The sequence below is a fragment of the Lissotriton vulgaris genome, chromosome 5, assembly GCF_964263255.1.
Source record: "Lissotriton vulgaris chromosome 5, aLisVul1.2, whole genome shotgun sequence".
NCBI lineage: Eukaryota > Metazoa > Chordata > Amphibia > Caudata > Salamandridae > Lissotriton > Lissotriton vulgaris.
The window spans coordinates 1,283,645,628-1,283,933,985 of record NC_141693.1 but is presented as its reverse complement, the minus strand read 5'-3'; the positions used below and the strand labels follow the sequence as shown (position 1 = coordinate 1,283,933,985).

Sequence of the window (288,358 nt, the reverse complement as noted above, 5' to 3'; positions counted from 1 at the left end):
AACTCTCCTTCAATTTCTTAAATGCTTCAATGTGTTCATCATGAAATGGTACCAACTTGAACATCACTACATGTCAAACTTACTGAAGGAAAAATTTGTAATGCATGGATGACTGTACCCAGCAATTTTAAGGAACATCCATACCTCTCTCTGGATGTTTGGCTGACTCAATTTCAAAACTGCAGAAATACGTTCTTTAGAGACTTTTTTACACCCTTCTCAAAATGGTGTCTGAGATAGTGTTAGCAGCACTGAATTTTATTTGGGGAGAATGTACGCCAATTTTCAGCAAGATGATTCAATTATGCATTTGCATCCAAGCTTATAGTTTTCTTTTGTCTTAGATGTGACTGGTAGAAAACCAATATACTGCACTAAGACTGAAATGCATGGCAATTTTAAACTCTCTAGACCTTGCTTTAGTATTGGCTAGAAAAGTGAGGAATTTCAGTAAGTGGATCCTAAACCAGACAAGAACCTTATAAAATAATGTAATGCAAACAGAAATTGAGATTCTTCATGAAGATGTATTAAAAAAGTTGCTTGGCATAAACCACAGGACTTAAAGCACATAATATTAATGGATGTTTATTCTCCGTCTGACCAATTTTAACTGAAACCTGTGCTGTAACTTGATTAACTATTAGTTTAATACTGAACCCTACAACTTGTACTTCTCTTACCAAAACGTGTAAGCTTGGAACTTCCACAGAACGAATGGTAGAACAGGTGGCACTATGTCAATCACAAATTAAATGGGATAAACATTGACTTCTCCATCAATGGATGGGCCACTTTAGTATACCTCTAGGACTGCTCCAAGCATGCAATCTTCCTTCCCTCTTGGGCGCTGCCATTTTGAACTACGCCCTGCCATCTCATCATTGTATTATGTTGATGGCCTGCACTTTAAGGGATCTTATTTCTCCATTTCTGCTCAATTACTGGAGCTGTTGGCATAGGCACTTGAAATTATTCATGATTTTCAATATTATGTTCTGTATTATACATGTTTGTCATCATACCATTTCACTGAATCTGGGAATTTTATTCTGCATTCATTTGAATTCTATTAGGATTCTGTCTACTCTCCATTTTCCAATGCCCAATCTTCCAACAAAGGTAACACGCTGTATTGTTCTTCAACATCTCAACATTCATATTATCCGTTCACCTCTATTACCATTCATTAGTTCATTCATTCCATTCACTCCACGTTGTGCACAATTCATATTTAAACCGATTTTGATACCGGGACCCTTTATCAAATTGTCTCATTTGCAAAATGATCAGCTTTTCTTTAGGCTTCTTCTGCTTTGCCTAAAAGTAGCCACTACTATTTACACCAGCATTAAGATCTCATCCATGCCCTTTGTCTGTCATCAGAACTCACTTTGCTAAATATGATTACTAATTTCACTCCAAAACTGAACTAGTTCCCACTTTACCATCACTTCATACATCCATGCTTTTTCCTCAATCCCTTTTATCCTCTTTTTATTTACTGTCCCTTTCTTCTATCTTTCTAGATATTTCTTCAAATCAATCCCATCTTGTGCTTTTTCAATTAAATGTTTAATATGGGCTCTCACATTATTAAGAACCATCTCGTTAATTTTGACATATGTCAGAACCATTTTATAATTTCGCTTCACATTTTTCATTTTACTGATGTGAACCTCCCATTTAAGCTAATTCTTCATTTTGGCATATGCTTCATTTGCACACCTAGCTGTTTCTTATATTAGATGTTTCATTTCATCAGCATTGTAAGTGGCAGGAACCTATTTGAATCCACATTACCTTTCAGTATTTCACCAAATTCGATTTTCAAAATTCCTAAACTAATTTCTTTAGGTGGCTGCTTGGCTATCACTTCCCTCATCGGCACAATCTGTGGCTGATCCTCTGGCAACACATATCTACTTACACTAGGTACTGCTACTATCATCATTACCACTGTAGGGGCGATTGGTACTACTCTAGAACAAAGTCAGCACTGTCACGTTGTCTCCTCCAGCGTCAATCCCTGTAGTAACAAGAGTTTGTCTGCTGACCTGTCCGTATATGGAGGAAGACTAGAATTCAAAAGCTCATTTATAAAAAAAATCGTTATCATCTGTCTCTTCAGCTTGCCTATCTTTTTTTTGTTTTATCAGTATATTGCTCTCCCTTTTCTGTAACTACGGCAGGATATATTATCACACCCTCAATCATATCCACCCTCCAGCTCTTCCCCTAATGGTTTAATTTACTCTACAGCCAATGTCCAATCAAAATCTTTATCTCATGTAAGGGTTTCTTCCTCTTTTTTCCAGTTGCCATGCAATCCCACTTGTTGAGTGCATCAAACCGTGTAGGTCTCGGCATGGGTTTCATGCCACAAACAGTTTGTCTCATAAACCTACCTTCCTAATGTTAAAAGTACATTTCGATGAAAACTGTAAGGCTTCATGTGCTGTATATTTGTTCAATTCTAAAACCCAGGTACATGTATAGCACCCAATTTCTTTCAACATTTCACAGTCTGGTGTTTCCTCTGCTGAATTTTCTTTCCCTGTCTGGGCATCCCAGTAACTTTAGGCTTCACTATAAACATTCCCATTGTTTATTCTCAAAACAAGCACAAAATAAACTCAAAGCCACTTAAAAATCTCCTCTTAAAAAGCAAATATCTATATAAACTCTTGTCTGTTTACCCTAGACAGGACGGAAAAGTCAAGTACATCAAGTAAAATATTTAAATAAACAAACTGAAAATGAGAAGTAGTAACCATATTTAAACAAAGCCACTATTCATCCAAGTAATTTCTGTCCAGCCGTAATCCACCCTGGAAAGTGTGCTTGCCCACGTGTACTCAGGACCAGAGCACATCAACCAAATTAGGCACACAATCTAGAAAAAATAATTGATCGTTCAGAATCCCTATCAATGTATTAGCGCGCTTTGATCTACAGACGACAGCGACAGACATATAATCGATATATCTCGAGAGCTTGGAATGACGATGATCAGATAACCAACCCAATTCTATTCAATAGAACATTAAACTTAAATATTTTTACAAGTTTGATTGATACATCAACATAACAGTATCAATCCACCAATTGAAACCACAGTCTTCATTGCATTCCCAATCACTTCAACACAAAAGGAAAAATCCATCATACTCTCAAACCTTCAACACACATTCCCAAAATAAATGTCTCCAGAATCTTACTTATTCTCCCAAATTGCTCAGGAACGTTCAGCCAATACAGCTAGTCACACCTCCGGAAGATCCAGCATTTGAAGATTTGGCAAAGTTCCAAAAGCTACTTCCTGCCTTGAACAGGCCTTTTAACTAAAAAATCACAAAAAACAGTTAGAGGTGTCTATTGAAGAGGCAGTGCTCTTATGCAAACCATCCTCGTCTACCAAATTTAGGGGAGCTGTACCCCAGTAATCAACTGGCCCACAATAATTCAAGTACCACAAAATTTACCTCTGACAATCTGACTCCTGGTTTCCTGTTGATCTAGCAGCAAGAAACACCAACCTCTGTGAAATCGACCCCTTTCAATTAACAGAGTAACCCAAATAGTAACTGGAAACACTAATATATAGAGTTCTGAAGCAATAATAGTTTTAAGATTTATTAGTGTTTTTAATAAATAAATAATACAGAAATTTGCATTACAGAATCAGAATACAAAATATTATTAACCCCTATTTAGGCAGTTACATCTCCAAGTTTCAGAATCAGAATTCAGAATGTTAATAAGCCCTATCCAAGCAGTTAAATATCCAAGTTTCTAAGTGTCAAACTCATGTGGCGTACTAACAACACCCTAAAGAGAAGAGAGAAAAGTAAATCTAACAGAGTCTCAGGAGGAAAATGACAAGTCACTCCCAAACCACTAAAATCAGGTGTTTTCATACACATTTTATGCATGATAATTAATAAAACTGCAAATTCATCATGACATGATTATGGTTAACACTAGCCCATTTCCGAAGGTAAAAAATTGTTCCATTCGCATCCTCAGCAACTACAGTGCTAAGATTTAAAATTCAATATAGAACATTCTCAAACAAAGGCTCATACATCATATTCTTCACCAAGCCTACATCTGAATTTCTAACAGAACTCCTTCAAAATGATAAATAAGACAACCAAAAGAACCAATACCACAATATAGTAGGAAATAAATATCTTAGATTGTTATGTTTTGTTATGCTACTGATTATTTCTAAAGCGCAGATTCACCGGGAGGTCTCTTAGCGCTACCAATTCCTACCAATTTTGAGAAAAAAGGTCACATTTAATATTAAAAAGAAAGCAAAAATAAAGCTACCCCGAGACATTCTAGGGATAAATAATCTTTACCCATAACCTACCGGAAGTGGGTTATGTTAACATCCAGAGTGGTCAAACGCCATATAAGAATTCCCTATCACTTTACTTAGACACAGAAGGGACTGGATGTAAACATCAAATTCAAGCAGAACAACCAGGATTGGGCAGCAAAGCACTGAGAAATTTCCCTACAAACGTCCTGAACAAAATTATGCATAGAGGCTTCCAGCATTGGGTGAAGTCAGGCACCTTTATGAATGCTGTTACTCTGGTGTTATTTGATGGGCATTCCAAGTTGTTTCTCGCAGGGACATTCAAGGTACGCCACTGTGACCATAGTTCTCTGAAATTAAGTCATTGACTGAGGTGTGGGCTCAAAGTCAGCAAACCAATTCACTCGGAAATCTGCCCCTTGGCCAAATGCAGCTGATGTTTTAAGGTCTTCCCCAAACTCTGCATTCCAGGCCTCTGGAAAGCAAAGTTTGGAAAGCTGGACCCAGCATTCCACAAGAGACCAGCTATCTCCACACAATTGATTCCAGTCCACTCAAGAATGCAACAATTCCAAATAACCATGAATCCACCTTATTCTATGAGCCCCTTTGCAGGAGTTTGTTTTATGAGTAAAATAGCTTCTAGAAGTAGTTTCTTCACCAGCTTCGGCAATTTTCACACACAGCATTCTGAGCTTTGGCTCACCCTGGGACTATAGATCAGGAAACTATATATCTTTGGGGGCATAAATATAAACTAGTGCTCGGAACAATCCTTCCAATCTGTACAGCCACAAGCACTAACATCTTACATTTTGGTCCAGATGTTAGTCTTGATCTATGGAAATGTGGCTGAGCAGGAATACCTAGGTAACAATAATAGCATGGCACTGGTAGGGAAATTCCAGCCTATCACAAACTAGTTTATTCATCCAAAACTCCCCTTTTCCTTATAACTGTAGTCCTAATATTTCAATTCAGGCCAGGCACATAATAGAAAAGACATTTAGTAAAAACAGAAATTGTGGGGGCACTCTTTATGGAAAAGAACTAACTCCCAAGCATCAATCGTTCCTGTTCTCCTCTCACCGAAACCAAACAAGATTTCCTGAAACATGAGGGATGAGAAAGCATTTCCAGTGAAAGGTCTAGTCAAAGGCTCCTAACTGATGGGGGAGTAGCTAGCACCCAAAGAACATGGCCGCTGGTCCCTGACTCTCCCAGGACTGCGGCGGGAGCGGTGGTCCTGATGCGGCAACCAGCACACACACGGACGCCAGAAAGGAGGTCTGAGCATCGGAAACTGAAAGGCATTAAATGAGGCGTTCCATCTGTTCTGCGGTGACTCGTAAGCAGAACTTTTCTTTTCCCGAGCTACAGAGTGGCTTTGTTTGTTGAACGGACGCTATTTTGTTTTCATCCTAAGGAGAATTTCATGCGCACCGACTTCGGAGACGCGCATTTCTCAGCTTTACTTCACCTAAGGCTGAATTGTATGCTGACACCTAATTCATGAACATATTTTTCCTTCCATAGGAAATATCTTTAATGATGCCTTCAAAATGGAATTGGCTTGTGGTCATTTTGAATCCTAAGAGGGATAAATCAATGCTCATGCCATATTTTGACTTGCTTTCTTCTACATGATAGCTTGTCTGTCACAGCTTCAACCAGCCTTCCTCACAGGCCTGCACAAAGTCTGTTATCCTGTGCTCTGCTTCCCTATCATTTTGTGATGTTTTATTGAGAAATGTAAGAGATTACACCAATAAGAGATTGCCTGTCATGGTGTGAAATATTTTTCAGCCTCACTCGATACATCTGAAGTGATATAACTATCTTTTCAAATATATACTTCTTTTCAAAGTATTGAGGGACTATTTTTGGTATTGGAGAACAGTACGTCATATATAGAATTTTACATTTGCTGGTGTTGCTAGACTCGTAGATATATCACTGCTCAGGTGTATGGGCAAACTAACCATTGTGTTTTCTCAATCAATGCCAATGGCACGCAAGCTCTCAACTCGCTCCAACTTTTGTTTTAATTGCTTTTCTATGGAAGTCTCAACAAATGTTTCACCTAAGGGCGCCTCAACACATGTCATCAATATATATCTTCTGGTCTTAACAAGGCGCTGAGCAAACGTTTGAAGAAAGACCCTCCTTCTCCCCCTAAACAACCTTGTTCAGTCTCGATGGACTTATTACTAGAAGAGATCAGGGCTCTGCGCCCATTTGTTGAAGAAACTAATTCTAAGCTACAACTCCTAACTTATAGATGGTCAAGCTTGGAAGATAGAGTCACCACAATGGAACAAAATATTGAATCTCTGAACTCATGTACTACTAAAATTGAATCTCTACACTCTCAAGTGTTGACGTTACAAAAGCAGGTTGAAAATTTGGGAAATAGGAACAGAAGAAACAATCTTCGCATATATGGATTATCCGAAGGCTTGGAAGGCACAGATCCAATTACTTTCTTTAAATCCTTTATTCCAAAAGTTCTTAAATTACCAGAAGATACTCCTCTTAATATTCAAAGGGCTCATTGGCTCGGTCTGGCATCTTCAGCATCTTCTTTCACAGTGAGGAAACCGAGAGGAGTGATCCTATATTTTTTGGAAAACACTGACTCGATCAAAGATTCTCTCAGCTGCCAGAGCAATCAATCGCATTACATGGTCAGGTAATTCCTTATTCTTCTCTCAAGATTACTCAAAACCCACTGCGAATAGCCCCAAAGAGTTCCTAGCAATGAGACCACAGCTTCGATTGATAGGTGCATGGTACGGACTCTTTGACCCTTGCCTGTTTAAGGTGACCAACAATAAGACTACCACGTATGAAGATCCTGTGAAACTGAAAAGCTTCCTTAATTCTTATCATGCAGACTTTATGGACACGTCCTCATTGTGTGGAAGATAGATGCCTCAGGGTTTGATGTGTCTTCATTTTTGTTACATGCTTTAAAACGTTAATAACTTTCTACGTTTGTAATTAACTGACAACATTGTTTGTTTTTCCCAATATTTTTGATTCTAAAATTAACCTCCCTTTTTCTCCCCTACAGGTTATGTTTCCGTGTTATACCTCCCTTGTGTTTCAATACTCGTCGGTTCTGCCCTCCTTCCCGCCCTCCGCGTGGAGTCTGGACACATCATTGTTCCATATGGCCTCACCACCCCCCACCTTTCATATATCTTGGACTACTGGTAAGTCTCTAGGTATGTCTCTTTTTCTGTACTTTAGCAGTTTTCTTATTTTCTTTTCTCTATTTTCTTTTCTTACATCTTTCTGTTACTCTTTTCTCATTCAGATGCTCATTCTTCTTATTTGTTGTTTTTTTGTATCTCAAATGTTGCTTGTACACTTGGATCTTTATTTTTCTCTCCTTTCTCTCCCAGTTTGCTTGTTTCCATTTACATATAGTCGGTTTGTTCTTTGGTACGCTCTGTTTTGTCCAATGATTTGCTTTTATTGGTGTCCATTACTTATCTCCATTTTCGGCCTATGTCCTTAAAACTTGTCTCCTGGAATTTCAGGGGTTTACACTCGGCTATTAAAAGGCAGAGATTTCTGACACATTTAGCTAAATTGGGGGCAGATGTAGCTTGTCATCTCATTTGATGGCTGAGGAATCAAAAAAATTAAAGAAGGGTTGGGTGGGGGAGGTCTTTTTTTTCTCCAGATGATGTCAAACATAATGGAGTTCTCACTCTCTGCCGTAAATCGCTTCCTATTAAATTGCTATCCCAATGTGCTGATAAGGATGGTAGATGGTTGTTTGTTAAACTGATGATGGGGAATGCTCCGATCTGTTTACTTAATATTTACGCGCCCACCGATGGGAACTCCTCTTTTTGAACATCTTTGGCTCAACAAATTAAACAATGTGTTGATGATAACTTTATCCTTAAGGTAATTATAGTCAAGTCTTCGATCCTTTTTTAGATCGTAACTCAGCAATATCCTTTGTCCCTCACAAAACTCATACATTTTTTACATAAACTATTAACCAACACAAGCTTATAGATGCTTGGAGACTCTGTAATCCCACATTAAGGGAATATACTTATTACACTCCGGCACATCATACCCAGTCACGACAAGATTATTTTTTTATATCACAAAGCATATCTCAGTCATTGATGGCAGCAGACATTGGATCTATTCTAATATACGATCATGCTTCTACTACCATTTAACTGGACATTTTACAGAAACCTAATTCATCTTGGAAATGGCGTTTTAATAATGCTCTGCTTTTAGATTCAACATTTACATCCTCCTTTATTTAGTTTCTCAATTAATATTTTCTACTGGCTCTATCTGATACTTTACCCTTTCATGTGGTTTGGGATGCTTTCAAAGCAACAGCTAGAGATTCCATAATTGGATAAGTATGTAAAAAAAATCCAAAAAAAAATCACAGGAGCTCACTAGAACCCTCCTGGCCAAGATAAAGAGATTGGAGCATTCTTATTACTCTTCCAAGTCGAAAGCTTGTTTGTCTATACTTATAGATGCTACATTTCAATTTAATAAGCAAACGACTAACAATGCTTCTACGTATTTATTCAAATCTAGCACAAAGTTTAATGGAAGCCAGACTAAAGCTGGGAAAGTACTATCTAATTACTTTAAGGTTAAGCCTAACAACCTCTATATAGAGCCTATTATGGAATCCCTTTATTTAACAACAAGGGGTGGTGATGGACAGAGTCTCTGAATTAAGCAGAATACTCTCACCCAGTCAAGAGATCAGGGCTAGGTCCAACACCATTTTTTAGCTCACTGCACCATCACAGCTCAGAACCTGGCTATATGCAAATTAGTCTGTTCCTGTCCCAGTGCATGATGGGAACAGGGCAAACCAAACTACCAAGCCAATTCTTACACTGGGAAGGAAACAAGTTTCCGGGGACCGGTTTCTGGCATTTCAGCCGTCGTCGGCCCGGCTTGCTTGAATCCTGATGGTGCAATGAGCAAGGGACTCACATCTGAGTATACCCTTCCACGCTTAGGGTGGACAAAATATTTAACAACAAGTGGTGGTGATGGACAGAGTCTCTGAATTAAGCAGAATACTCTCACCCAGTCAAGAGATCAGGGCTAGGTCCAACGCCGTTTTTTAGCTCACTGCACCATCCCAGCTCAGAACCTGGCTATATGCAAATTAGTCTGTTCCTGTCCCAGTGCATGATGGGAACAGGGAAAACCAAACTACCAAGCCAATTCTTACACTGGGAAGGAAACAAGCTTCCGGGGACCGGTTTCTGGCATTTCAGCCGTCGTCGGCCCGGCTTGCTTGAATCCTGATGGTGCAATGAGCAAGGGACTCACATCTGAGTATACCCTTCCACGCTTAGGGTGGACAAAATATTTAACAACAAGGGGTGGTGATGGACAGAGTCTCTGAATTAAGCAGAATACTCTCACCCAGTCAAGAGATCAGGGCTAGGTCCAACACCATTTTGTAGCTCACTGCACCATCCCAGCTCAGAACCTGGCTATATGCAAATTAGTCTGTTCCTGTCCCAGTGCATGATGGGAACAGGGCAAACCAAACTACCAAGCCAATTCTTACACTGGGAAGGAAACAAGCTTCCGGGGACCGGTTTCTGGCATTTCAGCCGTCGTCGGCCCGGCTTGCTTGAATCCTGATGGTGCAATGAGCAAGGGACTCACATCTGAGTATACCCTTCCACGCTTAGGGTGGACAAAATATTTAACAACAAGGGGTGGTGATGGACAGAGTCTCTGAATTAAGCAGAATACTCTCACCCAGTCAAGAGATCAGGGCTAGGTCCAACACCGTTTTTTAGCTCACTGCACCATCCCAGCTCAGAACCTGGTTATATGCAAATTAGTCTGTTCCTGTCCCAGTGCATGATGGGAACAGGGCAAACCAAACTACCAAGCCAATTCTTACACTGGGAAGGAAACAAGCTTCCGGGGACCGGTTTCTGGCATTTCAGCCGTCGTCGGCCCGGCTTGCTTGAATCCTGATGGTGCAATGAGCAAGGGACTCACATCTGAGTATACCCTTCAAAAATCAAAAAAAATCACAGGAGCTCACTAGAACCCTCCTGGCCAAGATAAAGAGATTGGAGCATTCTTATTACGCTTCCAAGTCGAAAGCTTGTTTGTCTATACTTGTAGATGCTACATTTCAATTTAATAAGCAAACGACTAACAATGCTTCTACGTATTTATTCAAATCTAGCACAAAGTTTAATGGAAGCCAGACTAAAGTTGGGAAAATACTATCTAATTACTTGAAGGTTAAGCCTAACAACCTCTATATAGAGCCTAATATGGAATCCCATCATACATTGAAATTTAAAGACAATGATATTTTAAATGAATTTCTACAATTCTCAGTTTCTATCCAAAATTCAATAACCTCCTGATACACAACTGGACCTTACACTCCTAGAATCTGATTTATCACAACAGGAGCTCCTTACTGCTTTACAAACACTCAAGAAGGATAAAGCTCCAGGTCCAGACAGTTTTACTGTTGAGTTTTTTTACCCCCTTTGCACACTTGCTACTTCCAAAACTGCATAATCTCTTAAATACTTTTTTGCAATCAGATGAATCTTTTGGCTCCTTTTCCGATACCCTAGTTTGTCGTATTTCTAAAGACGGTAAAGATCTAGGATGATGAAAAAACTATCGACCCTTTTCACTAGTTAATATTGACTACAACATTTTTTCAAAAGCCATGGCCTTGTGTATGGAATCCCATTTGCCTGAATTATTAGGAAAGGAACCATCTGGATTTATCAAAGGTCGCCTCATCACACATGATACTCATTTATTTTTTGATATCCTGTCAAAATCCTCCCACGTCTCACATTCATTGGCAGCAATAGCCTTATTTGCTGAAAAAACATTTGAAATAGTGGAATGGCCCTACCATTTTCACACACTGAAGTGGTTTGGCTTTGTACCAAAAATGATTTCTTTAATATCTATTTTGTATTCTAACCCACGAGCTGCAGTGTGTGCAAATGGTGGTACATCTTTGTATTTCAATTTAGGTAGGGGTGTCTAACAAGGTTGCCCACTATCTCCGTTTCTATTCAACTTAGCCTGAGCCTTTTTGTTACGGATTCGTCAAAATGAGGACATCCATGGTATTGATTTTAAAGATACACAAATCAAATTGGCAGCCTATGTAGATGATGGTTTATTATTTCTCTCACAACCTGAATCCTCCCGCCCGCCTTCCTGCAAGAGGGGGATTCATTTGCAGCTATCTCTGGATATAAATTGAATAAAGACAAATGTGAAATTTTACCTTTAACAAAATATACTTTCGAAGCTGACTTTTTTATCTTAGGTTTCGCATGGAGCCCCAAACATATTAAGTATTTAGGCCTACAGTGTACTCTATCTTTTCCAGGCACAATTTCACGCTGTATGGAAAACTGTATACATGGATTGTACTCTCTAACCACGAAATGGCACCCTTTATACCTATCTTGGTGGGGTCGCTTGGACACCATAAAGATGATGTTATCCCCTATAATTCTCTATAGATTCTCCAATATTCCAGTTTCCATTCCCTTAAAAATGTTTAGGAAATGTAACTCTATCTTATCCTCTTTTTTTATGGAGTAATAAAAAAATCACGTATGTTCCTATCAAAACTGATCCGTCCAAAATCAGAAGGTGGTGTTACTTTCCCTGATTTACCTACATACCACAAGTCTTTTTTTAATTCGTCAAGCATCAAAATGGCTCTCCGAGTCTCTTGTGGACTGCCCTCTTTGGGCTAGACTTGAACAGTCTTTCATCTTCCCTTTCTCATTCCAAGAATCCCTATCTTTTTCTCACAAGCCACAATCTCTATCCAGTCCCATAATTAAATATACTTCCAAAATCATACCACCTATTTCAGCACCGGATTGAGGTGCCGGGTTTTTAGGAACCCGGTGGTGCCAGGGGATAACACCCGAAGACCTCTGAGTTCTCCCTGTTCCGGACCACAGAAACACAGAGTCTTCTAGGTGAAGTCAGAGATCGAGTTTTATTGGCTGCAACCAAGTAACAAGTGTCCTAGAAGTACAACAGCACGGGATGTAGATTCTCAGGAGACTGTTCGTTTTTACAGAACTAGCCTTCTCCTTTTATACAAAATATTACACTTCAGGCCAGAATTCTTTGTTTTATGATGCAACCATATACATATTTGTACAACAAAGACTAAGCAAAGTCATGACGGCCAGCCTACAATTTTGTGTGTCCAGTTCGTGATAGATTACCCAGCTCGACCCAGAACTACCATCAGATATCGATGAAACCCCAATAAAATCGGGCACCTCCTCATCGTAAAACCGGCCATAAACAAGAAACATGGACAGGTGTATGTGTGTGGATAACATGGTTTGTATGTAGTGAATGGTTTATGGCATGTTGTGCCTTGATGCTATCTTACTCGGCCACTGGCCGAGGGACTGCCCGAACAGGTTTGGCTGGAGGCAGTGGAGGAAGCTCGGCCAGGTCATGGGGAAGTCAGCTAAGGTGGACGTGTCCTTTCAGATCAAACTCGGCCTTAATCAATTGACTATATGAGGGCAAGCCACAAGATGGATGCCGTTCACAAAATGGAGTCCGAGGGTTCGGGACGGAAACCATGATTTAAGGGTGATAGCATCACTCAATCACAACGCAAATGCATAGGGATAATGTCCTAATCATTACCGGTCTGTAGACACCAAATTCATCATAGTACAATGATATTTTGTGACACGAGTGTTAGGCCTCGGTACCATATTATAGCAGGGTCCAGAATTTCAGAACCACAGACCCTCCTTTTGCCCTAATATTAGGCAATAACTCATGCTAATCTGAGTCCAAATCTGTATTCATGAAGTCATGGAGATGCTGCTGTAGCATCATCCTGTTGCTCAATTCGTCCCTTGACACAGGCTTCCTTACACATGATGTAGCACAGAGGCCACATATTGCAGGAGCGCACTGCACAAACAGGCAGAACAGGAACAGAATGGCTAAGATCATCCCAATGAATATCAGTGTTTTCCATCCCCAGGCAGATATCAGTTTCCAGAACCACCCTAGCAAGGACCAGTCTCCTTTATCCACGTGAATGGAATCAGAGATCTGGTGTAGTTTGGAGATGGCCTGGTACACTGTCGGAACATTATCAGGGATGAAAATGCAGCAACTGGATTGGATCACTCTACATACCCCTCCACGGTCTGCAAGTATGACATCTAGGGCAACCCTATTTTGAAGAGTCATAAGTCGGTCCGACTGGAGCTCAGCAGTCAAGTTACTAAGGGCACCGGGTGTTTCGGTCACGGCGGATTCAACTACCCTCGTCAATTGGCGAATGTTCCTGCTGTTCACCATAGGCCCCCAAAACGGCAGAAAACCCTTTGCGAAGTCTCCAAACTCTTGACCCGCAGTGTCGTCTTGACTCACGACACCCCTAACTGTCCTTGTTCGATGGTAATCTGCCTCGACCGTGTAGGTGGGTGGCAGCAGGAACGAGATAAAACATGTGCCCGAGAAGTCAGGGGGCAACCATGTATACGCTCTATCGTGGCAGACGAAGTAGGTACCCTTAGCTGCTAGGAATGAAGGGGAGGTCTGAGATGAGAAAACGTAAGTCTCAGTACAGACACTCTTCCGGAACTGGGCTCTAGGGTTGTTGCCATTTCCCTGCAGGCATAGGTGACCTTGGTGGGGTACTATCCAGACTGGGGAGGATTTCTTTGCTTTCTGATTCTCAGCCAAGGAAATTCCATATTGTGTTATATTCCATCTGCTGTAAGGAGTCAATTTGATATTTGATATTTATGGGTATTTATAAAGCGCGGACGTTCGCTCCCAAGGGAGCATCTTGGCGCTAAGCTTGCGTGCAGTAAATAAATAAAAGATGGAATATGGTGAAAAACTGGAACTAGATGGCTGCCAGTACGGAGGTGTCTGGTTGTTGGTACACCCATGTCTTAAGGAGTTTTCTGAAAAGGCTCTCCTTTTTAATTAATCTAAGGTTAGCTGGTAGGTTGTTCCATGCCCTGGCTGCCAGGACAGTAAAGGTTTTCCCACCCTTAGTTTTGTATTTGAATCTGGGAATCGTGATGAGATTTGTCCCAGAGGATCTCAGACAACGCGAGGGATTGTAACGCGTAAAGCGATTTGCGAGGTAATGGGGCCCTGTGTTTTGCATGGATTTGAAAACAGTGAGAAGCAATTTAAAAAGGATTCTTTTATGCAATGGTAACCAGTGCAGAGATTTTAGTGCTGCTGAAGGTGATGACCTTCTGGGGAGTTTTAAGACCAGTCTAGCAGCTGCATGTTGTATACTCTGCAGTTTTCTAAGGGTGGACTTTTTCACTCCAGCCATTAATCCATTGCAGTAATCAAGTCGGGAGAGTATTAAGGCTACCGCGACTGATTTTCTAGCTGCAATGGGGAGGAAATAAAAAAAAAAATTCTGAGATTTAATAAGTCCAAAACAGAGTCCGGCAGTGATCCTGACGTGGTCATCGAAGGAGAGGGATGAATCGAATTGCACGCCTAGGTTCCGTGCTGATGGTACTGCACTGGGGGGGGCCTCAGATCCCATGGGCCACCAATCTTTCAGACAGAAAGATAGATCTTTACCCAGTGGTATGATTTCTGTCTTGGCACTATTGCATCTTAAATGGTTTTTATTTAACCAATGGAATACATCAGAGAGGCAGTTTTGAAAACGTAAGTCTGCATCCGTCCACTTTTTGTCGATAGTGACGACAAGTTGTGTGTCGTCGGCATATGATGTGACGAGGATCCCATGTGATTCTATCACAGCGAGGAGGGGCGCCATGTAGATGTTATAAAAGAGAGGACTTAAAATGGACCCCTGAGGCACTCCTGATGTGATGGATTTTTCGCTGGATAGATAGGGACCCAGGGACACAGTCTGGGACCTATTAGATAGGAAAGATGTAACCCATGCCAAGGCTGTGTCTGTCACGCCGATCTCTCGCATTCTGTTAATCAGGATGACATGCGAGATAATGTCGAACGCTGCTGTTAGATCAAGCAGGATGAGGACAATTCATCTCTGGGAATCGTTTTGTAAGTTTCGACATCTCTACTCATATTTCTAATTCCCGCCACTAGTGCCTTGTTGTTTGAGTTTTTCCCTGGGACATATGGTTCGAGGGCGAACAGGAACATTGCTCTAAATGCCCACAGAGAACCATGGTAGCCAAATGGCAGGACAAAATACGGAATACCTTTATCTGTTGTGTGTGGCATAAGTCCACATACCCAACAGTTTGTGGTGTTCACTACAGATTGGTGCTGGTGTAGGAGTTGAACGAATGAGTTATTCACAAATTCTAATCTTCTGGCAGACTCGTGTTCCGGCAGAGGGTGAAAAGAATGCGGGGAGACAGTAGGAGGAGGTGTGGGCTGAGTGTTATGTACAAATGGAACTCGAAAGATGAACAGAGCATAGCCAATTAAAAACATTATTATGCTACACAACATTAAAATGCATATTACTAAAAATCGTTTTCTTGCCATTACAGCGCATACTCTCTTTTCAAAGTTCGTAGATCTAACAGGTCTCTCTACCCTTGGGAACTCCATCCTCTAGTTGCTGCCCGCGGTGGGAGATTGATTCTGCTCAGGGGTGCTTCTGTTCAGTCCAGGGTAATTCCCTTAGACCAACCAGAACCGTTGACCTAAACGTCTCCAGCTGCACGTCCCAAGACTGTCAACCGCGACCCTAGCAGCAGAACCGGATGGCGGTTCGAAAATCAAAAATGAGCAAGTTCCCTGGGCGAGAGAGCTGTACAATCAAAAATAGTTCTTGGGGGAAAGGAAAATCTCATTAGTTTACTTTTATTAGTTCATTTTTATTGGCCTCAGATTATACCGTTGTTTCCCAGGTATGGTGTGGTCTTCAAACAATGTTTCAGGTTCTGTAGTGTCCAACTGCATTGACGGTGGCACAAATCCTTGCAGAACTCGGTTGCTCTCCTTTTCTGTACCAGTTCCTTTTAAACATGCATCACTGAAGAGCACGAAGCGTGGCACAGACTCAGTCTCCGAGTCGGCAACGCCGTCCTGGACCCACCGGTCATAGGGAAGGGGCAGTGGGACCCGTTTGCAGTGGGCACCGTGCACCCAATTCTTCTTGCCGTGGACACGTACTGCAGAGCGGGTAGTCAGTAGGACTTGAAAGGGTCCGGTCCAACGAGGCTCCTCATTCTTAGTCCGCTGGAAGTTCCGCACCAGTACCCAGGAGCCAGGTTCAATGGCGTGGCCTGGGTCATCAGACGCTGGCGGAGAGGAGCTGTGGACCTGTTGGTGTAAAACACGCAATTTAGTTGTCAATTCGTGCAAATAGTCAAGCAGTACAGGGTGCTCTATCTCACTTAGTTTCTTGGGCCTTGGCACGCTCCAGATGTTGGCTGGGCGGCCAAACACAATCTCTTGAGGGCTAAGTCCTAATCTAGAATGGACAGTCATTCTGGTAGACAGGAGTGCTAAAGGCAGGGCGTCAGGCCATTTAAGACCTGTGCTGGCTTGGATCTTGGCTAGTTTCAGCTTTAACGTGCCATTGTAGCATTCTACTAATCCAGCTGATTGGGGGTGATTTGCAGCGTGGAACTTCTGGTGTATGCCTAGACATTCACACACTTTCTTCATCACTCGTCCCACAAATTCACTTCCATTATCACTCCAGACCATTCTAGGCATACCGAATCTAGGGAAGAATTCCTTGACAAGGGCTTTGGCTGTGGACAGGGCAGTATTGTCCTTAAGGGGATACGCTTCCACCCACCTGGAGAAGGCGCAAACGACGACAAGCACGTATTTCAGATTGTTGCACCTTTCCATGTGGATGAAATCGAGCTGCAAAACCTCGAACGGATACGTTGGAGGCGCAAAATGACCAGCTGGAGTTGGAGTTCCCCTACCGGGATTGTACTTCAAACACACCATACAGTTCTTGACCAAGTTCTCTGCACATTTTGGGATGCCACTATTCTGCCATACTGGGGCCAAAAACTTACAGATTCCTTTCGCACTGATATGAGCCATCCCATGAGCCATTGTCACCACTGGAAGTACATATGCGTCGGGTAACAGCCATCTTTGATGCTCTGACAATTCGACCCAACAACCATTCGCATCCAATCTACCCTTGCTTTCTCTCCATTCATTCACCTCTTTCTCAGTGGCCTCGGACTGTATAGATTTCACACTTTCAATAGTGTCCTCACACATACCCACATCAGCAATCCATCTCGCAGGACCCACAACATACATTCGACTCATTGTGTTCCTTGCAGTCTCTTTCGCAACTTCATCCGCAAATGCATTCCCACGACCAACATCATCTTGAATCTTTCTATGTGCACTGCATTTCACAATCACAACTTGTAGTGGCAAGGTCAGTGACTCGAGTAGCTCGTTAACTAGCTGACCATGTTGTATCTTTGCACCATGCGACGTCAGGAACCCACGTTCACGCCACAATCGTCCAAAACTATGAGCCACGCCAAAGGCCTTATTGGCTATCAGTATACATATTCACTCGTTTTCCTTTTGCCAACACACACGCTCTTGTAAATGCAATTAACTCTGCTGCTTGCGCAGAATGGTGTGGTATACGTGCAGTTTCTACAATCGTGTGCAATGTTGTCACAGCATATGCTGCAGTCGTATCACCATTTGGCAACTTGAAGCATGAACCATCAACCCATAAAGCATCATTGCATTCAGGAAGGGGAGTGTCCAATAAGTCTACTCTCCCTTTTGTCTCTTCTTCTGTCCTAAAACAGCAATCATGCATTTCGACCTCATCTGTCTCTGTTGGAATGGGCAATAACGTGGCTGGGTTGAGTGTATCGCACCTCTTTATGTGAATGTGACTCGCTAACAGTGTCAGCTCATAGCTTGACAGTCGAGCACTAGTTAAGTGCTGTGTCTTCGTTCTGTTTAGAAAATGTCTACTGCATGTGGGACCCTAACGATCAGTGTATTATTCATTACTGACCCAGCAGACTGTCGAATACAGACAGCTGCTGCAGTAGTGGCCCTCAAGCAACTTGGTAATGGCTTAGCTACCGGATCTAGAGTCGCTGAGAAATACGCGCATGGACGCTGTTTGTCCCCAAAGGATTGTGTCAGGACTGATAATGCGCAACCTTCCTTCTCATGGACGTATAATGTGAAAGGTTTACTGTAGTCGGGGTTACCCAACACAGGAGCCGAACACAACGCATCACGCAACTCGTGAAAACTCTTCTGACAATCTTCAGACCAGGGCATAGGATTGGGTGTATCTTTACAGATTAGTGCCAGCAAAGGTTTAGCCAACAATGAGAAGTTTGGTATCCATTGTCTGCAATATGATGTAATGCCCAAGAAAGCACGCACTTCTCTCTGTGTCCTTGGGACACTCAATCTTGCAATTGCCTATATTCTCTCTGGGGTCAGTCTCCTTCCCTCCTTTGATAAGATGTGACCTAAGTAGGTCACTTCTTGTCGACAAAATTGCAGTTTCGAAAGAGAGACTTTGTGCTTCATGTCACATAAATGACGCAGCAATGACAATGTGGCTTCCTTGCAAATCTCTTCAGTATCTGCAGCGACTAGCAAATCGTCTACATACTGAATAAGAGTCGCACCATCAGGTAGAACAATCGTGTCAAGTTGTGATTTCAAAGCCTGACTGAATATAGATGGACTTTCACAGTAGCCCTGAGGAGCGCGTTTGAAGCGGAAGCTTCGTCCTCCTAAATTGAAGCCAAAAATATCTCTGCTCTCCTCAGCAATTGGGATGCTGAAGAAAGCGTTCTTCAAATCAATCACCAAAAACCAAGTGGCTGAAGCTGGAACCATAGTCAATAGGGCAGTAATATCGGGCACAACTGGAAATTGTGGCACAACAATCTTATTCACTTCTCTAAGATCAATCACAAATCTGTACACAGGTGGCTGAGACGGATCAGTGCGCTTTAAAACTGGCAAAATAGGACTGTTACAAATGTTACCTGTTGTCTCTTCAATGACATCTTTCTCAATCAGATCGTAAACGATCGCTAACAAAGCCTTTTCACATTCGCTAGAGATCTTGTATTGGGGAATACGTGGCACCCTAACATTAGCTCTCAAGGTTATGACATATGGCGCTATCTCCAAAAGACCCACATCGTTAGAACCAGTCGCCCAAAGTATGTCCGGAAGTGATGACAATTCAGTTGGAATATTCTCCTTTGACAAATACATTGGGGAAATCACTTTCTTACCTAGGGTAAGTTGTACTCCCGAAGGAGAACAGTGCAAAGTTGCATATAATCTATTTAACAGATCCAAACCCAACACATTTTCACCACAACCTGTTGTAAGAATGAGGGGTGCTTCTAATTCATATGGGCCAACAGAAAGGGGCATAGGACTAGAAATCGGGTTTCTAACCGGGGCGCCAGAAAAACCTACTAAAACATTCGTTTCGCCAGACAAAGGTGCGCCAGGAAGTTTTGAGTGCATGATTGAACTTTTTGTAGCACCAGTATCCAGCAGAAAAGGTTCTGACACTCCTGATGTAATCACCTCAACATAAGGTCCATTCTGATCTACTGGAACTGAAACAACTCCCTCTCTTTGTCCATGGCTGTCCTAGCAATTATTACCCTCATTCTCGTTTCCTGCATAGTAATCATCAGCATAGTACTGAGCTGACCTGGAAGACGCATTATTCTGTTGATCAAAGCTGTTCATGGAATTCTGAGGCGGAAAAGAAGTAGTATTCTGGGGGTAATTTCCACGGCCCCTACCCCTAGGAGCCTGTTGAACACCTCTACCTCTTGCACCAGAAAAACCATTTAAACGTCGCGATAAAGCTGGACAGCTATTCTTGAAATTACCCTCTTCCTTGCAATACGCACACTGATTCGGACCATACGGTAAACACTGTTGAGAAAACTCATTTCTTTGTGAGTTTCTCGAATACTGCTGAGGTTGCTGATAATCGGGCTGACTAGTAGTGCGAGGCGGATAGGCTTGCTGGAGAAGGACTTTAGTTTTCAAATCTTTAGTCTTTTTGTCTGCCTTATCTAGCTCGTCTTTGCGCCTATTTTCGTAGTACTGGGCTGTGGCTAAAATCTGCGCTGACGTGGAAACAGCCCAAGCACTCTCTGAATCTTTCAATTTATTACACAGTTCGGGAAGCAGATTATGCACAAATTTGTCTACAAACAATCTTTGGCCACCCTCGGTAGCCATATCCTGACCACTATGATCGACGAAAGTCTCTTCAAATCTCGTGAAAAAGTCAGACACATTCTCATCTTTCTTCTGCTTGCACGCAGATAACTTGTCCCAATTTACACGCAATTCAGGCATTAAAGTTTTCATATATGCAATAATCCTACCAGGAAGTTCAGCTACTAAAGGCTCGGGTTTAGAACCACCAACTTGTCTAGCATCAGCAACAGTAATATTAGCCCATGTGTCACCTAGTTCTTGATCATGATCTGTATGACGAATCTTACTCCATAAAGGATGTGGAACAACATTCCCAAGCAACATGTCTACATCTGCTAAATTCATTATACATGAGCTGGCAGTCTGTGATAACTCCTTATAATACCCTGCAGGATTTTTACGAGGATCAGGCAATGTCTGCTTGAGCGCTAAGACTTCAGATCTTTTCCAGGGGACATGTACCCATACACGCTGGAAATGCGGCAGAATTACTGGATTCGCATTTGCGTCACCTTCCCTCCAAACTGGAGGAACCTCTCTCATGGGGTATTGTCGCGGCTTTTTCCTACCTGACATGTCGTCCTCATACAGTGATCTACAGACATTTCCCTTACTCCTATAAGATAACAATAAATCTATTGCTCGTTCAACATCGGCACCTACAATCATGCCTTCATAGAACTTGAATCACATACGGAATAATTCCTGCATTTTGCGTTTTGGATCATTGTCTTGCAAATCTTCGCAGAGGTATACACACATCTCTTCGAATACATATCTCTGAGTGGGCGCATCCCACTGACGGAAGACTTCCATAACAGACTGAACATCATACTTTACAGTATCAGTAACCCATTTACGTGCAAACTCATTCAGCACTACTCTTTCCTCATAAACGGGCAGTTGACTACGCAACTGTCTACGTCCTGTTTTAGGGGTCGTCTTAGGCGACCCAAAGAAAGGTGAGAACAGACCAGTGACAGTACTTGCCACTCTCTGTCGAACAGAAGGAGAAGCTTGCGTAGAGGCAGATGCGCCAGAAAACACAGGCTGATGTAAAGAGGAAGTCGAGGCAATTGCAGAGGAAGTCGAGGCAGTGGCAGAAGTAGCATCATGATAAACAGTTGGAGCAGTAGGCAAAGTCGCAGAAACAGTAGATGGAGTATGTAGAAAAGGCGGCGGCCCTTGAGAGGGCTGCGCCGGAGAAGTAGGAACCAGCTGAAGAGGAGCTGGTGCTTGTGCGAGAACTGGAGTTCGTGCGCCGGGGCGCGGTATAACAAAGCGCTTCGGGGGTGCAGTAGCATCTAGTGCATATGGAGGTGGTGAACTCAGTAAATGGGACATTAATGGATCCTTCTCTGATGTCTCTTTTGAACCTTGTCCTTCATGGGGCAACATTGGGTAGCATTTATTTACTGCTAACTTCTTGCTTCTGAGCATTTGTTCACTCTCTTGCTCGTCCTCATTAGCCCTGTATGCAACGGCGGCTTGCACCATTGACATACCTCTTTTATTTTTCTTAGCTAATTTCATTTCTTTCTGTTTGGCTTCTTTGCGCCATAAGCGAAAAGAGTCAAACATTGCCGGCCGGGCTTTCTTTTTAAACAGTTTGACCTCGAGATTATCTAAAATTTCTGCGTCAAAGCTACCATATTGGGGCCATTTTAAAACACCATCTTTCATGGTGTACTTTATCCATACTTCATTATATGTGATAGGACCTACTCCATGCTTTATATAGAGCTCATATGTTGGAGTTCCAATCGGAGGAACCGGACACAAACCCTCTAATCGGGAGTCCTTACTACAACCAAGACAAAACAAGTTTCCAAGTCTGCTAAGACCAGGTATCTTCGCTCACTAGTCTAGCTTCAAACTTCAAAGGATTATCGAATACGATATGTTCGTGAATACACGAATCCCTTGGTTTTGGCGCTTGCAAGTTCCAAACAAGGTGTATCTCAAGGATACCAAAACTAAGAACAAACTAAGGACTGGGAGACGCTCCACCTATACTTAACTGAAGTATTGAAGATCGATGACGTCACTAGAAGACTCGTCTATCGTTTCGCTCTACCAAGGATCACTGGGTCCAAAACAGGGCGATAGTCAGGGCAGCAGTCCTTCGTAGCCGTGGGGACGCGGGGAACCTCGCAGCAAAGACCTTCGGAACCACGTCGACATACAGGGGTCGCTGAAGTTTCTGGCCGTCCTCTGGAATTTTCACACAAAGCTCCTCACGAACATCTGGCTTGGACCGTCACCGCTTGATACCGCCCTGAGTTGAGCGCCAACTGAGGTGCCGGGTTTTTAGGAACCCGGTGGTGCCAGGGGATAACACCCGAAGACCTCTGAGTTCTCCCTGTTCCGGACCACAGAAACACAGAGTCTTCTAGGTGAAGTCAGAGATCGAGTTTTATTGGCTGCAACCAAGTAACAAGTGTCCTAGAAGTACAACAGCACAGGATGTAGATTCTCAGAAGACTGTTCGTTTTTACAGAACTAGCCTTCTCCTTTTATACAAAATATTACACTTCAGGCAAGAATTCTTTGTTTTATGATGCAACCATATACATATTTGTACAACAAAGAGTAAGCAAAGTCATGACGGCCAGCCTACAATTTCGTGTGTCCAGTTCGTGATAGATTACCCAGCTCGACCCAGAACTACCATCAGATATCGATGAAACCCCAATAAAATCGGGCACCTCCTCATCGTAAAACCGGCCATAAACAAGAAACATGGACAGGTGTATGTGTATGGATAACATGGTTTGTATGTAGTGAATGGTTTATGGCATGTTGTGCCTTGATGCTATCTTACTCGGCCACTGGGCGAGGGACTGCCCGAACAGGTTTGGCTGGAGGCAGTGGAGTCAGCTCGGCCAGGTCATGGGGAAGTCAGCTAAGGTAGACGTGTCCTTTCAGATCAAACTCGGCCTTAATCAATTGACTATATGAGGGCAAGCCACAAGATGGATGCCGTTCAGAAAATGGAGTCCGAGGGTTCGGGACGGAAACCATGATTTAAGGGTGATAGCATCACTCAATCACGACGCAAATGCAGAGGGATAATGTCCTAATCATTACTGGTCTGTAGACACCAAATTCGTCATGGTACGATGATATTTTGTGACACGAGTGTTGGGCCTCGGTACCATATTATAGCAGGGTCCAGAATTTCAGAACCACAGGATCCTACTGATTGGAGTTCTTTTTTCAACTCCATCGTATGGCACAACATTAGGATACTGATATGGGACAAACCTTTAAATTGGAAATCCAGGAGGCGACGAGGTTTAATTTGGATACATCAATTATATGTACTGGATGGGATTATGTCTTTCTCACAAGCTAGTAGTCTTTTTGACCTGCCTACATCTTTCCAGTCTAAATATAGCCTTTTGATATGAGCCATTCATTATTCTCGTACCCATTACATGCTGCCACACCCTCCTACTGACCCTGTGGTTTCTCCTGTTAACAAATTACATGCTCTTCTGAGTAATAATTAGAGGGCCTCTGTCATATATAACTATTTACATAGTTCATCCATTTCAAGAGAAAAGACTAAAGTAGAGCTCTCTTTGGAAAAAGACTTAGATGTTTGTTGGTCCACAGAGTTATGGAATAAGATATGGATTAAAATCAAGAAATCCTCTAGAGCAGCGAACACCACACAGGCACTATTTTTTATATACAATAGACTCCTGCTATCCCCGATTGCTCTAAATGCAAAATATACTGAGCTCTCAGACGCTTGCTGGACATGCTGCTCGCCGCATGCAGATCTACATCACTTTCTTTTTACATGTGCACCTGTTCATAACTTGTGGAAAAATGTATGGTCTCAAATTAACTCAATTTTTGATTCCAGCTGCCCTCTTTCTGCTTCTCATGTCTCTTTAGGAAGCTTATCCCCTGTTTGGGTAAACTGTGACTCTAACATAAAGATAATCGACTTGTCGTTAGCAGTTGCCTTTCAACAGATAACCAATAATTGGAAAGACTGTACCAAACTGTCTTATCAAGCAAGGTTGTATGCTGTTTGTTATAACCATAGGTTGGATCCAACATTTGTATACCCTATTCATATGGCAACAAAACGTTAAAATGTATGGTTACCTTCTACGTTATTTATTGATGCTAGTGCTAGACACTCCCTGACTTTGAATCCCACGCAGCAAGAAGTGTCTAAGCCTCCATGACTTTCCTCATGTTAATATTATACTATTTGGTCATATTCCATTCTGTATTATGATTTCGATATAAAATGTAATTCCCCTTTATTCACCAACAGCTGTTTAAATATGATTCCCTCTCACATTTTTCCTCAGTATCTGCATAGTAGTCAGTGACAAACAAAAGCAAATGTTGCCTTCTCTGCTTCGTTAGTCTTTCAACAGCCCGCTTGATGTCAGCGACCAAAAGTCACCAGCTGTGTGTATTTCTTTATTGGCTTCTTACACTTTATTAAACTGCCTGGCTAGCTCAAAACCGTGCAAGAAGAGGGACTTGTCAGCAGCAGATGCCTAATGGTGTAACTAGAGTGGCTTAATAGTTAGTGAGAAACCTGAAGCATTAGCCAGAGCTGAGCGGAGCGGAGTGGAGAGCTGGATACAAGTGACATATGCAGAACGAGGCGGCCGCTATAGACCTGCGCAAACTGCCACAGACCAATACAAACAGCAGCAAAAGCTAGCAGACGGGGAGAGGTGGGGCTAGTAGAGCTATACCAATACAGGCACGCTTCAAGGCCCTATGAGGGAGCATTCCCTTACCTGTGGGTCAAACAAAATTCAAATTAACCAACTATTCAGCCTACAAAAGGAGCTTCCACCCCGCTAGATGGCAGCCCAGCAATACGCCGGGAATCTCTACCTCTCACCTCTGCCCAGTGCTGCAGGGTACCACCATTTTCTTGGGTTGGGGGATGACTCATGGTGGAGTGGCCGACATGGAGGTTACTCACTGATTTCTTGTAGCTGGGAGGTGATAACAGGCTGCTATAGGAGGGTTGAGACTGGAGTCCGAGATGACCCACCAGGCAATTACTGAAGACAGTGCTGAGGCCCGCAGAGTCATGCTGTGGCGGAGGAGAACTCGTGCGACTTCACTTGCTGGATAGGGGGTGGGCTGAGATGCTGTTGAGTAATGTCAGCACGGTAAAAGACGGCTGGGAAACAAGTCACATATTACAGTGCACAAAGACAGAGAAGGACAGAGTCTCTCCAGCATGGCAACCACGTCTGAGTGGATAACACTCTTCCTCTTTTCCACGGGTCATCATGTGCATGAAAGATGATGTAGTAGACACAGGTAAGAAAGATGATGTAGTAGACACAGGTAAACTCGGCTCGGTGGCAGTTAGCAGAGTTTTTGCCAAACTCCGTGCTCCAAGCAGAGTTTGGAGTGGGAAAACTCTGCGAAGTCTGTCGGCGTAGTGGAGTTTACCACCCACCCCTACTAAAGACACTATTTCAAATTTGTCTTTGATTTGTGTGTTCCAGAAAAGCTAGCTGATCTCATTAATCACCACTACGTATATACAAGGCTATTAGTGTCATTTGACATTTGTGATAGGAATCATTTAGGAACTCTAAGGCACAAGTAAAGAAAAGTACTGAGGCCTAATGATGTGTTATCCTTATTAGGGCACAAACAAGTTTGGAATAATGTGCAACTTGTTGCCTCACAGTAAGCACAAACTAAGATCTAAGAATGAATCCAATGAAACACCCAACTAGCCATAGCAGATCCCTCTGCCAAAGAAAGAACTGGTGCAAGCTGTTACTGTAAATTGTTGGGATCCAAATTTCTTCTTGTAAAGACTAGACCTACTAATGTTTCATAAAAACCTGCAAATGCTAGCACGACTCATAACAGTACACATACAATACTCTCTTACAGCCCGGGCATCTTTAATTTTGCTTATCCTGCTTTTTACATTCCAGGGCAATTCTTACATGCCTAAAGCTCAGGTTCTAGATCAGCTTTTTCAGAGGTCCCAATTCTGTCCTGCTAAATCAGGCCGCAACCTATAGACAAGAAGAACACCCCTTTCAAAGAGGACTGCTGGCCTCACTGCCCCCTCCTGCCCACAATGCCTACGCCCAGGGGTGGAATCGTACAGTTTCCTAATCCATTCAAAGAACCATCCGTAAAAGTAAATTCTTCCAGGGTTCTACGCATGTGCAAAATATATGGATACATTTTTTATTTAAATTTTTTGCATGGGAAAAATAACTTCAAGTGTAAGGAGCATATTTGGAACCTTGCAACTCTCGTAGAGTTCAATGTACAACCCAGCAACACCTTTGTGATTAGGGCCTATGTGCCTGATGTATACACCAGGGTCATATTTACAAGCCCCTATCGCCACAGAAACATCACCTTTAGTGACGTTCTTTTAGATATGTGCTTTGCCTTATTTACAATGCAGTAATAAGCCACTTAACGTGGCTTAAAGCTGCCTTTTGAATAAGGCGCCCTTTCACGCTGTACTCAAAGTGAAAGGGGAGAGCAATGGGTGTTGTGGTGGGCGTTCCACCGCAACACCCATTGATTTTGACGCTGCCCCCTATTTACAAGAGCAGCGTAAAAAGGAGGCAAAGCCAAAACGAAGACCAGGGAAACCTGGTCTTAAATAGGCGAAACAAGGAGAAATGCTTAATTTCTCCTCGTTTTTGCTTTTTCCATGTGTGCTACATTGTGCAGCATACATAGAAACAGCAAGAGGCCTTTAAACAATCTTTAAAAAAGACATTTTGACACTTTGTGACGGGGAGGCGGGTCAGGATGATGACAGTAACGTTGTAACCGCAGACGGATGGTCTGCTCTACCGTTGACCCCCCTTTCTGTCACCCTCATACAGACTGATGCCACCGCTACGGGACCTGAGGATTGGTGGTCGGCTGTCCCGCGGACCCCTCCTGCCATGCCTGCGCTGTCTGAAGAAGCCGGTCTGCAGGATTGGGGCACGAAGGAGACCGATAATGTATGGCACTATGCTCCGATAGAAGAACACGGTCCCTTTAACTGTGGACTGCGAGCCGGCGTAACCACGCCCCCTGCAAGCATCGAGGAGTCAAATGCCGGAAGGGAGAAGGAGACGACGGACGGCGTTTCCCTGGAGGCGACAGGAGTGTTGGAGTGGAGACGGAGAGAAGCGGAGTCGAGTTGCGAAGGCGGAGGAAGAGAGCGAGGACGGAGCCCAGCTGAGAGCGACAAGCCAGGAGGCCACCGATTCGGCGCTTCGCCCTGCCACGGTCCCACGGGAGGAACGTGGCTGGACAAGGTACGGGGTTCTGTGGCTGGCTGGGTGGGGAGGAGCGACCCGAGCAAGCTGAGAGACCCGGTGTAAATAGTGTACAGCCTATAGATTCCCTCCCCCCCTCACGAGCACTATTGAACGGCTTTAGTTAAATGAGCACTGGTTTCCCTCACTCCCCGGGCCCTGGCAAATCGTGTACGGACGTACCAGTGATTGTGCCTTTCTTCTCTTTATTTTCTGGGGCACCTCCGGACGAGTCCACGTTACCTTGAAGACTCCACCTGCCTTCTGAACCAACGCGAGGGTCGAGTTAAAGGACTGCATTCTGGAGTATTCCGGATTCACGAGAGGTGTCAGGACGGAGACCTCGGACTTTGCCAAATTACGTGTGACTGCTAAGAGGCGTAAAGCTTATCTAAAAATAAAACCATCTTTAAGAGCACTTTTCCCTGACTCCGCCTCGTTAGACCATACTTCCCTGAGTCCTGACCCCTCTTCCTCGGGGTTGCACGTACCTGACCCTTTACACACTTCTATGTGTACTGCATTAAGCAGCACACATAGAAGTGACAAGTAATTTAAAGATTGTTTATGTGCAGGAAGAGAGAACTTCTTGTACATAAACAATCTCAATGCAGACACCCTCGCACTTTGGTGCAAGCGTGCCTGCGTTGGCACTAGGCTGCTAAATATAGCACCAGCACAGGGAGAAACACAGGTCTGCACCATATTGTTGTAAATATGGAGCAGCCCTGCGTTTTAGAAGTAATGGAGAGTGGCATTAAGCCAAGGAGGCTCATGCTAATGATCCGTCACTTGTTTTAAATATGCCCCCAGGACTCTTGTTGTTTATGCTTGCCATAATTTTGTACACACTATTTCATAAAATCGCTCCTGGAGATCCACTGCCGCAATGTAGACCCCCCTCCCTCTAATCTCAGTCGGGCAATTTTATACATGTTGGTTTGTCTCTGTTCTAGGCCTGAAGAGCCTGAGATCAATTGAATGGAAATTGTCATCACAGCCGAGGCAAGGGTGGTTCCTCTACGAGGCAGCTGGGGTTAGCTTTGCCAGGAGACCAGGCCCTTAGATCTAAAAGTGTGTTGCGTTGCTTCCAATATTTCCTACAAAGCCACATTGATTACCTCCACTCCCTTGGAGTGCCTAGTAGTCAGTTTCCTCGTGAATTATGGACTGCTCTGTAACATCCTCCTCTCTAACAAAGCACGATGCAACCATGTCCCAAAGAACAGCCAACTAATAATGTGACTGGCAGGCTGAACTCACCAAGGGCTCCCACAGGCAATGAAACTGACAGTGGAAGGCCTGCATTCATGGCAGGTCACCAACAGGCTTTCTGCAAAGTGTATGGTAATTGGCAAATCTGATATCTAGTGACCTCCACTATCATCTTGTCTCAACTGTTGAAATGTAGCGGACTGTCCTAGCTTCTCCTTGGCATTTCTGTTCTTTGCTGGGTAGTCTTGGTCAGTGGGCCTCCACTCCAGTGACTGAGATTATTTAGAAGTTTTCTATTACGCTAACAGGACCCGAAGGTAGCAGAGCGCTTTACAATAGAGGGAATGAAAAGAGAACAACATGACACAAATCCAATAAAGCGATCAGCGAGCGACAATTTGGAATGCGGAAAAGTTCGGACAGCAGGACTTCTTGGTAGCAGGATTCAATGTTACTGCATGGGTTATGGGGACGCTTGCTGAACCAGGTTACCCGCAACCAAAGGAACGGATCAGGCACAAGGATTTGAGTTGGCTCTTGAATTCTGAATAGGACGGTATAGTTCTGATGTGCGGGGGGATGGCGTTCCATATTTTGGGAGCATTTCCTGAGAACGAGCAGTCCGCAGTTCTCTTCTTTCTGGTTTTTGGTAGGATGAGCAGCAGGGAGTTGGAGCTTCTCAAGCTTCTGGCTTGGCCTGCTTTTTTGAGCTTGTTTGCCAAGTATTCCGGTTTGCCGGTGTGGAGGGCCTTGTGGGTGAGGCAGGCCGTTCTGAAGGTGCTCCGCATTTCCGCAGGGAGCCATTCGAGTTCTTTGAGTGCCGGGGAGGTGTGGTCAGGTTTTTTGCAGCCTGTGATCATTCTCGCTGCCGCATGAAGTGTTGTTTTTAGAGGGGCCAGGTGCGATTTGGGGATGCCTGTTAGGATTGAGTTCCCATAGTCCAGTCTTGATAGAACTAGAGATTGCGTGGCTAGTTTGAGGTCCTTGTTGGGAATGTAAGGTTTGATTTTGTTCAGAAGTCTGAGGTTGAGAAATGCGCTTTTTGCCGAGTTCTTAATGTGGTTTGTCAGGGTTAGTTTGGGGTCTAGGGTGAAGCCCAGGGATTTGACGGAGTCGGCTAGCGTGAGGTTACCTTTGAGAGCATCGATCGATTTTAGCCACTCGGTGATTTGAGGGTTGTCTTCTTTGTTTGAGATGAGGAGTGTTTCTGTCTTGTCGGGGTTGAGTTTCAGGTGATTCTTTGTCAGCCAGTCTTGAACTTCATTTAGGACATCGTTAAGTCTGTGGATGTCTTTAAGAGAAGAGGTTTCCAGGTAAATCTGCGTGTCATCCGCATAAAGGTGGAAGTGGATGTTGGCGTTCCTGAGTAACTTGGCGAGCGGTTCCATGTAGATGTTAAAGAGCTGAGGAGAGAGCACTGATCCTTGCGGGACACCCTTGTTGACCTGCTGGGTTTCGGAGGTGAAGTTCTTCATTTTTATTATTTGCGTACGGTTATGTAGGAAGGAGGAGAACCACTTGAGAACTACATCGCCGAGGCCGGCTCTTTCTTGCAGGGTCATGATGAGGAGCTTGTGGTCCACCGTGTCGAACGCTGCGGAGAGATCAAGGAGTATGAGGAGGCAGCACTTGTCAGCGTCAAGAGAACCATGAATGTCGTCTATGATGTTCAGCATCGCGGTTTCTGTGCTGCGGCCTTGTCTAAAGCCGGATTGGAGGGGGTCCAGGAGGTTGATGTGGTCCAGATGATGCGTCAGTTGCAGGAGTACGCAGCGTTCAAGTGTTTTTGAAAGCAAAGGGAGGTTGGATATCGGTCTAAAATTGTTCAAGTCACTTGAGTCAAGACCGGGTTTTTTCAGGAGAGGAGTGACTTGCCCCATTTTTAGACAATCGGGGACCACTCCGCTTTGTAAGGAGCTGTTTATGATTCTTCCCCAGATGGGCGCTAAGGTAAGCTTCATTTTTTTGATTAAAGAGGGGGGAAAAGGGTCTGAGACGTGTGCTGATGGTTTGGAGGTCGAGATCAGCGAGATTATCTCAGTTTCTTGGACGGGGCTAAAGCTTAGCCAGGGGGAAGGAAAGGAGTTGGTTGGGATTGCCAGTGGGAAGGCCGGGTTACTCTTCTGGAGGTGCGGGTTGTTGATGTCTAGAGACAGTTCGATTTTTAAGACCTTGTCGTTGAAGAAGTTGGCGAAGTTATCACAGAGTTCTTTGGATGCCTGCAGGGATGAGGGCCGGGGTTTGGATGTTTGTTGTCTGATTATGTTGTAGAGCTCTTTGGGTCTGTTTTTGGATTTGACCAGTGCCTCACGGAAGAAGCTGGATTTTTTGTTTTTGATATGGTTGTTGTACTTCCTGCGGGCAGATTTTAGTTGGAGGCGGAGAATGGCGGTAGGGTTGTTTCTCCACTTTCTTTCTTTGGCTCTCAAGTTTCTTCTTTCTGCGTTGATGTCCGCAGTGAACCAGGTTCTAGATGGAGTGGCTCGGCTTCTTTTGAGCTTTAGAGGAGCTAGATTGTCGAGTATGGAGACTAACCCCGCGTTGTAGTGGTCGACGAGATCCTTGGTCGAGAGGTGCAGTGTGTTATTTGGAAGAAGTGAACTTAGCTGACCTTCCAGGATATCTTGGGGTATTTGGGAGAGGTTTCTTGACCATTTGGGGGGGTCTTGCGGAGGTTTAAGCGAGATGATGGGGTGATTGATATGAAATAGGATCATGTGGTGATCTGACCAGTCAACGGGTAGTATGTGGTTGACCGTGATAGAATTCTTTTGGGCAATGATGGCATCCAGTGTGGCTCCTTTGTAATGAGTCTCCTCGGTACAGTGTAGGGTGAGGTTGTTATCATCAAGGAGGCTAGATAGCGATCTGATTAGAGGGTTATGGGTCTCATTCCATCGGAGGTTCAGATCACCAAGAATTAGGATTTTGGAATCGCCAAGTGCGTCTTGAGCAATCAGGTTTGATAGTTGTTCTCCAAACTCATTATTTCTGCCCGGGGGGTGATAGAGTAGGTGGCACAGTAGAGACTCGTTGTCTTTTGTCTTGATGACGGTGGATAGACATTCAAACGAGTTGTACTCGAAGGAGGAGGTTTCTGTGATGCTCCAGCTATCCTTGTGGATGATAGCGACCCCACCTCCTCGTTGTTGTTTGATCCTGTCTTTGGAGATGAGGGAGAAACCGGGTGGAACCAGCATATCTAGGCAGGGGGGGGGGATGTCTTATTAAGCCAGGTCTCCGTGAGGAACGCAACATCAATGTCATGAGTGAGGATGGCTTCAGCTAAGTCTGTTGCATGAAGTGAGGCCGATCTGCAATTGATTAGGAGGCAGTTGGTGAATTTCTCCTGATTGCTGGTGGTTCTATCTTTAGTCTCTCTGGGTATAGCGGTGAGGACTGGTAATCTCTGTGGTTTGACGATGGGTAGAACTTTCCGGTGACCTGTGATAACTTGGATTTTGGATTTAGGTGAATCAGCAGTGGGGGAGTCATAGGTGGCAGCTAGTAAGGCTGCTTCTCTGTCTGACATGGGAGCTTCTGATCTAAGCGGCCTGGAGGTTAGGTGTTTTGAGCCCGCTGAAGTGGGAGAAGAAATGGAGAACACGGGTCTGGTGCAGGGGGCTCTTGTTGTTTCGAGTTTTTTTGAATCGGAACCCTGGACCTTGGGGAGGGGATCGAGAGGCTGGGCACTGAGGGCTTTTAAGGGCCCTTGGGAGATGATGGTATTGGCGTGCAGGGGGGTCTGGGGAGAGTGTTTATGGGGGTTACAGGCTATACCGAGGTTAGAGAGGATTTCTGATAAACCTAGGGTGATAGTGTCGACCTGATTTTCCAGGGCTGCGAGCCGTTTTGTTATGGACTCAAGGGAGGGGATGTGGGCAACCAGGGTGGGGCCAAGTGTGGTAGGGTTCGCGAGGGAGGGTTGGGCGATAGGGGTCAGGGAGAAGGACGAAGGGGGGTTCGGGGGGGGGCGGGAAGATGTTTAGACAAAGGGGAGGCAGGGAGGAGGACAGGAGGAGGTTTGGGCATGGATGAATTGAGGATTGTAGGGAGATTCGCAGGGATGAGGCTCGTTGGCTGAAGGCCAACTGTTGGCGTGGGGGTGATTGTCGTAGGAGGCTGTCGGAGACTGAGGCTGGGGGAGGTGAGGTATTTGGAGGAAGGGATAGCGGGAGGGGATTGAGTGTCCTGCTGATGTTGGGTGGCTGTGTGTGGGGGGTGAGGTATGGCTGGGTGGGGGGGGGGGCCTGTCGGGCTGAATAAGGATCGCGGAAGGGCATATCAAGGTCTTCTCTGTTAGTTGTGGTCGTGGTCAGAGGCGGCGTTGGGGCGAGGTTAGAGGGGGTTGGGAGGGCTGACCTAAGTGCGGGAAATATGGAGTCGAAAGCTTCCAGGTTCTCGTTATTGGCTTGGATGAGGACCGTGCCATTGGTGAAGATGGTCACGGTTATGAAGCCTCTACCAGCTGATCTGAATGGGAGAATCGCGGTTAGTATGCAGCTGTGGAGAGTGGAGGTTGTTTTGGCGATAGGCATCCGCGATCTAATCGTGGAGACCCAGTATTCCGTTCTTTCAGTGTGGAATATTAGGTCCATCTTCGTTGGTCCATTGGAGGCCGAGTGGTAGATGTCAGTGATTAGGGTTTCTTTATGATTGCGAATGAGTTTCTGCTTGAAAGTGCGTCGCAGCTTAGTAGAGAGGAGTGGGGGGAAAATGATGGTGAAGGAGTTCCGGCTGTGAGGTTTAAGGTGGGCAAGTGGAACTGGAGGAGGGGGTGGGGGCTGGTCCCGGGCCATCGTGGGTGAGGTGGAGGGGGGAGCCTGATTAGGTAGCTGTGTGGCGCTAGGAGCTAGGTTGGCCCGGAGGGCAAGCGACCGGCCGAAGGGGCGGCTCAGTAGGACACGTGATTTGGAATCATGTGGGGAATTGTAGGTCCTCCTAGTCCGCTATTCTGAGCAACGGCGTGCGGGAGGTGGTCGGGGCAGGGCAGATAGACCAGGTGCCTCTGCCTAGGTGGAGGAGGGAGGGGGGGATCTCATTTCCCAATGATAAGCTTCCCCGTGGCAGCCAGTAGTGTAGGGGGGGGGAAGGCTGAGCTAGTTATCAGCTATTATGGGTAAACACTTTATTAATATGTAAGATGTAGGTTGTAGAAATGACAATTTATTTATTTTCTTAATGCAACATTTGCTATCCAGTGTTAGTGAGAGTTGTCATTCTGCGCCTTTCCCATTATTCAATTCCCCCTCTTCTTTCCCTTCCTTTCCTACTCTCTTCTTTCCCTTCCTTTCCTACTCTCTTCCTTCTCTTTATTTTTTTTTTTTTTTTTTTTTTTGGAGTCCTACTTCTATTTTTTTTTTTTTTTTTTCTGAAGTGTCCCGGTTGTAAGATCTCAGGATTTGGACACACTGGCGATGGGGTACGGGCCCCTGTAACTCCTTGTGCGCCCCGTATCTTCCAGTACCTCTCGGGGTGGAAAGAGGTGATTCCGGTGGAGGCTCTAGTCAGGCGATGTCCTCTTTGGCCGCCATTTTAAAGTCAGGCACGGGGCTGGCGGAGGCAGGAGTCAATGGGCTCTAATGAGGAGGCTGGTTACTGGAGTAGTCGGGGCAGAAGCTTGGTGGTGCCCAAAATAAGAGTCAGTAACTCACGGGGTCGAAGAAGAGCAGCTGTGTAGTGGGCTCCGGTCAGGCGACGTCCTCTTTGGTCGCCATTTTAAGCCAGGCGCAGGTTCGACATCTTTGGGATTCTTGGAACTCCGGCGGGAGAGTTTATTGACTTCCAGTGATGATCGGGGTTGTTGCTTGGCGCCCTCATCCCTTTTTTGAACTTTTGGAACCTCGACGGGTGGAAGCCGAGGCTCAGGGTGAGGCTCTGGTCAGGCGATGTCCTCTAGTGCCGCCATTTTGGGGACAGGCGCGGAGGGCAGCGTCGGCGGAGAGTCCCTGGGTTCCAGAGCAGGAACTTGGATCTTCCAGGCTGGTCAGGACTCTACAGTTCAGGATTCTTTATGCTGGTGTTGCTGCAGGGTCCGGAAGCGGTCGGCTGCAATTGCGGGTGAGTGTCCTGGGGTCGCAAGGAGGGCAGTGGGCGCCGATCACCATTGAGCGTGATCAGGCGGCAGGTCTCTGCTCTCCTGTAGCGGGACAGGCTGCACTTTTCCGCCACGGATTCCGGTCGCGTTCCTGGTGCTGGGTAGCGCTGAGGGGGCGCTGGGGGGCTCTGTTTAGGTGTTTTTCAAGTGAGCCAGGAGCTCAGTTTCGGAGCTCACTAGCCCTGCGGCCATCTTGCATCCAGCATAGTGTGCATATGGCCAAGTAACAAGTCCTAAATCACAACACATGGTAGGTTGCCTCCAGCGTTCTACATGCTAAACTCATGACAGGAATTGTAGTCCTCTATCAGTGAAATGACGGCATGCTTGATGTGCCGCTCCTGGTCACAGAACATATTTATGACCACACTTGTGTCAAAAGACAGACCTAGGCCTTTATGCACACACTAGATTAGTATGAGGCTGGAGCTGAAATTAACAGCCAGGACACCAAATTCTCATTGTCTGGAAGTTGGGCAAGTGCACAGCAAACACAAGGAGATGATGGATGGAGCGCTGAAACTTTTCAGACACTCACCCCAGTCACAGATCTGGGTTGAATCCATCATCGTTCTTTAGCTCTCTTCACCACCCCAGTTCAGACATGGCCATATGCCAATCAGTCTTGACTCTGTGCCTCATGGGAACAGTCCAGCCCGAACTGCCAAGCAATGTCTTCCCTGGACCGGAAACAAGCATCCTGGGACTGGTTTCTGGGTAACACCCTTTATCAGCGATGCTAGCTTGAATCCAAGTGGCAAAGTGAGCAAGGGACCCAAGTCTGAGCACAACTGTACAAACATGCAGGGGACATTTCCTTCCCAAAAGTGATCGCCATGTATATTCCTTTTGTCTGATGTTTTCTGCAGGTAAACAAACTCTCTGGAAGCTCTAGACCATCACGAAATGCGGAAAATCTACTGCTTGAACCTCCCACTTTCAAGAAGGAAAGATCGATGGCCCAATCCTTTTCAGGCAAAGCAGTGAGAATCTAGAACTCCCTTTCGCCTCAGCTCCAGACCACCACCTCCTCCCAGGCCTTCAAAACGGACCTCAAAGTTCTCCTCCTCCAAAGACACCTCCAAAAGTAATTTCACGCCCTCTCTATTATCTGAAGGAAGACCTCCCATTATTGAAAATTCTATTCTCCATGACTATGGAAGTGCCTTCCAGGTGTGTTCTTGTGGTTGGAGTGTTTGCCATTTATTGCAGTATTATCCTTGTACCTGTGTTTGGTACTCTTTTGTAACATGCACACGCCACTTTTCTCTTGTAACACACTGTTTGCTACCTCTTACATTTTGTTGGCTTTTGACACTTGCACAAGTGCCAACCTTGCCTACATAACGTTTGCTCTTGTGCCTGAGTGTCTAGCATATATTGCAGTATTATACCTCTAATTGTACTTTGTTTTCTTTTGTAACCTGCACACTTGTCACTTTTTCCTCCTGTAATGCATTGTTTGCTACCTCATGTATTTTGTTTGCTCACAATTGTCACTTTTACCTCATGTAACTTAACGTCTGCATCTCCAGCACCCCCAAAAAAGTGTTGCTCTCTACTGAAGAAGGACAATTATCCTGAAACACGTGTCTAGAGATACACAGCACTGGCTGCACCAACAAGGGTGAAAAACGAAATCCTGACACCGAAGTAAGTGTTATCATGCACTGCATTTATTATGATGCATCAGGGCAAACTGAGTGCTGGAGTGTGATGCAGTGTGCGCCCACCCCCCTCCTGCTTTTGTAATTTGTTCACTTGTAATTTTCTCCTCATGTATCATTACTGTTCCTATTGTGAAGTGCTCTGACGCCTTTGGACAAGTTCGCGCTATATAAAAACGCATAAATAAAAAAATGTCGTGTCCCATTGGCCTAAGGGGTAACTAACTTTTATGGTCTGTTCTGGATATATAAGAACCCGGTGTGCGGTGGCCCCTCCCTCTTAGCAGCAAGTGTTTTTCTGTTTCTCTTTTCCTCTCTGCTCATCCTGATATGAATAAAGAGCCAGCAGATGGCGCAAGAATACCGTATACACAATATTATCGTATTTCCTTAGCACATGTTCGAATCACATTCATCACAGAGACAGGCTTATATCATTATTATTACAGAGTTTTGTGCAGCACGGTCTTTGCCAATAGGCCCTTCAGGGCGCACAAAACATATGTTATAGAAAAAGAACAGTTACAGTGAATTAGAATTCAGTCGGAATGATCCACAATGTGTCATTTCTTTGCTCCCCGTGAGTCTTGCATTCCGTGAGAACTTAATGTGAACAACGCAGAGTCCAAGTCTTCTGAAACAACGGTAGCAGGGTTCACCATGGGCGTTTATGATTGTTCCGGAGTCCTGGTCTCGAACCCTCAATATTTCTTAAAGGCTCGTTTGTGGATCGAGGAGATCCATTCTGTGGAGAAGAGACGTTTCATTGGCTCCTAATAGTGACGCAGAAGCCAAGCCCTTTCCCCCGATGTGTCACTGAAAACGCAGATATGTGGTTTTAAAAGCAACAGGCGCCTCCTTTGGTAAACAGCGGAGAGATTTCACGGCTGTTTTCTCGTTATGTATTGAAATGTATTAACTTAAACAAATTGTAAATGATGACCTTAACCACAGTAGACTAGGATACCCAGTCAGATACACAGACATTCTTACGGAGAAACACAAAATAATACGATGTCAAGATTGAAATGTGAATTTACATATAACATGGTTAAATGTATTTCTAATAAGAATCTGTAATGTGTGGCGTCTGAGGGTAGAGGGTGGATGGCAAACAGAAGCCACCTGAAAGCTTGGCTCGTTTTGGGCTCAAGGCTCCATCCAAGAGGACCTAGAGCTGAGCAAGAGCAGTGACTCGCCCACCTCCATGCTGCTTCAGCTTTTGCTGATGATCTGGCTGGGAGAGACAAGGATGGGAGGAGAGTTGCAGGACACAAGGAGGCGACTAGCTCTACTACTGTCCTACCAGGTATGACTTGGGAGGGAGGTGCAAGGCACAGAGATGTTTGGCATGAGCCCACTGCCTTCCAAGACATGCTGCAGTGCGGTGGTGAGATGCTAAGCTGGTGATGGTCGAACTTTAACACCCATCAGGAAGAAAAATGCAGGAGAGAAGAAAATGGCCATGCTGAGCCTACATCCTACCAAGCTTCATTTGGAAAGCAGATTGTACAACTGGGGACGGCCAGACATTTTAAACATCCCATTAGAGCCTCTCAGCACTTTCTAATCTTCTCCCTGTGAGAAGAGAAACAGAGAACCCACAAACAGAAAAGACGCCAAGAAGTTCTTGGACCAGTTCCTACTCCAGAGTAACTTGGCAGTGACACTGCCCATGAAGAATGAGGAGATGCAGCCAGAACACTGCTGGATTTTGCCTTTTTTCCAGGTAAGGATGCTGGCTTAATAAACCTTATTTTTATTTTGAACACCAGTCTCCCTGGGGTTTTCGAGCACTGTAACAGACCTCTAACTGCCTGTAGCAGTCTCTGATTCGTCAATGGCATATCATATCGCAGCATAATAACATAACACGACAAAAAAAACATAACAACATAACACATAGAAAATGTTGGCACTCCATAGTATAGAATGTCCATTGGCGGCAGGCATGGATTGGGGTGGCGGGGAGGTGGGGGGGATGGGGTAAATAAAAAATGTAATTAAACGTACCTCCTCGCCGCGTCCTCTTTGCAGCGTCCTCTTCATCGTGTCTCTCCAATCATTCCCTCCGGCCGCAACAGGAAGCACCCAGGCTCCCCTGAGCCAATCACAATGCTGCAATGCAGCGTTGTGATAGGTCTGAGCACCCTGGTTCAGCGCTCAGATGGGGAATGGGAACCTGGGCATCTTTCCCATCCAGGATGTAATGCAGCCTGGGTGGAGAAAATGCAAAGTGCGCATGAATGTTTGGCCTGCCCGAGACTGCTGGCATACCATTCATGCGCACTTAGGGAGTGAAAACCACTTAGCGGAGTAGCCGCCACTGAGAAGAGCATAACATAGCATGCAAGTCCATTATACCATAACACAACATACATGATATGCAGCCCTTAGAGAGTGGTCTGATTCGTATAAGATGTTCAGAGTCTTAAAATGTTGCTCTCATAGTTTATGTTTAATATAACTTTTTATTTAAAACAGCAGGCTCTCGGATGATTAAAGTTTTCGAGGATCTCTTTATAGTCACACTTTTGCCAAAAATTGTACTATAAGCTGTCTTGTGTGAATAAACAACAATGGTGCAAATTCAAAACAGGGTGGTTCAGGGACGATTGTTCAGTTCATCTTACTGATCTGCTTCTTTCTATTTTGACCACAATATCAATATATTTTGCAGCCACTATAAAATTTTGGCATATGCGTGCGCACCCACGCTACCTGGCACAGGAATGGGCTACAAAGGTACTGTGGTGTCAAGAACGCACATACGCTGGACAAAGTATTTCTCTTTTTTTTCTTCTTTGTACTAAGACAAACACAAGCTTCAGATACAAGCAAACCGCCATATATAAGTGCAAGGCATATAAAAGACATGGCAAATGCTAGGCATTGTAGAACGCTGTGTACAGTTACATTGTAAGCACGACAAAGTATCTCTTAAACATTACAACTGAGATGGTTGCTCACGTATTTTAACTGACATATGATTTTCTTTGTTGGTAGCAAGTCACTGCATCCTTAGTCAGCTGAGCTCGCCATAGTTACTTTTTTATCCTTTGCACCTTTACAGGGACCAATTCAAGAATACATTATGATGGAAAGGCAGACGCTGCGTTGTACAAAACAAGCAGGTCCAAGGGTCTCCAAGATAGGTCCAGGAGGCCAGACCTGTGCTAAATATTTGGGATATCCAAATGGAAGACGTCTACATGAGATGAATACACTGGATTTCAGAGGATGTACACAAAGAAAAAAGCAGCAGCAGATGTTTGGTTTTTCAAGGTGCTGCTGAATTTTAAAAACTGTTTTTTTTAGCAGATAGTTGGAAAAATGCCTCGGTCAAAGTGATAAATGCCCCCCTTTGGACAGGACACGCAGACAACCCAGACTGGAAGCAAGATGCAAGTATATGTATACCAGCCTGCAGGAGAGAGAGGGCCTAGCCGATAAACGCCACATCCACTAATCCCAACCCCAACTTGGCAAAAGATCACAGGTCTCATAAACAACTGGTTAATGTTTTAGTCTCAATCTGGTACTTACATTACAGAGTAGTCTGAAGATGGCTACTAGCAAGTACTAGTCAGACCATTGGACCCATTTTAAAAATGAGATACTCAGATTTCTGTGTGTGGCACTTCAAGTGAAACAGAGATTGCACTGTAACTATCATCCTGAGGCTTCCCGAGATGAATGGCACAATAAAATCTCGATTTGCCAAAGTCTATTCATCTACTTCTCTGAAATGGCCAAATGCTTTACCAATGGTGTTGATGCGTCTTTGAAGCACTCAATCAATTAATCAATCAGGGTATTTTAAAGTGCGCTACTCACCGGTTAGGGTCTCAAGGAGCTGCGGGGAGCAGCTCCGGTCAGACAAAGACAGCACAGCAAAGTGAGTCCCTTGCTCACTTTGCCACTGGATTCAAGCAAGCCGGGCTGAAGACGGCTGGAATGCCAGAAACAGGTCCTCGGAAGCTTGTTTGCGGTCCAGGGAAGACATGGCTTGGCAGTTCGGGCTGGACTGTTCCCATGAGGCACAGGGTCAGACTGATTTGCATATAGCCATGTCTGAACTGGGGTGACAGAGTGGGCTAAAGAACGGTGATGGATTAAACCCAGATCTTTTGACTGGGTGTGAGTGTTTGATTGATTCAGATGCTCCGTCCATCACCACCCCCTTTTGTACCGGTTAGACAAAGAGCCAGGTCTTGAGGGCCTTTCTGAATATGTGCAGCATGGGGGCACATCTGATGCAGATCAGGAGCTCGCGCCAAGTCCTGGAAGCGATGTAGGATAAGGTTCTTCCACACCTTCTAGCTCTGCCGATGTGCGGGGGTACGTCGAGGTCGACGGATCTGATGTTTCTCTTGGGTATGTGGAAGGAGATTCTGTCATTGAGATATTGGGGTCCGGTGTTGTGGAGGCATTTGTAGGCGTGGGTGAAAATCTTGAAATTTACTCTTTTCTCGATGGGGAGCCAATGGAGTTTTTGCAGGTGTCGGGTGATGTGCTTATGTCAAGCGATTCCGAGGACGAGTCTGGCTGGGGTGTTCTGTATGGTCTGGAGTTTGTGGAGCAGAGACTCGTTAATCCCTGCATAGAGGGTGTTTCCATAGTTCAGTCTGCTGGTTATGAGTGCATGGGTGACGTTATTCCTTGATTCGGGGCGGATCCATTTGAAGGTGTTCCGAAGGATGCGGATGGTGTTGAAGCAGGTGAAGGTGACGGCGTTGACTTGCCGGGTCATCGAGAGGGAGGAGTTGAGTACAATGCAGAGGTTCCGGACGTGGTCCCTGTGGATGGAGGGCTGCCGAGAGCAGTGAGCCACCAGGTGTTGTCCCATGCAGTGTGGGAAGGTCCAAGTACGAGGACCTCTGTTTTCTCCAAGTTGAGCTTCAAGATGCTGCTGTTCATCCAGGATGCAACATCCTTCATTCCTTCCTGGAAGTTGAGTCTGGTGGCGATAGGGTTCTTGGTGAGGGAGAGGATGAGCTGTGTGTCGTCGGCGTAGGATACTATCACTGCCTGCAGTGCCTGAAAAAGCGCTTGTAAACATCACAGATGACATGATACTTGATATGTGCAATAGATTAGCTGATGTAGTGCATTCTGTTTCACACCAGGTTGGAGCAGTGCCACCATCTTTACCCTGGTGACTCGGTTCTGATCAAACAGCACTTGTGAAAATTTTGGCTGGAGCCAAGATAGAACGGTCCCTACCAAGTAATGTTTCTCACACCCAGTAAGTGAGGTATCCATATAAAGAAGTAGTGTTCTTTGAGCCAAGTCTGGGAGCTTCTGTGTCCATACGTCCTCAAGGACCAGAGGGAGGTGATGTACAGAAAACTCTCTCACCCATACAAGTTCCTGAAATCTCACAAAGGGGTATGGAAACACCCACTGAAAATGAAGAATTGAGAGTTGAAATTAAAGGAACTGCTGAAGCATCATGAGAACAACTAAATCATCCAGATGAAGGGACAAGTGTGAGAAGAGAAAGACCCCCATGAAGATCGGAATGGCCAAATGGTAGGAGGCAATTGCGATCTAGTGTGCCAGTTGAATGCATACCACAAACCATCATCAAGGAAACAGAATCTAGTGGTAGAAGCGAGACTGAAGAAGATCAACAGATGCCAAGGACATCCAGGACAGCCAGAGTACATATTGTAGATATTCTGCACCTGAGTCCCCATGCCTAATGCATTAGATCAAGAGCCTAATGAACTGAGATCAGACACATTTGAACCTCTATGATATGCCACACTAAAACAGGATTCATTTAAGTAAGATTTCTGAAACAACATTACCACTAAGAATTTGACAAGCACTATTTAGTGAATTCAAACCTGAAAGAACTGATGTTAAAATTGATGACCTGTTTCTGAAGCAAAATGATAAGAACCTATGATAAATGATTATGACAAATATTCTCTAAGAAAGACAATCATAAAAAGAATTTCCTAGGGCCAAGGCTGCAGTAGATGAGTAGGGATAACCTTTCTAGAAGAAGACAGAGTAGTGGTAGGGACGTTAATCATCAAAGGTTTTACTCATTTGCACAAGTAAAATTCAACGCAGAATATGGAACCTGACTGCTGCTATATTCTACTAAAGGACTGACTGCTGACATGCATGTGTCCTTACCAAGGCTAAGTGTAGGATAATCACCTTAATCGTTGTTGTGCTAACATTTATAGATCTTTTAATATGAATATGTTTTACCCCGGAGATAGAAAAACTTAGATTAACACCTGCGCCTACATCACTTGCACACACATTAGATGAAGAAGAAATTAAAATCTTCATTTACAGATGTCTCAATAGGAGATATATCAATAAATCTTAATTCTACATTACTTCAGAAATACACTCAAACTTTAGATACTAAGGATTGTTATGTCTGTGCACACTTACCTTTGTCAGCTTCAGAAGGTCTGACATATCACCACATCCTACTTTCACATGTAATAAAATGTAATATTTAATATAGTTTATTTTATAGACAGGAACATTTTGAATATCATTTTCCCCTGCAGAAAAGATTGAATCCTCATCCACAAGCAAAAGAAATGAAAATAATTGCAATCTTCAGGTCTGCTATAGTTATAGACACCTTCATGGCATATGAAAAGAACTTATCTTGTTTATTGAGAACCTTAGAAAAGAAGTTTATTTTAACACTAGAGGAAAGAAGAGCTCACATATTACAAACACTGAGGATGGTATTTTAATGAATGCTTGGAAAAACGGATGAGGATAAATATAAGAAGAAAGTTATATGTCCTAGCTTAGAATTAGAAAGACGACAAAAAGGACATTATGTGTTTACAAAAAGAGAAACCTGTTTAGAGAGACACATTGGGATTCATAGATGTGAATGTACATTTGAAGTTTTGAAAGGGCTGGTACAAATTTTGCCTGTGAAAGAAGCAATTGTTTCCAGATTTTGTGTTTGTTTGTGGACAGAATGCCTATTTCAAGTCACCTGCCAATTGGGTGGACGTTTTCTATTTACCTTTATTATTTCCTAAAATCTATCATGTAAATAGCATAGATATTTTAACAATGACACCACCCCATAGATATGCCTATAGTATTAGTGAAGTGACTCAATTAGTGGGAGACATATTTGGGGAAATCATTCCACCAGTAGGAGTAGTTCTAAACAATGAGAACATTAGAAAGTTATCTACTGTAGTGGACAAACTGGCTACTACTACATCTGGTGCTTTGTAGTTAAGCAAGAATTAGAGGCTATTAAATCAATGGTTTTGCTAGATCAATTAGCTGTAGATATATATTATAGATAAAGATGCGGTGTCTGTAAAATGTTGAAGTCTCAACATTGCTTCTCATACATACCCGACGAGAGTAGAAAGATAGAAGAATTTGCAAAGAACATTTCTGACCTGAAGCAGGAACTTGAACCTTTAGAAATCGCTAGCGTATTGGGGACTCTAGGCAATGGAGTTTTGGTTATTGACAATTGGTTTTCAATGGTAAGAGGAGGACATTTTATAGTCATATTAAAATATGTATTAATCATTGTCATTTGTTTAATATACTTATGTGCTCTGTGTAAAGGATTTAGATGCTATTTAACAAGGAAGAAGAATAAAGACGGCGAAAGGCAAGTCAGAGAAGAATTTGAAATAAAAGAGAGACCCAGAGGTGTTTTGAGGCATGGGCAAAGTGGGTTCTGGACCAGGGCCCAAGCCTTTCAGGGGCCCCCTGATTAAGCCAGCTCTGTTCTGCAGATAGTCTTGCCCTGGTGACATAGAATAAATCTTAAACAGATTGTTTTAAATACTGTTTTCCTTTAATTTATTATAATGTAGGTTGCATATGAGAGTCTATTACAGACATTTTGTAGAGAAATGCTGTGTTTATGTTTCACGCAAAGTCCATAAAAAGTTTCTTTTAGATCAAAACAGGACCTCACATTTGAGAAATGAGAAGGTGTCACCAAGATCATTTGCAGTAATATTAGTGAGCTGCTGCTGTGTTACAATATTGAAAACACACATCAATATCCTAAATATTAGATGTAAACACTTTTAGAATTTGGACAAGTGAACTTGTGCTTTGTGAGTGACCTGTCCCAAGAGGGCATTAAAGAGCTGAAATTGGATCGAAATTCAAAGTTGTTCCAAGCAGGGACCCCAAAAATGCTTTTGGGCCAGGGCCCCAAAACCCTAAAGATGTCCCTGAGCATAGAGAATATAAGAAATTGAAAGAAGCTGAAACATTGAGTAATGTAAACTCAGCAAAGGGAGAGAGCACACTCTATTCATTTGCGAAGAAGAAATTATTTGCAAACAAATAACGCTTTTTATTAAAAGTGTGTAGAACTCTATGTTTAAATAGCATATATACTAGATGCAAATTTAAATCAGCATGAGTGCAGATTTAACTTAGATTAACTTCTGATGCCATATTAATGGAGGTTTCACTTTAACATTGAAAGGCCTGTTTTCTACATTGAGTTGTTGTTTTGCACACAATGTTTTTTTTTTTACTTTGCTGCAGATGTTATAATTGCTCAGAAGCCTTTTGTTAGTTAGTAAATAGGCATTTGCTTTGTATGGGACAACTGATAGTGAGGTTCTCACCAGGAGAAGAGGAGGAAGCAGGAAGGGTGACTCATGAAAAGAACTGACTGGACCGTTAATTGTGGACCATGTATCTTTTGAAGGATTAACGTCTCTAGACCATTGTGCAGAATTGGGATGATGGGGAGATTACCTATTCACAGGAGCTTACAGAAATCCTATTGTCTCCCCGGCCTACAGCCTACCGAGGAGTAAATGGCTTAAACCTATTTGCCTTATCCTTGGCACAAGGGTTGCCATTGAAGCCTTGAGGATTTTACAGACAAGTCCTCAGTATGCCACTGTTATTGCCACCGCCAAATTCCTAGGGTGGGCGTGGAGGATTCGGGCTAATAAACTCAGGGTTCACTGATCTGGTCTGTCTAAAGTGACTTTAGCCGTGGGGTAGCATGAATTGTCTACACCGTCTTCCATCTGTATAAAGTGTTAGATGCTGTGTGTCTTTCCATTTTCAATTTTAATTATCTACCACGCAATAATAATTGTTTTATTTAAGAGTCTTGGATTGTGGTTTAATACTTATTTAAAGAAATCTCTGTGTATGTTTTAATTATTCATACCAATGTATTTTTTATGATCTCACTTTCTATTGTTTGTAAATGTCTTTTATGGTTTTGCAATCGAAATAAAGACTCTGTGATGATGATGATGATGAGAAATCCTATTGGATGATGCGAAAGATGAAAGAAAACATGTTGCCACCTAGAATATTGTGTGTTCATATTAGAGTGTGTTCCTAGAGCAGAGTGGGGCTTCTCTCACTCGCATTTGCTGGAGACTCATCTTGAGTTTCTTGAGACTATACATCTCTACATGGGAGGCCGCTTAGCCTAATTTCTGATGTCTGCTGAGTTATAGCTTACAACACTTTCCAGCTTAATATGTAAAGTCTTTCTGCTTATGATTCGATTTCCTCATCTGTACTCTTTATTGGGTATCTGTACTGACACCTTATTCTATTTTATTCCAATTTGATTTAGATTAGGGAACACAATTACTGTATTATTAGCACATTGACTGTAAATGTAACAAATATTGTATTCTTTCTTATATTGAAATATAGATTAGTGGATTATATTAACTTTCGATGCTGATACTTAAAAGATTAATAATCTTTGAAAAAATAATGAAAAGCTAATAAAATTGAAACTAAAACACTTCAACTCATAAAAAGTAATCTCTTTATTGACTGTACTAAAAGTCTTTACTTCTCCTTGTCCAGGAACAAAGGTTTATACGACAAGTGGCAGGGGTTATTTAATGATGAGCTATAGAAAACATTGCTACATCACAAGCTCACCACCTCTGGCAGTTCTCAGCACACTTGCAGCCAAGATACCATTACGATGCACACTAAGAAATGCAAAAAAAAAAAAAAAGGGAGGAGACCTTTTTCATCTATTCACCCAGGAGCTGGAACAAAATCCCTGTTTCCATTAGGACTGCCCCAATGCTCCTCCAATTTAGGAAAGAGCTGATGACTTACTTTGCAAAGGAAAACTCCATCACAAAAGAGTAACCATCCACAAATGCACTGTATATCCTATCATTTGTTAACTGTGCGCTTTTCTTTTATCATGTACATTGATCTGCTACCTTTTTGGTAAGTTTGTGCTATAGAAATACCACAAACTTACCAATGATGATATGTCCGGCTGGACATATCATTCTAAAAATATAGATTTGATTTCGTCTATATTTATTGAGTGTGAATTGAAAATTGCATGGGACCACTGTTGTTTTAGAAAATAGAAATGCCAAAAACATATATACAATCATATGATAGTAGGTTCTATATATAGGAATAATCTACCTATGTTTGCATACAGCATTTGTCATGCAACTCACAACATAGACACTATAGGAAAGATTTGCTATCAGGGTGAATCCAAGGATTCCAGAATGAAGGGTGCTGAATAAGGGCGTGTGAAATTCATTTAATTTCATTTTGAGTAATTTTGGAAAAAATTAAATTGCATCAACTGCTGATCTGACATTTTGTGCTGTTTTCTAGTGTGAAATGCATACTCACTTCAATTTTAGACCAGAGGTGCAGACTTCACACTGAAAGGAGTACTGACAACAAGAGCCTCTTAGATTCTCTCCATTTGTTTTGTTCCAGTGCTCCCATGAGAGCAATTTTACCTGCATGACTCCCAATTATGCTAAGTCGCATAATAGCATAAATTCACGAACTGTTATGTAAAAAGCATAACGTGAAAGGCCCAAAAAGTACACCAGTGAAATCGAAATTCCACCTTGGTCTAGGACTGTGTGGGGGGAAAGTGAGGGGTAAGTATAAACAGCAAAAAAATGCTTGCCTCGGAAGAACTACCTGCAGTAACAAGAGAAAACAAAGGTGCACTGGAGGGGAAGTGAGTGTGAAAAAGAACATGGTGTCCGACAACGTGCTTAGTTGCCAGGCAAAGTCCATATGTAAGTGCAGCCTTTGCATACTACTCTGTCAACCATGAACGGAAAGAGGAATCGAGTCGCCATCTTAGTTATAACCATCAATTCCCTTCACGGTGAACCTCCGCCATCTTGGAGAGGTTAAAACACTGATACTTGCATGCATGCTTCTCCGAGCTCTATCTTCAAGGCAGCCACAGAAGCCATGTTACCTTCTTTTTTAGGTCTTGCGCCTAGCGTTGCACTGGGCAGCAGTGCTCAAGCAGCCCAAGACATTTAGTGGGTGAAAAATGGGGATGTGAGGCTGCCCTAGGAATGACACACTCTCTAGCCTGTGCCTTTCCTTCTGTGGCACGTTATTGGCTTTTGCGTGGTTTTTTGAAAGCCAGCACGCAATAGGCCAAAGGCGGGCGCGTTGCTCCACCCAGGGCCTATTGGTGTCTATTTCGTGCACCAAGCGCGCAATAGACACCAATAGGCCATGGCTCGCAGTGGCACGCGTGCGCGCACCACTCACGGGCGTGTTAGCTTGCACTCAGAACAATAAGAGTGTACCAATAGCTAAAAATTATGCAGTATGGTACATTTAGCAGTTTCTGTCTATTGGGGGTGACATCACTCAAATCATTATGCCCATGACATGGCATGCTTATAGCTCTAGCAACCCGTCCTCCTATATGTCTGCCAATAAAAGAGCACCAACAGTGACAAATTGTGTGGTAAGTTGTTCTATTTCTGTCCATTGGGGTGGACATTATTTCAATCATTATGCTTATGCCATGAAATGTATATACAAAATATTATTATTTAAAAATTCTTACACTGTAACAAGCAAAAGAGCACCCTTTCCAACCACTCTATTGAGGTGGGTAAAGTGACGATACGTGGGACTCCAACTCCCATGACCCTCTTGTGTCACGTGATCATGCGCTCTCGCTTCAAGCCAATTTCGTGAAACAACGGATCATTTCCATTCCATTCACTCTACTGAGGAGGACGAAGCAATGACAAGTGGAACTCCAACTCCCATGAGTGTCGTTTGTCACGTGATCGAGCATGCCTGTGTCACGTTAATCACATAATCAGGTGCACACCAGCGTGTTCCCTATCGTTCTGTCCTCTATACCGAAGTCTCCTGAGGTCCTGCATCATCAGGAGGCGACTGATGACCAAGTAGGTGCAAAAGCAGCATGTAACTTTTGATGACGTGAGTAAACATCAAACTCTCTTCACCATGGGCACTTCCACCAATCTTTTTGTCAACATGTTAATTCTTAGCTCTTTCTCTTCCCTATTGCAGTGTGTCACTACAAGGCCACCATCATCGTACTCCTCCATGAGGTGATCCCTAGTTTAGCTAAGGGTACGTGAATGGATTTTGTATGATAAAGCCACGCATGTTTAGGTGTGATCACTGTCAACATGTTTTGCACACTGTTGTGCAGTGATTCATGGAATGTTCCCCTAAACTGTTCCACATAAATGATTTCAACTAATCATAGTAGAATACAAACCAGCCGATTCGTGCATGCAGCATGAATTTTCTCATCTGATTGAACATCTCCCTATTTCCTGAGACATTGTCCCCCAGGATTTTATTTTGTGTTAATTTCTGTTTGTCATTTGATTTATTATTTTTTTAAATGTATATGTTGCTACAGCACCTCCAATAAGAAATGCTGAAGAAGTGCTTCTACATATATACAGAACATGCAAACAATTACCATTGAGTATTTGATGCATTGTACATGTGTGTATAAAGTATCAGAAAGAGATTAGGGATCCTCGGTCCTGAAGAAAGCTGCAGACCCTGGACGGGGCATTGGCTGTGTCGACCCACAGATGTAGGAGTAATCATTACTCCTAGACATCACCTTTTCTTTTCATCATATTGTCACATCCTAAGTAGGTACTTCCTGTTTGGGGGTGCCCAAGATGTGTTTCCTCATTTGTCTTTGGATCCTAAGCACTCATCCATTTGGGCTCCCTGGAAACTAGCGGGTGATACAGCAGGCGCTAGAATTCTTTCTGGCGAGCACGGCTGGACAATGATAAAGCCTGACACCAGCAGTGTGTGAGCCCATACCTTTCAATATATGAATTGACTCACAGAGTAATTAGATTATTGACAGTCCAGGATCCTTTAGTGATTAACAGAAACTAACAAAAAACCTAAGGTTTTCTGTAAATAGACAAATAGTACACACTTTGGCCTGACCTCATCGCATTCGTCTTGCTGTGTTATGTAGTGAAGAGGAAAGATACACATGTAGACTGCCCAATTTTATCCTCTCGCTCCCCCCGACCCCTACATTTGTGTGGTGTCATATTTTTAGCATAATCAGATTTAATCTGTTCAAATGGTTTGAGCCTCTAATGGTCATAGTATTCACCTGTTCTCTTCCTAATTGCCATCTATGGTATGATACAGCAGTTAGTACTGAAGTGAAAGGCCAAGATTGTTAATGAATGGAGTAATAAGGGAGAAATCGTCATCAGCCCCCTCTTGCTGCCACTTTATACCAAGTCTCCAAAAAAGTTCTGGGAACTGGCATGGGTACAGATCCCATGTTCTGTGTTTCATAGGCAGCCAGTGGATCTTCCAGATGTGACAGCCAACCAATAAAAAACCAATATTCCTCACACTATTCTATTCTATGAAGTATCTGTTATGGGCTGCTTTGTAATCGTCAGATTCAGGTCTTCATCCTCCAACTTCTGGTTGTCTACAGGTAATGAACCTGCCACTCTTAGCTTTTTTTGCTGCCGTGAAGAAGGTCTCAATCATTTTCTGTAATTTGGAGAGTGTCCCCTGCATTAAGAATAGGATTATAGGAAGTGTAGAGATTTTTTAGTGCTGCCAGTCTGCATGTCAATGACAGGCCACTCGACTGCAAGCATTGTGTGCCTCTTTGGACCCTCCAAATGCAGTTTCTACAACTCATTTGTAATCTTTTGTCATGGCAGGCTGCAATTTTGATGCCCAGGAATTAGACATCATGTGTTGCCTATTGGAGAGGGAAACAATTCCAAATCTCCTTGTTGTGCTGAGAAGGGATATTGGTATTCAGGATTTGAGTTTTCTTAATATTTATTTTAAAGCCTGAAATGCTTCAAAACAGGTCCACTTCGCAAAGCACCATCAGGAATGAGTGGGTCTGGTTGGGTACTCCCAGGAGAACGTCATCCATGTAAAGGCAGATCTTATTTATATCCTGCCCTATTTTAACATCTCCTCTGTCAGGATTCGCCCTCACCCTTTGAGCCATGGGTTCCATGTACAGCTGGAAGGTTTCCGCCTCTCCCTCCTGCTTAGGCCCAAGCTTTGTCACAATACAGCCCAGTGCCTCCCTCCACTACTGATCAATGGTTGGATAGATGGATGACAGAACCATGCATGCTAATATGTATGTATATGGGGTTTTTTCACTGAAAAAAAGAAAGGATACAGGAATGTTATAGTTAAATCGGTGAAATTCAGCAATTATAGTCACCCGAGTTAACTATAACTTACGCCCTGCAATGCACTGCTTATGACCTCACATTTTACATGACTTGGTCAGTGACATCACTGATGACATCTCAAATTACATCACTGGTTACATCATCCAGTGATTGTGAGTTTTTTCTGAATGTTAATGGGTGCTAAACATATATACGAAGTTAGTATAATGAGTGATACAATTTCTACCATATATTGCGTGAATGGATGTTTGACTGAATCTGAGTTACATTATGGGTGTAAGAGTGTGTCTGTGAATGCCTAAATGGGTGAATAAGTGTGTGTATGAGTAGCTTTATAGCTGAATAAGTGGGTGAGTTAGTAGCTGTATGGGTGAGGGAGTGGCTGTGTGACTGTCTGTATAGCTGAGTGAGTGGGTGATTGAGTTTGGAGATGGGGTGAGTAGCTATATGGGAGGCTTTGTGAGTGGCTCTATGGAATAGTGATTGGGTAAGTAAGTGGCTGTATGGGTGAGTGAGTGGTTGTTTCAGAAGGTGTTTGGTTAAGTGAGTTAAGGCGGTGAGTAAGCAGGTGTGTGAGTGCTTGTATCAATGTGTGAATGGCTCTGAGTAGTTGTGTGGGTGCGTGAATGGTTGTATGGGTGAGTGAGTGGCTGTGTCAGTGACTGCATGGGTGAGTAAGGGACTGTGTGAGTAGGTTTATGGTTAATGAGTAGTTGTGTGAGTGGGTGTGTGAGGAGCTCTATGGATGAGTGAGTGGGTGTGTGAGTGAGTGTATGAGTGGCTATTTGGGTATGTGAGTGGACCTGTGGGTTATTCTGTCAATGTCATCAGTCATGTCATTTGAGATGTCTTCAGTAATGTCACCAGTAATGTCACTGGTCATGTCATGAGTGATATACTATGTGAGGTCATAATCAGTGCATTGTGGGGGCGTAAGTTATGGTTAGCTCGGTAACTATAACTGCTGAATTTCTCTGGTTTTGTACGAGTGGAATCTGAGCCTAACTATAATGTCCTTGTAACCTTTGTTTTTTTAAATTAATTTCTATATTTTTTTCACAATTCTATTTCCTAACTATAATTTCACTGTAACCTTTGTTTTTGTGAGTGAATTTCTATGTATTTTACAGGTATTTTCCAAATTATGATGTCCCTGCAACTTTTGTTTTTTAAGTGACTTTACAAGGTATTTTAAAATGTATTTCCTAACTGTAACCTGTAACCTTTGCGAGTGGGTGTGTGAGCGGCTTTATAGGTCGGTAATTGGGTGTGTGAGTGGCTGTATGTGTGCATGAGTGGTATTGTGGTGTGTGGTTGTGGTTGTATGGTCTCTGAGTGGGTGTTTGAGTTGCTGTATGGGTCTGGTACTAGGTGCATGAGTGGATGTATTGGTCTGTGAGTAGGTGTGTGAGTGTCTGTAGGGGTGTATGAGTGGGTGTGTGAGCATCTGTAGTGGTGTGTGGGAGGCTGTATGGGTGTGTGAGTGGCTGTATGGATGTGTGAGTGGCTGTATGGGCCATTGAGTGGGTGTGTGATTGTCTGTATGTGGAATGAGTGGGTGTAAGTAGTTTTGAGGGTGTGTGAGTGGATTTGTGATTGGGTGTGTGAGTAGCTATCTGGGTGTGTGAGTGGGCGTCCTAGTTTCTGTGTGGGTGTGTCAGCAACTGTGTGAGTAACTGGGCCAGATAGAAACCTCACCTGCCACTTTATCCAACAAGAGTCCACTGTTTTGTAGAAAATAGCTACCCAACTGGAGTGCTTTCTATTGATTAATGAGTAAGTGCTAACTTGTTGTGTAAATGTCTAGTGCATGTTCTACACTACATCTGCATAATGGACCATGAGGAAATATATCCAGTGACCTTGTGTGTGTTTCAGTAATGTGACTTAAAGCAGGCTGATGCTTTGGTCTGTTGTGACATTTAAAGCTGGGCTAAGGCACTGTTCCATGTAAGTAGCAATTGTTATATGAAGATGGAGTAGTCATTTGGAGCATGTGCATAATTATTTACCCCATCTTCAGTCATTGGGATAGAATTAAACCTTTCTCAGCTGCATCTCTCCATGTGCCGATGTCAGTAAGCCTAAGCAAATTGATAATAATGGTAACTTACAAAGATTCAATGCGCACTGTTGAAAGTACAAAATTACCTATAGTTCATGAATCAGTTCCGGGGCGAGGAATCTATCACTTCTGGCACAGGGTCAGGAATAGCAGAGCTCATGGGTATGTAGAGCCAGCCCTCCAGTAGGATCGTAACTTGGTCTCGCAATCACTTTAACTAGCTGTATAACACCTTAGCTGCTTTGGAACGTCCAGCTCCAGTGCTGAACGTTCCATTGCGCAGGTGCAGCTGGAACGTCCAACGGCCGACGGCAGCACTCCCGAGGTAGTGGTGCCGTCGGCCGCTGGTATAGGCGCAGCACTTAAGAGGTTAATAGCTGTGTCAGTGCTTGCACTTTAGAAGTCCTTTAGAGCGAAAACGAAGGCAGCTATAATCTGGTTTTATAAATGCACCGTTGACAGGTGGAAGGTAAGCACTGTGCACGAGGACATCTCCCACCTCATTGGGGAGAGTTGAAGTGTTTGTGCAGATGGAAATTGATAACAGCAATAGAACAAGCATTTGCAATGCAATAGGTCTCTCATTTGCAAGAGTTTGAGCTATTGGCATTGTAAATGACAATGCCTTTTATTTATGTGTTTTGAAAACCTGCAAGCATTAGGTAAACACGCACTTTGTACTTGTAATCATTGCTTACGAGAAGCAAGTTTGAAGTGTCTGCACCTCTTTTACTGCCAGCCTTGCTTCTCATAAGCAATGACAACAAGTGCCAATAGCTCAAACTCTCACAAATGTGAGACCTATTGCATTGCAAATGCTTGTTTCATTTTGTACACTGATTTGCCTGTGACCATGCAAGCTTGTGTAGTCCTTTGAAGCTTATTCTTGGGTGAGTCCTAAGAAAACCACAGGCTGTGTTCCACACATGGAAGGGCGGATAGACTTCCCTGAACAATATACAAACTTCGACTGACTGTTTAAGAAACACTGCGTCAACACATCTGCATGCATCAGGCAGGAAATTAATACTTTTGTAAAACACATGACAGTATTCCCCAGCAAAATCTCCTTTGACAGACCTCATTACTTCTGCTCTCTTTTTTCAGCTTTAATCATCTTTATGGAGTACATTCTTTCTAGTCTACAAGAATTTAGGCAGTCATTATTTTTTTCTTCTCTCAAAGCATCTGACATAGGGTTAACCGTGCCTCCTACTGAGAACCCTAAATTTTAAATAAATGAAATATCAAATCATATGAAATGCTATACTGACTATAATCAGTTCATTTCTTCTAACTGTTTCCTCCTGTTTGGTTGGAGAATAACGAGCTGCGGCCTATGGTTGCTCAAAGCTACTACTGCATCTGCTCTGTCAATGCTGTTTTATTTCATTTTCTGCATGTCAATCCTTTATTACTTTCAAGCATCTTCCTATGTTGCTTTGCTAGGGTTAAATGTTTTGTTTCTGCCTGGAAGACAAATCTGTATTTGTAAGACTTTCCAGGCCAACAGTGGTGTATTAGGTTACACTCATACAACAGGAATGACATAGAGAACAGTGCAACAAGTCCAGTAACCCAATACAGCTTTCCAGTTAACAGCCACACCACCACTGACATCCCAACCAGCATCCGAGAACCTGCAGACAGTTCTCCAGCTCACTTGGCCACCACACCTGAACACCACAGAGAAACCATCCATGGGCTCAATACACTGGTTAGCCAGATTAGAAACACGTCCTACAGAAGCACTTCAAACATCGCCAGCAGACCAATGACCTTGAGATTGTCCACAGTAATTCTCTTGTGATGATTACCACTTATGAATAAATATTCCTCAGTTGTAGAACTCACAACATGGTGTTGATAATCAGTAACTAATTAACAACAGTGGATAAAATAATTCACACGTCTGCCAATAATATATTCTGGGGCATATTCTCAAGAATGTGTGATAAACATCGCAAAAGTTACTTAACACAACTTCCAACATCGCAGTCTGTCATGGGAAAATTACGCTGTGTTAACCAAGCATTCTCAATATGGTGGTGCGCATCAACTGTTCGCATTAAAATCAACGCCACGCGGCAAAAATGCGAATGCAAAAAAAGCTGCGATGAGGCCAATTGCGATACTAAAATCAGCAAAAACCAGCAACTGACCTGCAATCCACACGCGTCAGGTCAAAGAATCACCATAAAAGTATAAAAAGGCTGACTAACAAATGACAAACAACAGCAAAGCACAATGGATGTTGCCAGAGCAGGTATGGCGGAGAATCATAACCCCACAAACCCCCCGGAGGACCTGCCTGGGACCTCGGGGTCAGGGAAGGCCAAGGAGAAGAAGAGTAGGAAGAAGCGCTTCAGTCTTCAGGAAAAAAGGATCCTGCTAACGGACGTTGTCGAACACCATCAACAACTGTTTGTTACCTCCACTGTGTCATTGCCAACCAAAAATGGACTATGGCAGTCCATCGTGAACAAGGTGAATGCAGTGGGAGTGCTGAACTGAAGAGGAAAATAGAAGATGTCAAGAGGCGCTGGAATGACTTCAAGCACAAAACCAAGCTGAAACTCACCAACAACAGGAAGGCAGCAATGCAGATTGGAGGTGGGAGTCCTGCGCCACAGGAGGAGCTGGACGACATGGAGGAAATGGTGTCCACAGTCAAACAGTGGGGAGATTGTGACTTGAGTCGGGGGACCTGACACTGCTCAACATGACCAGACACAACAGCAACAGGGTGAGTAACGATCAGGGAGTGGGGGGACAGGAGGAGATGGGCACAATGGCACACATGCACAACTGAGCTGAGCACATCTGCGGACAAACCATGCCCCAGGCTCCAACTCCCACCAAGAGACCAATGTACACAAGTATGAGCATTGTATAAGCACAGAAGTCAAAGACACATCGCAGAAAAGTGATAAGGGGCAGCAAAATAGAGCAGCAGCGGCCACACCCCTGAAATGTAGCACACACACACATAACAGGCAGAGCACAGCCACACTGACAACAATGTGGCACAAAACCGCAACACGTAGACACTGGCCAATCACAAGTGGCATTGTAGGGAAATGTGAGATGACTATGTACAAGTGCAAACACACACACGTCTGTTGTTGAAATGTCCACTGTCCCCTATCAAATAGGCAGCTCCTCACAAACAGCCATGATGTACACAGTCATGCAGTCTGTATGTAAACATGTACAATGCCACAACACACATGTGAACACGTTGTTAAACTGCATCTCCCCTTCACATTTCAGAGGGACAATCAACACCTCCTGCAGAGCAGCCCAAACCTCTCTTCTCTGATGATGAAGAGGACCACCACAGCTTCGACTCCCTCTAAGAGGTCATTGACAGCCTCAGAAGTCCACCTCAAGGAGCAGGGCAGCCCAGCAGCAACGAGGAGACAACACCCCCTGCACAGACCACACAGCAGGCAGCACCCACCACCACGGCTGCCTCCCAGGACCCCCACGAAGACCACATGGCCTTCCAAAGCTGTATGTTGGGAAGCCAGGAGCAGCTGTCTGAACAGGTGTGGTGGGCTTCGACTGCATGGCAGACAAACTAGATGCCATACGTGGGGGTCTAAGTCCCATCGGGGCCACTCATAGTCCCTAACGGACACCCACAGTCCACTCCATGATCTCCAATGAACCATGGCTGACATTTTCAGAGACAAGAATGACTGACTAGTCAGAGTGGCTCTATCGAGCTCGCCTGGGAGGTAGGAAACATGCGGAGGCTCATGGAGACCATGGAGCGGCCCAATGCGGCAAGAGCGGCTGCATCGCTGCACACCAGTGTAGCTGGGCTCCTCAATGACCTCAAAACCATCCTCATGGCATTACTGCCACAAGGCCTGGTGCTGATGCATGCTGCTGCTACCACCACATACACATCTCTGCCCCCTGAAGTGTCAGTGCCACACCGTGCAGCAGATATTCCACCTCTGGCCCCTGAGGTGTCACTGCTACACAGTGCTAGATAAAGGCCAGCACCACCCACACATGAGGCACAAGGAACAACAGAGGACAAAGAGGCGCATGAAAGCGCCATTGTGGTAAGGAGACAGTAGCATTCACCTCCACCATATGCCGGTTTCAGCTCGGTTCTGCCCTCCACATTATCAACTTCCACTGTCCCCCGATATACTCTGTGACACCCACAATGGCTGGTATACACCCACACCACACTCATCCAGCATACACGTCACAGCACATGTGACCCTGCCAATAAAAAGAGCCAGGCGCACATGCACAACGCCATTTCCACCCTCTCACGCGGTTTATCCGTGTGGTGTACATATAGGCATGGGGGCCCAGGGGCCTGAGACATTTCATTCCGCAGGCCCGGAGGTGACATGATGGCGTCTGCACCACAGTACTCAATCATAGAGGGTCCATGACTAGCGGGGCACAGACTTGGTGGCACCAGATGCACTGTAGCCGGCACAGGCACACCACTGCTGGACGGTGACTTTCGGTGCACTGAGGTAGGGGCACCTTAAGGGCTGAGCGGTGTGCAGCCTGCGATGATGTCCCGTCCCGGTGGTCCGGATGGCTCAGGTTTTGTGTGCTCTGCTGGACCGCAGTGTAGGCCTGAACCAGCGGGCAGAACGGGCCTACCACCACGTGGCATCACCTCCAGGATCACAGAGTTAGTGGCACCCATGAGGCTGAGCAAGTGTGCAGCCTGCGATGATGCCGGTTCCACCAGTAAGTCCTCTCCAATGGAGAAATCAAGACCTAGCACCAAATGTGAGACCTGGTAGGTTGCGGCGGGACTGCATGATGTGGGGGGTGCCATGTCCACCGGCCCCGGGCTAGTGGCTTGCAGTGACACGTGGTGGGCCCTCTTTTCTACACGTCGGTGGCGGAAGGTGAGCAGTGAGACCTGGGTGCACAGGTGCAGGCATGCACTGCTGTGCGGATGGCGGGACTGGGGTGCAGCTGCCTAGGTGCGCAGGGGTGGGCAGGCACCGCTGGGCGGCATGAGGGTCTGGGGTGCAGCTGCATGGGTGCGCTGGGGCAGACAGGCGATGATGTTGTGTGCAATTGTATTTACTTTGCCATTCATGTATCTGGACTCTGTTTCAGATGATGGATCTGTTTCAGATTTGGGACCTGGTGAACTGCACTACATACCGGAACGTGGTGGGAGACACACCAGTGACAGCAGGTTATCACTGTGGCCTGGGTGTGCAGTGTCAGCACTCTATCTCCCTGTCCCTCTCTAATTTTCTCTGTGTTTCTCTCCCCCTCTCTGTCGGCTATCTCGCTCGCCCCCTCTCTGCCCGCCTATCTCTCTCTCCCCCTCTCTGTCTACCTAGCTCTCTCCTCCCCTCTCTGTCCGTCTATCTCTCTTGCCCCCTCTCTGTATGTCTATCTCTCCCTCTCTCTCTCTCTTTCTCTCTACTTCGCTCTCTCTCTGTCCCATGATGTGTGCAGGGCACACCTTCTCATCATGATTGTTGTCTTGCAGGCTGTGACTGGCGGAGTGTCCCGAGGGATGACGCCATGTATCTTAATTTCTGTTCTGTGTTTGTGTTATTACATTTTCATTTGTTGCTTCGAAGGTGAATATGTGAAGCTCATTTTTGTGTCGACACATGCATATAACCAGATGTGATTGTGCGACATCAGGCAGAATATTTGGTACATGATCCTGTGTAGTTGATGTGGCATGTCTTTGTCTGGGTGGGGGAGGGGCACGAGGAGGGGGGGTCCGGGGGGTGGAGGCGGTGGGTGTTGTGGCCCTCTTGCATGTCTGGGCTGCATGATCAGTGACTCCATGGCATCTGTTGTTCTTCAGATGTGGCTCTGACCTTGGCTCCGGTTTGTGGTGCAGGCTGTGGTCCGACTTTGCACCAGGTCAGAGCAGGTGTTAGTTTCTTGCTGCTTACACGCCATATTGCGTGTTTTGTGGTCTTATCACTGATCTGTCTGGTCTTTGAGAATGTTGGGGAGTGGTGGTGCTGCAGCTTTTTGCTCGGGAAAGCCTACTCTGCATCTTATTAGAGATAGTTGTGGGGGTCATCTGGGGCGATGTTTTTTGCAGCTGCTTTTGCAGGTAAACTGGTGATATGGGCTGTTAACACCAGCTTATGAATGGGGCGGTACATTTATTGCGACTTTGGCTGCGATAAAGTGCCGATAACTCCTTGAGAATATGCCCCTCTTTGTATTTTGATGGTCATTTCCTTTCCTGCAGTTTGAGTAAGAGCTGATGACTTATATGGAACAGTGCCATGACACACAGATTTGCATCAATGAACACCACTCATTTTTTCTGGAAGAAGGTTCAATCCCAAATCACTCCCCACATTGTCGACCTTCACAACCCTTTCATAATTCCACCAAAGTCCATGTGACAACTTCACAACACTCGCGTTTTTGCTCACCTTCTCTACTTTATTGGCATGGCCATAGTTCAAAAAGCCTTTCTTAACCCATGTCTCTGGTGACTTCTCCATACAAAATCATGTTTTAACATTATGTGTCCTGGTCCTCTTGATGGAATCAAATCTAGCGATACACTTTCTTTGTCACTGTGCAATTTTCTCTCTTATCAAGTTGATCATATTGACATTCAAAACAATTCCCATCTTAATAGTAACTGCATTTCTCAATCTGTCCAACCAAGCTAGAAACAATAAATCCTGCAAGTTATGGATCCGCTGATATAATCTGCTTGACAACCATTCTACCACCCCCAACCCCCCCCCCATCCCCCCCCCCCTGCTATGTCTGGGGCTGTGAGGGTCTCTGGTGGTGCTGTGGCAGATGGCATGAATGAGCACAGAGTAATGCCTCAGACTTCTACTCTTAGGCCACAACGGCTGCGGCAGAGCGAGGGCCGAGGTCGTGGCTGGTCTCAAGTGCTCCGTTATGGTGAGGCGCAGTGTCCAGGTGCTGCGGCTGGACACAGCCAGGAGTCCTAAATGGGGATCCCAATGTCCTGGACAGAGGAGGTGGGTATCAACAGGGCCGAGCTGGGACTGTGGCAAGGCACCGTGGAGATGGAGGGGCGGCAGGCCACTGGAGGCCCTGAGGATGCAGAGGCCCTGAGGATGAGGTGTGGGTGTGAGGCTGCTCCCTTGCCGGTGAGAGCTCGGATTGGCAACTTGGGCCCATGCCTAGCCCTGTTCCTGATTAACCCAGGAGTGCAGCTGATAAGACGCTCGGGCTGTGGGACCCCTTCTTTATAATATGATATTCATATTTCGCCAGCTGCTGATGGCTTGACCTATGGTAACACCCCTCATCAGCCAGGACTTCCCTGGACCGGAAACACACATCCTGGGGCCAGTTTTGGAGTACACCCCTCATCAGCCAGGCTAGCTTGAATCCACTGGCAAAGTAAGCAAGGGAGCCACGTCTGGGCATACCATGCCAACTTAGGGTGAACAAAGCAAACGATGGACAGAGTGCTGAAACTTTTCAGTAAGACCTGGCTTGGCAGTTTGTGCTGGACTGTAATCATGAGGAACAGTGTCAAGACTGATTTGCATATGGCTGAGTCTGAACTGGGGTGGCGAAGTGACCTAAATATAGATGATGATTTCAACCCAGATCTGTGGCTGGGGGTGAGTGTCTGAAAAGCTTCAGCGCTCCGTCCATCATCTCCTTGTGCTTGCTTTAAGCATGAAATCATCTATAACACATTTGTAGGTATTAAAAACTCTAAACTACTCCTTCCTGGACATTGTCTATTCAAATATTTTTTCCCTTCTAAATTTGCTGGAAATACTGTGGGGCTGGTATGATGTTATATTATGAAATGTCTATAACATCTTCAAAGGTTTTGATATTAGATTGGTATTCCTTCCACTGAGGAAATAGACAGAAATACTGTGCAGTTTTGTAAGATGCAATATCTGCAAGTTTTATCAGTTTTGATTGCTTTCACTCAATAATACTGTAACTCACACAGCCAACGTGCGTAATATATGTGGTTGGCAAAAGAAACCAGCATTAACACCTTGGCTGCTAGGCGTTTTCCCGCTGTGTGCTGGAAAATGCTTTATTACTTTATTCATGACGAGCTCAGCTCGTCATCAGCACAGCTCAACTGTGCATCATGACGAGCTGAGCTCGTCATAAGCATCGAAAGGGTTAAAGATGGCTGCTCAGTCAGAAGAGTCTGATGATGGTTGCCTTGGAGCATCACTACATCAGAGTTCTAGAACGTGGCCTGCTTATGCTCTCACCAACTGCCACACCAGCCACATAGCTATGCAATATTGAAGCGCCAAAACAGCTGCCCTTTAGTTTCATAGGTTAGTGCAGACACTTATCAACCACTGTCACTCCTGCAAAGTACCTTGTCTTCTCTGACTCCGTACAGGTAATTCAAAACCCCTCTCTGGCATTTGTTGCATGTTCTTCTATTCTAATCATCACTCACGGCCAATGATGAATTGATGAAGTGAAAGAATTCCCCTAAACCATAGCATTAGCAGGTACTATTTTATTTGCACATCATTAAATAAAAAGGCTACTGAGAGAGAGATACCACTGACACCAACTGTGCTCTCCACCAAAGCTCCTTCTCTGGCCACATAGTCAGAGCAGATAGTAGAAAATTAACACACAACAGCTGCAGGAAAGGCAGAAGCACAACATAACATGCACTCACACCACACTCAGCTATATTCCACACCTCTATACAAGAAGTATTGGAAATCAAGCAGAATTCCTTGTTGTACTCCAACAAGGCATATATTTTGAATTTCTGAAGCCTACAGCAGTAGATTTCTAGCTCCAATAACTATGATCCGTCATCTTTTTTGCTAGAAGGTCATCCTTGTGATAGTCCAGCTCACAGCTTTTTTGAGGTAATTTATATTTTATTTGTAGAGGTGTGCGATAAACTCCGCTCCACTGACGGAGTTCGCAGACTTTTGGCCACTCCACGCTATGCTCGTAACACGGTGCTCCAGCCAAACTCTGCCAACTGCCTACAATGGTAAGTTGGTGAGTGCAAGTGAGAATTGGCATCCTTTAGTGTCATTTTCGGGCGCTAGGAGGGAGATTTTCTCAATAGGGGCAGTCGCAATTGTTCATGGTGCGAAAGCTGCCGCTCGAGTAGAAAATTCACTCGAGTGTCATCAAAGAAACAGCACCCACTGGCGCACGGATGGTGCTGTTTCCGTTGATTTTGCAGCATGTAACAAGCTCCCAGCGCTGAAAATCGGCATGAGCAGTGTGGCATGTCGGTTTTCGCCCATTCACTGAACTCTGTGTAATCTTGCAGAGTTTTCATGTAACTCTGCGGAATTCCGTGGAGTGAAACTCTGTGAGTTCCGCTCACCCCTTTTTATTTGTTAAGAAATCTCCACAATCTGGGGGACAGTGATTGAGGGTTGTAAAAATTCTCCACAAAATTATTGTATTTTCCCAGACGTTGTGACACTATGATAAGGTGAGCAGAATCAGGTGTAATGGATGATTACCTAGGTCTGGGAGTATGTTAAAGCTTACTTAATTTAAATTTTTTGCTGGTGGTGTGAGGGCCATATCAGCAGATCACTTGTAGGTTAGGCAGAATGTGGCTAAGGATCTGTTCAGGAAACAATGTATTTTCTGCGAGCAGGGAAGTATCAGGTCATTTCAATTAGACCCATGATGGGGGACAGCCTTTTGATGTCTATTAGTTGATTGCTGAGAAGACATGCAAAGAATGCGCAAGCCTAGATAAGCCTGGCATTGACAAAGATGTTGGCTATGGATGTTCTGAGCTAAGGGGCTCTGTAACAGAGGCCTTCCCTTAGTTGGTGGAATTGGTAGCATGCCACATTTGTGACAAAGTGGATGTGAGCAGATTTCCGTGTTCATATTGAAATTATTGGAAGGTTAAAATGCCAATGATTTTGACGTTAAGGAAGTGTAGGAAGCAGGAGAAATGAAGTAGACGTGGAAACAATGTTTAGGGAGAATTGCATGTGTAAGTAGTTCTGGAAAGTTGGCTCATTTTCAGTCCATATTTGAGTGTGTTGTGATTGCAAATGTCCCCTGCATGGATCAGGAGTATATGTAACCCTACCTCGTGTTTCCCATTGCAAGCCTGTGTTGGTTTGTGTATTTGTGTCCTCAGCAGATACCACAATCGCGTTTGCACTGGGGAACTCCTTTAAAATGGAATGAGACCAAGAGCAGGCCTCTGTGGCCCTTAGGTGCTCACCATGCATACCCTCTTTTACTGAGTGTGATTACTACAAGCTCACGTAGCTATAGAAAATGGGCAATGCTGACAGCAACAGATTACATAGCAGGGCAGACCTTTTTGTCTATCACCTGCCAGCAAGAGTTGTCCATCGGCCTCTCACATGTTTTTGTAATTGATCTGCTAGTTCCTTACAACAGAATACTGCAATCCACACATACCTAAATGAAAACCTCTTATATGGGTTACTTGCCTCCAAACATTGATTCCTGCCCCCCCCCCCTCACTTCTTCTCTGTGAAACTCCTACCTCAACTACCTCTGGATTTTAACTCCAACTGTCTCTCTTTTCTTCTCAACAACTCCAACAGTCTAATGATGATACCGCGGGCTCTTCAGCTCTGTCTGGCAATAGTATATTTAGCACAACAGTAAACACACACGCACAGACATTTATAAACAACAAAGTCATAAGACCATGAGATATGCAATCCCTGGCCGGCAGTATGTCAGAATATTGATAACAAAATGATCGACTGACAAAGATTTTGTGGCCTAAATAACATTTCCAAAAATATTGCTCAATTGCATGCAGATTTTCTAATATTATCTTCAATAGAGCAATATTGTAGCAAGCAAATGAAACCAAGCCACAAGTTTCTGCTGCCCTAATATTAGGAAACAGTGTGACTGAAACAGTACCTTTCCTAATATTTATAACAGAAATATGCTTCTATAACAGCTCAAACTATTACATCAAAACATTGATGAGTTCTTTGAGTACGACTTGAGAAAGGGGCCCATTCCACTCTGGTTGCAAAGCAGCTTCAACAGGAAATGACCTGTAGGAGGAAGTATTCAAACCCGGGGCCCACAGCTATTAAGGACTATGAATGCTTGAGTCCAGCCTTCAGGAATGAACCAAGTCTGGCAGCGGTCACAGGAAACCTGACAGAGAGGCTTTTGTCACATAACGTAATGTTCCCACGAGACCCTGCTTCCCAAACAAGGCCTGGACCACATCAAGGTGTGTAAAGATGTCTCCTTAACTTTCCAGGTAAGACTGAAGTGAAAGTGCCTTCCACTGATGACCGGCTGGTATTTACAGATTGATGGAAGATTTCAAAACGTCCATGTCTTCAAACTGCCAGTCAGTGCTGCAAAGTGCCTATCATGTGACACGACAGTGCTCGTTTTCCATAACAATGAATTATTTCATCAATACATTAATATACCTTTGATTGCAATATTTCCTATCCCTAATAGTGCGTAGGTGAGAGGTGCAGATATCTTCCTTATAGCTCTGTGGCTTAAACTATCATGTATTGAGCCTTGAAATCAATATTAATATTCAATTAATATTATTGCATTAATATTAATACAACATTAATATCAATCAAGATTAATCTCTTGGGTAATATTCACAGTAATTGTCACATTTGGAGTTCTTTCTAATACCTCCGAATAAGCTGGTTCCTGCATTCTACAGGATAATCAAATTCGCCTTAAAACCTGTTTTGTTTTCTAGTCCTCTTTCTATCGCCATGCAACACTGTCCCACGCTACCGCGCATGCCGCATATGTAGAGACGGCCGCGGCCGCCGGTTACCAGAGTGTAGACACAGACGGCTGAATTCCTTAAAGTTATTAAGGTGAGCGATAAGGTCTATCTGCCCCGGGCCACTTATCTACCCGAGGGTGCAAATGTTGTGTGCACATTAGGCTACTTACATTAAATTTTTGTAATCTTTGCCGTGTTCGTTTGCAGTAATACGCGCATGCAGATAAACTCTGCGACATTGCTAGAAGCGTGTAAAAGCAAAGGAACGCCTTAGAAGACGAAGGGACATCTCGGGTGCCTTGTCCCCTAAAGGTGTCGAACATGGACTAATGTCCACAAGGGCGGCAGCAGGCTGCGGGTAAGTAGCAGCACACTTTTACACCCCTCTAGTTAATGGGGGCACTCCGCTCGGTTGTACTCTGTAAGCCATTTATTATACATAATTGATCCGTTTCTGGTTTTTTAGATGTTCCATCGACCCGTAAAGGATTTTATCCTTGGCCATAGATTCTGATGATTCAGCTGTATTTATACGGATGATAAATGTAAGTGCGTTACATCCTGCATTCCTTCCCCTTTAATGGCATGAGACCTGTGTCTTTCATGTTCTAGTTCTCAGAACTTTCCTGGTGATGTATTCTGCATCTTTGAGTCAGTTGCATCTGGACTCTGAAGCTCTATGTATGATGCTGTGCTGCTGAATAAAGCTTCTTAATTTTTAATCTGTTTCCTGCATTCCTACAAAATTTGGCGATGAGGACTCCAGCCATCTACAGCACAGGAGCGTAGTGAACCCAATTTTTATTCATTTGGGACTTATTTGGACATTTTATGGAAATTCTGCCTTTATTTTTTTGGAGAAAATATTTTTGTTCGAGCTGTGGCTTCCTGGATTTATTTCCCTGTTTCTCTCACTGCTTGAGAGAATTAGCGGCTTATATTTGTTTAATCTACATGAGATTTCTATTTGTGCATTTTTCAATCTTCGTGTACCAGCGCTCGTGTACCTGTTGCCAGTGATCCTACCGAGGATTCCAATCTGCTGCCTGGTTACTGAAAGAGGTATTCGACTCGTTGCAATCTGCTGCCTGGTTACCGAAAGAGGTGTTCGACTCAGCGTGACAAACATCGAACATTTAGACGTCAAGACTTCCTGTCTACGTCATCGCTGCTGGTCACCCAGCAACTGATGTCAAGCGTCTCAATGCGTCCTCACCTCATTGCTTTCCTGCTGGTGTAACACGCAGCGTTTTGGTGACATCATGCGTACTGACGCTGCGTGCAACGTGCCGCCATTTTGTTTCTACAGGCATTCTGTTACCTAGCAACGATCTCTTTTACCACGGAGATACCGCTTTACTTATTTCTTGAACAACTCATTCTTCACTCATTTTAAATTATCAGCGTTTTCATTTTTCTCCGTTTTATGACATTTGGGGCTAATCAAATCTACGAAGGTACTTTATTCTTTTGCAGCCACACGGAGGAACTTCCTTTTTCACGATTGTTATTTTTTTTCAATGATTTACTATAATACTCTACATTCCAATATTTTCATATATTATTTCTGCTTATAGCTTGTGTATATTTTACAGTGCTTTTTAGGAAATTTTGTTTATATTAATTGTATATTTATACTGTTCCTTTACTTGTGCTTTTAAAATGCAATTTGATCCTCCTGCAAAATTTTTACAAATCAAAGGCGACCCTCCTTTACCTTGGGCAAGATGGAAGGAGGAATTCTTCAATTATATGAGGGCCATAGATGGAGAACAAATGGGTGCAGAGAGGAAAAAGAGTATATTGTTGCATTCCTTAGGCTCAGAAGGGCAAGACATTTTTAGAACTTTGCCTCAGGTTACTGCTCCTTCTGGAAGTGGTGATAACCTTAATGTTTATTCTGAGGCTTTTGCTAGACTGGAAAAAAGGTTTAAACCTACTGCCAATATTGCCCTTAATCGTTTTAAATTTTACACCAGGGCGCAGAAACAGGATGAATCATTCGATGATGTCCTCACTTCTTTAAGAGCATTAACTTTACATTGTAACTTTGGTACAATGGCTGATGAAATGATACGTGACCAAATCATTGTTCACGTTAAGAATAAGAAGGTCCAAGATAAGTTGTGGTGCTTAGGTGATCCTAGTTTAGAGGAAAGTATTTCTATTGCTAAGTCCACAGAGATGTCTGAAAAGTGGATGAATATTGTAGAGAAACAGAGTACCAATAGCAATAAAACTAATGTTGAGGAAGAAGTATGCCTAGTTAAGCCCAAAAATGAAGAATTTTTTTTTACTACTACACATTTGGGTACGATAAATGTGTCAAGTGGTAATTACAGGAAACCTGATTTTAACAGCAATTCTGTGTCTTGTTTTAGGTGTGGCAACAAGTCGCACATCGCCTCTTTCCAAGGTTGTCCTGCCCTGAATAGAGCTTGTAATGTATGTGGTAGAATGGGACATTTTGGCAATGTCTGCAGAGAAAAACGTTTTAATACACAAGGGCGAGCAGGACAATCACGTTCTATTTCTAATTACCCTACTCCTGCTAAAGTTTCTTCTGTTAATAATTCTGAAACCACATCACAGGAAGTTACTAGAGGCTATGTTGTTTCCATCATTCAAAGTGGTACTGTTGTTTTAACTAGTAGGAAATCACCTAAGTGCATGTTTGACATTTTTGGGATTGATGTTGAATTGATGGTAGATTCTGGGTCCCCATGGACCATGATTACAAAGCAATACTTCGATGAGAAGTTACAGGATGTATGTGATCTTTCTAAGTTACAACCATCTGACATTTTAGCTGAGAGTTTTATTGGGAGCAATATTTCTATTGAAGGATTTTTGAATGTTCCTTTAACTTTCAGAGGTAGACTGGCTCACATCAAATTATATATTGCTATCAAGGGTGTAAATGTTCTGGGATGGCAAGATCAATGGGAACTTGGTATCAAATTGAATCCACGAGCTAAGGATCCCATTGAGCTTTGTAGTGACCAGGAGATGGTTAATACCATTAGTGATGGGGGAGAGGATGTTACCTCATTGTGGAGTAAAAAAATTGACAAAGTCTTTTGTGATCAGCTGGGAAAATTGAAAGGGTTTGCACACAAAATAGTGTTAAAAGATGGGGCTATTCCTGTTAAGCAAAAATTAAGAGGTGTACCCCTGAATGTCAGGTCTGAATTAAAAGATATGCTGGATGACCTATTGAAGGATGATATCATCGAACCCATAGAGTCATCTGAATGGGTTTCACCCATAGTTCTCGTTCGAAAACCTGACCAAAAGTTGAGAGTCTGTATTGATTTGATAGCTCTTAATTCAAATATTGTTATAGATTGTCATCCACTCGCCAATATCAATGAGATGGTTTCTCTGTTTGATGGTGCGCAGATCTTCTCTACCTTAGATCTTAGGTCAGCGTACCATCAAATAGAGCTAACGGAGGAATCTAAAAAATTCACTGCCTTTATTACACCCATGGGTCTCTTCCAGTACAGAAGAATGCCGTTTGGGTTGGCTTCTGCCGCTTCTGTTTTCCAGCGTGTAATGCTTCAGATTTTTAGAGATCTTGATTCTTTTGTTAAGTGCTTTCAGGATGACATTCTGATTTTTTCTAAAAATGATGTAGATCATTCTGCCCACCTTGATGAAGTATGTTCTAGATTGCAAAACTATGGTCTCACTCTTAAAGCACATAAATGCAATTTGTTTAGGAAATCAGTGGAGTATTTGGGGCATACCATTTCAGGGGAAGGTTTGGTTCCAAAGAAATCTAATATTGAAGCCATTCTTAATGCCCCAGCTCCTAGTACTAAGGAACAGCTTCTGTCCTTTTCGGGCATGTGCGAGTATTACAGCAAATTTGTTGCTAATTTTGCTACTAAAATGGAACCCTTGAGGAAACTTTTGAGGCAAAAGAATGAGTTTGTTTGGGACACAGAGCAAGAAAAGGCATTCATTGAGATCAAAAAGGACATTGTCAATTCACCAACTTTAAGACCCTTTAGGATGGGCAAAAAGTGTATCATTACTACGGATGAAAGTTTATACGGATTGGGGTGTGTGCTGTCTCAAACAGATGGTGTGTCAGAGTGGAATGTTGCTTTTTCCTCCAGGACGCTGAGTGAGACAGAGCGCAGATATGCAGTTATTGAGCGACAGCTACTGTCATGTGTGTGGGCCATTGAGCATTATAGGATCTACATTTGGGCGAGTAAGTTCATTTTGAGAACTGATAACAAGCCCCTTGTCCATATTCTATCAGTGGGAGGAGGTTGGAATTCTACAGCGAGGATTGCACGTTTGACATCAAAACTGCAGGAATATAGCTTTACGGTGGAATATATACCTGGTAAGAAAAATGTTACAGCTGATTGTCTATCACGCCTTCCTTGTCTTAGTTTGGTTGACAGCGTTAGTGGGTTTAAAGATGTTGATTTTGTTTCTAGTTTGCAGGATTTTGTTCATACTCAATATCAAGATATTACCGAACAATTTTGGATCAAGAGCCAGGAAGAGGATGATAAGTTAATTACTTTAAGGAAATACCTGTTGGAAGGTTGGCCCAGCAAAACAAATATCAGAGAGGATATTGTGCCGTTTTTTAATGTTGCTGATGAATTGTTCTGTGAAGGTAATTTAGTCTTTAAAGGTGACAAGTGTGTTCCACCGGTTGGAGTTCAGGATTTAATACTCAAGTTGGCGCATAAAACCCATCCTGGAATTTCTGCCATGAAGCGTCTTATTAGGTTGAACTTTTGGTGGCCAGGTTTGGACAGGTTTGTATATCGTGTGGTTAGAGAATGCAGTGAGTGTTGTGATAAAGACAAGATGTTGAAGGTTTTTGTGGCCTGAAATTCCTTGGAAAAAAATTGCCTTTGACATTTCTGGTCCGTTTCATATTTTACCTGAGTCTTCTCGTTTTGCTCTTGTAATTATCGATTACCATTCAAAATGGCCAGAAGTAAAATTTGTGTCCAAAGTCACTTCTGAGGTCATTATTTTGTTCTTTGAGGAAGTATTCTCTAGAGAAGGTTGCCCTTCTGTTTTGGTGTCAGACAACGGAGTTCAATTGGTCTCGTCAGAGATGCAGTCATTTTTACAATCTTGTAATATCAAACATGTTAGAACTTCTCTCTACGAACCACATGAAAACGGTCAGGTTGAGCGTTTCAACTGTGTGTTAAAGAACTTTGTTGTTGATGCCATTAAAGAAAAGGGTAATTGGTTGAATGTACTCAGAAAGAAACTTTGGAATTACCGCATAACTCCTCACACTACTACACAAGTTAGTCCATTCAAACTGCTTAAGGGAAGAGATCCAGCTTCTGTTATTTGTCCTTAGTGGTTCAAGGAGAAGTGTAAGGGTTTTTGGGAGGATGTTGTGGATGTTAAGGTTATTGCGGACAGGGTTTCTTGTAAACAGAATAAATCTGCTGTGTGGTATAACAAGAGGTGGAAGGCAAGAGAGCATGGTTTGGCTGTGGGAGATTGCGTTAAGATTCTGAAACCTTCTTTTGTTAGCAAGGGCATGAGCAAGTATGGTAGACCCATTCAGGTTAAGAATGTTTTTAACAACTCTGTTATCACGCAAGATGGAAAGGTCTGGAATGTAAGCAAGGTTGCGAAGTGTCCTATCCAGCATGGTGTCAATACTTATTCTCATTCTCAGAGTGGTTCCAATTCTGTACCAGATCAGTTTTCCGGGTCTTCTCCTGATACAATTGCTTCTAGAATCAAGGAAGATTTCCGAGTTCGGAGAAGACCAATGTCTTTACGGGACTATGTATAATATGTTGCCTTTTGTTTCTTACGGATCTATGTATTTTATTTTTCCTTTTGTTTTTCCATTTTGTGGGGGAGATGTGTTACATCCTGCATTGTATTTCTTCCCCTTCATTCCTTCCCCTTTAATGGCATGAGACCTGTGTCTTTCATGTTCTAGTTCTCAGAACTTTCCTGGTGATGCATTCTGCATCTTTGAGTCAGTTGCATCTGGACTCTGAAGCTCTATGTATGATGCTGTGCTGCTGAATAAAGCTTCTTAATTTTTAATCTGTTTCCTGCATTCCTACAAAGTGGTGACCTGTGATGCTCCCAGCATGGTTGAGATGGTAGCTACCTGTGTGGACACATGTTAGTTTCACCAGACCTCCCTCGTCTACCTAGGCATATCACTGTAGGGCTTTGTTCTCTTTGGTTTTACTTGGTGCACATTAGTGTGTGGCAATTTTGAAGTTTTCATCTAACACTGTGCACACCCCGGGGTTAATGGTGAGCCTTGTTGTTTAGCCAGCCTACTTGATATATTGGGTATGTTGTAAGTAATGTTTTGGTTTACGTTATGTTTCATACAGTTATGTTTTAACCCTGTCCTGAGGAGGCCTAAGAAGATGATAGGCTGAAACTTGGTCACGTCGACAACACTGTTAAGGAGGAGTCAATGGAGATATAGTATACTTCTAAATCATAGAGTGTCACACTCTAAAGAAATAGAAGTAGTGGCTTGACTTAGTAGTGTGCATTTACGTACCTCCGAGTGGTCTGTCCTGATGTGTTTGGAAGCCACTATCAAAATTGTTTTATTCGTTAGGTTGTCTTTTTTTGTAGAGTTCATGTCTTTGTACAGAATGTGATTATATGTCAATTTTTGTATTTTATTGATTAAGTGTTATTGGCTAGGAGGAGACAATTCTGTATGATATATTCATTGTGAACTAGTAAACACAGGGAAGGTAAATTAAAAGTACCTTCACCGAAATGTGTGCAGTATTTATTCCTTCATACCGCTTTTTGTTTTTTCCTTCTATATCTGTTACCCAGGTTTAGAAGGGTTATTTGGGTATACCCCTGTTGCTTTTGAGCTCATATTCAAAACATTTTCAATGCAGCTCCAGGATTGGATGGATTGGTGTTCCACTGGGCAGGAAAGAAGTCCTTCCATTCCTGCTCTTGAATACCTGAGAAGAAGTGCCGCACCTGGGGAGCCGCATATATGGCGATTTTGGCAACATCGCACCCCACAAAACTTTAATATCACAAGCCGTCACTGCCCTCAACCACATTTATCCTCTTCTGCATCATACTGGTAAAGGCATGAAACACAGCAATTAAATGCTTGGTAAAACCACTTTTTTCCTAAAGCAGAAAGTACCTTACTTACGACATTGTTGACTGAATATTACTGGGGAAGAGGGACCCATTGAAAAGGTGCCTCCTGTCTCTTATATGGAGCAAACACTGTACTTCCTCTGTGTTGATAAAGGTCACCCACGTTTTACTGGGAAACAGTTTGCCAAATAAACAAAGCATATTGTACACACGTACAGGACACATGCTGCTTGGCCAAGGAGTCTGGGCTGGAGAGGGCCGTTCACTACTGGCTAGAGCCTGACACAGGAACTGAGCATGCGCCCCCTCTGTTGTGACGGTGGTGTCCAATACCCATCTGCAAGCAAGTGCATTTTGTGCCATTAGCAGAATTAAGTTCACTTTTCTCCTCTGCATTCCTCACTTGCATAGGCCTATACAGGGACTCTGACCGGATGACTGGAGGGAGCAAATGAAACCAAAGGCCTACATGTAGGACCTCCCAGAGACATCTTGGAAGTAGGTGTGCTGCAGCACCCCCATAACTCAATTGTCAGGGTAGGTCTTCTGACAAATCACTGCTTATTTTTTAACATGTAGATGGTTGTATACTTTTCTTTCTCTTGCTGTACAGTTACACAATTTTGTAAAGTAAGCTATCCGACAATTAAGCATGGGCTGAAAATTCGTTCTGCTTGCGGAATTTGCAAAGTTTTGGCAATTTTGCGGTCCGCGAATCGCACGAAATTGCCCAAAAAAACACAATTTGCTAGTTGGTGAATATGTTTTGCTTGGTTGCGCTTCAAAAATACAATCCCGCTAGCCCGGCGTTGACTTACCATGATTCTGAGTTTGGCGAGTTGTTTTCCTTTTGGTTTGCGTGCGCTGCGCCATTTTGGATCTGGCTGCGTGATCGCACAAGACTTTTCGACCGCGGGTACGTCATGGAGTTCCGCCATCTTGCACTGCGAGACTTTGAGAATGCGAATAAGTCATAAGGGCCCCCGATCACGCATCGCGAGAGTAAACAATTGCGACTACGTAAATGCGACACGCAGCTGACATCCGGCGGGAGATTTGAACAGCTCGCTTTCCTGAAGTCGCAAAAATTGCAATTCTGCACAAGAAATCTAACGCTGGCAGCATAAACCTTCTGAAAATGAAGATTTGGATCAGAATGACTCCTCAGATTGACATTTGGCATCACTTTTTTGAGAAAGGAGTCCATTTTTGGGGGGGTGGGAGGAAGGAAGTGCCCCATAGTCTCCATCTTCCTGTTCCTGTCCAGCAGGCTCCTCCCAGTGCTTTGTCCATGTCCTGGTCACTTTTCATTTGTATCTGGAGCTAAAAGGATTCTGTGGGGTCGCTTGAATTTAAACATTCTTTAGGGCATGGATGGCATTGGATTGGGGTGTTTTTTTGTGTGTATTTCGATTTTTTGGGTGTTGTTAGGGCCTGGCCATGTGGATGGAGGGGTGGGGGTCATTTTGAGGCCAGGCAGTTTTTGCCATATGCCGGCAAGCTTGCGGTTGCTGGCCAGTAGGCATAGGGTTATGATGAATGGGTGCATGAAGCAACTCTCTCTGTGTGTTCTCTCTTCTATTAATTTAAACATCCATTTTTGATTAGAATTGCAATTTTTATTTTCGGTTTTTCCGTTTTTGGGTGTGTTGTGTTAATAATAATAAATGCCTAGTTGCAATAGTGGTAATTGAAGCACGACATATGCAACATTAATTTAACTGATGTTCCTCTGGCTTCTTTGCTTTTAGGTGCACAAAGACTGAGAACCAGGAATCATCCTCATCATCATCACTTGTTGTAGTGCCAGGAAGAAGTCCTGCTGCGGTGTGTGTACAACGTCACGTGACGTCACGTGTGGCCTCAGACAACTCTGCAACTCGTGCAACTGCGTCCTGCTGTTCTGACATCTGAAGAAGATGGGCCCAAAGAAAGTTGGTCGTAGCTCCTCTACCAAGAAAGTTGCCAGTGCCACTGCCAGTAAGAAGGAGCAGAAGAAGCAAGTGGCGCCACTTACCAAGGAGACTGGTGTGCCGACCAACACTTTTTTGGGGAAAAAAAATCTACGCCGGCAGCAGCGGTGTCTGCCCGGGACCAAGCTGGGAGCAGCACCTCCGCTTCATTGGCCTCAGTGTCACCACGCCAAGTTAGGCTCAAGCCCATGAGTGCCGCAGAGGCAGCCACTTTAATTGCTCTTTCACCATCGACCAGGGATGTTGGCTTTGACTCATCGCAAAGTATTATCCAATCAACGCAGGGTGTAACTCATCTGACGAGTGTTCAACCACAGCCGCAATGACAACCACAGGAGCAACAAGGAGAGGTGCAACGAGAGGCACAAGTAGAGGCGCAAGTAGAGGCGCAAGGAGAGGCGCAAGGAAAGCCACAAGGTGAGGCGCAAGGAGAAGCACAAGGAGAGGCACAACTGCCCACAATGCTTGTTCCTCCAGAAGTAGCGGCACATGAGGAAATCGAGATTCATGCAGAGGTATCAGCCGAGATAAGCCACTCCTGATGATCCATTGTCTTTCAGATCCCCAGCAAGGAAAAGGAGGGCTACTAGTACAACTTCTTCTTCAAGCCCCCTTCCTTCTAATGATCCAAATCTTGATTGGCACCCACCAATTCAGTCTGAGAGGGAGGCACGCCATGGGCCGACAAATCAAGGTAAAAGGAAGGTTCCTGCAAGGCTTTCAGTTATGGGTGATGACGAAGAAGTAGAAGTGGTGTATTCTGCTGCTGATGAAGAGTCTGATGATGACGACCCAGTCATCACAGTCGTCACTCCAGCCCCAGCGGGCATGCAGCAGACAGACATTTTTAAACACAGGTAACTACTACACCAACATGACCTACAGCTTCCATATTTTCTCTCCATCCAACTCGACCTCCATTACCTCAAGTAGTGGTGCTGTAAGTCCACAACAGAGACAAATTCTGCCACGCCCATCCTCCACTTCATCTGGCATTGAAAGTGGCACCACCACCACCACCACCAGAAATCTCAACTCCCCAGTTGGGGACTTCTTTAGTATTAGCAAAAAGGCGGAAAAACACGTTATTTGTTCTATTTGTAAACAAGTAGTTAGTCGGGGTAAGCTTGGTACCAACTATGGTACCGGAGGCCAGAGAGGTCCTCTCCAAAAACACCAGAGCATCCAGTGGGAGGCACACATAAGTAACATCAGGAAAGCCAAAAGTACAAAACCAAATGTAGCCATTGATATTGCATCTGGTGATGATGAGGAATTGATCATGCAGGGGGAGGTGAAGAAGCAAGAGACATTTTTTCTGGTACACAAAGTACCCCTGGCAGCAGCACTGCAGTGGTAGCGCCCACACCCTCTACCCCAGCAACATTTAGGAGGCACAGAAAGAGTCTGGTAGAGACACCAATGTGAAAAAGTACATCAATGAGCCTAACTGGGTTGAAGAAGTCTGGATCATCATCACATATGAAAACCGTCCAGACCACCATTAAAAGCATGTTTTGGTCGGAGGCGCCATTTGAACGCAGCCATCCAACGGCACGTCTGTATAATGCAATGCTGGCTAAAATGTTAGCGCTGGACCTTCTCCCTTTTTCTTTCGTGGAAGGGGTGGGTTTTCTAGAATTTGTGGCAACAGTCTGCCCTAAATGGAAGGTTCCTAGCCGGTCCTATTTTGCCAGAGTTGCAGTTCCAGCACTACATGAAGATGTGCTGGACGTGATTGGGGCAGCTTTGCAGAAGAGTGCTGTTCACACTATCCACCTGACAACAGACATGTGGATCAGTTGTTAAGCCATTGATTACATGTGCAGCACTGCACACTGGGTCTCTTTTGCGGGGGTTAGAGAGAAGATAGCTACAGGGGTTGTCAGTGTCACCATTTTTCAAGCTACTCGGAAACATGCAACAGTAGTCATGTTTGCCATGGAGAAATCTCATACTGCAGTAAACATTTTGGAGGAGTTTAACAGTAAGGTCTTTGAATGGCTGCATCCAAGAAAGCGCATGATTGGTTATGTTTCCACGGATAATGGCAGTAATATAGTTAAGGCCATGGCTGATGGTGGCTATTGCAGAGTGCCGTGTTTGGCGCACAGCATTAACATTATTGTTCAATATTTCTGGAAAAAAGAAAACACAGTCAGCAAGTTACTGACCACTTGCCGAAAAATCTGGACACATTTCAGCCATTCTTTTAAGGCCCGGAAGCAGCTGAGGATCATTCAACGTGACCGTAGAGTGCCAGTCAGAGGACTCATCCAGGAGGTGGCAACATGTTGGAACTCAACCTTCTACATGCTTGAGCATCTGTTTGAGCAGTACTTGGTAATTAATGAGCATGTCTTTCACGCACGGGCTGCTTCTATGAAAGACATGAGGCTAGAGGTGGAGGAATGGGACCTAGTTAAAAGCCTTCCAGACATGCTTCGTCCTTTTGAGGTCTTCACCCGCGAAGTCAACAGGGAGGACTGTGCTTTGGGCAAAGTTGCGCATGCTAGAGCACCAACTGAAAGCGGTGTCTTCAACGTTCCCAGTTGATGCTGAAATCGGTTAGCGGAGAGCTTATTAAGCCGCCTAGTTGGGAATGCAAAGCTTAAAGCAATACATTCAGAACAACATTACATTTGTGCCACTATTCTGGATCCACGGTACAAAAAGACATTCATACATTCATTACTTTTTCTGAAGCAGATGTTTCCAAGTGCAAACATTGGCTAGCTCTGTCAGCCACTCGTTTCGAAAAAGAGCAGCAGGAAATTGAAGGAACCACCAAAAGTACTACTAAAGCAGCAGGCCATCCGGCGTCAAGGTCCACTTCTGTGGCCGAAGGCAGTCACTTTCCCTAAGAGCCATCAAAGACACCAGCAACCGTATCATCACCTGCACCAGGCCCAGGCATAATATTGTCGGAAGTGGATTGGATAACTCATCAAGATTTTGCTCGTTCCAGTGTTGATGCAAAGGCAACAGATGGTTCGTAAAGTGGAGCACCCCTGGAGGGCCTTGAGTGGATGGTGCAGGCCTATCTGGATGGCCCAACAGAGAACTTCTTTGATCAGAACCCATTGGTGTATTGGTATGGAAAAGGCCTCAATGGCCACTGATCACCAAGCTGGCTATAAATTATTTGTCTTGCCCACTCACAAGCGTGTCTTCTGAATGTGTTTTCAGTGCTGCTTGTGCCATTGTAACTTCAAAAGCGACCCGCCTCTCACCCAAAAATGTGGAGAGGTTAACAATGATCAAGATGAATCATCACTTCATACCACCAGATTACAAAATACGTGAATCCACGCAGGAAGAAGAGGACACCGACTTAGGTGACTGAAGTTCTATTCTGTTAGCTGACCTACTCCCATTTCAATTCACAGAGTTTGAGGACGAGCTCTACTTCCCTGACACCTAGGCTTGAAATACTTACTTTTTTTTCCCCTCCTTATTCACTTTTATTTCTGTGTGTCTTTCTTTGTTTTGCAACTTTTACCACAACAAAACTCTAATCACAAAAAATCCATCAGCAGCACTGTCTTCGTCTTATTTCCATATTGAAGGTGCCGCTGTCCGCATTCCTAAAGTTCACAAGTTCACAACTCAGTCATGCTCCTCTATCCTCCTCCTCCAGACTTCCCCTATCCATTTCCCTCAAGGCAGATGGCCGGATTACGCAGAATCAAGAAACTGTTGCTTCGTAGACGAGTCCCTTCAAAAGAAGTGGGACTGGAATGACTGACTATGCTGACTGTTACTTCTGAAATTGACACGAGAGGCTGCCTTGTGGCCCTTCACTTAAGAATAAGATGCTGACAAAAAGTGGAACAGGTAATGAATGATGAGATGGCATGCAGTGGACAACACTGGCTGTCTGGCTCTGATGAAAGCAATTGCTGTTTGTTTGTTGTGCATGAAATGAATCCTATGTGTTGTGTTATTATTTAATCTTTTACACACTAAATGAAACTTTAAGTCTACTCTGTTTACCTTGTTTAATACAAATTGTACTTCTACTGCCGGGACCACTACGTTGCATTTTTCAATATGGAAAATGTCCTTGGACTCACTGTGTGTAGACTGTGCCTGCATGAACAACATTGGGTTTGCCAACACCATGATGATGATGATGAGTCATGATAACCAAAGTTACATAATATCTTTACCATCACTCACTGGGATGGATGGATCATCATCGTCGATTTACGGAAGAACTATGGCCATTTCATAAGTGGCAAACAGGTAAACAAGTCAACAACAACCTCAGCAGAACTACATGTCTGTCTACTCGTGGTATGGAGTGGTCGAGCCAGTATAGTGTTATGCCAGAGTCCAGACAGCAGTTCATTTAAAATTGGGGCTATGTGGCTTGCTGTATAAAATTAGATCTGCTTTGTCTGTCTGTGTCAAAGTGGTATGCTACATGGAGGTTGGTTCACTCAGTGTTGCCTGCCTTGACCGTCTTCATGGCCCTGGCCTGCTGTGTGCTAATTATTACCCTGGAAACAGAGACTCAGAGTAGGCACTTTAGAAATGATGCATGTATGTAATACTGTCGCCTCTGAAAGTGAAAGTGTTATTTTTGCACTACACACCATACTTTATATTTTTCCCCCGGGGTGTTTTAATATCCCTTTCTGTTTTTCCATCGACAATTACAGGCCGGCACTTACCCTGTGCGATGGGAAAAACATTAACTCAGGCTTACCATAGCAATCCACAATTCCACATCCGCCAGGCAGGCAGTGGACAGTGTGGTTACCAAGATTGATCGACGGAGCGCCCGATGGAATGTAGGAGTACCGTGAATAAGAGGACTACCTGGATGCATGCACCTTACTAATTTGACCAGGACAACTACAACATACAGTTACAGTATCCACTTAACTTGTCCTTATCTTTTAAATAATGTTATTGTTGTGAACTTCTATGAGTGTGACTCTGTGCGTTTCTTTGCTATTTTTAAAACTAATGTAATGTACCAAGTGTTTATTCTCTCTGAGGACAGATAGGGAAGTTAAATTGCGTAATTATTGCAGCCCTGTACTGTCTAATTGTTTAGTACTAGTTAGTTAGTTGGAGTATAAGTACTATTTTTCAGTAACCCAACCATCCATTTAGCAAACAACTTCATGCATGCACTTCCTTTATGTCCCTTAAAAGATTTATGGATATGGTTGTATCCAAAGATTTGTTTTTCTTCATTTGTTGTTCATACATCCTGTGGTTTTTTTTCTCTCCAAAAAACTTTCCCAAAAACCCCCATTTTCATCCATTTTTTCAAACCCTAAACCTCTTCGCCTGGGATGTGTGGTTTTCATTGAGGTGTGAGTAAATGACACCAAGAATTCCATACGCTTGCTGGGGAGGATAAGGTCAAAAGCAACAGAAAATCAATTTCAAGGCAGGTCACGCAATCCCAGGATATATTTCTATTCTGCTTGACACACACCCATGAGTATTTGCAAATCAATTCAGAATTTCATGTTCGCCATCGAGTGGATTCATCAACAACTACATCCTCCTACACGTGACAAAAGCTTACGCTGCTGTGTCCTTCAGTACGAGTTCTTGTACTAGCCATAATCCACGCACCTAGTAGTTAACTTTTTATTGAATACTTTAGCATTGCTTAGGCTACAATTTATGGCACTGTTCTTGTGTACTATCCTACTGTTCTAATGCTCCTCTCAGGCCACTCAATGTCTCATTTCCTTTTTTTTTATATGCTGCTACTGCCAATGTGTACCACTACTACTACAACCACAACAATGCCATTTAATCCATCCAGGATTCCATAGCCAACCTTATTCGCCATTTGCCATGCAGCCAGCCCTGTGCCTAGCCCTATTCTCAAACACGAATCACAGGTAAGATAAGAATTTTGGGGGAGGAAGAATAATGGAGTAGGAGGAGAGGAGAGACTGACGGTAGTACTAGTAAAGTAGTAGGACAATTGAATTCACTAATTCTGTCAGTGGCACTTTTGTACAAATTTGGGCGATTACTTATACAATTTGAATCAACCAGCCAGTTAAGTTTCAGGAAAACAAACGCACAGTAGTTAACACCACCTCCCCCTGCCTCCCCCACAAAACAGTAAAAACGCGTATGCTATGTTTAAGTGTAAAATAAATAATTATTTCGAGCCTACCAAAAATAAACTATCTGACAAGACCCGAACCACCCCCCTCCCTAACTCCAACCAATGTCCATGAAATGTCCCCAAAAGTTCAAAAACCCCAATGTCCAATTCCCACCACCCAAAAGTCTTTAAAAAAGGGGCAAGGGACAGTCTCTCTCCAGTCTCTACTTTGGCCGGCAGTGTCCTGTGGCCAGGTGGTCACGCAGCTCTCTCCAGAGGGCCTTGAGCGGGGCTTTCTGCCTCTCCACCTCCTACTCAAGGTAGGCCACTCGCAGGGGCAATCGGTGCATACGAGCCTTGAAGGTACTGTGGGGGGCAGCTGTTTTCGCTGCTCGGCGGCGGCGGGTGGCTGCCGGACCACGGCGCTGTACCGCTGGAGTATTGCGCTGGCTGTATGGCCCAGGGGCAGCAGAGGAGGATGCAGCTGTTGTTGTGGATGTTGACTGCGAGTCATCCTCCTCCTCCTCCTGAGCCCCCAGCCGCCGATATTCGGAGACAATTGCCTCCAGCTTTCGTCGCCTGGCCCGGATAGCCAACTCCTTCCTTGATGGTTTAGAAGGAGTATCTATATGAAAAAAGAAAAAAATACTGTAACCAATATTCTTTAAGATTAACACAAAATAATTAAACAGAAAGTTGTGTCACAGTAGCACTAGCAACTTGCAAGCATAGTACATAACATTTGTGGCATGTATCTATCTAACCTCCCACTTTGTCGGCCTCTGCTCTAACATTAGTGTGAGTTTCAGGAATTCTACTAGCACTATATGGACTCACTACATTAGAAACAGACAGTGCACCAGTCTTCTTCTTCCCTCTTGTTTAGCAAAATTAGTATGTAAACTTGTGGAAGCCGGCATAATGCCAGCGCAGTCAGCTTGCACCCAAGAAAAACAGACGCAAGCCATGATGACGCAGACTTGCGTTACTGTTACCAGTTCAGTACATGCAGGGGGTGAAGCTCTTACTTTTCTGTTACGGGTGGCACTGGCCATACACTGTTACAAGGGCTACTTCTCAATTAATTTAACTTTCACCCTGGCCTGCCCCTGACTACTACAAAAGGAAAATGAAGAAGATAATAGGATCATCTATCCCTTCACAGGATATGTGCTTATATAAGGGATGACTTTAGGTGCTTTGTTTTTATTGATTGAGTGAACACCGATAGGCCACACATGAATGACAGAGTGGAAAAAATTATTAACAGAGGTAGTGAGTGGTCCCCATAATCGCCGGAGGAAGGCACTTGTGACTTGACTTGATAATGTGAACTATACAATATAGATACACATTATATGCTGTGCTTGCAAACTACTGTTAGTCAAGGGAGTATTCTGAAAAATTACAACTTCTACTTTCCTCGGCTTTGCTACTCTGGCACGGACGTGCGGTGTTACATGCTCTTCAAAGTAACACTCTTCATCCAGTGACCGTCTACTCTTGTCTACTCTACATACACCTATGCTATCTATGAGGAAGATACCACCCAGGCATCCATCCATTCAAAGTAAATGTCAATCATTCTTCTTAATGTCTAAACTGGACAAACCTTACTTTTTCTCACCGAAAAAGACCCTTTTTATTTTATTTTGTAAACCGCCAGCCATGCATCCGTGCTTGACTTGCATTTGAATTTGAACCAAAGGATATATTGCACACACATACAGTTTCTGTTTCACCCACCCAGGCAGTCGTCTTTTCTTTCTCCTTCCACCCATCCTTGCTTCAGCCTCCAACCGGCAATGCATCAGATTCCCAGCCACCTGTGCCTGCATTCAAAAACAAGTATCATTCTTTGCCAGTCATTAATTTAACTCACTCGTCCTTCCTTACACCCTTCTTTCCCTTTTCGTTCATCCCATCCATCAAGTTCATCTCTGATCTGATTTGGCTTATTGATAAAACTTTCACAGCTGAGTTGAAGTAAAATTTAGAGGAGGCCATTGGTTACTCGTCAACTCCCGCCGCTAATGCTATTGCCAATGCGAAGTCAAGGGTGACTGTCTTCTACCTGGTTGAAAAAAACGTAGTTCTAATTTTGTAAGTCTTCTTAACAGTAAAGTGTACTTGCACTGTACAACATATACACCCCTGCAGCGAGCCTATTCTGCAATCTCAATAAGTAAGGAATATAATAGCTTACCACTGCCTGCCACTACCGTGGCATCCCCCACAGCAGTTCCTGCTGGCACAGCATCCGCCCCTGGAGTGACCACCTCTGCGCTGGCCCCGGGACTGGTGGTGGGCTGTGCCGATGGTGTTACGCCTAGAAAATACCTTTCATAATTTTAGATGCCATATACACCACTCCCTATTTTTAATTATTTGTGACTCTCTAGTCTACACTATAAATTCCCCTTTCGGAAGGGGAGGGTGTTTCTATTTCTGCTTAGCCATAACATGCTAAACTTTTTTGGCACAACTGATGACTGCTTGCTTTTTAACATGCACCATTTTTCTCATAACTGACAGAAGCTTTCCTTCTACGAACAAAAGCAAAATGTTACTCGTAGTCGTCATCATCACCACCAAGACTTTAAGTTCCAACCAGGTGAGGGCTCTCCCACAATTAATGTGTAAAATCAGCCACAGTTCAGTTTTCAAGAGTTCACCGTTTATCTTATATAAAGTTTATTTTAATAAATGTTTTATATAATGCACAATTGAAATGTAATATACATAGTACACACAGAGCTAGTTTTACTTTTAATAAAGCTTTAAAACTTACATAGACTCTGTGGTTTTTGGTCATGAGTGAGTGAGCGAAAGGGTTTGCAATTTGCAAGCATGAGTTTGTGACTCTGAGAGGTCGGGACTCTGACTCCGTAGTCTTATGTTCTGGGTTTTATAATCATTGGGTATCATTGCTGCATTTAGGAGCTAAATAATGACTCTGACACACTAGCTAGTCAGTAAGGAGATTGGGGGTTCAACTTCAGTTATGACTGAGGTTTGTGGAAAGTCTAACTGCGCCTATTATCACTAATGCCCTATTTCTTGTCCATAGTTCTGTATGTGCAGAATAATCCCTGCAACAGTAGTAGTATGTCCTCCTATCCAATCAAAAAGTAAACTAGTATCTTATTCTTGGTGGCCATTGACATTTTATTGTTGGGAATTTTCAAAGTATAAACATTAAGAAGACTTCAATAGACATTATGGACAACCCAGAGGACTGCACTCAGTGCCTAGAGCTATTGCTGAATAGGAGTTTTGTTTAACACCTTTTGCCAACTGTGCAAGCTTAGCTAGCTACACAGACAGACTAAGAAAAATAAATAGTAGTAGCACAGAGTCATAGTAGAGTCAGGATAAGAATTTAGAAACAGTCTACAAGAAGATCAAAGATGATTTAGGAAAAAATAGAATTATGATGAACGTTTGGAATAAATAGGTGCTGTAAAAGTTAGGGAAGTATAATTATTAATTATTAACAGAAAAACTTATTGGGGCCAGGAGAAGAGCCCTCGGCGGACCGATCCTGGCCTTCCTGCTCCGCCGGCGCCGCCACCGCCACCTCTATCCTCTTGCCCCTGGGAGGAGCTGCTGTACATGAAAGAAAGACACAAACATGGATGATTGTTGTCAACGAAATCAAACATTTAAAAAAAATGTGGAATTTGACTAAAAAGCTCCCTTTTCCTCCGGTGTCCCATCATGCACCCTATCCATCCTAACGTCGACCAGGCAAGCAGATTCTCCTATTTTCAAGCACAAACCCCGTTGCACCCCCGCTTGCCTGCTCTCTTTCTCATAAAAGCTGATACATGCAAAGAATAATGTCCAGCTACCATGTAACCTACAGGTTTCCATCCCGTTCGATATTTTCCCTTAGACAAGAACGGAGTCAGTCGGATGGTTGACTCGGAAAACCCCCCTTCCCTAAACTCTGTCACCGAACGAGCGGCTCTCGCTCGCCAATGATTTCCTAGTTTACGAGGACAGCCACAGGTTGGGTTAAACAACCAAGGGGAGACATAATCAAGCACACGAGACAGCCACGAAGAAGAATAGTTTACTACAGCCCATTCTCCTTCTTCCCCGCTGCACACACATACCATTGTGAAACATCACCACCCTTGTGTACGAAGTAAAGAACGCACAATGCCTTGTCCTCTTTACCTTTCCGACAGAAATGACCCTGTGACAATGCCTCGATTCTCTGTCCTCAGATACCAGCAACTCTGTAACTTGCCACCACAATCGCCCCGATGCAATATGTTTGTTTATATGCTATTCAGGTTATTCTTCAAACGAGAACAAGTATGCTATGTTTACTGTATGATTACTTCATGAAATGATTGAATCGAGTCTAAGGGAAACTTCTTCTTTTCGATTGTACTCGTATTGTATAAAAGTGCTGATATGTTTCAAGCAAAGTAGACTACTTCTGAACCCGCTTGGTGAAGGAGCTCTCCCTTAACTCGAGTTCTGGAATAAAACCCTTTCAACTCGAAGACCACGGACTCTGCTCCTCATTTCATGCATTACCATTTTCTTGGGTAATAATAGAAATTCCGACACGGCGTAAATAACTAGCTTTTTATTTACCACAAAACAATAACAAATTATTTCTGGGAAATAAACAACAATTGCACTAAACGTATTGACTTATCTGATGTGGTCTACTAGGATATTAGTATTGCTGGATTCATGGACCGTCTACTTGGAAAGTTATGTAACTCACTAAAGCAACTACAAAAAGTTTCTACTAGGACTGGCAGTACTCAGCAGGACGCAAAGTGACAGACGCAGTCCGTCATGATTGCAGACCACTAAAAAATGTCATACTACATAACAAGTCATAATATACTCAACCTATCAATCCACCACTAACCACTATCTCTTCTTATGAGTACAAAGGAAGGACTGGACTAAAGTCCCTAGTCTCTCTAGCATTACGCAGTTCTATAAAGTACACTCATACATAATCACTCAGGCCAAATGAGCACAAAATTGAAAACAAGTAAGCATATTAGCACCGCCACTGACTGAGCAGGCGAGCACCTGCAATCACAGAAGCTTTTCAAACATAATTTACCTGCAATGTAATCAGCAGCATTCTTGCTCTTCGGAAAAAACATATATTTGCAATATAACACAGAGCAGAAGAAAACAAAGTAGTTATTAAATAGCTACTATAACTCACCAAGCCCAGGGATCTCGACGCCAAGCAGGTCTAGCAGGTCTTGTTCCCGGTCCAGGATGTCGGACCACCGGTGTGTCACCTAATTGTAGGTGCGCCGGACCCCAGACTCCCGATACATTACCCCATAGCTGGTGACGCTCCTGGTAGCCGTACCCGGTACTAGGGCCTGCCGCCTGCTGCGACGGTCTTCGGGAGGTGGTCCTGCACAAAGAAGACAAGTGCAGCCACCGCCACCGCGCTGAAGATCTCCCTGGGACTTACTTACTCCCCCATTAATTGCCCGCAGGGGAGCCGGATACGGGGTGCGGGACTCTTCCCCTTTGACTTCCCGGCTCCCTTTCCCATGGTCCTGGGTCAAAGAAGAAAGGAAAAATAGCAAAGCATAGGGAAAAAAGGTAAATAAAATTAAAGAGAGCTAAAAAAAGTATTTATTAAAGTAACAAAAAGTTGAAAAAAACACAAAATATAGATGTACAAAAATAGAGAGATAGATAATGAGTAAAGAAGATAAAAAAAAGTTCAAAGAAACAAAGGATTACAAAGATTGAAACAGGATAGAAAAGGCATGCCCAGAACCATAGCAATGAATGAAAAACCAGATTTCCGCGCCCACTGAAACCACGTGGGCAAGTCTGTGCGATATTTTCCCCGCGAGCACGCAAAAACGGATGCGAACACGCAATTGTGCCCCGGGAACAGGAAATGCACAATGCGAGCATGCAACTAGCGACCGGAAACGGAAATATGCAACACGAACAGTAAAAACAAGATGGCCGCGCCCATATACGACCGCATGGGTAAGTTCGCAGTAGCCACGGTGAAAAAAATCCCGCGAACACGCAAAAATAAGAAAATACGCAATCTCGTGAAAGTTTGCAGATTTTGCAGACCGCGAGTACGCTTTCGCACTAATTCGCGTTCCGCGAATTCACAAAATTTGCCCATACTTACTGACAATCTTGCTGGGGTACAAAGAGTGTGAAAGTGAAAGGAAGGGCTGTGAACTATCCAGTTTTTCATAACACACATAGCAACATTTATATTCCAGGAAATTAATTGGGCAAATAATGAAAAATGTGTCAGCAGTTAGTAAAGCACAAATGAAGTAAATTGTTCTTGTAATTTTGAAGTGTGATAGGAACAAAGGTTTTAATAGGATCAAAACAAACCAAGACACTTTACTTCACATACAAATGATAAATATTTGCGGAAACCTGATTTCCACACATTATTACTTGTGTGCAAAATAGTGTTATCAGTAAAACTGCGTGTCAGTGAAAATGTGTGGTCATTTCAAGAGAAAATGAGCTATCAAAAAATGATAGTATGCAACCACACCATGCTTTCAACAGTGGCGTAACAAACAACCCACAGCCCCTGTAATGGGGGGGAGGGCAAGCTACAGGGGGTCCCCCTCTGGCACTGGCAGGTCCATGGACTGACATCTCCGATCTGGATCCGGGCCCTAATGTACTTTGCTGGGGGGCCTGCTCAAGTATCATTACGCCACTGGCTTTCATAATATATTTAGGACACTGTGCTCCAAAATTCTCTACTGGCTAAATACAGCGCTCCTCATTTTCCTACTCAATGGGCATTTCCCATTTTGCTATACTGATTAGAGTGGTTCTTGGAGTTTTCAAAACCCTAATTACTTCAGTGATTTAACAATGATGGCACCAGCCCTACTCTGAAAATGGTTATAGCACAATTGCCCTCAGACGAGGGAATGAGGGTCCCACTTAGTGCCGTTCACCCTGAGTGTAAGTTTGTTTTTTCCTGCGGAGCGGTACCGCAAAAACTAACATCCTAGAGATGCACAGCCGGGGGTCATACTGTGATGTTTATTACAAAGCAACTGAGCATTTGTATAGTCTTTTCCTAACCCGTCATTGCAAAAATCACTTAAAGAATGTTAAATGCAAATATTTTACCTTAAAAATGTATGTATTTAGTCCTGTAAATTACAGCAAAAAAGCTGTATTTTAAAACTCTCATAGCACTAAAGCAAAGTTCTAAACACACAACCAAAAGCGCACCACCCAAATGCATGTGTTTCTACTCAGATGTGAACTGGGTGCAGGTAGCAATTTAATTATCCCATTTGAGGTTGAATACCTATGATGTTTTGATAGAAGTGACACGCATGTGAAAAATAATTTTATGGATTTATATTTTTGTGTATCATCAACAATGAGGAATAGGCACTTTTACTCTTACTACCATATGTACAGACTGCAGGAATCTAGTACCCCCCCCCACAGTTTGCCCTGTGTTTAGTTACTAGATGCTGATTTTTGACTAGCCGTGCACTGAGGCCTGCTAACCAGACCTCAGTGCCAGTGCTCCTTCCCCCAAAATAGGGTGTTGTTGGCTAAGGACTTTAGCACCCCTGTAAGCCACTGGTAAATGGTACCCCAGGTACCTAGGCCATGAGTACAAAAGAGGGTCCCAAAGGCCTGCAGCATATCTTATGCCACCTAAAGGGACCCACACACAAATTCCACACAGACTGCCATTGCAGGCTGCATGTAATGGTGCAATCCATTAATTAAAACATGACATGCCAAATTTACTGCATTTAAAATATGTAAGTCACCCTACAGCCGGCCTCTGAGCCTAAAGCAGAGTGAATTGTATTTTATGTGAGGACATATCTGCATGAGCAGATATGGTCCTGTGATGCCTAGCTCTATTACTACAAATCCAATGGGGCACATCTCTCCTGCACCCGACTGTCGCACTGCGATTGAGGAAATCTTTCCTTTCTGAAACTCTTGCTCCATAATTACGTCATTTTTATCTATTTATCAATATTAATCCAACATCTTAACTCGTGCATATTCCTTAATTAAGCCACTACGGAGACAGCATGTTTGCATTTTGAATTCTTTATTCATCATTTTTAAACACCAAACGTTGCCAATCCAGGCTTTAACGGTGGCATGTGAGGACAAACACAAGCCACCGTTTGTTTCTAACTGAACCGTGATGAGGCGTTTCACGGCTTCTGTTCACACGCATTTCATCATATGAGCTGGAAAACAAGTGTAATTCATCAAGGGAAGGAGTGCAGTGGCTCAATCTTGACTTTATTTGCTTTGCAACATTATCGCCTCAGAGCTTGCACCCCAAGGATTCAAGTTTACTTTCTAAAGGAATCACCATTACGGAGACAGAAAGAATACGTCATCTTAAGTGGAATGATTTAAAAGCAACGATTAACAAAACTGACATTGGAATGAGGAGACAGTTGAACTTTGCTGCTTGTACAGTTCGTTTTTAGTAAATGTTTATTCACACGTATTTTCTTAACAGGACACTCGGATGTTTCATTATTTCTGAAATATTCTTTTACATTTTGCTGGAGGATTTAAAGGGGTAGATTTAATTTGGAGGGAGCATGTTTTCTCTTATTGTGATGTGGGGCACCATGGGAGATGAAGTTTATTGGTATGGTTCACAAAAAGGAGGGGCGGAGTGGATCACAGTTTGATTGCTCACAGGTGTGAGATTTCTCTCTTTAAAAACGGCACGAGCGCGAGGGAAAATCATCAAGAGTAGTTGTCATGAGGAAGTGAAGTGAGGTTATGCTGCTGGTTGTGGCGCAGAGAAGGTAAATTGTGAGAAGGGTGTCTCGTAGCTCAGTGGGAACTGTGTAGCTGGGAGGGAGTTGTGATTTATTGCACACATTAAGTACGATGGTGATTGACACTTTAGGAGATGGTAGGCCGTTGTTAAAGGACTTCTGAAGAAGCCGGCGCTAGACCCCGCGGACTTATCCAACTACAGACCCATCTCGCTCCTCCCTTGGATAGGTAAGGTCGCGGAGAAGCTTGCAAATAAAAAGCTGTCCCACTTCCTTGAAGCAAACCATCTCTTAAGAAACTCCCAAACAGGCTTCAGACCAGGTCAGGGCACGGACACTGCCCTCCTGGCGGCCGTAGAAAAAGCGAGGGAAATCATTGACTCAGGAGGATCAGTGGCAGTGGTCCTCCTGGACCTTAGCGCGGCATTCGACACTGTCAGCCACCAGGTCCTAGCCCAGCGCGTAGATAACACTGGCATTCGAGACAGTGCGCTGAGATGGCTCACATCCTTTCTCTCCCGACGCTCCTTCCAAGTTTGGGAAGGAGAAAGCCGCTCCCCCTCAATCCCCCTCCGGTGTGGAGTGCCTCAGGGCTCCTCATTGAGCCCCACACTTTTCAACGTGTATATGGCCCCACTGGAGGAGCTGGTCGCCCCATTCGGAGTCTCGATCGTCAGCTACGCTGACGACACTCAGCTGGTGGTGACCCTTTCACACCCCAAGCTAAAGCCCTCCAACCTGCGAGACTGCCTCTCCACCGTCCATCAATGGATGAGCGACTCTGACCTAAAGCTTAACGGGTCAAAAACAGAGATCCTGCTCCTCGGTCACAAAGCCGCGAGTCTCCCCCCTAACATCTGGCCCGCCTGTATGGGTGACCCCCCCTCCCCTAAGACAGAGGTTAAGAGTCTGGGAGTGTGGCTGGAGACAGATCTCACCTTCAGGACGCAGGCCAGGAAAACAGCCGGCATCTGCTATGGGCTACTTAGATCATGCAGAAAGGTACTCCCCCTACTACCACTCCAGTCTCGTCTCCTGATAATTCAAGGCTTAGTGCTAGCAAGGCTAGATTATAGCAACGCTATTTACCTCGGGGCGCCGGAAGCCACCTTCCAAATACTGCAAAAAACCCAAAATGCCGCAGCTCGCCTACTCACAAACACCCCAGCAAGAACATCTGCCAAACCTGCTCTGAGAAAACTTCACTGGCTCCCCATGAGGGAAAGAGTCGCCTTCAAGGCCCTCTGCCTAGCACACAAAGTTCTGCACAACGTTGGTCCCCCCCATTCTGAGTACTTGGATCACTCCATACAGACCGCCGAGAGCACTCCGGTCTGAACAGGGAAACCTTATCGTTGTCCCTAGGGTGAAGAAAACCCGCATAGGCGGCCGCAGATTTTCGGTAAATACGGCCAGAAAATGGAACGCTCTCCCCCCGAACCTCAGAGCTGAACCAAATCTCCTACGATTTAGGAAATCCCTCAAAACCCTCCTTTTCCCCTGATTCATTCAAAGCTTCCCTGTGCCCCCCCCTTAGGAGTCTGAGGTTTCAGCGCTGGGATACTCGAGGGTGACTACGCGCTCTATAAAAACCTAAAATAAAATAAATAAATAAATAATAGGGTTCGAGCACGGAGGGAGTGTCATGTGTTAGTGTAAATATTGGTTGTTTTTTCAGGTTGGTTGAGGGCAGAGTTAGAATAATGGTCGAGCAGCCAGCTTATTTGTGTCTTTATCTTATTTTCAGTTAAACCCCTGACGAAGAATTTTATTAATTTGAAATGCATTGGGAGCACGCTGATGTCATAAAACCACTTTTGAAACATGTTTGTCCTCACATGCCACCGTTAAAGCCTGGATTGGCAACGTTTGGTGTTTGAAAATGATGAATAAAGAATTCAAAATGCAAACATGCTGTCTCCGTAGTGGCGTAATCGAGTTAACATGTTGGATTAATATTGATAAATAGATAAAAATGACGTAATTATAGAGCAAGAGTTTCAGAAAGGAAAGATTTCCTCAATCGCAGTGCGACAGTCGGGTGCAGGAGAGATGTGCCCCATTGGATTTGTTTCTAACTGAACCGTGATAAGGCGTTTCACGGCTTCTGTTCGCACACATTTCATCATATGAGCTGGAAAACAAGTGTAATTCATAAAGGGAAGGAGTGCAGTGGCTCAATCTTGACTTTATTAGCTCTATTACTAGGCATTACAAGTGAGCCATCTTAAAGTATGTACTGGGCACTGGTCAAAAGGAATTCTCCAGCTACATAATAGCTTCACTGAAACCAATAGTGTTTGGTATCACACACCTCGTATTCCTAAACCCACTCTGATTCCTGAAGTAATTCCACAAACACAGGTTCAAGTAGAGAATTAAGTTTTATTCTCTATAGACAGCTTGTGCATCCACGACCAGTAAACTTGTTTCCTGCTGTAAAATTCAGTCAGACCTAAAAAGAAAAACAATTGTTCTTTTGTAGTAGGAGCAGAAGCATTAGAAATACTTTGGACGTGATTAGGCTGTAGGGTTTTAGGTTTAAACCTATAATAACTGATAAAGCCCCACTGAAAGATAAATAGCCCTCACCGGTGGCAATATATAAACACTGAAAAAACACTTGCACAACCAAAAACTAAATGCCATTGAAAGAAAGGAAAAAGATAGTGAAAGAGAATTTTTTTTCTTCCTGATGTCAATACAATGTAACTTTCTTATTCAAGCTAGCAGTAGGGAAGACTGGCGAACATTATTCTGCTTGAGTTTTGTTCTTTAGGGATGCCACTAAAATGTTGTTTCTTCTTCCTTTTACTTTTTTCACTTTTGTGGCCTTTGGTCTAAAGATGCAGGGTTTAGTTTCATGTTGTAGGCCTAGTTTAATTATTGTATAAACTGTGTAGAATCAGAAAATATCAAACTCATATTTGATATTTTGGCTGCATTTTATTCTTTCACTGATAGGTAAAATGGCTGGTTTCATAAAAATCTTTCCTAATATGTGTCATAACATTTACCCACAGAGAAGGTATAGTGACAAGTATATATATCACCAAGCATCTGGGGTGGTGGTGAAAACATGACACCAGGCTTTTGGAAAGCATTGAACTCAGTGTCACTTGTGAGGCTCTGCAAAAAAGGTTCTTTCCAAGTTCAACAAAGATTGGAGTGATATTGTTTGTATTTGCAGTGATTCAGCTACGTATATAAAAAAAGTTGTGTGATGACCTGTCAAAATTGATACCCAAGCTGAAGTGATTCCCTGTAGGAGATCCTTGCCACTTGTTAGATGGTATGCTGAGGGATGCTATTGACTTTTTAGTCCATTCTAGTGCACAGTTTTCTTATGCACAGGAACTAAAACGCAAATATTTATCATTTCGTGCTTTATGTGGCATCAAAGAAAGAGTCATCCCAACTGTGTCCCTTAGCTGATAGTTCTCAGCCCAAGGGGCTATGAATGCTGAGAGGGGCTTTTCACAGAAGATTTCATGGGTAGGAAAGAGCGAGCGCACATGTCCCAAAGACTCACTGAAGAAGTATTGTAGGGTGTACTACAATAAGATTAATTTGCAAAAATCTATTTGGAACTCATATACACTATAGGTACACTGTCTATATACCATGTTCTTTCAGTGCAGAAAGCAAGCAATAATAAAAGCAAAACTTTCCATAAACACTGGAAAAAACTTTTTCTGTTGTTTTTAGACTAGCGAAAATGTGTAACCACTGATAACAACTGTTTTTTAAGATATTGAAAACACTGAAAAAAGCCCACCAGAATGTACCAAAAATAGAAACTGAAAACAGGACAGCCTAGACGTGATTAAGCTTAGGTTTAATACCATTACTAGAAATTTCTTGTCCCAAATATTCCACTTTGCTTTGTCTGAATTTGCTCTTAGAAAATTTCAAAGTCAACATTTTCTTTGTACACATTTCAACACATTATCCACATTTTTTATCATGTTCCTCATAGTTTTTCCCAAAGATCAAAATATCATCCTGGAAAGCAATGGCACCAGGACATCCTTCAAGAACCTCTTTCATTAGCCTTTGGAAAACAGAAGCGGCACTGGCCAGGCCAAACGGCATGCGAGAAAAGTGAAACATACCCTCAGGCTTAACAAAAGTTGTCAGGAATTTTGATTCCGCATGTAAAACTACCTGATGAGAGGCACTAGCTAGGTCTATAGTAGAAAAAACACAAGCACCCGAAAGTGTAGAGTTTAGCTCATGTATATGAGGTAAGGGATGTCTATCAATCCAAATTTCCTTGTTTAGACTGTGAAGGTCTACACACAAACGAAGATCGCCATTGCTTTTTAAGGGATAAAACAACTGGAGAAACCCACGGAGAGGATTCTGTAGGCTCAATGATGTTCTTACAAACTAAGTCAGACAATATCACTTTTAATTTATCATGATACGCTAATGGTACATGTCTTACCCTGTGCTTAACAGGGATTGCACCCTCCTTGAGAATGATTTTGTTTAAAATTTAAAAATCCCCCTAAATTATTAGTAAAAATAGAAAGAAATGTGTTTTTCAATTAATTTGCAAATTCTCCATTGTCAGGAGGTACAACATAAACAGGTGATGAGGCATTAGGATCTAACTTTATACCCATCTCTTGTTGATGAGGCCAACCGAGAATAGATACTCCTTTGGTGGCTACGTATACTTTTCCTCTGGTTTTTCTGCCTTTAAACTCTAAATCTGCCCACATAAATCCATCAAGATCAATCTTATGACCAGAATAACCACCAGGATGAATGTCAGGGGGGAATCGTTTTTTTAGTTTTCCAAAATTCATCAAAAATATCTCTGCCAATAATACTGTACCAAGCACATTAATCTACCAACATAGTAATTTCTATGCCATTTATTGATATCTTGTCACTGGGAAAACCCTTACAATTAGTGTTACTAACACACAAAAGACTATTGATCTCTGGGGGATGTTCACTCTCTTCTTGTGTCATGAAATTCATTTTTTGAGAAGATTTACAAACTTTGCTAAAATGTCCAGATTTCTTACATTTGATACATATCTTATTCCACGCAGGACAACCTTTGTAGCTTACAAATGGTCAAAACCACCACACCTATAACAAACGACTTGAGATTTCTTTCCATAAAATCTGTTATCTTTTCCCATAATATCTTTCTTAGGCGGAAAAGCAGAGACATTTTTGGAAGTAAGTTGTTCCTTTACTCTTGATACTTCGGGCACAATCTCATTGACTTTGACAACTTGACCCCTAATTTCACTTAGAAACTTTTCAGATTGTTCAATGCCTTTGGCAATATTCACTACAGCATTTAAAGAGGATTCAGCGCCCATCCATATTCGTTCTTGAATTTTCTTACTTTTAGTTTTCATCATAATTTGGTCTCTTAAGACTTGTTCAAAATTGATAGTTTTGAAATCACAAGATCCTGCTAATGTGCGTAACACTGCTACATAATCCTATATGGATTCATCCTCTTTTTGGGCATGAGAATAAAATGTAAACCTTTCCATAACAGTATTAATTTTCCTACCAAATCTAGTACTCATTTGTTGGATAGTAACATCGAAAACATTGGTGTCCCCAGATCCTTCAATAGGAGGTAAATTTGCTTATTCTTTTAAACCTGCCCCCCTAAACAGTTCCTTAGAAGAGCAAGTTTTCTTTTAGAGGAACAACCATCTTCTTCCAAAACATCAACATAGGCTAAGTACATTGGGTACCATAAGTCCCATTCCACTTTTGGTTCTCCAGCCACTGGCAAAAAAAGTGGAGGTACAACTATATTGGACATGACTTAAGTTGGAGAGAGATAAAGACTAAATGACACTACGAATACTTGTAAGTTAATACAAAATAATAAAATGAGATATACATAATTTCCATAATATACACTGTAAAAACTAGAAAGGAAAAAAAATAGGTTATAAAATAACAAGTTAAAACAATGAATGTAGTCACCGACGTCCATGTATTTGCTGAAGAAATTCGAAACAGATAAGTTCCAATATTATAGTCACAAAATACGCCTTTTTATGGCAGCAATATGTAACTCGCAGTTTTTAATAGTAAAAAATAGCCGGAGGATACAGACAAAAATAAAATAACTAGGCAGCGTAGAGAATGATGAAAGATAGACGATATGAGGCTTGGTAAATGAAAATCTTCATTAATTTAATACTTGCAAGATGGCGTCACGTCGATTACGTGAACGATGTGTGAGACGCATGCACGAGTGCAGAAATATCCGGGTTAGAATTGACGCGAGCCTCGTAGCATACAGATTGCAAAGTGCATGCCTTCAGGAATAATGAAAGCTTCAACGCCCCTGGAGTCTCGTAGCGTACGAGCTGAAGAGTGCGCGATTTCTCGAACACAGAGAACTTCAGCGCGCTTAACAACTATTCTGCTTCAAAAGTAAGCAATAGAGGCAGTTTTTTTACTTCTTTTTTTTTTTAGTGAAACTTTTGTCAATAAATACCGTTTGACTGTTTGGGAATATGCCCCGTGAAACTGTAATTCAGGAACTATAAGTCTGGACTTCAATCAAAACATGAATGCAGATAATCCAATAATATGTAACAGCCGCAGATTGGTAATTCAGCAATGGGTGCAATCCAAATACACTTAAATAAATAACACGGTTTCCAGGCAATATTCCACATTCACTCTCGTGATAACAGCCGCTGGTGCTATCAAAGCACAATTAATAGGGAACAGCTGCAGGTGCAATCAATACACATGAAAAAAATATATAAAACAGAGTACCTGTTTAGTAACAAGTGAACGCTGTCTGTCTTTAGATCCCGATTGTCGCCAAATCATGAAGTAATTACACAAACACAGGTTCAAGAGGAATGAAGTTTTATTCACTAGAGACAGCTTGTACATCCACAACCTGTAAACTCGTTCCCTCAACCCCCACTACCCCCAAATGGAATGCAGAACAAGAAGGAAAGATAACATTCTACAAAGATATTCTAAATAGGAATACCTCAATTCCGGTGATGGATTTATTAATTCATGCACCCAGAAGGAACCTTAAAGGTATCCCCTGAAACCTAACAGTCCACTAGTGTGCTGGCTGACCCAGGCCAGCCTAACACCGACAAGTTTGATGAGTTTTTGGCCCCCAAGGTTGAGAGTCCATCCTCTGAGGAGGTCAGGAACAGTGCCTGCTTTAGAGGGAGGTGGTTTAAAAGTCCTCCAGGATGACTGGCAAATTAGCATTCCAAATCAGGGAGCTTGCAAATCTGACTTCGTTAGAGGTGAGGGAATGCCAACCCCCCTGACCAGGGCTCATTTCGAGCCAGGACAGGTGGAAAAATTAGTAGTCAGAGAGGTGTGTCCACCCTCAAGCTATATCCAGGCCTTCGGAGGTCTACCTGAAATGAAGATGACGTTTCAGAGTTTGCCATCCATAAGATGGCAAACTTAGGAATTCTGGGACAGGGTTATGCCCCCTCACCACAAGAAGTGGTCATATAGGGGACTTAGTGACCCCAGGGGTAAGTTGCCCATTAGCTTCTACTCTAAAGTCCCCTAACACCACTACATCTCTAAATCTAGTATTTAGGGGAGCCCCTGGTTCCAGTAAATCAGATTCCTGCTGACCTAAAAAGAAGAAGGACACTGAGGAGAGCGAGAAACAAGGAATGTGGAGAAGCAACTGACTTGGCGCCAAACCTGCCGGCCTGTCTACTGTTCCTGCTAGATTATACTAAAGTTGTCTCATCATGCAGTTGTTGTGCCTCCTAAAGCCTGGAGGACTGCCTGGCTTCAACAAAGACCCAGGAACTCCTGTAGAGTAGCAGAGCTGCTTCCCTGTATCCTGCAGGCACTCCAAAAGAACTGTGAGGACTAAGGACTGCTGCAAACCCGATACTAGAAAGCAACAGTACACTTGTGCCCGAAAGCCTGAGATGAAGTGGGCCAACTGTGCCAGCATGGTCCCTCAATCCTCCAAAGACAAAGTCCATCTTGTGTTTGGCCACCAACATCACCTGCAGCCTCTTTGTGCAGGCCCCCGCTACTGCGAGTGTCTCCGGTGATGAAAACCCGCCACCTCAGAACACCTCTGCACCCAGCCAATATGGCAGAGAAGAAGAGGATAAAAAGTGTCCCCATATCCAAAGCATTGTGAAACCTAAGCCCCCTTGTTGGTTCCGCCTGACTGGTCTCCCAATCCCAGCTTTCAGCCTCTTTGCAACCAGACCGATCCCCATTAAAATAAATAGGAAACTTGATGCTCAAACACACCTCTGCACCCAGGCGCTCCAGAGCCTCCTGAGGTGATCTGATGGTGTGGCCTTGGACCTTGCCCCATACTCACCTTATGTTCAAGAGAATGGTCCTGTAAGTTTCTGTGAAGTGCTCAAATGTAGCACGTTCCCCCCCCAACCCCCATAGGATAACATTGGGCACTCGATGCTGGAAAGCACCTCTGCACCCGGCCACCCCAGTGCTGCCTGAGGTGACCTGTTGGTGCTGCCTTGGACCTTGCCCCATTGTTACATTAGATACAGGAGATTGGTCATGTAAGTCGCTGTGGAGTACATGTATGCAGTGTGTGTCTTTCCTCCATAGATTAACATTGCCGCTTCAGAAATTGCTGTCTATTTAAAAAAAAATGTAAAATTCATAACTCGAAAAGTACTTACCTGATTCCGATGATCTTGGTATCTAAGTTGATATAAAAGTATGTATTATTCAAATACATTTGTGTAGGATTTCTTTATTGAGAGTGTGTCTCACTTACTGACTTTGTGTGTGCAATGAAAACTTAGCACTATCCGTCTCGATCAGCGTCTCAATGCTGATCGAGGGGAACACTTAGCAAGGTATTTGGAAACGGGCATGAGATGCCCTGGGAATTCCCGAAACATCCAGCACATTAAGCTGGATTGGAAATATTGATTTTGCTGTGAAGTAGGAATCCATTGATACTAAATCTTAAGCCCTGATTAAGTTCCTACTGTTTTGGAATGGAACGCGTTGGCTGAGCCGTATGTCTTATTAAGGATATTTATTAATTGGAGAAACAAATAAGTACAAATAAATGTTTTGAAACAATAAGACTGACTGAACTTCATTACCTGGCACACCTCTATTTGTATATTCTATTATATGTTACTTAGTCCACATTTCTGTGTTAAACACAATCTTGAACAAGATGGAAATCATTGCCGTCACTCACCCAGGGCTTCTCCAAGTACACACACTGTGAGTAGTTGGCCTGGCATATGCTGTCCACTATTCTAGTGGGCACCTTGCACCAGTCCAAACAACCCTTATTGATGGTAGGGTTAAAGACAGCCTTTACAGAAAGCTATCCTAGTGGTAGCTGTGGAGAGCAGCCTTCAGGCTAAGTCTTTAAGGAATGTAAAGCAGCTTGTTTTACCAGTCTATAATCTCATGAATTACCAAATGAAAGAGAATCACACCAGGTATAAAAAAAAAATGTATGTGTTTATTCTAAACACATCCCTCTAGTCTCTTTATGAGGCTAGAGGCAAAAGTACACAAAGTAAACTTATTTAGCACACAGTAAATTAGCACAGTATATGTTTTGCCCTAGGGGCCTCACAATTCATATACTAAGAAAGTGGTATAAGTACTGCTGTGAACATAGAGACAAGGTCTAGGGCCTGTAGTACAGCTGGGGCAACCAGGAACTACCCAAGGTAGGGACGCAGGAGACCCACGGGGGATGCGTGCAGTGTCTAAACACAGCCTTTCACTCGAAGAACGTGGATTAGAGTTCGCCGGACGGTTCACTTCGATTAAGAGAAGGGCTCCAGTCACTTTGACCTTAAGAAACCTTTTGCATAGAGCAACCCGATTAAGGACTGCTAAAATCATCAGCTTTGGTGCTTCGTGTGGGGTCGTCCCTCTACCCTCGCCTTCCAAATTGACTGCAATTTCGCCCAGACGTCTGTGGCTCTAGGCGTGAAATGTATTAATTTCACCTGGAGTAATCATCACTTCCTTCGTTTGGATTTCTTGACACATCTATATTAGGTGGCCCGTCCAAATTATATTGACGTGACCCTTTCGTGTTACCCTAAGTTCCTTGGTCCAGACCCCGGTACCCGCCCCTCCCATCCCTGTTCTGAAGAAGACCCGCAGCAGAGGCGTTGAAACTGACCCTTTCTTGTGCCAGGGTCGAAACGTCGACGGCTATCCCCCCTACTTAAGGCCAACACCCTTTTATCCTCCCCTTCCCTCCCCCCCATTGTGTTTGTTATAATTGATGTATATTCAAATGTATGGGTAGGCCTTTGTTCAACTGAAAAACTGTGGTTTTCAGTTGCACTGAATCATTTTAACTCTGCCCTTTAAGCTAATTTTCCTCTCAATTCACTTGAGCACCCCTTTAATTTCTTCTTACTGTCTACTGCATCTCTCAGTTTTTCTTGATCATTTATTTTAGGATTATGTAAATAAACTTGTGATATAAAAGTGAGATCAATTACGTCTAGCTTTTGATCAATATGTCGAGCCCCTGGTACGATAGTGCCCTTCGGGCCCTAAAGGGTGCCTGTAGACGGGCTGAGAGGGCCTGGAGGAAAACCTATGGAGCTGATCTAAAAGCTGCATACGCCAGGTCCGTCAAGCTCTACCATCGGGCTATCTGTCGAGCTCGAGCGGCTTTTTATGCCGCGGAATTCCGGAACAGTACTAATCCGTCGAAAGCCATCTTTAAGGCCGTAAAAGATCTTATGTCAAAGCGGACTACCTCTACGACCGTAAGCTCTCTTTCCCACTGTGAATCCCTTGCTTCCTATTTTCTGGGGAAAGTCCAAGCTATTTATCGGACATTCCCTAGCATAGGGTCCGGTCGGGAAAGTATCAATGGGACCCACCATCAGTCTACTCTGCTTGTCTTCCCCCCCCTTACCTTGGACGGGTTTGATAAACTTGCGTTGCAAGTCATATCTGGATCTCCATACGATCCAGTAAGGCCTGCTCTCTTTCGAGATCAGGCTTTTATGGGACGTGCAGCTGTATGTTCCCTCGTCAACCTTTCCTTGGAAACGGGAGTAGTTCCAGCCAAGTGGAAGCAAGCTGTGGTGTCCCCAATTATCAAAAAGCCCTCCCTGAACCCGGCCAAGCCTGAAAGCTATCGCCCCATTTCGTTGCTACCTTGGCCAGCCAAGATCACTGAGGCCCATGTCAACTTGGCCCTGTCTGAACATCTTGTACGGACCAATGCCCTCGACCCCACACAAAACGGATTCCGTGCCGGCCACAGCACGGAAACCGCGTTACTTGTGATGGTGGAACATCTCCGTGCAAGGTTGGATGCTGGTCAAACGGCGGCGCTTATATTGTTAGACCTTAGCGCCGCCTTTGACACGGTAGACCACAGCATCCTCCTGCATCGGCTTGAGGAGACCGGCATTGGCGGTCAGGTGTTGCAATGGTTCCACTCCTTTCTAGATAACCGCTCCTTCTGTGTTGCCATCCCTCCCTTCAAGTCCAATTTCCAACCGCTGGCCATGGGGGTTCCGCAAGGGTCCTCGCTGAGTCCCACGTTGTTCAATCTTTACGTGAGACCGCTGGCTGATGTCGCTAGGCAGTGGGGCCTAACTTTGGTCTCATATGCCGACGACACACAGCTGGCAGTTACTCTCAGCGGGGATGCGGAGACTGAGGCCCCCAGGTTTCAGTCTGGACTGAAGGCGGTGGCTAGCTGGTTGACAGGCAACTGCCTTCAGCTAAATGCCACAAAAACGGAGGTGATGGTTGTCGGTAAGGGAGTGGAGCTGTGGGGTGACCAATGGTGGCCCTCTGAGCTGGGACCCACTCCGACCCCGGTATCTGAGGTGAAAAACCTGGGGGTCTGGCTGGATGCGGGCCTCTCCTTTGTAGGGCATACTAAAAAAACTGCGGCCTGTTGTTTCGTTCTCCTAAGGGGCTTGAGACCTGTTCTCAAGTTCTTTGACGCCCCGACCAGGCAGCTGGTGATCCAGGCAACTATCATCTCCCGCCTGGATTATGCCAGCTCTCTTCTGGCTGGGGCTAACCAGGCCGAGTTAACCCGTCTGCAGCGGGTTCAGAATGCTGCGGCGAGGGCGATTGTCGGCCTGCCCAGATTCAGCTCGGTGGCAACTGTCCTTCGTACCCTACATTGGCTCCCTGTCAGGAAGCGCATCCTTTTTAAGGTCTTGTGTCTCGCTTTTAAGATTCTGAGAGGTATTGGCCCGGAAATCCTCTCCAGCTGTCTTTCCTTTTATGTTCCCACCCGCACCCTCCGTACCCAGGGTTTGGCCCTTGCGGTGGTCCCCAGATTTAGGCTTAGTCGCATGGGTGGCCGCTCGTTTAGTGTAAAGGCCGCGTCAGCATGGAACTCCCTTCCTGTTGAAATTCGTCTGATGGAGGACCTCTTGACTTTCCGGAGGGCTTTAAAAACTTTCCTGTTTTAGCTGCTTTCATGTTTTTAGTTTCCTGTTGTGTTATGTTCTACCTTGTCTCTGCGCCGGGACGCCCCTTGGCTGGGGTATCTGTGCGCATAATAAATCAATATAACATAACATAACATAACATGTGTTGGGTTTGTTGCAATTAATATTGCCGTCTGCAAACTATACATCTCCCGAGGCACAGATCTAATCTGTTTATGTTAATAACAAGACTTACATTAATTGTGTCTTGTACGATATCAAGGACCACCTTGTTTGAAGGAATGTAAAACAGCTTGTTTTACCAGTCTATAATCTCATGAATGACCAAATGAAAGGAGAATCACACCAGGTATAAAAAATAATTTTCTAGGCCTCACAAATCATATACTGAGAAAGTGGTATAAGTACTGCTGTGAACATAGAGACAAGGTCTAGGGCCTGTAGTACAGCTGGGGCAACCAGGAACTACCCAAGGTAGGGACGCAGGAGACCCACGGGGGATACGTGCAGTGTCTAAACACAGCCGCGAATCACCATTGGCTTCTATGGAGAAAGTTGCGATTAGATTTTTAAAGATTAAGGACACTTATGAGTGGACTAGGAACAACCCCCTTCAGTACTGGACAGTTCGAGAGTCAAGACCCACGGGAGCACCAAAGTACTCGTGTTACCTCGCCCAGGGAATCCGGGTGCATAGGTGTCTTTTAGTGTCGGGTTTCGTTGTAGTTTCCTATGGAGAGCTGCAACGAAGTGCAGCAGGCGACCAGATGAAAAGTGCCCGGATGGATCCAAGGGTGGATTGACGATCTGAAGAACCTGAGAGCAGAGGGGACAGAGTCTGGGCCACTTGCCAGTTACCAGGGAAGCAGTAAGAAGATGCCCACCGATGTCGGTGATTTCAGGTGCAGTAGGTGAAGCTTGACTCTTCAGCCACATGACCAGGAGGCGTCGATGACAACCAGGAGCTGGATTCGAGCTGTCCCACATCAGATGTTGAGTGCTGCAGCGTCGGTATCTGGATTGGACCCAACAAGCCTTGGCAACAGCAACCCAAGCAGAATGCAAAGATTGGCTTCAGAGCAGACCAGCAAGGTCTGAGGGACTCACCCTTTGGAGGGGTCAGGACACGTCTGGAGCAACCAGGGAAACCCAAGGAAGAAAAGAGTTACCTTTGTGGGGACCCATCAGTCGACGGACCAGAGATCGCGAAGGGGCATCAAGCAGAAAGGCTAGAAGCGGGTCCACGGAACACTTGTGGGGTGTAGGCCCACAATCTTCGGTGCAGATGGTGCTCAGGGCTTGGAATACAAGGAGCCTAATGCACAACTTCGGGAAAGCTCAGGAAGTAGATGCACTAGCAAATGTGTACGGTGTCCAGGAGTTCAGTTCCCACGTCTCTCGTGATGGCTACAGGTCTAAGCTTTGCTGGGATCTCGTGTCGGCCTCAGAGATTTCTGGAAGTCCATGTCCGGTGTCGCAGATTCTTCGGGATGCAGCAGGAGCCTCGAAAATGCAGACCGGCAAGATGCTACTTTGGTGCCTGTTTGAACAGGGGAGTCACTCCTTGACCCCAAGGGAGATCCTTCCCTCTTCTAGTAGAAATAGAATGTCGAAGTTCCAGGATATATTTTGCAGAGTTTCGTCCAGGGTAATCTAAAGTCCTAGGGACTGGGTTCCTATACTTCTACTAAGTTTAGGGGATGGACTAACTCTAAGCTCCCACCTATGGGAGGACCTGGGGAGGGGGTGGTTACACCCCTTCCCCTTTGTCCAGTTTTGCGCCAGAGATGGAGCTGAGTTCCCCAGCAACCGGTTTGAACTGGGGTATGCAAAGGGACATCTTGTGTGTCCCAGGCACTGTCTGAAAAGCATTCACTGAATGCACACACCATGCCCCAATACACTAAAGCCTGTCTGGGTCTGTGGCAGCAGCATCCATCTTCTGATGCTGGGGCTCTTTTAAACTATTACAGGTAAAGAAAAGGTGGACATGTCTTCTCCCTCTAGAAGGGTGGAATTCTACCTCCGCCTGGCGGGGGGGGGGGTAGGATTCCAAAATGTTTGACACCAAACACGACATGTTTTGATGCAGCCATTCCAAAGTTAGCGTTTACCGCGATGTTATAATGCACTTAAGAGGATATGGTATGGATGTATAACAGAACAGCTATAAGGAAGTGATTCCGAAAGCTGCAGAGGGGCTCAGCTCATGCTTGGGCACCCACTCACACAAAACCAAGCACTCTGCTTTCAGGATTGCCAAGGTCTGCCATAGGAGTGACTTATAGGTTTATATGTGTCTGTATATATGGGTAGATATAGGTATACTATATCTTACTTACACCACCTTACCCAGGCTGCAGTAGCAGACCTGTGGTGCATTTTGGAAGGCTTCCCAGGGGTGGAATAATACATGCTTCAGCCCCTGGTAGGCCTCTGGGGTACCTATGCCTTTAGTACCTAAGTTACCATATACTAGGGACTCACAAGGGTAACCCAGTAACCAATCTGGAGTGTACCTAATGTACATGCAATCAGTTTAGAGAGGAAGCAGCCAAACTAAGTCAAAAAAACATCAAAACACCAGGAGAAAAGTGGGGGTAACCATGCAATCGGATCCCACCTTCCTGCACACACCCTCCCCTCGAGCTCTTCAGCTGTAATGTATAAGGGTGTTTCCATTGTTATTCTTGTTTTGTTCATGGTGAATTTTCTCTAACTTGGATCTATTCACATGTTGCCATATTTTCAGTTTCTTCACTGAGACCTATTCATTCACATAAGGAAGTGATTCCGAAAGCTGCAGAGGGGCTCAGCTCATGCTTGGGCACCCACTCACACAAAACCAAGCACTCTGCTTTCAGGGTTGCCAAGGTCTGCCATAGGAGTGACTTATAGGTTTATATGTGTATGTATATATGAGTAGATATAGGTATACTATATCTTCCTTACACCACCTTACCCAGGCTGCAGTGCAGACCTGTGGTGCATTTTGGAAGGCTTCCCAGGGGTGGAATAATACATGCTTCAGCCCCTGGTAGGCCTCTGGGGTACCTATGCCTTTAGTACCTAAGTTACCATATACTAGGGACTCACAAGGGTAACCCAGTAACCAATCTGGAGTGTACCTAATGTACATGCAATCAGTTTAGAGAGGAAGCAGCCAAACTAAGTCAAAAAAACATCAAAACACCAGGAGAAAAGTGGGGGTAACCATGCAATCGGATTCCACCTTCCTGCACACACCCTCCCCTCGAGCTCTTCAGCTGTAATGTATTAGTGTGTTTCCATTGTTATTCTTGTTCTGTTCATGGTGAATTTTCTCTAACTTGGATCTATTCACATGTTGCCATATTTTCAGTTTCTTCACTGAGACCTATTCATTCACATAACATGACACTGTAAATGTAAATTGTTCTCTTCAAACATATCCAGGTTACATTAGCAGAGAGGGTGCTGAATAGTTATTCATGTACTGGGCTAATGCTTAGGTGTTAAGGTAATGTGACTTTTATTTTTAATGTGCTGTGATTTGCTGAAGAAATTATACATTCACTCACACCATGGTGTATCTGTGGAAATTATCATTTTTCAAAGTTTATAAGTCCAGGACGAACTACAGCTCTCATGAGCCTTCTAACATTAGTCCTTCTATTATGTCCACTCCAGGTATGATAGCCAGTCCTTCCTCAACCTTCCTCCTCTTTCTTCGCTGCTCACGCAGCAGTCAGTTAAGTGAATTTTTCTATTACTTGTTTTATGGGCTGTGACAATGTATTTCCCGTCTGAGGTTTGACGGGGGTGTTTTGGGCTCTAAAAGTGTTTATGTGAAGCATTTCTCCTACAGAGCCCCAGTCGCGGGAGCGTTCTCGCTCCTTTCGCGGCGTTTGTCCCGGCGGCGGTGCGGTGATCGAAGCGCCCGCCAGAGGGCGCTCGTACGTCTCGCCTACTCCTCAGCGCGCTTCCTTTCACTCTGGGGAGCCGCGCTGAGGAGTCGGTCTGCAACGGAGGTTTGCCCTCTCCACCCCTTCTACGCCTGGCGCTCCGGGTCTGTATTTGGCCCTAATTTTACACTGCTGACGCCCTGCGGGGTCTGTACTTGGCGGCAGAGACCGTGGTGAACGCCGATAGGTGAGTGCACGCTTGTGGTGAATTGTGTGGTTGAACGCGCATTGGGGTAGTCAGACCCAGTCCCTGTGTGGAGGGTCAGCGCGTTGGGGGGTTTTCGTGCAGCCCTACCTCGCCAGTTTCAGCTGGCCCAAAAAGTGATTGCAGCCTAAGTCGCCTGTCCATACCTTGTTCCCTGACACCCTCTGTGGGAGGTGGGGGGGGGGGGGTAAGGCTCACAACGCAGTTTTGCGACAGTTGATCATTTATTAGCTTGACAGCCATGGAGCAGGGGGATTATTTTGAGTAGGAGCCCCACTCCTACTTACAGGATGAGGAATTTTATCAGGCAGTCGACAGCTCTATCTATCGCTGTGTGACTAAGGTGGTGGGTCCCATGGAAGACCGCTTGTCTGCGCATTGTCTAGGAATGCGCCAAACGGGCGCAGGCCCATTTGGGAGCTCCTACTGGTCTCCCGGGCCCCTCAGGTGAGGGCCTTCCTGCCCCAAAGAAACCCTGCAGGGAGGGGGCTCTGGAAGGGTGGCAAGGGGTGGACAGAGGCGCCTTTGAGCGTCCCAGAGACACTTTTTAGCCAAGGCGACTGCTGTCCCCCCTGCGCCACTTTCGGACCCTGAGCCTTCAGTGGTTTCGGAGACCGCACCTCCGTCTCCGGTGCTGGATTCCACTGACACGGATGACGATGATGAGTCGGTGCACTCTTGGCGCCCCTCGAGCTCGGCCGCTGAGTTACCCCGGGACAGTTCCGGCATGTTGGACCCGGATGAGATTATGCATCCGCGGTCCGCTGCCTGGACGCCGGGAGACACGGTGGCAAAGTTCGTGGCAGGTCGCCTGCGTAAGCCTTTAGAAAAGGAAGCCAGGGGTTGCCTGCGAGGGGAGTGTCCGAGGCCCACTTTGGAGGGTAAGGTGGCCCTAACGCCCGAGTTAGACACAAAAATGGCCACCTTCCTCGCCAAATTTATGAAGGATCCGCTGAAGGGCATCGACCGTTCCTGGCGGTCGTGCCAGGATAAATTGTTGGACGCGGTGGGGCCCGCCACAAAGATCCGCGACATGGGGGAGGAGGCAAAAGCCAATGGCACGGTTTTTTCCCCTGACGTTTTGTCCAATTGGGCTCAGCGAGTAATCATCTTTTTGGGAAACGCCAACTGCGCCCTGTCCACCGAACGACTGAGATCTCTGCTTATTAAGCTGGACCCGAAGTTAGGTGATTTGGCTTCTTCAGAAGCGGGGGCGGTCACCCAGGGCGGCCTCTTTGGGGAGCCTTTCATTAAAGAGCTCGGCAAATTTGTGTCCACGTTCACTTCGCTGGATAAGGCGCAGTCCAGCATTAAGCGGGTGTTCCAGCAGCGTTCTTCCCAAGGGGCCAGTCGGGGCAGGGGCCGCCCTACCGGCCGAGCAGGGCAGCATGCCAACGGTAGAGGGCAAGGCTCCGGCAGAGGCCAATACCAGACCTCAGCGAACTTCAATAACTTTTACCCAACGAGAGGGCAACGCTTTGGCGGTCGAGGCTACCGCAAGAACCCTGGACCCAATACTTCCAACGGTAAGTGTGCGGTCTTCGGACCAGGTTCTCATGGGGGGCAGGTTAGCGGCCTTTTACGGGGAGTGGGTGTCGCTCACTGCAGACGCCTGGGTTTTGCAAACCGTGCGGGGGTTCCATATAGAGTTCTATGACCGGCCCTTCCAGGTGTGCCCTCCACGGCCGATCATTTTTTCCGAGTCCGACGCGTGCTTGATAGACGGAGAGGTCTCGGAGTTACTCCAAAAAGGAGCCATCGGCCTATCAACGCAGCATCCCGCTGGTTTCCTCAACAATGTCTTCCTAGTAGACAAGACGGATGGGAGCAAGCGTCCGGTGATCAACCTCAAGGAGTTCAACGGTTGGTTGGTCTACTGTCATTTCAAAATGGAGGGGATTCACCTCCTTCGGGATGTGCTCCTCCCACAAGATTGGACAGTGAGGCCGGATCTAAAAGACGCTTATTTGGTAGTACCCATCCATCCTCCACATCGACGTTTCCTTCAGTTTTGCTGTAAGGACAGAGTGTTCGAATTCACCGCCCTTCCCTTCGGTCTTTCCTCGGCCCCTTGGTGCTTCACGAAAGTGCTGCACCCGGTGGTGGAGTTCCTGCGGGGACAGGGTATTCGGATGATCGTCTACCTGGACGATATTCTTTTGATGGCCCAGTGCCCGGTGATCTTGAATGGTCAACTTCAGCAGGCAGTTCTGCTTCTCCAGAGGCTGGGTTTCATCATCAACGAATCCAAGTCGATTCTGGTTCCGTGTCAGAAAATTACGTTTCTAGGTTTTGTCATAGACTCCGTCGGAGCCTCCCTCGGTCTTCCCTCGAGGAAGATAGCCAAGATCAGGCATATGTTACGACAGACGATTTCAAAAGACAGAACCTCTCTGCAACAGGTGGCCAGAGTGGTAGGACTTCTGTCATCCTCCATTCAGGCAATTTTCCCAAGGCCGTTGCACTACAGAGCGCTCCAGCGCCTCAAGGCGCAACACCTCAGAAGGGGCATGTCCTACGACCAGATGGTACCCCTCTCGGAGGATGTGAAGGAGGAGATGTCCTGGTGGCTCTCGCACATGGAGGCCTGGAATGGTCGGGCGATCTGCGGGTCGGTTCCGGATCTTGTGATAGAGTCCGATGCCAGCAGGTCGGGTTGGGGTGCCCGTTGCGGGGAGTTCTCCACCGGCGGCGCTTGGTCATCTGACGAACAACAGTTGCATATAAACTGTTTAGAGCTTCTAGCAGGGTCTTTCGCGGTCCGCTGTTGGACCAAGGATTCCGTGAAGTCCTGCGTTCTCTTAAAGATGGACAATGTCTCGGCGGTTCGATACGTCAACCACCTGGGAGGCCCTCGCTCCCGAGCTCTGGCAGATTTGGCGAAGGAGTTCTGGGACTAATTCCTTTCGCATCACATATCGGTGACGGCGAAATACTTACCGGGTCAGGCCAATCAGGTGGCGGACTGGCACTCCAGGCACCTGAGGGATGCCAGTCAATGGATGCTAGACACCCCGGTCTTCCAATGGCTGAACGCCCGCTGGGGTCCGTTTTCGGTGGATCTGTTTGCGTCCCGGCTGGACCACCAACTCCCAAGATTTTTCAGTTGGAGGCTGGACCCGCTCGCGGAGGCCACGGACGCTTTCCTCCAGGATTGGAGCCAGGAGAAGCCCTATGCATTTCCTCCGTTCTCGATGGTGGTACGGACGGCGGCCCAGGTTCGCCATCAGGAGGTGGAGATGGTGTTGGTTACGCCGCTCTGGAGGTCTCAAGTCTGGTTTCTGGTTCTTCTGGAACTTTCTTGGGATTTTCCAATCCTACTCCCCCAGTTTCCTCACCTCTTGCTCAATCCGGATCGGGAGCCACATCCCCTCATCATGCAGGGCTCTCTCCGCCTCATGGCATGGAGGCTTTCCGGAGACGTTGGTCGATCCCGGGCCTTTCGGGATCGGCTGAGGGCCTGCTCTCCAAAGCCTGGGCTGATAGCATGGCGAAGCGCTACAAATCCGCTTGGCTTAAATGGATGCGTTGGTGTCTTCGAAGGGACCTGGATCCCGTGGTCGCAGGACTCGTTCCGATCTTAAATTTTTTAGCCGAGTTGGCAACTAAGGGCCTGGCTTATAGGACAATTAACGCTATGCGTTCCGCAATCTCAGCGGGTCACCAACCTGTGGAGGGTTCCCCAGTGGGAGAACATCCCTTTGTTTGCAGGCTCTTGCGAGGTGTTCGTCTCTCTTTACCTCCGGAGCCCCGGTATTCGGTCCTTTGGGACGTAAATGTGGTCTTGTCCTTAAAGGAGTTTTCAGCTAAATTGGCTATGCTTCTGTGTTTAGTTTCTTGCCGGCGTGTGTCGGATGTGCGCGCCTTGGACGTGTCGGCGCAAGTTTTTTCCCCGGACGGGGTTACTCTTACAGTGGGGCGTCACACAAAGTCTGCGTCACGCACTATCTCGTACCCAGCCTTTGTGGACACTCCCAAGTTGTGCGTTGTGCAATGTTTGAAGGCTTATGAGGACATGACGTTGGATATCCGCCCTCCGGGCGAACAACAATTGCTAATTGCCCTGCGAAAACCACACAGAGCAGTCTCTTCCCCCACCATTGCAAGGTGGGTGCGTTGGGTCATGCACGACGCGGGCATTGATACTAAACGTTTTGGAGCTCACTCTGCCAGGGGAGCCATGGCTTCTAAGGCGTTTTCGGTGGGAGCTCGTTTGGAGGATTTAATGCGAGCAGATTGGTCCTCGGATTCCACGTTTAAGAGGTTTTATTTTAAACCGGTGGTGGATCTAGCTCAATTGGTGGCGAGTAAGCTTTGAAATAGCATAATCCGAAGCCTCCGGTCCTGACATAAAATCGAAATTTGCCTAGCTTACGTAACAGTAAGTTTCAATTCTATTAAGGACACGGAGGCGAGGATTATCCCACCCTGGAGTTCGACGTTGCGAACCCACCCGTATGCCAGTAAGTAAGCTGTTTTACATCTATGCATTGTACATGTTATGATGCCAGTCTTGATGATGTCCTCAGTTTGGATGCTATCAGCAGAATTTTGGTGCTTCTCTTACGCTGTTATTTTTTCAGCTAGGAAATGACGGTTCCAAACAAGACCAATGAGGAATGTGCGTAACCAGCACGAAGAAAGAGGAGGAAGGTTGAGGAAGGACTGGCCATCATACCTGGAGTGGACATAATAGAAGGACTAATGTTAGAAGGCTCATTGGAGCTGTGGTTCGTCCTGGACTTATAAACTTTGAAAAAGTCTTTGTTTCTAGGTTTTTCCGCAGTTTAAACATGGATTGGAGATTTTCTAAGGCTGCTGTGTTTTTTGTATATGTAATAAAGCGAAGGAAGAAAAGCATAATCCTCGCCACCGTGTCCTTAATAGAATTGAAACTTACTGTTATGTAAGCTAGGCAAATCTCGATTCTACTAGAGATGCTGGCCAATTTTTTCCAAATGTTGCCGCCCATTGAAACCAAGTATACGTTCTGATTTTTTCATACTCTGTCTAACTCTGCACTTAACAGCTTTCATGGCATTAACTCAGTAAGCTTATTTTCGAATTTTGTAAAAGAACCTTTAACTTTTTATTGATCTAGAAGTGTTATTGACTGGTCTCATTCAATCCAAATTTCTAAATGTACTATATTTTCCCGGGTTTTGGGAGGTGCATTAACGTGGGGACACATTGCCTCATGCAAATTGGGTTTAACACAGTCTCCCATCTATTACATTGTGGGAAATCGGATTGAGGAAAAACATTGGGCATCTCAACTTTGGGGTACTCTTTTGCTCCCACACATGCATATTTGTCAAGTGGCCCCATGCCATATGCAACATCTTAAATCAATCCTACATTTTTAGCAAAATTGCTACTTATACTCTGACTTGTAGCATTAAATTTTACCTGTTATTAAGTGTGGGGGTAAAAATCCCAATTTACAAAGTTGTTTTAGATAAATAGCCGTGACATGAAGCAGTGGCAATTGGCAAATTCCAACCGGCCCCTTATGGCTGCCCATATTGTATCTTTTATCAACAAGGATTACATTTTATCTGCTCCTCCTCAACCAGTTTCTTTGGTGAAGAAGACTTGCATATCTGTTGCCCATGATGTATTTGCTTCATGAGAGAGGCCTGCACTCCAGTTTTCTTTCAGTACTGTACCTTATTAGAAATGTTTCTTGTGCAGCTGCTGCTCATGGTTTTCTTGTGTAATGAACGGGCTGCTTCCAAGCCAGTATTTGTTTTGTTAGGAAGACTTCCACCTCTGGTTCCTGTGCTGCAAGGGTTATGTGGACTGCAAACTGTCAGATGAATTAAAGCTTTTGAGTAAGAACGGCTTCAAAGCTGAACCCCATGCTGATCCTTTCCAGTTCTGTGGAAGCACTTGCACCACTGCTGTCTGTGGTACGAGTGGATGGAAGAATGTGCAGTCGCGGCCCTTCTGTCTGTGGTGCGCCTGCCGTGCCAGTGTGATGGAAGCCTGTACAGTCGAAGTCCATTCTACCCATGTTGAGCCTGTCCTATATGAGGCAAGTTGTGCTGCTGCTGCCTGTCTGTACCCGCTCATTAAGGAAGAGAAACTTGAACTTCTGCCAATGCTGGACCTGTTTTATGTGTGTATGAAGCTTGCAATGCCGTTCCCTATGCAGCACCTGTTTTATGGAGTACTGTTTCCATTGCAGCTGCCTTTGCTTCCCATGCTTGCTAAGACATTTGTGCAATTGCTGTATGTGCTATGGTATCCTGTTGCAAGCACAGAAGTGTTATCAATGTTATCTCTGACCCACTCCGCCCCTCACCCACACTGCTTTTATTGGACCTGATGAGAAAGGGGCTACGGGCTGAACGGAAGCACATGATTCAGCATAGTGACATGGAAAGAAAGGGAGCGAAACATAGAAGGGCGAAGGAAGAAGTTAGAACAGAACAATAGAAAAGTGGCATATAACTTAAGGGTGCGAAAGAATTGTATGAGTTGAAAGGAAGAGGGAAAGAATAATAATAAGACAAGTACTCTGTAGAGAATGACAGGGATGGGAAGAAGTATGGAGAATGAAAAATAAACTAACCACAAAGGTGAGAAAAAAAGTAACGAGAGGAACAAACCATGCATAGTTTAGAAAAACCAGAAAGAAAGGAAAAAGGCAGGCACATGCAATGATATAAAAGTAACAAAGAGACAGAACAGAAGTGAGCTGTGGCCAATTCAGAAAATGTTTTTATCTGTGATGGTGCGTGGCACTACCGAAGATGGGCTGTTGTTTGAAAAAGTAAATTATAGCTGAAGATACTGCAAAAAAATATGTAAACCCTTTTTAGGTCTCGGTAATATCCGGTCGGCAGACCGGAAGTCCGAGATTTAATGTTGTTTAGTAGGGCTTCAGAACCCGCCTCCCTGCCCTGTCTCTCCACCATTGGCTGGCTTCCGGAACGGAGGCAAGCAATTGGAAGAGAGAGCCGTCCCTCCAAAGAAGCTCCGTCTTTTTCGGATTCGGGCGTGATTGTTTGCGTTCTTTAGCCCTGTGACGTCGTCCATCACTCAGGGCGCAAAACCACGCCCCCGAATCCGAAAATTTTCAGAAGCGCCGGCCGCCATTTTGCTGTTTGTTGAAGATGAGGTAGGTCGCATGCTCCCGCTGTCCTCGTTCCCGCCCTCTCCCGCTGTTCGCTGCTCCCGCCCCCTCCCGCTGTTCGCTGCTCCCGCCCCGAATCCGAAAATCGTTGCGGCCGCCGTTTTGTTTTTGCCGTTTTATTCTTGTTTTTTACTGCTCCTTGCTTCACCCATCCCTCTGCCTGCTCCTGGAGTGGTAAAGAAAACAAATATTGCATCCCTCCCGTCGGGTCATGTGGGGCAGGCAGTTCTGCCCCTGCCCCAGACCCACCAGCGTTGCAGCCCTGAGCTCCCGCCCCCTCGAGCCCTCTGGCTCGGCTCGGCCCGGGGGTATAAAAGCGCCTCCTGGGGGCGGGCGGGTCTTCTAGGTGTGGGCGGTGCAGACTCTCCTACATTCCGAGTGAGTGAAGGTGAGTGAGCGCCTCGAGCGGGTGGGCAGCGCTGGGGAGGGGAGGGGGGCCTCTCAGCGCGCTCTAGGCGCTGGTCTGAAGCCCGGCCCTCATCCCTGCCGAACCCCCCCCGCACTGAAGCCCCCCCGCACTGAAGCCTCATGCGTCAGCGCCATCCTTCCCTGCATAGCTTCTCGAGGGGTATTCCCAGCACTACCATCCCCAGGTGCTACAATCCGTAAACACAGGAACAGCACCCCCCCCCCATTACCAGCGTGCGGCACGGCACAAGTGCACTTCATTCATGCCGGCCCCATTCGAGGCGCCTCTTTCTTTCGAGCCCCCCCCCCCCCCGACACGCATGAGACCCTTGCTGTCTGGGCCCCGCCCACACGCACTTTAAAGGGGGTGGACGTTTAGAACTACAGGTTCCAGCATCCTTTGCGCTCATAAGCCAGGAGCGGCAACAGCAGTGATATGGGGGGGGCTGGGGTGCTCACGCTCTGGTCTGACTGCAGCCGTCTCAGATGAGACCGACCCGGGAGGCTGCAGACTCTGAACCGCACAGGTCCTCGGGCTTGGCCAGGATCACAGGTGAGTCGGTCCGCTCGACAGGATTCCCGCCCTCCATAGTCCCCGCCAAAGGGAGCCTTCCACTTACAACCCTGGCTTTAACGTGTCCGGAACAGTGAGAAGACTAAAAGTCCCAGAACGCACTGGTTTAACTGAACTAGGAGAGGGGGGGGGGGGAGGCGCAACTTGTCCTCTTAACCCCAGAGTACACGTCCTAATAAAGGTGGGGTCTCCCCAAGGGGGCAGCAGGCACGTGACATCACCAGGAGGCGCTCCTACACCTTCTAACCCCCAGGGTCTTATCGAACACCTCTTTTATTTTGATGTACACACAGAATTTATCGTCAATGTTGAATGTGTTGGTGCGATGTAAAGCGCTGACGCCCTGCATTGGGCTGAGTAGTGCCACGAGTCACCCCCAAGGCAGGGTGTCGGAGCGCTTTACCTCGCACATACTCCAATAATGTAAGCCCCTCTCTTTTCTTCTATTTCTTTTTATAGCGCTTGAGCACTGTAGTGCCTGTCTGTAAATGCTGGGGACAAACACCCGAGCCTCTTAATCGCTTCCCTGCTAGGATTCCCTCCCCATGCAAAGCCTTTTTCCCTCTTTTTAGGTCGAGGTAATATCGTCCCCGGAGGTAAATCCGAGGCTGTGGCGCGCACAGGACCCTGGCTCATCTGGTCGTGTGTTATCAGGAGGCAGAGATGTGGCGGGTCCGCACATGCAGTGATCGGGGGTCAGACGGGGGCGCGGACTCTGTTGGTAGCCCAGCCCGTCACTCGTAGGCAGAAAGAACAGCTATCTGAATAGCTCAGTGGGATAACGCCCTCGGATTATGTAGATTTTGTCGAAGAGGTGTTTTCTTGGTCGATGTTGCTATTGGTGAGCATCACGTCGGCATGATTTTAACTCCCTTAGTTGAGCGGCTGTGTAGTTCATTGTACAGTGTGTTTTGTGAAACGGAGGACGTGGTTTACTTGGCACTTCCTTGTGAGGGCGTGTTTTGCAGCCATTTACAGATTTGGATGTTGAAGCATAGGTTTCTGTTTGTAGGTATTAAGAAATGTATCATAGTAAGATTTTTGGGAAAGCAATGCGATGTTTGTATGGTGGTTAGTGCCGTTGTGATTGAACAAGTGTTGTGATCATATTCTTTAGACCAAATGGACCTGCACTGTCAACCAGAGCTAAATAAGTCTATTAAATCACGTTTTGGGTTCTTGTTTGATGATTTGAACAACTAGTAATGCCTCCGTAAGCATTACACCATGCTAAATTTCTCTAACATTTTGAAGCTTTTTGTGCTTGTGTGACACCTTCTGGCCTAATAACTACTCGCTTTTTCTAGCCCAAGAGGTTATATGGATAGGAATGGTTGCTCAATAGAGTATGCTTTAGGAAATAGTTGATGGAGCCTGCACCAGGAAACACCGCGCAATAGAGCATGCACAGATAGTATAATGATGACTGGCGAGCTCCAATGGGAGAAATAATAAAATATCTAGTGATCCTTCTAGTGCTCCTTCTTACTTGACTGGATTTCAACTGCAGCAAACTTAAGTATTTAAAACAAAGTACGAGCGGCAGAGAAACATGTACAGTGTTGCTGTGTCTCTTGGAGTCCCAGGTTAACAGGCACAATGGAGTCACTGACTGTGGTTCACAAGTCAGATATCAAACCCTGCTGGCTGGCCCTGAACGTTTTGCAATAGACCGTGACGGACGAGGGAGCTGATCCATCTGTCTGCTCTTTTATATGCTGTTCGATATTCTAGAATGAGTAACCACTGACAGAAAGGGGGTTCACCTTTTTCTCCCATTCTGCTTAGATGTGCGAGTGTATATATATCTCAGTAGTTTTGCCATAAATGGCGTTAGCACCGTTATAAGTCAAACCTAAAAAGTAGTTGATGGTAATATTGACAGTATGATCACAAAAGAGAGTGGGGAGGGAAAGGCAAAGGGTATACGTCCTCCCAACGCATATAACATGCACTGAAAATTGCTGTTTGTCAAGAGTAATATTTTGTATGAGTTAGAAGCCATAGGTACTCCTATACTGTGGATGGAAGTCCCTCACCCATTTGTCAGGTGGCAAGCTTCATCACGGGGCCCCTTCCAGCACTGGCCTGTATGATACGTGTAAATTAACATATTTCTGCCCATGTAGCACCCTCCAGTGAGTTGAGAGGTGCAAGTCACTGAAAGCAATCTGTGTCATGTACTCGTGGCTCATGACATTTATATAGGTAAATATCTTGTAAGAGGGAAAATCAAATCGACTGTATTAGGCAAAGGGTAGGCCCCAACAGGTCATGCTAGTTGTTGGAGTACATATGGTTTAGCATATAATTATAAGTACAAATGAATCATAAACTCATGTCATCTGAATTATGACGGATGTCATTCCCGGTGTGAAAAACAGTGAAGCTCAGCACAACATCACCTCCCGAATCAAGCAAGCATCTCCTCAAAACACCAGTTAAACAGAACTCAGCGCCAACCACAACTCCACCACCTCACCATGCCTCACTACCACCATAGCCTCACTATGCACTACAATAGCATCACTCAACACCACCTCAACATCACTAAGCACCACCTCAACTTTAGTGTGTGTGCGTGGCTCTGTCTGTGTGTGCTGTGTGTGTGCGTACGTGGCTCTGTCAGTGTGTGTGTGTGTGTGTCCGTGGCTCTGTCTGTGTGTGTGTGTGTGTGTGGCTCTGTCTGTGTGTGTGTGTGTGTGGCTCTGTGTGTGTGTGTGTGTCTCTGTGTCCGCGAATACTCTCTACTACTCTCTAATGCTCACCTATTGCCATTGTAAATGACAATACCATTTATTTATGTTTTTTTAAAAAAAATGAAAAAAAATGTCATGAGCAATGCCAATAGCTCTAACTTTAATAATGCCGAGACCATTGCATTGTAAATGCTTGTTTAATTATCAAGTGTGAAGTTAATGAAAGGTCATGGTTTGGGCACCTAAGATGGCGGTGTAGGAAGCTGGCTCTGTATATACTATACGAAAGTGAGGTATTCTGTGCACAGAGTCCAGTGGATTCCCAAAGGTAGGCAGAGGTAAAAGTAGATAGCACCTTGCTCTCTATTTGTGGTAGTGTGGGCGAGCAGTAAGGCTGTATCAGAGGGTAGTGTTAAGCATTTGTTCTACACACTCAATCAGCAAATTATATCACACACTCAAAGACTGAACTTCAGACCAATTGGTTTATGTACAAAAAATATTCTTTTCGTTAGTTTATTTTCTAGAACCAAGCAAGCCTGGCACAGGTAAGCAATAAATACTTTACAGTAGTAATGCAGTTTGTAAATAGTTTGAATTGCAATTGTATATGCACTTTGATTTGATTACAGTAGAGCTACTATTAATGCAATGCTTTTGATATACTGTACATATACTTTGTATTGGTTTTTAAGTAGAATGTCAAGTAGATTACTTTACAGATTACTTTTCTTACACAGTGCAGTATACCTGGGTACTGCACTGGGACATTTCCTGTAAACAGGTAAGTAAAAGCGTTTTTGTTATTTAGTTATAGTGTTAAAGGGTTTACTAGATTTTCCAACTCCACACTTGGAAACCTTTCAGAGAAAAACAGTCAATGTTATCCTATGTAGGAACATAAGGTTATTATTGGTTCAAATGTAATTATTCAGTTGTGGGAGTTTGTATTCTGGTGGTAGACTCAGGGGTCCTCCAGGGACAAGGATGCACTCTTGTTATACCCTCAGCTGCACTAGGGCGGCGGGGTGCAGAGTGCTGAGGCCCAATGTTACCCAGGGAAGGATAGGGGGGGCTCCGGTTGGTGGCTGCTTATGAGCAGGCCACAAGGTTGTTGGAGAAAAGTTCCTGGACTTAAGCTCAGGGCAAATGGGGGTTCAAGCCTGCACAGAAGGTGCACCCTCAGCGGCACTGGGGCGGCTGGGTGCAGAGTGCTGTTTTGGCATCGGGCACCCTGTAGCTTTCACAATGGGGAGTCTCTGGTTTGCAAAGACACTGCAGGCTCGGGACGAAGGTCTTCTGGGTGCGACCACGATGTGGAGAGTCAAGTTGGGATGTTGGGGACTGGTTAGGCTTTGTCGAATGGGCTACCCAAGGGCATGGGGCGTTGGGTGCGGAGGTGCTTTTTAAGGTCGGATCTTCTTAACAGCTCCTGGTAGCGGCTGGGGGGACCTTCTGGTTTGAGGCTGCAGGCGGCGGCTTGATGCAGGTCAGGTGCCACCGGAACTTGGATTAGGATCGCCAGGGAAACTTCCTCAAGGTGTTGGGCCACTCAAACTTAGGCCACGAGCATAGTGTGCAGAGTGGTTCAGACTCGCAGACTTTGCCGGACCTAGAGTCTGTTGGTGAACAGATCCAGTGTTCACGGGAGACAGAGTCTTTTCTTTTGAAGGCATGGCAGGTCCTCAGGGTTCTAGAGGATGCTGGCTGCAGGACACACCAGAGTTTTGCTTCTGCAGGTTCAAGGTGGGGACAGGCCGGTAGGTCTGGGGCCAAGTCAGTGGGCGTCCTCCTCTTCTTAGCTTCGGCACGACTGTTCGGTCCTTCTTCTTTACTTCTTGTAGTTTCTGGTCTGAGTTCTTGGTTCAGGGCTGCACCCTAAAAACTGAATTTAGGGGGCATTTTAGGGGTCTCGAGGTCAGTAGCCAATGGGCTTCTGACCTTAGGGTGACTTAACCCTCGGTGTTCTCGCCCCACGTTGGGGAGTGAGCACAATCCCTGATCCTGATTGGGGAGTGTCTGCCATCTGCAAGATGGGGGCAACTGAAGAGTGGGCTTCACCTCACCTCCACCACCTGAGGGGTGGGATTGGCAGAGGTGGGCCTGTCTCCCACCCAAAAGGAGAGGAGACAGGGGGCATCCTCCTGATAGTAGGAGAGTGTGGGGGTCGCATTACAAAGGCTGCAAGGCCTTTGAAGCTCCCTTGCAACAGATGGCTCTTCCTGGACTGGGGGAGGGTGGCGGGGTGAACACCTCCATCCAGGAAAGGATTTGTTTCTGGGCTCAGGGATCAAAGGCTCCCATCCTAGGGGTCCAGAAACATGTCTTGTGGTGGCAGGCTGGTGTGTACCAGTCAGGGAACCCAAAAGAGGCTGGTTGTTTTTCAGGGGGCATCTCTAAGTTACCCTCTGAGTGCATTTTTCATTAAATCCCACTCTGGCATCAGTGTGGGTTTAATGTGCTGAGAAGTTTGATACCAAACTTCCCAGTTTTCAGTAAAGCCATTATGGTGCTGTGGAGTTCGTAATGACAACCTCCCAGCACCATATACTCTTAATGGCATTGTTGCACTTACAGTGTCTAAAAATTGGTCTAGTCACTGTAGGGGTACAGGGCTCATGCACCTGTACCCTCACCACTAATATAGTGTACCCAGATAGAGGGGTGGCTGACTTATGACAGGGCAGTGGGTTGTAGGTATGGCACACAGGGATGTGTGCCATGTTGACTCTTCACTTTGATTTGGACCTAAACACACAGCCTGCAATGGCAGTGTGTGTGTGTAAAGGGATAGGGCCTCTAAGGGGGGCACAATAAGTGCTGCATCCCTTGGAGGCCTTCCCTGGCCACAATACCCATGGTACCTTTTACAAGGGACTGAGATGTGACCGGAGAGGTGCCAATTGGGAGTGCAAGGTAAAGTTTAGGGGAAAGAGCACATGCCCTGGGGACCTGATTGGCAGGGACCCAGAGCACATCAAGTCAAAGTACATCAGTAGTCTGACAAAGAGTGGAGGGGGGTTACTGCAACAGAAACACAGCTTTCTACACAACCCCCCTTCCCCCCGGCTCAAAGGCCAGGAGGCTCAGCTAAACCTGAGAGAGTCTTTCTAGTCTTGCAGGTGAGGAAGAGTAGAGGAAGTGGGTTGAAGGTTGCAGTGCTTACTCTGTCTTACACCATTCTGTCCAGGTCAGTCCCTTTGGGGAGCTGGCCTACCTCAACAGTTCCAGGACCTAGTTCCCAATTCTCCTTTCCTAGCTCTTCAGGGTCTTTACCCCATCTGTTTAGTTTGGGTTCAGAGCTGCAATTTCTAACTTAGCTAGGGCAAAACCCAGCTTACCCACAGAGGATACCCATAGGTTGAGTAGCCACACCATGACCAATGGAGTCAGGGGGCCTATCTTGCTATTTGGCAGGGGGCTACGCCATCATGCCAAGGACAGTGGTGCCATGAAGGCTAAGACCCAGCAGAGGCTACTGACAGCTGTCAGTGCCCAGAACCACAGCTTTAGTTCTTCACAAGTAGGTGAAGTGGCCAACTTACAGGCTTCGTCGGGTCCTGGAATGCCTGTCTGCTGCTTTAGGGTAGGGGGTCACTACACTCGGTAGTGAACACCTTTCTTCCACCCTCTGTTCTGCCAGCTGAGGAGCCATCAACCCAGAGTGGACAATGGCCTGACTGGTCGGGCTTTTGGTTGGCTAGAGAGGACTACATCAGTGCCAATTTCAGAGTTCTTCCTTGCTGGGATAGAATCTCCCTGGCACACTGGAACTGTGGCTAACAGTTGTCAACCTTTCCTACACTGTCTCTTCTTTTACTTTTGGGGCTCAGCTGCACTAACTGTAGGTTCAGCCCCCCCCCCTCCCAGGTTGGATGAGGTCTGGCACTGGGCCAGTACCTTTCTTTGGTGCAGACCAACCTCTGGGTTGTCATTCCCAAGGAGACAATCAAGAAGAAGGTCTTTATTGACTACCACCTTTCTTCAACTAAGGGACCCATCTATTTCTAGGGGCACTACAGCCACCTGCCTAACAGTGACCTCTCCTGGGATAGCCCTTACTCTTTTTGTTTCCCCCGTGACTTACTAGTTTAAGAGTATCAACCTGTCATGCACTTCAGTGTGACTTGCACAGGTATCTCTCAGAGCAGTGGCTGGGATTCCTTTCACCAGTAGGTGGTGAAAGTGTCTACTCCTCTCTGGAATCTCCAACTCACCTTTTGCACCCATCTTCCAGTTGAAGGCTAGGATGACTTCCTCATCTGAGGAACCACTCTCCAAAGCTACACTGGCAACCCCTGGAGCTAATCTAGGGGTTGTAATTTTTTTTCTGGACAGCTAGCGTTTTTGGTGTGGGGTCCTGTCTTTTGACAGTTGCGACACCATACCTTGTTGGGATCCCAACTCTTACCTTGGTACCCAGTTTAAGTTGTGAGGTGTCTTTGGGCCCATCCCTCCTGGACAGGTTTTTTGGGGGGCTACCTGGGACTCCTTACTCTTATCTTTTAGAGGCTCACTGTCTTTCCTCTGTGGAGGTTTTGTAGCCCCCTTGTTTTGGTAACTCCCAGTGAACGTCTTTAGTCACCCTTGTCTGGGGAAAGAACACAGGCCCTGTAAACCTGATTGGCAGGGACCCAGGGCACATCAAGTCAAATTGTATCAGTAGTCTGGCAAAAAGTGGAGGGGTTCCTGCCAAAGAAACCCAGCTTCCTACAGGCGGTCGCGTGAGCCTGTAGCTCCGCACTGGCCCACAAATAATCCTGATTTTCCTGATGTTCCAGTGGCGGCCAGGACCTGGGTGCTCTTCTGGGGTAACCTCTGCGATCAGAGTAGACCCAGAGGCGCTTTGGACCTGGTCTCCGCCCGCACCTCTGTTGGCCAGCCTGTGCAGGGGCACTCCTCTCTGCATTCCGTCTCGCCAGGCAACTCAGAAGCCTCGGTCCCCCTCGACCACCGCTGTGATTCCCAGTGATTACGCCACCATCTTGGAAGCACTTAGTCCAGCCACAGCCTGCTGAACTCAGCCGCACCAGCTACCCTGGGCAGCAGAAGATCCAAAGCGCCTCTGGGTCTACTCTGATCGCAGAGGTTACCCCAGAAGAACACCCAGGTCCTGTCCGCCACTGGAACATCAGGAAAATCAGGATTATTTGTGGGCCAGTGCGGAGCTACAGGCTCACGCGACCAAGTGTTCAGGCCGGGGGCTTTCTCTGTAGTCCTCCGCAGTCCCACCAAGGCTCCTTTACTTTGCCGAGACCGCATGTGGGAAGTGGGTCTCCAGTACTCTCTAATATTTCCTGCCCGATTGCGTATACTCCTTGATGAGAAAGCACACTTTTGTGAGGATCCAAAGGCAGCGTGGGAGGGATAGAATCATACAGAACTGGAGATCCCCAGACAGCACGAGTAAGTATGACCTCGCCACGAATCCGGGAGCCCAGGAAAGGATCCAGGAGGTGCTCCCGACGGGGTGCCCAAAATAGGCCAACCTCCTCGCAAACCGAAAGGTATAGAATGGTGGTGCTACATGCAGTGGAGGTGATTATTCAGATAGGAAAACCCCCTCAGAGGCCGGGACTTGCTCTTCGTGGGGGGAGATAGAATGTAATCATTCTCTTCCCGCATCAATAGTGTAACATTACCTGCGGTGACCCTGAAGACGGCAGATGAGATTATTTGATGTTGGGTCGACCTGTGGCCTTTAAGGGCTCCTGCAGTGCGGGAGGCCCTGGCGGACTGCCCAGGACCTGAGCTGGCCTATCCAGATTTGAGCCAGTGCACCATGTGCAGTTTTCACGTTTTCGACTATATCTCTGATTTTACCACACCCCCCATCCTTGCCTTGCTGGGTTTGGGCCTCATCTAGTGCTCGATGTTTAACTAAAACTTTGGGCGGCTGGGCGTTGTCGGACTGCCCTGGGTTTGTGGAGTTGTTCAACATGGGGAATAATTTCCTGGGTTATTTCACAAAGTTTGCAGAATAGGGTGGCAATACATGATCTGGGGAGCAGCGATAAGGGGGGCCCAGTATAGTGGCTGCCAAGAGACTCACTGCAATTATGTTACAGACGCACAACGGAATAAAGTTTCTAACCTGGAACATACGAGGGATGTGGTCCAGGGCTAAGCGCCATAACATCTACACCTACTTAAGACGCTGAGATGTACACGTAGCCTTCCTTCTGGAGACCCATTTAACCAAGGATGAAGTCAGAAAATTATGCAAGAGGACAGGTTTTTGCAACAACATTCTCAGGCTTTTCCAGGGGAGTGCTGATTTGGATAAGGCCTGGGATTCCCTTTGATCTTACATATACCTTAAAAGACACCGAGGACAGGTATGTCCTCTTGACAGGGAGGTTGGCGGATCGGGAGGTAACGTTGGGTTAACATCGATGGGCCTTATTTATGAAGGCCTTGCGCCACCGGTGCGTCACTTTTAAAATGGGAAAAAGTGACGCACCGGTGGCGCAAGGTCTTCATAAATAAGGCCCTATGTGCCTAATCAGGACCAGATTGCTTTCCTCACCTCCCTCTCAGCTAAGATGGCTGACTACATAGGTGAACATCCGGGAAGGTTCCAAGGAACCTAGTGCACTGCTCAATTTACTCGAAAGAGTATAATCAAATATTATTTAAACAGTATAGTAATTATTTGTAGATACCAAATCCAAACAACTGTATACAAAATGTAAATCAATTTATCAAAATATCACAGATTCAGAAGTCGTCAAGTGTTGCTCAATAAGTGTTTTATTGAGTGTTCTTAGGAAGTTGTTGGATTGTCACAAGATCCAGAACTGGAGCAACGTCATACAATTAAAAGTCCCAATGCATTTCGGGCTTATCAAAACAACCTTCGTCAGGGGAATCTATGAGTGATAATTGTATAAATTGATAGACATTAACAGCAGCTTTATTACAGCAACTCATTAATTAAGGCCAGGAAATAGCATTCTAATCATAGTGTGTTTGGCACAAATCTTAATGAAAGTGAAAAGATACCAAACCACCAGAAGAGCAACCGAGACGACGAAAACTGTGGACGAAAGTGCAAGAGTCGTGGTGACTAAACAAAACAAACGCATGTGATAAAAACCAGTGTGCAAAACAAGTGTGGAAAAAACAAAAAGAACGAAAAAAAAAAGAAAAAAAAGGACAAAAGGCATGCTAAGTTGTGTGCTTACTTATTGTAACTATGGGGTGCGGTCACAGGTCGCTGGATGATCAAAGGGAACAACAAATGTTGTCCTGGTCGATCGATAATAAACGACCAACTGTATGGAATAGAAATGGCCCTGCATCAATAGTAAATTGAGCAGTGCACTAGGTTCCTGGGAACCTTCCCCGGATGTTAATGTTGCTTTCAGCATAAAGGTCTATCAGGGCCTTTTCACCTTATGCACGCAATTGTAACCATTTGATTAGATCATTTAATTTAGTGATTTTCCTTAAGCTTGAATAATGAGTGCACACGCTGCTGCGTTAACCTCCTACTGACTACATAAGTGCGCAGGTAATACTGGATGGGGCGGGACTTTAATTGTATCGAGGACATTGCGGCTGACCGCTCCCGGGTCCGCAGTCTCACCGCACGGCAGCAGGGTTCAGGGACTGGTTACTCCACTGGGGCCTTGGTACATTTGGATGGTAGAGCATGAAGGGGATAGGGAATATTCCTTCTTCTAATTGATCCAACAAGTACACACCAGGCTCAACAACTTCAATAGTTCCATCATACACACTGAATACTTAGGGCGCACTCTGTCTGATCATAGTCCATTATTGATGACCCAGCAACTCCTCGGGAGGCGGCCCCTCGATTCCCTCATAGAAGCTTTACCCGCTGACACTGGAAGACGCCCCCTTTCGGTCATCCTTGAATATGCTTATTGAAACCTTCTTTCCCATAAACACTCACACAGTATCTTCCGCCCAATTAGAGTGGGAGGTGTTCAAAGTAGTAGTGAAAGGTAACTGCATGGGGCAGTCGATTGGGGCAAAGAGAGAGATCCAGCAGGCACTCCTGGATCTTGAGGGGCAAATACGCCAGTTAGACAACGTTCAGGGAATGGTTCCTGCCTCCTTACAAAGATTACAAGAAACGCACGCGAGCTATAATGAAGTACTTGGAAGGCTGAGGTGCCACTGTTATAAGGAGTACCTGGACAGGGTACAAAGGGATAAGGGAGGGCTGGTCGGCTCCTGGCATGGTTAATTAAACCAGAGTCCTGTGGGTCAAGGATTACAGAGCTGCAGATGGAAAATGGTGACTTAATTTATAACCCTGGCGAAATTAATGCTGTATTCCAAGACTACTACGAGATGTTGTACACCGCTCCGGCAGCGGTTCACCCGTCATTCATAAGAGATCCATATCCTGCCACTCCGGACTGTAGACCGTCAGATACAGGAAGAACTGGGGGCCCAGTGATCTTGCAAGAAATGTATGCGGCTATTACGGCCATGGCACCAGGTAAAACACCAGGACCCGACGGCATCCAGGAAGAATTCTACAAAAGATTCACTACCAGTCTAGCACCGTAACTAGCAACCATATATGCCGAATCATTTGAGCACTGTAAAGTTCCCGAAACTACTCAGAACTCACTTGTGATTCCCCTCCCCAAATCTAAGGAGATAGGTGCCAAGCTGGTGGATTTTAGGCCCCTCTCCATGGTGAATTTAGATTTAAAAATTCTTAGTAAGGTTCTGGCGGGTAGGTTACTCCCCCACTTGAGATCCCTTCTCCACCCAACCAAATGGGTATATTCTCTCCCGTAGCACCTCCTACAATCTCCGTAGACTCTACTCTATCTTCTACCACACCGAAGCACCATTTAAAAAGCAGGCGGCAATGTTGTCAATCGTCTTGAAAAAGGCATTTGGTACAGTTAACTAAGAGTAGCTGTTTGAAGTTATTCTGCGTTTGAGCCTTGGTAACGGCTGGGTGAGGAGGGTACAGCTCCTCTATGCATCACCCATGGTGAGGGTTAACACGGGCAAAACAATCTCCAACCTATATAAGATTTCCCGGGCAACTAGATAGGGGTGCCCTCTCTCGCCCCTCCTGTTCTCCCATCAAATTAAGCCGCTTGCTGAGAGGGTCTGAATGTGGGGTGAGGGGATTGGACTCAATATAGGTGAGCGGGTGCATACCATTTCCCTATATGCGGATGAGCTTTTGATTTATCTCGAGGAGGAGGTGAAGGGCACCACCTCAGCAATACAGCTCCTGAAGAGCTTGGAACAGTTATCGGGCCTCTGGGTTAACAAAACCAGAATGTTCTTATTTCCTGCGGGCCCGCTACCCAGGCCTGCGGCATTGACAGCTGATATTCTTTTGACTCTCCGTTCCGTTAAATACCTGGGTATCCATATCTTCCATTCCCTGGGGGATCTGAGAGAAGGAAACCTGAACAGGGCTCTACGATCTCTTAGATCCTTTATCCTCTTCTGGCGTACCCTGGTGTTGCCAATTATGGCTAGGATTTCAGTATCTAAAATGGTTATGTTACCCCAGATATTGTATTTTATTGTTAATCTTTAAGTCTTGATGCCTTCTAGTAGGTTCCGCTCGCTGAATTCCCTGCTGTGAGACGTGGTGTGGGGTGACGGGAGACGGAGGGTGTCATTGAAAACTTTGCAACGTCCCATGTCTGAAAGAAGGTTGGGGGTACCGAATTTTGAGCTTTATATGTTGGCCGCCCAACTGGAATGGCTGGCCCAAGGGTTGGAGGGTGTGAATGAGGTAGGCACCTGTCTGACAGAACCTGATACTTGCGCTAGCCTATTGCTGGCAAAATTGTTAGACCCGACAATGCCCACCCCGTACCGCTCGTTACTGCAATGCACTGCTTTGCTGTCTTGCCCCATGTAGACCCTAAGACAATATTTACAGCTGAACGGTTGGCACCCTGGACAGAGGCAGGGCTGGAGAGTGTTGGGGTTTGCTACCCGGGAAAATCCCTGATCCCATTTAAGTAGTGGGTGGACAGCCACAGACTTTTCCCGGGGCAGTTTCTGCAGTATGAGGCCTTGGCACGCACCTTTGGGCAATTATGGGGGGGGGGGGGGGGAGCCCGAGACACACCCAGTATTACACTAATTGATTACTTTGGGCTTGGTGAAGTGGTTTTATGCTACTCTGATTACTGCGTCCCTTGACCCCTCTACGTGAACTGCAGGGGAGGTGGGAGAGGATTGTCGGTGGAGAACTCACAGATCGGGTAAGATATTGCAGTCCCCCAAGAAGGTCTCCCGTAATATGTACCTAAAATATATACAATTCAGTTTCATACACATGACCTACATGATGCCCCATCGCCTTAATGTCACTTATGTGGTGGGGGGTACGGAAGTGCCCAAGATGTGCCCAAATTGATGCAGATTTTATACATATGATTTGGGAATGTCACTGCATACCCCCCTTCTGGGAAGCAATCCTGGCCAAGAATAAGGGCACCTTTGGACGGGAATTGGCCCCCACAGTGCAGGCGTGCCTGCTGGGGCTGTTCCCCCAGCCACATAAACATAAGGCTGAGAACAGGTTGATAGACTTAGTCTTGGGACTTGCCAAATGAAGAATAGCATTACAATGGAAGTCAGAAACTGATGATGTCCTGGGAAAGGCCGACACAAACAAGTAGTGAATAGAAGGAATGGGTGATTAAGTGAAGAGGTGCTGAACCACAACAACTTTTTCTAATTATGTGGGCATGGAGCTGAACTTGACACCGTGCCCTATGATTGTTTATTGCCGAGGGATATGTGGTTTTGAGGGCAACTGCCTCCCTGGGGGAGTCCCTTTCAGTCCTCCTATGAGCCCCTTGTGTTATAGCCCCCAAATATATACTGTAGGATTTTCGTATCTAGCACCCTTCTGCACAAGTTTAAGTTTATAGTTTGAAGTTAAAGTAGACTCATTAAACACGAATGGTATTGATGTACCCTAGAGAGTAGATGAAGGCCGCCCACTTAAAAAGTTACAAATAAAATATGAAGCGAGTTATAGCATGGATACTTGTATACTAGAGACAAGGTTACTCCACTAGCTGATTTCCCAGCTCACAGCAAGGCTTAACACAAGTGCCAATAAATATGCACTGAGCTCGGAGTGACATAGAATGATGTATCTTAGTGTTGTAGCAGATGATGATATGAAGGTTATGCCTACTATTTGTAAACTGTAATGTTTTATACAAAATGTCAATAAAAATGTTTTTTTTTTTAAAGTGTGAAGTTAATGAAACTTTCATGTTAGTCTTCCCTTCTTGTTAAATGGATTCCATCTGCATCTCTTACAATTCCCTCTACAGATCCTTTTCTTAAGATGTGCATTGCTAGATTTAACTTCCAAAACATTAGTACCTCTACCGCCATTTTATAACTAACACAGGCTTTTGTTATGCCCTGCTCTCATTCTTACTGCAAAGCATGATGTAAATGTAAATGTAAATTGATACTTGTATAGCGCACTACTCACCCGCAAGGGTCTCAAGGCGCTTGTACGAATACCGCTGTGGAACCCATCCTTGCTTTCCCTGTTAGGCGTCCACTCCTGGGCACCCCCAAGGTGGAGGCCAGGCATCCTTAGCGTTGTGGGGGCCGTTGTGGAGATTAAGCAAGCTATTGCCCAGAGTTGCAGAGTTGCACTCCATGATTGGAATAGGCACAGAGGCGAGAATTATCAGGTCCGTGGAATTTTAGAGCCCAAGACCTACCGAGGCGGGAAATTGAACCCTGGTCCCGGGCTAGACCTCTGTATCAGGGTCTGCCGCTCTAATCATTGAGCCACACTTCTCCACGATGATCTCTTTGAAGCCAGTTCATTGAAATTCATGCTTTCAATGCAGAGTTGGCTGCAGTTTTTAGGTGTTTGAACACTGAGAAGCAGAGTCTGGAAGCAGGGTGAGTGAAGGAGTGGACACCCGAAGAGTACCTTGCAGGGGCACCCTAACCACAGTGTACCTTGCAAGGGCACCCAAACCGCATGATACCTTACAGGGGTACCCTAAGGTTTCATAACCCCATTCAAGATTGCATTTTACTTTTTAAAATTTGATAGATCGCCCACTGATTAATTAAAAAGAAAAACTGAAAGAGTTTAATTTTATTTACAACATTCAGGTGTTGTGGCTCAGAAGACTATTTCTTTGATAATTAATGCAGTTACTTTGATTAATGTGAGTAACTGGCGCTTCACACTACTTTTTTGTCCATAAAGTGTATTAAAAAATAAAAAATCGTAATACATTTTCTGAATCATACACACAGCAGTCAAATTTGCAGTGAGTTATTTGTGTGCAGTTTCTACTGCTCGTGCATCTGTAAAGCACAGGAACAGATGTTCTGCTGAAGACTCCTGCTGCCAACAGGAAGAAGAGAAAATTCCATTGGTGTGATTTCATTGAGTCTGAAAGCACGGAAAGCCTACTTGGACGGCTGCGTGGCTTCCACACACTGCCTTCTAAGGAGAACGTTCACTTCTGTTTACGAGAACGATATTTCCCTACCGCTTTCTTGCACAGGAACCGCCACAGGAATCTATGCAGACCTTAAAGCCAAGCCGGCCATTTTTGGTGACGAGTTCCAGCTCTGTTGTAGGAACTCTTCAGTGAGATCACATAAAGAGCTCGGATATGCACACACAGTGAGGTCATCTTATACACCGTTTCCTTCATAGTAAGGGCAGTGATGAAAGAAGGGCACTCTGCAGGGGTCCTTCCATTATAGCTTGGTCAAGTCAAATGTGTTCTGCCAAACAAGTAGAAATAAACCTTGCTAAAATGCTTGCAGAATGAGACAGGAAGAGGGGTTCTATCGCAAAGAGCATGTGGTGCGTGAACCCTTTCAGCAGCTGTCTTTTTGGCTATGTGGTGCCTGCTAGCTATTATATTAGACAGTGCATTGTCTATTTTCTGGTTAATTTCTCTTTTGCGTTTATTAGAGGCTTTGTGGTTAGTTGTCACGCTACGTTAACAGAAGAAAATTGCATGTAAACTTCTTCTTGAGCTGGGTTGTATTACAGAAAGGGCTACGATCGATCCCAAATATACCCTGTAGTTAAGTTGAAGCATTCTGTTAATGAAACTGATCAAATTTTCCTTCATACAAACCCATCACTACTTAAGAGAGTGGTAGAGGGGCCATGAGCACGATGTGCTATTTACAATATATATTGCATTGCAGGTTTGTATGGAGCAAAATGGACAACTAATCAGCAAAGTTTGGTGTGGAGCCAGTGCATTTGCATAAGTGATCATTCAATGCAAACTGGACCCACTAGGTAAAATACAGAATGTGTTCATCATCGCATAAGACAAATATATCCTCCTCCAGAGGAGGGCTGGCACCAAATGGCTGTGGAGTGTGAGAAAACTCTGGAACATAAATGTGCTTTATTCGTGGGCCAGGTTACTTGACTTTTAAGGAACACCTCGCACGCCACATTTCAACAAGCATTGGCAAAGCCAATAAGTCTCACCTATGCAAGAGCTGTTGGTGTTGCCAATATGTTTTAGCTATGTTGTACACCAGTATGGCTGCTGGTCAGCATAGCTAAAAGTTACTGCTGTATAGGAAGTGGGGTGTTGTAGACTGGAGTGTTATGGAGTGTCGATAGAGTCCTGGAGTGCCATGGAGTGGTGTACAGTTGAGTTCAGTGGCGTGGAGTGTCATGGATCGGCACGGAATGGAGTGGCGTAAAGTGTTGTTGAAGATGTAGAGTATCAGGGTGGAGTTGAGTTGAATGCAGTAGAGTGGCACAGAGTAGAGTAGAGAATCAGAGTGGAGTAGAGTTTAATGGAGTAGAGCGTCATAAATGGAGCATTGTGGAGGGGAGTGTTGAGTGTCATAGAGGGGCCTAGCGTGAAGTGGCATAAAGTACAGAGGTGGAAAGTAAGTTGTCGTAGAGTACATTAGTTTTGAGTAAGTGGTGTAGAGTACATTGGCATATAGTATAGTGATGTAGAGTAGAGTGGCGTAGTGTGTAGTGACAGAGTGGAGTGTCAAAGCATACTTTTCAGTGGTGTAGAGGGTAGTGGCGTAGAGTGGAGTAGAGTGTTGTAGAGTGCAGTGCTGTAGAGTTGAGTGGTATAGAGTGCACTGGCATGCATTGCAGTAGAGTAGAGTGATGCAGAGTAGAGTCGTATAGAGTGAAGTGGTGTAAAGTACAGTAGGGCACAGTAGAATAGAGTGGCATATAGTTCAGTGACAGAGTGCAGTGGTGCAGAGTAGAGTATTGCAGTGTAGGAGATGGTGGCATACAGTGCAGCGGTGCACAGTAGATTGGCACAGAGTGCAGGGGTGTAGAGGGTATTGATTTGAGTAACGTGATGTAAAGTGCAATAACAGAGTGCAGTGGAGTACAGTGTTGTGGAGTAGAGGGAGTAGCATAGAGTGGAATGTTGCAGTGGATTAGGGAGGCGTAGCCCAGTGGCATAGAGTAGAGTGGAATAAAGGGCATTGGCATAGAGTGCAGTAGAGTGCCATAGAGTACAGTGCAGTGGTGTAGAGTGCAGTGGCATAGAGTAGAGTGGCTTAGAGTTCAGTGGCAAAGACAGCAGTGTTACAAAGTAGACTGCTGAGTCAAGTGTAGTGCAGTGGTGTAGAGTGCAGTGGCATAAAGTAGAGTGGCGTAGAGTTCAATGGCAAAGACAGCAGTGTTACAAAGCAGACTGTTGAGTCGAATGTAGTGCAGTGGGATATAGTGAAGTGGTGCAAAGTAGAGTGGCATAGAGAGCAGTGGAGTAGAGTACAGTAGTGTAGAGTATGTTGAAGTAGGGTCCAATAGTGTAGAATAGAGTGCATAGAGTAGAATATTGCAGAGTAGAGTATAGTTGCATAATGTGCAGTGGAGAAGGGTACACTGGCACAGAGTGCATTTGTTTGGGGTAAAGGGGTGTAGAGTGCAGTGGTGAGTATAGTAACGTGGAATTGAGTGCTACAGAGAAGAGTGTGTTAGTACAGCGTAGAATGCAGTGGAGTGGCGCAGGGGGGAGGGGTGCAGAATAATTGGTTTTGAGAGTAGAGTGCCGTGTTGCAGAGTAGAGTAGTATTGAATGGAGTGACCTAGAGTGGAGTGGTGTAGAATGCAGTGGCGAAGAGTGCAGTGGTGCATAGTACAGTAGAGTGGGATATAGTGTATTGCATACAATAGAGGGGTACAGGGTAAGGTAGAATGGCTAATAAAGCAAACACAAGGAGATGATGGACAGAGCGCTGAAACTTTTCAGACACTCACCCCCAGTCACAAATCTGGGTTAAATCCATCATTGTTCTTTAGCTCACTTCGCCCCCTAATTTCAGACCCAGCCATATGCAAATCAGTCTTGACCAGACGTGGGTCATTTGCTCACTTTGCCACTGGATTCAAGCTAGCTGGGCTGATGAGGTGTAGCCCTGAAATTGGTCAGAGGATGCTTATTTCTAGTCCAGGGAAGACCTGGCTTGGCAGTTCGGGCTGGGCTGTTCCCATGAGGAATAGGGTCAAGGCTGATTTGCATATCTGTGCCCACATGAGCTTAGTATAGAAGGAGGGACAATAAATCCAATCATAGTCTATCCACCACAGATGACTCCCTGGCAAATTGCGTAATTGGCAGCCGATCAACACCTTTAGATTCTTTCATTTGATATATGGTGTTCATATTGAAGGTTCCAGGTCAGCCATATGACGCAAACCTATGCAAAGAACTCCATGCAGCACGGTGCAAAAGACAAACTCAAAACTCAGACTCCCCCTCTGGCAGTAAATGCATAGTCACATTCTCTGATAGCATGCATCACATTTCTTACTGATACTATATATCAGCCCATTTGGTATAATAACTAACACATGAGAGGAAAGAGCACTGTGAGATGAGGATACTGAAACCCCCTTGCTTGACCCACCCTGAGGGTGCCAAGTGCCTAACAAGCCCCTCTGCCATCATCTCTCCTATTGAAACACCAGCCATGTTTCATTGCAGGCTGACTCCAAAGGATAGCTGGCCCAAACACTGCAGTCTCTGTAGTGCTCTTGCTTCCATATACTTGGTCAACTCCATCCCCATGTAAAGAGACCTACTCCTCCCTTGACTCAACATTCATTTGACACACTACGTTTTCCTTTGTTCCCAAAATGCCTAAATACAGTTTGCTTTGGGAGCAGGGGAGAGGACACATGTGCGCAAGTGCCACGTCTGTAGATTCCTTCCAATTACCATGTACTTGTTCCTAACAAATTTCCAGCTTCAAACTGGCATCTTAATACAACTTTACAACTACACAGTGTCTTCGTTTTGCGCTTTTACAAGAAGAAAGAAACCATTGCACAAACCTACTAACGTCCTTGACTGCAGAGCTTGAACTACCAGAGGGGGTCATTAAACCGGATAGGAAGTGTTAGTCAAAAGTCCATTAATTGGGGGCTCCTTCTTGGTGATCTCATTGTACGTCCAGTTCCTATTGATGCATCTATGTGAGCACCCTCTCTTTAATCAAATCTTTGGTAAAATGTGCAAGTCAGATCAAAGCAACCTGAAACAGTGCTTTGTTGTAGACAACACAGGAAAAAGATGAAGACCACCCTCACGCCTCTGCTGATCCCTAGTACCAGCCATAATCTCATACAACTCATAAGAGAAAGATATCACTTTTACCAAGTTGCCCCATGCAGTGCGGGGAAGAACTATGCAGTTCATGTATTTTGCCAATTATTTACATTCCTTTTTTAAGAGGTAGGCGCTCACACCACTGCTCCCTGGTAGAACACATGGGACACCCGCTGTTGCCCTGACTAGAGTCTATTTACCTGGAAAGGTGTCAGCCCAATGGAATAAATTACTCCAAGTCCATTGTTTGGGTGATTGTTAGGAGTTTGCAGCAATTACTCGGTTCCGAAAATATTTGGTTGAAAACAAAAGGTAGTACAAATTATTTGACATTTACAGAACGCCAAACATACTTTTGTTTGTGGTCTCTGTCTCTGTGGCAGTCGGTAATAAAGTCCACATTCACTGACAGAGAGAAGGTCCTGCTTCACCAACTATAGCCTTCTTGTTAAAGAGACGAAACAACAAAAAAGGAACCCCATTTCTGTGCACATCCAGTGTGGCCGGAAAGAATACTTAAATATAGGAAGACTTCTAGAAATAAACTGAACTATTTTCCATGCAACAGGTTTTGCGTTGAGAGGAGGGCGATCTCCTGGTCAGTGCAGCAGATACACTTTCCAGAGTTCTGACTAGGCATGAGCGGATTTTGCGGATTGGCAATCCGCGAATTTGCGAATTTGCGGTTTGCCAAAATCCGCAAAATCCGCGCGGATTTTTTTTTTTTATGTTCGCACGGGTTTCTGCAAGTTCGCGAGGGTTTTGTACAATTTCGCAAATTGCGAAATTGTACAAAACGCGTGCGAACTTGCAGCAACCCGTGCGAACACAATTAGAAGAGAAAGAAGCTCCTGGTCACAGGAACAGCACGGGGATTGCGCTCATGAAAGTCAAGGATGCAAAGGCCTCTACCCAGCATCACAGCTGATTTTCCACAGTAGATTTGGGAAGAGGCACACCTGTCCAGCCTCGAAGACGCTCATGATTGTTTTTGGGCTAATGAATGAGTCACAGATTTTGAGCATCAACTAGTTCGAGCGACCATGCAAAGGCCGCCCTCTACCCAGCATCACAGCTGATTTTCCACGGTAGATTTGGGAAGAGGCACACCTGTCCAGCCTCGAAGACGCTCATGATTGTTTTTGGGCTAATGAATGAGTCACTGAATTTGAGCATCAACTAGTTCGAGTGACCATGTGTGTGTTACTATGCAATCGCCCTGAAGGGCGCAGGGGTCCCTTAAGTGACCTGTGTAAGGCTGTAACTATTTTACAATGGCGCCAGCAAGCTGCCAGCGCCGTTGTAAAATAGTTACAAAGTTAGCTTGCACAGGAAGCACCTGCTTCGTTTTATCTAGTGGTTCCTGTGCAAGCTAACTTTGTAACTATTTTACAACGGCGCTGGCAGCTTGCTGGTGCCATTGTAAAATAGTTGCATGAGTGGGGGTTCAACTTTTGAACCCGTTACGCTCGCGGATTTTTTTTGGGCGGATTTTGCGGGAAATCCGCAAAATTCGCGGATTTCCCAAAAATCCGCAAAATCCGCGAGCGTAACGGATTTCCCGCTCATGCTTAGTTCTGACCACATCTAGTCCAGTGATTAGGCAGTGTAAACGTAATAGTCCCACTAACTCAATCTAAATCAATCTACTTGCCACTTGAGAATGACAGGTGTACATTGATGAACTATCTACCTCATTTAAAATGAGCATTTACACAGAAAGTGACTTGCACACAAGAAATGCTGCATCTTGCACATGTGGGCTAGCAGAAATGTGCAAGAGTTTCACAGACTTTTCAGCACAACTATGTCTATGCTCTACAAAATGTTAGACTATTAAAATCTCTAGAAAATGCAAGATTCCTTTGCGAACCCCTTCAGACTCTCAGGCATTTGATGAAGTCAACAGGACTTACTAGATGGGCACACTACTCCTGCGATATGGTCAGTGAGAGACAATATCCCTGTAGGTAGGTCAGTCACAGTATTCCTTCATGGGTGACCTAGTTTACTGATAAAGCGAGGATAAATACACTAGGTGTCAATCTAGCTACATGAACCCAATACCCCATCACCACTAGAGGATTGCATAAACTCTTGCCCATGCTTGCCGAAACAGTGTGGAATTCTGAGCTCTTAAACGTCTTTAGTAAGAAAGTGATTGATGGAAGTGAGATTACACTACAGTGGGTCTGAATCTTAGTTTTAATGTGAGCAGAGTATGCGGTTCAATCTGATTAATTTCCCTATAGGAATACCTTTTCAATGGGATGCGTGATATTTAAGTGTGACTAAGGAAGATGCGTTAATGCATGGAACATTTGAGACCCATCCAGGTGAGCAGAGAGCTTGTGGTGACATCATATAGCGTTAGACTGATTTGCCTTAACGCAGGTTTTGTGTGTAACTGGGAAATGAAAGAGTTGTTCCATCAGTCTCCTGAAAAGCCTTCTTGTTGATGTAAGACGTTGCCTAGTTCCCTCTATAAAACAAAGGTTAGGGTCCCTACCACGGTTAGTCGGATCCTGGATTCATTGCCCAATCTGACTGAACTAACACTATGTCAGTGTGGCACTGAGGTGAGCGCTGGGCCATGTAGGCGTAGGACTACAGGTGAACCATTAGGTTGTTGTTTAAGCGGCAGTCATAGCAAGGTATCCAGGGACTGACAAACATATCAGACAGTATTGTATTCCTCTGAGGCAGGTTGCTAGGTGCCATTCGAAATCAGAATGGCATTTATAATGGCAAAGGCCAATCATCTCCTGTCTGCTAGAGTGTGCCACCCCACGGTAATGTATGACCTTCAGAAATGGAAGATTCAAGCCCAATATCAGTATGCCACACATCCTTAAAATCACACACAATTTGAGAAGCAAGGTGTTGTATTTTTAAAAATAGTTTATTGACTACCATACATAGGTTTGGCTTCTACCCTCTTCATGTGCTGTGATGGGACACATGGTGGCACCAGTGTTAGAGTAAAGGACATTCATTGAAAGCTGTTCAGGAAGTGCCTGTCTTAGAGGAGTAAAGCCGGGAGAGGTTAGGAGATACAGTGAGACAATCTCCTTTGCTACACACCAGGTCATGGCCCGGTTCCAGATAGTGTCCCACACTTGTTCTTTAGACAGGATGTGGCTAGACTTCACCAGTGAGATATACAAAGAAAGGAAGAGATAAGATGAATCACCATTTTGAAATGTTTGTATAAAAACATGCCCACTTCCTTCAGTAAAAGATTCCAGGAAAACTACTTTTTCAGATGCCGCATGTGTGCTTCGCTATCATTTGCCAGTCATAAACTTGGCTTACTACATAATTTGGAAACACATTTAAATGAGGAACACCACAGTAAGCAGGATAAAAGAGAGGGTGATAAAAAGCCTCGTGCTGACCATATGGTCCTTGATACAGTAAAGCAAGTTGTGTCTTCAGCTGCTACTTACTTTTTATATTAGAGTTACAACCCTCTGTTTGATATCAGAGTCAGAACATGAGCACACACGTGATTTAGCAATCTTGAATTAGGACCAGGGTGCTTTTGTGAGAGTAAAAGTGCAACTTGAGAGATTAAATCATTAAAAAACTTGGAGTCTTTTCCTGAAGATGGAAGAGTTGTACCTTTGGTATTAAACATGACAAAAGGGTGTTCATTTCGACAACTGTCTGCTAGCCAGAGTCATCACTCTTTGAATTAAAGTTGAAAAAGTAGGTATAGCTACGTTTATATAGAGAGTGAAGCAATGGGGGGCTGGAGGGGAGAGCAAAAGGTCTTTAACTCCAAGCCAATCAGCAACAATCTACTGCACTGGTGTTTGTGTTTGGTTTGAAGACTCAGCTTACCAGATATGGATGGTAGTCACAGTGAAGGACCACAGGCTGAACTGTGAGGCGAGGATGCTGAAAATTGCCTTAGCTTTCATATTTAAGATATCACTAGAGAACAAAGTCTACCACTGCTGGTGCTACACAGAAAATCTACGAGTGTCTACAAAATCCTAGGTGGAATTGTGAGCAATTTATAAAAAACATTTTGAACATCACAAATTATATAATTAACATGAAAATAAAATTGTGGAATGGCATGAAAAATAGTGGTGAAAGTATTCAGCTCCATTCTTGATGGTGGGCGGTGGTGGGGGCTGTGGCACCTCCTGCACATTACTTAGTATGTGCAAGTGCCCCAGCTCCTTGTCCAAATCCAAAACCCTTAGGTCCGAAGTTCTTGGCATAGCATGCTGCATGGGGGAAATAAAGCAGAAAGATTGTTTAAGCTATAATAGCACTAGATGAATAGTGAGAAAAGAAAATGCACTGTTTTATGAATGTACATGCCAGCATTTGGCCCGTTACATTATATAAAAGGTTGTCCTGTGGCATGAATTAGGACCCATAAAATAGTTTTATATTCTCTGGCACAGAGCAAATTACAATTACGGATATAAACCGCTGACTGATCTATCTATAAAATAGGGAAGTTATTCTAGTCCATTTGGATTTATGAATGGATAATTATTTCATTTTCACGAACTAAACCTTGTATCTTCAAAACTAAATTTATATTTTTCAAGAATTAATTTGTTTCCATCACAAATGTATTTGTTTTGCATAAAATAATAGTTTTTCAAATTTCTTGTATAATTTATTTTGGCAGAAAACAATGCCATAGGTAATTTGCTATACATTATATTTGGGTTTAAATTCATCTCTAAAATTCCCCCAGCCCTACAACTTGCATTAAGAGATCATTTGGATTAAGAGTCTTGATTGACTATAAAAGATTATAAAAACTGATTTTCAGATGCTCTACACCCATGGATTTTAAACTCCTCAAACCATAGACTTACCAACACAATACAATCACTCACTAACACTACATTTTAATGTAAGTGGCACTAGGACTTCTAAATCTTGCTATACATGGCAAGTATGAGGGATGATGACATGGTTTGTCCCTGGATGTATCCGCTCCACCTGCACGGCTTGTGTTGTCTTGCCACATCCCTTTTTAGGTCGAGCCTAGCGGCAGCGCGCTTGCACTGCTCAGCATACAGTGGAAGCCCCGCCCACTCTCCTGTTATATTTTTAATTGGCTTGCATCATTGTCTTTCGTAAACGCTGGCTTCCGATTTATTAGGAGCTTGTTAGTCCCTCCTGGGTACCTCCTTGTCGCCATTTGTTACTGCCCATAAGGACTGGACCTTTTATTTGGCTTGTTACACAGTCTGATGTATCTAGTAGGGAAGCACTATTTTATTTATTGACACCAATGGGGACAATGGGGGCTGCATTGTTGTATTTGTATGCTGAGCGCTGTGCCCGCTTTAGGGATAACACGCTCAGTTTACATTTTATTTTTCAAAGTTTGATGTTTAATTTTTATTTTAACTTTACTACTGAGCGCAGCGCCCGCTTCAGGGACACCACGCTTGGTTTTATTACTATTTTGATTTTAACTTTACTACTTAGCGCAACGCCTGCTTCAGGGACACTGCACTCGGTTTTATTAATATTATTATTATTATTTACTTTACTACTGAGCGCGGCACCCGTTTCAGGGACAGTGCATTTGGTTTTATTAGTATTATTCTCTTTTTGTCAGAGTTATTTTTTATTCTGTGTTTCTACTACTTTATTTGTGTTTTCTTCAAGCAGAGTTTGTGACATTAAAAAGTTTGGTATTGTTAAGTGCCCTAATGAAGGGCTTTACCAAGGCAATGACTCAAGTCTGATTGTTGAAGCCATTTCACAGTCTGAGCACTCACAGTAGAAAAAGAGAGGAGACTGGGAAATGTCTTACAGATGCTAATGTCAGACGGTGAAGTCAATGCACGAACGTCACGTCAGACATCATGGCCCGAACATGATACTGCGACATGCATGTAAGCTATGGCTTGCAACCAAACACAGACAAGGAAGCAATGCAACCAGTGGGACAAGATATGTCAGTTTGCACATAAACCAATCGGACAAGACTACAACACCTCCAATATTATGATATTTCACTGTGACATCAACAAATAAGCATTTGCAATGCAATAGGTCTTGCATTTACGCAAGTTTAAGCCATTGGCATTGGAAATGACAATCCGTTTTATTTAGGTTTCAAAAACCAAAACATAAATAAAAGGTATTGTCATTTACAATGCCAAACATTCAAACTTGCGTAAATGCGAGACCTGTTGCATTGCAAATGCTTGTTATTCATGTGTTCTGGGCTCTTTGACTAACCTTTGCAGTAGATTTCTCCATCCTTGTCTGCCAGTGTGGTGGATTCTAAGCTTTTTCCGCATTTTGCGCACCGGAAGCAGGCTTTGTGCCATGACTGAAAAAGACAAGACAGTGAAGGAGTGAGAGATAAAAACATGTGAAAGAACACCAGACGTTGATGGTAAGTGGAACTGAAATAGCTTAGGATGGTTCCTCATTACAATGAAAATCTCATGGGGCCTCTTGTTTCAAAGTGGCAACGGTTTACAATTCAAGCTTGACAAAACTGCATGAACCACTAGGCACATTTAATCAACATAATACGTCTTCTGTAAAAAGGTATCAGTATTTTTTTAGCTTGAGACATAAAAATTATTTTGGTTGCACATTCAGGTCACATGGTGCAAGGCTTGTCCAGGAGGTCATCTTTAGGTTTTGTGTGGACTGTGTGTAACATAAAATGTAATCACTTCTTGGTACTAAATCAGAGGCAGCATCTATGATTGTAGCAGGCACATAAATGTGGGATTGATCCATCTGGCAGTAGCTGCACATTGGTCACCCTGAATCGGCATAATGAGCTAAGCATCGGTTGCTAGTGTGCCATATACAATCACATAACGCACTTCACTACAAATTAGGGTAGGCAGCGAATTAACACAGGGAAAAAATGTAAATTATGCTGAGCAAAATAGGTTTGTGAAAACAAGGGCACTAGATTGCAAGTCGGGGAGATATCTGACAGGACCACCAGATCAGGAGAAATGTGTCAGTGTTTGGACTGAATTACAGGAGGATGCTGGGTTGGGAATGTCCAGGAGCAGCTTGATCTAGAGTAAGCAAGCAACATTTGCTCCAGGTTGTGCGTTCCATCTCGCACTTTTCAGTCTGAATGTGGACGTCTCTAAACAATTTAATCTTGGACCAAGATGATATGAGTGGACTGGTGTACTATAAAAGCAGGCTCATCAACATGGATACCAGTACACACTGGCTTCAGTACTGATGCACTGACAACAAAGTAAGACATGCCTTTGTGGTAAAAGATGAGTGAAGTCCAATGTAAAAAACACATGTACAGTGGAACGTATATTTCTCATTTTGCAACAGGTCTTTAGCGTTGACAGAATGCTGCATGAAACAAATCGGGCAGCACCATGCAACATTCAACGGTGGAACAGTGCATAGAACATCAACTTAATGTTACCACTTAGACAACTATTATTGCAAACCCTGTGAAGTTAGAGGCAAGAGGTTGGTAATAAAGTGCTTAATGTTCAGCCTCCAGCCTCTCCCTCCCAGCTAGTTCTTACTTCCATTTGGAGATAGATGCCTTTGTAATCACTAAAACAAATCAAGTTTAGTGTCTCAAGTAAAAGCCAACCAATAATTATAACAAGCACTAGTACAATTTGGGAACACCATTTATTAAAAGAAATCAATCTTTAATAAAAAGTTTAAGTGACTTGTCTATTTCAGAGAGCACACTGTGCTCATGTCAGCTGTGAGTTTGTCACACAGTCCTTATTTTTAATTTGCAGCCTGGAACGTATATTCTAGCATTTGTTTTGAAGAAAAAAAATGAAAAGAACCATGATTGGAGCGGATGAGGGGAACACCCTTAACTTCACCGAACCAAGGTTTACATGTCCACACAAGAATCTTGCAGGAGAGGGAGAGCGGCCGATTTAGCACTTTTGAGGTTTGCAAAGGTTTTAAAAAACTATGCAAATATGAGAATTTAACCAATTTGCAACTTTTCATATGCCTGACCAGAAGAGAAAAAAAAACTAGAACCAATCTATGTGAATGTTTTGACCTAAAGCACAAGTTACTTACCTTCGGTAACGATATATCTGTAAGAAACATTAGTGTTAGATTCCTTACCTTAGAATATAATATCCCCAGGCATCAGACTGGATCCGGAAAGTTTGTCAGTGGTACCCCTGCGCGTCGGTAGGCGTCGTCTGCGGCACCGCCTCTGCTGTCGGCGTCATGATCGCCGGAATGACGTCGCTGGAGTACTTAGACGCTGCCCTTGCGCGCTGACGTCAGTTCTGTACCTAGCTTTCCGCACCAGGAATGCAGAGCCATGCAAGAAACCGACACTGGTGCCATGAAACTAGGGCCCTGACAGGGAAATTCCTTAACCCTAGACATCAGTTCGCAGAACGGGGAGGATTGGTGGTGCGGTAAGGAATCTAACACTAACTAATGTTTCCTACAGATATATCGTTAACGAAGGTAAGTAACTTGTGCATCTGAAAGAAACACGTTAGTGTTAGACTCCTTACCTTAGAATAGATACCCTAGCAATACCAACCCCGGTGGTAGGTCTGCGAACCAAAATCAAACCAGAAAGTCCTGGAGAACAGAACGGCCGAAGAAGCGGTCTCTCCGGACTTGACTGTCCAGGCAGTAATGCTTGGCAAACGTGTACAGCGAGGCCCACGTAGCTGCCTGACAAATCTCCTGCAAAGGGACTCCCCATCCCAAGGCAGTAGTAGCCGCTGTGGCCAGAGTGGAATGGGCACGCAGCCCCACAGGAGGTTCCTTTTTAGCCAAGGAATACCAGATCTTGCACAAAACGACCCATCGAGAGATGGTCCGCTTTTGCACCGCTCGTCCCTTCTTAGCGCCAACGTAGCCAACAAAGAGTAGGTCGTCCACCCGGTTGTGTGCAATTCAGGTAAAAAGAGAGCGCATGTTTTGGGCCCAGACGGTGGAGCCTCTCTTCCTCTTTCGAGGGATGCGGAGGCGGAAAGAAGGTGGGCAAGGTAATGGTCAGACCGATGTGAAAGGCAGTAACCACCTTGGGTAGAAAAGAAGGACGAGTCCTCAGAACAACTTTGTCCGGATGGACAGAGAGAAAAGGAGGCTTAGAAGAAAGAGCCTGGAGCTCGCTCACTCTTCTGGCAGAGGTGATGGCAACCAGGAAAGCAGTCTTTAGAGTCAAAAGACGTAAAGGACAGTTATGGAGCGGCTCAAATGGAGCACACATTAGATAGGTTAACACCAGATTCAAGTCTCACTGAAGCATTACAAAGGTAACAGGAGGAAAATGAGAGGAATGACTTAAGAATCTATTTACAACAGGGGACTTGAAAAGAGAAGGCTGATCAGGAAGCCTCATGAAGGCTGAAACGGCCGAAAGATATCCCTTGATAGTGCCCAAATCAGAGCCCTGCTGGGCCAGGGAAAGAAGAAAGAGGAGAACCTCTGAAAGAGGGCCAGAGATGGGATCCACAGCCTTTGCTGTGAACCGTACCACAAATTTGTTCCACCTGCAGGCGTAAACCATTTTTGAGGCGGGATGCCTGGCTGCCAGAATGACATCACAGACTTCAGGAGGGAAGTCAAATGGCATCAACTGTCGCCGCTCAATCTCCACGCATGTAGGTGGAGGCTGGACAGGTTCGGGTGGAGGACCATCCCCTGTTGCTGCGACAGAAGGTCCTCCTGAAGAAGCAGTCTTATCGGGGGATCGATTGACATACCGAGTAGCTCGGGATACCAGTATCTTCGTGCCCAATCCGGAGCCACAATGATGACTTGGGCTTGATCTTCTTCAGCACTTCTTGGGCAGAAGTGGTATAGGCGGAAAGGCATATAACAGACCACAACTCAACTCGCGACGAAAAGCGTCGCCGAGCGAGTGCCGCCTTGGAAATTCCAACGTGCAAAACTGAAAACACTGCGCGTTCTCTTCTGTGGCAAATAGATCTAACCAAGGCTCTCCCCACTGCTGAAAGAGACCTTGCGCCATGTCCGAGTTTAGACGCCACTCGTGATCCATCATGCACCGACAGCTGAGTTTGTCCGCCCTGGCAACCAGGGAACCTGCCAGGTGTTGAACCACCAGGGTGATGCGAAAAAACACAAGAGGTACTCAAAGTCTGGGTGAGGAAAAACGGGTGGACCCAAATGGTGTCCAATGATGCATTCAGATCACTCAGTTGATCTTAAACAGAAGACACTATTATGTCAGAAAGGTAAAATAGAGAAGATACAGAGTCTGTGAGACTAGAAAACAGTACCCATCGGCCCACTCAAAAGCGGAGTCTCGTCAGGGTTGCAGTGCCTTCTTTTGCCCTGTCTGCTCACACACTGTCTTCTGTGGATTGGATGCTCGACCTAAGGGTCCATGATTAGGCAACCTTAGACTTTTGCTGAGGATAAGCCTAGAGGACACCTTTTCTACAACTACCCAGATGACGAGACTCCGCTTTTGAGTGGGCCGATGGGTACTGTTTTCTAGTCTCACAGACTCTGTATCTTCTCTATTTTACCTTTCTGACATAATAGTGTCTTCTGTTTAAGATCAACTGAGTGATCTGAATGCATCATTGGACACCATTTGGGTCCACCCGTTTTTCCTCACCCAGACTTTGAGTACCTCTTGTGTTTTTTCGCTGTACAAGTTGGGGGACAAGGTACCTTCTCTGTCTATAAACTATTTCCCCTAGGACCCTCCAAATACTCTGTATATTGTTGGTCCACCAGGGTGATGCCCTAATGTTCAAGCCATGTCCAGAGGCGCAGAGCCTCCCGACATAGGGTCCACGACCCCACCCCCCGTTTGTTGCAATACCACATGTCTGTGGTGTTGTCCGTTAACACCTGCACTACACTTCCCCGGACAGAGGGAAGGAATGCCTTCAGTGCAAGCCGGATCGCCCGCAGCTCCAGAAGGTTGATATGGAGCCGGGACTCCGCTGGAGACCAGAGGCCTCTAATCTCCACCTTTCCCATGTGCCCCCCCCCCCCCACACCAGGAGGGACGCATCCGTCACCACTGTGTGCTGCGGTTGGGGAAGGGAGAGGAATCTGCCACTGACCTAATCGCGGTCTGTGAGCCACCACTGCAACGGTCTCGTAGTGACCTCCGAGATCAGGACGTGGTCGGACAGGTTGCCCTGATGCTGTGCCAACTGGAACTTCAGGCCCCATTGCAGAGTCCGCATTTGCCACCTGGTGTGAGGTACTAGCAGGATGCAGGAGGCCATCAGTCCCAGAAGCTGTAGGGTCAACCTGACCGAAACTCGGGATAAAGGCTGAAAGATCGGAATCAGAGCCTGAATATCCCGAACCCGATGCTCAGGAGGAGAACCCCGAAACTGCGCAAGTCCAGAACCGCTCGATGAAGGTGAGCTTCTGGGAGGGGCTCAGGTGCGACTTCGACACGTTGATGGAGAACCCCAGCGAATGCAGGAGATCGGCCGTAGTCTGGAGGTGGGCGACGACTGGTTGGGGCGAGCCCGCCTTCAACAACCAGTTGTCGAGATAGGGGAAGACTGGAACCTCTGATCTGCGCAGATGAGCTGCAACCACCACCATCCCTTTCATAAACACCCGAGGGGTACTGGTGAGGCCGAAGGGGAACACAGTAAACTGAAAGGGCTCGAGGCCTACCGTGAACCGCAGGTAACGCCGATGGGTCAGCAGGACGGGAATATGGAAATAAGCGTCTTGCAAGTCCAACACTACCATCCAGTCTCCAGGGTCTAGGGCAGCCAGAACCTGAGCTAACGTCAGCATCTTGAACTTCTCCTTCCGGAGGAAGACGTTGACGCTCCTGAGGTCCAAGATAGGGAGCAAGCCCCCTTTGCCCTTCATGGGAAGCAGAAAGTAGTGGGAGTAACAACCCCACCCTACTTCTGGCCCAGGAACGCGCTCGATGGCCCCCTTGGCCAAGAGGGCCATAACTTCCTCCTGCAGAAGTTGCAAGTGATCCCCGACATGCGGTGGTACTGCGTTGGCATGGCTGGAGGGGTTGTTTTGAAGGGGAGGGAGTAGTCCCTTTGGACGATTTGCAGCACCCTCCTGTCCGAAGTGATGGTACGCCAATGGAGCAGGTGATGGCGAACTCTGCCTCCCACTGGTGTGGAATGGGCCTGAAAGCTCCGACTAGGAAGGCTTTGAGGCAGATGCTGCAGTAGCGGATGTGGACTGACCAGCTCTCTGGCCCTCCACTCTGCCACGGCGGAATGCATATCCGCGACAGTGTGGAGGTTGGTTCTGCGGCCTGTGGCTGGACGAACGTGTGGGGGTGCCCCTTCCATGACCACGAAAGGAGCGAAAAGCAGAAGTTTGCTGGCGCTGGGCCGACAGGCCCAAGGACTTGGCCGTAGCCCTGGAGTCCTTAAAGCGCTCCAGCTCGCTATCTGCCTTGTCGCCAAAGAGGCGACGGCCATCAAAAGGCATGTCCATGAGAGTGCTCTGGGACATCCCCATAAAAGTTGGTGGACCTCAGCCAGGCATGACGACGAACTGCCACCGTAGTTGCAATCGCTCTGCCCAGCGAGTCTGTGGTATCAAGTCCACATCAAATGGAGTACCGTGCTGCATCCCGCCCCTAAGCAAGAGCCTGAGCGAGCAGTGTCTTGGCCTCCTCCGGACACAGGGGCAGCACGTCCGCCACCGTATCCCACTGAGAGTGGGTGTAACGGCCCAAAAGGCATGCGGTATTAATGGATCGCAACCCTTGACTGACAGAGGAAAACAGTTTCTTGCCAAACTGTTCCAGCCTTTTGGATTCCTGACGCGATAGGGAAGGCGGTTTGCGACAAGGAGGCTTGGATAACCAGACTCTCAGGGGTGGGGTGCGTGGACAGAAAGCAGGGGTAGCCCGGAGTTGGGCGGTAGCGCCGGGCCACGTTTCGATCCACAGGAGGGACTGTGGTGGGCTTGGACCAAGTGCCCATCAGAACGTCAGTGATGGCCTCATTAAACTGCAGCAGAAGCTCCGAAGAGCTTAATGGCAGTTGGAGCACCTCGGTGAGGAGGTTAGTCCTCACGGTCGCTGCAGGAACCTCAAGGCACAAGGTCTTGGCCGCCTTGCGCAGCGCCACAGCATAAGTTGCTCCCTCCTCCGTAGCCACGGAAGGATAAGAGAGAAAACTAGTGTCAGGCGAAGTGTCTAGACCCCTGGCCTCCCCCAGCTCATCTGCCCAGTCACGACTTAACTGGCACTGCTGTGCCAGAGGGTCCTCAGACCCCCCATTCCTCCCCCTTCATCCGTGTCCTGATAAACAGGCAAAAATTACGGAGTCGGGCATAGGTGAAAAGCTCACCAGTCGGCGTCGGAGCCCGGGCCGGGGCTGAAAGCGGGGACTGTGTCGGCGCCAGCGGAGGAGTCGTAAGGTCAACTGGCGTCAACCGGGATCCAGGCCTGGATCCCAGGGGGTCCTGCGATGCCAGGACCGAAGCCGCCGGCAACACAGGGCTAGGACCCCCAGTCGAACCCACGGGCCTGAAGGCGTGCCGGTGGGTCTCGATGGAGGGAAGAGCGTCCTCATGGCCACGAGGAAGTCTCTAATCTGCTCCGGAGTCGCATTGAGCCCAGGGACCGGAGGTTGTGGGGCTGGATGCACCACCTGAACCTTTGGCCGAGTCGTGTGACCGGCGAGGGGAGGTCGAAGAACGATGACGACTCTTCGACTTTTTTTGCCATGCCTCGACTTACCTGAGTGTGAGGACTTGGATCCAGACGATCGATGATGAGTTCCTACTCGACCGGGACCTTGAGCGGCACGGAGCCGACTGCCGGAGCTCGAGGAGCTTACGGGAACACTCCCGCCTAGCCTTCGACGTCAAAGCCTGGCAGTCGGGGCACGACTTGTCATTGTGGTCAGCCCCCAAACAGTAGAGACAACGGCAGTGGGAGTCGGTAACCGACATCAGTCGATGACAGGCGTCACACGGCTTGAACCCGGGCATCCCTATTGGCACCAGGAGGCGATATCAACTCGAAAAAGATAGTCAAAAATGTCCAAACAGTTAGTCAAAAAATGACTAAGGTACGCTCTTCCCAGATCTGCGCTTGCTGGTGCGGAAAAAATAAGAACTGATGTCAGCGCGCGAGGGCAGCGTCTAAGTACTCCAACGACATCATTCCGGCGATCACGACGCCAACGACGGACGTGGAGCCGCAGGCGACGCCTACCGACGCGAATGGGGTACTGCTGACGAAAACTTTCCGGATCCAGTCTGACGCCTGGGGTAAGGAATCTAACACTAACGTGTTTCTTTCAGATACATGTACTGCAACAATGACGAACAAACCGAGCATTAAAATCTGCCTGTTGAAATCATTATTGCAACTCCAGTACTATCATAGCAGAGTTGGATTCATAGTAATATTTTTGGATTGCAATACATTTTGTTTATATTTTTTACATTTTTAATGGAATTCTTTATTAGTTATGCGATACCATATTTTGTTTGTATCACTTTACCATAAAGCAACAATTTTTTTTATCTCGGGAACAAGGGCTCCACCATGGAAACACACTGTGTAATGTCTAAGAAAGAAGGGAGCTTATAGAAAATAACATCACAGTGAGGGTGACCCAAACTTCCTTCACTGCAGCCACACTGTAATGGCAATCAATGACACTATGAAAAAGAATATGAAATTGCAATTTGTCTGGTAGAGAGCAAGTGAGCAGAAACCGCCCTAGAAAAATCTCCACAAATGTGTGACCGAGGTGAGCAGGGGTGCTGTACAGGAATTTAGGAAAAAATGATGGTATTAGAAGCGGACACTAATATGACTCACGGACAGCAAGAAGGCAATCTGGGGATTATTTTGTCAGTTATTGATCAGCGATTGATAAAAAACACTTTGATGAGAATTTAGACACCATGTTACCCAGCCATCTATCCTCCTTGGTGAAAATACGGAGGTGAATGGCCACAACGGTTTGAAATTTACATTTACGCTCATCAAACGCACTCGGCCTCCACAATTGGCCACAAGATGAACTGCTCTACTCCTGCTCACCACACTTTAAGAAAAGGCCTACAGCTCGGGATTTGGATGTTATATGAACAAACACACTGAGTGAGAAGTGAGGGTACATGGTGCGAAGAGAGACAAGCTGGCTGTATCACCGTGACAGGTGCATGGCTCTGGACCAACCATGAGCCGGACAGCAGGGGTGAGGTGGGCTGTCAGGTTACACAAGCAGAAGTGCAGGACGGGCCAGTAGAAGGAAATGGAACCTGGGGTGAGAGAGTGAATAAACTAGTGTTCCACAAAGAATGTCCGTGTTTGAGTTTGTAATGGTATTTTTAACTTCCATTGTAACCTAACTAGAACATCATTTTAACTTTGTGTTTTCCAGTAATTTTCTGAGTTTGTTTTTTATGTTAAGTAAGATGTAATTAACCTAGCTAACTATAGTGTCACCAGCCTGTGGCAGATAGGCCCTGCAGCCAACCCCACCAGGAAAGGCCAACACCCCCCAGCTCCACCCGTACCTGTGCACGGCCAGCCAATGAGCGCGCTCATCATCAGATAAAAGGGTGTCATTTTAAATAATACAGCTTTACTGGCTTTCTCAAAGTGTCATCAAATGAATATATAAAAGGCAGGCCTATCAACATGTCAAGAGGTGACCACACCAATATACAAGGTAAGTCAATAGGCTCTGTTAAAGGGTGATCACATCAGTATACAAGGCAAGCTAATTGGCTTTTGTCAACGGGTGACCAAATCAATATAGAAGGCAAGCTTTTTGTCAGCATTAAGACACGTGTTACAGTCTTTCACTTACACCTCTCAGACCACATAATGCATCCTTAAAAAGGGAGCTCTACAATCCTCAGCTGAAGAGCAAAAGCTCCAGCTCCATCAATGTCCGAGTCCCTTTGTCCTGAAATGGTAGCCACAACATTTCTCCTCATGTTGAGGCTTGTCAGTCACAGAGCCGTAGGACTTGTGGTATGAAGAGGTGAAACAGTGAAAGGGAAAATAGGCTCTCTCAGCTAATCAGATTGTTCTATTATTTAAAAGTGCTCACCTTTGGGACTCGCACAAATGTCCTGCAAACCCAACCTTTCAGATATACGTAAATTATTTGCCCTAATTTCTCAAAAACTATTGAAAAGATTCCCACCAAATCACACAACAGCACACTTTCTGTGTAACTATCTAGCTTTCTGTCAAATTTTGTGTTTAATTGTGTTCAGCTGTTTGGGCTCTAGCACTGTTCAAAATCCCTGTGGAATTTGCAAGGGGGAAGTGGAATTTTGGGGCTCCCACTTTCTCTGCCCCTGCTTAGAGGATCGCCCTGAATCTTTTAAGTAAGGAGGTGTGGTGGATGAACTTTTTCACCAAAACGGCACCAAAGTTATTAGCAAACCAAAAAATGCTCTCCCTATGGTGACTAGGTCCTAACTATAACTACACAGTGGTGACTGCCACTGTGTTTAATGAGAGAGAGAGACTGTCCAGGCTGACAGGGAGCTATATATATTTAAGACTGTCAGACAGTAGGAGAGAAAATAGATAGATAGATAGATAGATAGATAGAGAGGTACGATGTACAGATAAACACTGTGGAGAGGGATAAACTGTTGCGACTGACGCTGATATTTGAAGAGACAGTGCAAGAGAAAGCGGTTCAGTGACCGAGATAGAGAGCTAAAGAGTGAGTGAGGCAAAGGCATAAACTATGCAGACTCAAATAGGGATATGGATATCAATCCAAAGACCAACAGAACCATACCAGAACTAGAAATACTTACATAAGATAGAGTGGGTGAGAGAGGGAAAGAGAGAGACAGAAACAGGGAGGGACGAAGCTTGTGAGACAAGGAGATCTGATTGAGAGGCAGACGTTCATTTATAGACGGATATGAACCAGAAGGTAGATTCGGGTGAAAAGACAGAGGAGGGAGTGTGGCGGTTTGGCTAACACAGACATTAACCACACAGCAACGTGGAGCACATGCCTCAAATGAAGAAATCCTCTCAAGTTAAGAGTCTGGTGTCTGAAGTCACAGACCAACATAACATGAACCACACTATTTTGTGTGAGAGAGGTCTGGCAACACTGAGAAATGGGTGATCATCCACAGACTGGATTGGTAGGAACAAATACAATATAATCACGCTAGTCATGTAGGAACAGGTCTATCCCTGTCATGGAGAACCTGTCTGGCAAGTTTGGGGCGGTGTCTATGTCTGCGTCCTTCTAAATAGAACATGTTCCAGCTAATGTTTCTGATTGTCTTGGGCTGGATGTATTATGTCACAAGTCTACATATGATATGGCATTTTCGTTCACCTGCATACCATCAAGAACATGCATAAGATGCAAAAGATAAAAAATCCTGGCAACATAGAAAATGTTCATTGTTTTATGGCGTTTAACTCAATAGGCTTTCAATAGGAGAGTGCCAAACATTTTGACGGGATGCCTGCCCTGATTCCAATGGCATTTTGACTGCTCTTACTAAGTATTAGAGTCTCACCCCAGTAACTTACTGTACTTCATCAAAAAGAACCTTTCTTTCCACATTGTCAGCATAATCCCTCATTATGGTACAACCTTGTAGTTCTATGTTGTGGAGTCAAAGAGCCACTAATGGCTGCCTCCCATATATCCAGCAAATATAACATTAAAGGGGGCCTGAGCATGTACCATGGGATTGGCTTCAATCATTTGCAGCATTGATTGAGAGGTATTGATTGCAATAGAAAAGATGTCCTGGAAATGCAACACAGCTTGTCAATACTCACGTTTCCAGCTCCGATCACTTTCTCTGCGGCATAAACTGCACGTCCACATCGAGGGCAACCATCGGTCCCAGCAACCTTCTGGGCAAACTTAGAAGCATTGGGGTTGTTGGTTGGTTGATGGCTTGGGGTCCTGCAGGAGTCAATGACATAAACATCTTATACTTTCATATGGTCAATTGAGCATACAAAGACAGCTCAAATGAACGCAAATATCAACCAACAGTGTATTTCTCCCAAGATGACAATAATAGTAGCAGTTGGCTCCCGAAAATGGGTTCAAAGCATGGCGACAGCACCACATTAATGCTCCACTGGCAGGGAGAATGCATTTAAGCATATTAAACATTGATAGCACGGATTGGGGTCAAAATTAAATAATATTGTTCACCATTTCAATTACCATCACTTACAGGGTTAAGCCCTGTTCCTTCACTGGTTTCTCTTTGCTTAAGTTGACAGATCTTTGCCACCATATTTCAATTCAAAGAGCTATTATGGCATCACAAGCAAAATTTAAATACATTTCCAAGTTCAGTCAATGGTAAGAGTTTTAATAAGTTTTAAACGTTTTTTCTCATTAAGAGATTAGGAATTAGCTTTATATTAATTTTTTTGTATTAGTAAATCTTTAGTAAGTTTACAGAAATATCTTAAAAAGGGTTGTTTTGAATCAAATAGACAAATAATGCATCAAGCGCATTCCATAAAAGAAATAAGACCGGATTCTAAAAGTAAAGATCAGAATATCAGAGTTAGTAGAACCCGTGGAGAGTTCAAGTTAAGGAAAAGATTGGGCTTAAAGGAGCATAAAGCTCAAAGCCAAATTAAAGTAGCAGAACTTCCCATAAAGAGTAGTTCATGAAACTCAGCAGTCTCAGTAATACAATAAATGATCATACAGTTGCGAGCTATAAAAATAAAGCATCATCATGAAGTAAGGATGAACAGAAGCAGCAGTAGCTACAACCGTCAGTCTAAGACAAGAATGTAGGTTGAAAGTATCGGGGGAATAGAGCATTAAAACTAACTAGGAACACGCACTAATATAAAAGACAGGAATACATGTTGCAGACATTGTATCAGGCTTCATCCTCTCTTCTGTGCGCTGGTTCAACACTTCCTTTCCCACAAAAATACATGCGGATTGCAAAGCTTTCTCAAAAGTTAGCCACAGACATTCCCACGTAGTTAAGTTCTGAAAACAGGCCTCAGTTGCATTAAGGGCTTTCTAAATATTAAATGCTTCAATGCACACAATGAACTATGCTATAGAAGAGAAACATTAAATTGCAAAATACTGTTATCAATGCATTTAAATAATACGAATAAGAAATATTGTTTTAAAATGTGCAACTATTCTATTCAGGCAATATGTGAAACAGGGTGATAATCGGAAGTTAATCATTACAAACAATATGTCGCTTGGTAAAATAATACATTGATTATAACCAGAACATTCTGAAGTTATGACAAACATTTCTAACCAGGTCAGATTTCTAAATTATATTTCTGCACAGTTCAGCAATATTAGGTTATCTTCTAGTTAAAGGAAGCTTGCTTCTTAGAATTTATAAAGCCTGAGCACATAGCTATAAATGCAATCGTTTTCACATTCTAAATGCATGTCATTTTAGCTTTGATTTTTACATTCATCATTGCACATTTGTTTCTGTTAATTTAAATAATTAGCATTTTAATTAGTCAACCTTATCAACATGTTTTAGACATTAGTCTCTGGCAAACACATGACAATGTTCTGAACTTTTGATTGGATTCTGAAGTTAACCACTTGATAAATGGATCGAGAAGGGCAGCGCAGTGGGGATTTTTTTCTGCTATAGAAGTCTGAAGTTGAGAATGAGGTCTTCTCTGAGCAAAGCGCTTTCAACCTGAAATCAAGGACCGGGGCAGGATTGGTATGCTAACATTCAGAGAGAATGTGTTTTCTAACCAAACCAATAAGGAACACATTGGGAGGACATTAATCCTTTTATTATCAATTATGAAATATCCTCATGGTGGCTTTGTCTAGCTGATTGATGTGTAATGCAGGTACTCACCTAGGGGACTCAGTCAAGGCGTGGGGTACAATCCTGTCTCATGTTTAATGGCATTTTCATTAGATAAACATCTTTAACGTCACAGGATTGAGAGGAAACGTAAAAATAGAGAGCTGATGAAAAATGTGAACAAAAAGATGATCAACATCTTGAAAATCATGCGGACTCCTACTGGAGGTTTTCCACAAATTGGAGGAAAATGCTCACTCATTGAGTAACGTGACATGAGGAGGAAGGGCCTACCACTTGGATGACAATTACAACTGGTGACATTTATGGATTTGCGAGGCCAAATGAATATATGTAACGGATATATTTGGGTGGATGTTTACACTTTGGGGGCCCGTTTTGAGGGGCTGCACATAACGTACAATATAGAATAAAATAAAATGTATTCACGTGGAAGAAATTGGTGACACACAAGCAAACGAGGGCAAGATTTGAAGTAGGGGATAGATTCCAAAAATAACAAGAAGTGGGGTAAAGGGGGTAAATCCTTCCATCACGAAGGGCGGTGGATTCGGCAGGCACTAGTTTTCCTCTTTTGGGAAAGAGTACACAGGGTGTGCTTTATTGCCAACCTCTTTGGTCAATAACGGGAGAGGAGGTTTTTATTGAGGTCAGTCACGTTCCGCTCAATTGAACATGGCAGTATCCAGATGAATCCTAGAGGCCAGGATCTGAAGGAGCAGGTGTTGCACGCGCCGTGATAGCTATTCCATGTGATTGGTTTGTTCAATGACTCCCCCTCTGCTGATTGAGGTTGGTAAGGTCAATGCGAGGGGCTTCTTTTTTATGAGTTCTGCATGGGTGGCTTCTCATTTCTGTTTTCCACTTTACAGCTGAGAATAAAAATTCATATGTTCTGTGACTGGCCTCAGTGTTTCACAGGCCCCGTCCATGACCTTTTCAACAGCCGGACCTGTGTTGATTTACAGTTATTGGAACAGAGTTTATCTCCTGGAAGAGAGGAACCCTGGCCCAATCAAAAGCAAGAAATGAAAAACGTCAAGAGCGAAAAATCGCATCAACATATTTTACGCATGAGACACCAAAATGACCTTTCGCCGCTTACTGGAAAGGGATTAGGCTCTCAACTAATAAGGACAAGATTGGGTGATACTGAAACAGGTCCTAGGAATGCTTTTTTTCTGGCGGGGTGAGCTTCCGCCTGTGCAGCACCCTCACTCACACTTTACCTACTAGCGCTCTTTTGATAGGTGTAGCAGTTGGATTCAACTGAAGAATTCACATCCATTTACTCCAGTGGGGACCTATCCCACACAGTTGTAGGATTTGATGTATATAGTCCTAATGTGAAGAACTGAATGATTTTTTTTAGATCCAGTGCAATACATGCTGCTGCCTGTGGTTATAGATCAGTCGATTCTTTGTTAAAATGCCAGAGTCGCCAAAGATTGTTGGTAGTATTATGGCCTGGAATAAATCCAGCTTGGTCCACGTGGATAGATTCCGGTAGCTCCTGTCACAACCTACGTGCCAGAAGCTTGGTTAGGATTTTAAAATCGGAGCCAATAAAGAAATCAGACAATAGGATGTACATCAGAGGGATCTTTGTAGGGTTTCTACAAAGTGGAAATGAGGGCTTTGTTGAGCTAGATTGGGTGGCAGTGTTTGGGCCAATGGAGTATTCTCCCAGGAAACTGTCAGATCCGTAGGGGAAAATCTCTCAAACGGTAGCAATCTCCTGTTGGGATACTGGGGCATCCAAAGAGAGCCGTGCCTCTGAGGAGATCCAGCGTATCTGTATTGGGGCAACAAGGTTAACTATGGCTGATTCTGGGGATCGGCATGTATCGTTCTTCATAATAGCGATGGAAAGCGTCTTTAATAGGCAATTGTGTGTTGGCAACTAACCCAGTCGGTAATGTCACTGATGGAGGGGGGGCGGGTGTACACTGTCAGGAGAGGAGATAGCATATGGCTGGGATTATAACTTCAAGTTCAGAAGGTTGAATAGGCATAAAGTCCAAGTACTTCACTGCATCAAAATATGTTGCCCTAGCTGTGCGCAAGTTGTCTGCCTAATTCAGCAAGGTCAGTACCATTCTCCCAGCGCAGAGAGGAATATTTGTGCCTTCAAAACTGTCAATAAGGTCTTCCAAACCCATACTATTGTTTTAATGCAGAGCCCTCTCATCATCACCTTAAACTCTTCCCACTCCACTTTAGGGGAGGGAGCAGACTGATTTCATAAAAGCATATATGCAGGTGGTCAAAAGTGAAACCGGTCGGTTATTCCAGCTGGATTTCAACAGGCTCAGTCAGAGGCCTCACGATAATCCCTAAAGACGACATTTACGCCGTTGGGATTACGATGTCTGTTTCCGACAGCCTTTCCATGTTGGGCTTTCCAATATAGAAAGCCTGTCGGAAAGCAACTTTGGGGGGCCCTAGCAGGGCCCCCATTCCTCCACACCAACGGTTGGGGACTGAGGTGCCTGCCACGCGGTCCACGGATTAACAGAAACTCCCATTTCACTATGCACAGTTTTCACAGAGAACGCAATTAAGACGAGGAGGGATGCCCAGGGATGCTGCAGCTTAAGGTAAGGTTATTTTTATTAATTTTAAAGTTGTTTTTGAAAAGTTTTATTAATTGTAAATAGTGTGGGTGGCATGGCGGAGCTACGCGGAGTGCCACAGATTTTTTTTCTCAGCTCTGTGGTGCTTTGCATATCCCTACCATGCCCAGCCTTAAAGTTTGGTTATGGATTGCCTTTGGTAGTAGCTACCCAAATGTTAGATGGCTAACGGTTGAAGAACACACTCCTCTATAATCCATGAGGTGATTATGGAGCTGCAGAAAGTTTGGACAAGCAAGGCTTGAAGAAAAAAATGCAGATGGGGGTGGAAGTTCTCCAAGATAAATGCTGCCGTGGGAACAACTCCTCCATCAGCCTGAGAGAGATCGCACAGAGAGACCTTGGATCGTCAAGCCATGATGAAGAAACACTGCCAGCATCTCTGGAAGTCATTGAACAGCGAAAAAAAGAATCTGGATGGAAAGGTTCTGGGGCAGAACTTTAATATCACTCTTCGTGGTGAATGTATGCAAGGTGCTTATGGCTAAACACAGCCCAAAGACTACACTTTCAGCAAGGAGGGCAACGGAAGAAAGGGCCCCACAGAATTAACTCTCCCATTCGTAGAGCTTTTCTCCTCAGGGAATGGCTGGGCATACAAGTGAGGAGAGCTTACACAGCAGACACTGACAGTATTCATGGTGCACTTTAGTGAGAGCATCTAAGGCACATGTTCCCTCTAAGCTAGCGCTGCCGAACAAGGCTGATGGAAGACTGTACTGGTGATGTCTGCAGGGCAGCATTGTGACTGAAACTTAAATAGCTGGTTTCTCCAGATCAGGGGCACACTTTTAAAGAAAGAATTCATAATTGATAACCCCAGGGTTGCCACACTTGGTTTGCATGTGTAATGAAACTGATAGAGATGGTCTGCCCTGGGGAGGGTGACACCAGTAAATACTTTTATTGTAAAAATCTTGCATTTCTTATTTCTCTATTACATGCTTCTTGTACACGAGTGATGGTGAAACTTGCAGAAGCATCGCTAACCTCAGCCAGGTAGGATAGGCAGACATTTGTGGAAAGAAAATTGCATTTCTGATGCGCTCGTTGCCTTTCTAAACCCCATGGGCGAGAGAGTGATGCACAATTGCAGCGGATTTCTTTATGCTATGAGTAAGTCACATGTATGAGTGTTGCATCTCAGCTATTTTGACAGGGTGTGGCAAATGAGTGGGTTTCGTTCCCAAGGAAAGCCTGCCATGCTCTGCCAGAGCAAACATGTGCACTAATAAAATGGTAACAGTACTACAAATAATGGAAATCGGACATACTCTTCCGGCCGGATCCCAAGAGATTCTCCTGTGTCCATGCTCAGCGTTCCTGCTCCTCCCCCGTAGCCGTACCCTTTTGGTCCATACTTCTTCCCGTAGCAGGATTTACAGTAGATCTCCTCCCCATGCACAGCCACTGTAGTACTGTCGAGATTCTTTTTACATACCACTGCGGAAAAACAGACAGATATTATAGAGAGTCCCAGAGACACATATAAGCAAATTGGTGAGAACTGTCTGACATCAGTTAGTCCGACCACTGCATGCGACAGGGCAAGCGTATGCCTCAGTCCATGTATTCAGGAAAAGAAGTAAAAAAGTATCCTGTCAAGCATTAAGGACAAGCAGGTGAGTTTGGACTGGCTGCAAGAGCTGCTTATAGACCAACAAAGACTTGAGAGCTGAAGTTCCAAAGTGCAAGATATAATTAAGTGTCCTCCAGCTTTCCTGTGGTTGAAAAATTTCAAGGTGTGGTGCACCCACACAAATACAGAAATAGAAAATAAGTACTTGTTTTGGCTTATAGTGGCATGTAATTACCACTAGAGGTAAAGTGTTTTATTAGTGGCCTGATGCATTTCTGAAGACAAAAAAATGTTTCCCACACATGAAGTCACAACTAATCAGCTTTTAGTATTGTTGATACCTATCCGAATAGGGTGATACAAAACCTGTATCAAAGCAATCCATAGTTCATCAAATAAGGTGCAGGAAGATGAAGAGATTTGCCCGATACCAGGCAATGGGGTCGAGTGCAGAGTGCGAGATTAGAATCTGTGTCTCAGGTTCCACTGAAGACACCTTGGACTCTAAACCACGCGTAAGTGAAGTGATGTCATTTGTTATTTTGTTCGAGGCTCATCCCAAGATACGGTACAAAAGGGGGTGGTGATGGACGGAGCATCTGAATCAATCAAAAACTCACACCCAGTCAAAAGATCTGGGTTTAATCCATCACCGCTCTTTAGCCCACTCTGCCACCCCCTTTTGTACCGCTTTTTGGCCGCCATAAGTGTGGCAGGGTATGCTCAGACGTGAGTCCCTTGCTCACTTTGCCACTGGATTCAAGCAAGCCGGGCTGAAGACGGCTGGAATGCCAGAAACCGGTCCTCAGAAGCTTGTTTCTGGTCCAGGGAAGACATGGCTTGGCAGTTCGGGCTGGACTGTTCCGATGAGGCACAGGGTCAGACTGATTTGCATATAGCCATGTCTGAACTGGGGTGGCAGAGTGGGCTAAAGAACGGTGATGGATTAAACCCAGATCTTTTGACTGGGTGTGAGTGTTTGATTGATTGATTCAGATGCTCCGTCCATCACCACCCGCTTTTGTACCGCTATAATCCCAAGATAGGCTACGGCGATTCCTTACTTCTCCCATACAGTGACATCCCTCTATTCCACCATAAAGAGAGGCAAAGGTGATGATTTATACAAGAGCATGTTAGCACGACAATGAGTTTCGATCCAAGCTGTGAAACCCACATAGGGTCTATCATTAACTATAAGAGTCAGCAGCACTTGTTAACACAGATCAGCACAGGTCATTTATTGGACTAGTTGAGTATTTCTCAAAGTCTGTGTCGCATTCTAGCACAATCAGTCACTAAGTAAACTGTTGGAGAAGGGTAAAAACTTTGAGTAGAGGATGAACAGATCCAAACATAATATAGTAAAACAGCAGCAGCGGCTGTGAGTTCCTACTACAGGATTGGCACAGTGTTAGCTCAGAAGGAAAAGAGTTCATACTTGTGTCCCATGCCCCTATAGAGATAGAATGGTAATACTCTGCAATCGAGTGAGAAACTCTGGTGTGTGTATGGCCACATCTTATTTTAGCAATTTTCTGTGTGTGGGGGGGGGGGGGGGGGGGCAGATGGTAAGTGCCTACTAATAAGACTGATACTGGAAGCTGTAGATAATGTATACTACAATTTCTAGCTTCTCATGTTCCAGAGCGCCTATTGGTCATGCAATAGAAAAATACATTAGAAATTTCCTTATCATGACTGCCAGAGTGCTATTTGAATTATTAAATTAGACAAAGACTTAATCCATCTACATTGTTTTTAATCACAATGAGGAAAAAATGATACATATCATCTGATAAACAGTCAATAGTAATCGAATAACTGTGCCCCGGTAAGGGAGGGGGAGTGAGTGATATCAAGTGAGGAAAAGGTGATGGGGAGTGAATATTGTGACAGAATAATCGATCAATTGAGAAAAGCCATTGAACAGTTACATATTCTGTACAAAGAAGACTTAAAAGTTCAAAACTGTTGTAATTGCACATAACATACTCCACATGAGTTCAAATAAATGAAAAGTTAGGGCCTGGAGTTGTCATAGAAGGAAGTTGTCGACGTTTCGACCCACAAAAATATGCAGGTAATTCTTATTATCCTTGCCGTGGGGTCTTCATCAGGACGGGTGGTGGGGCAAGAAACCTGTATCTTGGATGGATACGGTATGCTGGTGAGAAATTCTTTAGATGTTTCAGGGTTGCGTGTTCAAGACGGCTTCCTCAAAGGTAATTGGAGGGGTAGGAAGGCGTATTGTGGTCTCTGTCGAGTGCGGGTGCCGAATCAATCAGGCGTGCACGGCGGTCGACTCCGCCCGTCCTGATGAAGACCCCACGGCAAGGATAATAAGAATTACCTGCATATTTTTGTGGGTCGAAACGTCGACAACTTCCTTCTATGACAACTCCAGGCCCTAACTTTTCATTTATTTGAACTCATGTGGAGTATGTTATGTGCAATTACAACAGTTTTGAACTTTTAAGTCTTCTTTGTACAGAATATGTAACTGTTCAATGGCTTTTCTCAATTGATTGATTATTCTGTCACAATATTCACTCCCCATCACCTTTTCCTCACTTGATATCACTCACTCCCCCTCCCTTACCGGGGCACTGTTATTCGATTACTATTGACTGTTTATCAGATGATATGTATCATTTTTTCCTCATTGTGATTAAAAACAATGTAGATGGATTAAGTCTTTGTCTAATTTAATAATTCAAATTTCTATATAAACTGTCCTACTAAGCTGGAACCCCTTCCTCTTATCACTTAGTTTACCCAGGTTCCAGGAACTATAGTTGGGTACAACCCGTACATTCATACACCTGCCAGAGTGCTAGGCAATTCACACACAGAGGGAGAAATCAGCCCTGAATTCCAAACTATTGGAGCAAACACAGAAACCTAAAAGGAGGCGTGTCCAGTATTTGACTTGCATAATGGGAGAACACATTTCAAGTGGACAATATTTTGAGTCTGGTCATGTCTAAAACTCAGAATAAATGGAAACTGGGAAGATCCGAAGATCAATGAAAGCCCACTAAGACCCTTCTGGGGGGAAAAAACTGGAATAATTGGAACAGATGGATATCTTATTTAAAGGAGAAAAGTTAATAGTATGAACACTTTTCCAAAGCAAACTACTGACAAAGGACCACCAAAGACATCTTGTAAAACTGTTAACTAAGAGACAGCTTAAATAGGAATACTGAAGGAATGGACTGTGACATGGGCAAATGCATAGACAAATAAGCCAAAGTAAACAAAGTTAGAAGAGGATCTTCACATGGCTGGTACCCATGACTACAGCAACATCTCAACGAATGCATGAACAGTTAAGGTTAGACTTTAGTGGCTCCATGTGTGGCTTAATTGGAGTTTGACAGAATACGTGTTGATCTCAGGAGCAAGCGGATTGACTTTACATCTAGGTCAGACATTAGAAGTATGGTAATGGAGAGATTAATAAAAGAAACCATAACGTTGTCTGTCAATCACTGTATTGATACTGAGAAAACCATAATTAGAACCTTAAGTGACACTACCAGTACTGCACCATTTGGGCAAATGAGAAGTAAGTCACATCATAATTTCTTGTCACGTGGACTCATTTGGAAGCTGTGTGTATTGCAAAACTACAGACCAAACAGGAATTGAAGGTTTAAAGGGGGAAAAAACGTTAAAAATATTTAGTGAGAGAAAAAAAGAGTGAAGCATTCACAAATTAGGGCAGATGGTCGTGGGAAGATAAAATTACAGTGTGCTTGACATCTAGTATTAAATAAATATGGTTGACCCAGAGAATCCCCAAAAAATAATGGTTAATGGCTGTAGCTAGTAAATGGTAAAAGATGAACTGCGTCAAAAGCAGTTCTGTACAAAAAGAAGCAAAGTGGGGTTACGGAAAAGAAGGAGGCAGATACCTTGAGTTATAAGTTAGCAGATGATATTTCTGTGCGAGTGATAGAAGATGTGGGGCAGACAAACTCAGATAACTAAAAAACTAACCTTCAGGAACACCCACAAAATTCAGAAACATTGATACTTTTACAAAAATGTCATTTGTCCAATGAAATAAGACTACTCAAACTTGCGGAACCATCACATATGTGCATGTGTTTTCAAAATATTACTTTCCACCATGATTTCGGGGTGGGGGCCTAGCATCAATTTAGCAGGTACTCAAGAATTTTTTTTCTTAATCCTTTCTTTTATTACGCATTCGTTTTTAAAAAAAAATTAACTTCTTAGTTCGTTTGTTGAAAGGGACAGGTGTGTAGCTAGGGTGGCTTCAATGTATTCTAAAGCCCAGGCGCGCACTGACTATTCTCATGGGTCTCGGTACCCTCGAGTGGGGCAGCTGAGACGTGCATCATGAAGGACTAATGTTTTACTCACATCACTGGCACATTCTTTAAAATAAACTTTTATGGACAGCAGATCGCTGTGTTTCATCTACGCTACAATTCTCTCCTATACAATGTATGGGGGCGGGGGTCCAGTACAAATGATATATTCGTTAGACTGACAGAGACGAGAAGTTTGCCTTTTAAGGATGGGATCCAGTAAAGTGTGTCGGATACTTACAGACTCTTAAGGTTAGTTCTGTGTTTAAGTGAACTCGTGTTTAAGTGAACTCGTAAACACCCTGTGATCTTAAGCATATTTCCTTCTTGACAGAAAAAGGTCCTTCGTTTGCCTCAGTCGGTGCTCTCAGGAATTCCCCCACGTCACGCACCCGACGCCCCGCGCCAGTCCATTCCATCCGCAGTCTGCCATAGTTGGCGAGACTTCCCCATCCATCCAGAACTGCCGGCCGGGGATGCGACCCGCTCCGCGCCTCCAGTCAGCGGCAGGACATCGCTGACGTTCCTGTGGTTGCGCGGGTCACCGAGAATCGGCTGCCAGGGCGAACTCCTCCAGAGAGGAGGAAACGCACCATTAGGCCTCGGGCTTTCTATACGCGGACTCGGATAACCCCGCACCCCCCCCCCCCCCCCCCCCCCCCCTGCGAAGGAGCGCTCCTAACACAGCCCCGTGGCTCAAAAGCCTGGGATCTAATGTACTTGTGGAGCGTTTCTGACACGTTATGCAGCAGGTGCAGTGGCGCTGAGGGATGTGAGCCAACTGAAACCGGATTATGGTAATACAGAAACACGAGCTGGGGACAATTTCCTTCCTTGCAATGGGGCCCATGGCATATTGGCTACTACACCGCTGCCAATGCACAGAGATACTGTGCCCTTTAGAGTCAGTGCGTCACGAACAGGACTTGTGCGCTAGAATGGAGCTTCAACCCTTCACTTCTGTCAGTCAATCTTCTATTCGGCTCCACCATCAAACATTCGAATCACAATTCTAGTTTCTCTTGTTTTTACATTTTCTCACAAAACCCTACAGTCAACAATCATAGAGAGCTAGAGGAGAACAACAGCATGGCCAGGGTGCAGACCGCTCAAGTTTCCCAGTTCCATAGTTCCATCTGTGAGTAGCCCATTCAGTCCAGGTATTATTTTAATTCCGAGACGTATATTACTGGGTTTATAATAGATTAAACAGGACTGCAAATCCCAGCATGCAGCAAAAAATATGCACGAGATAAGCTACTCGCGTATGGAACTGGAAAACTTGGGGCCGCTGCAGACGCTTTCTACTTAAATTGCCATAGCACACTCCACCTAAAGCCCCGCTGACACCACGAAAATGTTGCTGCTCCTGAGTTTCAAAAAGAGAAGGGAAATCCAGAGAGAAAATGACTCTCCTTAAAGAATTTCCCTTCCCAGACACCGGTCACCTGGCATGACGTCATGCCGTAACTTCTCCACTAGTGAGAAGTGAGCAGTGTGAGCACACGCACATCCATGTGCCTGCTGTCACTGCAATCCGGAAAAAAAATGTACCGCCTGGGCCAGGGCACAAAACAGAGCCCGATAGAAACCCGTTTCGAGCCCCCCTTTAAAAAACTGTTGGTGCTCCGACCCGGTGAGACCCGGCCCACTGAAAGTATCTTTTTTTCCGGAGAGACCTGGCCCTGCATTTTTATAGTTAAAAAAAAAAATGTTTTCTGCTTGGAAATATACTGGAATCCGCAGGCGAGGGTCATCTGTCCCTTTGCCAAACTCCCCCCCCCCCCCATAAGGTTTCCCAACAAAATTCACAGAGAAAAAAGAGCACAAAAGGGACGCCATTCCCTTTGCAAATCATTGTCAACTCCTTTGAGGTGCTGGGAGCTGATCAATGGTTTGTAACCCACGCACCACTGCGACTCGCAACTAGAAGGGGATGCCCCTTTCATAACCTCTCCTACTAGCAATTTGGGATAGGACACAAGACCCCTTTGGAACTCCAAGAGTTCTAAAACGTCCTCTTTCATGCCAGCCATTTTAGCCCTCCATACAGCGGAGTGGTGGCTCCCACGTATAGCCCACCACTCAGAAGCAAATGTTGTTGTTTCATTCCTGCCACAGAAATAAGGTATACAGACCACTTAATCCATCATTATTACGCACATTACATATGGATCTGTTGCAGATTTAAATGTAGTAAATTGCTCTCTGGCAGATAATGCTTGCATCTTACTATGACAATTAGTTATGAGGAGAATAATAGGGTTTCAAGCATCATCTTGCAGTGAAAGGTAATCAGAATCAACTTAGCTTGTGTGGGTGTTCAATAGTAAAGCTCTCAGGTTGCACCGTTCTACAGTGCAAGCCTGCGGCCATTTGCAATGGTACGAAGACGGACAGTATCGAGTCCTACATAGGGGCAGACACTCTCCTCTCCTATAGGAGACCTGCCACCACCAAGTACATGGCATCTGATATTATATACAAATATCAATGTTTGCATCAGACACGTGTAGTGAAACGGTCAGGAGATGGTCCGGAAACGCTTTTGGTAAACTTTCTTCCCCATTAACATTTGCTGCCTGGGCTTAATTTGTAACAGAATAAGTGCTGGGCCCACATTTTTCCTCGGCAAGTGACAGAGGCAGTTGCTATTTTAAGTCATTGGCCAGCAGTGCTTTGAGACCCATGAATGACCCAAGCAATGTAACATGGTACAAGACCCTGAGCTGTGATAGATAATGTCTCATGGTTCCATCAAGAAAAAAAGCGCCTCTGCACAATGATGCCACATATGCCAAATAGACAATAACTAGATCAGAAGTTACATATTTGATTGTAAACATATTGTGAAAGACACTGGGCATAAAGTTGCGTTGCTACAGTTGCCAGGGTGCATCACACAATATTTGGAATGTGCCAGTTTCTATTTTAAAATGTGGACTAAAGCTGGATCGGGGCAAATAGTGGATGATGCGTTCTCAAAGTCTTTTACTACCTATCTAAGGAGATCAAGGGGGGAGCTGTGTATACAAGAAAAGCTGAAAAGCTTATATGAAGCCCACGGGCTAAAGAATAGAATAGAAATTATTGGGGAATGCTTACATTGATCTCATCCTCTTGTTACTACTTAGGGCCACACTCCAGTTCTCTGTTTGTCGCGCACCTTAGCACTGTAGATGCGGAGCAGCTGTGTCCTCAGCTGCGTGGTTCTGCTCCAAAAGGAATAGGCCACCCCAAACTGCAAGGCACAATTTTAAATTGTTTGGCCTTATTAGTGAATTGAAACTTGTGTCCTATGGTACAGTGAGCTGGAGATCCACATCTCACCATACATGTTGCACACAGAGCATGCTGCGGTATCTACAGCAGCCGCAGCCGGTGGAGGTAAGAGCGGCTCGGCCGGGTGGGTGAGGATGGCGACAGACGACAACGACGGAAAGTTAGTTAATTATTGAATTTTCCGTTGTGGCCTCTGTCGAATTCTCCACAATCCGGCCCCACCGACCCACCGCTCTTACCTGAACGGACCGCAGCTGATCAACAGAGTAGCTGGTTGCTCTCATGGAACAGATTACTGGACCCTGATTTGGTCGGAAGAGGAGAAGCAAACACGAGAGCAGAGCAGGATTTAGGCAAGCAACAGATTTATAATCCTCACCTAGTATGTAGCATGGGTGTACTTGATGCCCATATTTAATTAGTAGGATCTGTTTATTCAGACGAGCTCCTTCTGGGTCCCTGTGAGTAATGGCATGTTTGCAGTACAGTACTCACACAGTAAGACTACAAATGCTTTTTGCCTGTTTAAAAGATCCCCACGCACCGCCATCCTGACACTCAAAAATCCAAGTGGACATTGAACAGGAACCTCTTCAAAACATGCTCAGCGCTGTCCAAAGGTCTGTGTATGTTGTACACTTGCCAAGTTTAACTTACGTTCCATGACATTTGTTAACTTCACATACAGTACTTGAGGGGGTAGAAGGGATTTAATGTAAATGTTTAAGATAGGGAAGAAAATGAACAGCATTAGAGCACACCCCCAGCAGGAGCTGCAGTAGCGAAACTAAGAGCCTAATTTAGATCTTGGCGGACAGGTTACTCCTTCACAGCAGTGACGGATATCCCATTTGCCGAAAGAGGAAGCCATTATATCTTATGGGATTTATATTTCAGAGGAGCGAATGTCTGTCACTGTTGTCTAAATCAGACCCTAAATTCAGCTATGTCTTTACACAGACTTAGCCACTGCCACATCGTTTTCCCACTATTCACGGGGCACATGGAGGGTGGATACTGCCAGACGCTAGGGCTGGCTGTCACCAGTGTGAAATCAGACCTTTCAGATGGACCATAAAACACATGCTCGTACTCACAGCACAGGAAGCAGGACTTGTGAAAGCTGTTCCCCTCACACTGCACTTCCTCTGCAAAGTACACGGTCTTCTGGCAGACGCCGCACTTCTTTCCTCCGCCCCAGTTCGGCATCCTGAGTAAAGAAAGAGGTCTCCATTATGGCGAGTGAATAAAACAGGAAAACACCATGGATTATTAGCCCAGCCCCTTCCGTTTCAACATCAGCGCAGGAAGGGGTGTGATGAACTGTCAGAAGGACGGTTTATGTTCAACTTTGTAAAACAAAGGGATAGCGAGATTAAGAACAATAGAGAAGTGAGGCAGGGGAAGGGAGACAGAGTGACACTGACACAGGACAGCAGTGAGACATGGGGAAGAGGCTGATGAGGCGAGGAAAGAGAGATTGACGGGGGAGTGGTAGAGGGAAGAGGAGATAGGGGAGTAAATGATAGTGTTAAAGGAGGGGGAACGAAGACGTAAACAGCAAAACATAACGGAAAGGAAAAGTAGCGTAATGGCAAAGAAAAAGAGAAGCTGGAGGCAGGAGGGGCTAAAGAGAGCTAGAAGTGGGCGAGACACTGAAAGCACGAGCCAGGATCAAGCCTGCAGCCTGACCCTGGCTCAGCTCAATGTCCTGTTGGAATCTCAAATCCATAACGAGCCAAGAATTCATGTGGCTCCTACCTTCTTTCCTCTCTCTACCCAGAATTAGGGCCACAGATGCCGACTTTGGAACTGGAGAATTGGGTTCCAGTCTCGGCGTCACCTCAACACCGTGTGATTCTGGCCAAAGACTTAATATCCCCATGAACTATAAACAATGAATGAATGTGACCTTGCGTAATGTAACTTCTGCTCATGTAAAGTGCTCCAAGTTTGTGCAATATAAGAACTGCAGAAAGGTAAAACAAAGCTTTAACATAGGGAAAAGTAAACAAGACACCCATTGACTGGTACAAAGTGAAACAAAGTAAACTGAATAACTTGGGGCTTTCCTATTTAAAGTGTGGGATCTTAGGAAATATTTTATTAAAACTTTCTTCATTATTGCATATGAAAGCACGTTCAAATACCAGAGTTCAGAATAAAAGATGTGCAAAAACCTATTGTGTCTGATTTAATAGACTACAACGAGGGCAAATGGAATTATGCAGCAAGACAGTGTCAAATTAGGCACCAGGGTTGACTAAATTATGTAGCAAGAAAAGGCAAATTATGTGGCATCATACGACTCATTTTCTGATAGTATTACTTAATTATTTTGTCATTTCTACACTTGTTAACACTGCTGTGGTATAGGTAACACCTCATTATTACTACTTTAACACCCAAACACAGCAATAAGCAACAGAAAGGTGACCAGTCAACCTTTGCAAATGGCATTCCACTGTGCGAGAACACATGTTGCTGGGATTTTAGTATCTTTTGAACCATTTAAGATAGATATCATTTTTGGGGTTAGAATCTGCAAATTATGCAACAGATGATGGATTATGTGGCAAATGCGGCTGATCCATAACTACGCGAAAATACACAGCGGCTGCACAATCGCATAATTCAAGTGGCCCTGGCAATAATAATGTGGGTCACGTACAGGGTTTATAAATACCTTGTCTCTTAGTTCACTAATGGGTCATGTTTAGAAACTATCACTTTTAATACATACTTCTCAGTGCAGTGCTATCATGTGAAATATTAATGCCAAAGCTTGCACATGTTATAGAAATATAGATTTTTTAATTTTGAATAGACTTTATCATATTTTACGTTATGTTTGTTGTATGATTTACATAGCAGACATTTTCAGGGCTCGGCTCATGCACGGAATCTAAGATGCAAGCCAGACCCTTGGCTCTGCTCTGGCTAGGCTATCCCTACTAAATTGTTGGCTCGCCACATCTACAGAGAACTGAGAATGAGGAGAGACAGATTGATATGGAAAGAAGAGTATGAGAAGGAGTCAGTGGCGCCACTAGGGTTGGTGTCACCCGGTGCGGGTAACTCATGGTGTCACCCCCTCACGACTTACCGCATGGACCTCCTCTGCACCAAGTCTGCCAGTGGACACAGATGGCAAATATATATATGTTCATACAGTTTCTCTTTACTGCGGCATGTGATGAAATCACAGAAACATATTTTCATCTCGTGATTGACTGTCTTTCACTTTAAAATCTGGTTCTCCTCTTCTCTTTGTGGGCACTTGAAAGGCGCAGCACGAATGCTCAATTTTCTAACTGGTAACCCATACGCCGATTTTACCTCCAACAGACCAGAAACCCAAAAGAGAAATGGCACAGCAAGTGTACCCAGAGAAGCAGGGCCCCAACCGAGGGAATGACCAAAATAACAAATCACAAGTCAACAGAAACACAAATCCACACCCAAAAGCACAAGGACATAAAAGCTGCCACTGCCAGGATGGACAATAAGGCAGCAGGATGAAGACTGGCCAGCAAAGCAGGCATATTTCAGCCAAAACAGATCACTTCATAGTATACGTAAGAAGTGAACTAACTGTGAAGTGAACCACCTGCAAGTGAAGTGACGAGTTCAAGGAAAGGCCTGACCTGCTCCCTGCCTTGAGCAATGAATCATGCAGCCGGCCCGCCGTGTGCAACTGCAAGCACAATGCACCGCCTGGGTCAGGACTAGCCTAGGAGGCTGGAAGGCCGGGGCTGGACAGGGTCTTCCGGTCTATTTATTTATGCGTTTTTATATAGCGCAGACTTCACCCAAAGGCGTCAGAGCGCTTCACAATAGGAACAGTAATGAAACATGAGGAGAAAATTACAAGTGAACAAATTACAAAAGCAAACGTTAAGTTACAAGAGGCAAAAGTGACAATTGTGAGCAAACAAAATACATGAGGTTTGAAACGGTGCATTACAGGAAGAAAAAGTGACATGTGTGCAGGTTACAAGTGCTTAAAAGATAAACTATGACTGAAGGCAGGTTTTGAATTTTCCAATCCCTGAATGTAAGAGCTTCACATCCACTTTCTGAATGCCAGATGCATTATCTACACGAGTAATTAAACTAATAACAGTGTATAAAAGCAATTACTAATGTGTCTTTAATACTTTTGTGAAAAATTTGAGTAATGAAATACTGAGCAAAAAGCAGTTTCTAAACTTATACCTTGCAGTTAGCATGCAATTCCTTAAAGATGGTTCATAATTCATTAAGCAGGTATATTACAAGGATGGTAACCTGAGACCTATCTCACTCAAGAATGTCTGCAATGAAAGATGAAAGCAGTAACTCGCTGAGCTTCATACGTAAAATACAAATCTGTGGCATGCATGGTGCATGCTTCACTTTGCAGCTGGGACATCACATTAACTCTTTATACTTTGTATGAGTCAGGCCGGCTTGTCACTAGACTGCACACAGATCTCGCCAGCAAGTGTATTCACCACCAAAGTTATCTTACAGCTACAATGCTTTGGAATTTGTTGGGTAAACAAAGATCTCTGCACCAGGTGTCTACAGTCTAATCCCAATAAACAATTTTAAAGTGAAGTCTGCTCGAGAGAAAACAAAGTACAATTAGAAGAGGTATAATACTGCAATATATGGTAGACACTCAAGCACAAGAACAAACGTTACGTAGGCAATGGTGGCACAGTTGTGCAAGTATCTAAAGCAAACAAAATGTAGGAGGTAGCAAACAGTGTGTTACATTACAACAAGAGAAAAAGTGACGTGTGCATGTTACAAAGGAGTACCAAACGCAGGTAGAAGGATAATACTGCAATGGCAGACACTCAAACACAAGAACAAACGTTACGTTCGTAGGCAATAGTGGCACTTGTGCAATGATGTGCAAGTATCAAAGCAAACAAAATGCCATTACCGCGCAGTCCCCAGGCCTATCATGACTGCCCAAGCCTAGGAAGGAAGAAAGCTTAGCCTGGTGCACCCGCCCGAAGAGGGCCGTGTTTTCGTTTGTGCCAGTAAAAAAAAGCATGTACTGAATCTGATCAGTTCATTTGTGTGCCACTGCACTGCCACATTTTTAACTTACTTAGTTCATGCGGTAATAGTATTCATATTAATTCATAAATCAAAATGTGTAAATGATATTATTTCTCTCTCACCATCCCAAATTTGAAGGGGAGAGAGACCACGACGGCGCTCACAAATCGCGATATCAGAAGATGGTGCAGTCTCTGATGTTGGCTTATTAATTCTTTATTCTCACCACCGTGCACGCACTCTCGTCTCCGACCTCCCTGGCGGGCGCGTGACCGCGCCATGACGCGTCAGCAGGTGCGCTGTGCGCACAGCACGCGGGGGCTGTCCCAGGGCTGTCATTGGTAGCACTAAGATGGACGGCCCTGGGACCAAAGTGCTGGGTACGCCGCACGCATCCGCATCGCACCACCAGTGACGAACATCACAATCATACATCTGGTGCGGTGCCTGCGTGCGTGGTGCGGTGGCGTGCGCTTGCACTAAAGCAGTGCAGCAGTGCACTACACTACACTAGTGGCAAGGCAGGCAAGCACCTAACTAACTAGATTGGTGTCACCTCAGCTGGGGTGACACCCGGTGCGGTCCGCACCCCCCGCGTGACGACACTGGAAGGAGTGAATGACAGGAAGAGAGGAAGGAACATGATTTGAGGTGAGTAAGACTGAAAGGAGAGAGAGCTACACAAAGGACACTTTGATAGAGAGGAAAGATACAGAGGGTGTGAAGATTGATAACAGAGGAGGAGAGATGAAAGACAGGAGGCGGAGAGACTGATACAGTGAATGAAGAGAGATAATGAAACGAGATGTTGACAGATAAGAGATAAAGAAGAGAGAAATATAAGGTCAATATTTTGTAATGCAAATATATTAAAAGTATACAATCAAAGTAAAGCCTGCCTTAAAGCTTTTACAGAAAACAGACTTTAAATTAGGGAAAAACAGCAGAAGTCAATCGTAGATGCTAACCAAGTGAACAAAAACAATAGTTTGAGTACATCCATATTTCAATTTGGTGGTCGCAAAACACACAAAGATGCCAACTCTTTGTTCCTCTATGCATCTATTGAAGCCAAGGCTAGGTTATCACTTTGAAAAGAAATATAATTAAACAAGTAAATTAGAATGATGGTACAGTAAATAAGAAATAGAGCAAGAATTAGTTTAAGTCTCTTGCCTTATATGATTTAGAGATATATCTGTTTATTAGGTACCTGTTTTGCAGTGAATGCACCTAATGAATGTTTTTCATCAATTTTAAAAGACCACTCTCAAACTCCCTTCCTTACGCTCATCATTTTTTGTGGTTAAATGTGGAGTGCCACGAGTTATCGCTGTCCTCCATGCCCTGTGCCAAAACTAATCAGGCCATTTGGATACAAGGAAGCTAGGTATGCAGTCAATGCTCAGCCCTCACCACATGCATTCATGGCCACCCTTATTTTTAAATCGTTTTCAGATCATGCGGTACTCCTGCGGGATCCAGTGTGGTCCCAGCATGCCCATGAGACTCTCACAAGTGCAGGGAACTCCTCCTGGCTTTTGCAAAAGTCCTGTGGGATTGTGGCAAACCCAAAATGTTTTTTAAAACAATTTGCCCCTTTGGGGAGGGAGAGGGGAGAGTGTACCGCTGGGAACCCTTTAAGATCCACAGGGACAGTAGCCCTTCTTAGCCCCATTAAAAAATATAAAATCAGGACCAAGAGACAGAGGCCGCTTCTCATGAAATGGCGGCCATAACATTTCTCCTTATGTTGTCACCAGCCAATCAGCGCTCGACCTCCTGTGGGAGCAAGACAGCGACAAGAAAAGAGGTCCTCTCAGCAAAACAGATGCTCCATGCATTTAAATGTGCATGCTTGCAGGACTCCCATGGAAGTACCACAAATCCAACCATCCAGATATACATACATTTTGACGTTTAATGTCTCAAAAACGACTGAATGGATTTACAAGAAATCACAAAAAACATGCTTTCTGGGTAAAGATCTAGCTTTCTGCCAAACTTGGTGAAATTCAGTTCAGCCATCAGGGCTGTAGCACTGTTGAAAAATCCTATGGAAAATACATGTGGAATCACATTTTGGCACCCCCCTTTTTTCCCCGACTCTTGTTTGACGGATCACTCTGAAACTTTCAAGGAAGGAGCTGAGATGGATTAACTTCATTTTGGAAAGTTTCATGAAGATTCATTAAATGACGCCAAACCAAAAAACGTTATTTCTATGGTAACTATGTCCTAACTAATACTACAAAGTGGTGATCTATCTATCTATAATTTCACTGAAAATATCAAAGTTGTAAAGTGACGTTATAGGACCGATTTGCAATAAGGTAAAAACTAACTAACGTTTGAAAAAAAAACACAAATTCACCAGTTATAGTTCGCTGAGCAAACTATAACTTGCGCCCCACCATGCATTGCTTATGATCTCACATATTACACCTGTGATGACATGTTGAATGACATCATTTACAACATCACTGATAAAATGGTGGTGCACCCATTACAGGACTTTGGGACGTGATCCTGGACTGCAAATTGAAGGCCACATAATGGAGCAGGGTGGAGACACCCTAATCTCCATTTGGAGGAGAGGGATGAGGGGTATTATAGGGTCCCCTATTGGCCAAAATTAAAAGAAAATGTTTCCTCCACGTGGTACTGTGCTATCAGTGCAAGTATCACATTATGTTTTTTTTTTAAAGGTTCTGGTCATAAACCAGACCCTGCAGCCAGGTCAGAGGACACGCACAGTGATGGTAGGCAACCTTTAGTAGGTTGGGCATGGGACCAACCCACTGCTGCGCATGGGTGAAGGCTGCGAGCAGGTCATTGGTTGCCGCTGGGTAGTTGGCACCTGTGGGAGGTTTAACACAGAGCCAGACTGAAGGCCAGATCCTATGGCCAAACCCGGGAATCACGGGACCAGTACATGGCACCTTGTACCATGCAACCCACTAAGGAATCGAGGTACTAGTATGGACACCAACAACAAAAAACATTAAAAAAAAAAAATGTAACAGTGGCGTGGTCTGGCCACGCAGGAAGATGGCCGCCTGCTAGAGGAGCTCTGCAGAGGGACAGACCCCCGACGAGCTCCTTAGGCTTACCTGCTCGAGTGGGGATTCCCTTTTGTGCCTGGAGGTTTCCGGAAACCATGGGGGTTGCAGCGATGGTCTCTCCTGGCAGCTGGTGGCACCTACTCCTGTCTCACGACATGACGGTGTGATAGCTGGTTCTTCAGGCGCCCGCCTCGACACTCGCGCGCTTTTGAAACCGCGCCTCTCCACAGCGTAGGCGGCGCCCTTGCTAATACGGGGCCACGCCTCTCTGGTCTCTAGGCCGCGCCTCCTTTGACGGTAGGAGTGCGCTTTATATCGGCTGAAAAAATACATTTTGCCTGCCATAGTGCTGCATTTGTGGTGTACGCTGCGCTCTCCAGGATCATTTAGGAAAGGGTTTTCCTCAGCATTCCTGGTAATATTCTTCGAGGAACTTTCTTCAAGCACATTATTGTTGCCCTAACAGTGCTTAATGATTAACCTGTAGGACTATAAGCACTGCTCCGTTTCCCCCCCTTTCATGTGACATTAGGGGCAGAGTCAACTGACACTATAGTATTATTCATTTCTCTTCCACTTACAACACTTCAACCTATTCTACTTGTATGACTTTTCTGCCAGTGAGGTCTACAAGTGTTGGAAGGAAACTTAACAGACTGGCACACTCGCTTTTTCACAAAAACAGGTCTACTTAATTAAATGTGCACATGTGCCCAGCGGATCTATCAATACTGGTGGAACTAATATTGCCTGAATTATCAATCCTAATATTTATTATCTCATGTGGAAACAAAACTGTGACTATCATTTGAAAGGGCAGAAATAATGGTACTGGCAGATTTACGTGCAGGAGTACTGGTCCATTTCTCCCTCTCACTTTCACCACTTGGTTTTGGAACTTTTGCTTCGCTGTTTTATGCGCCATAAGTGAAACTTGTGTCAGACTGACTTGACCTTCTCAGTTTTACTATCTCTGTTCTCTGTCTTATTCTCCCAATATGGTATCTTGCCAGTTACTCTATTACAGGGTGAGGCAGATGGAAAAGATAGACGGCTAATTTCTCATTTACAGTCACAATTTTCTATTGTAAGCTCATGTACTTTGTTCTTCTTTGCAGCCATTCACTGTATTTACAGGCTTTGCTTATGAGGTAGTTTATGTACTGGCTACTCTGATATCTCATTGGTTTTGTGGCATAATAATTTTCCAATTCCAGGAATTACTTGTCTGCTGGTCGTATTGGTTATTTCTTGCTGCGTACACCCTATTACGTCATTGTTATTTGCTACATTCCTGGCTTCACCATTGCCTCATATTCCAATATTTCCTCTATTTGCTACTGCAGACCACCATTGAAACGGTGCACAACCATGTCTAACAATAGAAATGGTGGTTGTGGGCCTAAGCAGCCACTTGTCAATGAAGTGGTAAAACAATCTTCTCCTGTGGCAGTTAAGGGTAATGGCTCTACGTCACCTCCTTCATCGCAAGTTGCACTGCCTCCGAGCGACAAATCCTTATCTGACACTATGCAATGTATTTTGCAAGAACTCTCTGGGGTCAACCGACGGTTAGAGGGTCTGGATATTGCTATGACTTCATTGACTGCAGAAACAAAGTCTATCAGGGCAGAACTTACAACGTTTCACTCCAGGTTTGAAGTTATTGTCTCTAAAATAATGGACATAGAGGGTTGTCTGGATTCTGTTCAGGGTTCAGATCAAGACTTACTTTTCCTACATAGTAAGATCATCGACTTGGAAGATCGCAGTCGTAGGGACAATATCCATTTTTTTGGTTTTCCAGAAAATGTTGAGAAGCAAGACATGAAGTCCTTTCTTTGTTATGCCCTTCTTACTTTGACTGGGATTTCTTTTACTCCTCCGCTTGAGCTCCAACGTGCTCACAGATTGGGCCCACCGTGTCCTGGATCTTCGGCAAGACCTAGACCAATCATTGCTTGCGTCCTTCGACATGAACAAACCAGACAGATTACATCACTGGCTCGTACTCCTGGTTCCTTTCTGTTTCAGGGTCATACCATCCATATGCGTGCCGATTTCTCTAAAGAAACGAATGAACGACGGCAGGCATTTCTTTCCATGCGACCCCAAGCGACGTCAAATGGACATCAAATATGGATTATTTGAGCCTGCACGTTTTCGTATTACTAGGAATGGTGAGTCCAAAGACTTTTATGATCCTACACTTCTACAGCAGTTTCTGAATTATATCAGGCCAGACGATATGGAAACGCAGTCTCCTCCCTATGCTCAATCTTCTCAGTCCAAGTCCTCATCTACGAATCTTTCAACATCTCAATTGTATTGCTCTCCTGAATCTAGACAACGTGGCAGAGATCTCACTAGTCTGTCTCACTCTCAGGATGGCAAGTAATCGGCTCTACGTTCTGTCTCTTCTCACACTACTACGCAGCAAAGAGACAAGTCCAGATCGCCTCTTAAGACACCTTCTGATGCTGACTGATTTTTTTCGATGCTTTAATGTTTTATTACTTTTTCTTATTCTATAAGTGTATAGCAGTGTTTATTGTTCATAATGTTTTCACTGCTCGTTAAGCTCACTGAGATTTTAATGCATGGTACAATAAGATCCACTCTCCTTAGTGTCCTATATAGTATTCTGTACCCTATTGTTCTTCTATATTTACTAATAATATGTGATTTACAGTTTGCAGTTATTTAATTATTTCACGTTTTGCTTATTATATAGTATAAGATGGTTCCTCATCCCACAAGAGATCTTTTTCCCCCTCCTGTTCACTCCCCTAGCTATGGTGTTGGTATTGTTGCTATACCTATCACCATTTGTTTCATGTATTAATTACTCCGGTTTTATATGATATTCTTTGTTTTACTGTTTTCTTGATTTAAATTGTGTTTGATCACTTTTCTTTTGTTTCTTCTCTGTTGTATGACTTTAGGGGCTCCTTCCTTCTACTTCCTATTTCTTTACCTCCTTTTCTATGACAATGTTGGTATGTTCCTCATTCCTGTTTTCTTCTCCTTAGCTAGGTTTTCTCTTTTTTCTAGTCATGATATTCTTGTCTAGGTTTTATTCTAACGGTGTGTTCTTCTTTGTGGTGTGATTACCCTTGTTCTCTGTTTCATATTGTGACTTATGCCTCCTTGTTCTTTTACGTTTTTTTATTAGGCGATTGAATTCCTCGGAGTATTTATTTGATTGCAGCCTTTCCTCAAAGTTGTTACCTCTTTTATAATGATCCCTTTTCCAATGCATTCCCCCTTCCTATGATGTTTTACTTGTTATTAAATGTGACATTATCCATTTCCTTTATTCTGCTATGGATGGTTTCACATATTTCTTTAAATAGGTTCTAATATTTTCTTCTGCGTCTATTACTCTTTTCTTCCCTTTGCTTTATCCTTATTGCTTCTCTCCACTCCTCTCATGTCCTTCTCATGTGATCTTTAGGATGCTGGGGGTTTTGATGTGTTGGTTCCTCTTCTCATTAAATTTTGTGACAGTCTCCTGTGGGGACATACAGCAGTTGGTCCAGACTTTTATGATGATATTTTATTCTCTTATGCTTTATGTATTTCATGTTATCATTTATTCTCTAGATCCCCATTCTTCTTTGCTCGAAGGGGGTTCGGTTCCCCCTGGCGTTGCTCTAAGTGCGCCCAGACCCGCAGTTAACAGTCCAGGTTGCTCTTTTCTCCTACTGTTCTTACTTTTTCTTTTTCCTTTTTTTTCTCTTTTTCCCTCCCAAAGTTGCATTTCTCCTCTTTTCTCCCTGCTTTTCCTCACTTATTGTTAACGCTCTCCTATTATCATGCCTTCCATCCATCCGTTGTCTGTGGTTTCTTGGAATGTTCATGGCCTCACCCATTACATAAAACGTAAGAAAGTTCTTTCCTATTTACATTCTAAGCATGTGGATGTTGCTCTATTGCAGGAGACTCATTTGGATGATATTGAGTCTAGTAAGCTCAGCAGAGACTGGGTTGGTAAAGTCATTCATAGTTCAGTCTCTAAACCTGATCCCACCAATCCTAATCCTATTCGTAAATGCGGAGTCGCCATTCTCTTTCGGAAGTCACTTCCTTTCACAATTGTAAAGATATGGTCGAACCAGAAGTTCGGTATATTTTTGTTAAATTGAAGCTTGGCAATTCCTTCCTTTGTCTTGGTTCTGTATACGCTCCGCTAGGTTCCAAAAAGCAATTTTTTCTTCGACTAAATCGTCTTCTTACGGAAATAAATGCTTTTCAATTTCTCATTGGTGGTGATTGGAATTTGGCACTGGATCCTGCTCTTGACAGAACAGGTTGCATTGACACTGTCAACGCTTCAGACAGACCCATCTTCGGTGACATTCTTGCTGACGCTGGTCTTGTTGACCACTGGAGACTAAGTCATCCACAGGATAAAGAATATACGTTTTTTTCATTCTACTCACGGTACGTTTTCGTGTCTTGACTACTTTTTCTTTCGCAAGATTCAGTCAGACTGGTTACTGATTCTAAGATTTTAGAAGCAGCTATATCTGATCATTCTCCTGTCCTTTGGTCTCTAGATTGGAGTCTTATGAGTCAGAGGCGCAAATCGTGGTATTTGAATATCAAATATAAAACGCCAGTGGGTTAACTTCTTTTGCAATCTCACTTACGTGATTATCTTCTCAATAATCCAGATTCGTTTTCCTCTAAACGAACGGTTTGGGCAGCTGCTAAGTCAACCATTAGAGGCCAAATTATGCGGGACGCTGCATTTCATAATAAAAAGAACGCTGCCAAGCAGATTGAACTGGAAAAGGATATTCGCAGACTCTCTCAATTATATATTTCGCAACCATCTCTCCAAAACCGAAAGTTATTGGAACAGGCGCGTATGTCCCTCAATTCTCTTTTTACTTCTAAGGCGGAATATGCCTTACAAAAGATGAAAGGCTGTCATTATGAACAAGGAGAGAAAGCTGGTCGGTTATTGGCTGTGCAGTTGCGTCAAAGGAAGGCCGCTATGGCGATTCCAGCAATAAGATCAAGTGGTGGCGATATCCTTACTCTGCCACAAGAGAAAGTTGAGGAATTCGCCTCATTTTATAGATCTCTATACTCCCCAGGCACTCAGGTAGATACGATAACGATATCTAACTTTCTGGATGAAGTTCATCTTCCCCGGCTCTCCGATGACGGTAGGGCTCTACTTGAGGGAACTATCACGAAGGAGGAAATTTCTTCAGCTATATCTACCTTACCGTACCATAAAGCTCCGGGAGATGATGGTTTCCCTCCTGAATTTTTTAAATGGACTGGTCAGAGTATGCTTGATACACTTCATGCTGCCTTTGAGGAAGCCGTGGAGGAGTCTTCTCTTGGTTCTATCTCTAACAAAGCCATCATAGCAGTCTTGCCAAAACCTGGCAAGGATCCTCTATTGTGTAGTAGTTATCGTCCTATATCTCTTTTAAATTCTGATGTTAAGATTCTTGCCAGCATTCTAGCATCAAGACTCCGTAAAGTTTTGCCTTCCTTGATCCATAACTCCCAAGTAGGTTTTGTTCCCGTTCGTTCCTCCCATTTACGTACTCTCTCCCATGACCTATGGTCCGCTAAACATCTTGCAGATGATGCCCTCATTCTTTCTTTAGCTGCTGAGAAAGCATTTGACCGTATTGAGTTGGAATATCTTTTTACAATAATGCAAAAATTTGGATTAGGTGATCAGTTCATAGCCAAAGTTCGAATACTTTATGATAGCCCATCTGCCCAAGTTAACTGTGGAGGTTCTCTCTACTCCATTTCCTATTCAACGGGGTACCCGTCAAGGTTGTCCACTCTCCCCTCTTCTTTTCCTTTTGGCTATGGAACCTCTGGATGCTGCAATTCGTCAATCGGCTGCTGTGGTGGGTGTTCCTCTTTCAATTGGTCAGTCAAAAATGTATTTATATGCGGACGATATTCTTCTTACACTTACTAATCTTCCACGATCTCTCCCTGCTCTCCTCCGTATCATTGATGATTTTTCTTCTTTTTTTGGCTATAAGATAAACTTGGGACAAGAGCGAAGCCTTACCTATGTCCCTTGGTACTACAAAGGATGAAATTTCGGCTTAAATACTTACGAATACTCCTTAATAGGGCATTGGATACGGACAATATAACTCCCTTGATTACACAAATGCAAAGGGACTTCGATTAATCGAAGGCCCTGGGTTTATCCCTTTGGGGGCGGGTTTAGGCGATTAAGATGGTCACCTTACCGCGTTTTCTTTATGTTCTGGGTATGCTCCCTTTGACTATTCCTCTGGCTACTCTTCGGTCCATTGATTAAAAAATTAAACTTTTTATATGGGGTACAGCTAAACCGCGTCTCACCTTTGCTAAATTAAAATCCCACCAATTGCAGGGAGGTTTGGGTCTCCCCTCTATTGAGCACTATTCCCTTGATCTTTCCCATCTTTCTTTCTTTTTACCTAAGTCTAAGGACATCCCTCAATGGGTGCACTTGAACGCCATTTATTGGCTTCTGGACCTGGTTTGTCCCTTTTATATGGCAAGGGTTCCAGTTCTCTTGACCCCAAAAATCCTATCTTATCTGCCATGTTTAAGTCTTGGCAAAGAAGTCACCGCCTTCCTTAAATCTAACTCGCGGATTCATTTTAATGCTCCTATATGGTCTAATTCGGCTATTCGGGTTCGAGGTCGAACTGTATCCTGGTCTCTATGGCAGGAAGCTGGCATTCATTCCCTGGAACAACTGTTCCATGGTGACAATTTTAAATCCTTTTCCCAATTAAGGGCCCGATGTAGGTGGCAAATTCCGGTCGGAAACGGCCGAAATCGGCCGTTTCCGACCGGTATTTGGCACTTTGAGATGTAGGGGGGCCAGTATTTACCTATTCGGTATATTTACCGAATCGGTAAATTTACAGAATCTGTAAAATACCGAATCGGTATTTTTACCGATTCGGTATCTTCCAGATGTAGGTGGGACTCTTCTGAGTCCCACAAGCCTTTCAGATTCGGTATTTTAACACCCAATCCAATTGGGTGTTAAAATACCGAATCCAGGTGTGCATGCACATGTGTGCATGCACACCTATGCCATGTGACAGACAGACATGCCCTTAGGGCATGTCTGTGTGCCACATGGCACACAAGCCAGTATAGGAGGTGCTAGAGGGTGTCAAAGTGACACCCGCTGCACCCTTGCTGGAATCGGTATTAACCGATTTGGTAAATACCGAATCGGTAATGCCCATTGATTCCTATGGGCTTCAATGCCCATAGGAATCAATGGCAATTACCGATTCGGTATTTACTGAATCGGTAAATACCGATTCCTTCCGATTCGGTAATTTTTTAAATAAAATTACCTACATCTGCCCTTCTCTTTTTTACCACTTCTTAAATACCGATTCGGTATGAATCGGTATTTATGAAGTGGTAAAAAGGATTTACCTACATCGGGCCCTAAGTGAGGAATTTCATCAACCGCCCACACAATCCTGTAAATACTATCATCTTCAGCAAGCTATCATAAAACATTTAAATTCCCCACCTGAATTGTTGTCCGCTTCTCCTATTTTATCTTATCTGAATTTATAGGGAACTTTTAAGGGTGTCACTTCTGGTCTTTATAAGACTTTCCTGCACCCTCTATTTTGGCAACCCCTTTCGAAAGCTCTTCAATTGAAATGGCAAACACGCCTATCTGTGACATGCTCAGATACTCAATAGGATCTCATTTTGGAAGGATTACATAAGGGTGTGCGAGAAGCTCGCCTTAAATTTTGTATTTTTAAAATTCTCCATGAATGGCATTGGTCTCCGGTCAAATTACATCATGCTAAGTTACTTTCGCATTCCTTGTGTTGGGGATGTCCTGCTTCCGGCTGTGATATAACACACATTATATGTGAGTGCCCTAGTACCAGAGCATTTTGGCTTTTTGTACGAAACACTTTGGCTTATTCTATGTCACTGCCCTTACCCTTTACCTCTGCAAATATAATTTTACATGACTCGTGGCCTTTCCAAGTTTCCTAAACCACAGACCCGCCTCCATCATACTGCTTTAGCCACAGCAAAAATTTGTATTTTGCGTCATTGGAAGTCTTCCTTACCTCCTTCTCAGGAGGAGTGGTTGGTGGCAATGATACAAACCGCTTCTTATGAACGTATAATCTATAATCTACAAGACCAAGCTTCCATTTTTCTTCAAGTATGGTCCTCATTCCTGGAAACCACAGTGGATAATGACTCTGTTTCTACTTCTTCTTCTACGACTACTCTTTCTTCTTAATTTCACCTTCCTTGTAACATGTTTACTCTCTCTTCCTTCTCTCTTTTCCGCTTCTTATCATTCTTCTTGCTTCCATCTCTCTTCACAACTAGTTTGTTACTCTGGGGCTTCTTTTCTTTTTCTCCTTCCTTTCTTCGCTCTTTCTTTTCTTGGTTACCCTAAATTTTGCCTTATGAATACTAGAGGATGTGTTGCTTTATGCCTCCTTTGTTATATTTTATGAATGGTTTCCTCATTTATACTGTGTTCCATTTCTTCCTCTGCATATATATCTGCATTTGTGATTTATTTGAAATTTTCTTAACAAACAATTTCAACACAAAATAAAATGTAACAATGGTCTAGTCATAGACCTGACCCTGAGACAACTGTCATTTACAGGCAGTAAGTAGGCCCTACGCAGTGGGGGTTGGCTGCTTGCAGAGGATTAGGTACTAGCCCAAACCAATGCTGCACGTGGATGAAAGCTATGTGCAGCCTTGCTCGGTTGTGTGCAGCGGGGGTGTGCACAGGTTGCCCAAGGGGGTTTGACATATGGTCATCTTTGAACATGATAGAAAACAGAGAAATTCACTGGAATAAAACAAAGCTTAAAGTGATGTTATAGTTAGTTGTGGTGATAAAATCTTAGTTATGTTAAAAAACCTAATGTTCACTGTAGAAACCAAGGGTTGAAGTAAATTTACAATTAGGTTTTGAAATCAGATAAGAGGTAATGTTTATAACTGGCAAATCTCAAGAGGTTTTTCAGCTTTTAGTTTAGAGACTTACATTCCTGTCATACACTGCTGAGTGAGATCCATGAGAAGGCGGCTAAATAGCTCCTCGGATTAGATGCGATCAGTCATGCCAAAATGGAAAACGTTAGCAGGGCAAGTATGATAAAAAAGGCATGGAGTTTAGAACAGCTGGTACTGATGTTTCTAGACTTCCACAGCTACAAAGCAGAAATGGTATGTTCCATCACATGTATTCTTATTCAAGATTGGCAAAAATATTATTTTTTTTTTCTTTAGGAAGCAGAGGATTTCAGGATGGGCTAAAGAATTGGTAATGTTGCTAGGCTAGGCTGATCAGGTGCTTTGCCATGAATGCCTGACGTGATGCTCTAGAATCCTTTGTTGCCCTTGTGGATTTTTCATGGTGTAGAGACCAAAGGAGAAATGATGCAGATAAGAGATGTCCATGACATGTGGATACACCGACAGTGACATCAAAAAGCATGGGATCAGAGCATTTCTGTCTGCTCGATAAAATAATTTCTAGGAATTATAAAGCACCAAAACCCTGGAGTAAGTAAGTCTTTATTGCCTGATTAATTAAAATCTTAGCAGTCCGTACAATTATAAAAAACACATATATAACACAATTCCATATTTCCTTAAAAACAGGGGTTACTGTATTCTAAAACAAGAGTTTAAACTGATTAAAAAATACATCTGATAAAATTAGAATGAGCTTCTTAATTCAGGCGAAGTCTGTATGAGAGTCCCGGGCTTACGTTATAACAATTTATTGTGCGCACTACTACCCGAAGGTGTCTAGGCGCTTGCGGTCTCCAAGGGAACTGAGAAGAACTAGTATCTAAAAAGCAAAGTTTTGAGCAGCTTCCTGAACTCAAGCAAGGAGGACTTCCTAAGAGGGAGTGGAAGGGCATTCCACTCCTTAATAGTATTATAGCTGAAACTCCTTTCTCCCCAATTAGATCTTTTAATTCTGCGGTGAGCATCAGGAAGGCATTGGCTGAACGAAGCAATCTGTTGGGAGAGTACCAACCAAACAGATATTTAAAAAATCGTGGTCCTTCTCCATGCAAGGCCTTAAAGGCCGTGCAGAGAGCCTTGAACTTAATCCGCTGGCCGACTGGTAACCAGTGTAGATCCCGAATTCCTGCACTAATAGACTGATATTTAGGGACATCCAGGACCAGTCTGGCTGCAGCGTTCTGTACTGCCTGCAACCATCTAAGTAAATAGGACTGTAGATTAATATACAGTCCATTACAGTAATCCAATTTGGATAACACCAGGGAGGTCATCACCGTTTTTCTAGAACTTATAGGGATGAAAGGCAGAATTTTCCATACCATTTTAATAGTAAGGAAAGCGGAAGAGATCACCTTAGATACTTGGGCCTCCATATTGAGTTTCTCATCTATAATGACCCCCAGATTTTTAGCCTTAGACACTGGTGTGGGAGTAATGCCCAATGAATCTGGCCACCAGACTGGAGACCACTGAGGGGAAAGACTGCCAAACAGCACCACCTCAGTTTTTCCTGAGTTCAGCTTGAGCCAATGTCTCCCCATCCAGTCGCTCAGGGAGACCATACATTCATGGAGTTTGGTTAAATAATTGATATCCTTATCCACAGCTGAGATGACCAACTGAGTGTCGTCAGCATAAGAAGTTGGACATAGTTTAAAATTCGTAATCAGAGGGGCTAATTCCGAGACGTAAATATGAAACAACGTGGGGCTCAGAGAAGACCCCTGCGGCACCCCACATGGGAGGATGAAAGGTGCAGATTTAAAGTTGCCCAGTTGCACCGTCTGAGTTCGGTCCAAAAGGAGAGATGTTAAGAGGGAGAGGGCCCTTCCTCCTATCGCGATAGTTTTTAGGCGGTTGACCAAGCTCGTATGGTCCACGGTATCAAACGCCGCAGACAGGTCAAGGAGAACAAGGGCAGACGACCCCCCACCGTCCAGTGTTTTACGGATCTCCTCCGTGGTCTTTATAGGAGCTCTCTCGGTACTATGACCCGTTCTGAACCCGAACTGGCTCTGATCCAAGATTTCGTTCACCGCAATAAAGTTGGAAAGTTCAGTATTTAACAGTTTCTCAAAGATTTTGACATGAATAGGGATTCCGGCAATAGGACGATAGTTGGCAGGGTCCGTATTATTCAGATTGGCTTTCTTCAGGAGAGGCAGGATGCAGGCCTGGTTCCAAATTGTAGGGAAGTGCCCTTGCAATAACATTTGATTAAACACATGGGTTAGCATTGGGCTAATAATGTGGCTGATGTTTTTGTGAATCCTAAGGGTACATGGATCATCCAGGGATCCGGATTTAGTGGAAAAAAGAAGAGTAGATACTTGTTCGGAGCACGCCGGAGAAAAGTCTGAGAAAGTCACTATGCCCGCTTGTACTTGTACTATGTTATTAGAAACAGATCTGTGTTTGGAGAAAAGATCATATATTTGGTCCACCTTGGACTTGAAGTAGTGGGCAAGAGTATTGCAGATATCTTGGTTGGAGTTATCGGCGTCATCCTTAGGTGCTGAGATAAGGTTCTTTATAATTTTGAAGAGTTCCTTGCTGGAAGAGTCCGCCCCTTCAATTTGTGTCTTATAATACTGACTTTTTTCCCCAATTAATTTTTTCTTATAGTCAGCCAATGCGGCTTTATATATTTCCTTCTCTGCTTCCTCATAAAATTCCCTCCATCTTCTTTCCTGCCTTCTGCAAGCTTGCTTATCTAGTCGAAGGGCCTCTGAGAACCAAGGGTCGGACGGAGCATTCCTATTTTTATTTATCACTGTGGTGGGAATTAGCATTGCAAAGTTTGACCCTAACCATTCAGTGTAATTAATGGCTGAGCCTTCTGCTTCATCGTGCAAAGCAGGTTGACTTTGAGTTAGATTAACATCCAGGATACTCTGGTCGATTTTTTGCCATGCTCTGCCAAGAGTCTTACTGCTGGTCAATTTACCAGCCGAAGATCGAGGCAGGTTGTAACTAAACAAGATGGCATGGTGATCAGACCAGGTCAAAGGGAGAGAAGTCTTAGCGATGGCTGGATTGTTAGTAAATAGTCCATCCAAAGTATGCCCTGCTACATGCGTGGGGTAGTGTATGATCTGCTATAACCCTACTTCTGTAGTGGCATCAAGAAGTTTGCGTGTGTCTCTCTCTTCTGGAACGTCAGGATGGAAGTTCATATCCCCTAGGATAGTAAAGAATTCTGAATGAAGCCCTACATCTAATAGTGAATGCACATTAGTGAGGAACCTATTTCTAGGGCCGGGAGGACAGTAAATTAGAATACCATTAATTGTAACTTGGTCATTAATGGAGATCTTAAAATGAACCGCCTCACAGTCCGGTGCAGGTACGGCTGAGCAGAAGGTGTTCGACCTTATGAATGATTGCAAGGGTGCCCCCTTTCTTGAGTAGTCTATCCTTAACTGACAACTTTATACCCATGGGGACAACGATGTTGAAGTCTGAAACAGATGATTGGTCACCCCAGGTTTCAGTGACAAACAGGATGTCCAGTTTCTTATTAGTGATAAAATCCGCAATTTCATACTTGTGTTTAATCAAAGATCTCGCATTAATAAGTGCTAGCAGGAGTTCTCTAGGTTCCAGGGCAGTGATGCTCAATATTTCTTTGGATTTGAGCGGGACCCGGGCGCGCCTTGCGATTTTAGTTAGACATTCAGGACACTGAAAGTCCTCTAAACTATGAGGCGCTTCACAGGGGAGCAGTGCACATGTCTTACTCCTATGTATGCGGAGGGCATGAAGATTATCTCCCGAGTACATAAGTAAGTCCCTGCCTTTGAAAAAAGATCCAGGGGTTGTGGCCCTGGGCCCGGACGAAGCGCGGATGGGCGCAGACGGGCTTGCCTTTGGCGCGCCAGCGTCGCGTCGGAAGCTCGTCCTCTCCAGCCTGACCTTAAGTATGTGCAGCTGGAGAACTCGAGCGTCAACCTGGGCGGAAGTGCGGCCCCGGAAGCGTGTGAAAACTAACTGGTCTTCCCTCCGCAACAAGAGGTACAAACCGTGGTGGACCAGGGAAGCCAGACAAGTAACAGGTGAGCAGGAGCGTCAAAGTGCAAATGCAATTAAAATAATAAAGTTAAAAATGGTAAAAAGGTTAAAAAACCACAATTCAATACATCACAACAGGCAGTGCAAAACTTAAGATAAAGAGCTAGAACCACTGAGCAGCAGCAGATAAATTAGACTAACAGCAGTGGTCACCTGTGTCCATAAATCTGAATGATTAATTGTTGGGTCGTGGCCCAACTGGTTTTAGTGACTATGTGGGATGGAAGTCATATGCAGTCACCTGGCAGGAGGCCATGGACGTGGGTGGTTGTACTCCGGTTACTGCGCCTAGTTTTGTTTGTGCTTCTTTCATAAAATGGACAAAACTGCTAACTAATCGAACATTGACCCCATCAAAGCACGCCTTCACCGCCTGTCTGCAAGACCGGATGTGCATTTCATTGAGATGTGGCTTTAACAACTCTCTCCTCTCCGGGTCAAGAGACTTGAAACCCTGGAGTAGGAAAATGTCAATTCATTTCCAAGAACAGAATGAAATATTTTAAAAAGTGCTATGCACTGAATACCTTTGCAGCCACCCTGGGCAACTAATATCATACAACTCAACCAATACATAATTTATACAATGCCATAGATCACAAAACACTGCTGAACTGACAAACTCCTTTATTTGAAGTGGAACTGAAGGCTGTGCAATATTTCAGGTTCGTACAGTCAAACTAGATGCCTAATGGTGCCCAAATAAACAGTGCCCACAGCAGGGTATCTTATGAACTATATGCATTGGACATTGGTCATGGAATGCCTCACACATGTGAAAATGTGCATACAATCAAAGTTTCTCTGTTGAAGGTTTCAAATACAAATATTTGCACTGGTCTGATTTAATGGACTTAATCGGGATCCTCCTCCCTTCACTTTCACGGGTATCATTTAATGGAGTCTACCAAATTCTTCTCAGAATGTCTGTGACTAGAGCGCCTCTTCCACATTGATCTGCCATCGATTCTTCAGACTAGCGAGATCAATATTAGCCTTTGACATCTAGATAGACTCTGCTGCATCAACATCAATGGATTGATCAACTCTGAACAGTGAAAGTATATGATCATGATTCATCCTTCCAAGGAGTACAAATCTAAGTGGACCACTCATATTTTGTATAAGGTGAACAGCACATTACATCCTCATGCATTGCTGTCTCCCAATTGGTTGATGCTACTATTCAAACTCTGGTTTATTGACAAAACTCATCTTTTCGGTCACTGGCTACTTAACCAAAGCGCTGCTCTCCTACTAGTCAGTCAAACGCCAGAGGTAGGCAACTTAGAATACGAGTTCCCTAACTCTACAAGATACCAGTCATTTGGAGCGAAAGGAAAAGACTTCCTATAGGAATGTGAGCTATACATTAGCTAAATGCCTCAAATACCCCTGCTACCTGGACTCAGTGGACTGAACCCCTTAGTTTTCTTTCACTCTTCTCCCTTCCGTCGCCAGAGAAGCCCTCAGAAGCATCACTGAGCTGCATTTAAGGCTAAATAGAAATAATAAATGAAAGGAAATATAATAATATAATACAAAATGGGACTAAGCGGTGTTGCAAAGACATATAGTAAGTGGCATGTTTAACTCTGTCATTATTGTCACTAAAACTGCATTTTTTGCATTTCCAACTATGCATAAGAAGATTCATATTTTACTTTCAAGACAAATATCTGGGTACTCCTAAGAAAAATCTGAAAAGTTTTCCATCAAGTGTTAAATGAATTTACTTCAATTTAAGACCACACTATAATCAGTGTGTGATTTCAAATTACTGGATTGAATCCAGTGTGGGCCCTGTAGCGTAAACTTTAAAATCGACATGTCATTTGGCTCCCCCACTCCATGGTTAATAGTTCCAGAAGCCGAATTGCATTATGGGCCCAGGGGCCGCCGTATTACATAAAGTACTTCGGGTGCAATGGGCATGTGCATACAATTTCTCCGCCCTCAGAGCAGTGTGGTATTTCAAACGGTGCCACAGATGCTTGCGGGGCCTCTTCTGCAATAGAGTTGACAGAGCATAGATATACAGCACTATATGCCGAGAGGGTGTTCCCTCACTTACATGAGGGATTGACCCCATGCAAAAGTGGGCCACACTTTCCTCTGCAAATGCATCTGTAATATGCTATGGTCGCAAAGGAGCTATCAAGAGATATCTTCTGTGCATCACAAAGAGGTGGTGCACGGTCAGTGCATTCCCGGAGGGACACTTGCACGGAGGTGGAGAGGGTCTGTGCATCCCCAGACATCTTTGTAAAGGAGTCTGGAATGCCACATGCAGTGAAAACAAGCATTTGCAATAGGTCTCACAGTCACACAAGTTTAGGCTATTGAAATTGCAAATAACAATGCCTTTTATTTTTGTTTTCTTTTTAAAAACCTAAATAAAAGGCATTGTTATTTAAATTTTTACATGTTATTGTGGAGAAGTGTGGCTCAACGATTAGAGCTGCAGACCCTGATGCAAAGGTCTGGCCCAGGACCAGGGTTCAATTCCCGCCTCGGCGGGACTTGGGCTCAATTTCCTCGGACCTGATAATTCTCACCTGTGTGCCAATTCTAATCATGGGTCCTACTCTGCAACTCTGGGCAATAGCTTGCTTAATCTCCACAACGGCCCCAACAGCGCTGGGATGCTTGGCTTCACCTTGGGGTGCCCAGGAGTGAACATTTCAAAGGGAAAAGCCAGGAAGGGTTCCACAGCGGTATGAGTTACAGCGCCAGGACACCCCAGTTGGGGTATTAGTGCGCTTTACAAGTACAAATTACATTCAGGCTATGTATTCGTCACCTATGGCAAGAATCCAACTAATGGGTGAAAGATCGGGTAAAATCAACATAACAAGGGGTACGAGACAGGGTTGTCCATGTTCACCAATCCTGTTCGCGCTTTATATAGACCCCTTAATTACGCAAATAATGAACAATGTGGCCATTAAACGAGTTATAACTAATGGGTTTCAGACTAAAGTTCTCGCATACTCGAATGACTTAGCAGTTATTATTAAAGACCCAGAGTCAGCTATGAGGGAAGTAGTTAATATAACCGGTCGGTTTGGAGATGTGTCGGGTTACCGATTAAATGTGGACAAAACACAAGTATTATGCTCTAAAAAAATTATCAAGTTGGATGTTAGATATGTAGAATCTGTAGTTTACTTGGGCATAATAATAAACGCAGAACCGGGTAATATAATTAACGATAATTACACACCGCTTATGCTTTCAATGGAAACAGAATTAAAAAGAATGGATTCATTACAGCTGTCGTTGATTGGGAGGGCTAATGTTATAAAAATGACAATGTTTCCCAGAAAGAAGATTGAGGCTATATTCATGAAATTCTTGTGGCAATATGGCAAAACAAGGCGATCAAACAGATATATGTCACTACCACAAGAAAGAGGAGGGCTAGGATTGCCATATATAAAGAGCTATCATTTTGCATGTCTCCTCATAGACATGGCAATCCTATTCCACCCGGGGGGCCCAACGCTCAGGCAGGCGGTGATACCATCAATTTATCAGCTACTGGTGGGAAGTGAAGCTGCAGGGCTCTTATTAAGGAGAACTCAGAGGAGTTATTACAAGGAATTTGGATATAAGACGCTGGAAGATGTATGGTATATGTGGAAAACTGTTTAAAAAAATCCTAGATATACCCACTTTTCATCATAGCACACCACTCTGGAACTCAACACTTTTTCCAAACTTTAGCAGGGATGGAGCATGGCGTCACTGGGAGAGTCAGGGTATTGTGGAGCTGGGGCAAATAATGATTAGAGATCATTGTAGAACACTTGAAGAACTTACGCAACACTATTCATTACAAGGTTATCAAGATTTTAAATACACAGATTGTTAATAGAATTAAATCAATTAGGCCACGTATCACTTTGTCAGGGAGACATGAATTATTCGAGTATCTGAAGTTGGGGGGCCATAGAATTAGGGATATATATAAAATATTTATTGAAGCTTCAATGGACGATATGGGTAAAATGGAAGCTGCCTGGTCCAAAAAATTGGGGGATCCGGAATTAGATCTGGATAAGGCTCTAGCTATGGATAAAAGGTTTTTGCGTTCTTCGAATCTCAGGGCCCAACACTATAAAACTTTATTTAATCTATACTATACGCCGGAAAAATTATTCTCTTGGGGTAAAGCGGCAGATAGCAATTGTCCCAGATGTGGAAATGGTCCAGCTGATATCATACACATGTTCTATGGCTGTGAAAAATTAAAAAGCATTAAAACTGAAATAGAGCGGTTTCTAGAGGGGCTGCTAGATGTCAAAATTAATCTATCCCCAACCCTGATAATAATTGGATGTGATGTGAAACTAAATATGCGTATTGAGGCCGAAGCTTTAGTTTTTATCTCTGTAGCAATCCTAAGGATTTTAATTAGTGCAGCTTGGAAGGATATAGAAGCACCTACATTTCAAATGTGGATGTGTAGAATGTTGGGTATCCATAACATAGAGGAAGCCCTATATGAATTAAAAGGAGCCAAGACAAGGGAAATGGGTATGCAACTTTAGGCCCCAGTAGCTGCTTGGAGGATAGCTAAAGTGCAAAATGAATGACTTATTAGTATTGTAGTTATTTAACCTGTCTATTATTCTTTTTATTGATGGTATATTTCTATGTATGTATCTATGTATGTATTTATGAATCTGTAACTTGTTGGTATGAACGCTCAAATCAAAAAAAATAAAAAAAAACAAGTACAAATTACATTTACATTACATTTATTTAGTCTGAATGTCTAGGATTTGCTGAACTTTCAATCTTTCCTTACTATACCGATTAATTTCCCCGAAAAATGTGTTCAACTTTGGGCATTCCCAGATATTCATCGGGAGCAGTTTGCAGTTATCTGGGAATTTATTTTATGTAAAAAGTCTGGCATTCTATATAGGTGCCACTGAGTATAGTATTGCATCCATCGGAGATTGGCCGCTTTCAATAATGAGTGGTTAAAATGATTATTCTGATCCCAGGCTAAGGTGGTAACCTGGAGGCATTGTTGGGATTGCCATTTGTTCTGAGCTTTCAGAGTTAGATATACAATATTACAATGGAGTATCAAGCGCAAGAAACAACTTTTCAGCCATTATGTGATCCTCATTATTAATGGTGAAACATTGCTATCAGACGTATATATAGGCCTAGAACAATTACTTGACAAGATTGGTATATCTAAATGGAGCTGCCAGGATTTTAGCAAAATAGGGCTTTTTTAAAATTGGAAATGGAAAAAAATTGGACTGAAATAGAACCGAGCATTGAACTTAGCAAACCAGTTCTGCAATGGTCCTTTATTAGGTCTCGGCTAGTAATGCGCTGAAAGCGCGTTCTCGCCAGAGAACTATAGTTGGCGTCTCAGCAGTCTGAGAACGCCGAAGTGAGACAAGACCTGGCCGCGCGCAGCGTTTCCCCATAGGATAACGTTGAGCGCCCGGCCAGGTCTTGTCTCCACAGCATGCATGGCAGACCAGATCGCGACGCGCGCCTCTCTGGAATGCAGGGGGAGTCTGCAGAGAGGCGAGCGGCGCGTGAGCTTGTTTTTTCACTCCAGCGCGCATTCCTTTCTCAGACCCGGTCCCTGTTCCGTCCTGCTGGTGCCCCCACGTCTATCCGGGGAGTAGATGCAGACGAGGGGCTGGCGAGAGCTATGGATATTATTTTGTTTACCGAACAGATAAGCACATTGCTTGCGTGCACGTACAAGCTATCGCGGCCGTCACGGCCGCGGTATCGTATATGGATATTATTTTATTTACCGTCCAGATAAGCACATGGTTCGCGTGCACGTATAAGCTCCATTAAAATATGCCGCTCATGATGAAATTAATTTCGCTCTTTGTGAGGTCTAAATACTATTTTGCTTGCTCAATTATACATACAGTATCACCCAAAAAAAACTCCCTGGTAGCCCCCTATCGTATTTGCAGACATATGATTTCATCTTTGCTGTGTGGCTATTTGAAGGATGTTGGATTTGCTCTTTTGAATGAGTCACGTCATTAAATTAGCACACACACACACAACCACACACACACACACCACCAGCCGTCACTGCACACTTTCACCGGGCACAAACATCACCAGCCGTCAGTGCACGCTTTCACCGGGCACAAACACCATCAGCTGTCAGTGCAGGTTTTCACCAGGCAACAACACCAGACATCAGTGCACACTTTCACCAGGCACACACACCTCCAGCCGCCTGTGCATGCTTTTACCAGGCACACACACCACCAGCCATCAGTGCACGCTTCCACCAAACACACACACATCCAGCCGGCAGTGCACGCTTCCACCAAGCACACACACCACCAGCCATCAGTGCACACATCAATTGTTAACACATCCACAATTAACTATTGGAGCAATCGCAGTATGGTGCACTTTACTTTTAAACATATTCATCTAAAGCGCAGCATGCCACCATTGCTACAATTCCAATCCAACCCACATAATTCCACTACACACCACATGCATACACTCCATAACACATGGCTAAAAGACATTGCCATTTACAATGCCATTAGCTCTAACTCAAATAAACCTGAGACCTATTGCATTTCTAATGCTAGTAAGGATTAGACATTTCCTGCAAGACCATAATCTTATACGTATAAATGCAACAAGGGAGCTTGCGGGGCAGCTGTTGGATCCCAAAAACCATAAAACGATTAGTGGTTGGGCCTCTCTTTTACGTAGTCAGGAGGCAGGTAAACTCGATCTGAAAGCTCAGAAAAAATGGCAATTCCTTCCATCATCTTGTTGTGTTTGCTAACATCTGGCAGTTGCCTAGGGTACGGTCAGCAGGCAGTAAAGGTCTGTCAGGCGGTCGAAGTGACATAATTGTGCTGTGAGTAGGGGCACAATAAGGCTGGCACCTTTCAAAAAGTAATGGGTGGCACTGATGGGCATGAAAATACTATCACTGAAAACAAAATGAGGCCGTGGGCACTGATGGTCACTGGAGCAATCTGAATAGATGGGCACCCATGGCACTGCAAAGCAGTGGCATTAGTGGTTATTGAGTGTGTCTGCACTGGTTATTATTGGGCCGCTAGTATCCTAGGTACTGTGGTGAAAGGTACTCATTCCGGCTACTAGCATTGTTGTCCACTTAGGGTACTCACAATATGGGCACTTCTAGTTTCTAAAAAAAACTTTTTTTTTAAAAAAAGGGACGCCTCATTTAGAGTCCTTCAGAGTTTAAAAAATGCATACTAACCCTGTTACTGGATATTTTGCAATTGAAGCTTTAAATGTAAAACTGTTCTGGTGATGCTGTTTTACCACTTCCTTGACACAGTAAAACTAAACAAACATAATTTCCATTGCGTTAAGCTAAACCTGGTGTTAATTACATAAGATCAGTGTGCAAAAGGACGTATTCATTATTACTACATGATGTTCTTTATTTATTCGTGCATTTTGCCAAAATAGGAGGTAAAGTCAAATGGTTACATTATTTCACAATGGAAACAAAAGCTTGAAATATTTGGGCGCTCATGTTTGCTTTTATGGATAAGCAGGGTGAAAGTGCAGGGTTCAACTTTACGAGGTTCTGGATTGTTCTTTGAAATCTAGTATTTCTAGGTTTGTTTGTTCCATTTTATATCTTGCACAAGTATCAAAAAGCCTAGGGAAAAAAAAATTAAGGTCTGTATGAGCTATTCACGCTGGGGCCTCGAAATCCCTGGAGCTCTTTCAGGGTCCGACAGTAAAAAGTAATGTCCCAGTAAGACTTCATAGGAAACATAGGGAATGTAGATGGGGCGGAGTCCTTGCGGCCACCGGGTTCAGAAGTCACTCTGCAGTGGGAGGAGGGACTCCACTCAAGGGCGAGCTGTGAGAAGCCTGTTCTGAACCCCATCGGCTAAGTAAACATGCAGTAAGTCGGGTTTTAAAATTAAATAAACTGTGTCTGTTCACTACAGAACACGTGCTGTTCTCTTATTTTATTGCTGTGAAGAAGTTAGTTAGCTGTTACCGCGGTCTTGCTATATTGAAAGTTCTACTGCATTGTATACAAAGGCCAGTCCTATAGACTTTGCTCACTTCAGGGAAAGATTAGTCTCTAATCGGGGTTTTCTTGCCAGTGTTTACATGCGTTGCATGTAAGACAAGAAGTCTCGGTGGAGCCGACGGTGGGGAGGGGGGAGGGAAAGTGAAAGACGCGCGATGCACACGCTGTGTAACGCCAGCCTCCGTGGACAGGAGATGTACACGCGAACGAAGTGCACATCTCCTGTCCATACGCGTGCACATCTCCTGTCCGCGCGTGCGACCTCCTGTCTCCCTTCAGAACAGAAAGCGGCAACAATAGAGTCTCGCAAGCGAAGCAGCGCATGCGCTGCATTCTCTAGCACCCAGTTCTCCTTTTACTAATACAGTCTAAAAGACGTGAACAAGTATGTGACTTCACTGGGATCAGCAAGAGAGCGGCTCACTAGTAAGACCGATACAGTGCACCCTATGTATAATAAATCACTTGTCAGGTCAAGAGACACAGTGAGGCACAAGAGAGGCAAACATGGAAGAGATGGTACACAGTACAATAGAAATTAAACCATTTGAAACAAAAAACTACATTTCCAAAAGTAAGAGTCGCAGCGCAGGCCACCAGCGGACCAGCAAAATCAGAAACACTTCAAGGTCAAAAGTACCAGATAGAGAATTTAGACCTCACTGACATGGACCTCCATTGTCTGGAAACAGCAGCTGTTGTGACACCTCGATACTCTCATTAGTTCACATACGGTTTGACTTGTTCTTTCACCTTTCTCATGCATCCCTGTTCGGTTCCCTTCTTCCCTCTCCTGTTGTGCACTGGCATTCTCCCTCTGACCCTTTTGGTGAAATTGTTCTTCTCAACCAGTCTCCCTCTTTCCCGATGCCGCAGTGGTCTTCATCTTTAGCTCCTGTGTTGGTTTTGTGGTACTACACTGTGAGCTAGTTATAGCATACCATCTCCTTGCACCGAGTAAGTCCCAATCTGTGGTATTTGTTTCTTCTACTTCTCTTCCGTGTATAGACTTCATAGTGATTTGTGTTCTCTCACCCATAGGTGGATACCTCACCTGGATAAGTCTGACTCGAGATTATGCCTAGGAATCTAGTCTGAATCTTCTAATTACCAATCTACAGTGTCTTACGTCTATCGCTCTCTCGTTATCTAAAGTTTGCACATAAAATTTTGAATTTGAGTTCAGGCAAAAGAATGTATTCAGAACAAGTCAAACAGTGAGCAGAGATTTCCTCTGTCCTATTCCAACAGTTCTTCTGTCTCAAGGACACACCAAGTCTCTCTGTTATCAGGCATTCCTGGAGTATCTCGGAGCTTAAACTCTCATTTCTTGCACTTTGGTTTCTCTGTTCTATTTTTTACTGCTGCTTTGTTGTTCCTGCTAGCGCCGGGCCCCAGCTGGGAGCCAGCTTGGCTTCAAAAGATTTTAAACTCAGCCAGTCATTGAATGACAGGATGGGAAAATGGGCCTCATCTCTAAAGCAGGGGGATTGTAAGTTTAGGAGGAAGATGGGAGTGGTATATGCAGGCCCAGTTCTAGAGGGTGGGCCGGGTGGGCCAGGCCCACCCAAACATGAACCTTGGCCCTAGCACTTACATCAGCAAGGCCAACAGAAAATGGCCACTGCCATTTAAAATGTTCTCTGAACGTTATTTTCCTTCTTTCTTGAGGAGTTGCCTGATTGGGCCTGGGCTCGCTACCCCAATCACGTATCTGCATCTCCCGCCCACTCGTGCACGTACAATAGGGGCAATGCAAAGGTGACAAATCCTTTCGTTGGTACTAGATTTGGATTTGAGTACCATCCTGCTGCGTGGACATTTCATTCTTTTCAGCGCTGGTGAAGAGGACTTTGTTTATGCAGGTTCATTTTCCTGACCCCTTGAGCTTCTTATCAGATCGGGCTCTAACAGGGTTTGTAAGGAGCAGGTCAGAGAATGTGTGGCTATTGTTGTGGGTTTTTTTCATCTGTGAGCAAGACATACTTTGCGTGCTGTGTATATTTTATTTCAATCGTTTGTTTAAATCGTTAGTGTCATTATCATGACTTGTTCTGCCAAGGAGGCACGACAACTATTAAAATGTCCAGATAACTCTGGGGATTAATGATCCTGCTGGACAGCAATCTTTTGTCTGTTTGTAGTATTTAAATGCAGAAAAAATGTAGTTAAAGTGGATAGCCCAGTGGGTTACTTCACGGAGATCCTTTTATTACTTGCAGTTCAGAAGTTACAATCCTAACATAGGACAGTGACCTATGGACTGTCATCAAAGACCTGCTTTCAAACCAGAATGGTATCTTTAGATTTTTTTTGTATTGCTAGTTAGTTCACATTAAGCAGTAAAGCCAACCCCCAACCACTGGGGTATGCTTTAAATCCTGCGTTTGTGCTTCTCCAGACCTAACCCTCTTAAAACATATTGCCCAGCAGTATGGATGACATGCGATTCCTACACCTGGTAATCCTCATTAGCTTATGCGACCTTCCCTATAGGCTGATTTACATACTTGTATGATTCATTGTCTCAGCATAATGTGAACGTGATGTAAAGTACTGTGACACCCTACACTACGAGTAGCTCTAGACAACAAATAAAATGCATACGAGAGAAGGGCTACGGAGAGATGATGGGCACTGTTGGAGGGTGGCTATGAGGGAATCAGAGGGGGACATCATGGGGGGAGGGGCTATGGAGCGCTGAGGGGCACTGGTGGAGGGTGGCAATAAGGGAATCTGAGGAGGTCATGGGGTGGAGCTACGGAGAGATGTGTGGACTGGTGGGGGGTGTTTGTGAGGGAGCCGAGGAGGTCATGGGGGAGGGGCTATGGAGCGATGAGGTGCCCTGGTGGAGGGTGGTAGGGAGAGAGTATGAGGGGGAGGTCATGGGGGAGGAGCTACAGAGAGATGAGGGGCACTGGTGGGAGGGTGGTAGGGAGGGAGTATGAGGGGGGTCATGGGGAGGAGCTACGGAGAGATGAGGGGCACTGGTGGAGGGTGGTAGGGAGGGAGTATGAGAGGGAGGAACTACAGAGAGATGAGGGGCACTGGTGGAGGGTGGCAATGAGGGAATCTGAGGAGGAGGTCATGGGGTGGAGATACGGAGAGATGTGCGGACTAGTGGAGGTTGTTTGTGAGGGAGCCTGAGGAGGAGGTCATGAGGGGGGGGGCTATGGAGCGATGAGGGGCACTGGTGGAGGGTGGCAGTGAGGAAGTATGAGGGGGAGGTCATGGGGGAGGAGCTACAGAGAGATGAGGGCCACTGGTGGAGGGTGGTAGGGAGGGAGTCTGAGGAGGAGATGAAGGGCAGTGTTGGAGGATGGCACTGAGAGAATCCAAGGAGGAGGTCATGAGGGGGAGGTGCTTTGGAGCGATGAGTGGCACTGGTGTCAAGGCTTTCGTTTAGTAAGAGGGACTTCATTAATCTTGAACGCTTTATAATATGCTTAGCATTCAAGTACTTGTGTTGAAGAATTCGAGGGTTGCAGTTAGGTCCAAACCTTGGTCTTACTTTTAAATAACTCTTCACGTGCTCTGTGTACACACAGCAGCAATCCGTTGTATCATGCTGCCTGTTTGCAAGTACATATGATGTAATTAGGGCTTGTAGGCTACCTCCAGAAGCGACAAATTGGCTCCGCAGTGGCCCACCTGAATGCGCCTTTGGCCCACCCAAATAAAAATTCCTGGAGCCAGGCCTGGGTATAGGTATCTATCTATATGTATTGGTCTAGGGGTAAAGGGATTCTAATACTTGTCTGTGGCAAAGTACCAATGATTTAGGGAATTGTCCGTTTTTCTCTGCCTACAATAAAGCAACTTTTTTATCAACTGTATCCTTCACTAAGCCCTGCTTCTTGTCCCTTCTCAATTTCAATAACTTACTTATGGGGCTCTGTAGAGCCGCAGGAAATGACAGATATAATATGCCCGTGTCATGTGACTTTAATGGTTGGCAATGCGGTTCATTTTTATGATCTCTTAAGGGCATTCCTCAAATATGTATGTGGACAGTAAACACAGAGCTCTGAATACTGCGCAAGTCATATTTGAATGTTATAACACGCAAGGCCCTCGGCACGAAAGCATCATTCACTGAACGTTTTGTTATATAAATTGCATAACACGCTTCCAGTATTTGGGTTACCGCCCAGCTACGACAGACATTGTTCAACATACAATTCTAAAATTCCTGTTCAAATTCTTTTTGTCCCTGCCGACACACCGGAAGAAATACCCCCAAGGGAAGGCTGACATATGTAAGTATAATATTAATTGTAAAAGAGCACCCTTGGTGCCAGGCATTACTTGGCTGTGTTGTGTCTACAAAAGACGCATTTCCTTCTTCTAGGCTCCGCCAGAGCCAGTTTTCCCCTTCTCGTTCTGTTTTATGACGGTTTCCAGGACACTCCCTATTTGCTAACTTGTTCCAAGCTCAGCTCTCTTTTACCTTAAAAGGAGGGCTGGTCACAGCGGCTGTGACATCAGCGAAAGTTTGGCGATGCCAGCGCCTGGGAGCCTTCCGCCTGCCAGAGCCAGACTTGCAGCTATCAAAGAGGGCGCTTAAAAAAAAAAAACAAGCATTGGCAAAGCCAGTAGGTCTCACCTTTATTTTATGCGTTGGTGTAGTTATTGCAATACAGTGTAAAGTGTTTTAATGTGTGGCGAGGGTGTGTGAAAAACAGACCGGTGTTCTTTCTTTACTGTGGTATTTTACTGTAGCTATAAACAGTTTGATATGGATGTGCAGTTCACTGAGCAATACAATAGGCGTGATAAGGAAAACCAGCACTGGCTGCATCATGACGCTTTGTTTTCTTGAGTTGGGTGGGAGTGGGCAAGACGGACAATGGGAGGAAGGGGGACGGGCATGTGAAGGAGGGTGAGAATGGGAGAGTAAAACATTTTCAATGACATGGCCAGGGCTGGCTATGCCCTCACTCTTTTTTTTGTTGTGTCAGGTGGGGGGAGGCAACACAAACAAATGAGGATGGGGTTTGAAGGGAAAGAAGAAATGGGGAAGAATGCCGGGCCCCGAGGAAAGCAGAGTCGCAGACTAGTCTTTCCCCGGGGTCTTTCGCGCAGGGGATAGGCCAGGTAGGGAAAGGGGTGGAGTTAGGGGGTGGGTACTTAAACGCGGGGGAGGAAGGGATCTTCCACTTTTCTGCGCCTGGCACCATCGGGAGGGAGCTCGAAAGGAGTTAGTTAGCGGTTAGTTTGAGGCCTAGTGCTAATTTTGGCGGATTTTTTGCTCGGAGCTGTTCCACTGCAACTGGGGTTTCTAGCTTTTCCTATTGTTAGTTCTCTTGCTTGGGTAGGATGTCTGGTGTGTCTGCGGAACAGGTCCGCGAGGCCTTGTTGCTGCTTGCTAGGGCCGGCCGCGACGATCTTATTAGGCCTGGGGTCATGGATCAAGCCTGGGTGGGGGCCACCAGGGGCACGAGGGCTGCCTCGGCCGGGGTTCAGGCGGCGGTGTTCGCCTGCTTGGAGGACGAGCCGGACCAGGAGGGGGGGTCTGGGGTGAGGAGGGGAGGGGTGTTCCCAAGGACACGGCGCGGGAAGCACAGGACAACCTCCGCGCGGCCCTTCCCCCCGCTGGATTTTTTGCCTGGGGCCTCGGGTGCGGCCGTGATGGCCGCGCCTTCCGCGCTTCCGCTCCGCGGGCCTCTGACGGTGCCGGCCGGCGCCGTGCAGGGGGAGGGGCAGGCGGGCGACCCGGCCGGGCCTGCTGTGGTCCTGGTGGGGCCGCCGGGAGGCAGTGGGGCCTCTGGGCCTTTGGTCCGCCTGGAGGATGACTCTGTTCAGGGGGATGGGCCTGGGCTTGTGCTTCGGGGGCCGGGCGAGGTGTTGGGGGAGGCCCCCATTGACTTGTCCAGGGGTTCTAGGGCAGGCACCCCGGCCATTGTGAGGCCGTTGGCGCCTGGGTTTCCGGCGGGCCGGAGCGCTTCGCCCGCTCTGGTCCCTATTAGCGGCCCGGGTTGGGTGCAGGGTTTTCAGCAGGTGGGTTTTTTCCCCCGGGGGGGTGGTTTCTTTGGCTACGGCCCGCCCCTCCCTCCGCCGATTTGGGGTTCCGTTTCCTGGGAAGAGAGGTCGCATGGAGAGCGGATTCTGGAGCAAATTCAGGAGGTTAGATGGGCTGAGGAGACGAGGGCCAGAGTGGGTGCAGTTTGGGGCCCTGAGATTGAGGGTCCTCCCACCCCCACCTCTGAAGAGGAGAGGGAGGCGGAGAGGCAGGAGGAGGAGGCCAGGAAAGCCAGGTTAAAGAAGTCAGGGCCGGCCGCCCACCTTCCTGAGGGCGCGGCCGGAGTAGGGACGGCCTGCACGGCTTTGAGGCTCGATGGTGCCGGGGCCCCACCAGGTTCGAGCGACCTGGGGGGCGGGAGGGGTTCCAAGTCGGCGGTTGTAGGCAGAGCAAAGGGGGGCCTAGCGAGGCGCACCACGGCTCCGAGACGCAGGCCGGAAGAAGTAGGGCAGTCCGCGGCGGTTGGCCCTCCTCCGCGGGATCGGGCGACTTCGACACGTGGCGCCACCGGAATGCGTGGCCGCGGATGTGTGCAGAAGGGTGTGAAGCGTGCTGTGAAAGATGTGGCCTGCGATGGAATGAATCTGGAACCGGTGCTTGAGCTGGATTACAGTGCTGAGAGTGAAGACTTGGAAGAGGGGGAGGAGCGGGATGACTTGGAAGGCGTAGGCCGTGCAGCGGGAGACAACGACCTTGGTGTGTTGCAGGTCGAGCCCAGAACGGGGAAGAAGACGGGATCCATGGTGGTCCGTGGAAAGGAGTCAAGAGGAAGGCCCCGGGAGCGGACGGAGGCACTGACAGGTGAGGGTGCCTGGTGGGTGGCTTGGGATGACGCTCCTCGGGGTGGGGATGGCCGTAAACGCACCTGCCGGTCTGTGGGTGTGGGGGATGGGTCTGTGAGGGAGGGGGGGCGCCGTCAGGCGGTCCACCTGAGGATGGTAAGAAGGTGGATGGTAAGTCGGTGACTTTGGGGGTGCAGACGGAAAAAGGTGATGGCAAGGAGAAAAAAGGGGTGAAGGTCCCTAAGAAAATGCCTTACATGGGGTTGGCGATGCCTTTGGGGTCGCATTTGTCGGAAAAAATGAGGGACAAGATATGGAAACACGAATTTGTGGATGTTTTTAAATTGCTGCATCGGGAAGTGCAGGCTAAGGAGGGCTCCAAGCAGGAGGAGTGGGAGTTGACGAGGCGGCCTAGGGTGCCTATAACTATGGAGAACTGGACGTCAGCCTTTTTGATTTTTGCCAGCGTGTATTGCCAGAAGTATCTGGACCGGGCGATTGCGCTGTTCAAGTATATGGATATCATTCGCAAGGCCCAGATGCAGTTTGGTGGGTTTGCATGGTTGAGCTACGACGAGGAGTTTCGGGCCCGGGTTAGCGCCGATCCGGAGAAGAGTTGGGGAGAGGTGGACCAAGAGCTTTGGATGCAGTGGATGGCGTCCTCGCACTCGTCGGCCTATACACACACGGCCAGTGGTTTACCGGTTTTATATCGGTCTTTTCCGACGCGTCCCGCCCAGGGCGGGGCGGGGGGCGGAACTGTGCCCAACACCATTGTGTCCGGTCAGCCGTCCAAACCCGGAGGGCCCGCTTCTGGGGTGTGTTGGAGCTACAGTCGGGGTTTCTGCTCTCGGTACCCATGTAAGTTCAAGCACGAGTGCTCGAAGTGCGGCGGGAAACACCCCCTTACGCAGTGCCTCTCGCTCACCACCCCCTCCGAGCAGTGGCGGAACGCGAGGGGTCGGGGCCAGCCTGGCCCAAAGGGCGCCTACTCCGGTTAGGGTGGAGGCGATGGCCCAGTGGTTCGAGCGCTATCCTGATCGCGAGGCCGCGGCGCGGCTCTTCTGGGGTTTCACTGAGGGATTTAGGGTTGGCTACCAGGGTCCCAGGGAGCGCCGTTGGGCTGAGAATTTGAGATCGGCGAGGGAGTTGCCGGGGGTGGTGGCTGCGAAGTTGGACAAGGGGGTGGTGGCTGCGAAGTTGGACAAGGAGGTGGCGGAGGGGAGAGTGGCAGGCCCGTTTGCGGACTGGCCTTTGCCGGATCTGATCATTTCTCCTTTGGGGGTGGTGCCCAAGAAAGAGGAAGGGGAGTTCAGGATGATTCACCACTTGTCGTGGCCGGAGGGGAGGTCGGTGAATGACTTCATTGCAGAGGAAGACTCGAGGGTGCTATATGCGTCGGTGGACGATGCGGTTCGGATGGTGCGGTTGTGTGGTCCCGGTACGGAGTTGGCGAAGTGTGACATTAAGTCGGCTTTCCGGCTCCTGCCTATTCACCCGGCTGATTTTGCGCTTTTGGGCATGCAGTTCGGGGGAGACATCTATGAGGACAAGGTCCTGCCCATGGGCTGTGCCATTTCCTGTGCGTTGTTTGAGCTTTTTAGCACTTTTCTGCAGTGGGTCATGGTGCGGTGAGTGGGTGCCGTGAAGTCACTCACTACTTGGACGATTTCCTCTTCCTGGGCAGGGCGGGGTCGGGGGACTGCGGCAGGCCCCTGTCGCATTTCCAGGCCTTGGCCGTGCAGTTTGGGGTCCCTTTGGCGCCCGAGAAGACGGCTGGTCCCAGCTGTTGCCTCACGTTTCTGGGGATTGAACTGGACTCGGTGGAATGGTTGGCGCGCCTGCCGGCAGCTAAGGTGAAGGAGATTCTTGCGTGTCTGGAGTGGGCTGTGGGGGAACGGCGGATCCCTTTGCGGGCGGTTCAGAAGCTTCTGGGTTTCCTTAACTTTGCGTGCAGGGTGGTGCGGGCGGGGCGGATTTTCTGCAGACGGCTCCGCATGGCCATGTCGGGGGCAGTGCTTCCGCATCACAGAGTGAGGGTTTCCCTGGGGGTGAGGACGGATTTGAGGACTTGGATTACGTTCCTGCAGGAGTTCAACGGGGTGCCTTTGGATTTTGATGAGGAACGGGCGGTCTGGGAATGCCAAATTTTCTCTGACGCTGCTGGGTCAGCGGGGTTTGGTATTTTCTGGGATGGTCGGTGGTGTGCGGAGAGCTGCCCGGCCTCCTGGATCAAGCAAGGCAGGAGCATTGCCTTTTTGGAGTTCTTCCCATTGCTGGTGGCACTGGCGGTGTGGGGGGAGGACTTTCGTAACAGGACTGTGCTTTTTCACGTTGACAACATGACGGTGGTGGACCTTGTTAATCACCAAAGGGCGAGGGACCTGCGAGTGCTGCGGCTGTTGTGCAGATTCATGTTGGCGTGCCTGCAGTTGAATGTGGTGTTTCGGGCCAAGCATGTCCCTGGGGCGAATAATGACATTGCGGATGCTTTGTCTCGTTCGCAGTGGCAGCGGTTCCGGCACCTGGCGCCGGGAGCGGACGCCTGCAAGACCGAGCTGCCGGCCGGCATCAGGGCCTTGGGGGAGTGAGGATGATTGGTCTGGTGGAGGGTTCATTGGCGCCGTCCACGAGGAGGACTTATCGTCTGGCATGGTCTGAATTTAGTACTTTTATGGGCTAGATGGTGGATGGTGTCGTGAGTGGGGAGTCGGCTGTGCTGGAGGGTTTGAGGGGCTATGTGTTGTCCTGTATGGACCGGGGTCTGACTGCTGCTACGATCTCTGGGAAGTTGGCTGGAATTTCCTTTTACTGTGTTTTGTTTTTGGGTTTTGACCCCACCAGGGATGTGGTGCTGGCTCGCATGTTGCGGGGGTGGGGTCGGGAGAGGGGGGCCGGGGTGGGTCGACTGCGGGAGGCAGTGACGTTTGATCTGTTGGTTCGGCTGGTTGGGGTGTTGCCGGATTGCTGTTATGACTAGTTTGAGGTGGGCCTGTTTCGTTTGTGCATGGTGTGGATGTACTTTGGGGCGTTTCGGGTGCCGGAACTGTTGGGCACGAGACGGGGGGCGGGCAGGTTGTTTGAGGATGTGCGGGTGGATGCGGGGCGTCTGGGGATCTGGCTGGGTCGCTCGAAGACTGATCAGGTGGGCAGGGGCAAATGGGTGTGGTTGAATGAGTCTGGCGGGGCGGTTTGCCTGGTTCTGGAGTGGAGATCTTTCTGGGGGTCGGCTGGGGCCCGGGGTGGGGAGATTTTCTGCCATGCCTCTGGTGCGAGAGTGTCGGCTGGCCAGTTGTTGGCGGTGTTGCGTATGGCTTTGGGATGATTGGGGATTGATGGAACTGGTTACGGTACTCATTCCTTTCGCATTGGGGCTGCGACTGCGGCGGCTCGCCTGGGTTGGTCCTGGGACAGGATTAAGGGGATTGGGCGTTGGAAGTTGCGCTGTTGCGAGAGGTATGTGAGGAAGTAGTAGGGTCCCAGGCAGGTTGTTGGTGTTGCACTGTTTTGTTTGCCTGTTCTAACATCTTTTTCTTCGTAGGTTGCGTGGGTGGCCCGGGCGGTAGGACGGTGACTTGGATCGTTGGGCACTCATTCGTGCACTGGGCTTCCAGATATGCTGACCAGCAGGTTTACGGCCGTAACCTGGGACTGAAAGGACAATTGCACGAGGTGAAATGGTGGGGAAAGAGCGGAATGCGATGGGGGGCACTACTGCCCTGGCTCGCGAAGATGGTCCCACAGAGGGGATGCCCGGATTTGTTAATCATTCATTTGGGAGAGAACGACCTGGTGCAACTGTCTGGATTGGCATTGTTACAACTTATGCAAAGGGACTTGGAAGTGTTGAAATCAAGAATGGTGGGGGCCTGCATTGCCTGGACGGAGCTGGTCCCCAGGAAAGTATGGAGGGGTGCTATGAAACATGGGGCCATTGAGAAGGCCGGGAGGAAACTTAATCGGGCAATGAGACTGTACTGTGCGGACAGGGACGTTAAGGTCATTTCGCATCCTGGGATTCGACTGGAGGAGCCTTTAGCTTTTAGGGAGGACGGTGTGCATCTATCTCGGCTGGGCAATGCGTGGTACATGATGGAGTTGCGGGATGTGGTGAGCAAGTTGTGGAACGAGTCTATATGGTGTCGGCGGGAGTAACTGTGCAGTGACGGACGGACAGCCCTGTGGGGGGGTGGGGCAGTGAACCGCCCTACAGGGGGTCCACTGGTTGGCAGGATTCGAAGGGACAGGGGGTCAAGAGCGGGCATACCCATCCCTTGGGGGGGGGGGGAGTTGGCACAGGACGGACCGAAGTTTGACTGGAAGTTTGCAATGACTGGGGGCTGGAAGACGGTGATTGACGGCCAAGAGAAGGGTGTTTGGAGCCGCTAGGGCTTAGTGATGACGTGGGTGAATGAAACGAATGGGGGGGGGGGAAGTGTGAGTGGGGGTTTGCTGTTACTGTTATTGTTGATTTATTGTTATGTACAGAGTCGCAGAAGAAGAAGAAAGAAGAAACGGGGAAGAAGCAACAGGAACACAAACCAGGATGGGAAGAAGCAACAAGAGCGGGAGGGGAAGCAGCACTCGGGGTGGGAGGGGATAAAGCAACTGCAGCGCAGGGACCACGGGGTGACAGGGGAAACAATCAAATAAAGAAAATTGTGTCTGAATCACAGCGCAAACAATGAATAGACAGTGAAAGGACATTAATGAAGATTAATCAATCAGACGTTGGTCCATGCTCCACACGAAAGAAGAGGAAGTGAAGCCAGCGTTTGCTGGTCAACTAGGAAGCAGTCAACAAGAATGAAAATGACTGATTTGGAGAACAAAATCCAAGGACTGGAACATTATGACCTCAGTGACCTGCGCAATCTCATACACGTACTTCTTACAACACGTCCACGAATACCAACAAAAACCTGGACTGAGTGAGCTACACCAGGCCAGGCCATAGGAAACTTGAGAACGCGGAGATATTCTCAATTTTGCACTGCAGGTTGTTTTATTAAACTGCTAAAACTCTTATTTTTTCAAACTAGAGCATCTCTACTCTGGCAGAAACTGCATGCGAGTTAGAGGAAAAATTGCTAATCTGGTTTTTACTAGCCAGACATTTGAAGTCAAAAAGAAATGCCATTTGCAAAGTCAAATATACTTTATTCGATTTTTAACATTAAAAATCATAACAATAGCATGTTAAAAAGAAAATACTTTCAGACATATAAATACAGACAGTTCCATCTATACAAAAATCTCGATCTGATCAGTCTAACGGAAAAAGTAAAATTGTATATACTAACCAACTTAATGCTTAAGCAGTTATGCTTTTCCTTTTTCTCAATATACTTTTCACAAATCCAGTCATAACTCCCACACAGTAAACATTTTCCAACATTTGCAAAGTCAATAATTATGGCTTGAAATAGGAGTCCCTACTAAAATAGTTTTTTTGAAAAGCCTGGTACTGTGTAAAAACATAAACCAAAAACATGCTCTCTGTATTCAGTCTATCTATGAGGATAGGGCCATATTTATCAACCTCTCCATTTGCGATTCTCAAATAGCGATTTTTTGTGAATTGCTCATTGAGAATCGTAAAATGCTATGTATGTAGGATTTGCAATAAATTTTGCGAATCCAACATATTCCTTATTTTCAAATCTCAAATTGCGATTCGCAATTTAGGAATACCTTCCCACTCATTCCTATGGGCCTAGAGGCACTTAGGAATGAATGGGAAGACATTCCCAATTTGCGATTTGCGAATCGCAAATTGAGAATGCAATTTCGAGGGTGCAGGGGTGTCAAAAGGACACCCTGTTGCACCCCTGAAATAAGCATGGGTGCACATGTGGCGCACATACATGCACTAAGGGCAAGTATGTGCTTCACATTGCACTTTGAAAAATGCAAAAAAGTGCATTTTTCAAAGAAATCGCAAATTACCACCAACTTGAAGTTGGTGGTAATTTGCGATTCCTTAAGGCCAAATTGCACTTTTTTGTGGTTCTTACATTGCAATTCCTTATTTTCCACGCAGATTTGCCTCATACATACCATTTGGCAAAATTGCAATCGCAAACGCCGTTTGCAAATGCAATTCTGCTTGATACATATGGCCCTAAATGATTTAATTTGCCATGATTCATTGTACTATTTAGATATAGAATATTCCCTTGCAATACAAACGCTCCGTAGGAGGTGGAATACCTCAAACAGCTAATAGCATGAGATGACAAAAAAAAATACTCGTTTGGGCATAGCCAAAGCCTTCTCCATTTGTATTTCAAAGAATTGGTAGCAAAAGGTAAGCAGTAAGCTATACTGTCAAGCCATATGGCAAAAATGTTTTGGCAAAGCCGATAAGGTCTGGCTTTGGCTATAAGCCCTTTGGGTTTGTCAATGCTCGTTACGTTCTATTGCAGCGGTTTTTGAAACTTTGTCGGTGGAGACAGAGGGCACTTGCCCTTATAAAAAAATTTAATTGGCTGAAAGGAAAACTGTGTTTTAGTCTTAAAAAGCACACCGTGCCATAGTAGCCCCTGGCACTAAGGGAAAGAAAAGAATGCAGTCACTTAGAGCAAAGTTAGCCAATGTTTTAAGTGGGTTGAACCACTGCGGCATGTAGAAGACAAAACTAAAATGTGGATGACTCAATAACAGAACAATGGATAAAGAAATCGGGTTGGAACCCCCTATAAATTAAATGTTGCATTAGTAAAATCAAAAGATCTTGGCTAATGCCACACCATATAATGGGTCGCAAAAAGTAAATACAAAAGCCGGGGCACCTTGAGAGGGGGGGGGGGGGGGACTTTCAGAAGGGGATTGAATGTTATGGGAAGGCGGGAGGACTGTGAATGCCAACTGTAGTTTTTGGTGGTCATTTAAAACTCACCAAGCACAGTGTCCTCCTCCCCATGGTTTGCTGAAAAAGCAGATGATCAAAGCTAAGCGCTGATAATGTTAGTAACAACAACAAAATCTTTCATCGAGCCAAAAACGAATTGACCAACCATCCGTAAATTTCACAGACTGTCCGTAAATTTCACAGACTGTCCGTAATTGGAATCTCGCATCCGTTGGCACCCGTTGTCCATGACGATCCCTTTTACGGACGCCTTTTGTCCGTAATTTTGGGAATTGGGGAACATCACTGTTCCCCTGCCAGAAGCCTCAGCTCCCTGAGGGGCCACCTCACACTCCTCTGAGCACAAGAGCAACACCACCAAACCCATTTTCATTCTGTCTGCATTACCACATACAGAATGATAACGGGCCGGTCTGAGCTCTTCCTGCATGTTGTGGGCCTCCTCCTTCCTCAGTCCAAGGCAGGACATTCAGTCAGGTGGAAGAAATGAACAAAAAGCCCCATGCTGCTAGGTGACAATCCAGTTAATAAGATGGTGAAACAAGTTTAAAAAGGGGTTATGGGTCTTTCACGGTCTCATCATTTTAAAACTGATGCATTTTCAATGTTATATTCAACAAAGCCATGGATGCTGCTTTTTTATTTTATGCAACTAGCACCCATTGACTAAGCCAATAGTTCTGGCTTGTAGGTGTACCACTACTTTTTGTGTTATATATCTGTATGCAATGACAGAAGTGGCAAATTACCAGTTGGTCGGCACACTATGCTAAGCACAGATTTTTAGCTTAGGTGTTTTAAGCCATGCCCTTAATTACATCGAATACCCCCTTTGGAGAGAACCCCAGTTTTTTCATCCCACTTAAAGCCCTGGAAACCACACCATGTCACAGTGGCACTGTGCATCATGCATAGCTCATGACTTCCACTTTTACGGATTGCCTATGTACAGGGACATAGGCTTAGTGAGCCCTCCCCTGCCCCACCTCTTGCTTTAAGAACTACAGCAGGGGTGAAGGCCTTGATGGGCCTCTTCTGTCTGCAAATTAGCAGACAAAGGCTCAGCTCATAATTAATGTGAAACGGTGGGTGAGTGAAGGGATGGCTAGATGGATGGATTAATGAAAGAGTGAATGAAAGGATGGATGGATAATGAGAGAAAGGATGGACGGATGAGTGAGTGGAAGGATGGATGAGAGAAAAGGTAAATAGATGGATATGTGGGTGGAAGGGTAGATGGAGAGGTAAAAGGATGGATGGATGAGTGAAACGATGGATGAGTGAAAGGGTAGATGGATGAGTGAAAGGGTGGATGGATGAGTGAACTGGTAAGTGAAATGGTGAATGGATGGATGAGTGAGTGAAAGGGTGGATGTAAGGCTGGATGAGCGAGTGAAAGGGAGGGTGGATGGACAGGAGGGTGGATAGATAAGTGAAGGAGTGAAAGGGAGAAAGGGTGGAAGGATGAGATAAAGGATGGATGGATGAATGAAGGAGATAACAGGTGGATGGATAAGAGAAAGGATTGAGGGATGAAGGAATGAAAGGGTGGATGGATGAGTGAAAAGGTGGATGGATGAGAGAAAGGATGGATGGATGGATGAGAGAAAGGGTCAATGGATGGATTCATGAATGGATGAGTGGGTGGATGGATGGATGGATGGCTAAATGAAAGGGGGATGGAGAGAGAAAGGGGATGATAGCTTAAAGGGTGATTGGGTGGAAGGATGAGTGGCTGGGTGGATGAATGAGTAAGTGAAAGGATGGCTGGATGGGTGAAAGGATAAATGGCTAGATGGATGAGTGAATGGATGGACGAGTGTACGGATGGATAAGGTGAAAGGATGAATGGAGGGATGGATGAGTGAAAGGGTGGATGGAGTGATGGATGAGTGGAATGATGGATGGATGGAAGGATAGATGATTAATCGGTTTGCAAATGGTTGAATATTGATATGGATGGACACACAGATGGAAGGACAGAATGAATGGTGAAAGACTGAATGATGGATGAGCGAATGATTACACCTTGTAACCACCATTATCTTAAGTACATTTCCTATAGATTGACTTTCACATTTATGAGTCATGGTCTCTATATAATATGTGTGTGATGTAAAATACTCCTACACCCTTTCCTGCTTGCTTGGGATGAGTAGCACTATTAAAGAAATTAAATAAATGAGAGAGGGTCTATGTGAAGAGGAGGGTCACCATTGGAGGGTGGTAGCAAGGCCGGACTGGCTATACAGGGCATAGGGCGTTTTCCTGATAGGCTGGAAAAGTGAGGGGGTGGTTTTGTTACCACAAAAAGACCTGCACATTTGTTCAAAGCTGCGTGCATACTGAAAAAAAACATGAAGTGCAGAATTGTCTCAACCTAATATAAACTTCTTTTTACTTGTACTTAAGTGGTTGTCTATTTACTTACTTATATACTATTGCGTGACCTCTTCTGATGTGTCTGTATAATTTACCTTTTGCCCTGAATTTTGACCTCCTGTCCTGAATTTTTGTCCTGAATTTTGACCCTTTGTCCTGAATTTTTACATTCACCGTCCCTAATTTGCACCCACACCAGTTCTTCACACTAAACTGAAATGCGCTTTAATAGTAGCTATGGTTACTCAGTTTAAGAAATAAAACATTATGCTGGAGACTCCTGCTTTGATTATAATATTCCATGATGCTGTATCTGTTCCCCACTCCCGATGCGAAGGATATAACATACAGTGACTATTCCTACAAATACATTATTATCACATTAAATCTGCATGACATAGAAGACAATGTTGCAAAGCTATGACTGCCGAAATTGGGGACTGAAAGAATGTAAACTCCAGCTTTGAAACATACCTGCACAACTAACTCCCCTCCCCTCCCCGGCCACCACACCCACATGATGCGGAGATTGTTTTTAACAACACTAAACGTGTGGAACAGACTGTAGTTTCACTTTCCCATTAGTGTTGTCGTCTGACAAGCCAGAGCGAGCTGATTGTAACTGCAACACAGGACCACATAATGACAGTGTACAAACATTAACTGGACATTCGTGTGAAAAGTTCGGCAGGGCTGACTTTGGGTTTCCTCCTTCATAGCTTAATATTTATAACTCGGGTAAATCTAAAGTGCTCGTTTTACTCCGCTGCAAAACAGAAAACACTGTGAAAAGAGGGCAAATGCATGGTCTGTGAAGCTAGATTACAAAAATATTTTACTTAGACAATGCTCTTCCATATTGATATAAACATTCCATGTATAAAACAACCACTGGCTGTACAGTACATGTAAAATGCTGCGACCTTTCAAAGAAGCTAGAAAGTGATCAAGACCAATCACCCCATCTAGCAACGTAAATCTACTAAATGTTTCATTGAACATGAACTGGCATGATATTATATTTAACAAATAGAAGAACCCGAAAGTCTAATCCTGGCGTCCACGCATGCCTAGACTGTGTGATCTTGGGCATTATCTCTGGTGGTCCTGGAGCAGTTAGAAACAAGTTTAATAGTTTCATTAGCATTTTTAAAAACATGGAAGAAGAGGCGAAACTACTATTATAGGAGGAGTTCTTGGCATCTGGGAAGTAGGGTCTTTCCCCATCTTCCTTCAGGGAAGCTCTGCTGTGTAGCTCAGCCTGTTTCATGTAAACAGAAGTCTCCCGAGATGGATGGGCAGCGCACGGTATGTGTATTTATTTCTGTCTATGCCTGTGAATATGAGTCAGTTGTCTGCATCTTGTATGTATGAGCTGAAGCTCAACATTGTTGTGTGTGTCTGTCTGTCAGTTAGTGCTTATATATGTTTGTCTTTAAACGTTTGTGTTTGATAGAGTGTTTGATAGAGTGAACATGTAAACCACTGTTCATGTGTGTAGGTTTCTATGACTGAGTAAGCAAGCACGTTTGTTAGTATATACAGTTTCGTGTGGGATTTTTATGTATCTATGAATTTTTGTGTTTATGTGCATTTGTTTGTTAGTCAATTTACATATCTGCATGTCTAGCCTAGTATATGCTTGCGGCCCAGAGTACATATGTATGTTAATCTTAGCGTCAGTTGGTTTGAGCCACGGTTTTTGTTTTTGCATCTGTGATTGGTGTTCGCTGCGTGTGCATGTTTGAACCTTTCTTTATGCGCTCCTTTCAGTCTATCCGAGTGAGCCGATGGGTGTGTGCCTGTTTTGAATTGTGTTTGTGGGAGCAGTTTGTGTGCGTGTCTGATGTGTTTTAAATGTGGTATCCAGCTTTACATGTAAAGTAGATGGAACCAGAAAATTAATTTGGACCCACTGAAAAGGCCAAGAGAAGATGTTAGCTGTCAAAAAGTAATTTTTCTTACTACCTGATCTTATTAGGAGCAGCAGCTAAGACTACAATTTTCTCTCCAAATCAGGCCCGGCTCCAGGAATTTTTACTTGGGTGGGCCAAGGGTGCCTTTGGGTGTGCCTCTGCGGGCTCGATTTGTGGCATATATGTCTGGGCAGGCTTGCTTCAGGGCCCTCCTTTATCTTTTCTTAGTCTTACAAGGCCCAGTAAAGCGCACTCTTTTCCAAATCTCTTTCTAAATATTATCACTCTCAAAAAGTGTTTTTTCCATGTAATGTTCCTTTGATGGGAAGAGGAGGTTTCTGAGGTGGGAGTATCAGGCAAGTGACACTTCTCGGGCTCCCTCTGCGAACCTTCAGGGAGAATTCCTCTACATTACTTCATCCACCTGACCCCGGACTCTGCAATGCACTCACTCCCTTACAGACTTGATTATCCACTACTCCTCTCCAGTGCACCTTATCTCACAGCTGACCTTGGGCCCCAGCCCCATGACAGGCACCATCAGGCTCCACTTTCATTTTTCCCGGTAAAAACATTAGTGAAATCACCTTCAAACTTAAAACATTGAATATGTAGCAGTAAATATAATTAGAACACACTTTAAAGTATGATCCACAGTAGCCCTTACGACGAACTGTTAATTAAATAAACAAAAAAACAGAAATTCCATGACAGGGCCGGCTTCAGCGCTGATGCAAAAGTCTTTTTTTGGTGCCGCACCAATAACCTCTTTCTCCGTAAATACCTTTACTACCACCTTCCAACAGTGCCCCTCATCCCTCCATGGCCCCCCTATTGACCTCCTCCTCGGATTCCCTCACTGCCACAAGTGCCCCTCATCTCCCCATAGCCCCTCCCCTTATGACCTGTTCTTCAAATTCCCTCCCTGCCACCCTACACCAGTGCCCTTCATCTCTCTCTAGCCCCTCCCCCTCATGACCTCCTCAGCCTCCCTCACTGCCAACCTCCACCAGTGCTCCTTATCTCTCCCTAGCTCCCCCTCCACCCATGACTTCTTCCTCGGATTCCCTCACTTCCTCCCTCCAACAGTGCCCCTCATCTTTAAGTAGCCCCTCTCTCATATGCATTTCATTTGTTGTATAGCGCCACTCATATCAGTGTAGGGTGTCACAGTACTTTACATCACACACACATTATACAGAGACAATGAATCATACAAGTATGTAAATCAGTCTACAGGGAATGTCACATAAGCCAATGAGGATTACAAGGTGTAGGATTCACGTGTCATCCATACTGGTGGGCAGTATATTTTAAGAGGGTTTGGTCTGGGGAAACACAACCTTAGGATTTAAAGAGTATTCCATGGGGGTCAGCTTTACTGCTAAAAATGCATATCAACCCAAATATACTCATTTTAGCAACATTAGAATAATGAAAGACTGGGGCAGTTATAACTATATCACAAAACAAAAAAAAATGAAGTTCTAACTATACCATTCATGTTTGTATGCAGCTCTTTGATGACAGTTCATTGGTCACTGTCCTATGTTAGGATTGTAACTTCTGAACTCCAAGTAACACAAGGTTCTCTGTGACAGGGACCACTGAGCTATCCACATAAAACACAGTTCATCTGCATTTAAAAACGACTAACATACCAATGATTGCTCTCCAGCAGGATCATTAATCACCAGCGTTAACTGGACATTTTGTATTGTCTTATTGTTGTCCTGCATCGGCCATTGATAATGATAACAAGAATTGGCCTAGCCAATAGGTCTCGCCTTTGGGACCTTATAAGTGCTTAGTTATCCAGCACAATATCCTTGGTGCAACAACATCAACTGTTGCATGGCTAAACACTTATAAGGTCCCAAAGGCAAGACCTATTGGCTATGCCAATGCTTGTTTCTTCTGCTTTGTTTTTCTAGATGAACAGTGATAGGCAGAAGGATGATATTATGGCAACATGTTTATTTTTGTGCACTTTATGTAATTAAAGAACGTTATTTTAAAAATGACTTATGTTAAACTGATATAAATATATTTTGCAACAAATATCCAACTGCTTTTTAGTGTGTTTAATTTTACAATACAGATTCTACTTTTATTCTCCACACCTGCACCCATCCTGTCTATTTCATATGAAAAATCTAAATTCCAAGGCTATTTGAGTATTGTGGGAAGGCAAGCGTGTGACCATGTATTATAAAGTATAAAGTACACCCTAGCATACATTAATGCGATATTGCAAGTTACTGCCACAACCTTATAAAGGAACTTTGCCTTCAGCCTCATTCTTCTATATAGTCATGGAACTTGTCTGTAACTTGCTAAATCCTTAATATGTAAAGTAGGGTTATTTAAGCCATATATAATATACCTACATGTAGGTTTGGGCGTTGAGATGAGCTAAAAAGTAGTGCCTTCCTTCTTGGGTGCTTTTACCGTTTTAGCACAATTCTGCTCATCAGAACCTGTGAAAGTGTTTTAGGCCAATCTGCTTTTGTCGCCTCTGAAAACCAGCATTTCATTTTTCTTCTATTTCATTTGAGCAGTTTTATATAGCGCAAACTGGGCATGAAGGTATTGGAGCTCTTTTCCTGAGCACTTGTAACATTAACACAAGGCCCCAGTAATTTTTAAGCACAGAGCGAATAGGTGATTTGCCCAAAGTCACAGGACGTTAAGCGACACCGAGACTTGAACCAGGTTACCAAGGTCCAAAGTCAGCACTTCTGGTCATAACGCCTCATCCTCCCACCATATTCTGTTAAAACTATTTTTTTTTAAACGCCAAGATGGGTCTTTTAGACAGAGCTGCTAAAGGCAGTGTGCTCCTGTTGGTGTTTTTAGGGTTGCAACACAATGCTGCTTTTCATTGCTTGTGAAGACCAGTAAGCTGGCTCAACTTTAAAAATACACCAACACAGGCGCATAGTCTATCGGTAAAAGATGGCACTAGGCAATGTGTCAGTGTTGGTGTTGGTGTTTCTTGCCTCAAGAATGGTCTGGGCTCGGATTGTGTTAGGCTCAAGGGTCTATGAGGACCCCGAGTCAGAGCCAGGCATCGGTCTCGAACCAATCTCGAGCTTTAAGGGGTCGTCCACCAGTATGAAAATACTGGCGTGATGGGCGCCTGATAACCAAAATTCACTTTGACTTGTTTTGTTCACTAATGAACAGACACCTACGTCCGTTTATAACAATCACTGCTCCAGCACACACATCACCACCCTGATATACTCTAAATAAAAAGCTGTGCATTCAGTGACCCCATGCGACCATGTGAGGAGTGGGATCCTAGCATTGAACAGACAACTTGGGTTTGATGCACTTTACTGTAATGTACAGTGCATTCTGAAAGTGCTTCAGTGCAGGCACAGCGCACGCATAAGGTGCTGTAATAGGCCCTTTGGTTCCCAGCTTATCTAGGAGTAACCAGATTGTTAGCATCAAAATCAGGGACGTTCCACAACAAAGCAGGAGAACACCTGCGCTTCGTTCGGGCACAGAGTGCAGCTGGCAGCCCCCATAACCACGGAAAGCACACACAACAAAGCACCGCGTAATGACATTTAACTTTCACACAGCTGCATCTCTTAACTAAACTGCTTTCTGATCAGGGCTTCCACCTAATCCTCCCCAGGAACTTATGAAAACTTGCCGCCCTCGCTATTGCGTCGACATTCTCCAAAAAAAATGACGTGTTACATTTACTGAAATTTACTGAGACAAAATGGTGAAAAACAGTGGTGAAAACGGGGAGTGTCCTTCTACACTGGAGACTCCTGGTTCACCTTTGTTCCACCTTTAAGTGGAAAACGAAGCCTCATTAACATGTAAATGGTCCTTAAAGACCAGTGAAGGACTTGGGTGCGGCTGCGATAATTTCTAAAACTGTTTCTGTGTGTGTGCTCCCCTGAAGCTGTTTCGGCCCGGCCTGATGCACACGACGGGGAAGGGTTTAAGCACTTTGATCCCAAACGCATTGCGCTCAGCCTGCCTTCAAGCCCTCGCTGCGAGGGCCAAGGATCCTGTTTGGGTGGGCCAGGGTCATGTTTGGGTGGGCCTGGCCGCTAGAACTGCCAAGGCCTGATCATTTACCATCGGACAAGATTGTGGTCGGAAGTTGAACAACAACAACAAGTGGCATGGAAGGTTGTGTGACAGGGGAAACAAGAAATACAACACAAGAAACAAGTTGAACAAGCAATAACAAACACGGGCAGGAACAAATAAAAAAAATTGTCCCCTAAAACACATAAACACAGAAGCATAAAGATACAAGTAATTAGACGGAGCTCCTTGGGAGGAAACAAAAGACAAAAAGGAGGGACAAAGAGGAAGTATTAACCACTAGCAATCTAGCATTTTTTAACAGCAATCGAATGGATGAATAAAAAGTCAATGGGCAGGCTATAAGTCCACAGAGTGAATACAGCAAGTCTCGAAGAGACCGCGCATGCGCTGCCTAGGCTAGACCTAAAAAAAAAAATAAAATAAAAAGTATGGTTGGTTGCCACCTGGCCCAACTTTACCAATGACCAAATTACATTCATGGACAGGGAGTCAGAGAAAACGAGGAAATCCCACACTGAAACAAAAGCCTGTAGAAAGTGCATGTGACTAGCACTCCAAGTGTACTTTAGAGCAATCTAAACTATTCCTAACATTTGGAGACACAAAAAAGCAATGTCTGTACAAAAGCATTTAAAAACAAATCACGTTGTGTTGATGCATCAGTATCGGATGTTCCATTTATCAAAGTATAAATAAACTCTGGTGAATTTTGTCTCAAACAGTTGTTAGCAGGGCTAGCTGAAGGTAAAGCAGTCCCATTTCAGATCCAGTTAGATTTCAACAATGGCTTGTTTGAAAAGTTCACTTTTAGGAATTTCCTGAAATTAATTTACCGTGCTTCTGTCGAGACTCAATGACAGAGGCTGAGATAGAGCACAGTCTACCACTGTGGGTTGTATGAAGAAATATTGATAACAGAAATACCAAAATATTGTTTATTCAATGTTGTTGACATACATATTGTTTTCCTGTACTTATATTAGGAATGACAAAAATATTGTGTCAAGAATAGCATGGAAGGGAATATTGTCAAAAATAAGAAAATATGGTTTTTGAAAAAATACAAACTTTAAAGTAATATATTTGAAATATTTTATCTAAATGTATTCTAGCCTCTTAGGTGCTGCGCCTATTCCAACGGCCGACGGCACCACTACCTCAGGAGTGCTGCCGTCGGCCGTTGGACGTTCGAACCTCACCTGCGCAATGGAACGTTCAGCACTGGAGTTGGACGTTCCATAGCTGCTAAGAGGATAACGTAAACTAGTTTTAATTATTTGTCACTATATAGATGGATAAATAGACAGACAAACTTCAATACTGTGGGTGGGTTAGATTTACTATTCCCACTCCAAATTAAGCAACAGCAGGGAAAGTGTTAGACTCCAGAGGAGTTATATCTACTAGTCCCACCCCAGTTAAAATCAACAGTGGGGTAATATACAATAAAGAGGCTGAGATTTCAAGGTCGGCACCAGCTTGTTCCTCTAGAGATGTGTGCAAGTCTTTATGATGATTCTGCAGGTGTTCCATTTCACCATTCCAGTACCTACCACTGTGGCCTGTTCAGGTTTCTTGTTGGCCACAGAACAATGCAGTGTTTGGCAGCAAGACAGATCGTTGGTACCCAACGTATATGCGCAAAAAAGCCAGGATCTTGAATCAAGTCAATACTACCTGGGCATGGAGCCAATAGACAGATACCAAGAAAGGTTTGTTAAAAAATATCGTTTAACAAACACTCCAATTTTCACTGACTGCTAAGTTTCTCATTTTTTCTTCAACTTTGCATGAAGCAGTGAAGTACCCTTTTCTTTAATTACAGTTTCAGTGAGCCGTTCAACACGCTAATAAACCAGCCAAAGTCTACCCAGACACACAGAGTAGAATTGATACCCTACTATTTGTACAATCGAATCGACTACAAAATGTATGCAAAACTAGTCTTCTGCAAGTTCACATTTCATAGATCTGTTCTACACTCAATGGTGTTACAAAATTAAAAAGATTTATGAAAAGTAGATCTTACACAAAACCATGTTTATAGCTATAAATAAGGATACAGGCAGAATCAAAAAGCACAATATCTATATAGGAATTACTAGCCAAAACTCTGTGTAGCTCCATGAAGGATGAGACGTTTTTTGAACAACTTAGTAAAAGCTGCCAAGAAAATAATCCCAATTCATAGACGGCTGCGCCAAGGTTGGGGAGATGCGATAGTGCTTCCTAATTTAAGCTTTATCATTCCTGTTTATATGTAGAGAATGCGGATTTCATACTGAGCTATTGATTTATGATGCAGCCCCCGCAATCCCTTCTGTGAGCTACCTGATGCGGTCCCACACCGCCCATTTGTCAAAAGTAGATAGATGTAGCCATATGCTCACTATGATAGCCAAGACAGACCCAGGCTCCCTCTGACAGATGTCTGATGCAGCCCACGCTTACTGAGACAGCGGTCTAAAGCAGCCGACGCTTATTGAAACAGCAGTCTGATGCAGGCTACACTTACCGAGACAACAGTCTTATGCAACTCACACTTACCGAGACCACTGTCTGATGCAAGCCACACTTACTGAGACCACTGTCTGATGCAGGCCACACTTACTGAGACAGCTATCTGATGCAGCCGGCACTTACTGAGACAGCTCTGATGCAGCCGGCACTTTCTGATGAAGCCGGCACTTACTGAGACAGCTCTCTGATGCAGTCCTCATTCACAGAGACAGCTCTCTGATGCAGCTCTGCAATCCCTGCCTGGGTTTCCTGTTGCTGCTTCACACTCCCTGCAACAGCTGTCTGATAGAACCCCTCATTCCTTGTTTGTAGCTGCCCCAATGCAGCCCCATGGTCACTGCAACAGCTGCCTGACGCAGGCCACACTCCCCGTGACAGCTACCTCATGGACCCTCATGCTGCACGTGACAGCTGCTTGATGCAGCCCCACACGGTCTGCAACAGCTGTGTTATGCAGCTCCTGCGACAGCTGTCTCGTGCAGCTTCACATTCCCTGCAATAGTGGTCTATTGCAACTCTGTACTCCATGTGCATATCTGTTTCATACAGCCCCACTCCCAGCTGTAGCCGTTTGATGCAGTCCCACAAATCCCACAACAGATGTCTGATGCAGCCACTCTCCATGTGACATCTGCATGACGCGGCCCCACATTTCCCGCAGCAACTGGCGGATGCAGCCTGCCGCTTCCTGTGACAGTTGCCTAATGCAGCCCACACTCCATGTAAGAGATGCCTGATGTGGCTCAGCAGTCTCTGGGATAGCTGTATGTGACTGCCCTACACTCCATATGTGAACTGCCTGATGCAGCCCCACACTCCTTACGAGAACTGTCTGATGCAGTGGAGAATTTGAGAAACCTCATAGACTCTTTGACTCTTGTTGGTTCCCCTTTTGAGTTTGTGGATCGCCTTCAGGCCTGTGATTCTGAGAGGGTACCCATGGATTGTCTAAGACCCCTTGGCATGGGGTTTGCGACACAGATAGGAGACCCTGGAGCCACGCTTAAGGTCTGTGAGCCCATACAATCCATCGAAAATATACTATGTGTTCTTATTTTTAATCTCGGAGGGTCCATTTGCCCTCTCTCAGCCATGAGCCAGAGGGCTAGGGGATGATCCTTCTGACCCTTTAAGCCTCCTCCACTTTTATCGCAAGGTCTGAGCCCAAGGCTATAGGCCCTGTGTCCTATAGCTGTGACCGCAACAGATATTTCTTTTTTGTGACCAGTCAAAAAAGAGGCTTCGGTTCTGCAAATTAAATAGAAGACGAGAAAAAAACTGCCTCATCCAATCAAATTCAGATTCTTTTTTTAAAAAAAAATGTGAGCAAGCAGTTAATCCAGAAACTTTGGTTCATGGACTACCGCAGATTAATGGCTCATATATCTTAGTTGTAAACCTATCTTCCCAGTTGACACTTTTGTAACATTAACTTCTCAGAAAGCACTGTATGCACTTACGCCGAACTAAGCAAAGTTCTATTTCATGCCAAGTCTTGTGTAATTCCGTTTAACTATTTTTCTATAGGGGAGAGCAAAGACTCTTGTGAGAGTTAAAATGGGAAAAGACGAACTAATTTACTTGTACCTTTATTTAACACTGGTTGCATATGTAATCTGTGATATAAGGAGACTCTGCAGGGGGCAAACAGGAGGTATTGAAAAGTTAAGTGCAGCAAAAGAGAAGAGTGGCATAGAGTGTAGTGGCGTAGGGTGGTGCAGTGTGCAGTGGCAACAGTGCAGCGGTATGCAGTGGAGTGCTGCAGAGTGCAGTGGCTTTAAGTAGATTGGCGTAGAGTGCGTGCATTAGTGCAGAGTAAAGGGGAGTACAGTTCAGTGGGGGAGAGTGTCATAGATTTCATTGGTGTAGAGTGCATTGGCATAGAGTTCTATGGCATAGAGTAGAATGGTGTAGAGAGCAGTGGTACAGAGAAGAGTGCAGTGATGCGGTTGCGTAGAGCGCATTGTCAGAGTGCAGTGGTCTAGAATAGAGTGTCTTAGATTGCATTGGCATAGAGTGGAGTGGCGTAGAGTAGAGTGCAGTGGAACAGAATAGATGGTTTCATAGTAGAGTGAAATTTCATAGAGTAGAGTGGTGCATGGCTGAGTGCATTGGCGTAGAGTGTAATGGCATAGAGGAAAGTGGTGCAGTGTAGATTTGAGTGGCGCACAGTGGATTGGCATAAAGTGCAGGGCCATAGGGTGAAGTGGTACAGGGTAGAGTTCATTGGCATAGAGTGCAATGCTGCAGAGTGGCATGGAGTTGTGAAGAGTAGAATGGAGTGGCCTAGACTGGAGAGCTGCACAGTGCAATGGTGTAGAGTAGAGTGGTATAGAGTGCACTGGCATAGAGTAGTGCAGATTAGAGTAGGGAGGCGGAGAGTGAAGTGGCATATAGTGGAATGGTGTAAAGTGGAGTGGTGCCGAATAGAGTGCAGTTGCGTGGACTGGTGCATAGATGAGTGGAGTATGGATGGTGTGGTAGTGCACTGCCATTACAGACAACACATTTTCAATTGAAATGACCATCACATTTGCACAGATATTCCATTTTACTAATAAAACTATACAGCGCACAAAATATAATGTGTGAAAATGGCATCACTTATGGATTTGAATATATATTTTCATATTTAAGTATTTGTTTCCGAGACACTTCAGAATTCTTAAACAAATTGCTTAATTTGTGCTTTCAGAACTCGAATATATTATGAAATGCTTGCACAGTTCATTTAAATGCTGTTAAGTGCTAGTAAAAAAGAGCCTTTCCTACCCCCAGTATCCAGCAAGGTTGTCACATAAATCCGCTCTTTGAAGTCAGGGAGAGAAAAGAAAACACCAAGCTCCCTCAGAAGACAGAGTATGACATTTGATATCTGTCTGTGAATGCACAGCAAGTGTGACAAGATAAGAACAAGATTTACAGGCCTATTTACAGAAAGGAGGACTCGTGGAAGAATACAAGGAGATGGCGTGAAAAGGCTTTGCTCCTTGAGGGGAATGAACGCAAGCTGGACAGTTTAAAACAAACAAAGACAGCAAATAGAAAGCAAGCTAATGTGAGTCACGTACCACACAATCAATGGTAAGCAGTGGGCAGAATGCATTCCCATGGAGGATTTCCGAATGTCAATGTCCCTAAGAGGTCTTTAGCAAACCAGACTTGCTTTGACCTAAACATTTTGAACTTGTGTTTTTTAGTCCAAGAGAGATCATTGATTCTATATGACTGAGTATAAAGTTGGCTAGTCATCATATGACTAAAACATCAATGATAAAAGTCCTCTCTGTTGTGTGGGTGGGTACATTTTAGTGTTGTATATGTATTCTTCACAAAGAGGCCAATACTAAGCTGGCACTCAGACACTCTTTAGAATTAGCGGACAGGGGGTGCCAAGATGAGGCACAATGGCTACTCTGGCTGTCTTATGACGTAAAGTTGTGATATTCTGGTGTGCTGTTAGCTTACCCGGTGTTGTCTTACGCCATTTTATGCTAATCTATGTTCTACTTTATCCACTTCTGTTTCTTCGTACTTGGAATGCATCTCTCAAGGCCATTGCTTGCTTGACCACAGTATTTTCCCTCAAACTGGTCTATGATCTTGCAGCTCTGTTAAGATTTGTGAGTGCACTTGAAAAGAAAAAAGGTTTCCTTCATGGACCTTCACATCCCCTCAGAGGAAGGCATCTGCCTTTCAATGTTGCATGAACTAATCAAATAACCAATTACTTAAAGCTCTGCACTCAGCCCCTGGAAGGTTCTGGCATCTGACAAGATTTCTGTAGTAATTTGCCCTGAACCCATGAAGGGGCGCCTTCTGAGAAGCAGAATTACCTGAGAAGACCAGAGGAAAATCTCTGCACAGCCGTATCTACAGCTAGACAATACCAGAAGGGTACCGAGGGCACCAGATAGCTTCTGAAGCAACAAAAGTGGCCTTATTGTAAGGGGGGTAAGAAGGTACAAGGGCAAATCTACCTAGAGCCGCACAAACATTGCAGCGGTCCTGCAAACGGCAGCTCAATTGTCTAAGGCCTGACATTGGGACACATTGATGGAGAACCAACAAAGCATTTAAATGCTGTTGCTTATGCTTAAGTGCCAAGCTAATTCATTTAATGGTGTAACCTCCAGTCATTCTGTACATTTTAACTCATATATGGCATTAATGAAGGGATGCATTCATATGAAAATCAATTCATTGAGGTGCCACAAGTGCAGTCGTGACTGAACTGGTAGGTCTCGTCCGCTCTACACGAGTGCTCTACAATATTCTACACGAGTGCTCTACATCTATTAAAGTCTGTCATGAATCCTTCAGTGACAATAAACTCTGTCCACGTGGACCCTTGTTGGATGTGGCTGAAGCTACTCCTCATTGACGAAGCCCAGCGAAGGAGAACCACATTAGTGGTAACTAATTATATCACACAGGGCGTAGCCAAACAGTTCAGGAGTGCTTCTTTTGCGATATGGTTGATCTAAATGGAATATGGTCAGTTCCTTCCAGTAAAAGAACAGGTGACCATAAAAACGAAATAATGCTGCTCCAACACCTAATAGACCAGGAAGCTTGGAAATTGTTTTTGGGAAACCTAGGTGTGGGAATATGCATTCTAGGATTGAGGAAATTGGTTCGGCATCTCACTACATCACCTGTTTGTGGGCCTGCATCTATGATGATTTCTAAAAATTATGTGTTTGTTCAGGGGGTGCTGTGTCTGCAGGCCAGTTAGGGACTTCTGGGGCCATTTTCCACATCTGAGTTTTTCGGTTTTGTCTGAGGTAGACTTTCAGACGTTTGGCGGCCATCCAGCGTTTCACAACGACCAAGTAACTGCCAAGCTGAATGCCATGGTATCACTGAAGTTCATGAACTTGGGGATGATTTGTGTGTAATGTTTGTGGTTGAAACAAGACAGACGAAAGACTAAATCATTCCAGTAAGAGGGCTGAGGTATGAGTAAGTTTATGCACATTGGGTGGCCAAAGCCAAATACAAAACACATTTAGAAAAGAAATTCTTGAGACTTAACTAGACTCTTCCTCCACCCTTTTTTCTCTCCCATCTTTCACTGAATGTGTTAGTAGCATAAAGGGACACTATACTTTTTGTTTATCTCAGACTGTCATTTTGTCACAACGGCAAGCCAGTATTTGTCTGGCTGTACAGCAGGAGCTCATGTACGTGTAATTTAATAATTTGATGTTACATTCTGACACAAATAGTTTACATACATATGGATGTAGACATATCCACATTTCATAGCATTGCCTTGTTGTTTGGCCTGGATGAGGTAGATTGACAGAGGTCTGTGATGGTAGAGTTGACCACACGTGACGAATTTTGACAGTCTTCCGTGGAGCTGCATAGGCATATATGTCCGGAGATGAGAAAGTAGGCAATTCGGTTTTAAGTCATCCTCTCTGGACCCCCAAATTATCTTGCTGAAAATGAACTTTTTTGGAGGTGTACTTACTCTTCCGAGCTTTGGCAACTTTATTAGTAAGAACTTATAGTGTACACAGCTACCCCAAGGGCTTTTCCGCCGCATGCAGAAGGAAGGAAGGGATGCAGAGAGCTACAATGGGCAGGTTGGAAAAGCCAAGTCTTAAGGCTCTTGCAAAAACGCAAGAAAAGTACATACAGTTCCTCAGTGAATCTGGAAGGGAGTTCCAAAGTTTCAGACCTAAATAAGCAAAAGAGTATCCCTTCATGTGCGACAAGTAGAACCTGGGTACAGTAAAGAGGACCTGTTGTGAGGACGTCAGAGAGATCGGGATGGATGGTAAAGGTGAGCCAGATCCATAATGTATTTAGGACCACCGCTGGCTTTTGCCTGAAACATATTGCATAGAGCTTTAAACTTGTTGCGGTTCAAGATGGTAAGCCAGTGCAACTCATGAAGTAGATTAGAGACTGAGGCAAATGGAGGCAACTGATAGAGAAAACAGGCAGCAGAATTCCGTACTAGCTGCAGACGACGGATAGAAGATGTGTTGCCTCCTAAATACAGCACGTTGCCGTAATCAAGTCTGGAGATGATAAGGGCTTGAATCACAATCCTTTGCGTAGAGATGAGGATCAGCCAAAGGATCTTTTTAAGCCATTTAAGCAATGCAAAGCAGGTGGCCATCACCTTAGCCACTTAGATAATGGTTTACCCACAAGGAAACCCAGATTCTTAACCTTGTCCAATGGTGTAGGTAGAACACCTAAAGAGGCAGGCCAATGGCGTCGGCCCCTAAAAGCGGGGTCTTGCCTAGGATCATGACCTCTGTTTTATCTCCGTTGAGCTTGACTAGGTTGTTATACATCCAGGAGGAGATCTGACTCAAGCACAAAACTAAGGTCCGAATGCCAATGACTGAGACAAGGTATGTATGTATGTATGTATGTATGTATTTATAGGCATTTATATAGCGCACTACTTACCCGGAGGGTCCCAAGGCGCTTCGACCGCTGCAAAACCCTTCCTGGCTTCCCTGAGAGATGGTCCCTTAATGGGTATCTCCAGGGTGAGACCAGGCATCCCCGGCGGTCTGGTGGGGCCGTTAGTGAAGATGAGGCAAGCTAATGCCCAGAGTTGCCGAGTGTGATCGCTGATCAGAGTGGGCACCGAGGCGAGAGAATTATCGAGTCCGCTGACCCTGGTCCAGAAACCTGCCGCGTCGGGAATCGAACCCTGGTCCCGGGCCATCCTCTGCTCTCGGGTCTGCCGCCTCTAACCAGTGAGCCACACTACTTCAGGTAGGTACTTCAGGAAGGTGAAGATGACCTTCCTACTAAACCAGCTAATATTCAAAAAGATAAATAAAGCCAACACAATCAATCTCGGGGAATGATCTGAAGTTTTAGAATAGCATTTGTTTGAGAAACAGATACATCTTTCATTGCAAGCCATTCTGTTGTAATAAGGGGTGCCTAGGGGCTGGATGTGAGTCTTCAAACAATTTTGGACATACCATGTTAAATGTGCCAGATAAGCCCATGTTGGCCAAATGGGCTGCGATAGGAGTACGTTTCTCACATTAGTAGTTTGTTAATGTTTTAATTCTTCAAAGTGGGGATATTTTTTACCATTAAGCTACATCACAATGCTCGCTATTTGCATAACCTGTCGGGTGGATGTCAATTTTAGCATCCACTGCAAAACTGTCGATGTTGATTGTCCTACTGTTTGAGCTATGAAAAGGGGTTCTCTTCTTATAAGCATCCACAACCCTCGTTGCATTTTGTTTTTTCCTATCTACAATGTACGAAAACCTCCACTCCAGTGTTAATTTCCCGAACCCAGCAAATCTGTCATATCTGAGGGTTAGGTTTCCATCCAAATGTTATTTTTCTTCTTTACCAGTGTTTGTTTCCTCCGTCCCAGTGTTTTCTTGAGTCAGTGAGAGTATTTCTAATGTTTTTGTGGCTGCCCTTCCCCAGGACCAGTCTCTACTATCCCTGTGTAACATGCACATGACATGGTATGTCAGCTTCAGAGCTATTTTACAAATTATGTAGCTCTAAACATGTCACAATATTTCCCAGCAGGTAATTTGTCTCCCTCGTTTGGTTTAGGAATTGTTTGGTGTTTCTTAGAATGTATTTATTTTGCAAGGTTTTGCGTAGCCAGCATGTTGTCAGTCAATTACTTCAGAGAACCTTTGGACAGTAAGGGGTGCAATGTCCTATGCAATTCGGGACCTTGTACTCCACGAATTTTCGCCCTTTTGAATGGTCTTAGTTGGATCAGGTGAGTAGAAGAGGATTGAAGGTGCTAGGCTGGCTGAGGTGTAGAGTGGGCTTTGCTTTTTGCAGGTATTCCTCACCTCTGCTGTACTCTGCCTTTTTGGTGCTGTGAACCTTGAAAAGGGTTCCAGACAATGCAGTGATCAGAGTGCAGAACTTTTAGGGAGGCGACCTTAGAGTCAAAAGCAAAGCTGGGGAAGCTTATAAAACGGACTAAGAATGCTGCAGAATTCAGAGACGTTTTAAGGCATGGGCAAAGTGGGCTATACCTCAAAGCCCCCTTAATTCAGGAGGTGGGGGAGGGGAGGGGACAGACAGAGCCAGCTCTACTCTGCAGTTTTGCCCTGATGACCTTGAATAATTCTTAAACAGATTGTTTTAAATACTGTTTTCCTTTAATTGTGTTTTTTTCTGTGGGTAATGTGTGAGTCTAATACAGACATTTTGTAGAGAAACGTGTTTATATTTCATGCAACACCCATTAAAAACTTTCTTTTAAATCAAAGCTGGACTTCATATAGAAGAAGTGGGAGGGTATCACAGAAATTATTTGTAGTAATGTTAGTGAGATTCTGCTGTGTTACAATATTCAAAACACACATCACTATCCCTGAATATTAGATGCAAACACATTCAGAATTTGGAGGAGTGTGCCTGTGCACTGTCAGTGATCTGACCAAAGAAGGCATGAAAGAGATGAAACTGGATCATAAAATCAAAACTGTTCCGAACAGGGGCCCCAAAATACATTTGGCCCAGGCCCCCTGAAATTCTTAATTTGTCCCTGGCAGAATTGCAGAAAAACAAGGTTGTTTCAATATGAGTCGAGCCAAGCCACAGAGAGCTTTAGCAGCCTTCTCTTTCAGTGGAGCTTCTACTTGCAATACTCAGCATGTTCTTTGCTCAGTGAATCTCTGACCTTGTTAAAGTCATCTTGTCCATCTATTATGTGACTCCTAGCCGTTGCCTTCCGCTTCAGCGGCCTTGCTTCCGGAAAGAGGACACAAATTATCCCCTCATTGGTCTGCGTGCTAACGTCATCCCACAGGTCCCCTAGGGTGATATCACCACTAAGTCCCGCCTGAGCTGCTCGGCCACATTTATCCATACTGAGGTCAGCACAAGTAACACATTATCCTCACTGGCGACCACATCATGGTCGCCATAGAGACCCCATCACCCCAGAGTACGCCCCTAGGCACGCAGCTTTAGGTTCTAAAGAGATGGTAATAACAATAATAATATTAATACTGTTATTACTACTACTAATACTTATTTTATTAAAACCTCTTAGCACAAATTTGCAGCTTCTAAGGGCCATATGTATGAACACATATTTCCATAGACACAAAATGGGTAAACCCTTTGATACAACTGGCCCAATGTGCTGTAACCAATATGTGTTACCTATCCAATGTAATTGCACTCAATTCACCCAGATCATGAGGATGGAAGGCCAAATGTCACACTGAAATTCAAACCTATAAGTTGCATATCTCACCTGCTATCAACAATATATAGGACAGGAGAGTACTGTACAGGGCCAAATACGAAGATGGAGTCAATAATAGACTGGGGGATTGCTGGGTTCTGAAGGAAGAGGTACACTGTTACTGCATCATGGTGTAGTGTTTTTAAAGTTATAACATCTGATCTTTCCTGGAATTAAGCAGGGTTGTTGTAGTCCTGATGCCTACAGAGACGTTGCTGTAGATCCTGGATACACAGAATGAGGCAGAATACCTGTTGCCTTGCTTTTTTTCCCTTCTTTGCACTTCTTTCACTCTTGTTTGATAGTGTCCTGGCTGCAGGTGCTTTGAAGAGCCACCGGACATGCAGAGCATGTCAGCCAAGCAGGAATGGTTGCCAATCGTGAAAGCTTTGTATATGATGCATCTGTTTTTGGAGATGGTGCAGGCCGGCAAACAGAGCCAGAGGAGTTCCATTAGGGTGGGGGGTTGGCTTTATTTCTTCAGGCCTTTGTTGAGGGGTTCTGCAATATGTAGGGTGCTCTATAGTGGGTAGCATTACATTCACTCAGCCGTCTTATACCAAAAAAGTTGAATATTCTGGTTTGTGGAAGATATGGGAGCTATGTGTTCTACTCAGGATAGTGGTTTAAACAAAAGTGTTGGATGCAGAATGAGGCTCTGTTGATTCCCAAGCCCTAACTCAAAACCTATGTGACCTGAACAGGCCGAGTTGTGTCTCGTTCCTTAGGTAACCAATTCACTCACAGACTGAAGAGATGCAGACTGAGTTCATCACTTGCTATATTATTTAGATCAATGCACCGGTACTACCTGACAATTTTGGAAAAGGGTGGCAGTTCTTTCTGACAAGCTATAAGTATGTTATGTTAAGTGGTGTTCTGAGCTGGCATGGTCGGACTAAGAAAAATAAGTGGAGATCTGCTGGGATGGGATTTGTTACTATAATTCCATATTAGAGGGTCACCGTGAGATGTAAAGAAGTACTCATGCTGTGCAGTTATGTGGGATATGCAGTGGTGGACTAGACTAAAGTCCTCCGATGGACCAGCAGCATGTGGCTGATCACTTTAGTTGTTCCATGCCTACTAATTTAGGGATGGCTGGTTTATTGGCTGGCATAATATTGGTGATGGGCAAGCTGCGAAACAGATATGTCTTATGTGAGTGCATGAGGGGCAATTCACAGTTGACTGCGGATCGCTGAGCGTGTTGTTATTAGTGTGGGTCAGAAAATATATATGTGAATTGACAGAACGACATAATACTCAGGCGAACCACAGGCCAGCCCTTCATAGCTAACTTACATATTGAAAGTAGTTTGCTGGCTGGGTGGTTCCCTATTTCTCTAGTTCTCAGTTGTAAGCTGCAGATTGAACTTAAAGGTGTTATTGCCTTACGGGTTCTATCACAGAGATGTGGGATATTTTAATTATATTCGAACAACCATGTTTTCTACATTTTTCTGCAGTGTATTTGCTCCTGGGTGCTTGCAATATTGGCTGGTAGCTACTTACAGAGCTTGACAGCTTATCATATTTGTAATTGGCTTGTGTCATTGTCTTTTGGAAACTGTAGCTTTTCATTGGTCAGTAGGCTTAGTCCCTCCTTAGTACCGCCTTGTTTCATTTTGTAGCCTCATTTTGTAACCTCCTATGAGGATACCCCCTGTTACATGTGTTGTCTTTAATTACAGTCTCCGAGCACTATTTACATAAATGGCTTTTGGCTTTCTCAGGGAGGACACGCTCTCAAGGAACGCTTACAAGTATGAGCCGACTGTAGCAGAGCTTCAAGGCCATACCTGAAAACAGTATGCCTCGCAGAGCAGCACATGCACTGCCCAGGCTCGACCTAAAAATGGGAGGTCTCTCCAAGGGGCAAGGCCCATGTAATTAAGGGCATGGCTTAAAAACGCCTAAGCTAAACAAGCATTTACAATGCAATGGTCTCGGCATCATTAAAGGAAGAGCTATTGGCATTGCTCATGACATTTCTTTTTTTTTCTTTAAATCATAAACAAATGACATTGTCATTTACATTGCCAATACACACCGCTCTGCACCTGCACTTACTGCTCTGCACACTCACTCTGCATTCTGCGCTCACTCCTCTGCGCTCGCAACTCTGCGCTCGCAACTCTGCGCTCGCAACTCTGCGCTCGCAACTCTGCGCTCGCAACTCTGCGCTCGCAACTCTGCGCTCTGCGCTCACAACTCTGCATTCTGCGCTCACAACTCTGCACTCTGCGCTCACAACTCTGCGCTCACAACTCTGCACTCTGCGCTCACAACTCTGCGCTCGCAACTCTGCACTCTGCGCTCGCAACTCTGCACTCTGCGCTCGCAACTCTGCACTCTGCGCTCGCAACTCTGCACTCTGCGCTCACAACTCTGCGCTCACAACTCTGCGCTCACAACTCTGCGCTCACAACTCTGCGCTCACAACTCTGCGCTCACAACTCTGCGCTCACAACTCTGCGCTCACAACTCTGCGCTCACAACTCTGCGCTCACAACTCTGCGCTCACAACTCTGCGCTCACAACTCTGCGCTCACAACTCTGCGCTCACAACTCTGCGCTCACAACTCTGCGCTCACAACTCTGCGCTCACAACTCTGCGCTCACAACTCTGCACTCACAACTCTGCACTCACAACTCTGCACTCACAACTCTGCACTCTGCGCTCACAACTCTGCACTCTGCGCTCACAACTCTGCACTCTGCGCTCGCAACTCTGCACTCTGCGCTCGCAACTCTGCTCTCTGCGCTCGCAACTCTGCTCTCTGCGCTCGCAACTCTGCGCTCGCAACTCTGCACTCTGCGCTCGCAACTCTGCACTCTGCGCTCGCAACTCTGCGCTCGCAACTCTGCACTCTGCGCTCACAACTCTGCACTCTGCGCTCACAACTCTGCGCTCACAACTCTGCACTCTGCGCTCACAACTCTGCACTCTGCGCTCACAACTCTGCGCTCGCAACTCTGCGCTCGCAACTCTGCACTCTGCGCTCACAACTCTGCACTCTGCGCTCTCAACTCTGCGCTCGCAACTCTGCGCTCGCAACTCTGCGCTCGCAACTCTGCACTCTGCGCTCGCAACTCTGCACTCTGCGCTCGCAACTCTGCACTCTGCGCTCGCAACTCTGCGCTCGCAACTCTGCGCTCGCAACTCTGCGCTCGCAACTCTGCACTCTGCGCTCGCAACTCTGCGCTCGCAACTCTGCACTCGCAACTCTGCACTCGCAACTCTGCACTCGCAACTCTGCACTCGCAACTCTGCACTCGCAACTCTGCACTCGCAACTCTGCACTCGCAACTCTGCACTCGCAACTCTGCACTCGCAACTCTGCACTCTGCGCTCGCAACTCTGCACTCTGCGCTCGCAACTCTGCGCTCGCAACTCTGCACTCTGCGCTCACAACTCTGCACTCTGCGCTCACAACTCTGCGCTCACAACTCTGCACTCTGCGCTCACAACTCTGCACTCTGCGCTCGCAACTCTGCGCTCGCAACTCTGCGCTCGCAACTCTGCACTCTGCGCTCACAACTCTGCACTCTGCGCTCACAACTCTGCGCTCGCAACTCTGCGCTCGCAACTCTGCACTCGCAACTCTGCGCTCGCAACTCTGCGCTCTGCGCTCGCAACTCTGCACTCTGCGCTCGCAACTCTGCACTCTGCGCTCGCAACTCTGCACTCTGCGCTCGCAACTCTGCGCTCGCAACTCTGCACTCTGCGCTCGCAACTCTGCGCTCGCAACTCTGCACTCGCAACTCTGCACTCGCAACTCTGCACTCGCAACTCTGCACTCGCAACTCTGCACTCGCAACTCTGCACTCGCAACTCTGCACTCGCAACTCTGCGCTCTGCGCTCGCAACTCTGCACTCGCAACTCTGCACTCGCAACTCTGCACTCGCAACTCTGCACTCGCAACTCTGCACTCGCAACTCTGCACTCGCAACTCTGCACTCGCAACTCTGCACTCGCAACTCTGCGCTCGCAACTCTGCGCTCGCAACTCTGCGCTCGCAACTCTGCGCTCGCAACTCTGCGCTCGCAACTCTGCGCTCGCAACTCTGCACTCGCAACTCTGCACTCTGCGCTCGCAACTCTGCACTCTGCGCTCGCAACTCTGCACTCTGCGCTCGCAACTCTGCACTCTGCGCTCGCAACTCTGCGCTCAAAACTCTGCGCTCAAAACTCTGCACTCTGCGCTCGCAACTCTGCGCTCTGCGCTCGCAACTCTGCGCTCGCAACTCTGCGCTCGCAACTCTGCACTCGCAACTCTGCGCTCGCAACTCTGCACTCGCAACTCTGCACTCGCAACTCTGCACTCGCAACTCTGCACTCGCAACTCTGCACTCGCAACTCTGCACTCGCAACTCTGCACTCGCAACTCTGCACTCGCAACTCTGCGCTCGCAACTCTGCGCTCGCAACTCTGCACTCTGCGCTCGCAACTCTGCGCTCGCAACTCTGCACTCTGCGCTCGCAACTCTGCGCTCGCAACTCTGCACTCGCAACTCTGCACTCGCAACTCTGCACTCGCAACTCTGCGCTCGCAACTCTGCGCTCGCAACTCTGCGCTCGCAACTCTGCACTCTGCGCTCGCAACTCTGCGCTCGCAACTCTGCACTCGCAACTCTGCACTCGCAACTCTGCACTCGCAACTCTGCGCTCGCAACTCTGCGCTCGCAACTCTGCGCTCGCAACTCTGCACTCTGCGCTCACAACTCTGCACTCACAACTCTGCGCTCACAACTCTGCGCTCACAACTCTGCGCTCACAACTCTGCGCTCACAACTCTGCGCTCACAACTCTGCGCTCACAACTCTGCGCTCACAACTCTGCGCTCACAACTCTGCGCTCACAACTCTGCGCTCACAACTCTGCGCTCACAACTCTGCGCTCACAACTCTGCGCTCACAACTCTGCGCTCACAACTCTGCGCTCACAACTCTGCGCTCACAACTCTGCGCTCACAACTCTGCGCTCACAACTCTGCGCTCACAACTCTGCGCTCACAACTCTGCGCTCACAACTCTGCGCTCACAACTCTGCGCTCACAACTCTGCGCTCACAACTCTGCGCTCACAACTCTGCGCTCACAACTCTGCGCTCACAACTCTGCACTCACAACTCTGCGCTCACAACTCTGCACTCACAACTCTGCACTCTCTGCACTCACAACTCTGCACTCTCTGCACTCACTACTCTGCACTCTCTGCACTCACTACTCTGCACTCTCTGCACTCACTACTCTGCACTCTCTGCACTCACTACTCTGCACTCTCTGCACTCACTACTCTGCACTCTCTGCACTCACTACTCTGCACTCTCTGCACTCACTACTCTGCACTCTCTGCACTCACTACTCTGCACTCACTACTCTGCACTCACTACTCTGCACTCACTACTCTGCACTCACTACTCTGCACTCACTACTCTGCACTCACTACTCTGCACTCACTACTCTGCACTCACTACTCTGCACTCACTACTCTGCACTCACTACTTTGCACTCAGCACTCACTACTCTGCACTCACTACTCTGCACTCACTACTCTGCACTCTCTGCACTCACTACTCTGCACTCACTACTCTGCACTCACTACTCTGCACTCACTACTCTGCACTCACTACTCTGCACTCACTACTCTGCACTCTGCACTCACTACTTTGCACTCTGCACTCACTACTTTGCACTCTGCACTCACTACTTTGCACTCTGCACTCACTACTTTGCACTCTGCACTCACTACTCTGCACTCACTACTCTGCACTCACTACTCTGCACTCACTACTCTGCACTCACTACTCTGCACTCACTACTCTGCACTCACTACTCTGCACTCACTACTCTGCACTCACTACTCTGCACTCTGCACTCACTACTCTGCACTCTGCACTCACTACTCTGCACTCACTACTCTGCACTCTGCACTCACTACTCTGCACTCTGCACTCACTACTCTGCACTCTGCACTCACTACTCTGCACTCTGCACTCACTACTCTGCACTCTGCACTCACTACTCTGCACTCTGCACTCACTACTCTGCACTCTCTGCACTCACTACTCTGCACTCTCTGCACTCACTACTCTGCACTCTGCACTCACTACTCTGCACTCACTACTCTGCACTCACTACTCTGCACTCACTACTTTGCACTCTGCACTCACTACTCTGCACTCACTACTCTGCACTCACTACTCTGCACTCACTACTCTGCACTCACTACTCTGCACTCACTACTCTGCACTCACTACTCTGCACTCTGCACTCACTACTCTGCACTCACTACTCTGCACTCTGCACTCACTACTCTGCACTCACTACTCTGCACTCTGCACTCACTACTCTGCACTCACTACTCTGCACTCTGCACTCACTACTCTGCACTCACTACTCTGCACTCACTACTCTGCACTCTCTGCACTCACTACTCTGCACTCTCTGCACTCACTACTCTGCACTCACTACTCTGCACTCACTACTCTGCACTCTCTGCACTCACTACTCTGCACTCACTACTCTGCACTCACTACTCTGCACTCACTACTCTGCACTCACTACTCTGCACTCACTACTCTGCACTCACTACTCTGCACTCTGCACTCACTACTCTGCACTCACTACTCTGCACTCACTACTCTGCACTCACTACTCTGCACTCTGCACTCACTACTCTGCACTCACTACTCTGCACTCACTACTCTGCACTCACTACTCTGCACTCTCTGCACTCACTACTCTGCACTCTCTGCACTCACTACTCTGCACTCACTACTCTGCACTCACTATGCACTCTCTGCACTCACTACTCTGCACTCTGCACTCACTACTCTGCACTCACTACTCTGCACTCACTACTCTGCACTCACTACTCTGCACTCACTACTCTGCACTCACTACTCTGCACTCACTACTCTGCACTCACTACTTTGCACTCTGCACTCACTACTTTGCACTCTCTGCACTCTCTGCACTCACTACTCTGCACTCACTACTCTGCACTCACTACTCTGCACTCACTACTCTGCACTCACTACTCTGCACTCAGCACTCTGCACTCACTACTCTGCACTCACTACTCTGCACTCACTACTCTGCACTCACTACTCTGCACTCACTACTCTGCACTCACTACTCTGCACTCACTACTCTGCACTCACTACTCTGCACTCACTACTCTGCACTCACTACTCTGCACTCACTACTCTGCACTCACTACTCTGCACTCACTACTCTGCACTCACTACTCTGCACTCACTACTTTGCAGTCACTACTTTGCACTCTGCACTCACTACTTTGCACTCTGCACTCACTACTCTGCACTCACTACTCTGCACTCACTACTCTGCACTCACTACTCTGCACTCACTACTCTGCACTCACTACTCTGCACTCACTACTCTGCACTCACTACTCTGCACTCACTACTCTGCACTCACTACTCTACACACTCACTACTCTACACACTCACTACTCTACACACTCACTACTCTGCACTCACTACTCTGCACTCACTACTCTGCACTCACTACTCTGCACTCACTACCCTGCACTCACTACTCTACACACTCACTACTCTACACACTCACTACTCTACACACTCACTACTCTACACACTCACTACTCTACACACTCACTACTCTGCACACTCACTACTCTGCACTCACTACTCTGCACTCACTACTCTGCACTCTGCACACTCACTCTGCACTCACTACTTCACACTCTGCGCACTCTGCACTCACACTCACCTTCTGCCTCACAGAGGGATGAAGTGAGCGCCGTTCTACTGGGCAGACCTGGGGTTGGGCGGGAGGGTCACCAGGGGCGCGCGCGGCTTATAGAGCTATACAGATCAACACAATATTCTCCGGAGTGCCATCCATCTACCGCAGTAGCAGAAATTAGTTTGAAAGCATTGTCGAAGAATGCCAAAAAGCGCCTCATTTAGAAGCGATGAACAGAATTCAATTTTTAGAGCTCCCATGATGTGAAAACAATTTACAATGTACTGTGAACAAACTATTTACGAAGATAAAATATTAGTGAGATAGGTAGTAATCCTATGCATATTGCCAGATAAGCAGGTGCACCAATGGTCCTCTACACTGGAAAGTCATTTTGAGGATGTAAACACTTCTCAGAAGACAATCTCCTTGACTACAGCGGACCTGCAACAGTGTGCAAAATGTCATGACATTTTGTGTTTACGTACTCTGCTGTATAGATATTTATTGCCCCAATTTGTTTTTCAGTATTAGAGGATATCTTTGAAAATACAAGCCTATTATGAAAGTGGATAGAAATGATTATGATCATCGTGGCTAACACAAAGGTGCAGTGAGGAAAGGGAGTGGCAGATATCGCCACCTCATGGTAACTGAGTATAGTGGGTCCAGTGGTAGCTTGCACAGCCACTTTCTTTCACTCCGTGTCCAGACTTTGACACTGTGGAATGGGGTTCAAGTCCCAGCGTCGGCTCTCCCAGAGATTACAAAAAAACATGCTGATCGAAAGAAATAAAATTAAACAATACCGATTGGCGTGACGAGGATAAATCCATGTGCAGTGCACTGCCCCCTTGCCTTGTAGACACCGCAGCCCAAGAAAACATGATTGACGGAGCAAAACGGTGGTCTAATTGTCCATAGCCAAAGTATATAACAAGCTGAGGATCAACGGGCATGAAAACAGAGTGGTGGGCGCGCACGTGACGCAGCGTGGGCGTGCACATCAGCTGAAGGATCGCCGGAGAAGACACGAGTCTGCCTGCTGCCATGACTGACCAACTGCAGAGGGAAAGAGCCCGGTGAGTGTGGGTAGAGGGGGGGCGGCAGAGAGGGAGTGGGCAGAGAGAGATGGGGTGTGTGTGTGCGTGCGTGTGTGCGTGTGTCTGTTTCTGTGTGTGTCTGTGTGTGCACGGCCATGCCTGCCTGTGTGTGTGCGCGTTCACGGACCCTGGTCGGCGTGTTCACAGCTCAAGGTCCCTTCAGAGCGAACTCCATAACAATAGGTCTCGATGCCGAGACCTAAAAAACTGTGCTTAGCCTTGATTCCCGCCCCACTTGAATTTTGCTGCTTCTGTCATTGAATCCAGCTATATAATACCAGTAAATAATACACCTACAAGCCAGAAATATTGGCTTTGTCAAGGGTTGTTAGTTCCCTAAGATAAATAAGCATCAACTATAGATTCATTGTATAGAACATTGAAAATGCTTCAGTTTTGAAAGGAGACGACTGAAAGAACTAGATCAAGTCTCTCTGAAGTTACCTCAATTGTAGGTAAGGGTGGTATTTCTGAAGAGTTCAGATTTTTTTTCACCCTGAGGGTGAGAGCAAAGATTGAGAGCACGATAGGGACCTGCTTTTCAGAACTTCCGGTAGGACCCGGTCCACTTAAAGCCCTGGCTTGCACAATTAACAAAAGATGCCTGTGCACCTAGAGAATAGGTTGCAGGGGCGTAGCTTTGTCAGTAAGATGGGGGCAGCTTCATATTTTCCAACAATTGCTCTGGCTAATGTTAAAATACATTATACACCAGCTGGGTGCATGAAATGTGTTAAAGAGCAATGGAAAGGGAGACAATGCGGATTGATAACATTTCTAAGTAAGAGAAAACACATTATTTTGTAAAATAACTAGCATTGTTGAAGACTCAAAACAGAAGGAAAGTGTGTGTGTGTTTTTGTTTGTATGTAGGTAAACGTTCCTGTTGAAATCCGACAGACTCCTCACTATACTCGACGGAAAGCACCTGTAATCAACTATTTAGGAGAACATACATTTATTAGGGTTTATTAGGTGGGTGCAACACCCCAAACACTCCCCCTCACGCACACCCTACCGCCCCCCACCACTCAATAAGCTATGCCCCTGATTGTTTGTCTGGAAGGCTTAATATCTAGGCTAGCTAGATTCTAAGCACTCTAATTTTCCGAACAGATCAAACTGCAGCAATGGATGGGAGGCAATGGATGTGTCCAAGATCACACGTCGCTCAACTGAGGAACACAGTAGTGAAATAAAGGATTTAAACAGATGATCATTTATCACACGACACTAACTGCCCCTTCACAGCGTACACTATATATTGTACATGTATACAGCAGGAGGGATGTACATCTAATTAGGGGAGGGGCGGAGCTGCTCGTCATGGCTCCTGCATCTGAGACTGCAGCAGCAGTTCTCGCCAGATCGTCCTTGTATTTAATGGGATATAGCAAGAACAGCTTCGAAAGTTTGACTCTAGTAGTCACCTTTCACTCTGTTTATCAACCAAGCCTTGGTCACCTGCTTAGTAAGCAGGAACAGCTGTCGGATTTAGCGCAACTTGGATTAACCGAAACAACAACAATGTCAAGGTTTACATGTCAGAGTTATATAAACAAAAGAACAGCTGTGGAACATTTTATTCTTACGATTAAAACAAACGTTTGTTCCTTTATCATATAGTTCAATGCAAGAATACATATATTAATGTTACTGATATGGAAAGGATGAAAGGCTGTGCCAGACTTTGGGATACAAGTCCGTGACACGTGACCTATACACATGACTGCGGCGGGAGTTGAATGTACAGAACTCTCCCGCCAGCCCAAACGTCACATATGGAGGTAGCAGAAGCCAGCAAACTTTACTCTGCTGCGACATGACTTCCTCTTCCGCTCAGACCCCGCGGGAGCTCAGGTAGCCCGAGGCTTACAGCCACACACGCACTCACGTTCTTACCTGCTGGCTGCTGTGTGCTTCTCCGGTGATGGGCGGATCACCTTCCTGTCTCTCTCCCTGCAGACTGGCGATAGCTGGCGCGCGGGGCTGGGTTTTGTGTGTGTGCAGACGGGGAGGGGCCCCAGTGAATACCAGAAGCAGACCGGATTTTGCACACAGCCCAGCGGCAGGCTGACACCGCCTTCACCACTTAACCCCCACACAGAAGGATGCATTTTCCTTATAAAGGCGTCAGTGCGGCAGCCAGGCAGGTTTCTGTGCGTAAGTCAATTCTTATTTAGGAGGGAAACTGTTTTTAGGCCCCAGCTTGTATCAATCGGTACAATTCAAATGAAAAGACTGCCAGCAAAAACCAAATGCATCTATGTTTTATTTTATTTTATTTATTTAATGCGATTTTATATAGCGCGAACATTACCCGAAGGTGTCAGAGCGCTTTACAAAAGAACCAGTTGTGATACATACGGATTTAGGATTACATGAGTTACATAGTTACATAAAAGATACAAACAGAAAAAATTGCAAATGTACAAGTTGTAAAGTCACATAAGGAAGAGATACAAACAGAGAAAATTGGAAATGTGCAAGTTGTAAAGTCACTCAAGGAAGAGATACAAATGGATAAACTCTAAGAATCTCATAGGGATGGCAGTCTACTACATATACTAGTGGTCTGCTTGTGGCCGTGCACACTGCCCAAGGGCCCCCATATAGATCGCCCCCTCCCCCCCCCTTGCAGGGGTTATTGTTACGCCCATGCTTGTGAATAAGTGAGCCAGTGGGAGTGGGTGTTATTTTATTAGATCCTGCGGTTTAAGTATTGTGGCCAGTACCCTTACCATAGTTGATATGCATTATATTATGCCTCATTTATTCCACAAGGGGCTAGGGTTAGATGGGGGAGGTGAGAGGGAGAGTGGATTCATTGGAGGCTGGTTTTAAAAGGCTAGGGCTGCTAATGGTGCCCCTTTCACAAACATATCAAAAGGGCCACCCGTAAATAGAAACAAACATCAGAAATGTAATAGGTCTCGAATATTTTTGAGTTAGAGCTTTTGGTGTTGTAAATGGCAACGTCTTTTACCCTTGTGTTATGGAGTGGATGTATGTGGTTTGAGTGGAATAATGTGGGTTGGATTTGAATTGTTAGTTGTGTAATTGTGTAGCGTGGAATTGTGTGGAGAGGATTTGTTTAGTGTAAATGTGTGGCATTGTGTGCAGTGGAATTATGTGTATAGTAATTATGTGATGTTGAGTGCCGTGATGTAGAGTAAAGTTGTGTAGAGTATAGTGGCATAGAGTGGCACTGCTTATATTGCAGTGGAACAGACTGCAGTGGAGTAGAGTGGAGTGGCAGAGATTGTGAAAGAGTGGATTAGAGTGGTGTAGTATAGAGTGTAGTGGCGTACAGTAGAATATCTTAGAGCTGAGTGAAGTGGTATAGAGTGGAATGGTAAAGAGTAGAGTGGATTGGCGTAGAATGCAGTGCTTTAGAGTGCAGTTTTGTGGAGTAGAATCAAAGCTGTCAAGGTTTTGGATTGCTTTGTGTGACATTTTCATAATTTCAGTGTGATTATGAGTGACATTTCAGTGACTATGAGTGACACTATCTCTATCTCCACGGGCCAGAGTCACCCGACCCTCACCAGCGCGGCCCATTCTATTGCTGCCATGGTTTCAGTACACACTTGAATGACATATCTATGTTTTCAAGTCACCTATGAGTGATATTCACGTCTCATGTGTGACACCTTCAGTGGCACTTTGTAACTGGCGGTGGATTATGGTACAAAAAGAAAAAACTTGTTTTAAGGAATGCATTGTAGTACCTAGATTAAATAAACCACTCACACCTGACATGGGGTACTTTGAGATTTGTAAAGTAGCCCTGCGCCCGTTCCTACTGTACCATACCTTCATGTAATATTTTTTTGTAGCGTTAAATAAAATGCAGCTGATAGTCTATGCCAAATAACTTTTTTATCTTAGTGTCGGCATGCACATATGAGTGTAGTGGCATAGTGTGTATTGGTATGGAGTGTGGTGGCATAAAGAGGGGAAGAGTGGAATGGTTCAGAGTAGAGTGCAGTGTTATAGCGTGTAGTGGTGAAGAGTAGAGTGGCGTAGAGTTTAGTGGTGTTGAGTAGAGTGGCTTAGAGAGCTGGGACAGCTGTACTGTCTGGTAGAGTTTTACATAAAAAAGGGTAGAGATACAGATGTGTATAAAAAAAAAGAGATGGGGACCAGGTGGACACAAACAGGCAAGGAGATGCCAACACGAATAAGTGCCGACGCACAGGCACCACAGCACTCAGTTCAGGCAACAAGGCACTAAGTAGAGCCAACAAGGCACTTGCAAATTGTGGTCATTGGGACGAGGAGAAGTGAACACGAAAAGAAAATATATATGATAAAAAAATAACAAGGGCTATGTGAACCAAGAGGGATACATGAGCAACAGGAGGACTAGCAACAGCCTTATATGCAAAAAAGGAATAGGGACATGCAAATAATCAACAGGGGGACATGAAAATAAGCAACAATTGGACATGCAGATAATCAACAGAGGGGCAGGCTTACAAGCAAAATGACCACTAACTTCTGTCCGAGGGCAGTAAATGGCCAAAGGGTAGTAACAGATGAGACTTCTTTGATGGCCAGTAGTGTGTAAGTGTGTGTTTTAAGATAAAAAATGGCTGTGGTTTTGAGTTACAGAGCTGGTGGTGGATGTAATATGCAGCAGAAATGGGTGATGTTGTGAATTGCAGATTAGGTGAATGGAAGACAGAGAACCAGAGTTCCATCAAGAGGTCGCTACTAGAAGTAAAGAAAGACAGGGTAGTATATAGGTAGATCTTATTTGGCAATACATGCATTTGGAACTAGACTAAAAGTCGGTGAGTGCACAGCACAGTGAGATCTACAGCTGCAAACAACAAGGAGGTAGGCAGGCCATGTGTTGCTGCTTCAGTTCTGTATTTCATGCATTCGGATATCTCTGCCTCCAAAGTTTTCTAATTACCCACATCATTTCACCGGCCACCCGGCCACACATTCCAGCTTCACCTCTCAAATCCCCCTCTATGGCTCCTTTTCCCGTCTACCCCCTCTCACCTGCACAGTATCTGCCATTTTGGCCAATTCATGCTCCTCTCTTGATCCCTCACTCTGCGCACGCCACCCCCTCTCAACTCTTTGCACAATGTGCATGCACTCTGGCAAGTATCCACCATACGCTCACAGAACAGCCTTGAGAAGCAGGAAGGTACTCCTTTTGCTTAGCGCACAATGCTTCTTGGAATAGAGACAACGCTATGATGATTTCATGTGTAGAGAAAGCAGGAGTGTGATATTTAGCACTGCAGCTTTAATAGAATCTTAAGTATTCAAGGAGCCCATGTTGTTAATGTGAAAGCAGGCAACCATGCCGTTAATGTGAAAGCGGGTACCCGTGTTGTTAATCTCAAAGTTGGTGCTGTGCTCAAACCTATAGAGTGGTGCCCCAGGGGCGGGACGTGGATGAGGGGCGTTAACCCTTTCACTGCGGGGTTAATTTCCCCGCGGTGCGGGGGGCAGGGGGGCCGCGCACGGCGCCGCTGTGCTCATGACGAGCCCAGGCTCGTCATGCAGCACGGTGCTCGTGTGCTCATGACGAGCCTGGGCTCGTCATGAACCCGCCCGCGCAATGGAACGCTCAGCACAGCGGGGGAATTAGCCCCGCGTGTGAGCGTTCTACGGCTCATGACGAGCCCAGGCTCGTCATGAGCACACGAGCACCATGCTGCATGACGAGCCTGGGCTCGTCATCAGCACTGAAGGGGTTAAGCAGCGGGTGCCACTGTTTACATGTGTTAATTGATTTCCACGAGCCACGCATAGCAAAAGAAATACACATCTGTCATTCTCGAACCGGAAGACTGCCTCACAAGTCCTCATGGGAGGTTACAAAAGGAGTAAAGGCGGTACTAAGGAGGGACTACTAAGCCTATTCACAAATTAAAAGCAACCTTTTAGAAAGGACAATAACAGGAGTCAATTGAAAAGGTGAGTGGAAAATGGGCACAGCTTCAAGTCCACACTTACATACAGCATGTCTCAAAGAGATAGCGCAAGAACTGCCTAGGCGAGATCTAAAAAAAGACTGATAGTTTATTTTATGATATTAGACAAAAGAGAGAGGTGGCTCACTCGTTCCCAGGGGGCTGGACCTCTTCGAATGAAAGCAAGAAGGGTTCCACCTGGACTCAAATGTACAGATATATATTCACAACAACTATATTTTACACATCGCACCTTTTTCAAAATTAAACATTCATTCTTCCCTCATTCAAATGCCCCTCTGAGGTTTCACCAATTGTGCCATGAATCTAAGACCAAACTGAAGAGTAGTGCTAATATATATTTATTTTATAAAAAAATATAAAAAATGTACTTGCTTCTGTGCAGATATTAAAAAGCTCCTTCATAATTTTTCTTGGAGGATACTATTAAAATTTAAAACATACAGTGTGTATACAAAAAACATTAATTGAAAACATTTGTAATTAAAACACGAGACCCTATGACCTCAGCAACACGATCATAAAATAATGTTTTGGTACAAATGTGAATCAAATCAAATGTGTAATATAAGGATAATTTCGGTAAAAAGTATATTGTCTTTTATCCTGAAATCCGTTAATGTTTGGATTCGTTAAAAAGTGCTTCAACACGTTTCGGTGGTGTCATAACTCTTTACCCAACCACCTTCTTCAGGACTAGCAATTATAGACAAAGGGTCAATTTTCCATTTTTGCGACAAGTTAATCGTCAAATTGGAGGGATGATTGCCTCCTAATGTGTATTTTGTTTACTTTGATGGGTGTTTTCGACTAGGTGGTCCACTTTCTATATCTTCTCATTATTGGAGGGGGCACTTACAGCTTACACTGGTTCCGAAGCTGATTACGCTGCTCAAATTAAAAAACCTTCCTCTCCTACACGTCTCGTGGAGTTCTTTGCTTGTACCATAAGGGATAATGCCCTTGATTCAGGTATAGTTCTTTAAATAAGTTTTTCCTTCTGATGAGGCTCAACCACCCAAAGACTTCTGACACGTCCTTATCTGGGGATACACCGGAATTCCTCAATTGTAAGTTCCCTGGTGTTATCTCATCACGCCTGTGTACCGTTTGCTGGCGTCCTGTATATGTTTATTTTATGTACTTGGTGAGGTTCCCAAGGGAACTTTCCTAAGTCTCTCAGTGGGTCCATTTGCCTGTAAGATAAAAATGTCACTCACATTTCTTGGCGTGCTTCGTCATAGGATGATTTATCTCACCCAGCAACAATTATTTGTAGTTCGGACTCAACCAGGGTATAGGAGCTTTTGATTTCATACTTTGGGATTAGATCTGCTCTTGCATTCAGATTATTAGAATTGTCTAGTGTCTACCTCAGAAATTAATTTGTTTGGGGTAACTGACTATATTAAAAATTTTAATTGAACTGTGGATGTTCCTGAATTTGATTGTTTCCCTGTAACCATACATTAGTGATGATTGGTGTTGTAGTAAATTGTTGTATCTTTTAAAAGAAAAGGTACATTCTGAGAGACTCTTGAGAATCACTTAGTACAAAAAGTAAAATACCAATCTCTTTTCTTGGTTGCAAGGGAGTAGGCAAAACATTTAAATACCTCCCTCTTTGAACAAAACCTCTGATGGCACAAAACAAGCGAAACAAACAAGCCTAACTCTCTCTAGAGGATCTCCCTAGTCTCTTTAAGCCAAGCATTTATCAGTTCATCCATGAACCCTACCATCCACCTTCTGATATCCACTATTTTACCTTTACATTCTGACCTCCATTAATTATTTCATTCATCACTCAATCTTTCCTTGTTCAATCCATCCATCCACTGTACCATTCATCCATTCAATCTCTCTGCCATCCACAGGTGTTTCTATCCATCTGTCCACCCATTGCCAACCACCCACCAAACCAGCCATCAAACCTTCTATCAGTCAATCCTACCATCCATTCATTCATCCACTCAACAATCATCCTGCCATCCATCCATTATTCCAGCCATCCACGATCCATCCAGAGGTCCATCTATCCATCCATCCCCTCTGCCATCCATTCATCCAGAGAATAGAGACGGAGAAAGACATATGATGGATGGCCAGAGACAGATTGACAGAACAAGGGGAGGAGGGGAGTGTGGCAGCTTTAAGCATGTTTAGCCGGGGCTGCTTTTCATTCCCATTCTGCCTCCATTTTGCTGTCTGTATTGGCAGCACGTTTTTGTGAGTCATCACTTGCACAGTGCAGTAATATGTGCCATTCACACGTCTCCTGTAAAGATTGTACATGATGTGAATGTAAAGGAAGCTTACTTTGATAAGAATAGTACTCCAGTTTATTCAAACGCTTTCAGCCATTTAGCGCATAGAAAATAGAAGGATGTTCATCGTTTATCAGGTAAAACAACATAGTAAGGGAAGGACTTGTTCCTCAGTGTAGCTAAAAGTACAGGGGATTGCAGACAGTGCGAACCAGGATAAAAGGGTCATGAACAAAGAACACTATATTGCACAACTTGGGGAACCAGGTACAAGGATTAAGACTGGAAAATTCAATTAATGTGCCACAACCTTATGGTGCTTGAGAGAGATAGAAGAAGTACAATCAATCTTGCCAGAAACATGGAAACGGACAGACAAAATCAGTTTCATGATCCCTGGAAGGTATTCATGAACCAATGGTAGCAGAGCGCGGTCCGGAACGCCTCCACTTTAACAGCTGTCACGGGGGTGGTGTTTTTTCTTGCCATCTTCTGCCCGGATATCTGCTGACAATCACGACGCTACTGTCACCAGCATGTCAGCAGTGTTGTAATTAGTGTGAGCACCCTGGTAAGGTGCATAGACAGGGACTGGGAGCCTGTGCATATTCTCCACTCAGACTCTGCAATATACCTGGGAGAGGAACATGCAACATGTTAAGTGTGCATGACTGCTTGGCCATCCCAAGAGGGCTGGCTAAAACGTAATGCGCACTTAGAAAGTGCTCACCACTACTCCCCCTGTTGTGTGGGCAGCCTAGCCCCACCCTGCCAGCACCTAAAGTCAGGATGGGAAAATAAATTGATAATTTCATGGTGTGATTATAATCTTATTTTTCCTGTGGGGCGATGCTCCTCCGCATTAGCCGAGGTGCCGTCCCTGGAATGGTGAAAGATGGAATGATAGATGAAAGAATAAATGGGAAGGTGAAATGGTGGATAACAGCAGGTGGATGGATGGATGAAATTATGAATGAATGCATGGATGGAAGAGACAAAGGAGCTATTCCAGGGAGGGTTGGGCTTACTTGCTTCGCTTGCTTAATGCCATCAGAGCTTTGACTCAAAGAGGGGGATATTTACATTTTCTAGTTTCTCCCTTGAGTAGTAGAAATATAACTGCCTAGTCTGAGTTATGTAAAGTTAAGTGCCGCCATCATAATACGTGGTCCATAAAGTTCATTTTGCACTCTTTCCAAATAAAACACACTCACAGGTTGTCCATGTGCCATACTTATAGTTCATTAACACACAAAAGTGTGACTCAGTGCCTGTTTAACACAAGGAAACATATTTTGAGTCACACTTTTGTCAATATCACATGCCATAGTGACTTCATCACATATGCACTTGTGAGACAATTCCTCTGGGTCCATTCCAGATGTGGGTCCCTTGCTCGCTGTGCCACTGGATTCAAGCTATCCTGGCAGATGAGGGATGAAACCTTGAAACCAATCCCAGGATGCTTGTTTCCAGCCTGGCAGTTCGGGCTGGACTGTTCCCATAAAGAGCAGGGTCAAGACTGATTTGCATATGGCTGGGTTTGACCTGGGGTGGCATAGTGAGCAAAAGAACAATGGATTCAACCCACATCTCTTGACTGAGTGTGAGAGGTTGAAAAGGTTCAGCACTCCGTACATCCTCTTCTTGTCTTTGCTATGTTCACCCCAAGTGGCTAATGGTATGCCCAGATGGGGGTCCCTTGCTTACTGTGCCACAGGATTCTAGTTACTGGCTGATGAAGAGTGAAACCCGAAACCAGTCCCAGGAGGCTTGTTTCCAGTCCAGGGACAACCTAGCCTGGCAGTGCGGACTGTTACCATGAGAAGCACGTTCAAGACTGATTTGCATATGGCTGGGTTTGACCTGGGTTGGCATAGTGAGCAAAAGAACAATGGATTCAACCCAGATCTCTTGACTAGTGGTGAGAGGATGACAAGTTTCAGCATTTCATCCATCATCTTTTTGAGTTTGTTATATTAGCACCAAGTGACTCAGAATTGTCTTACCTCCTCTGTGGGTTTATCAGTAAATGGTGATGAAAAATTTGCCCTGCAAACAAATTTGCTAATAATATCCCATGATACTGCTCTCAGGCCCGCCTAAAACTCAGGCTGCTACCAATGATCTACATCTTATAAAGTAGGTGTGAGGGAATGGCTGATTATCAGCATTTTTTAGGCAAAGAGATCCATCTGGCATTAGAACATTGGAATGTTGAGAGCTCCATTGTAAACAATGGAGATCTCTTGGCTTCTAAAGGCACAGCTGTTGCTGTGAACAAAGGCCTCATGGAGCCCAAGGGCATGGAAATCCCCTCTGGCTCGTGAGGCCTTTGTTTTATTTGTTAGAACATTCTGCCCTCTAGTGGTGGAATGTTCTAATACAGTTTAATGTACAAAATGTAGCAGTGGGTCACACAAACAAAATGAACTAACTACGTGTCTGAAAGCAAAGGCTGGACAGTACAGATAAGCATTAAACCTATATTGTGTCTAAATAATAAGAGAAATTAGTACTCTTTCTTCGTGAGAAAAATATACCCATCAGTTGTCGATCGATACCGCCCTGTTCATCATCTGGGATCCTTCACACCAAGAAGGTAAGAGTTGTTTTTCTACCCACTGGGGATAGGAAAGATGTAGACAACCTATCTAACCAAAAAGGCCCAGTGTGAACTATGATGTACCTGGGTGTAAAGTGACAACTGTAGAGCAGTGCAAAGAATATAGTGAAGTGAGGAAGTGCTAAATGTGACTAAAATTGGATAGTGAAGAGGGAAAAGACCACTTTAATGAAGCACCTCTTTACTCTCAAATTAATAAAAAGAAGCGACAAAACAGCAGTTTTAACAAATAACTACTACTTGGTTTGTGAGGTCGACATGCTTCTGCAGACTACGTGGATCGCAAAAGGTATCCTGCTGCTTCATCAGGACCATTATCGCTACTGCTCAAAGTGCTTGTGAAGAAATAAAACAGATTTTATCACCTGGGTATTGTGTATATCATCATTCTCCTCGCTTTTTGAAGTCCCCAGATTTAACAAGGACAGGAAACACACAGACAGACACATAGAAAGACAAACAACCAAAAATTAATATAAAATTTGGTTAGAATTCACGCAGTAATCCAACATAAGAGCAACTCTTTAGTACTCTAGTGCATGTAGAAATTGCACAAATACTCTCTGGTAGGTAGAGTATTAGCTCTCACTTACCTTAATGGTAGGAGAGAAAAACTCCACCTCACCTGGCCACAACGCAGGTAATTGGAGCACCGCTCTAGAGGGCAAGAGTATCATGAAAAGGGATTAATATGATAAACCAGTAACACTTATTGTCACAACACTGTTCATTGCACTAAAACTGCGAGGCAAATGATGTCAAACTTGGATAATAAAATATTTGGTCTTAATCATATTGCACCAGGTTTCTTCGGCATACAGAAGGAATTGTTTTAAGCAGTTTAGACTGTTCAGAGGAGAAGCCCGTTGCCTCTTTATCACACGTTATACTCCTTATTTGATGTAACATTTAAATGGGATACTACTCGTGCGAGGAGCTTTTCTGTTTTGTAATATGGTTAGTCTGTAACCGAAAATTACGAGCAACTATAAAGTATCTTATCTTTATTGCGTTGCAACTGGTTGTTTTGGCATAGAGAGGGGCTATGTAAAGTTGTTTTTACCGTTCACAGAAAGAGCCCGTTGCCTCTCTAACACGCGTTATACTTTTTGTTTGTTGTCACTCCAAGTCGGAGCTTTACTATCCGGTTAACAGGGAGCTACAAACAACTGTGTATCAAGCGCCCCTTCGAAGTTAGTTAAAAATTGAAGGCTTTGGAGAGCACTCATATCTCATCTACAGCGCGGGCTTACCTTGCAGTCGGTACTCCTGCGTCCTTCTGGGCTGTCTCGGGGAGGTACCGACCCGGAGCAAACCATGAGCATATATCCACATTCATGCGCTGCGTGGTTGACGTAGCATACGTCATTTTTCTGCGCGCAACAAGTGTTTGATGGGAAATGAAGTCCTTGTCTCATTAGGAGACCCGTTCTCGGCTATATCTTTAATAAAGTTTCTTTTGAAAAAAGTATCTAGGAATTGAGACCAAATCCCGGCCATACTTATGATAAAGTTTATTTTTAAGCAGTATGGTATATTCTAACAAACAAAACAAACATCCCAAATGGGGAAAGAGAGTTTGGAAGTTTTCTTTTAGTTATCACTATTATCAGGGTTGCATGTCCCTCGTATATCCGCACATTCTCCTTACGTTAAACCCATAAAATTCCAATTGTATATTTCATCGTCACACATTAGCATTTATCATAGTGTGTCTATATAATATTTTAGATGGAAGAAACTTAAGGGCAACAGGATTACAGTTTTGCAGTCTACCTTTAGTTGTCACAGTTGGTATTAGATCAAGTGATACACTTTAGAGGCAAAGAAGGTCATGTCGTGTTTCAGTGTGTTCGGTGCCAATATCATATGTGCAGGTCCTGCCATCTGACAACGAACGCTCACCTACATACACTTGTTTTTTTGGGGCCCAAATGTAGCTATAATTAGAGATGAACCATTAATTTTCCAGAATGACCTTGTGTTTAAAAAAGAGTGGTCATTGATCTCTTGGCACTGCTCAAGAGACTGGTTAGTCCTAATAGTTAAAACAGCAGCTAGGATCACCCAAGAGCTAAAAATTGAGATTAACAAAATAGAGGTACAGCTAAACACATACATATCCCCCGCAGATCTGAAAGCAAGACTGGATGAACTAAACCAGCAAATGACGGATTTTGAATTCACCTCAAAACAGAGCAAATCTAACAAATTAACTAAAGACAAGGCCAAATTCCCTCCGAAAGGTGCATATCCTTATACAAAACCTGACTATGTTCCCAAATACTCCAACAGTGATGTTGACAGCGATGTTTCGTACAATGGGTCCTCAGGCTCGAATTCCAGTAGCAACAGAGGGTCCAGACCACGAAGAGGAGGTTGGAGACAAAGGATACAGCAGTTTCCCAGACAACGTGGATGGAGAGGATACCAGGCCCAACCTCAATACCCACAATACATGGGCCCACCACAATTCACCCCCTTCCAGTATGGACCTCCATCCGGAGGACAGAATTACCAACAATGGAATCCTGATTACAATGAAGGATTCTACGGTCAACAACAACCTTTTTTAGGCCCACGCCCCGGGACACGGGGAAGGAACAGGAAAGGCAACAATGTCGCATGGGAAGACCAAGACCAAGCCAACTCCCGAACCCCCAGGAGCATGACCGGATCCCTCCCGAACCACCCATCGGCAAGCAAGAGGGGGACCTAGTGGTTAACCTTACACCTTGGCCCTTATCAGATACACAAAGAAATGTGTTGAACAAGGGACTAGGTTTTGTGCCAACACAAAAACCCGATATCTTCAAATTAAACATGTAACTACAGGACTTTACACGAAAGTTGAAATTACAAGACTTCTTTCAGGATAAACCATCAACCGCAGGAACAACAGACACAGGCTTAAGGCTAAAATCCACGTTTTCTCCTCCAGACTCCGCACTACCAATTGAACTCTTAACTTTTGAAAAGGCCATCATTACTGAAGTCAACAAATTGAAGTTATTGGACAACAACATTTTCATTAATACCAGTGGAGAAGAACAAAGAGCAATCAGAGAGTTGTCTAACAACAAAGAGTTAATTATAAAACCGGCAGACAAAGGCGGAGCCATCGTCCTACAAACTTTGGACGCATACGATATGGAATGTATGAGGTTACTGTCAGACAAACGAAACTACAGGGTCTTATTGGAGGATCCTACTGAGAAGTTACGCACCAGAATTGGAGGCATGATTGAGGAAGGGCAAGCACACGATTGGCTGAGCAAAAAGGAAGCAGATTTTCTACAACAACCCTCACCACGTGTTCCATACTTTTACTGCATCCCCAAAATCCATAAGAACATCAATAATCCACCAGGAAGACCAATTGTATCAGGGATTGGCTCCATCCTCGAGCCACTTTCAAAATTTGCTGACGCCTTTCTACGCCCTCTAGTACAGTCCACCAACACTTACCTAAAGGACACCAAGTCAGTCCTACAACTACTGGAGGATAAACCTTTTGACCCAACAAAGCAACTACTAATGGGCCTAGACGTGGAGAGTTTATACACAAGTCTACCACATGATGAAACACTCCAAATCATTGAGGAAGTTCTGTTTACCACTCCATGGAAATACCAAACACCACGTGGCTTAGTCCTCGAGTGCATCTCTCTGGCATTACAGCACAATTTCTTTCAATACAAACAGACAATTTACCTACAGAGCCATGGTACCAGTATGGGCAGCACTTTTGCTCCAAGTCTAGCCGGACTATATGTCCACCATCTAGAGCAAAACAGGATATTACATACGGACAACCCATACAGAAACCACGTTAACAACTGGAAAAGGTATATTGACGACGTCCTTATCATCTGGGACAGTGAACAAGCAACTGCCGTCGATTTCGTGAACTGGCTCAACTACCAGAATGCTTATCTGAAATTTACAAGCACTATCTCAAATCAATCCATAGTCTTCTTGGATCTCAATATCTACGCAGAAGGGGACAGACTCAAGAGTACCACCCATTTCAAACCGACGGCGAGAAATTGTCTTCTGAGGTATGATAGTTTTCATCCCAGACATTTTAGGGAGAACTTGCCGTATGGACAATTTTTGCGGTTGAGACGCAATTGCACAGAACTTACTGAATACAGATCTCAAGCTGGTGACTTGAAAAAGAAACTGATACAGAGACAATATCCTATCAGGATTATCGACAAAGCTATGAAAAGGGCTTAAAACAATCATAGGGAGGCACTCCTGGAGGACAGACAACCAAAACAAGATGAAAACAAAAGACCAATATGCGTCACAACTTACTCCACTATGTCCAATGAGGTGTCCAAAATTATAAACAAACACTGGAGGATACTAAATTGTGGTAGTCTCAACCTTGAAAAAACAACGCATGCACACCTCCGAGGCAGGAACCTCAAAGACATATTTGTCCACACCAGACCTAAACCAAATACCACGACGAGGCAAAACACAATTGGGATACAGGGACATTTCCCCTGTGGCAATTGCAGCAGTTGTCACCTCACACAGAAAAGCAGCACCTTGACATTCAGAAATGGCACCACCTGGGAACAACGACAATTCACAAATTGCAATACAAAAAATGTGGTCTATATGATTACATGGCCATGTGGTTTGGAGTATGTGGGCATGACCACGAGGCCTGTCAAAACGAGACTGGGTGAACATAAAAGCAATGTTTGCTGCAAAAAGTCCACAACTAAAATGGCGACACATTACTTGGAGAAACAACACTGTGTGAACGATTTAAAATGGACTGTAATCGAACACATGCCATCGGAATTAGGTCTATTCCAAAAGGAACAGAGATGGGTGTTCCGTCTTGGCACACACATCCAGGGTCTGAATGATGACGTCCCTTGGGGTCAACTGTCCAACTAACTAAAAAATGCCCCCTACAGAAGAATGGGTCGACAACCTCTAGTAGCTCTATATATCGATTTACCTACATTACATCACTGATAGGCTCATCACCGAGGGGGTCTATTTGTGATCGTGGGGATATATATCATGTTCTCACTATGCGCATAACTGTAGCGATGCGCAAAGCGTCCACTTTTTGACTTGTGGAGTACTGAAACATAACACTGTGCTGTGCCCGCTATGTATTGTGTTGAAGAGATCACCGCTGGCGCAAGGAGGATAGCTCGCGCTACAACAGACACTTTCCCCATAGCGCATGCGCACAACAATGAACAATCGCGCATGCGCGCTTCAGAGGGACACTACCGCACTTGCGCTGAGCCATTACGCCCATACCGGTAACAAACGATTGCCGATTCGACCGGATATACCTTATAAGGTGATAATTATCCACAAACAAGACGGATTATCCTTATTTGGGCATAAAGCACATCCGACAATTATCCCACGATCGCAAAACCAATTAGGGAATCAAAGTATAAATACCGTACGGCATGCATCCACAGTCACTACCAGCGGAGCAGCGTGTGGGGTAGCACGGAGGAAAACTCGTCCCGAGTCTGTGAGTATAGGGTACAAAAACACACCTTTTCCTCCTTCTAAAAAAGTGAGTACAATGTACTAAAACCGATTCTTTATCCATCTAGATTGCAAAAATAGCAATCAACCCCAGACGTTCTTGAGTGCTCATGAAGCAAGACAGCTTTTAACAATGAGTATGACCCAAGTGTTTTAAACAACTTTATGTGTTTTATCTATGATGTATGTTTTGTCTGTCACTTTCCTTTACATGGCTATTGCGCCAATGGTGTTCCAGGTGACTGCACCTGTATGAGCCACCCTAACTAGGGTAACCATATCCATTTTTCTTTTCTTTTTTCAGGTCATGCAAATGCATGTGTCCTGAGCCAAAAACCGCTGTAGGCACATTATAGCCTATAATCCTTTATTAAGACACTGTAAATAGTCCTGCACTTTTTGGTTATTTACACAAAAGTAATAGAGATACGTGAGTAAGGTGGGGAAGTTGTGCCCCCGTCCTGAAGAAGGAGCATATGATCCGAAACATGTCGACGCACACCTGAGGTACTGTCCATAGTCACGACAGAGAACTACCTCGCACTGCACTTCTTTTAACAGTACCAGCCCGGGGTTGTGAATAAAGTTTTTTCCTATACACCCATGAGCCAGGTACTTTTTAAACCTTCACTATATCCCACCACTCACATTAATACCCCAACCACGTACACCACATGCACCACACATAGTCAATACTATCAGTGCTCCCGCGTAGTCGTAGGTCGTAGCACGCGGCATCCCGTTAGAGGGGTGCGAAGACCCCAAGGGGCCTGTTGGTGTGTGAGGGGTATTTTACACAACACTGAGTGCCCCCACACCTCTGTGGTTGACACTTTCCCCTTTCACTGCGAGTAGGATTCCTTTTGTTTATGTAACTGTGCCTGTGGAGTAAGAATCCTACTCCTATACTCTACCTCCCTCTCCTGATTTTTTTTTTTATAATTAGAGATTCTACAGACAATGTGCACTGAGCAGTCCTTCAGTATGGTCTGGACAATTTCTGTGAGACAAATACACAACTAGTTAATAACAAAAGATATTGTTCCTATTATGCCGACATCTTTGCGTTTCTTTTATATCATCTCTAGAAATCTAAGAGACATCACAGTGCAAGCTACTTTCGTGTCCCTAATTTGTCTGAACATATGTAGCTCATTCAGCATATCATAGCGACATCCAAGGGATGTCCTCGTTCAATCCATTTTTGTCTGAGTTTAATTTATATACCCATTTCTGCTCTTTTCTAAACAGAAATTTATTGATATCTGTTAGGTGAGTGGGGATCAGTGGCTGTTCGATTACTGTCCATTTCATGTCAGTGGGTTTATGTCCTGCTTCCAAGAAGTGATTAGTCAACCTCGTCGCCTGCTTCTGACATCTGATTGAGCACTTATGTTCAGAGATGCGGATCTTAATTTTTTGCATAGTCATCCCTACATATTTTTTATTGCAGGGGCAGGTTATGAGATAGATAAGGTTCTGACTTTTACAGTTTGTAAACCGTCGCTGCTCCCAGGGACGTGCAGTACCTATATCAATACTAGTTGTTCTTGAAGTTTGTGGACAAGCCGCACAGTTGCCACAGGGGTGATGGCCTGTAACAGCTGGCATATCCCATAAAGTGCCTACTGCTCGAGAAACTTTAGCCTTTGGTCTAGTATGGACTAGTTGATCCTTCAAATTCTGTCCTCGCTTAAAAGCGAACAGAGGTGGAAGAAGCTTGTCTGTGCCCGTATTCAGGATCCCCCAGTGTTTCTTAATGATTTTCTGGATCTTATTAGACTGTGTACAATATGTATTCACACATGTGATTCGGTCTTGTTTCTCTTTCGGGGGTACCACTTCTAGCAGGCTCTCACGATTGTTATTAGAGGCTCTTTTGTTTGACCTACGGATCAACTGTTTTGGGTATTTTTTAGCAGCTAGATTGTCCTCTAGAGTTTTAGCATGGTTCAAAAAGGATGCTTTTGTTGAGCAATTGTGCTGAATTCTCAAGAATTGCCCATAAGGCAGGTCATCACGTAGAGCTTTCAGGTGACAACTATCATAGCTCAAAAGGGAATTTCTTGCCATTGGTTTACGGTACAGCTCTGACTGTAGACCAGAAGGTGTTGATGTAATCAGAAGATCCAAAAAAGCAAGCTGATTTTTATTGTATTCAATGGTGAATCTCAAAAACTGATTTTTCTCATTTAGCCAAAGGTGAAAGCTCTCAAGATCTTCAATTGTCCCTCGCCATATGACTAGCACGTCATCAATGTTACGTTTCCACAGCCATAGGCAACTGTGGTAGGGGTTAGTTACATTGAGAATGTGGTCCTGCTCAAATTTGCGTACATACAGATTAGCGAGACTAGGGGCAAAAACGCTGCCCATACTAGTCCCGCTAATCTGTATGAAGATGGACTCCTCAAATTGAAAAAAGTTTTCTGTCATTGCCAGTGTAGCTAGTGTCATAATAAAGCCAACCGGTGTAATAGAGTTGAGATTCCTTTCTGAAAGCAGAGTCTCTATCACCTCCAACGTCTCCATTTGTGGTATGGACGTATATAGTGACTCTACGTTGAAGGAAATGAGTAGATCTAGTTCCCCGTTGAACTCTATGTCAGGCAACATCCTAAGCACATCTTTTCTGTCCTTTACAAAGGTGGGCATTTCCCTCACCATAGGTTTGAGGAAGAAGTCAACAAAAGATGACAGTAGTTCTAGCAATGAACCTATGCCGGAAATTATTGAGCGTCCTGGGGGCGGACGTTGTATTGTATAAGCATGGGCTGAAAATTCGTTCCGCTCGCGGAATTTGCGGATTTCCCGCGATTTCGCGATCTGTGAATCTCGCGAAATCGCGGTAAAATCCGCGAATCAGCGGGGACGAATTTTCAGCCAAGCACTTACAGGGTTACAGCAGCAGGTGCAAAAGTTGAAGCTAATTTTTTGTAACCTTTTACAAAAAGGTTACAAAGAAATTAACGTCAATTTGGGCACCTGCTGCTGTAAGCCTGTAAGTGCTTCCTGGCGCCTCGTTGCCTACTTGCAACTATTCTCTGACCCTGCTCTGACCCTTGAAGCAGGGTCAGAGAATAGTTACAAGTAGGCAATGAGGCACCTTTCACAAAAATTAAACCTCAACAGGAAGCACTGACAGATATAAAAACAAGCATTTGCAATGCAATAGGTCTCGCATTAGGAAAGTTTGAGCTATTGGTCTTGTAAATGACAATTTTTTTTATTTATGTGTTGGTTTTGAAAATAGCTAAATTAATAGCTTTGTTATTTACAATGCCAATAGTTATAACTTTCGCAAATGTGACACCTATAGCATTTGTAATGCAACATGTTTTGTATTTACGTGACTTAGCTGTATTGATATTACAAATTGCAATGGCTTTTAATTTTTTTAAATAATTAATACTTAAATAATAGTGATTTGATTTTATAATGGCAATAGCTTAAACTTTTGTAAATAACTTTTGGGAAGATTATGTTCAATGTATTTTATTGTGACGAAAATCCAAGAACAGAAGTAAAATATTAACATCTTTTTGTGACATTTGTAATAAAGTTTGAAACATTGAGAGAACATATTTGAACCAGTTGTTGTTGAATGGTTGCGCAGATTGATGCTGGGGTGGCGCTGAGTGGTTCTGTGGTAGTGCTGAGTGGTGCTGCGGTGATGCTGAGTGTTGCTGTGGTGGTGTTGAGTGATACTGGGATGGTGCTGAGTGATGCTGGAGTGGTGCTGAGTGGTGCTGGGGTGGTGCTGAGTGATGCTGTGGTGGTGCTGAGTGGGTCTGTGGTGGTGCTGAGTGATGCTGTGGTGGTGCTGAGTGATGCTGTGGTGGCGCTGAGTGGTGCTGTGGCAGTGCTGATTGGTGCTGTGGTAGTGCTGAGTGATGCTGTGGTGGTGCTGAGTGATGCTGTGGTGGTGCTGAGTGGTGCTGTGGTGGTGCTGAGTGATAATGTGGTGGCACTGAGTGATGCTGTGGTGGCGCTGAGTGATGCTGTGGTGGCGCTGAGTGGTGCTGTGGTGGTGCTGAGTGATAATGTGGTGGTGCTGAGTGATGCTGGGGTAGCGCTGAGTGATGATGTGGTGATGCAGAGAGCAGAAAGGCACACAAAGCAGTCTAACAAAGGGCAGAAGGGCAGAAAAACAAGGGAAAAACGAGTGTAACAGAGGGCAGAAGGGCACAAAAAACCAGTCTAACGGGGCAGAAAGGTACAAAAGCAAGTCTCACAGAGGGCAGAAGGGCACAAAAAACAAGTCTAACAGAGGGCATAAGGGCAGAAAAACAAGGGAAAAATTAGTCTAACAGAGGGCAGAAGGGCACAAAAAACGAGTCTAACAGGAGGCAGAAGGGCAGAAAAACAGGGGAAAAACGAGTCTAACACAGGGCAGAAGGGCAGAAAAACCAAGGAAAACGAGTCTAACAGAGGACAGAAGGGCAGAATAACAAGGGAAAAATGAGTCTAACAGAGGGCAGAAGGGCACAAAAAACTAGTCTAACGGGGCAGAAAGGCACAAAAGCAAGTCGAACTGAGGGCAGAAGGGCACAAAAAACGAGTCTAACAGAGGACAGAAGGGCACAAAAACAAGGGAATAACCCTAAAAAAGGCTGCTGATTATAGTCGGGATAGAATTGTTGGGGACCATAAGGTCCTACTTGTTGTGGATAGAGTGGGACTCCAGATGCCCATGGATGTGGCTGCCACCACGGGGAAAAAGGTGCTTGACTATGGTGTGGATTGAATCCCATCCAGTTTCTCCTGTTGCCTCTCCCTCGGTACTTATTTTGTGAATTCCCTGAATTGGAAGAGTCAGAGTCACTCGACCGATCTTCTGAACTGGAGGTCCCATAAGTTATGGTCCGCAACAATTCTATCCCGACTATAATCAGCAGCCTTTTTAAGGGTTTGGTCGGGGGAGGACTACCTCGAGTTCAACCTAATTGTACTGGCATTTCTAACCCACATAAATCCAAACCTGACCTTCATCTAATTTATTCAACAGGCTGTCTGCCCCCCTCACCCAGTCCTGATGAAGACCCGCAATGACCGTTTAAGAGTGCTTTCCCAGGGTTGAAACGTCGACATTAAAATCCTTTGGACCAGTTAAAAAGGATTCTGCCATAAGACCAACTGATGTGGTCGCAGAACTTACTAAAAACATTGTATTACTGGCCAATTTCCCCTCCCCCTCTCTTCCACCCTATCCAAAGTCACCATTGTATATCTTAACTTTCCCGAATATCACAGAGCACTGAATGTCACCTTCTTCACATATGATGCGCCGCCATGTACTGGTTACAGCCTTGTAAAAATTGAAATTAGGGTAATTATAAATGAAAGTAATTTATAAAAGTATTTTGATTTACCCTAGATGGTTTGGGTTTACATTTCTTTTTGGTTGGATTAACTCGTTTGAAAATGAATACATTGTTGAATATTCAGAATCATTTTAAGAAATAGTACATACCCGACAGAACCAATTGTATACTTTTTATTTTTGATTCCTCTAAGCCAGCTGTCTTAAGACAGATGGGTCACAGAAGTTTATATTGCTCATGCCTGGCTGGCCATCACAAGATAACTGGCCAAAGAGATGTGCATTTTAAACTCGAGAGCACACGGCTCCCTGCTGCCACTCAACAGCAATGTCCCCGCCCCATCCTAACGCTCAGTTTGGGACGGGTCCGTTGATGTAAAATAAAATGGTAATAAATTCACTTTATTGCCATTGTATTTTTCAGCTCTGGCCTGGGGTTTTTTGTTTGTGGGGCGATGCTCCTCCACTCAAACGATGAAGCCGCCGCGGCAAATGTACAGCTTTGAGTAACATGGCTTCTGGGTCCAATTGAATTATGAAAACTGGCAAGCATGTTTAAAGCTACTGGATCCTCCAAACCATTATGAAACCACATCCATATTTGATTGTAAAACATTGGTATATTTGTCATTATGCTTAAACATTAAGAGTTTAATGCATAGGAGTATATCAGCATGATACAAACAGGATTTCGGTTTTCACAGGCTGTATAATCCTTCTGCCTACGGCTCTGCACCCTTGCTATAAGCTCTTGCCTGCGGCTGAAGCTTTAACTGGGGCTTTGGGCCTTTAACTTCCGTTATTGCTTTCGGCAGGGGGTCATATAGCTTCAGTATGCACTTTTATATGTGCATTTAATTCCGCCAGAGTGCCTATTCACTGTATACTGCTCACGTGTTATCCATGAAGGGAATATTCACAGTCAATTCTTCTCTGTCTCCAGCGCAGCCGTGCTTGGTGCAAATGACAGACTTGATCAGAGGTGCTCTCAGGAAGTCTTCCAAGGACAGACTTGTCAATTCCTAGAATCTGGCTGTGTAGTGCCATCCTTACTGGAAGTGAACCCTGGACCCACATAGATGCTCCTTTTTCAAAGAAACGTTTAGGTCCATTTCACCTGTGATGTCCATGGCAGTGCAGAGAACGTGGGGCAGCATCCACGGACGTCATGACTCATGATGATAGCTGGTCCTCATGGACCAGCTATCATCATGTGTATTTTTAAACACCTCAAAAGTTCCAGTCGAATACCTTCACAAAAACACCTGGCCATCCAGTCACACCAAAACATAGCCCATGGTAGGCAGAAACCCATCGTGGGGTGTTACATCAGACTCCCTTTCTGAAGTAGATGCTTGTCATAACCAGTTTGAGAGCCACAGGTCGCCATTTCTATTGTAATAGAAGCCCCCCTGCGGATTGGTAGATGTAAATAGCAGTCTTTATGCTTGTGTGGTCCTCAGAGAGACTGTTAACATCATGATGTGGTGAAAGCAAACCAGTCGGAGAGGTACACTGCTCTTCTGCCGCTTCTGGGTCACAGCTCCTTATTTCATCCATTCACACCTCTTCTCTAAAGCTGCTGGCTCGTAGAATGGCTATGGTACGCGGGCTGGTTAACGTCAGAGATCTACAGACCATGGTCACAGGCCCAAACAATACAACTTGGCCAAATAAGACAAGATCTCAGCTGGATATCCACTGAGAAAGGAAAGTGTTCCACTAGCCAAAGGATCGAGAGTCTGTGGAGGGCTGAAGTTGTTGCATGGCAGCTGCACGTCAGATTCCCAGGCTGCACTGGTGAATGTGGGAAAAGGTCACACCGGTGTTATCCGCTGCACCAAACACAATTTATTCAGCCAAAGAAAAACAGAAACACTGAGGACCATGGTTGCAGTGAATCACCCGTTTAATGCTTATGGAGCCAGAGAAAGTATCCACTCGATAACAGGGGGGTCTCACACACACACAGCTACTTAGTAAATAATCAGTGTCAGTTCAGTCCGGCAACACCACCAAACTGTGCCCGGTAGACACCATTTAGCCCCACTGGGGGCAGCTGGTACAGGTGTCTTACCAGCCAGGGATGCAGGGGCTCACGATATACCCTTGCAGTGCCGTTCTCTAAAAGATACTTTGCAATGAAGCAGTCAAATGTACTTTCTTGTGCAGAGTCTCTTCTCACTGGGCAGCTCCTCCTCCATGCAGCCATGTCTGGATTCTGATCTGGGCAGATTACTACTGCAGGGACACCTCCAGCTCCCCTCTCTGAGCAGCATTAGGGTTCCTCACCCAAGGCAGATCCTCACTACGAAGAACAAAACGTTACAGCTCTTTCAGGTGTTGTCCAGTCACTTCACTGGGAAGCTGAATGCCAAGAACACCAGCTCTAGATCTAAGAAACTACAATACCCAGCAAGCTTAGGTGCTGGACAACACTCTTACAGTCACACAGGTACATCGTTCGTCCTCTATATATGCCTTCAATGATCTTGTTCCTCCTCTTTCTCGCTGCTGGCAGTTAGTTAAGTCACATCACTTAATTTACCATTCTAACCACTCGTTATTGCTGCAATTTTGCATAATTGCTTAAATATTTAGACTGACTGTGTTGTCTACCTAGAGGCAATTCAAATATATCTTGCATTCGTATTTATAAGTAAACTGTGTCAATCGAAGTTCCTATTTACGTTTTCATGCTGATTGCTTTTCCTATTTGTGTTAGATTGATTTGCATTTTCTAGGCTATTAGTTTGTTACTTTCGTTAAAACACTAGCCAGATCCTTTTATATATATGTTGCGCTAGTTTATAGAAGTTTCAGTTGTGCCAATAGCAGTTACTATTTACAATTTTCATTCGGTTTTGCCTTTCACTTTGCCTTTTGATAGATGTACATCTTTAAAAGCTATTGATTTGACATTTTTATTCATTTACAGGGCGACTCCCAGGGCTCGCGACTCGGGCTTAATAATTGTTTTTGTGAGTTTCGTGGGAGCCGCCATCAAACTGAGTAGGAGCCCGTTTATCTTCCAAACCTCTGGCTCTGAAGGAAGCAAGAGTGACCCACGTGTCCTCTGTGAGCTTTTGTTTTTCTTTCCATGTGGCTGTCCCTTTAAGGTCCACCCTATCTTATTCTTGTAAACAAGCCCAATCTCTCATAGGGGCTTAGAAAATGAGATACTTTAAAAAAAGCTTTATTGTCAGTTCAAACCAATTGATGTGATGTTTTCGAAAGACTTTATTTCCTCAATAAATTCTTTCACATCTTTTCTTAGATAAGTCAAGGTAGGGAAGAGATGGATACCAATGAGGACTTTTTTCAGTATACCCTAAAACAATTTATAAATTAATTTGTGAATTCAGCTGTTGATGCTTCTATGGAGGCTATTGTTGTGGGCGTTGGTCACAGCCCAAGAGTGGTTTTAATGGCCCAGACCCAACCTGCTGGTGGCAGGAGGTATTTTTCTTCAACTTCAAAAAATAGAAGCCCAGACTCTTATGTCATCCACTTCCCTGACAAACCAAACGCAGTCAAAGATCTTTAAAATCAGGTAGAATGAGTCATTTGGATTCAGCTGGGCCTGCTGCTGAAAAGATATCTGAGGCAGTCAGAGGAAAAGATGAGGATGATGCATCCCTTGATGATGGTGGGGACATAATCGCTACTAGATCCTCCTTAGAGGAGGTATAAACAGGTACTGCTAAGAGAAATAATATTCAAATGGATAATATATATCCTGATGAGGATTTGGATGTGATTACATATACTCCAGACACAATGACAGGCAATCAGGACACCTCAAAATGTATTTTGTTAGGTCCCCACAAGAGTAAATGGAACAAGCCTACCAAATTACCAAAAGAGTCAAGAGACATTGAATCTCAAACTGATATTTTTGATGCCTCTGGAAAACTTCTGTTTGATCCATTGTTAGAGTTTCACCCTCTGTCAATGGACTAATCAACCATCCCTCACATTGAGGATCATATTCCTGGACCTCTCTGATGCCTTCTATAACATCTCTCAGCACATCCTATTCACAAGACTCCATGATGCCGGCATCCGTGACCAAGCCCTGTCATGGATCCGCTCCTTCCTCACTGGCCAAACACAGAGTCAGACTATCACCGTTCCACTCGGAATCGACAAAGATCAGCTGCGGAGTGCCTCAGGGCTCCTCCTTGCTCCCCACTCTCCAACATCTACATGGCCCGCTCGCAGCCATCATCCTTAACCACAGACTCAACATAGTCTCCCTCACCAACGAATCCACTGTCACCAAGAAGAACTTCCATGACTTGATGAAGGTTGTTGCCAATTGGATGAAGAGCAGCTGCCTCAAGCTCAACTCTGAGAAGATCGAAGTCCTCTCCATGGGCTCCACCCCCTCTGCCTGAGATGACTCCTGGTGTCAATTAGCACTTGGGACCCCCTCACACCCTGATCACGCACACAATCTCTGCATCATCTTGGACTCCTAGTTCACCATGAACTGCCAGATCAACGCCGTCTTATCCTGTTTCCACAGGCTATGCCTGCTCCGAAAGATCTTCAAGTGGCTCCCCACAGAGTCCACAAAGATTGTCAGCCACACACTCCAGCAGCAGAATCGACTATGGCTACAAACTCATCCGCATCACCCAGCAACTTCTCAAGAAACTGCAGAACATTCAGAGTCCCTCCGCTAGACTCATCCTCAACATCCCCCCGCCGCAACCAAATCACCAGCCACCCGAGAGACCTCCACTGACTCCCAGTCAACAAAGAATCACCTTCAAGCTCCTCACACTCACCTACAAAGCCTTGCACAATGTGGAAGCTGCGTACCTCAACCACTGCCTCTCATTCCACTCACCCACCAGAGACCTCCACTACGCCCATCTGGCCCTTGCCACCCACCTTTGTATCCGCATGACCACAGCCGAGGGAAGATCTTTTTCCTACCTCACAGCCAACACCATGAACACCCTGCCTCGCCATCTCAGGCAATCACTGTTACTGCCTCAATTCAGGAAGGATCTAAAGAGCTGGCTCTTCTACTCAACCACGGTGCACTCGACGGACCAGCCTTGCCTTCCGTGGTTGCCAGGTGTTCCGCTGCATCTTTCCGATGCTGTGGCTGGGACACGCAGGTCATGTTTCCCCCTACGGAGCAGCCTTGACAGTGCCGGGACGCTGCTGCCCTTACCACCGACCTTGTTTTTCTCTTTTATTTGCTGTGTTAACACGCCCTCCTGACCCCACAGCTGCCTTCCTCTTCCAGGGCTGCTGCTTGGGCGCCCGTGCTAACTTTCCCCTGACTATGACGATTTGTGAGGGATCGACGATCTCCAGCCTTCCTCCCTCCGGATCTGGTGGCTGCCCTACCTATTCAGCCCTGCTCCTGGGGTAGGTTTCCTTGTTGGCTTTTTGACCTGATTTTTGTTTGCCTACTTTCCTACCATTTTGTTACAAGGTTTTTGGGGTCCATGACCTGGATCCTCCATCTTGCGGTTTCGACAGGCTCCCAGATTGATTCACGCCGCTGGTCAGCGCCTTGTACTGCCAGATTTACCATTGCCTTAAGTCGACCCCCTTGTGAGTCACCAACACCCCTCTCTTCTTGTATGATCACGGTGAGGCACCCTTTTCGCTCCTTCTCTCGGACCCGCTCCATCTCTAATTGTGTCCCGACTCAGTGAGGGAGTCCGGCTCTGGATGTGGCTGATCACGGGAACCCTACCTGTTTGATGACTCTGACTTTTTGTTGTCCCCTGTAGTACTTTACTCAATGGCAGGTCTACCGAGACCTGATCTGCATTTAAACCCCTTTACTTTTCCCCCCCACTACCCTCTATGCTATATTGGACTTGTTTTTCTATGTTATTTAATGCCATAGTTACGGATGTAATTGTGTAACACAGTTTTTCTCTATGCTATGTTAGCCTCTAGTAACTGATGTAACTTTGTAACTCTGTTAACCTCATGTAAAGCGCTCTGATACCTCCGGGTCTAGCCAGCGCTATATAAAACTCTTCAAATAAAAAATAAAATAAATAAATTACATTCGATACAGAAGAAGGCCACCTGTAGATAAACTCATAAGGAATAGACTCAAATCAGATCGCTCTAAGTTTGTTATTCCTGACCATCTTAGTCACACCAGCAATTGACTCCAATCTTTTAAACTTCTTTTCCAAATACATGAAGGATCCAAAAAAAGGCATTGGTTGCACTGTGAGGATACACGTTTTGATTCAATGTGTCCCATAATTAAAAAAAATTGATGGATGAACAAGGAAAAGAAAGGTTTTTAAAATTGACCATAATGAACTTTTTAAGTAGGATACAATGTGTAATGTGTTTAATTGCATTGCCAATCCAGTCATCTCTCTCTTAAGTCACAAGGGTTTGCTACTAAAATCAGATCCCAAACTTACAAAACTAGCTTCAAAGGAATTCCGAATGACCCCCATGACCTTGCTGTTCGAATAAGCTTCTGGGGCCTGCAAGCTCCTGGATACCCTATTGGGTGATTAGGCATGCTTTATACATCCTGATTGAATAATTGAAAGGAAGAAAGGCCACAGTTAATGGGATTCTCCATGTGGACAATTTTATAAAAGAAATCTCTTATAACACCCTGAGTTCTATTAACAAAGCCCAATTATCTCTCAGGGAGGGGTTCTGTCAACAGCTTTTCTCACAGACCACCAGCAGAGGGGGCCGTTCTTCCGGTGGTTATCAATTCCATAGCAGTCTTGAAACCTCAAGTTACAGAGGTCTATCTGGGTGCTCCTACCAAACACCTCCCTTCTACCCACAATGACAGACAGATAATTTAATGACAAGTGGGGTAAAATGGCTTTGTTTTTACAAATTTGGAAGCAAATGGCCCAATAGCCATGGGTTCCCCCCCCTTCAAAAATAATTTCATTGTCAGTAGGGGAGGATGTTTTACAAATTCACAGCACTTCCTTTTGGTCTGTACTCCACTCCTTGATGTATCAACAAGTTGATAAAAAATAATAACAAATCTCACATTGCAGAGGTTTTGCCTTCTCATTTATAGATGACAGGATAAAACACTACTCATATTCCAGTTCCAGACTACCATTGTTATTTCGGAAAATATGGATTTTGTTATAAATCAAGAAAAATTCTTATAATCTCCTACAACAATAGAATTTCTCGAAGCTCTCAACTCTCAATCTTCAAATACCAAAGCGGAATACTATCAGGAAGGAGTTAGCACTTCTACTAACTTCATCTTCTGTTTCCCTCCAACAATTAACACATATAGTGGGTCTACTCACTTTTTAATTCTAAGCTATTTTTCTAGGCCCTCTTCACTATTGTGCTTTACAGAACATATTACTTCACCACCTCAGCCAGAGCTTATGTTACTACAATCTAATTCATCCTGCAACCAGAGAAAAAGAAGCAGCCTGGTGGTTAGAAAATCTAGAGGCTTGGAACAGCAGATAGTTGGTAGGTACACAATCCCATATTCTAGTGGATCTAGCAAACCAGTTTTGGTTTACTGCCTTCAGCATCATATTTTAGCAGGAGCTTAGTATATCACCTGGGTTATCTAAATTCAGAAGCAGATTGTTACTCCCAAAATCTGAGGGACAGCGTCTTCAAAACTGCATCTTCAGTGTATAATAAAATAGGGAGGAGGCACGAAACAAAACGAGGATGGTCTCTAACTTTGTCCACCTGGTATTTCTCAATGCTTTTTATGTACAAAGTAAAGAGCAAGGGTGCCAAGATGCACCCTGCCTCGTGTCTCTCTGTATTCTGAATTGCTCCGTACATTTGCCAGCTGTAACATACCACATACATGCATTAGTATTGGTGTAAAGTTGTCCAAGAAACTTTAACAATGCGTCATCAACCCCCATCTCACCTATGTGTGCGCAGAGCTTAGAGTGAATAATGCAGGCAAAGGCACTGGACAGGTCCATAAAAGCAAGATAAATAGAGAAATCTGTCTCCACTATATACTTATTGATTATCAAATGACGATTTACGCACTGTTCAATTGTGCCAATACCTTTGCAGAACCCGTATTGCACATTATTCATAACCCTTTGTTCATCTGCCCACTCTTCCAATCATGCCAACAAAACTCTTACAGCATCTTTAAGGTAGAGTCTAAAAGCAATATGGGCCTATTGCAACTGGTGTCAGATCTGGACCCTCTTTTGAACATAGGTACAATACCTGACTGATGTCAAGAGGACAACACACCCGTCCTAACTGTGTTGTTAAGGACATTCATCAAGATGGGGGCCCATAGGTCTAAGTTGCCAATAAACAAGTCTAAAGGGACCCTTTGTGGTCCCAGTGCCTTCCATTTGTAGTTAGTTTTGATCGCACTCACAACGTTTTTAAATGTTAAACCCCATATTTCCCACAGACCCATGTTCAGCCTCTGGGTTTTAAGCCATATCATCACAGTCCTCCATCTCTATGGACAGGGAACCAATGGCAAAAAGGTATTTGACCCGACCATTTGCAGGAATAACACATTCGACAGTGAGATCAGAGAACACCTTAAAGAAAGGTAAATTAATTACTGTCCCAAATGCAGGGCCATCAATCTGGTAACTAGCCTCTTGTAAAGTAGCTTTGATAACTATTTTCCATTTTCTCAGGATCTCTTTATATTGAGTCCTATATTTTGTAACCAAATCAGACATTTCAGTGCCTCACCACGGGTTGTAACCGCTTTATACATACATTTGAAAGCACCATATTTGGGATTTGTTGTTAACGCCTCATTTAGAGTTTAAAGCACCTTGGTGCAAACAGAATCAAATGACCTGTCCGGGTTTGTTTGTCCATTACAAGGGAATCTTTAGAGAGCTTGCCTAATAAGTGTCGGGATTAGCTCAAAGGAGTGAAGTGAAGTTGAATCCCATCTGTTGTATGGTCCAGGCATGTTGGTTTTTATAGTGGCCGCAAGGAAGTTATCATTGTCAATACAATTCCAATTCATCGTAAGACCATTCTGCTTCCCTACCTCTAGGCCCTGTATTGACCGTAAAGTTTTATTAGCCCTCAGTGGAATATTAATATCGAAAATTAAAGGATTCTAAGAACTCATACACAGGGAAGGATCTGGGAGCAAGATAGTAGCAATTTGAGATTTTCTGTGACCAGGATACAATCTATAGTGCTAGCACTGCCATTCACAAATGTGACAAAGAGTAACAGATGTCACAAGTGGCAAGTAGTGGAAATTTAATAATAACATTGTTTAGTGCATCCCCGTAGGGATTTTGAATAAAGTGTATGACACCTTCACCATCAACAGAAATCACACCACAAACATCTTTAGCAGGTTAAGTTACAGATATGCACATCAGAATCCATTGACCAAACTATTGAAAGGTGACACCAGTATCCTTGCATGAACATTTTATAATCTTCTAGTACAAGGACAACATTAGCACTCCTCAGATCAAAGCTTTTATCATAGTAATTTGTGGCTTTCTTTTGCTTACAACTTCATATAAAACAAACTGATAAAAGGGGGAATTCACACACATTTCTATCAATTTTACAGATAGGGAGGTAGGGTAATAGAGATCAGTATAGCCAGACCTCTCTTCGACCTCGCTTGCCTTGACGGAATTGCTTTAGTACAATATGAAGTGTAGCAGTCGATACGAAAAGTATTTTTGCTCCACATTTCCTGGAAACATAGGACTGAATACTTCTGGATTAGGTTTACCCATTCAGGGTTACACAATTTAGATTAAATACCGGCAATGTTCAAGGATATTAACCTCACAGCTCACCCTGTGAGCGTTGAAACAGGGGCAGCTGATGATGCAATCACTGTATCACTATTCCATGCAATCATAGTTTGATTGTAGTCATGATCATGTAGGGTTTGTTGAGGGACTGTCTGAGAAACACCAAGCGGTGTATCGCTGACGATAGCAATGCTTGATTCAACACCATCATATTCAAATGTAGCCTGAGATTGAATTGACAAAGACAGCAGTCAATCTTGATCATTCAATTCCCTGGGGAAATGTGGTTTCAAGTGTTGACTGGATGATTCATGACAGGTTGGGGAAAGCGGAAGGCTTATAAGAGCATGCACTGTGGTTGCAAACTCCTTTGGAGTGCTGTGTAATCGGTAGGTTAATAAAAATCTCCTAAAGGCACTACAGAAATATTGTTTGAGTTCAACCACTAAGTGCAAAAGACAGACAGTATTCTTTCAACATAAAAAGCAGATATAAATTCGACCCCACACAATCCCCTTTTTCTGTTTTAGCACTACTCCGAACCCATGATACACACCTTACCATGTTGCTGCCTTCTACTCGAGCTAAGGACCTGCCAAGATTATTTCCCAGCCAGTGCCGAACCTTGTTCCACAATTTACTCCATCCTTCATAATGACCTTTATGGAGCAATATAACATCCTTTAGGACAGGGACAAACAGGGTTGACTCTGGGGGCAATTGAAGATGTAAATGATAGCTCAGGCTGGGCGAGGCTGTGGAAAGCAATGCAAGTAGCACTACCACAGAGGATATCAGATGGCAGATGGGTTGATGGCAAACAGGATGACAGAAAGACAGCAGAAAGCTCCTCACTCTCAAGCCCTCCAGTACTCTACAACTTGATGTCAGAAACTGAACGACAGATGCCAGAGATGGTGATTCCAGTTTGAGGGCACATGCATGGTGAGTTCAGAGAAGGAGAGGAATATCTGATCTACTATGTCTAATTTCTTTCAAAACAGTTTCTGATGTAAAAGCTTGATTCCAGCTCAGCAGTTTATTCTATCTGTTGTCCATTTTTCAAATTTTAAAGAGAACAAAGACGCTGATTTCAGCTGTGGAATATCCTGGTTCTCTACATCACCCAAAACTTTCTGTTGTACGATGCTTAAAAGAATGAGAATCCATAACCACTTCTCTCAGGACCAATAATGGTCAACTGCTCATTTCGATTACTAAATCTCATTCTCTGGTGTCTTCAGCTACTGTCACCCATTGAGGTAGGTTGTTAATATCTCAAACAGAAAAAGATGTTTCCATTTTTGTACTCATTACAGGCTGTTTGGTCTGGAGCAAGATATAAAGGCATATTTAGAGCAGCAGAAAGGTCCACAGATTCCATGTTCAAATAAGTTGTATTGCAAACCTGTTTCTCACACATCTTTTGCTGTGGTTAATTTGCTTCAAAATAACATAAAATGAGCCTCAAGTCTTGACATGCAATGGTGATTATCCAAATATTCATGGAGGAACATCGAAATGTTATTAAAGACACAGAGGCAAGTATTGTCCCACCGCTTTAGATTGTACATTATGAATATGTATTATCCCCAATTAACAAGAATATCATTTTGGGTATGTGGCTTGGCCGAGCAGCGGAATGGCCGCATTGTAGAGCGACTCCGCCGGCCGGGTGAATTCATTTGCTAATTATCCGTACACAACACGTACGAGTGAGGTCCATCAGCTGGATACCATCATAGGACCTGCCCGGCAGTAAGTGGTGATCCGACTGCATAAATTAATCGACAAAAGGAGACGGTTTGGCTTACGTGTCTCTGTTGGGCCTGTACGTGCGGCAGATAATAGAAGCCGGGGACTGGATTTGGGTGCCGCCCGTGTGGACGAGAGAGCGTGCACACGGGCGAGTAAACATCGGACCTCTGGTTGGAGTGACCTGGCAGAAATACAGTGGATAGGCACCGGAGGCAGGGAAGATCGCTGGCGCTGCCGTGAGTGAGACATGGAATCTGTAAGCAGCGCTGGCCAGAGCGAACACTGCTGGTGCCGCAAGACGGAGACCCGAGGCACATAAGTGGTCCCAGTGGGGCAGAGGTGAACAGCGGGGGCATGCACGTGTAGTGGAGGAGACTTTGGGGAGCTAGCAGAGGTGAGCGGAGTCCCCCCGCTTATTGGCTAGCTGGAAGAAAACTCCGGAGCCTTACTAGAGCAAGGGATGCCATTTTGTGACACTTGAGGCGGTGGGAACGGACGGCGCCCCCCCAGAAGACGGTGCACAACATAGCCCCCTGTGTGTGAGGAGTGAGAGAAGGACACAGGTGATAATGATATCAGCAGATGGTGGCAGCACCTGGAAAAACGGGTGAGAGAGCAGGGAGACACTCTGGAAGCGGATCTGCAGCCCAGGAGGTGCAGAGGTGAGAGAGCAGAGCTAGAGAGAACTTGTGCTGGGAAAAGTCGGCGGCACCAGAATAAGGCGTGAGAGACTGAGAAACATTCCTGCAACTTGCACACATTACGTACTGGCCAGAGTGGGCAGGCACGCTCTCGCCCTGCGATTGTGGCTGTGTGACCATAGCGGCAGTGCAATGTACTGCGTGCAGGAAGCAGCCTAGTGGGGGGGGGGTGCTGGGTTGTGGGCTGTTCAACTGGAGAGGCGCTCTGGGACGTGACAGTAGCCCAGGTCGGAACACTTTGGGGCGCACGTAAGTCCTTTGGGAGCCAGTATACTGAGGCAGAGCGGGTACATTGCGCTTAGTGGAAGATACAAGTGGGCAGCCCTCGGGGGCAGCGGAAACCTCCAGAAGTGGCAAACTACAGTTACGGGACTTGCGGGGCGGGGTGCGTGGTGGGTTGTACCCTGCTACGAGTCCGGGTCAGTGCCCGCAGAAGAGTGCTTACACTAGGCCCTCGTGGGAAGGACTATCTTTAGTGGCGCTTGGTCATAGTGGTGTTGAAAGATCAAGATGGGGAAGCCGGACACTAGACAACCAAAGATAACCTTTGACAAAAAGAATGGCAAGGGAACGGATGCAGATACTAGCCACCAAGACCAAGCAGGGGACACCACGTCGCAACAACCACCAGTTGATGACATCCGTGAAATGGTTTGAGATCTTAAATCTAGTCTCCAGGGCCTTGACACTAAGATGGACTCATTGGCGGACAGGATGGACAGGATCACGCAAAGAATGGACAAGCAGGAGAGCCGAGTGAGCGTATTAGAAAAGTGGGTCACTGAAACGGAAGAGGGCCAAACGGAAATGGATAAGAAGATTTGCAGTAAGGACGGTGTCTTGTAAGCGATCCAGCAGAAAAATGAGGTTTTGGAAGACCAGGTCTAGGCGCATCAAGAGACATGAAATAGACATATGCTTGCTGCAAGAGACCCATTTGACGACTGCAGCAGCAACTGCACTCAGACACACGAGATGGAAGAGGTGGTGGAGGTTGGGTTCTCAAACTACTCAAGGGGAGTGGCAATATTGATTCGTAGAGGGCTACAATGGCAAACACATCACAAATGTAAAGACAGAGAGGGGAGGAATATTTTGCTCTAAGGCACACTTTACAACACCGGAGTAGTGATTATAAATACCTATGGGCCGAACACAGACGATCCCCTTTTCTTTCACAATTTAGGGCAGAAGATTAGGACTTTAGGCGACACAGCGATACTGTGGGGGGCGGGGTGATTTTAATCTTGTACTCTCATCGGATGTGGACAGGCAGGGAGTGATGCGGGAACACCACCCGAAAGCGACTAAAGTCCTGCTGGGACTTGTTGAAGAACACTGCTTAGTTGACGTCTGGAGAAGGTTGCACCCGACAGATAGGGAGACACGTGCATGACGTATAATTGCAATGCCTGGTCCAGGCTGGATTTCTGGCTTGCATCAAGGGATATCCACGCATGGGTAATGCAAACTACACACTGTCCCCGCACATTATCTGATCATGCGCCCACACTGATAAACTCAAATCCCACCACAGTATCGCCAACCCTTTAGCTGGCGCTTCCCCTCGAGAGCGCTCCTAGATCAGGTTTTTCATAGGAGCTGAGAGAAAAAATAAACGATTACTTCACATTGAATGAAGGGACAGTAGACTCATCGGGCACTCTGTGAGAGGCGTTTAAGGTGGTCATCAGGGGAAATTTTATGCCACTAAAACTGGGGTACTCAGGGACATACGCAACACACTACAGAGGCTGGAGCGTGAAATAGGTGAAGCTGAACGATCAATCCGACAAGCCCCAACTCCCGGCGCCCTAGCTCAACTAAGAGCAAAACTAACAGAGTACCAGACAGAGGCAGAATGAGAAACGGCAGTCATGTGTAAATATACACAGGCAAGACGGTACGGTGAGGGAGAAAGAGCAGGTAAAACCTTGGCCGGTTTGCTCAGAGGCCCAAGAGGAGTTAATTATATCACTGAGCTACGAACGGAGAATGGTGAGGCAGTAAGAACACCCAGCGACATAATGCATACAATGACCCAATTCTATAAACAACTACATACTTCACAGACGAATCCCACCCAATCCTCCATTGTAGAATACCTAGACACGGAGGCGCTAGCATGGTTTAATAGGGGAGCTCGTGAATGCATGGATTTACCAATTACGGTTGAAGATGTGAGACAGTTAATTAGTGGAATGCCAGCAGATAAATCCCCAGGGGCAGACAGCTTGACAGCGACCTTTCATAAAGAATATGCAGATGTACTGGCACCATATCTATTGCGGGTCTATATGGAGGCAATTGAAATGGTGTGCTGCCACCCACTCTTAGGGAAGCCACAATAATTACAATATTGAAACCTGACAAAGACCCTACTAGACTGGACTCTTACAGGCCACTGTCTTTAATCAACAGAGATGCCAGAATATACGAAAAATTACTTGCAAACAGACTGCAGCCGATGCTGCCACAAATTGGGTTGCCAGACCAATCCGAGTTTATCCCGGGCCAGACAACGGCGCACAACCTACGAACTATATTTGGAATATTGCATTATCTGGCCCCTCGCGTGCAGGCAGTGGCTGCCTTATTGGACGCAACAAAAGCGTTGGATTCACTGGAGTGGAAGTATCTATTTACTCTGTTACCCCGGTTAGGGTTCAGTCCTATGTTTGTGAAACAAATACAGGTAATCTACTGCAACCCGATGGCACACGTAAAGGTGAACGGGTGGATGTCGGACACGTTTGGTATCACAAGAGGGAAAAGACCGGGGTGCCCACTCTCGTTGCTATTATTTGCAATCGCCACTGAGCCACTTGCGGCCAGACTCCCCCAACATCACACCCAACAAAGTATAGGTTTTACGTCTCGGGATTACTGATATCTATGTACGCAGATGACATGACGATCTATCTTGTAAACCAAGTGAAAACTTTGACGTAGTAATGAGAGAACTGGTGCGTTTTGGAGGCTTAACAGGGATACGGATAAACTGGGAGAAGTTGGTAATGCTACCACTCACTGACGGCACTGCTCCATGTGAGACGGAATTTCCCATTCAATGGGCGGACAGCACAACACACTACCTTGGCATATGGATAAGTAGATCCATACACGATATATGGCTAGCTTACTATGGGAAAGAGATGGATTGGATAGAAAGTAAAGCCCGGTGTTGGAAGGGACTCTCGCTGTCATTGACGGGCCGCATAGCTGTAACAAAAATGGTAATACTCCCCAAACTCTTATAACTCTTTGTAAATATACCGATGCTACTGAACACACATTTTTTAAAAAGACTGTGTACCAATATCATCAAGTTAACATGGGCGGGCAGACAACCACGGGTATCATGGAACCTGTTGACATTGCCATTGCCATCCACAGTCTATAATATGAGGACTCCCTCAAGCTCCAGCAACACCAGCAATAAAGATTGCTGGTGTGGCAGATTCTCACAAACCTCCATTCTGTACAAAAAATAGAACTGACTATGCTCACAATCATCCATGACATTCAGACACTCCTGGTTCTTCCTCCCGCCCACATAAATACCTAAACATTCACACCGAACACAGTGAAGTATTAGACTACAGAAGACTGAAAGTCTTAAAGGTAGGATTTTTCTCAGTTCCAAACTGAGAAAAATCCTAACTTTAAGACTTTCGGAATTAACAGAAGGCATTTAGTAGTCCTAAAGTTAGGAGTCCTAACTATACTACTCCTAAACTAAGAAAAATCCTAACTGTAAGACTTTCGGTATTCACAGAAGGCATTTAGGAGTCCTAAAGTTAGAACTACTAACTTCTGTGAATACCAAAATGAGTAAGTGCCTTCTGTGAATACCAAAATGAGTAAGTGCCTTCTGTGAATATCAACATGAGTAAGTGCCTTCTGTGAATACCAAAATGGTAGTAAGTTTAGGATTTTGTTTAAGTTAGTTCTGTAAATCGGGCCCGTAGTTCCTGCCTTTTAAGGTTAATTATAGTTCAGGTATATTAACCAGAAAAAACCTTGAGATGACCTAGTTCAGTGGTTCCTAAGCTGTGCGCCGTGGCTCCTTAGAGAGCCATCCAACCTAGCCAGGGGAGCTGCGCACCAGGCCCTTTAATGCATTTAATGTTGAAGTGTCTGTTGGCTTCAGTTAAACTAATTAGACTGAAACGCATTATGTTTATGATTTGTAAGTGACATGCCTAAAGCTGTAAATGCCGTGCTTAATAGATGGGATGTTGAGGGAGATGGCCTCCATATTTCACAGGATCCCCACGTTCCAACACTTCCAAAGTAAGCAGAAGATGCCTGATTTATTTTATTAGACTCGTTAATAGTTTTGTTTTGCTCCAAATGTATTTTATACCAAAGCAAGTTATCATGAAAGTACAGTTGTCCTGTCTATTAAATACACTAAGGCGCTGATAACAATGTCGGTCGGAAACTCTTCTGACTGAATCGGTTCCGGAATTGTTTCTGACCGAATCAGGTTCTGTGAGTCCAACCGACCGATTATGATGCTTCTGAACATCGTTTGGTCGGACTCACATTGACTTCAATGGGAGCCTGTGTTCCGAACAAGAACACGGGCTCCCATTGAAAAAAAGGGTTGGTTGGGAAAAACCTTCCACCCTGTGGCAGGCGCTGTGCATGATTGGAAAGAGGGGTCCCTTCAGTACCCCAGAGGGCCGCAACCGGTGGCCTCAGTTTGAAGGGGGGGCCTGCTCTGGGCCCCCAAAGTCAGATTCTGTTTCATGTCAGGCAATTCTAATCAGAACGGCTGTCAGAATCTGACATCACTCAGTCGGAAGCTGAATCCATAGAGCTGTACGATTCGGCTCCCAACTACTCTGGCTGTCCAAATGCTGATCGGAACCGAATCAGACAGCCCAAACAATTTCCTTGCATCGTAATCGGTCGGTCGGAAATGTATCCAACTCGGTCAGAAAAATAGGTCCTGAAACCAGTTTGGAGCCTTTCTGACCGATATCGTAATCAGCCCCTAAGTATTATTAAGTATTGAAATGTGTTCTTGAATAATAGGTACTTCCAGTACACATTTCTTTCAGTACACACACATTTCCAGACAGGCGTGCTCTCTCCTTGAGCACAGGGAAGTAAAACACCATATACAGCACAATGCCTAAATTTGGAAGCAAGAAAGAAGAACGTTAACATTTATTTTACTTGCATTGATTCGGAGGCAATTTTAGGGAGAAGACAACAAAAATAAAGCTGTATGTGGTTTAAAAAATTGTGAGTCACCCTGCTGAGACAGGTGTGTTGGCACGTGTGACATGGGTTGAAATAGAAGTGCGTGCAAATATTTTCCTAGCGCAGAAACACTTTGGCAATGGGGCGTGGGGGTGCTATCTTGCACTGTAAGTGGGATAAAGTACTTTGAGAGGGTACTCTAAAAAAGCATGGGCAAGGAAGTGTAACTAGGAATATTTTATTAGCGGCGCCGCCTTAGTAATATGAAACACCCTGCGTATATGATTTTAATACCGTGATCAGTTTCATCCTAGTTATTTTCAGGGAGAAAAATGCAAGTACTTCCGAGGCCGGGCTTACATCCACCTCACCCTCCAAAAAAAGTAACGGTGGGGAGCCATGGGTAATGGCCAATGGTAAAGTGAGACGTGGGTCGAAACAGTTTGGGACCACTGACCTAGTTATATATGCAATGCATTAAGGGTTCCATGTTTCACAAACCCAATCATTTTGTTTGGGTCCGTGACCCCTAAGTGGAAGACAGGATTAACATCTCTCTCATTCAATCACTTTGCATCATTTCTTATTTGGGTCCTCAAACCCAGGTTTGAGGACTCCCGTAGGTTTTGAATTTGGGTCCTTGAATTGTCCTTAAGAATGGGCTTAGAAACACTATGGAAGCTGGGCTTTTGAGTTTGGCTTCTTGAACTTCAATTGAACCAGGGTTCCAGTACAGTTAAAGGACCATAGGGCATATTAGCAAGAGCCTCCTTAAAATTATCGCCGTCTTAGCGGCAGGAAACTTCTGCTAAAACGGTGATAATGGGCTGGCTAATATGCGTTATAGAATTCCAATAGAAGCCCTGCTCAGATGTGCAGGACATCTAACCTGGGCTTCTATTGGAATTCTATAACGCATATTAGCAAGCCAATTATCGATGTTTTAGCGGCAGTTTCCGGCCGCTAAAAATGGCGATAATTTTAATGAGGTTCTTGCTAATATGCCCCAATGAGTTTGCAATCCCAGAATTGGCAAACAGTATAATAAAAAACATTTTCCAAAAATTACTTCGATGGGGTCACCCTTTGAAGCACCCCCTCATGAGCCAGTGTGGCATTGAAGTTCTTCTTATTACTTTGTTGCTCATTCTTTATTTTTGTAGAACATAGTGGCCACAAGGAAAAATATTCTCTTGCAGCCAGCCAATTAAAACTTTTGGGTCTGTGGACACAGCTTTGGGTATATGGACCCAAAATGTATGACAGGAAAAAGCTGCCTTATCTTATTATTTTTTTGGCATTTCAAAAATGAAACAGCCAGGATATTTCTGCATTTTTATCTTTGATACCACTTGGAGCATTTTTCAAATGCCAATATCTCAAAACCTACTGAACGAATTTATACCAAATAAAAAAGTGAGTGATGCTCCGTTTCCTTACTAGGAGGCCTATTACGATGGCGGGCGGGGAGCGCTGGACCGCCCGCCGATGCTGCGGCGGTCCCGCCATGCATATTAGGATGTGCCCGCCACACTGGTGGGCGCATCCTGTGCCTTTTCCATTGCGGTTGGTTATGCTGGCTGCAGACCCGCCCGCAATGGAAAAGGACTGTGCACTGCACTGCCATGCACTACTTGGCAGGCACCACGTGGTGCCTGCCACGTAGTGCATGGCAATGAGGGGGGTACCATAGGTTTCCACCATGTGCACCCCCACTCCCCCTCTTCACCCTGGGGGCCCAACAGGCCCCCAATGCAAGGACCGCATGCCTTTCCATGGCGGCAACGCTGCCGTGGAAAGGCCATTGACCGCCAGAATTCTAATATGGATGGCGGAGTCTCGCACCATATGCAGGCACTTTTTCTGCCGGTCGACGTGCCGACTGGCGGAAAAGCGGCGGACGGTCTTCCTGTCTGCCTCGGACCCCCCAGCCATCCTAATGTGGCGGGGGTCATTCTAGTAAGGATGGCGGGTGGATCGCCCCCGCCGGGCCGGCGTCGGTGAGCCGCCTGCCATCCTAATAGGCCCCTAGGTTTGGTGTAAACCATTCAGTGGGTTTTCCTGTAGAGGAGAGCAAAATATTCTATGTTATCTAAAATGGACAATATTAATCATTTGACCCCACTGTAACCTTTTGTTTCCTCAATGGATCTGCATGAAACTTGGCGTGCCAAATTGTGGTAGTCTTGCAAGGGGATTGCAAACATTTGTACATATTCATCTAATCATACCAACATTATCAGCATTCTCAGAAAATGCATTTTCATTGGAAAGTGCAAATGAACTATAACTATAGAGCTACTGCTATCGGTATTGCGATCTGGAACATAACCTAGAAGTGATATCTTATGGATGTTTGGGGCCTTTATCCGTAACCACTTTTAAAATTTTGTTTATTTTTAGCCAATTCAAGCTGTTGTGATATCAACAAATAGTAAATTTTACATTAAGCTTTGGGTATACATCAACATGCTTATCATACACCATCCAAATAGTACCAAAGGAAAGCTGAAAAACATTGATGAAGCCTTTTGATTTCATGTTTGGATCTAGAGTATGTCTCACAACAACAATACTTTAAGTAGAATTTAATGTTTATCTATCTTGTTCTTCCAATTGGGGAAATGACATGGTAAGGCTTCACTTGTTTGATATTCAAATGAACACAGTATTTGAATTGTAGCTTTAATTGCTGGATATTCTTAATGAAATATAAATTCCCCGGCAAAACTAAACTTGCATTTTCACTTCACCAATAAAAATCAAAGCATTGCTCTGATGATTTTTACCATCCCATAGAGTGAAATCTGATAACTGTCTTCTTAATTCTCTTCACCTGACTGTCATCCTCTTTTCTTCCTGCGTGCACTTCTCAGGCTAGACTGCAACCTTTGTATCTGCAGAGCAAGATACATGAGATGAAGTGGGAGACAAGAGAAGGATAAAGAGGTAAAGAGAAAGGCATAGTGAGTTGAACTAGAGTAGAAGGAAGGTAGATGGTGTAGAAAAATTGAGTCATGAAGAGCCACAAGATAACGAGAGAAAATGATGTAATCAGAAAGGAAGATCTAGGGAGGTAGGAAGAGAAAGACACAGGTAGAGCAAGAGGCAAAGAATTGGGTAATATTATAGAGTGAGGTAGAATGTGCTACATCAACGGAGAAGGAAAGGTACAATGGGAAAATAGTGAGCTACATCAAGGGTTGAGATAAGGTATAAAGGAAGATGACTTAGAGTGACAGCGTGAGGTAAAGAGGTAAAGAGCAGAGGTAGTGAAAAAAGTATAAAGAGATGTAAGGTAGAAAGAGAGATGAGGCAGAGATTGAAGCAAACTGAGAAGAGGCAGAAACAAAGCATGGGTTAGGTAAAGAGAGTAGTGAGGCAGAAAGATAAAGAAGGGGATGAAAGGTAAGATAGATGAGCTGCACAGAGAAAATAGGAGCTGATACTGTTGAACTAGAGAAAGAGAAGTGAGTTGCTACAAAGATAGAAAGAGTGAGCAGGAGAGATAAAGAGTAGAGAGGTTGTTGGAAAGATAGAAAATAAGGAGGTGAGGTAGAGCTATGTATGAAAAGAGAGAAAGAGAGAGAAGTTAGAAAGAGAGGGTGAGTTGTAATAGAGAAAGAAGTGCAGAGATAAAAGAGTGGGAGAATGTAATGATAAAGAAAAAGAGGTAAAAGTAATGAAAGAGAGGTAGCGAGAAAGTAAGATCCTGAAGGAGGTGGAGGGAAATGAGGTCAAAGGAGAGAGGGGAGGAATAGGGGGGCATTGAATGCAGGTCAGGTAAGTTGAAAGGGTAGATAATGAGAGATGGAGAAAGTTGTGGGGTGTAGTGAGATGAGAGCTGAGAAAGAGGTAAATAAAGGTGTGGTATGAAGAGATGTAGAGAGGGCGTGAGAGGTGAGGTAAAGGGGATGGTATATTCGAGAGAGAGGTTAAGCAGAGAAGGGATACAAAAAGGTGATATGGAATAGAGCAAGGAAGGGAGAGGTGTAGCTCAGCAGCCAGGGCAGCTGACTCCAGAGCACGGGGCTCACAGTTCGATCCCCGTCCCCTGCGGCAGCTCAGCCCAGCACCAAGTGACGCTGAGCAATAACTCGCTTAATCTCCCCGACGGCCCCCAGTGCCTTGAGACCCTTAGGGCTGAATAGTTCGCACTTTACAAATATTGGGTTACTAACTTTATACAATTTTTTACTTTTCAATAGCGCAGAGGAGTACAGAGAAAGATGTGAGGGAGAGATGCAGGTGTACACGAGGCAGCAAGATAGGTACTAAGAGAAAGAGAGGTTGGGTAGGCATAGGTGAGTTTGTGAGAGTTCAGGTAGAATAGAAATGTGTCTAGCCTACGAGAAGGTAAGTTTAAATTCTATTAAGGACACAGAGGCGAGGGTTATGCTCAGTCTTTCTTCGCTTTTATTAACAAAATTAAAACAGCAGCTTATCACAGTCTTGTAAAATAAACTACATTTCCGACAAAACTAGGGAAAGAAAAACAGTCTCTGATGAAGTCCTTTCACAATGTCCATGACTCTCAGCCAATAAATTGTCTTGCCACTTCCTGCACTTCCTCTTTCTTCACTGGAGGATCTCCCCTATGTTCACGCATTCTGTTTCGCACTGTCGTTCCCAAGTTGCAATTTCAACTAGCATGTAAAATTCAATACTATAAAAACAAAGGCAACAGCTAGCTCAGCATAAAAGACCGCAAGTCTTATTCCATGAAACTTTTTATAGCAGAAAAATTATTACTTACAAACATACGGGGCGGGACAGCAACCAACGAGCTTGCAGGGAGGGATAATCCTCTCCTCCACGTCCTTAATAGAATTGAAACTTACCTTCTCGTAGGCTAGGCAAATTTCTATTCTATGTCAAGACCGGAGGCAAGGATTATGCTCCTTTAAAGCTTGTCTACGACCACTTGAGCCACATTCAGCAGCGGTTTAAAGTAGAACCTTCTAAAGGTAGATTCTGATGACCAATCCGCTGCTCTCATAAGGTCCTCCAAACACACACCAAGGCTGAATGCCTTCGAAGCCATCGCCCCTTGCGCTGAATGCACACAGAAAGCTTTCGTATTAATGCCCGCCTCTTGCATGATCCACTGTACCCAGCGGGCTATAGTGGGGGATGAAACCGCCTTGAACGGCTTCTTGAGGTTTATCAGGAGTTTTTGTTCACCCGGAGGGCGGACTTCCTCCATAGCTTCTTCATAAGCTTTTAGGCATTGAACCACACAGAGCTTTGGTGACTCTAAAGAAGCAGGATTAGAAATTGTACGAGCATTGGACTTAGTGCGTCTACTCACAGTGAAGGTAACTCCCTCGGGGGAGAAAACCCTCGCCATAATATCCAAAGCGCGGACATCCGATACTCTCCTGCATGACACCAAACATAGCAGCATTGCTAATTTGGCTGCAAACTCCTTCCTGGGGAGGAAACGGTTCGGTTGCCAAGACAACAATAAATTCAAAACCTGGTTATCGTCCCAGAGGACAGAATAGCGGGGTTCTGGAGGTAACAATAGTCTAATGCATTTGTGCAGTTTACAAACAAAAGGATGTTCCCCCAAGGGGGCCCATCCCCTGGAGCATGCCCTTCTGAAATAGCCGAGCGGACCGTGTTCACTGACCTATACGCCAAGCCTTTCTGTGCCAAATCTGCCAGATAATTGAGAACAAGCGTCAGATCTGGGACCACGGGATCCACTTCCTGTTGCATACACCAACATACCCATCACGCCCAGGCCGATTTGTATCGTTAGGACGTGCTGTCCGCCCAAGCTCTGGACAATCGGAGTTCAGCATGCTTCGAAAGGCCCAGCAGTCTCCAGCGTTGCCTGTAATCCGCCAGGTCATAAGCTGAAGTGAACCGTCCTCCACCAACCGGTGAGGAACTCCCTCCGGACTCAACAGGAGATGGGAAGTTTAGAGGAGTCGGATTGAAGAATCCCAATAAAGTTCCAGTAGAACCGGACACCAAACTTGGGACCTCCAGAACGGCGTTCCCAGAACCATGGAGGCTCCCTGTCTGCGAACCTGGGCCGCCACCCGGGTGATCATCGAGAAAGGAGGGAACGCATATCGGCTCTCCTGACTCGACTCCTGGCTGAACGCATTGGTCGCACCTGCCAGGGGATCAGGCCTCCAACTGAAGAACCGGGGAAGTTGCCGGTCGAGGCGACAAGCAAAGAGGTCGATGGAAAATGGACCCCCAGCGTTCCTGCAAGACCCGAAAAATCTCCAGGTCCAGCTTCCAAGCACTGGCGTCTCGAAGATAACAGGAATGCCAATCTGCCACCAAGTTTTCCCGTCCCGGGAGATACTCCGCTATGACCGATATCTGATTGGAGAGGCAAAGCTCCCAAAACTGTTTCGCCATGTTCGCCAAGGCCTTGGATCAGGTGCCGCCCAGGTGGTTGATATACCTGACCGCTGACACTTTGACTATTTTCAGGAGAACTGAAGCTTGTACACGATCCTTGGTCCAGCAACGGACCGCAAAGGAACCTGCCAGAAGATCCAGACAAGCCGCTCCTGGACGCACCCATGGACCGTTCTCTTGCTTCTCCTGCAAATTTAGCGGCACCGACAACATCTCCGCTACAACCACACCACTGATTCCCGACCCCAACCACCTACAATGCATCCTTCTCAACACCCGCTCGGTCCACAGGCACGCCATTGACCTATGGAATCTACTAGACACCATCTCTCCTGACGTCGCCTTCCTAACGGAAACATGGATGAACGCTTCCTCCGCCCCTGACATCGCCATCGCTATCCCTGATGACTATAAGATCACACGCAAGGACCGCACCGACCATACAGGAGGAGGTATCGCTATCGTCCATAAAAAATCCATCCGCATCTCTACCAGCTCCGACGCCAACCTCGCTAACTCCGAACACCTTCACTTCCAGATCCACACCGACCCCAAGACAACTCTTAGAGGCACCCTCCTCTACAGACCACCAGGACCCCGCGCAAAATTCAGTGAAGACATCACGGACTTCATCACCCCACACGCGCTCCCCTCCAAAGACTACATCCTTCTGGGAGACCTCAACTTCCACCTTGAAAAGATCAACGACCGCAACTCCGCCACCCTCTTAGACAACCTCGCCAACCTCGGACTTAAACAACTGGTCACTTCCCCCACCCACATCGCAGGTCACACACTCGACCCCATCTTCACCTCCAGCAACCATGTCTCCTTCAGCCACACTACGGATCTCCTCTGGACTGACCACAGCTGCGTTCACTTCACCTACAACAAGCCGAAACCCATCATCCACTTCCAACCAACTCTACAAAGAAACTGGAACAAAATCACCACGGATCAGATCTCCACATCGCTCCTTCGAACCTCCCCAGCCCTCTCTTCTAACGCCAACGAAGCCGCCTCCAACCTCACCCTTTGGTTATCCAACACCGCCGACACCTTAGCACCACTGAAAAAACGTCAACACAAATCTGGCAACAAGAAGGCCTCATGGTTCAACGATGATCTCAAGAAGTCCAAGAAACTGTGCCGCTCCCTTGAAAAGGCCTGGAAAAAAGACCCATCCACCAGCAACAAGGACGCCTTCAAATGCGCCACCCGTACTCACCACCAACTGATCCGAAAAGCCAAGAAAACAGCATTCAAGGATCGACTTGACAACAACGCCCACAACAGCAAGGAGCTCTTCAACATCGTCAAGGAATTTTCCAACCCCTCAGCCAACTCCAACGACATCACCCCCTCTCAAACCCTCTGCGACTCCCTAGCCTCTTTTTTCCACAACAAGATTGCTGACATCCACAACAGCTTTGACAACCAACCCGGAAGCCAACCCACCCTACCATCTGCTGACCATCTTCCCCCCGTAAACACCCTTAACGCCTGGAACCCAATCTCCACTGAGGACACCATCCGCCTGATGAACTCCATCCACTCTGGATCCCCCACAGACCCATGCCCTCACCACATCTTCAACAAAGCAGACTCCGTCATAGCTCCGCACCTCCGAGACGTCATCAACTGCTCCTTCAACTCCGCTACCTTCCCAGAAGACTGGAAACACGCTGAACTCACCGCCCTTCTGAAAAAACCAACAGCAGACCCCACCGAACTCAAAAACTACCGCCCCATCTCGCTTCTTCCATTCCCGGCCAAAGTCATCGAGAAAGCTGTCAACAACCAGCTCGCCGCCTTCCTCGAAGCCAACAAATCACTCGACCCCTCACAATCTGGCTTCCGGGCCAAACACAGCACTGAGACCGCCCTCATCGCAGCTACAGACGACATTCGTACTCTACTGGACAATGGAGACACAGTCGCCCTCATCCTCCTCGACCTCTCTGCAGCCTTCGACACAGTCTGCCACAGCACCCTTCTACAACGCCTCAGAAACATCGGAATCCAAGGAAAAGCACTGGAATGGATCACCTCGTTCCTCACCGGAAGAACCCAGAGAGTCCGCCTCCCACCATTCAAGTCCGAGGCCTCTGAAATCATCTGCGGAGTACCTCAAGGATCCTCACTCAGTCCCACCCTCTTCAACGTATACATGAGCCCCCTCGCGGCCATCGCCCGCCAACACAACCTCAACATCATCTCCTACGCGGATGACACTCAACTGATCCTTTCTCTCACCAAGGACCCCAGCACCGCCAAAACTAACCTACACGAAGGAATGAAAGAAGTCGCCGAATGGATGAAACAAAGCCGTCTGAAACTGAACTCAGACAAAACAGAAGTCCTCATCCTAGGTACTTCCCCCTCGGCATGGGACGACTCCTGGTGGCCGGAAGCCCTCGGAAAAGCACCCATCCCGACGGACCATGCACGAAACCTTGGCGTCATCCTGGATTCTTCACTCTCAATGAACAGACAAGTCAGCGCCGTATCCTCTTCCTGCTTTAACATCCTTCGCATGCTCAGAAAAACATTTCGCTGGATCCCCTCCGAAACAAGGAAAACAGTCACCCACGCTCTAGTCACGAGCCGACTGGACTACGGAAACACCCTCTACGCAGGTACCACCGCTAAACTCCAGAAGAAACTACAACGAATCCAAAACGCCTCAGCCAGGCTCATATTAGACATCCCACGCAACGAACACATCTCTGGCCACCTTAAAGACCTCCACTGGCTACCCGTCAATAAGAGGATCACTTTCCGACTGCTTACCCACGCACACAAATCACTCTACAACATCGGACCAGATTGCCTCAACTCTCGACTGTCCTTCTACACCCCCTCCCGCCAACTTCGCTCCTCCAGCCAAGCCTTCGCCACTGTACCTCGCATCAACAAGACCACCATGGGAGGCAGATCCTTTTCATACCTGGCTGCCAAAACATGGAACTCACTCCCCGCTCACCTTCGCCTCACCCAGAATCACCTAGCGTTCAGAAAGCAGCTTAAAACGTGGATATTTGACAAATAATCCTCCTCCCCTTCCTAAGCGCCTTGAAACCCTCTGGGTATGTAGTGCGCTATACAAATTTTATGACTTGACTTGACTTGACATTGATGTGAAGTTGCTGATCTTGGGCAGACCAACTTCCGCAGGTGGAGAACTCCCCACACCGCGCTCTCCAGCCTGCCCGGCTTGCATCCAACTCTATCACCAAGTCGGGAGCAGAACTGAAGATTGCTCTCTGTTCCAGGCCTCCATGAAGGATAGCCACCACTCGAATTCCTCGCGCACCTCGCCCGTCAAAGGGACCACCTGAAAGTACGTCAGGCCTTTCCGCAGATGCTGCGCCTTTAAGCGCTGAAGGGCTCGATAATGCAACGGCCCAAGGAAAATCGCCTGAACAGAGGCAGAGAAAAGACCCACCAGATGGGCTATCTGCCGTAAGGAAGTCCCCTGCTTGGCTAGGGTCTGACGGATCTCGTGACGTATCTTAGCCACCTTCCTGGAGGACAGACTGAGCGTAGCGGAGACGGAGTCTATCACAAATCCCAGAAAGGTTGCCTTCTGAATCGGTACCAGGAGGGATTTTTGTTTGTTGATTACAAACCCCAAATCCTGGAGCAAGGACACTGCCATCTGCAGATGACCCTGCAGCTGTAAAGGGCACTGGGCCAGGAGAAGAATATCGACCAAGTAGATGATCAATGGACCCCGTGCGCTCTCAAGTGTTCCACCGCCGGCTTGAGGTCCTTGGTGAAACACCATTGGGCTGAAGGAACCACCTGTGCGGTGGAAAAATCAGGACCACCAGGTACGTGTCCTTCAGGTCTAGCCGCACCATCCAATCGAGTGGCAGGAGTACATCTCTGAGTAGATGAATGCCCTCCATTTTGAAATGCCTGTACACCAGCCACTTGTTGAATTTTCGAAGGTTGATAACCGGCCCCCGACCCCTGTCGGCCTTGTCCACCAAAAATATGTTACTGAGGAACCCCGCGGGGTGAATATCTGTATGGCACACCGCCCGTTTGAGGAGCCGATCGGCCACCTCCTCGTCTACCATAGCCACGTCTGCTGCACAGAAAACTATTGGACGGGGACGGACGTCCTGGCGGGGGGAACCGTATAACTCTATCTGGAACCTTCTTACCGTCTGAAACAGCCAAGCGTCCCCAGTGAGAGCTTCCCAAGCGGGGAAAAACTGTGCCAGCCTGCCTCCAACTCAAAACTGTGCAGTGGGCAAAACACTCACCATTGGCGTTTCCGTTGTTGCCCCTGTAACCTCCTCGGCCTTGGAAGCACTGCCCTCTGGTCGGGTAGAAGTTGTTAAAACGCTGGTCTGTCTGGTACTGTCCACATCCGGAGCCTTACCCCCTGCCCCCTGCCCTGGAGGTGTTGGTTCTGAGCACGGCCCCTCGGAAAACCCGCGGACTAAAGATTCTCTTGATATTTGCCTGTGCCTTGTCTAAGGACGTAAATGTGGCGACGTACTTTCCTAGTTCTTTAATAGAAGGTTTGTGGAACAAACCCCCTTGCACTGATGCCCCCACCTCCAAACAGGCTAGATCACCCAGTTTGGGATCAACTTTTATTAAAAGTGACCTACGTCTCTCCGTCAAGAGTGCACAATTCGCATTGCCCATAGAGCAAACTGGGCACTGTGCCCAAGCTGACAGGACTTCTGGGTCAATCAGGGAACCCGAACTCCGGACCTCCTCCGCCATGTCCAGTATCTTCGTCATTGGACCAATGGCATCCAACAATTTGTCCTGAAGCACGCACCATGAACGATCTATCCCTTTCTTGGGGTCCTTAAAAAACTTAGCTAGAAAAGTAGCCATCTTTCCTTCGATCTCGGGGGTGAGCGACACTTTACCATCTAGGGTAGGCCAGGGGCATTCCGCTCGCAATCTACTCCGAGCCACATTCTCTAAGGGCTTTCTGAGGTGATATGCCACATACAAGGCCGCCATCTCTGCGGGAACCCATTCCGCTGACCTAGAATGCACAATGTCATCCGGGTCTAACATGTCAGCTATGCCTGCCTTAGGTGGGTCAGTAGACCCCGACGGCCTCCAAGACCTCGAAGAGCCTACCTCATCGTCCGAAAACGTCCGGGGCAGGCCCGGACTGGCCGTAGCGGGCACTTGACAATCCCCTGGTGCGTCGCATGGGTGGGGGCAGATTTTGGGCCCCTGGGGGCCGATTTTGTTACAGGGCCGCTTTTGCAGCATAGCTGCAAAATTGGCACTGTAACAAAATCGGCCATAAACTGGCCCTGGAAAAGAGCTCGGCGGCACCTCCAACCGCCCCCGAGTGGGGAGGAGGGGGGGGGCGCGAGAACTTTGACAGGGCTGGTTTTGGTTCCCAGCCCGGGTCTGGTCCAGGGTATCCCCTTGCTGTGTCTGAGGTGAAACCGGCCGAGGGTCCTCACTCGGAGGAGCGGGATCCTGGGGAAGCACTATGGGCGCTGTGTGCTCCAAGAAAGTCTGCTTAAGGTGTTCAAAAGCATCCTTGTCAACCCCCGTCGCACTTTTTCCTGGGGGGAGGGGGACCCTCACCGCTTGGCTGGACCGATTCTGGCTCCCCAGATGGTACCGGGGTCGCAGGGGGAGGCTGCCCTACCTTTGCGCACAATTGCTCTATTTTATCGGCCAGCCATTGCTCCATTTGGGTCATGAGCTCGGTGACCGCCCTTTAAATTGAGTTGTCCACCTTCTCATAAAAATCATCGTCCCATTGCTGGTATGCCAAGGAGCCCTCCTCCTCATAATATTCGTGCTCCATGTTAGTAGTGAGAGTGGGGATAAACACTGAGCAACACCAGGGAGCATACTCACGCGGAGCACGAGGAGTCAATGACTGAGGGTCTCTCAGGAAAATTGTATGGCCAAAGGTACAGATTTAATGGGGCGGTCAACCAGAGAGCACCACAACACCCACAAATACACTGGAAACAAGCTGCCTGCCACAGGTGTCAATGTGCTAAACAGGCCAGAGGCCCCACACACCCAGCTACCTACCCTCCTATCAAAAAGGGCGTGAAAAGAA

The 288,358-nt window shown here is 45.1% G+C and overlaps 1 protein-coding gene and 1 long non-coding RNA gene across 3 annotated transcripts; both read right to left on the bottom strand.

Moving 5' to 3' along the window:
* Positions 1-136,039: 136,039 nt before the first annotated feature.
* On the bottom strand, positions 136,040-248,945 carry CSRP1 (cysteine and glycine rich protein 1). 2 transcript variants are annotated; one of them, XM_086923152.1, is made up of 7 exons: positions 248,854-248,945; positions 248,194-248,257; positions 165,865-165,977; positions 156,835-157,003; positions 150,895-151,024; positions 139,386-139,479; positions 136,040-137,392 (listed from the first exon to the last, which is right to left on the bottom strand). In XM_086923152.1, exons 1-7 carry the CDS (start codon positions 248,933-248,935, stop codon positions 137,316-137,318), a joined length of 729 nt encoding a protein of 242 aa, XP_086779278.1. In that variant the 5' UTR covers positions 248,936-248,945; the 3' UTR covers positions 136,040-137,315. The 2 variants fall into 2 exon arrangements, with proteins under 2 accessions (XP_086779278.1, XP_086779279.1); XM_086923153.1 differs by lacking the exons at positions 248,194-248,257; positions 248,854-248,945 and adding an exon at positions 238,647-238,774.
* On the bottom strand, positions 226,012-238,715 carry LOC147712466 (uncharacterized). Its single transcript, XR_015295999.1, has 3 exons — positions 238,402-238,715; positions 236,944-238,331; positions 226,012-229,824 (listed from the first exon to the last, which is right to left on the bottom strand). It is a non-coding gene; the product is annotated as an uncharacterized LOC147712466 (long non-coding RNA).
* Positions 248,946-288,358: the final 39,413 nt, after the last annotated feature.

Excerpts from the sequence above, each read along its gene's own strand:
- CSRP1 (XM_086923152.1), bottom strand. The coding sequence starts at position 248,935 with ATGTGGATATATGCTCATGGTTTGCTCCGGGTCGGTACCTCCCCGAGA. Across the intron at positions 157,004-165,864 it reads CAAGTCCTGCTTCCTGTGCT|TGGTATGTAAAAAGAATCTC; the intron begins GTGAGTACGAGC and ends GTTTTTCCGCAG. Across the intron at positions 151,025-156,834 it reads CTTGGGATCCGGCCGGAAGA|GACCCCAAGCCATCAACCAA; the intron begins GTATGTCCGATT and ends TGACTCCTGCAG.